Source organism: Anopheles funestus, chromosome 3RL, assembly GCF_943734845.2.
Source record: "Anopheles funestus chromosome 3RL, idAnoFuneDA-416_04, whole genome shotgun sequence".
In the NCBI taxonomy this organism is placed as follows: domain Eukaryota; kingdom Metazoa; phylum Arthropoda; class Insecta; order Diptera; family Culicidae; genus Anopheles; species Anopheles funestus.
This window is the reverse complement of record NC_064599.1, coordinates 56,722,999-57,008,679: the sequence shown is the minus strand read 5'-3', so window position 1 is coordinate 57,008,679 and position 285,681 is coordinate 56,722,999. Positions and strand designations below refer to the sequence as shown.

At 41.8% G+C, this 285,681-nt stretch overlaps 23 protein-coding genes across 38 annotated transcripts in view; 16 read left to right on the top strand and 7 right to left on the bottom strand.

The window, feature by feature from the left end:
• LOC125770135 (CD109 antigen-like) overlaps positions 1–5,744 on the bottom strand; it is a 6,488-nt gene extending 744 nt beyond the window's left edge. The window contains exons 1-12 of the mRNA XM_049439454.1: positions 5,460–5,744; positions 5,175–5,367; positions 4,436–5,114; positions 4,102–4,370; positions 3,918–4,012; positions 3,595–3,850; positions 3,309–3,518; positions 2,794–3,247; positions 2,434–2,727; positions 1,099–2,363; positions 883–1,036; positions 1–809 (exon numbers count right to left, since the gene is read on the bottom strand). The exon at positions 1–809 is cut by the window's left edge and continues 744 nt beyond it. Coding sequence (XP_049295411.1) covers positions 772–809; positions 883–1,036; positions 1,099–2,363; positions 2,434–2,727; positions 2,794–3,247; positions 3,309–3,518; positions 3,595–3,850; positions 3,918–4,012; positions 4,102–4,370; positions 4,436–5,114; positions 5,175–5,367; positions 5,460–5,509 — 3,957 coding nt within the window. The 5' untranslated portion in view covers positions 5,510–5,744 and the 3' untranslated portion in view covers positions 1–771. The remainder of the gene's footprint in view (positions 810–882; positions 1,037–1,098; positions 2,364–2,433; positions 2,728–2,793; positions 3,248–3,308; positions 3,519–3,594; positions 3,851–3,917; positions 4,013–4,101; positions 4,371–4,435; positions 5,115–5,174; positions 5,368–5,459) is intronic.
• LOC125770221 (L-threonine 3-dehydrogenase, mitochondrial) overlaps positions 1–79,508 on the bottom strand; it is a 114,197-nt gene extending 34,689 nt beyond the window's left edge. The window contains exon 1 of the mRNA XM_049439607.1: positions 79,499–79,508. The gene's annotated coding sequence lies outside the window, so the exon portion shown is untranslated. The remainder of the gene's footprint in view (positions 1–79,498) is intronic.
• Positions 19,935–37,566, top strand: LOC125770158 (uncharacterized). Its single transcript, XM_049439502.1, has 6 exons — positions 19,935–21,896; positions 24,904–25,461; positions 34,476–34,585; positions 34,664–35,678; positions 35,745–35,873; positions 35,942–37,566. The coding sequence occupies exons 2-6, from the start codon at positions 25,034–25,036 to the stop codon at positions 36,270–36,272; spliced, it is 2,013 nt and encodes a 670-aa protein (XP_049295459.1). The 5' UTR covers positions 19,935–21,896; positions 24,904–25,033; the 3' UTR covers positions 36,273–37,566.
• On the top strand, positions 29,449–33,300 carry LOC125770156 (uncharacterized). Its single transcript, XM_049439499.1, has one exon. It carries the CDS (start codon positions 31,054–31,056, stop codon positions 33,175–33,177), a length of 2,124 nt encoding a protein of 707 aa, XP_049295456.1. The 5' UTR covers positions 29,449–31,053; the 3' UTR covers positions 33,178–33,300.
• On the top strand, positions 38,661–41,191 carry LOC125770197 (orexin receptor type 2). Its single transcript, XM_049439571.1, has 3 exons — positions 38,661–39,427; positions 39,519–40,089; positions 40,170–41,191. Exons 1-3 carry the CDS (start codon positions 39,047–39,049, stop codon positions 40,703–40,705), a joined length of 1,488 nt encoding a protein of 495 aa, XP_049295528.1. The 5' UTR covers positions 38,661–39,046; the 3' UTR covers positions 40,706–41,191.
• Positions 41,832–55,042, top strand: LOC125770155 (sphingomyelin phosphodiesterase). 7 transcript variants are annotated; one of them, XR_007419151.1, is made up of 7 exons: positions 41,832–42,306; positions 46,323–46,473; positions 51,281–51,374; positions 51,457–53,093; positions 53,181–53,365; positions 53,438–53,846; positions 53,940–54,053. XR_007419151.1 is itself a non-coding variant. In XM_049439497.1 (7 exons), exons 3-7 carry the CDS (start codon positions 51,311–51,313, stop codon positions 54,441–54,443), a joined length of 2,121 nt encoding a protein of 706 aa, XP_049295454.1. In that variant the 5' UTR covers positions 41,832–42,306; positions 46,323–46,473; positions 51,281–51,310; the 3' UTR covers positions 54,444–55,042. The 7 variants fall into 7 exon arrangements, 5 of the variants coding, with proteins under 5 accessions (XP_049295454.1, XP_049295453.1, XP_049295450.1 ...); XR_007419150.1 differs by having other exon boundaries at positions 53,937–54,027; XM_049439497.1 differs by lacking the exon at positions 53,940–54,053 and adding an exon at positions 54,392–55,042 and having other exon boundaries at positions 53,438–53,620.
• Positions 55,329–57,400, top strand: LOC125770171 (maltase A3-like). Its single transcript, XM_049439526.1, has 4 exons — positions 55,329–55,879; positions 55,943–56,509; positions 56,588–57,183; positions 57,257–57,400. Exons 1-4 carry the CDS (start codon positions 55,358–55,360, stop codon positions 57,372–57,374), a joined length of 1,803 nt encoding a protein of 600 aa, XP_049295483.1. The 5' UTR covers positions 55,329–55,357; the 3' UTR covers positions 57,375–57,400.
• LOC125770181 (lamin Dm0) lies at positions 57,926–65,403 on the top strand. Its single transcript, XM_049439542.1, has 6 exons — positions 57,926–58,705; positions 62,354–62,801; positions 62,872–63,330; positions 63,405–63,626; positions 63,705–63,806; positions 63,895–65,403. Exons 1-6 carry the CDS (start codon positions 58,272–58,274, stop codon positions 63,931–63,933), a joined length of 1,704 nt encoding a protein of 567 aa, XP_049295499.1. The 5' UTR covers positions 57,926–58,271; the 3' UTR covers positions 63,934–65,403.
• LOC125770187 (chitin deacetylase 1) lies at positions 65,484–73,000 on the bottom strand. 2 transcript variants are annotated; one of them, XM_049439550.1, is made up of 5 exons: positions 72,679–73,000; positions 70,391–70,526; positions 69,660–69,790; positions 67,479–67,628; positions 65,484–67,392 (listed from the first exon to the last, which is right to left on the bottom strand). In XM_049439550.1, the coding sequence occupies exons 1-5, from the start codon at positions 72,740–72,742 to the stop codon at positions 66,239–66,241; spliced, it is 1,635 nt and encodes a 544-aa protein (XP_049295507.1). In that variant the 5' UTR covers positions 72,743–73,000; the 3' UTR covers positions 65,484–66,238. The 2 variants fall into 2 exon arrangements, with proteins under 2 accessions (XP_049295507.1, XP_049295508.1); XM_049439551.1 differs by lacking the exon at positions 69,660–69,790 and adding an exon at positions 69,041–69,153.
• Positions 79,509–90,373: 10,865 nt separating the features above from the next.
• Positions 90,374–104,512, bottom strand: LOC125770188 (chitin deacetylase 1). Its single transcript, XM_049439553.1, has 5 exons — positions 104,080–104,512; positions 99,495–99,655; positions 99,135–99,384; positions 92,795–93,116; positions 90,374–92,638 (listed from the first exon to the last, which is right to left on the bottom strand). The coding sequence occupies exons 1-5, from the start codon at positions 104,129–104,131 to the stop codon at positions 91,810–91,812; spliced, it is 1,614 nt and encodes a 537-aa protein (XP_049295510.1). The 5' UTR covers positions 104,132–104,512; the 3' UTR covers positions 90,374–91,809.
• A 15,124-nt stretch (positions 104,513–119,636) lies between these two features.
• Positions 119,637–199,031, top strand: LOC125770217 (uncharacterized). Its single transcript, XM_049439601.1, has 5 exons — positions 119,637–120,745; positions 177,047–177,172; positions 197,011–197,298; positions 197,369–197,838; positions 197,921–199,031. Exons 2-5 carry the CDS (start codon positions 177,167–177,169, stop codon positions 198,309–198,311), a joined length of 1,155 nt encoding a protein of 384 aa, XP_049295558.1. The 5' UTR covers positions 119,637–120,745; positions 177,047–177,166; the 3' UTR covers positions 198,312–199,031.
• Positions 199,032–201,166: 2,135 nt separating this feature from the next.
• LOC125770220 (protein 60A-like) lies at positions 201,167–203,196 on the bottom strand. The gene has a single exon (XM_049439605.1). It carries the CDS (start codon positions 202,540–202,542, stop codon positions 201,418–201,420), a length of 1,125 nt encoding a protein of 374 aa, XP_049295562.1. The 5' UTR covers positions 202,543–203,196; the 3' UTR covers positions 201,167–201,417.
• Positions 203,197–203,595: 399 nt separating this feature from the next.
• On the top strand, positions 203,596–209,931 carry LOC125770153 (mRNA (2'-O-methyladenosine-N(6)-)-methyltransferase). The gene is made up of 4 exons (XM_049439486.1): positions 203,596–204,456; positions 204,964–206,889; positions 206,958–207,101; positions 207,310–209,931. Exons 2-4 carry the CDS (start codon positions 204,983–204,985, stop codon positions 207,596–207,598), a joined length of 2,340 nt encoding a protein of 779 aa, XP_049295443.1. The 5' UTR covers positions 203,596–204,456; positions 204,964–204,982; the 3' UTR covers positions 207,599–209,931.
• Positions 209,932–210,509: 578 nt separating this feature from the next.
• LOC125770138 (E3 ubiquitin-protein ligase mind-bomb) lies at positions 210,510–217,160 on the top strand. The gene is made up of 6 exons (XM_049439456.1): positions 210,510–211,247; positions 212,667–213,659; positions 213,901–214,008; positions 214,090–215,151; positions 215,222–216,382; positions 216,461–217,160. Exons 1-6 carry the CDS (start codon positions 211,095–211,097, stop codon positions 216,599–216,601), a joined length of 3,618 nt encoding a protein of 1,205 aa, XP_049295413.1. The 5' UTR covers positions 210,510–211,094; the 3' UTR covers positions 216,602–217,160.
• Positions 217,161–217,175: 15 nt separating this feature from the next.
• Positions 217,176–218,580, bottom strand: LOC125770214 (28S ribosomal protein S31, mitochondrial). The gene is made up of 2 exons (XM_049439598.1): positions 218,445–218,580; positions 217,176–218,358 (listed from the first exon to the last, which is right to left on the bottom strand). Exons 1-2 carry the CDS (start codon positions 218,474–218,476, stop codon positions 217,215–217,217), a joined length of 1,176 nt encoding a protein of 391 aa, XP_049295555.1. The 5' UTR covers positions 218,477–218,580; the 3' UTR covers positions 217,176–217,214.
• A 665-nt stretch (positions 218,581–219,245) lies between these two features.
• Positions 219,246–224,596, top strand: LOC125769510 (uncharacterized). The gene is made up of 9 exons (XM_049438244.1): positions 219,246–219,559; positions 219,641–221,137; positions 221,230–221,436; positions 221,554–221,642; positions 221,770–221,857; positions 222,030–222,404; positions 222,472–223,668; positions 223,744–223,947; positions 224,005–224,596. The coding sequence occupies exons 1-9, from the start codon at positions 219,347–219,349 to the stop codon at positions 224,302–224,304; spliced, it is 4,170 nt and encodes a 1,389-aa protein (XP_049294201.1). The 5' UTR covers positions 219,246–219,346; the 3' UTR covers positions 224,305–224,596.
• Positions 224,597–225,424: 828 nt separating this feature from the next.
• LOC125770298 (uncharacterized) lies at positions 225,425–229,886 on the top strand. The gene is made up of 5 exons (XM_049439708.1): positions 225,425–227,132; positions 227,765–228,970; positions 229,150–229,353; positions 229,423–229,629; positions 229,708–229,886. Exons 1-5 carry the CDS (start codon positions 225,486–225,488, stop codon positions 229,798–229,800), a joined length of 3,357 nt encoding a protein of 1,118 aa, XP_049295665.1. The 5' UTR covers positions 225,425–225,485; the 3' UTR covers positions 229,801–229,886.
• A 527-nt stretch (positions 229,887–230,413) lies between these two features.
• On the top strand, positions 230,414–233,195 carry LOC125770170 (F-box/LRR-repeat protein 7-like). 2 transcript variants are annotated; one of them, XM_049439525.1, is made up of 4 exons: positions 230,414–230,481; positions 230,620–230,748; positions 230,816–232,018; positions 232,614–233,195. In XM_049439525.1, the coding sequence occupies exons 2-4, from the start codon at positions 230,641–230,643 to the stop codon at positions 233,130–233,132; spliced, it is 1,830 nt and encodes a 609-aa protein (XP_049295482.1). In that variant the 5' UTR covers positions 230,414–230,481; positions 230,620–230,640; the 3' UTR covers positions 233,133–233,195. The 2 variants fall into 2 exon arrangements, with proteins under 2 accessions (XP_049295482.1, XP_049295481.1); XM_049439524.1 differs by having other exon boundaries at positions 230,464–230,513.
• A 4,374-nt stretch (positions 233,196–237,569) lies between these two features.
• LOC125770164 (T-related protein) lies at positions 237,570–250,202 on the top strand. The gene is made up of 6 exons (XM_049439512.1): positions 237,570–239,136; positions 246,167–246,502; positions 247,452–247,572; positions 248,112–249,017; positions 249,086–249,270; positions 249,340–250,202. Exons 2-6 carry the CDS (start codon positions 246,204–246,206, stop codon positions 249,728–249,730), a joined length of 1,902 nt encoding a protein of 633 aa, XP_049295469.1. The 5' UTR covers positions 237,570–239,136; positions 246,167–246,203; the 3' UTR covers positions 249,731–250,202.
• Positions 250,203–254,711: 4,509 nt separating this feature from the next.
• Positions 254,712–268,803, top strand: LOC125770166 (1-acylglycerol-3-phosphate O-acyltransferase Pnpla3-like). Of its 6 annotated transcripts, XR_007419152.1 has the most exons (10): positions 256,341–256,559; positions 256,668–257,286; positions 264,291–264,523; positions 264,596–265,248; positions 266,084–266,189; positions 266,257–266,384; positions 266,455–266,602; positions 266,670–266,790; positions 266,998–267,129; positions 267,290–267,405. XR_007419152.1 is itself a non-coding variant. In XM_049439515.1 (9 exons), exons 2-9 carry the CDS (start codon positions 257,127–257,129, stop codon positions 267,604–267,606), a joined length of 1,866 nt encoding a protein of 621 aa, XP_049295472.1. In that variant the 5' UTR covers positions 254,712–254,904; positions 256,668–257,126; the 3' UTR covers positions 267,607–268,803. The 6 variants fall into 6 exon arrangements, 5 of the variants coding, with proteins under 5 accessions (XP_049295472.1, XP_049295475.1, XP_049295474.1 ...); XM_049439515.1 differs by lacking the exons at positions 256,341–256,559; positions 266,998–267,129 and adding an exon at positions 254,712–254,904 and having other exon boundaries at positions 267,290–268,803; XM_049439518.1 differs by lacking the exon at positions 266,998–267,129 and having other exon boundaries at positions 266,670–266,840; positions 267,290–267,450.
• Positions 268,804–269,365: 562 nt separating this feature from the next.
• On the top strand, positions 269,366–271,701 carry LOC125770218 (two pore potassium channel protein sup-9). The gene is made up of 4 exons (XM_049439602.1): positions 269,366–269,928; positions 270,001–270,144; positions 270,212–270,873; positions 270,946–271,701. The coding sequence occupies exons 2-4, from the start codon at positions 270,018–270,020 to the stop codon at positions 271,288–271,290; spliced, it is 1,134 nt and encodes a 377-aa protein (XP_049295559.1). The 5' UTR covers positions 269,366–269,928; positions 270,001–270,017; the 3' UTR covers positions 271,291–271,701.
• Positions 271,702–276,742: 5,041 nt separating this feature from the next.
• On the bottom strand, positions 276,743–279,215 carry LOC125770230 (uncharacterized). Its single transcript, XM_049439627.1, has 2 exons — positions 277,295–279,215; positions 276,743–277,214 (listed from the first exon to the last, which is right to left on the bottom strand). The coding sequence occupies exon 1, from the start codon at positions 278,353–278,355 to the stop codon at positions 277,312–277,314; it is 1,044 nt and encodes a 347-aa protein (XP_049295584.1). The 5' UTR covers positions 278,356–279,215; the 3' UTR covers positions 276,743–277,214; positions 277,295–277,311.
• A 905-nt stretch (positions 279,216–280,120) lies between these two features.
• On the top strand, positions 280,121–284,825 carry LOC125770159 (lipase maturation factor 2-like). Of its 3 annotated transcripts, none has more exons than XM_049439504.1 (4): positions 280,121–280,324; positions 280,567–280,793; positions 282,526–283,583; positions 283,670–284,825. In XM_049439504.1, exons 2-4 carry the CDS (start codon positions 280,664–280,666, stop codon positions 284,477–284,479), a joined length of 1,998 nt encoding a protein of 665 aa, XP_049295461.1. In that variant the 5' UTR covers positions 280,121–280,324; positions 280,567–280,663; the 3' UTR covers positions 284,480–284,825. The 3 variants fall into 3 exon arrangements, with proteins under 3 accessions (XP_049295461.1, XP_049295462.1, XP_049295460.1); XM_049439505.1 differs by having other exon boundaries at positions 280,121–280,450; XM_049439503.1 differs by having other exon boundaries at positions 280,122–280,424.
• The last annotated feature ends 856 nt before the right edge of the window (positions 284,826–285,681 follow it).

The following is a 285,681-nucleotide window of genomic DNA, read 5'->3' as shown; positions in this document are numbered from 1 at the left end:
CTTCTCGCTTTCCTCAGTTGTATCGCTAGGCTCTGTCCTCGGTCAACTGTTCTTCATGTTATTTTTTACCCTTCCATGTCTTATGTAACTATGTCCTTTTTTCAACATACATAAAAGACCTTGGTGTATGATTAGATAATAAAGTTTTGCTCATTAAGGTAATTTTATCACATTCGGCAGTCGACTTTATAGATCCACTTACACTCAAATCGTTATGTTATGCTATGGACAAAATAACCTAATATGGACTACCATCAGAGATAATATGGATTTCTACGTTCAAAACTGCAATCCCACGGTCAGAACGCGTTCAAACATCGTGCACTTTTTTCACCATGCGGAGGTGTCAACTCCTTGGTTTAGAATCTCTGGAAAGATGTCGCACCATTTCACGATCGACTTGAGTCAGTGCTGTCCTTCACAGTTCGATCAACTCACCAATCCTCCTGCCAGCAGACATTCAACTTTATATACACTCCACTTCCAACGTTCCCAACCCTCACACCCCCTCTCCTCCCGTCCAAAGAAAAGGCCAAATTGATCGTACTACATGCAGTATATGCAGCACATTTCGTACTTAAAGATGATTTCGCAGTACGTTTGTTACACGGCAACGAAGATTCGGTCTTTTTCTTTTGCTTTCTTGCTTTATTACAACTTCTTGTATCTAATTTTACTTTCTAACCGTTCCTAGTGTTGCGCTTACCACTACAACCGTGGAACCAGTTGTTTCAACATTTTTGAAAATGTACATACCGCAAGGCAGAACTCCTATGACCTCTCTTCGTACAATTTAGTTGCATACCACTCTAAAACAAATTGAAAAAAAAAATGTTTACATATAAATGTAGTGATGCAAATCGTACGTATCTAAAGACTCACCTGGGTTGAAATGATCGGAAACGATCACATATGCTGGACGATTCAGAGTCACCATGAACCGCCTGTAAGCCGTTACAGTGAAGCAGTTCCTTTCGATGCCCATATTGTTGTAATACACAAAAACGGATGTGCCACTGTACCTAATTTCAATTTTCTGCAAATGGTTGCATTGGTTAAACCTGTTGCTTATCTTTTGTTTCATAAAGATTATCTCACCTGTGTCGCATTATTGAAAGTATGCTCGCTGATTGGCTTCCCATCGACAACGTATCCGCTAGGGAAGTACACCTCGATCACCGCCATGTTCGAACGATCATCCGACACTTCGGGTATGAAGTTAGCACACACCTTTAGCCGCAGCTCGTAGTCAGAGTCCGTGTTTTGTTTCTCTACATCCAGCTTGAATCGGTTCTCGAAGTTCACGAGTTTTAAACGGTACTTATAGATCACCTCCAATAATCCGAACCCGATTCCATCGACATTGATCTCCAGAGACTTTGTGTTCTTCGGTATGTCCTCGAAGTCGGTAATATAGATGTCTTGCGAGGTTATATTGAAATATCGCGTAGCCTTTTTATGCTTCAGCTTTAAGGTGTAGTTGTTTCGTGAAGGAGAGATTTTTTCCGAAAACTTTGTCAGTGCCTTTAGTCCTACGAAGGTATCCTGAGTGTGTGGTATGCTTCCGGTAACGTAGTGTTGCTGCATTAGCCAATGCATCACAGAAATACCGTCGAGATACTTCTCCGCTAATACAAATGATAACAACGCGTAAGCGGTCGTCTCTATGCTGTTTGTTGTGCGCCAATACTGTTCCGTAAAGTTATTCGCAAAGGAAGACATGACTAATAACCTACTAAATGCCTTGGTTCTCATGCTGTGGCCATTCAACATCAAGGCATAGGTGACAATGGACAAATCGTAAAGTTCCTGGATGGACTCTATTTGCTTGCTTAGATAGTTCATTGCCTTTTCGATCACTGTCGCGTGCTTCAATTTGGCATTCTCGTTCTCTAGAAGTGCTGCCACCACGTAAGATGTCAGTGAAATGCCATTACGTAGACCGCCTTGCATATTTTTATGAATAACGGAACCAACCTCATCGAACCTTCCCGAACTGTGCTGCTTCGAAGCAAGCCAATCATAGGCCTTCTCGGCCATAGCCACATCAACCTCACTTATATACTTCGACGCAATTTGTATCGAATTTCCGACGAAAGCGGTAAGGAAGATGCTACCACCAGTACTTTGCCACACACCAAATGAACCATCTGTCTGTCGATAACGCATCTGATTTTGATAGCCTTGGCGCAACAGATTGGTAGCTTTATCAATCAGACTTTGTTCCTTCGAACCAATAGCATGCAGGTATTCGAGTACAACAATGTTTGGTACAAAGTTAACCATGTTCAGCTCTCCATCACCAGACGGGACAGCGAGCAGATCATCCAACTTTCTAAGAGTAAATATTTTAAACATATTGGCTAGAAGCACAAACAAATATTTCAATATCATCAAAATAAAAAAAAAATCTTTATGCTTTTTACTACTCACGATATAGTCGGAACTCAATCTTTCTCGAATCGTTGTCCACATTTTTGTCTAAATTAATAAGGATGGTTTGAGATTTGTGTGTATCGGAGCCGAAGAACCGAGATTCCGTCCTTCGTCGTAACACACTTTCTGGCTCAACTCGAATTACTTTCTCCAGTCCTTCCCTTTCGTGAATTGACTTGATCGTAGCTTCAATCCGTACAGTTATCTCTCCGAACGATCGGGCCTTCACAAGAAATGAGATCGGTACACTAATCTTTGGAGGAATGCTAACGGATGTTGTGTAGTTTTTATCTGCAGACAGGAGGCTGTTATATGTTGTAATGCAATAGATTATTTCAAGAGATTAAGGACACTTACCTTCCAGAGGTCGTCCAATAAATTCCATCTGATTAGCCACATTGTAGAGCGTCACATCAGCGGTGTGCTCTCCTTCAAGATTGTTAAACAGTGTAAACTGCAACACGACGATTTCACCTCGCTTGATAGAGTATGGAAGATTTTCCTTGATGTAGAATGGTAGAATCGTTGTGAACTCAATGGGCTTTTTGATGATGCCCAAACCGTAAACCGGATCAATGGAGAACCCCGTCAAGTACCAGGATGTGGTCGAATCTGGCACAACTTCATAAATCGTACGCGTTCCAGATCTTCTAATGGTCACATTCTTCCATAACCACGATTCTAGAAAGTTTGTCCGGTACAAGGGTAATTTGGTATTGGGATTGCTTGTCTGCAGTCCATCTCGAGCAGACATATCGTGGGCTCTGCTGAACATGATGTCATGCGTCGTCCTAACGAACAGTCCTGTGCTCTGTGAAGGGAATATACTATTGAAATCTTATCACGTTTTCGAAATAACTTCTAAATCTTACATGAAACTTGTCAAACTCATTCTCATCGATGGTATGAAATCCATCATTCAATTGCATGACGTCCTTCCAGAATATATCATGGTTTGCGTTGTAGTACAGCAAACTTTTGTCGTATGCCGCCAATCCCACATACGCTCCCGGTCTTCCAGACATTCGGAGTTCGATTTGTTGTCCCGGCTTCACTTGCTGCTTATCTATGCTCAATTCAAACTATTTTTTAAGAGAAACATTTAAGAGTCTGCGTACTTTGCTGGTAAAAAGTATAACAGATTGCAGTTTTACTCACATTGTTACGAAGCCCTACGAAATCGATGTCCAGTACGTCGTGCACCACCATTTCGTTTGCGACGGTTAGTACGATAATTCTCGCCTTCGGTAGCATCTTCTCCGTGGCCATGAACCGGAACGGATGTTTGTTTTGCTGGTTCGTTCTAATATAACCGGAATCAACGATGTTGCCCTTCGACAAAATGTAGTACGCGAAGAATTTAACACCATCGCTACATGTAACAACACAGCGCAACATACTATGCAACATAACACTGGAAACAACGAAAATAATTTTTGCAAAAGTCACATCAATGTTTAACAAAGTATTTTCCTACTCACGGAGAATTTAATTCCAATTTCAGGTATGCATCCGTCACGGCACTAACTTTGTCTACTTGTTCGTTAAAGAAGAATCCATCATCATCGTTGGAAAACTGTAAAATTAATTAATATACATGAAGTCCTTCAATTACAACGATCAGCACAATATACGTTTAGCTTCACCGTATTCGAAACCACTTACGTATATAACCATTGCGTCTGTACTGTCGCTGGGACTCAACTCCAGTAAGATTCTTCCTTTATCGTCGGTAGTGGCCGTTGTTTCATATCCGACCTCCATCACTTTCACCTTACCGGTGATACCTATAGCAGGTGTTTCATCGTGATATCGGAACTGAAGAGTACACTTAAAGGGAAGCCTTGGACGGAATTGCGGGCTTTCCTTGATCAATTCCATGCGGTACGGATATTTGTACACAGTGATTTGTGATTCTTTCAACACAATCCGTTCTACATCACAGATAATTGAGAATTATTAGCATTTCCAGAAAGCAATGTTGTGCAACATTTCTTACCTGTAAACTGCTCCACGAAGGTCGTCTTTACAAGCACGTCCTGTTGATCGTTGTGCAGTTCCAGTTGTTCATTGAAACGGAAATTCACCTGCCCCAGCCCGGACATTTCGAACTCTTTCACCTGAATTCGCTTATCGTCCTCCAAGTACAGCTCCACCTTGACCTGCCCTTTCACTGGTTTCCCGAAGTGATCGTTGGCTGCTATCGTCAGATTCAAACATTGATTCTTTTCCAGAGGAACAACAGTTGGCGCCACCTCTACGTCAAACGAGGTCAACACATATTTCTTTACCTCGAATGTCTTGGTCACGAGTTCTTCTCCGTCCACCAGTACTAAGATGTTCCACATGCCCAGCTTTGGTTTTGGCGCGATTTGAAGATTACTCTCAAACACTCCGGTGTACAATTCAGCCGATGGCCAGTTCCGAACCACATTGTTTTGAGGATCACGGATCGTTACGTGAGCTGTTTTTATCCGTGCAGGAGGTTTCAGCTCCGTGTCCAGCACTATCACGCGAAATTGAACGGTGTCGCCCGGTTTGAACACGGGCTTATTGATCTGTATTAAACCAGATATGGTTTTGCTGAGGAGCACCAAATCGGCTTCCTTGTGAAAGCTAAAGCCACGTTGTCCGTCAATGATGATTCGGTAATTCCCAGTTGATAAGTCTTCTGGCAACTGTAAGAACGTGCAGGTTTAACATCGACACACTTGTCCGTTCGTATTTGCTCATCTTACATTGAACGTAATCTCTTTAGTCATCCTCCGCCAAACTTCAATTATCTCCGTTACGTTAAGAACCGTTCTATCGTCCGATTTGCCCTCCAATCGCATAATTAACTCCACCTTGCTCAGATGTGCTAGAAAATTACTAACAACCACTGTGTAGTTCTGATTGGCCCGAATGAATTTAGGACCTACGATAAGTATTCTGAAACAGGGTTACCGTACGTAAATTATTCATAAAACAATAGTAATTACCGAACACCTAACCTAGCAAAAAAAGAAAACGCTTGTTCTTACCCATGAACAGCACCTACGAAGATTATCACCATTAATGGCCTTAGGCACATGTTGTTCTACTGTTGTGCGATTACGCGTCTGTTTAAGATGGTGTCTACGATGGAACTGAATCATAAGTTACTTACAACGACCCTATCAGGGAAGCTGTACCGATGGTGTACAATTTCCCCAAATAACGGTTACGGAACAATGATAAGATTAAATTCTTGTGAGACGATCGACTAAACGTCCACCTAGGAAAGGAGATCAAACTGTATTGTTAGTGGAATAGTATCTTGATTTGCGAATACCATAATGTACGTATTTTCTGGAATACGAGCCATAGAGCAAGTGTTTTTTTCGCTCAACGGGCTATCAAAAAATAAATTAAAAAAAAAAACAAACTTTGCGAATAGCCTTGAATATAACAATATGACTTTGATTACTCGTTTATTAATATCAAAGTAAAAAAAAAACATACATGAGATAAAAGTTGTATACATGTGTTTTTGGAGTTTCAATGAATTCATCGCATTTTAATAATTTTCCTGCTATTTATTCCAGAACGAATTAAAATCGTTTAGGAAGGTATCACTGTGTTGTATATTGGCAACACCTACAACAGCTCTTTCGATTAATTTCCTTAAGTACAATCTACAGTTTGTAGAATTTAACATCGATTATAGCATAGTTCTCTCTGAAAGTGTCCTGCGGGAATTGATACGAATAATGTCTCGACTTCTAAGCCACAAATAACATTACGTTAAATATCTGCTGTTGTTGATCATATAGCCACATCCAACATCCAAGATAATGGCAATATCTACTTGCTTCTCTGTAAGAACCTGCCACAGCACCTGGCAATGTGCTGCTTCCATGGTCACATACTATACAACTTCATCGCTAGGCAAATTCTAGGCGACAAAGAAGGCCATCAGCGTCTCGTTGAATGAAAACTTCATTCTTATCTTTAAATTTGGACCGCCGAGGTCAAGTACTGATATACATGTGAAACGAAGGCGGGGCATCAAGGCATTTTTAGCTGCGTCAATGTGGCGAATTTTGGTGATTGTTTTGAATTCTTTGAATCCGAAAGACAACAGAAGAAAGAAGGACCGCAATATTCCTAAAGGCGCCCGGAAACGGCGAGTGCAAAAGTCGGCAAATTGCAGTATTTACGGCTCTCATGAGTTTCTTGCAAATTGCAAACTTTTGCAAGAAACCTGGCACGCGCATAAAAATGCTTGCAATTTGCAAACTACTGTCAGTTATGCAAAAGAAAATAAGTTGGCAAGAAATTCACGCTTGCAAAAGCCAGTTTAGTACTCGCAAATGTGATTTGAGTACTTAGCAAAATTTTTGCGCTTGCAAAATACATCGTTGCCGGGCACCTTAAGCTTCGATAACATTTTGTTGTCGATGGTTGGACGTATATTATTTGAGAGAGGTGGCTAAGTTTAATATTTTCAGCTCAAGAAGTAAGATCACCAAAGATCACCAAGCCAAAATAATATTCTGGGCTTTGTTATTTTAGTTCGAATAGAGTTAGGGTGTGTACGCCTCAAAATAGATGCTATTCTCTATGCGCACTATACTAAGCTACCTTTTGAGACAGTACCACAAACTTCCACTCTTTTCAAACTGTCGAATCCATGATCGAATATTGTCATGGAAAAAATGTTTTCGACAATGGGCTCTGCTAGCAAGGCTCGATTGATTAATAATCGCCGTATCGTTCAATCCGTGATCTGATCGTGATAGGCATCACGATCGTGGGGAGCATAGTATCAGAGCAAGGTAGCAGAACTACGATCGTAACTTCGGATGACAACAAGAGCAGCGAAATCCGAAGGCGCAATGTTCAGGAAAATCAAACTCCTGCGATCCAGAAGACTCCAGTAACACACGAAATACACGATTTATCGCACACTGATACGTCCGGTAGTCCTCTACGGGAGTGAGTCCTGGACTATGCTTACAGAGGACATCAATACACTCGTCATTTTGATACGGCGGGTGCTAAGGATTATCTTTGGCGGTGTGTGCGAGCAGGGCGTGTGGAGAAGGAGACTGAACCACGAGCTAGCTGAGCTGTTTGGCGGTGCAGATATCCTGACGTTTGTCAAAGCCGGATGTAGACGAAGGCTGGTGCAAGTGATGAGAATGTTGTACTCATGCCTTACCAGGAAGGTGCTCGTCAGCAATCCGTTCGGCACGAGGCGGAGAGGAAATATATATATACAGTGAGCTCGTTGGTTGGATCAGATGGAGTCGAACCTGTCGGAGATCGGATGCAGTCCTGGATGGAGGACTGCAGCCCTTGATCGAGTTTCCTGGAAACGGATTGGTGACCTGCCTATATCTTCATGACATGCTCAACCCAGAGCAGACCAAGAAGAGAGAGAGAGAGAGAAAAGTAGAGATAGGTTTTCCTACGAAAAGGAGAAACCTATTGGACGATAATTACTCAAGATAGTGGATAAATACTCAGAGTTGAGGATAGTTTTAGTGCTTCCAAGGATATTTAAAAAAAATGGAGATTGTTCTTAACAAACGAATCAAATCATTTCAACCAACTTGAGAAGTCTTTTTCAATAAGTACACTATTGTAATATATATTAGTCTCCCCAGACTTCGTTACTTAAAAAAAACGTTGGGCTCTTTAAGTAGACAAACAATCCTTGTGTAACATAAGGTATTGATGTACTTCTAAATAACATTTTATCTTAATGTAGCACTCGAACATTTTCGAACCACTTCAGTCACGTAACACAACAGCCATAAAGAAAAAAAAGAAGAAAGCTTTCGTAAAGAATCCCTCCACCAGGTCAGCTGATGGTGCCTGTCAATAGTAATTGCAATTTTCTCATCAACTGCACTTCAAGTTGAAAAGATCATCGCCGTAGGGATGGAACGCAAAAGACGCAAAAGCAAACAGAAAACGTACCGTTTGGATGGGGTTTTTTTTGTTTGTTTGTTGCTGCGGTTTCTTTTGCGCACAGAAATGGAAAGCGGTACAGCGGTGTTGGCAATACACGGCCACGTTCCCGATTCTCGATTCGCTTAAGAATGCTGGCCATAATGGTATATCATCGTGTTAGTATTTTGTTTCTTTTTTTTGTTGTTTGTATTTATTTTTCGCTTTTCCAACTAAAGATTGCGGGACGCGTTTGGAATGCGTTTGATGAAGTAATTAAGGACGGCAAATGATTAAATTTGTCCAAATTCGGGGGACGAAAAAAAAAGATTCCGTTCCAAATGTAGCATTTTCCACCTAACTTTGCCACAGTTCTTATGTGGTCAGTTATAAGGATTGTATAAAAAAAATTACCAGTTTTTGGTATATCTTTGTCTTAGACAGCTCACAGCTCAAATCACAATAAACAGAAGCACGGACACTTTAATTAATTCCACACGCTCGCGAAATAATTGACCGCCCTGGACAATCGTGTGCATTTCCACCATCTGCTGCTACCGCGGTTCAGTCTCGTTTTCTTGTCTTTTCCTCCACTTGCCCATGTATTATTGGCATACCAATAAATTAGCGAAGCTCGAGAAGCTTCAAGCATGGAAGCATAATTCGCATTCTGACACGTAGCATCTTATTGTACATTTTTGGTGGTACGGTCCCGACCCTAAAAGGGCACCACCGGTCGACATAGGGAATCCGGTATCCGTAGGCTTTGCTTTACCTTTTTCCTTTTCCCAAAAACCGGGTCTCGGAACAAAGGTCCGGTTCCAAGTGGGGGGAAAGCAAGAACAACGTCGGAAGCTGTACATTGCAACGCAGCACCATAAATCATCGATCGCTTTGGTAGCACACGATCAGGATAACTGGTAAAGGTTTGCTGAGTGAACCTTTTTGTCAAGTGTTTGTTTTGCCAAAGGGAAGAATGGAATTTCAATGGAAAATATTTGTCAAACAACTGTAAAATTTTTGTGTGCGGTTAAAACGTTAAAGCGTTTGGTGGAAACATTCCAAACAACATTCAAACAACAAACCAATCAACCGAAAGGTGCGAACAGTTGGATAATTGAGTAATTTAAGGGATCACATTTTATGGACATGGAAGCATTAATAGCGGCACAAATACACCTATAAGCTTGAGCTTGATTTATCGTGTGAGTCGTAATGCTCGTAAACCACTGTAACTGACCGATTTTGGCAGGCCCTCAGTAATGCGCCCTAACCACCAGAAGGTCATTATCTTTTCATCTTTTTACACTGGTTGAATTTGGCCGCCGGAAGGTTGTTTGTATTTAGTCGAGTTCTTTTTTTGTGGAAAAGTTTGGATCAAGCGTTTCTTACCATGGCCGAAATCTTTCCAATCCCAGGTTTTGTTTGTTCCGCTTTCTGCATCGAATTATAAGTGTGTTTTATGCGTGTAGTTTTTTTGTTTTGTGTGTTGTGTGTTGTGAGCTTGCATTCTGTTCGCTTTTCTAAAACCCTTTTCGATATGTTTTCCGCTGTTTGTACGTTTATCCGAAAGTGAATTTAATTCATCATCCGCTCGAGCTGGTGAGATCTTTCTTCTGCACCGTTCTCAGCTGGTCCTGACAGATTGTAGGGGATTGCTTAGACGTTTGTTGAGACTTTGTCCCGCCGGATTCAATTTCTCACACAAAGTTTGTCCGCTTCCTACCGTCCTGTAGTTTTTGCGATCATCTAGCCAACTTCGGCTGCGTATGTGCCCTGTGTTTCCTCCATCGCATCCCCATCGTGGTGATCAATCGAATGCGCCAACATCTTCCCATGTGGAAACACACTTGTTTTGTCGTGCTGCTGCGTATTTCTTATGCTTCCGAGCGTTTTTTCTTCCTACCCCTCCTCGTTTGTTCGCTTTCACAAAACCAACCAAAAAGCACCTGAACCAATAACGTTTCGGTCAACCTGACCCGGGCACCGTGTTTTGAGATTTAAGATTCCTTCGTTGTTTTTTTTTTGTGTTAACGCCGTCTGTGTCGGTGCATTGGACATTGGACAAAGCTTTTTGCCGGTTCTGTTTTGCTTCCCGATTGAGAACGGGAAGCGCTTTTTTTGCTGTTGGTTTCGCTTTGTTTTTGTTCCCATAAGGTTGCCGTCGGTCGTTCCATAATGAGATGAAGGGAACGGTCACGTTTTCAGCGGTACGGAAAGGCGTGAGAAGAAAACCACAGCCTGGTGAAGGATAAGATTGTTGAATGAATTTGTATTTTTTAAAAATATTGTTAGATAAGATAACGTTTAGATGATTATTTTCTATGCTTAGCGGCTATAGAAACCCTCATACTTATTAGTTTTACTCAAAATTTCATTTTTATCGCTTAGCGCCTAACAGTATGCAATATGTAAGCAATAGTGCAATACTAGTGGATAACAAAGTAATATTATACTTAATTTTTTTCCGAATTATTTTAACAAATCAGCCACCTAGTTAACCTTAAGGATACAATGCACCCCGTTGAAAAGTTCAACAAGCTCAGCTTCAGTGAAACGGGCCTACATAATTTTCGTAATATGTTTATTGATTACTAATTAGATAATTGTATATATTTAGCAGTGTTACCCCGGGTTCCTTTCTTTCACCACTGTATCAGCAAAGAGAGTTTGCCCCGAGCAGGAGGCCGCACACACCAAACGTATCGATAATAACAAACCGGTGGCTATGGTTATTCCTTCGGGGAATGGATCCTGCATGTTCGATACACGGCTACAAAAGGAACCAGTACGGGGGACCGAATATGGCGTTGTACATGTGCGTCGTATCTCGTGGCATTTTCGTTATTGTGGTCGTTTCGTGGATGCGACGACGAGTAGTGAATTCCATTCTAGGGTTGGAGCGATCATATAGTGCTGACGGAAGCGAAGTGGAATCCGATCAATGTCATAAACGGTTCCATACTTTGTTGCACGTTGCTGGCATCGGCAATTGCAGTTGTTTCGTCCTGATGGTGAAACAAAGAAGTGAAGAAGCGAAAACTCATCTCACCAATCATCCCCTTTCGATAATGACCATTTTCTACAGTGTGAACATGGTTTTTGGCATTTTTTTTTCTTGTTGGTCATAATAATCTCAACAACGCATTTCTTTTGATGTGTCGCTTTCATTGTTTTCTGTTGTTTTTTTTTGTGTGTGGAATTTTTAATAAAATTGTTCCACAAGAAAACATGATAACGACATAACCAAATTTTACGGCCATAGTTTTACGACCGTGTTTGGGTCAACAAGTGGAAATGTATAAAACAAATGCAAATTAGACGGGATTTGCTGTAGCGTTAGGGTTAGATTTACTTAGCTCTCTCTCCACGAAGATAGGCTCTGCCCGGAAAGAAAGCAGAGAAAAATGTGTTGATCGCATAGGGCTGGAATGGTGAGAATCGATTCGTAGTATTCGCAACGGCAGCAAGGAATCATTGCGTATAAATCATGCGGTGTCATGTAGTGTTCGTCGGTACTGTTTGTACGAGACATCAGGACGAATTTTCTTTTTCATTGTGTTACAATGTAATCAGTGGGAAGCAGAAGAGTAATGGACACATTTCCCCGCAAGTTTATCACTTTTCAGAATTTACTATGCTTCGGAGAAAAAGAATGTTATAAGTGGATAAAGGGACTGAAATGGATATCTTTTTTGGTTGAGTTACGAACATTCTTTATAATTTACTCGTTGAGTAAATAAGAAAATCGACAAAAGTTTGATGAAATAATTTTCTAAGTTTCTTTATTTTTTTAGAAACAAGTTTCAAATAAATAATTCAGTGATAGTTATTCTAGTGGAGCTCGTTATGTCATTCGAATGATACCGAACAACCGAGACAGTTACGATTTTTTAGGACACCCAGTGGCACAGAAAGGGCGTAGTCGCAAAATTAGGGTATAATTATGGGATTTAATCCTTTAAAGGCCTTTTTAATAGCACAAGTTCAATAAACGGTGACCTATAGTAGCCACTAAGTAAGTAAATAAACTAAATATATTTTTTGTTTGATTGTTTTATCAATTTTGTGTGTATAATTTTAAGTTTAAATAAGGTGAAATTAGCGCCCTATTACAGCTATTTATCCGGAAGATGTCGTAGTATATTTAATTACAGCGCCATCTACCGGAAATTAAAACACATTCCAATATCTACTACAATATGTCAGAGGTATTTATAGCAGTTTTCGTTTTAAATTTTCTTTCAAATTTCAATGCTAATCCGCTTGAAAGAGAAATTTTAATAAGTTCTAAAACAATGGGGAAAGAGTTTGCGACAGACAGTAATATGCTCATGGGTGATTGGAATATTGCGTCCTTAAAGCGGAAATTCCAGAAGGAAGAAAACGTTCTACTCTCTCGGCATAAACCACAACTGCAAGACGGAATCATACCGCATAACGGCATTTTTAGTGCAAAGTGTCATGCTGCTAGACATGGACCTATCCTTACCGCTCTTCCCAACGCTTCTATCCATACGCCATTGGCCTCAGATGAATGTGCCATAAATGCAGATAACAATAAAACTTTCCCTCTTTCAGACACGCGCACACACACACGCACACACATACAGACAACATGCCTTCGGGAGCATTTCCTGCTCCTTGTCTTTCCCTTCCCATTCCGTTGTTCCTTTGCATCTCGCGCAACAGTATAAAACAAGGAATTGGAAAGGACTTTCGCCGTTTTCCGCACCGTTGCACGGGAGAAAGTTACAGCCGGGAAAGTGAACCTCGGTTTTCCTTTTCCGAATCTGGGGAGCAAATAACAGAAGAAAAGGAAGAAAGTTCATAGTCGTAGTAATCGTCCTTGTCGCTATCGCAGTCGGCAGCCACATCGCAGCCATATCCGCTTCGCATAAGAGTTACCCCCCCCCCCCCCCCCATTGGTTCAGCATTTTCCTGCCAATTCTTTACCACGTTTACTTTCGCCGAGTCGAGTTAATCATTGGAAATGGTACAGATGGATGGCAATTGATCCATCTGTTCTGGCAGTGCATTACAGTTGACCGTAAACCATACTGTTTGACCTTTGGTCATCGGGTTTGGAGGGTATGAATCGGGACAGAATTTGTCAGAAAAAATCTCATATTTTATTTGACTTTATATTTTTCTTATTCTCACAATAATATGCAGAAAAGTGCTATTTAACGAGTAGAGATTATCCTGAAATCCATCGTTAGATCCCCTAATGGAATTAAAGCACAACAATAACAAAAAACCAATTTTTGTTCGATAAATTTTATATGAACTCAATTCTTAAAACAATTTTTAAGCTGCAAAATCACCTTTTTCCAACTTTCAATATTTCAACCATACACTCAAGACGTAGTTTTGATCTGATTGCTTCTTCAAATCATTCATTCCCCAACGTCCGAGCGATATCCTGACATCGAACGGACGGACGCAAGCGATCGAGAATTAGATCGATTCTCACGATGAAGATCGTCTGTGGTTATGCCGCCCAGTCGTCCTTCTCGCTCGCATTTGTTTGGTGGTGTTTTTGTTTTGTTGTGTTTTTTTTTCTCTCGTTGCTTTCCATCGTTGCGTTCGGAGCTGGGAAACTGAGTTGGATTTCAAAATGAGCTGTATAATGATTTTGTAATGAATCCATTTTTTGTTGTGTTGTGTGCTGTTGTTGCTCCCCCGATGCCTACACATGGCTGAGAACTGATCGAGGTACGATTGACGGATTGACTGACGAACTTCTTCCTGCCGGTGGAAAAATGTGTCCGATTGCATGGTTGTGAAGAAAACTAAAAAGGAAAATACAAAAAAAAATCCCAAAACGGTACGTCTGCACTTCGTTCGGTGAGTGTTCTGCTTTCTGTTGCCTGTAGCAAAAGCGATTCTTCGGAACAGAATTTTGAGATATTTCATTAAAAAAAAAACTAAAATAAAATACACAGTGTTGCGTTGTAGAGAAAAATTGTATTTTCAACTTTTGGCCTTCGTACAGTGTAGGATCCAGGTTCGCAGGTTCATTGCACCCTGGTTGTTCCCGTTTCGGTACGGAAGGAAGTGATCGTAAGGAAGTTGGACCGGTATGGCATTGATCACACACCGGCTGGCACTGAGAAGCGGATCGGTAGCTCAAGTAATGCCAACGAGGGATAGGGCAGGAACCGTATTCATCGGCACCATTAATCATCTTCCATCACCTTTACCTGCCCGTTGCATCCTGGTATTGGATCGACCTAGCGCTTCAGGGGACACTCTTCAGTCCCCTGAAGTATGAATGCTCTCTTGGTGGAGTAACAAAATAATATACCCATCGAGACATATTCGAGGCGTTGGAAACAGAAGCAACTTCATTGCCGCACCATGCATGATTCGATAAACGGTGTAATTTTGCATGCAAATTGTCACCACAAACAGCAACAACAACATGGTGACACGGGAGGGGGAGGAGGGAATGAAGGAATCTATGTTCCACTAGAAAGAAACAACTGGCCAGTTTTTATACGCAACAAAACATACATAGACAACGGCGCCGCATAACCATTGCAACAGGGGGGAGACCCTGGTACGGGAGGCAATCAATTTACAATTTTATTGGATTATGAGAGCAGCCTCCCACTTTGTCCACCTTCCACCCGTTCCCGGGTGTATTGCAATCCCCATTCAATGGGGCTCCTTTCAAAGAAGCCCTTTGCCGTATGTTCAGCACACTATCGGAATGGCTTCGGAAGGTTTAAATAGTTATGCAGAACAAAATGGGGAACCATTTTGAAACCTCCATGCCTGATTACTTGCGTGTGTTAATTTAGCCCTTTGAGTTACAGTGGTACAACCACTTCTTTCCCCTTGGTAACGGTGAAGGTCATTGGCCGTCGAGTGTGTGTGTGTGTGTCCGGCGTCAAGAGCTTCGATCGATCGAACGAAGTTCTGTGGCAAGTTACTTATCGCTCTCACGGTACGGAAACTTTTCGGCGGTGGGGAAACAATACAGAAATAGGAGATAAATAAACATTGGACGAGAGTTTTTCACGATTCACAATCGCCAAATTTTATGGCACGATAGCTATGCCCTTTAATGGCTGGCTGGTTTCCTTCGGTTGTTTCTTCCGTTATGGTGCCGCGGCATTAAGGATGAGTAAGTTTCTTCAAATGCGCAAGATTTGTCAAAATAGTTACATAAAGTTTTTTTTAAGAAAAAAGGTAATAATAATTTTATTTTTGCTTTGATAGTTCTATATAATTAAAAACTATTCTTTTTACGTTTTGCTGTACGTTTTCCAATCCTTGGTTCGTAAAATACACTTAATAATTTAAGTAATTAAAATTAAAATTAGCCAAAATAAAAGGTAGCATAGAGTGGCGTAGAGTAATAGATTAATTTACACTGTTTAACTTAACTTAAAAGTATTTAATTTTTATATATATGTAAAACAAATATTTGAATAGATTTATAGAAGCAGTGAAATAGTAAAATACGAAGATACGAAATAATACAATATTGATAGCACTATAAACTATGACAAATGTTATATATTTTCCTACAAAATTCTCATTTAGATTTTTTTTTTGCTTCTTAAGAACGGCCAGGCCAGTCCGGATAGAAATTTGATACTCGGTCCCGTTGTGTGGAACCAGCGCTGTTTATCAAATATATCATCGTTTATGACCCGATAGTTTTGAAGTTTGTTCAATACAAATAATAGTATAGTCATATTTTGAGCATTGTATGAGCACTTTTGCTATAATGATGATTTTTATTTTTTTAAAAATAATTCTAAAAGAATACTTAAATAATGTCTTACTACTAAGTTAGAATGAACATTTTAAATTACAATTAAAATAAAGTTTCTTCCTAGAATTAAGGTTTCTTCTACTGTCGCTTTATTTTTTTTTAATCGTGTTGGTGTACCAGTAATATAGTTTAATATAAACAAAAAGTCAACTAATGTTTTATCTAAACGTTATCTTTTATTTCTAATATGTTGTTCTATTATATTTCATGTTTACAATATTAATGATATTTTACTTTAAAATGTGAGAAATTGGATACTTTGAAACTGTTGTTTTTTATTCATAAAGAATGATTCATATTATGATTCAATTGAATCTGTTTATAAAAAATTGTCTTTTTTTACCACTATTTTTACCACTTGATTAGGTTGTTGTTTTTTTTATAAATAAGCAAACAATCATCCTGTGTTCATTAATACAATACGTTAATCAGTGTTGAGTAATTGATTATTGTTTTTATTTTCTAAGCTAATATCGAAGCTCAATGAAGCCGTTAGTAACGCTTGTTAGTAAATTAAACTTCTGGTTTGAAAATCACATCCCTACGGGAAACAGCTCACGAAAATCTCAGCCCTTGCGTGGGATGTGTTTATATTTAACACGTCTTTTAAACCACGAAATGAACTACGGCAAAAGCCGGCTAAAGTTTACGAGCATCCTCCGTAGTCCAAGTCCCGACAGTACTCCTACACACCACCCCCAAAGAACCCGTCACACATTTATGATGGGAAAAATTGAATTTTATGCTCCCATTAAAACTGTCTCCCGTTTGTTGTTTTAGTTATGTGTGTGTGTGTGTTTTGTTTTTGTCTTCATTTATTCGCCCATATTTAGCGCCCAAAGGCACCATTATGTTTTTTCGCAAAGCACGACTAGTGAACGCATAGGTAACGATGAGAGGGAGAGAAAGACAACAACAAAAAAACGCACGTTATTGAACTTTATTTTCGTTGCTTTCCTTTTGCGAAACGGGTCGTTCGAGGAAATGATCCCCTCCGGTGGGGTGTGCTCTGTATACTGTCACCGATCTGACCTCGTTCGTTCTAGTGTGCAAATGTGCGGAAACGAATCTGTCTGTCTCATTAATGCAACAACACTGTTCGAACAGTGCGAATGGCGCGATCCCCTGACGGCGGTGAAATTTGACCATGGACTTCTAATTTGAATTCTCTCCCACTGGTGGCATAAGGCGCAGAAGAAGTAAAAACCAGAAAATAACAACAGGAACGAAACAAAAATAATTGAAAATTAAACTAAAACCAACCCATACACTGGGATAGAACCCGCGTTCGGCTCACATCGGCTCAATTGTCAAACGATGTCAAATTGGCCGTTCGCGATCGCGGCCCCGTTTAATCTGCATCGACGGAAACGGATTCCGGGAAATTGATTTAAAGTTGCGCGCCTTAAATCACCCCTTTTCTTCAACCCCCTCCTCTCCTCCCTCCCTGTTTCTCTGCACCAAATTGGTCAAAACCGGGTGCCGTGGTTCCGCCCGCACACGGTCCAAGTTCCCGGTCGTTCAACTGAAATTCTGTGGAAATTCAATCCACCGAAGGGTTGAACTTTTTTTTTTTTGCTGTTCCTTTCCGCCTTTTGTGCGGAAGGTTATCCCGGGAATGGTAACAGTTTAGCGTAATGGAAGTTTAGGGCCATATTGGCTAAAAAGATCAACATCGGCATTTTGTTAAATGTCGCAGTATGATCTCTTTCATATAGAGGGGGGAAAAAAACATACAATTCATCAGCAACTTTCTCTACCCGGTAGCCGGTGCTGTCATATTTTAATGACCTTTTTTAGGTCAGCTTTAGGTACCTTTCGCTGCGTTTGACCGGTTGCAATTTGATAGCCTAATATGGCTCCAAAACTACTCATACCCACACTCACATAGGAGACATCATGGGATATCCTTTTTGTCTTTTCTTTTAGAGTGGTTTTGGAACGTTGCGGGCAACGTTAGGGCAATGTTGGCATAATCGTAGTTCGGCATGATTTTGGCGTTGTTTGCTCATTTTGAGTCTCCTCATTGCGGTAGCATTTAGATAGATGGGATTTCCTGCTTTTTTGTGCTTTCAACTTTTCCCATACTCATCTGTTTTCTATTTGATGAAAAGTAGAATAATTGCAATAGGCAATAATGGCTGTTATTTCTCTCAGTGGTGTTTTTTTATAAAAACAAAATCTGCTTTGAAGATGCACACTAATATAGAACGGTATTTAAAAGTGTTTTGATCTGGAAATAATTAAAATCTATCATTTTACCTCTCATCTTACCATGTTAAGGACTATTTTATTGAACCAGCACTCTACACAATTGTAATGCATCGGTTTCAACAAAGTTTTCCCCAATCGAATTGTAACATTGTGCTAAAATAATTTCATACCATTTAAGCGTTGGTACGGTGTAAAACGAGTAATAAATACGATCCGAAACATTATCCCCGTGAACGATACGAGACACCGAACTGGCCATCTAATGAGCTTTTTTAATGAATTTTCAAACTGGAAAGTGTAGCTATGCAGTTTTCACGTCCATTGCATTTGCATACCGTGCATCAAGGGTAACGGATCGGCCGGGAGAGTGCCCCCCCGCAGAAGGGGAAACTGTTTTTTATCGGCCCGGCGTGACATAAACTAGCGAAGCAACCGATTCGTCACAATTTTTACCATTTGTCGATAGCAACCATCTTCAAACGCCGTGCCGTGTTCTAATGGGAGATTGTTTTTTTCTACACCACAGCATCAACCAGGGAGAGAGGCTGAAATTTCAGCCATAGTTCAGCGATAAAGCATGGCCGGTATTTTTTCCTTCTTTCCATATTATATTATGCGTGACGGAACGTACGTATTATCTAAAGTGCAATATTAGATCCATTTTATTTTCGTTATTTTTTTATTTGAATAAGTGTTTATTTATACGAAAATAAAATATTTAACAAACTAAAATAATGTATTTTATTTTTCACTTTCATAAAAAGTCTAGCGTATTACAACTAATATAAATATTATGTTTATTTTTACCACAAAGTGTCAAACTTTGTTTTTTGTGTAATAAGACGAAATAACCGGCCAAAAATGGGACATTTTATTGTAAGTAAAAACAATGCTTCACATAAAATTAACTTAAAAATTACAAAATGTCACAGTTTGACAATTAAAATTGCTTCATCTATGCATACAGTTCCTTCACGACATTTAAATGTTGTTTGTGAGGCATTAAAGTATTGCTTAAAGAAATATGAATTAGGCAGAACATGTTCTTAAAAGTACAAGAAATTTATTTTGAGTTAAATTTGTATCTTTGATAAATTTAACAATATCATTATTTTGAAATGACATTTTATTTAATGAATTGACATTTTATTAAATGTCTGTGTTCATAAGAAACTGTTGAAGGTCATCAAGTGAATAGGTCGCATGAATGAAAATCGTAACTTAATAACAAAGTTAATCAATAAAAAAAGTTAAAAATAAATCTGAAATAAATGATTGATAAGTTTAATCCTAGAATACCTTGCATAATAATTAAAATAGTTTACAATTTATTAATATTTTTTGTCAATTTGAAATAATTATTACGTAAGTTTTACTCACAAAAAATAATACAATAAGTTTAAATACAAAAAACTTATCCCCTTTTAGAAGAAGACAAAAATACGAACCGCTTTCCAAACGTATCCTGCAAACAGCCATCACCATCCGACACGTTCGACGCTCTTGCGCGCGTCTAGTATAAGCGTTGTTGCGCTCTTCCTTTCGTGGTGCTGAGCACGCGGCGCCCAGCATAACTCTGCCACTGGCGGCACGGAACGCACCAGTGCATCGTCAGTCTCCGAGAGCAAAGGACGTACAGCAAAGCGGACGCGTCGCGTAAACGTTTTACGAACAGTCGAACACGAAACGCCGCGAAATCCGGTGCCATCCGAGTGCCGGCCGCGAAGCAAGTGCATCCTTCGGCAAGCACGCGTAACCGGCACGTTTGTCACACCGCAGACGTTGTCGCAGACGTGCATGCGAAGGGTCCGTGAAGGACAGTTTGATCGTAAATCACGCGAAAATACATCGGAACTCAGTGATTTCCCGACTCACGTACAATAAAAAAAAGGGTGGCATTTAGCAAAGTGTGTGATTGGGCGTGTGTTTTGTTGTTCCGTATTTAAATTTCCCTGCATTGTGGCTATGACTTTTCCATTGACGCGTGAATCAGCTGTTTGATAAATTCCAACTCGTGTCGCGATATTTTTTATTTGCTTTTTGAGGGAAAATTGTGATTGTGCTCTTAAAGAAGAAAATAAGTGAAAAGACAAAATTTTGTCGAAAGTAAAGAGAACAATCCATTTGATAGCGGCGTGCGGGGTGGATTCCGGGAAAATTGTCAACACCAACGTTGCGTAGTGCAATCGGTGCAGTGTGCATAATGTGCAATTCATGCGTATGCAATCGACCGTCAGCTGTGATCGTGCGTGAGCGTGATTCATCGCGGTTCGGTCGTGCGTTCGTGATTCAAAGGCAATTAAAATAGATCGCCCCAAACAGCGGGAGTGCGTTGTTCTCGGTCGGCGTTTTCCCGCCTAGTTTTTCCAATCCCAATCCTCCCCTTTTCGGGGGGTGGAAAACATAGGCTAAAAGGCCACAAGCATCAGTGACTTCTTCGGTACACCGAACCACGAATACAGTGACACGTTTTCGGAACGTTTCGTGATTTATCGCACGGGAGACAATATATTAACCAAATACGATCAGCCGGGTGCGCGGCTTTTGCTTTCCCCGCCACACGGGGTACGTCCGAAGATGGCGCACAGCGAGCAGACGGTAGTATGGTCGCATTCGTACACGGACGATACGGGTTGGGCTGGGCGATACTGATCACTCAACACCACCGTCACCAACGGCTTCACAACACCCGTGGTCGTATGGCTCTCGTCTAGCTTACGGTGAAGTATGTGCTTCAGTGTGGATTAGTGCGTGCTAGACATCGATCGACTTGCCTCTCGACACCCCTCTCGCCCCCCCTCCTGAGTGGTTCACCGATGGTGAAGAAACTCGTGTCCTTTTGGACATTGGATTAGAAAACTGATCCAAAAGTGGACCCCCGTTAGCAGATCACCGCTAATCGACTGCGGTGTCAAATTAATCGTCTCGCGATTCGCGTTGAAACGTCGTCTTGCAAAGGGTTGCTGTTTTTGGGGGTAGTTTCCCCCCTTACCCCCTCGTAAGCATTCCTCCGGTCCTAAGCCGTCCCGCCCAAGATTATCGCGCTCGCGAAATGATGACGATGATTTATCGGTACTGAGGCGTAAAGGTTGTCTTTCACCCCGATTACGGACCGGGGCCGTTCTCCTGCCTGTGTGTAACCCTTGTCGCGCTTCTTGCCCACTATCGGTGTGGCTGGTCGACCCCCGGAGGCAAAATCTCAACCGGTCCGGTTGAACATCGTTGGACATCTTGGTCAACACGGCGGATCGTTTGGAATCGCAGTTCGCTTCACGACCAATTAGCCTGTGTACGTGTTTTCAACCCCCATCCGCACCAAACGAGCGGGAGGAACTGAAGTGTGTGTGTGTGCATGTGTTTATGTGCTTCTAAGAAACTGAGAGTAGGATCGATTTTGATTTGAAGGCCAGTAGAAACGGCCGCTTGGATCAACGCTGAAGCGCTCGGTTGGCGATTTTCCGAGTGACAACGACAACAACCCTTCCCAATCAACCCCCGTTGCACAAAAAAAGGGCCGTACCGTACAGGTAGGAAGGTAGGTAGGAAGGGAAACGCTTGTTATGCGATTATGTTATACCGAACCTGTTCGATACCCGATGCAATACATATCACCCTGCTCCGATTACGGTCGCTACCGGGCACTACGCCACTACGAACACACGCCCGGGGGTGGAACTGTGGAAAGTTTTCGGGCCACGGCAGGGTGGGAAGGGATGTTTGTTTGATACGCTTTCCCGGAATTGTTATGCCACAAAAGGTTGGAAGGGTACAATTTCGAAATCGCCGTTCAATCCCACCGATGAACTTCCCTTTTTCCCCTTACCGCATGGAGCATTTCTTTTGCGATTGTATCCTTTTTCGTGGAAAACCATACGCAATTGAGGACAGCAAAAGAAAGGGGTGGAATTTTTTTTCCGGAAAACTAAACTTTATTATCTAATCTAAACGAATTCAATCTGGCACGAAGCGCCATAACTGATGCAATTAACGATGCTTTGAGCGTTGGATTGGAAGTTCAAGAATGTTTAGAAAATGACTCTGCAGGCGCTAGATTATGTATTTCACGACGCATACAACGGAATCATTTGCTTCAATTTCCCAATTTTTTTTTACTGAGAACATTTATCTTGGACTTCCTGGTGGGACTGTATCATAAAAGTGCTCTTCATTTGTCCGATCCTAGGTAAATGTGTCCTGTTGGTTTAGTGATACGCGAGACTAACTTATTCCGAGACGGGTAAAAAAAAAATTATCAGTCCGATAGTCCTGACCGCTCCTAAAATTAAATTAAATTCCATATCCAATGGAGCATAGCAGCAACAGACTGCACTATTTACTTGTTTGTTTCTTTATTCATTAATTGATATAAATATGGCGATTATTCGCCGTATATTCAACCACAATTGGAAATAAAAGCATATTATTTTACATGGCAATTCCTACTTGAATTTTTCCGAATCCCGAACATATTCGGTTGGCACATCGCAATGGCCATAGAAACAATTCCCAATTAGAATAAAATATTTGTATGTTTTCTTGTGAGCTTTAAATATTTTATTGCATCGTTCAGAGAATAAATTAGTTAACCGGGAATATTTCAAAACAAGTTAACATACATTTGAGATGTTCTATATTGTTTCAAATATTTTGATATTTACAATTCTAAAACAATAAACGAATAAAAAGATTATCTGTTATTTTAAATTATATAACTACACATATGCGTCATTTTGATAATTCTAAAAATCATTTAGATTCTAATTCTAAGTAATCTTTCTTGCGCCTTTTCTTATGCAAAACACATTACATGAGATTGATATTAGTATTTCAGTTGCATATAATGGCATTATTCATTATAATGATAAGAACGGTTCGAAGAGAAAAGGAAAGTAGTAGTAAGTAGTAGTAGTTATTTATTATTTGAAGTTGCTACCTATTGCTAACACAATATGAGTAAACTTTTCTATACGAGAACGTCTTTGAGTTTTTTTACTTTAAATTTTCGAAGTATAAAAAAGTGAAATTAAAAAAATTGGACTAAAATTAAATTGGCAAAAAAATTCAGAAATTAAAAAAAACCCAGAGAAAAGAACAGGAACAATTTTTTAAGTAAAAACATTGGCGAATCGTGAGTTAGGCGAACAAATCGGAAACTCCATACTTAATGCTTTCTAACAAAAAAAAAACTTAGTTATGTTATGTTTTTTCATGTTTTATTTCCAAAATCTTATAAATATACTTGCATTTTTTTTAGTTTCATTATTCTTATTTCCTATTCCCACTTTCAAATACGCAACCAATGACTGTGTTTAAAGCAGTAATACTAACAGCAAATAGATGCCTTTATAGATCCGAATATACCCTGACAAGCGCATTCTGATTTGATTCCGATAATAGAACATGCCGGTTTTGTTTGTGGCCGTGGATGCACTTTTCGCAGCATTCGTCACACGATGTACGTGGTGAAAAATAATGCCCATACGAAATTATTTTCGCGTTACGGGCACCCATGAGTCACGCACGCACCCGGTCTAAACGCACGGTACGCTTAGGCTAACGAGTGTGAAAATATAATGCGGTGGAAATATAATGGTAGCTTATGTATGTATCTTCAGGCACCCAGAGTGTGATCTTAATAAACAATGAAAAATAATAAACAAATAAAAAACACCCAATAGAGCTACTTGCGATGACCTCGAATTCTAAGCAAAAATGTATATAACCATAGCTACCAAGCAGTGCAGCCGAAAAAAAGGAACCACCAGCGTCTAATCGTTGTTTGCGCTCATTCATAAATAATTTGTCGCTAATTCATGCTCACCAGCACAAAACGGCACGTCCGCAAACGACACGAACCGATGTGTGTTACTTACTTTCCCATAAAAATTTAAATACCGCACCCGCCGGTCGATACCGACCATGGGCGACGGTTTTCAGTGTCACGATTTGGACCGGCCTGGAGAAGTCATTTCCTAGGCAACTTTTAACCCATTAGACGTTTCAAAATATGAGCTTCCTGTCCGTGAGACATTTTTCTCGGTAAATGTTAGTCTCGTAGAATTCGCCTCCGTACGCACTTCGTGGGATCGGCGTGACTCCGAGGAAGGGGGCGACCAGATTCGAAGCGAGGGTGCGGGTGTAAACTAATCTGGAAGCAAAAACCCCAAACACGGAAATGTCGCGCTTCCAGGCGCACGGTGTCCAATTTTTGTTTGGGCGATGGCCATACACATAAACCAAACGCTCAAGTACTGTGCCAAGCGGTTCTAGCGCTAAAATCGTCTACTTGGCCTACTTGTTGTCGTGTCAAAAGATGTTAGCAAATGGCGTTAAGCGGGAGATGCGAACTAGATCTTCCCAGGGTCGTATTTCAAAGCGTGTCTTGGGTGGTGCGGCGTGGCAGTCGGGAGTTGGGGACGCTGTTCTAGCATCGAACGCATCGACACGTTACCGCGGTTCGTAATGTCGCTGCAGTCCCCCTTACTGTCTATGGGCGTCGTCGTGCAACGAGATTCATATTTCACTTCTGCTTCCATTTTCAGCGGACAGCGGACGGCCGCACTGTCCCACCAGGCTTACATTTTGGGGCCCATAGCCGGGCTGGTACTAGCATTCAAAACCAGGAAATAGTCGCAACTAGCGGGAAGGCCTAGAGAACAGACCAACGCAAATATGTCAACCGGTGTCGTCTCGTTGGCCGTCGTCGCCATCACCGTTAGCATCGTGGTGCACGTGCTTCTGCTGACAAGTGCATTTGTGGGACCGGCGGACGGTGCGGTACGGGGTGGCAATCGGCACAGCTACGCTTCCGCCATGAAGTCCACCATCGATCGGCAGGGGCTTGCACCGCCGGCTTATAACGCTGCTGGCCATCGACGAGGTGCGAAGAATTATGCCTGTCTGCAGGATTTGACGCAGACCGTGGTTCCACCCGGTCCGGAACATGCCCCGGAACGGTCCGGCGACGACACGATGGTGCTGATGGAGGACCGCACTGTGGTTGTTGGCGAGGATGAGGCTGACGCTGATATTGACGATGACATTGATACTGGGAGCGGTACAAACGTTTCCACTGCCGGGTCTAGAGTCACCATTCGAAGGTTAGTAGTGAATTCATGTTGTTTGTGGAATATTTATTGTGTAGTTTTAGATTAATGTTTACTGTTTATAGTCAAAGTGTAATTACTATCTTCTTTGATTATAAAATTAGTTTAAAAGAAAAGAAAACTATATTTTTTAGTTTCTTCAAATTAAATAATTTTAGTAATTTTTAGTTTAGTAGTTTTTTTAGTTTTAGAACATTTTTTTTCACTTAAGGTTGACTCCTGTTTTTCAATGCTTTATTACCAATTAAGGAAGACTTTGTTTATTTCTGTATTATTTATGCTCTTTATTTTATTTTTGATAAAATATTACATTTTTAAAACTTATTTCATTTGCTGCGTCCGCTTTCCTTCTCATTGTTAATAATTATCTGTTTTTTCTAGTATTATGTATTTGTTCGGACATTAAAAATTTACTTTAATTATTGTTTATAATCTTTCGTCCAAATGTATGTCCTTTTTTATAAAGTTTTGTAGGATTTTTTAAATTATAAATAATGTCGTTATTGCTGGAAATTATCTGTAATCTTTTTATTTTAACGATCTCGCATGAGAGTTATGTTTTTACTTTCGTTCAAAAAGTAAATACGACCAGAACATTATGGAGGGTTGTTTTCGGGGTCATCATCTGTGGGCCCGTATACCCACACAACCATCAACAAGCGAGATGGGGCTTATTTCAACTTTAACGTGTTGTTTTGTGAGCTGGCCTCCCCTACCCAGCTATGTCAAAGGGCACGAACAAGAAATTCGTTTTTGACATGCTAATCACCCATTAGTGCCCCAAGGCTCCCGTAAGTCCCGATGGTTGGGGTATAGTTGTGTGGTGAGTAGCCAAGGCATTGGACAGGGTAGGATTTGGTTACTTCACGCTCAGCTGAAAAAACTGCACCAAATGTATGGTTGGCGCGACGCCGTTAAAGATGGTGGTATCCAATTATAATGCTTCCGGTATTGGGGACTGTTTTGGTTTTTTTGTCACTGTCTCCATCGAGCGCCAGTAGTAACAGGAGTATTATTGTACAATCGAAGGGTTGGGACCTTTTTTTCGGGAAAGGTTGGGTAACACGAACCTTCCACAAATAGAGATTGAGGGTTGCTTTTAGTGCAAAACTATTCTTGCACATATAATACACGGAGTTTCCCGCACTAATGATAGGGTCTGTTGCGAAAGAAAATGACACTTAAACTTGGCGCTTTTGTCGCATACAGACAGGAAGTAGCCGGGAAAGATAATATTACTTTTAAAGATTGCAAATTTGAAAAACTTTCTTTCTTTCCAGACTGAATGAAAAATATCAAATTTGATTGAAATTAAATTCAGCAAAAGTGAAACACTTCTTCCTTGCTTAACCTTAACATTCGACCGAAATTTTTTTTTGTTTCGATCTTTCCGATTGATCGTGACCTATTGACGTGATTTCAGCCCTTGTGATGTTTCCGATCAAAGAGAATCCGCCCGAAAGCGGTGTCATTACTTTGGTATCACCCTGCAAAACCGCAATAAACAATTCGATCTTCTCGTAATGCCAATTGATCGTGATTTTGTGTTTCTTTACTAAAGCGTTCATTTGCAAGCCAAAGTCAAAATGTAACTGAATGAAATATCAATTGGAAGATGGATTGAAGGGTAGCAATTGGAGCTGTAATTACATTGCATGCATGGGTATTACATTAAAAAATGATGTTAACTAAATCATTTACTTTTATTACAATTTCTGCAATAGTGTACTGATATGAAATATTTAATAAAAAATACTTGAAATAAAACTCTTATCTTCATAACTGAAAAATGTTAATAAAAAGCAAATCCTTCTAAAAAGCAAATCAAAACATCTAACAAGTAGACAAACAAAGATCTTCGGTCTCTTCTTTTGAAATAAATACAATAATGGTACCAAAATAAATATACCAATGGCCTGAGGATTCAACTGCAGATAAACAGAGATCAAGGAAAACTATAAAAGGTCGGAAAGTTTGAGTATTAAACAGAATTAGAAGATTCAGTAAACGTGTTAAAGATTTATGTTTCAATACATCCAATATTCTTTATATCCGCATTCCATCTCCAGCATTCAATGAAATTTTCTTTCTGAATGAATCTGAATTCTGAATGAATGAATCTTTCGCAAGCTTTAAAAAAAAATCTAGACAAAAATGAATTCACTTCTTCTTCTTCTTGGCTTAAGGACCTTACAGGTCACGCCGGCCATTTCTGGCTTAATAGACTTATTTTACCACGTAGCCGGATAGTCAGTTCTTGCTACGGGGGAACGATCCGGATGAGATTTGAACCCGGTCCTGTCCTGCCGTGTGGATCGACGCCGTTTATCACATGCACCACCGGACCGCCCCCATGAATTCACTTACTGTGTTTAAATTACACAAAGTGTAGGAAGAACTGATGGTGTTATATACGCAAATACAGAGCATTTTTCCTTTTTGACATAACGTCAAATTTGCGATATCGACCGGCAGATAAACGAGCTTTGATCACAATTTTGTATTGATTTTTACCAAGTATTCTAATTTTGAATTTCTAAAGACACTCTTCAGTTTTTCAGCTTTTCTTAAGACCTGTTGTGATATTATGCCTTTTAAACGGTTTAAGCGTTGCATTTTTCAAAAATCAATTTTACACTCCAAAACCATAACAAATTTCCTTTACATCAGACTGTCCCACACACACAGTAGCGTTGCATGGTCTTATTAAAACCAATGTGTCACCTGTAACTGGTGGTCAACGAAACCGAGCTACCTACGTCCATCAGGCGGTCTTTATGTAGTGTCCCGGTTTTCCGTAGGTAAACAGACAGTCGCAACTGGCAGTAACTGTGTCCTGTATCCCGATGCCACCGCCTAACGTAACACTGGCTGGCGTCGAACATGCGAACTTCGGCTAGTAAGCGACGAAAGGGAGCAAAATAAATTATCTCCCTATGATTCTCGGTCCCCCGTGCATTCGAATGTCTGTGCGGAGAATGATGGTGGAGAAAAAGTGTTGCAACGCGACGAGCATCAAGTTCCGGACAAGTAATGATGGACCCCACCCCGAATCCCAACTTCTCGTCGTTTGCTGTCTCAAACAAAACAAACATTCCTCTGCGAAGTAGCAAAGGCGCCTGGAAGCGTCGTCAACAGGGTTTCGCACGGAAACGACGATGATGCAAGCAAAGTAAGGATTGAAGTGGGACTTCCTCACTATCGCTGTCTTTGCACCACCACCAAACAGAAGAAGACGCACCAGCGAAAGTAATCTGATACTCCCCTCGCCGTTTTGCTCACTCACGTTCAACTCCCTTCGCCAACGGGAGTGACCCGAATCCGGGCGTTGAAGCGTATCGCCCAAATCGACAAACTGACATACAGCTTACTTGAAAGTAGTTCATTTATCTCCTGGTTTGAAGCACCCAGCACATTCTACCAGACCCCCACCTTGTCCCATGTGCTGACACCTTCACCCTTTGGGGACAGTAATGCAATGTCCACACATCAATGCCCACACAGTTACTTAGAAGCCGGCGGCACCGACACCGACGACGAAGTTGACATTCTTTTCTCTTACCATTCGGAGGGCGGTCATTTTTGCAGAATGAATCGCCATCCGACACGGAGGACACTTCCATCGTTTTCCATTAAACGATCATTGTTCAACGTGGTGAAAGCAAGTGCTGTGACGCATCGGTCATGCCAGCCGGGCGCCATTCAGTGGCAGGATGCGCTTCCTTACTGCACCAGTGTTACGGTGAGGACGGGGAACGGTATGGACGGGTAATGAAAAAATACACATCACCCAACAGAAAGTTCCCCCCCCCCCCCACTTTCGCTTGTAGGACGAGTCGAGATGAAGTGATGCTTCACTTGACAGCAACGTCAACAGAGACACAAAGTAAATGCACACACAAGTTGCAGTCGGAACGCATCAGAGAACTCTTTGTGGGTCGGAAACAACATTGGGAGGTAACAGTAGAGGTATCTGACGCATCTTTAGAATATGCCAAGCAATGCTCCCTCTTCCCCTTTTCCCGAAGAGATGTTTATGGAAAGAATTCATTTGCTGGCATAATCAATCGATCGATATGAAGTAGTTGAATTTAGATATAAGACAAAAAAATGTGTGAATAATGAAAACAAAAGTAATGCTTAAGTTCTTCCTGTCTATGCATATTGAAGGCTTAACTGTTTCGGAGTATATTGGTGCCGTGACCAGGATTATGCTTGTTAAAAAAACTTTTCTTTGATCCACTCAGCATTCTCGCTAACTGAACCTGAATTGAACATGTAATAGGCCTTTCATTTTTAATTAACTCCACTGTCAAAACATATCGCAAACGGTACCACCGGATGGCTTTATCCCATATGCGTTGATTGATATTATTGAAGCGTGTCACCACCTCCGTAAAATCGGACATTTTAAACATCTATTAGCGTACCTGGGTACGACAAAATTATCCGACTTCATTTGCGCCATGGCATGACAGAAATTAATTGCAATTACAATTACACGCCAACTGCTTATACGTTTTTGGGATACGGGATTGATTTACCTTTTCCGTGGTCGCGCATTCAACCGTGCGTCTGGCCTTCTGGGTACCATCTACGGGGCAGCTCGCCAAACGCACCACAAAGGCGACAGCAGGTCTGGGCCGGTTCGCGATCCTGCTTTGGTGCAATAATTAATGATCGGAAGATACCGTACATGATGAAAGCGCAATACGCAAAGCTGCCATTTGCATCATAATTTATGATTTGTCAGCGAGTGCGTAAGATTTATAAATGAATCGTAGCATTTTACAAAGTACGCACGTATACATAGTGGTACAAAGGTACATTTTTGTATACTTTCAAATTCCCCTCTAAATAGTTCGAGGGGTACGGGGGAAAAATCCAAAATCACCCTTGCTGAGCTTTCAGCAGTATCTATCCGTACATGCGTTTGCGTAAACGGGTGAGGCATTCCCATTTTGCGTATTATCTGCACCATTTGTGGTGCATGGAACCAATTTGGTGTGATTGGTGAGATGACTTCTATGCTGTCCAACGTCGTACAAACACTCCCCTGGGGGATGGTTGATCGATTTTGATACTTGCTAGCGGTTTGCTGCTGATAATGATGACCAAACATATTTAACATACCAACCGTGGATTAAACATAGTTCCCAAAAGAAGGTTTCTATAACTTGTGCTCAAAACCTCCGTTGAAGTATTTAATACCGATATAGTCGCTGATATCCTTAAATTGCACTGAGCGTGATTATAGACATTTTTGTATAATGAAGCTTATTATTTGAAAGCCATACGGTGGGGCCAGTTACTATCCTAATTAACTGAGCACGAGTGCACTACCCCTACTGTACCCCATTTCCTTAATAGGTTTTTTCATCTTCCACGGAACACACCAATTGCCCTAATGCGGCATAATTATCCGAGGATGTGGATTCACCTGCATTCACGCAATCGGTATGAAGTTGCCGTGTCGGATCGGGTTTTTGAAGACTGCATCAAACGCGAAATGCCGCAGCGGAACTGCGTTCCAATAGTGCACATTGGCCAAAGGAATAGTTCACCGCTAGTTGCCGTAGGTTAAGGATGTTCGTGAAGCTATGTCGCCCATTTTTGGGGATGCTTCTGTTGCTACCAGTTGCACCAACCGTCAACGCCATCGTGTACGTGAGGATGAAGAACGAACGGGGCCCAATGGCTGCCCATGCTGGTGTACAGTGCATTGAGCTGCTGAGCCATACCTACTTTCATATGAGCGAATCAACGCAGATTGAAAACATAGTAATTTTCTATCTGCGGAACTTGAGCTCGCCGGCACGGGAGATCCTGCTCGGGTACCTTCAGCAGCATCATACGGGTTACGACTCCGATAATGAAGATAGTGCAGTGGACGCACTGAAAGGAAACGGTTCCGGGGACTCGTCTCAGTTTCAGCTGAAAGTTATGTCAGACACGGTATCGTCCGAGGACATTCGAAGGGCACAGTTCAAGGATCACAAGCAGATAGACTACTACGTTATCGTGATCGATAGCTACGATGGACTCCGGCAGGCGCTGGCCCGCGTTAGCGCCACTGCGGCATTCAATCCGCGCGGTAAGTTTGTCGTGCTGTACAACAATCCGCTCGATCGTGATTCCAACCGTCGGATGGCGAACCAGGCCCTGATGCTGCTGTTCATCGGCCATCATTCGGTTAACGTGCTGTTTGCATTTGCGATCGATGCCGTCAGCTACCACGTGTACACCGGTGACCCATATCATGGAGCCGCGGACTGCGGACAGATGAAAGCGCTCAAGGTGGCAACGATCGTGAACGGTACCTTCACGAACCGCATGCTCTCGATGGCTATGATCAACATCCCGAAGGTACCGCCGCAGCTGGAAACCTGCACGTTTCTTCTCTGCACACGTGTCGCACCACCGTTCATCGATCAGGACTGCCGACGGGGTCTCGAGCTGCAGATAATGGATTTGTTGCGCGAATCGATGAAGTTCAAGGTGAACGTCTCGTGCAGCGAAATGGACCGAGGTGAACCGATGCCCGATGGGAATTGGAGCGACCTGCTCGGGTTGATGCGGGCGGACGAGTGTGACATCATTGCCGGCGGCTTCAATCCCGACTTTGACGTGCACGATGAGTTCGGGTCGACGACGCTTTACCTGCAGGACTATCACACCTGGTTTGTGCCGGCGGCTGGTCTGGACGCCCGCTGGAAGTTGCTGCTCCACATCTTCGAAGTAAGCACCTGGGAGCTGTTTGCGTGTGTGCTGTTCATCTCGGGACTGGTGTGGCGTTCGGTTGCACACTTCCTACCGGAGTGTGACGCCCATCGGGAGCTGTCCATGTGTTTCCTCAACACCTGGTGCGTGTTTCTGTGCATTTCGGCAAACAATCGACCGGACTGCAATGCGCTAAGACTGTTTTTCATGGCACTGACGCTGTACGCGCTCAATGTGACCACCATCTACACTAGCATCTTGATAACGGTGCTTACCAATCCCCCACTCGCTTATCAGGTGGACACAATCGAGGAGATCCTGGCGAGCGGTATCCCGATTGGTGGAAGAGTCGACAGTGAGGATTGGTTTATAAACGATTATGAAGACGATCAGCTTGTTTCCGAGCAGTACAACGCGTCGTCCGAGTTTCAACCATCACTCGCTAATCTTCAGGCCGTGGTGGAAGGCAATCGATCACTGCTCATGAGTCGGCTTTACGTGCGCAACACCAAGTACTATGGGTTAGTGCACGGTCTGTCAAAGGATGTGTTTGTGACGCAGATTGAGATGATCATGGAGAAAGGTTTCCCACTGTTGCCCAAGTTTAATCGCATCCTTTCCAATCTCATCGACATGGGCATCATGCAGAAGCTGTGGAAAGACTTCCTCTACAACGTCACCATACTGGATCGGATCAAGCGGCATCGAGCACTTAGTGAGGAGGACATTATTGCCGCCTCGCCAGAGGTTGTACTGACTTTGGATCATCTGCAAAGTGCTTTTGCGCTGTACGGCATTGGGTTGTGTTTGTGTGTGGTGGTGTTTTTGTTGGAATTGATTTCGACAACGCGCTGGATTCGTCAGCTGAGGAACATTGTGGAAAGGAAGTGGGACGACTTATTAGTACGAGTACAGCTGAAGGAACGAACTGCTAGTGTGATAGTCATAAAGCCGAAAAAGAGAGTAAAATTCAGGAAGACGCACAAATAGCTAATTACACATTCATAAACAGTCTTAACCTTGGTAAAACTTTTTTCTAATTGAATATTGAATATTTTTACTATTGACAAACCATTTTACTAGTCTGAGAAAATTTTTAATGTAGTAATTTAAATTTTGGCATGACGCATGACGCTTTTTTATAACACTCTTCAATATAAAGGATAATAAATTTGTTTTATGATTGTAAGTAGAATGTTATTGAACAATTAAAAAAATCCTTCAACATATACGAAAATTTTGAGTTACAATCGCTTGGTAGTCCTGGTCTGCTGTAGAAGGCTTATAACAAAAACATCATTTCTGGCAGATGAATCATCTCAATTTTGGAACCATCCTCTGTGTGTATAGAAAACCTAAGAAGACCCTAGGAGCCAGATTGTCCGGTGTCATTCTAAAGAAAAAATCCCGGAGTCTTTTGATTTTAATTTATTGTGCAATTTTGATGTCTTTCTACACCTCATAGATGCGAAGATACAACCTCAAATCCTTTTTGTGTACTTGTTACTCTTGACTGACAGCAAATGAATTTTGTCAACTATGGAAAGAAGAGATCATGTTTTGTATAGTCTCAGATATGATCACTGCAACACCTGTTGTGTTTGGAAAAAAATAAGTAAACAGTAATGAACATAATTATTGTTATGAAATTCTATCTTTTCAGTTGATGTCCATTATGAAATCCTTACCCGTAGTTAACTCTAAAATTCCTATTTTTGGTCGTCTCATACATTCAAAAGGATTTGGAAAAGTTGTGATAAATCAAACATTATAGTTTTCCCGAGCCATATTTCCTTCAATCGTTACGTTCCCTCCCCGGAAAGGATACACAAAAACAACTCACAAGTGGTGTTGAAACTCCTTCATCGCAAGACGTATTGGCGCCAAGCCGGAAACCGGAACCGACGTAAATTTGCTTGTAAATTTACCGCCGTTCCTGCGCTCAAGTGGATCCGAATCGATGCGAAGTAACGGAAAGTAACGAAGTGCAAAGGGCAACCGTACGCTCGCTCGTAATCGGAAAATTTGGAATCGTCAGCTATATAGACAAATAAAGTGGTCTATACTGGCGATTATGGTATGATAAATCGTCTGCCACTCGGGGCATGTTTTCGTGGCACAGTAAACCAAACCCGCAAAAGGGCGTCCAAAAGTACACCATTAAAAATGACAAATCACTGTAATTAAATCTGTATAAATTAAATAAACTACTTCCTTAACATCTTTGCCAGAGTTCACCGCCTCTGTCGGTTCGTCGCTGATGGGTTTGTTTCGCTTCTACTTTACAGATACTCGTTTCGTTTGTTAGAAATGAGTCCACTTTCCATCACTGTAACTTCCACATGCTCCAGCAAAGATGATGTAGCTCCTAGATGGTGGGTGCAGTACGAGGGACGTTGTAAGTAAAGATTTTCTGCAAGGAGACTGTTAGACGTCGAAGCTCATCTCAGTGTTTTAAATACTTCGTTTCACGCAGATATTGCCGCACTATCCAACGGAAGTCAATTCTTTCGATCGTGTGTCCAGCGTGGTGTGTATCAGGTGATCATAGACCTGGCAGGAACTTCAGTGCTGGACGGTTGCAGCTACCGTCTCGGCTACAATCGTAAAGGGACGGAAGAGTTTCGTAGTTGGCCGTTTCGTAATCTGAGCGCACCTTCGCGCATAAAGGTACAGCAGCAGCGTCGTCGATACGTCGTGATGATCAAGTGGGAAAAGAGCAAGTTGGACATCCATGTGATGAACTATTGTCTCGCAGTTAGTACCGGCCGACGACAGAGAACCCTTTGTCAGGCATTGGGTAACTCCATCCATCGACCACCGTGTGACACGATCGCCGTCAACGATTTCCTACACCGTTTGGGACCGCGTGACGAACGAAAGCTGGATCCGAACGTGGAGACAACGATCGTATGTACCGGGACCCGAACCAAACAGCTGCTGCGCGGTATGAAGCCCAACGTGACGTACTACGTGGATGTTTTTGCTATTCACTCGCAGCACAACAATCTATCGTTCCTGTTGGGTTCTACGCAGGTGCTGCTTAATCGTACCCGTCCGACGCAACTGATCGAGGGCAAGGTTGTGGTAGGGAAGCTGTCCACACTCGGAGGTGTATCGCTGTTCAATTTTAAAGTTCCAAAGCGTTCGCCGAACAATTTCTTCAAGCTGCATCTAACACCCTGCGGCGGTACAGTAAGCCTGGAGGTGCTAAAGAAAAAGCGTCGCATTATGGAGCCGGTACGGGATGTGTACTACCCGCGCACGATTACGGTGCAAAATGTCCGGCCGGGAGAACGCTATCTTATACGAGTAACTAATGCGGACGATTCATCGCGCCTCAATCGGATACAGGTGATCGTTAGCTCGCGTAATGATTTTCTCGATCTGCCACGGATGCCACACGACACAAACATTACCGAGTTGACGGAACTGCGCAAGTGTCACTCCAGTACGATCGCATGGTTTGGATCATCCGACAAAGATGTGAGGTTAGTGAAGTTTTAATGTTTGGTGAAAGTTGCAAAATTACTAACATTTGCCATGTGTGTTTCCAGATACTGTGTATACGTCTTTAAGCTGCTAAAGGTACAGTTCTACGCCCATAATGTGAAGCTTCCCACGTACTGCGAGTTGGAAAGTCGAGATGTCTCCAATCATTCCCAGTTCCATCACAAGCATTGTTTGTAAGTATTGCTTTCTCGATACACTCTCGATCTTCGATTGCTTTAAAATATTCTTCTGGTTTCTACAGAAGCTACAACAAGGAGGACAATCTGCTCTCGCTGGACATTCCCAACCTGCTGCCAGAACATTACTACACCGTGTTTGTGACGGCTAATACCACACGCAGTGGCAGTCTACCGTATAAGTCAGTCCGCATAAAGACGGCTCCATACTGTCTCGAGAGCAATCAGATCCTTCCGACGGGATCGCTCGGTAAAGGGAAGGGAGCCATGAAGGCAGCTGGCTTTCGGAAAGTTGGTGGTCAGAAGCGACGCAATACGGCCAAGAACAGTCTATCGGAGCGGGGTACTTTAAAGCGATCCCGTAAGCAACAGGAAACACCCAGCCGGAATGGCTAAACCTTAAGGATGTGTGTTGGAAGTTTTGTAAATATATCTCCAAATAATAATTTCATCTTATTCAACTCTCCGTTCGTACCAAACAGGAAAACAGAGTTACGGAGAAATTAGGGCAGCCAACCCTTACCGCGTACCGCGTTATATTCGCAACCTAAAATCCTTCATAAGGGTTTACTTCTTTAGAGTAGAATGATAGTATAAAACATACAGCTGAGCTGTGGCACGTTTGTTTTTTTTTCTATTCATGTTCTAAAATAGCTTGCAAATTGCAAAACAGAGAAAACAGAGAAAGAGATAACATTAGAAGCTTGCCAACAGCTTGCCAAACAAGTTTAGTACTTTCTAAGGTAATGAGTCCTTAAAACAGAAGCGTACTCAATAATATAAAATGTTATAAGTTTATTTTCTCCGACAAATCGGCAGTTTGACAAGCTGCTTGTAATGCACTCCAAAAACAACACATACAGCAACGTAGCTTGATTGTGCATGGGAGTTCAATGTGTATTTAAACATTAGCGTTAACGTTGGCAGCAAACATTTTAGCTTTATCCGTCTGCATTAGTGGTTAAGAATATTTAGTATCGCTGCTACTATTCCACGTTTATACCTTTCAAGCCATATTGATCCAAACCGTGACTGACGAAGAACAAAAAAAAAAAACGCCCCATCCAGTACCACAAAGCAAATCACATTCAATTGGTCATGTTCAGGAAGAAACTGTCTCCTTGTTTATTTTTTGTATTGCGACAGGTGTGTAACGGAAAACACAAAGCTATTCCAGGCACAGAAAATCCACACACCGCACTAATTGATTACTGATAAGAGCTGTTAGTGTTTGCAGGATTTGTTTGTGATATGATTTGCAATCGGCATGGAAATTAGCATCGCGGTATTAAACTCCACTTTAATAGAGCCACCAAGCGTCTCCATGTACGTGTCGAGTGCATTCGTCGTTCGATGCCCTGCTTCGTGCCGATCCGAACGGTGCCGTTGACATTGGGAAAATAATTAATTTGCACCACCTTCTCGACTGGGCACGGTGCTGTAATGGCAACTTTTCTCCAGCATTTTTCCTCCTCTAGCGTTGCGACGTGACGACGTGTTATCGCATTGTGTTGTTTAATTGCGGAGGAGGAACACGGTCGTTGTACAATAGGATGATGCTGAATTCTTGGTTGTTGTATGATTGATATCATCGACCGGAATGTCTGATAGCTGAAGGCACAGTGATGAAACGTTAAATATGCTGGTGGACATAAAATAAAATAAATGATAATTATAATCTTTACAATAATTGTAATACGATACGTAAAATCGAAAGAAAGAAATTAAAATTAAAGTTTCATTTTAATAGTTTATATGAAGATTTTTGTAAGTTGCTTAGAAATTCCCAGCTTTTCAACCGCTTTCTTTTCTCCTTGACTTTTCTGCACAATCCCTGGCTAACTAAAGATATCGTACAGATAGATCATAGACAGATCACCTCATTCATGCCCTTTTCATATTTCCTCTCTATTCGCGATCCACTTTTCCAGTGTATTTACATACTCTACTACTAAAAGCTCTCTCTGAGTACCTGATGTGTCTCTGATGGCAAATTAGTCTGTGGTTGACATTTTTGGTACACAACAAATATTTGTATTGTGTTCATTTTCTTTGAGTTGATCCATGTAGAGGTTACTTTCTCATGAAAATATATGATTAGTTATAATTTTCAACGAAAAATAAGATCTCTTGAAGGTCTCCTGAGGTTGTTGTGTTAAATAAAGGAAAAACCAGTTCAAATCTCCAATAGTCCATTTTCAGTCCTTGAGGATCACAGTAAATTATTATGTGATCCTCATCTGAAGATGTCTGTATTTTCGAAGATGTGTGTTGATTTTATAGACTCTAAGGACCTTGGATTCGTTTCCTAGTGTTTTTGTTATGCCAGTAAACGTTTTAAATCCTTACGAGAATAAAACAAGGGATCTCTTTGACAAGGAGTCTAGACTTCAGCATCTTTTGCTAGTCCTTTTGAGTGTTCTTCTTTGTCCCTTTTGCAACTGATATTAGTTGGTGATATGATGTAGGTATTTCATAAAAAAATTGATGCAATAAAGTACTTCAAAAGGGTAACGTGAAATAGCTTCGTTGTCTAATAATTTGGAAAAATTGCCTTTTTCTTATCGAAACACCTACTGTTCAGCCTGAAGATATGTAATTCATTGTTCCCTTGTTTTTTTTTTTCATTCGTTACATAGGAAAATTCATTATCAGTCAGTAGCACCCTGATTACGAGGTTGTAACAGCGTTAGCATAACCGATATGATAAGCGCAAGCGATACGCATTTTCCTTATAAACCGTACCATTTGTAGCACGCCTATATTTTCATACCGTGACAGTGTTTCCAGACGGGCGCGTATTGCTGAACCAAACGATTTCCATTTCTCATTTCTTTAGTGATAATTTTTGCTTCTCAGTTTTTGCTCCATGTGTGAAATCAGATTCTTTACTCGATTTGTTTGCGACAAAAAAAAACACGTGTTCTCGTGGAGAAATCATAACGCCTCGTGTGTGTGTGTGTGTGTTGTAAAAGCGTGTGCTTTGGTGCATGATTTATGCGCCTGTCGTGTCGGTCGTTTCGTTCGTTTTATCGTGTAGAACCATTCCAACTTTTAATTCAATTTCCACCGGCTCGTGTGGAAGCAATTTCGTGGCAAAAGTGTCACTGTCACATAGCTGGTGAATCGTGCTGGCGTGTGGGAAGGAACAAAATACACCCTTTGCAGCTATGGTTAGTGCGGAAGTGAGTGAAACCGTGCTTCGCTGGATAACCGCCCTGAACTGGAGTGCGGAAGTTGGTGCCGACCTGTTGACAGGTGGGATGGCCACGAGTCGCGAACAGAGCGGAATGACGATGATAGGCTACTGGGAGCGATCGCTAAAGAATCTTTCGACGGAACAGCGAACCGTATTTACCGTGTTTTCGATCATGGTGATGGTAATGGCCATCTTCGGCAACATCGTCACCATCATCACGAACGTGAGGCGTGAACAGCGGCATCTGTTGCGCGTCTGCATGCTATCGCTCGCCCTTTCCGACATTGCTTTCGTGATCGTTACCTCGATCGTGTATCTTTCGCAGTTTAACACTGAATTCAACTCACTCTGGGTAGGCAATGTGCAAGGACCATTTCACCTATTGCGGGTGAAATGCTAACTTCCCAATGATAGATTTCCATTTTGCTATGCTCTTTCTACAGACCCTCGGTGAGCTGATGTGCACATTTTCCCCATTTGTGCAGACAATGGCGGTGCTGGTGAACAGTATCACGCTGGTAGCGATCGCACTCGATCGATACATGGCCGTACGTAGTCTGATGAAGGGCGTCTGGGAACCGAATGGTTGGTTCTGTGCCACGTGCGGTGTTCTGATCTGGGGACTAGCGGCTGGAATTTCCAGCCCAATGCTCACTCTGTACGAGATGTTCGATATCGTGGTACTGACGACAGATCCCCAGCAACCACACGAAATCATCAGTGGGTACTATATGGCGACTATCTGCGCTACGGATAAGAGTAAGAATAGTTACTACTTTGTGGTCGTATTCGTGGTGATCTTTCTTCCACTGCTCGGCGCTTTCTGTTGGTTGAATGGTGTGATTGCGCGAGCATTCTGGGCACGGAGAAATCCTATCGGTGGAGCTCCGAAGGGACCTAAAAAATGTCCATCCAGCACGTCCTGTGAGAGTAGTAACGACAAGAAGACACTTACCACCAATGTAGTCACATCACACCCGATTGTCGACAGACGTACACCGGCATCGGTGTTTAGTAAGTATCGCGAGATGTTCTAGCGAAGATGAACCATAATGATGGGATATAACCCCATACTAACATATTTTTCTTAACAGCTTCTAATTGTACCTGTCCACATCACAACACAACGGCTATTGTTGGAGAGCAAACAACGCAGAGTGATACCCCGGCAGGATCACCTTCAGTCCAGCGACCCACCCAAGGATATCAAACTGAAGCCATTTCGAACCGTCGCCGACGACAGATACACATGTTCAAAGCGATCGTCGTACTGATGCTGGTATTTTTCGTGTGTCGCCTTCCGATGTGGGTGTTCCTGCTAGTCAAGATGATGGGCGATGCAAACACGAGCGCCTACTGGAATCTGCACTACTCCTTCGGTATCCTGGCGATGGTAAACGCGGTACTTAATCCACTCATGTACACATTCCTCACCGAAACGATCCGTTTTACACTGTTCGTGAAGGCACATTGCATGCGTGCCTGTGTGCAACCGTGCACAAATGTTGTGCAACGCATGAGAAGTGGTGGAGGAGACTGTGAGTTTCGAAAAACCCGTGAAACGAAGGAACGGGACAGCAATGGTAGTGAGCATGAGGCACATCATGCAGGTATCTATATGGGAGACTGAGTATGATGCGGGTAGAGAAGAATATGAACATAAAACTCTGTCATCGCCGATGTTAGTTGTGTGTGTAAAAATTACTACATTAATAATAATTAGAATTAAAGTTACAAACATAAAGTTTTGTTACACCTCTAAAATAATCAAATAAAGCAGTTATTTTATAGTTACTTTTCAATCCAGCTTACAAAATAACATTCTCTAACGATCTCCACATGCCTGTGAGATCATCAAATGATCACTCTCAGACATCAAAGAGCATAAACTTTGTTACTGGTTCTCTCTTTCTCACTTTCACACAGGTTCAGTGCGTGCATGTTTCGTGCACGCACTTTATGCTCTCATCTGGAGCATGAGTCGCTCCAATCGAGATCCCCATTGGATCAACGGTTGATCAAAATCCAGCCGTGTCAAACATTCTTGGTTGATCAAACAACATGGTACGAGTCAGATAGTTGAAACTAGTGATTGATTTTATCTTCGCCAATTACAATGGAGAAACATTATGTTAAATCATAACTTTTTTATTTAAACCACAAATATTTATTATTTAAATATTAAATAAATATTTATTTTTATTTAAACCACCAATCTCTTAATTCTTAGAATGAAGTTTGTCGATCGTGTTTGATTATTTATTCAAGTTTTTCATTAGTTATTCAATACGGTGTTTAACTGCTCTATTGATAGTTGCAAATCAATGATGAGTATATAAGGATTATAATTATGTAAATTCTCTTTTAAACATCAGGCATTGGTTGAATAAGAGTATAAGTAAATAGTTAAGTAAAGAAATAGAAATAAAAACAAGAATTGTTTGTTTACATTCAACATTTCATTATTCTTTGTTCAACATGTTCAACAGTATTTTAATATTCTCTATTAGACGAGTTGGTTTAAAAAGCGATTGGTCGGTAAGTAAAACAAGTTTTATGAAAATGATTTTCATTTTAAATTTTTTTATCAACATCGATTTTTAGTTTAATCTTTCGCTTTAGTTTGACCAGTTTGACAACCCCGAATACGAGTTTGCTCTCCCGCTCTTACCTACGCGCCATCCATTCTCTCACACCTCATCTGGCAGGGATACACAGTTAGAGCCCCCAATCAGCATGCCAGCCAGCGGCATCGGATTCAATTCGTTACTGACCGCGCGTACCGACAGACGTAAACCGCGCGTTCGCTGCTCCTTTCCGTTTCCGCACACCTTTCTCTCCGCACCGCTGCCACCGCTCGACAGACTGCTGTGTGCTGTGCCGTTGCTGGCCACCTCCGTTATCCGTTGGCGCCATTTGCCCCAAAACCGGTGGGGAAGTGAGCGCCGGGTGTAAAAGAATCAGCTTTGGAGGGTCAGGAGTGGAATTCGGATTTCGGATCACGATTACAGTCCACACAGGGTGGCAGACCGGACGCAGCAGAAGGAGAAGAAGGCTTGGAACGGAAAGCACCAGTCCTTCACCAACGGGTGGCCCACCTACCGCACCAGACTGCAAGTGTGTCGCAGAGTGTGTACGGTGCCGCGTACCAAGCAGCGTCGTATGGGTGTGTGAGCTTCATCGAAAAAGACTCGCGAGATAGCGAGGAACCCATAATCAAACCGAAGAAAAGTAAGTGTAGACTGCAGGCAAATATGTTTGCATGTGTTTGTGCGTGTGTGTGCGTTCGTGTAGGGGCTGCTGATATTTGCATATGGGGTAATCCAAGTTCAGAAAACAGTTTCAACGAGTGTGGGTTCGTTTTGAAAATCCGGGTGTCCAAATTGTGTTAAGTGAAGGTTAAGCTACAGGTATAAAAATTATAATGAAAAAAAAAGGAAATCGATCGAGCAACGAATCTGTAAAGTGCACTTCAGTTGCATCGTATTGAATCGAGGATCAAACTCATGAACGGAAAGATTGAAAACAAACGGTACCGTACGGGGTTTGGGGGTGGGGCAGGGGCGAGAAAAACAAAACCACAACCGTTTTCAGGTGATCCTCGACTCATCAGCGCCCACTCGAGTGGAAATGGTTTACGGTTGGTGTTTCGGGAGAAAATCAACCGCTCATCAACCGCGATCATCGTACGAATAGATCGTAAAAGAAAACGCATCTTTTTGACCTACAAATTCGGAAGCGATCAAAAACTGCACGTGCTGCTTTTGGGAAAATGGTTTGTGGAAATGGAAAAGAATCGAGCACTGCTTGATGATTTGTAGTACAGAAGGTGCTCGAACAAACTCCCGGTTGGCACAGTATATCTCGTGCAGGTGTGATAGTGAAAAAAAATCGGAAACTAAAGATCTTTCGTAGCATTGTGTTGGCAGCGCGTTGTTTTGATAGTTCGGTGATAGTTGTCGTATTTTTTTCAATACAAATTAAATTGTGATGCGTGCTTGTGCGTGTGCATATTGTCGGTATTGCCTTCTTCTACTTCCCGTGACCTTCCACCGGTCACCCACTGGAGCAAGAGCGTGAAAATTGTGAAAGAGAAAATACTTCTTCCACGGTACGGTATTTGGTCCGGTGTTGAGCACGATGCAAGAGGGGGGGCCATTTTTTGCCACTACTTATAGCCACCCTCCGTGCTATGGATCTGAAGGGTGGTGGTCTAAGTGGTGGGGTGTTAGTGGGCCGTGGGTTAGCTTTCGTTTGTTTACTTTCACTTTAGTGACGATGCCAGAGCAACCGTCCAGGGTGTTTGCGGCTCTCTTGGGACGGGTGCGCAAAACATATTTTCGTGCCAAACGATCATCACAGCACCGTTTGCGTTCGGAATCGTGTTTTGGCACGGCGTTGTAGAGAGGCGGCAAGCATCAATATCAATAATTCAATCTCATTTCGATCAGTTTTCGTTTCGCCCTGTTAATATATTTAAATTAAGCCGTAACGCAAACGAAACCGTTTTCGAACGAACGGGCATCCAATCGAACGATCAATGCACCCGGTGTCGGTGCATCGGCATCGAATCGTAACACCCTGAGAGATGCAAAGCGGCCAGTGTTGTTCGTTGTTGCACCCGTTGCTAGATCATCTGCGAATTTGGAGAGAATTTCCACCTGGACATGAACTGAACTCAGGTGGAATCGTTTGCGCGAGAGAGGCAAAGTGTGCGTCCGATTTGATTTTTTATTGTTATTGTGCTGTAACGGATGGTTTGTGCATAATTCTCACCCTCCGCCCGTACCACACACGCACACATTTATATGGGGTCGCGACAACACAATGCGTCTCGCATCGGGTTCGTTGCTTAACCTAAACAAAACTCATCCACCATGCAGCCGGCATCATTCAACACCAAACGCTGACATAATGCGGAAAAGGCATGGCAAAGCAAACGAAGGAGAGAAAAAAAATGTCAGCCGAACTTGAAATGGACTTGTGCGGATTTTTTTACATAAATGTTGCAAACACGAATGGTTAGATTATATAAAGGAATGATCGCAAAAAAGGGGGGAAAATTGGTTCAACTGCCAGGGCTTTGGGCGCTAGTAGCGAGAAGAGTATTATTTGGCAAACGAGGTTCGTCGCCTATTGCTGGTGCATGTTACGTTAGATTTATGGGCGCAAGGCGATTAAAAAAAAGAATCGCCATTTCAAATGCTTCAGAAGGAGATATTGCTCACTTTAAAACATATTGATATGAATTTTAGTATAAAATTATAATATCCATATTACTCTTTTTTATGTGTTTGTTATATATTTCAAATATTTTTCAAAATTATTTCTATGATCTAAAACAACATTTCATTTGTTGTTTGTGTTTCATTTGCATTCAGTTTAGTAACGTATAGGTCGTTTAGTTTTTATTTATTTAATCTTTTCTGAAAAAAGTCCTATAAGCCCATATTATGGCAAGCATACCCTAATGAGTCGTTTAGCCAGGAAGAATACAAGGTAGCAGTGCGGTCGAGTCATTTTGATAGTTTTTTATTTTTGGAGAATAACGGCTTTCATTAGGTCAGGCTCATTAAGGTTGAAATGAGTAGGTACAATGTTCACAAGGCCTTTCTTTCTTAATGGGACCATATTTCGTATCCGGAACCTTATCCCAGGCAAGCTTGATTCATTTTGTTATTGAGTTAAAATGAAATTACCCAAACGAACATTGTGGATTCAATTGATTAATATTTAATATCAATAAATCAATTGTTGATTTAGTGATTTAATCATTCATTCAATTATTTTCGAAGATCACCATATTGTGATCACCATTTAAACACAGATCGTAGTACTTTAATTATGTTGGATCATTTATAATACTTCTTTTAGGCGGTCTAATAATTTAATTATTCGAGGTTTTTTTATTCAAAAGAATAGTCAAAACTTCTGAATATGTTGAATAAGATAACCCTGCTTTTATTTACTGTGTTATTTTTCTATTTCGTCATAAAATATAAAGCATTATTAAAGTACAGTATGGAACATAATATTATTTGTAACATTTTGATTTGAAAACGGGCTTGCAATTTGGATTGAAATGCGAACTGTCCGTAGCAACCTAGTTGCCAATTAATTGCCCCATTTAATGTTTTCCCCCTTACTGTCCAAATAAACTTCCGTTCGTGACCGTGATTCGTTAAAAATTGGGGCCTTTTGTGTTGGTGCTGTTTTGATGAAACTGTTTTGTGTTACTCTTAATTGACCTTCGAGACGTACGATGCGTAGAAAAGTTTATGATGATTTGTTTTATTTATTTTTTTTACACAAAATTTACACACACTAATAGAAAACATCCATCATTGCGAGGTGTAAATTTGATCATGTTAGCAAACAAAAACTCCGCCATACTCCATTGTACATAAAGTCTTAGCGAAAACGGGGTTCAAAACTACAGTTCAAGGCGCAGTACTTGACGGAAGCAGTAATAATTCCACGCGTCGCGATACCAACACTGGCCGGAAGTGCACAATTGCCGATAAGATGCATCTCACTTGCTGACGGAGAAAATATTACGCTTCTGTAAAACCATGAACCAAGACGATGCGACGCGATCACTTGGTACGTTGTTTACGATCGCATTGTGATGCTGTGCTTATCGCGCTAAAAATAAAATAAAAGTGCGCAAAACATAACATATCGTTCATCGTTCAAGGAACGTACCAGAAGTAGCATACAATGTGGCAAACACACCCAAAACACTGACGCACACACTCTGGTGGCCCCCAATCGAGTTCCGGTCCGATTCCTTCCCGTGATTGAGCTTTTTGTTGTTGAGGCGAGATCCGAGGCTGTGTATAAGGGTGAAAAGAAATGTTGACGTGAAATGACTCATCCTTTCACTGTGTGAAGAATGTGATCGCTCGATCGACGACGACACAAAACGTTTAGTTTCATTTACTTTTTTCAATTTAATTTTGCCTCACTTTCCATGCTAGAAACAAACCTGCAAACGTTTATCTTTACGGAAGTATTTTTTTCCATGATTTGTCTATGCCCCTTTTCACGTTCCGTACTATATCGGGGCTGGCAAAGTGGGGGCCTCAGATGAGCGGAAGATGCTCACTAACCCGATTGTTCACGGTATGAATCCGGGCCGAATTATACTCACCACAAGTAAACAAAATGCGTCGTTTTTCCATCGTTCGTTGCTTCTTGTAAACTCACCATTCGATTCGTTTTTCTTTCGTTTCCTTTTATTCCAGATATGGCATCGACCCGATAAAACGCCACTCCGCTAGCACTGGGGAGCGTGTGCCGCGTGAAAGAGATTACAGAGCGACCGTAAATTGGATTACACTTTATTTGTTTTACGTCCCGAGATTTTCATCTCCTCCCGAACGTCCAGTGCGTTAGGTAAGGTCAATGTCAGTGCTAACGCGCACCACCCGATTCGATGGACCGGGCAGGCAGTGGTGAAGGAAACGATGGGGGAAGCGATGGGACGTGGAACACGCGTCTTCTGTTTGTCGGCATCTTGGGCAAGATTTAGGTCATGATTAGCCGGAAACTTTCCCTTTTAATCGGTTCAATGGGTTTTGTTGTTGTTGTTGTTGTTGTTGTGGTTGTTGCCGTAAGGGCGTATCGTTAGAGATCGAAGGGCACGGCCTTTGGATTCCGGTACCGGTTCTAATATTAAAAGCCAGTCACTGTCTGGATAGGAGGTCAAGGAACTTTAGTGTGTCAACCATGGGGTTGGGCCATGGAATTGAGGAGAAATTACTACCGCCTAATAGGAGAATGTGAACAATCTTTGGCTAGCGTTTCATTTCACGAAATTGATCATGGTATGGTGAAGACTTTTTCAACAGTAATTGCATCGTTGAAAAATGATTAAGTATGAAAATTGGTAAAGCAACTTTTTCAAAAGCATTCATACACAATCGGCTATATTTCACTTTCACGTTCCGGAACGACTCCATTCAGCTCCCGGTTGGGAACAAATGGACTTTTCGAAAGGAAAAGTAACCTCTCAGCGCCACCGCCTCAGCAGCGGAAGAACCTTAACAATTGCCTAACTTCAAGCTCCAATAGATGTTTTGATAGACAAAAAATGCTTCCCCGTAGTGAAAGTGGATCTGGACAACAATTCCAAACTATCGCCCCTTCAGCACACCTCGGGGCATGTCTGCCATCGATTGGATTGCGTCAATCAAGTCTGTGGCGTCTAGGATCTCTCAAGCGCCGAGACGTAAAGCAAGGTCGTTAATTTTTGGGGATCCGCTAATCGGTTTACCTGTGCCGGATGCGTTACTTTCCAATAGGCAGGATCCGTTGTCGTTTCGCATCTCATCATCGCTGGGTGCTAACGATCGATCGTTATGATAAGCAGGATAATTCAAATTCTTCAACATGATTTCACTTTTAATACAGTTTGAAGTGATTTTTTTGTATGTGTGTGTGGAAAGCATAACACCTCAAAGAAGGTGTCAAAAGGTGTATTTTTTGGTGTGAAAAAGTGAGTAATGGTTAGGGCATTTCATTGGTGAAAAGAGGAATTTCATTTCTGTTTATGAATTATTAGTAAATTAGTATAGTCGAAGAAATAAAATCCTGTGCTTAGTATTATGAAAGACACGAACGATTCAAATGAGATTTCGGCCCACAACCGATTGTGTTGTTTCGCCGTGCGTTACCCATACGGCTATTCAGGCCGTCCAAGTAACAGGAATAACTAAGCTATAGAGTATTGTCAGCATGGTTCAGATAAATGATTCCTTGGAAAATTCATAATTCCTGGATGACTTCAACTAAGTGTTTTCACGCTTGTTAACATTTAAGATGCGTGTTTTAAAGAGACGTTTAGTACAAACAAACAAACCTTTTTGTATTCTAGAGCTTCTTGTTTCTAATGACTACAAATACAAAATGGGTTTTAATGGCTCTGGAAGCCAAGGAAACAGCTTCAAGGATGTTGAACTTATTCTTCCTTCAGGGTTAGTAGATAGTTGTTCCCCATTATCGCCACTAATTTGATTGTTTACCTACTAGCTTCAGAAGCCATTCTGAAGCTCTTAGTGGAAAGAATAATGGTAACGATGGTAATTCGCCCAATTTGTCTTATGTTGGACCAATACTATGCGTGTGTACGTTGACTAATCGGTTCCGCACGCTTGTCAACGTACGTCGCGTAATCGTTTTGCAGCGAACCTTGTATGAACCTTGCAGTGGTAATCCTCGCCCCAAACACTAGACAAGACAGAGCTTCCATTGTGATGTTTTAAAAATAACATAATTTTTCATTCGTCTCCTCCACCGATAGTGAACTGACGGGAATGCAGCTCACATCGTTTGTACTCGCTCCGCTCCAACCAAGTACGACCAGCCCACACAAACTGCAGGGACTGCAGCCAAAGCATAGCTTAATCGGTGTGGCGTTTTTGTTCGGTTCGCCTCGACAAAAAAAAATAAAACAGCGCGGTTAAACCATCTACCGATATGATAATGGGGCGCTTGTGCAATCTTACAATTCACGCGTGCCCGGCGGCGACTCGAGCACACCCAAACGCATGATCGTCTTGCAGGGGTGTTTGCGATCCGTAGTAGCGATCCGTGACAGAAATATTATTGTTTTGCTGCTCGTACTTAAGGTTGATTAAAATAATTGCACCACTCGCTGCGGTCCAAGGAAAGCTATCCACACGCGTATTGGTGTTGTTTATGGTAGACGAAAAGGGTGAAGAGACTCCATCACTTTAGGCACACAACGCCTTTCGGCGTGTCAGTAATGTGATAAAATTGTAAATTGAAAACAAAATAGTAGAAAAATGTTTCTCCTATGATTTATGCATGGCATTAAACTTGACATCTCTTGTTTGAGGAGATTGTTTGCAGTGGTTTAAAAAAAATGAGGGAGTGAATTGAATTTTTAAGACATCATTTTCACCAGTATCTCGGTCTGCACAAGTCCAACGAGCGACTAGGTCAATAATGCCGGAGCAGAACACATACACACACACAAATGATGCGCAGTGTGTCACCAAGCAAAACACCAGCATTGGAGTGTGTAAGTTTCGGCTGATGGTAGGCAAATTTCACCCTCGACGAAACATCCAAGACGCTACAAAAAGGGAATCATTCATACATATGATGTGTGTGCTGGGGGAAGAAAAAGTAAAACCACTCTTACCGCATCCATTATTCATGCATTTCTCTTTTTGCATGCGCGCTAAAACCGGGCCGAAAGGCGCGAGAAATATGCCTACGAGAAAGTACACGCTCGGTGGAGTCGACCCCAACACACAAAATGGGTGAGCTTACGTGAGGACCACGTCGGGGTGTATGTTGATGATGATCCATCGTTTTGATGGTGTTTCACCGGGACGTAACTGCTACATTCTTCCTTTAGTGCTTTTTTCCTTCTTCTGTTGTCGTTGTGTTGTGACAAGCATTTCGGTGTGTGCCGGTGGCCGGCGATCGATGAACTAAAGATGCAAACATTAAAATCGCATCATTAAGCAGACGGGGTAGTTTTGGGGGGAAGCCCCGTGAGCAAGAGTGTGACCCACATTTTAGCAATCGAAACTGATCAGACACGGACAGACAGATTCGTTGAGTTGTTCCGAAAAAAACGGGTTTCTTTCATCACACACCGTTGCGCGGAGAAGACGAACAAAATGGCAAGTTTGCAAGAGCCCCGCTTTCTGAAAGATACTCTTCAAGGTTTTTTTTCAGATGCATCATGCCTTTGCCGCTCAGAAACAATGGTATAATACGGATTTGTTAGTGTTACCAACGGAGATAGATACTTGTTATATGTTGACTAACATTTACACATCGCTTATCCGAGAGTGCAGTCCAAATTCTGAAGGTAGACGAACATCCATTGTTCCACGCGGAACAGATATCATTTCTTTGTTATTGCCACCCATCGTCAACATGAGAAAATCATTGCAGCGTCCACTGCATGAGTCAGATAATAGCAAACAATGTGCTTGAAGTTCTCAGCAGCGGCTGCGAGAGGTTTCCCCTTTTATGTTGCTTTGTTCGGGGAGCCTATCGGGAGGAGCAGATCGTGGACAGATCTAGTAACAAGCGAGCGAAATGCCACATACCGGGCGTATGACACAGTTCGCTTTATATTTTGCTCGCCATCACACACAGCTGCGTTATGCAAGCTGGACGTACGATCGATCATCAATGACGGCTTTACGATCAGACGAAACCAGTGCTACCAGTTCGCCGTCCAGGAAAGGGTTGAACTATTTATCCATCACCCACCTAGAATGGAGATCACCTGCAACTAGGTTACAGTCCGGTGGAAAACTTTCCCGTAACATATGTAACACATTAACGATAGTGCAGCGGATCGGATGATGCATCGATCTGCTAGTGCACGTAAAACTAAAGCCGTAACAAAACAGGAAATGAATGTCGCGGAAGGGCCTCGCAACAGCGGTGACATGAATATTTATCAAACATAATGACCATATTTCATCTCCAGAAAGCCTTCCGGATGTGGGATTATCAAAGCCACCATCCACAAACACGCACGTGTTACGTCAAATGGGATGAAATGGTAAATAACTCGGTAGTAGATTACAGCTGTCTGCCCTTGGAATGCTTTGGTAAAGTGTAATGTGTTACGATTCACCTGACATGTTGTGGTTAAAAATATCACCACTGCCAGGCCTCTTTCCTTGCTTTCTTAGGAGCTAGTGTTGTGAGGAATGTTTAACTGTGATCTTTGCCTATTGGGGTGGGATAGAAACACAAACACACAAGAAACCTAACGGCGGTTGGCGTGTAAGCCGTGCACTGATAAGGTCGGATGTTTATTTAGATATTGATTTGTCACAACGCGAACAGGGTACGAGATTATTAAAATGCCTGCCATATCTCATCACGGTGCGGGCATTTCGCGTACAAAGACTCAGTGACTATTGCTGTAGTTCGCAACTTGCCTTTGTGTTGGCAGTGGGTAAAGAAAGCTACTTGCGAGAACGTATTACCGCTTGCATCAATTGCGAACTGATGTTCAGGTTCTGCTAACAAGCTGGTAAGTGCTCGAAGCACACTCAATATATTTGCCAAGTGCCCTTGACGTCGACCGGTCGACGACTTGCAGCCGTACTAGCTCGTTTGCAAAACCATGGTTTGGGACGAAATTGAAAGTGAAACTGATCGCGTATGTAACGAAGAATAGGAAACGCTTCTTTTGCAGATCCCAACGAAGAACCAACCCAGCGACAAAATGAGCCAGTACTATTTCCCGATCGTGTTTGTTGTTCTGCTAGAGATATTGCGTCTGGCACAATGTAAGCATCCAAAAAGCAGCAGACGAGATAGATCGCCAATGACTTACGATTCTGTTTTCGTTCCGATTCTCCTCCCCAACAGCACATCCATTTCTGTTCAATTCCGGAAACCAACAGCGTCGTGCGCAGGTAGAATGGAAAACACCCGAGGACAACTGGACGGCCGAAGCGGTACCGAGAAGCATCCATCCGTTGCTGCAAAACCAGTACAACAAACATCAGCTACCACCGACAAACCGGTACGAGATGATCGAAGGTGACGAGGACGAGCAGCTGTTGAGGCGGATGAACGAGGCGAAACAAAATGCAACCGCCCGCACGCTGTTTTACTCCACCAAGGAGGAATCTCATCTGCCACCGCTACTGACGAAGACGATCAAGTATTTCAACTTGCAGCAAGTCGCGTTCGAACTCGAAACAAGCGTCATGTCGCAGGTATCCTGCACTGCTTGCAAAGCTGGTGCGGGTTTGCTACAGCACTACATTCGCACCGGCAAGAGCAAGGAGGAGATCATCAAAATGATTTACCAGTACTGTGTGAATCTCAAGATTCAATCGGCACGCGTTTGTGAAGGTGTTAGTCAACTGTTCGGTGTGGAGGTGATTTACGTGCTGAAGCGTATCACGATCGGACCGGATGAGATATGTAGCTTTATCATTGGAGACGCTTGTGGGGACATTTATAATCCGTATCACGAGTGGGAAGTCGAGTTCCCGCCAGTTCCGAAGCCTGATCCTCGTGAGTTAGGCCTGCCAAAGGAGGCTGCTCCAGTGTTCAAAGTGTTGCACCTGTCAGACACACATTTCGATCCGTACTATGCCGAAGGATCAAACGCGGACTGTAACGAACCGTTGTGCTGTCGGTTAACGAATGGACGCCCGACGACTCCGAATGGTGCGGCAGGAAAGTGGGGTGATTATCGAAAGTGTGACACACCTCAGAGGACGGTGGATCATATGCTGAATCACATCGCCGATACGCACTCCGATATCGATTTCATCATCTGGACAGGTGATCTACCACCGCACGATGTTTGGAATCAAACGAAGGAGGAGAACCTGAAGGTGCTGAAGGAAACCGTCAAACAGATGACGGAGAAGTTCCCTGGTATTCCGATCTTTCCGGCGCTTGGCAATCATGAGAGCGCCCCAGTCAATAGTTTTCCACCGCCATACGTCCAGCAGGTGGACAGTTCGATTGCCTGGCTGTATGATGAGCTAGATGTGCAGTGGAGACGCTGGCTTCCGGCAAGCGTTTCACATACGGTGCGGCGTGGTGCATTCTACTCGGTGCTAGTACGTCCTGGCTATCGGATCATCTCGCTCAACATGAACTACTGCAACAACAAGAACTGGTGGCTGTTGCTCAACTCAACCGATCCTGCCACCGAACTGCAGTGGTTCATTTACGAGCTGCAGAGCGCCGAGTTTGCGGGTGAAAAGGTACACGTGATCGGACACATTCCACCCGGTCACTCCGACTGTTTGAAGGTGTGGAGCCGTAACTACTACAAAATTATATCACGCTTCGAGAGCACAATCACGGCACAGTTCTTCGGCCACACGCACTTTGACGAGTTTGAAGTGTTCTACGATCCGCACGATCTGAGTCGTGCGACCAGTATCGCATACATTGGACCTTCTGTGACGCCGTACAATGACCTTAATCCGGGTTATCGGATTTACTACATCGACGGTGATCATGATGAAACTACACGGGTAAGTCGCGTACCTCCGTAATGGAAGGGCAATCGGGAACAGGTTATTTTCGTAGGTCGTTGTTGATGTATTTATCCAATCTTGCAGCTAGTCGTAGATCATGAATCGTGGATAATGAATCTGAAGGAGGCAAATCTCTACGATTACCCGATCTGGTATAAGCTGTACTCGACCCGGGCAGCCTACGGTATGAAGGGTCTTAGGCCCGCGGACTGGGATCAGCTGATCAACAACATGACCGACAGTAAAGAGCTGTTCGATCTGTACTACAAGTAAGTGGTAGTGGTGAGAGCGTTGTTTTCTTCTTCGCAATATTTACCAACTGATGTTCTTTGCGTACACAGGCACTACTGGAAAAACTCACCGGTCAAACCGGAGTGCGATTATGAATGCCGCAAGCGCATTCTGTGCGATGCCAAGAGTGGGCGATCACACGATCGCAAGTACTTCTGCGAGGTTGTGGAAGCGAAAATCGATGAGAGCAACAAGGGCTGGAAAGATTGGATCTTCAGCTCGATTAGCTCTTCGTACGTACTCTACAAAAAACTGTTCTAGCTACTTGTCCATACATGCTTTTGCAAGTGTGCTTATCGACATACCCGTAACGCATGCAGCTTAAAACCCATCCGTACGCACACTGCCATCTCACACTGTACAGCTATTAAGGGTGGTGTTGGTGATTCTTTGTGTGATGTATCCCCACAAGCTAACAGCTTCTCACGCTACTCTAACACATTCGCCTACTTTTTAAATGTAATTATCTTTCGGAGGAAAGTTTGGGCCATAGTTCATGCCAAGTGTTATCTCTGTCGCTTTCCCTGTCTTCACACTTCCATTTCGCAGCAGCTCCGTATCTGGAGGTGACCATGCTTCGGTAGCGATCGCGAGTCATGATCAAGAGGTGATGGAAGCGTACGAACGTAACAGACGGCTGCCGAGTGTAGAGCTGGCTGCCGGGTGACTGGGTACTGATACTTTTGGGTTTTATATGTCGACATTAATACAAGTACGGTTAATTTACACTCACTGTTTTTAGTTTATAACTTACTCGAACTCGAATGCCAGTGCGTTGTTGGTTCGTAAAAAATGTATGTTTAAGTGTATTTCCCTCAGGGATGTAAATAAATGAAGTTTTACACAGCATTTTTAAAGTGATAAAATATTTAAATTCTGAACATATGGTTAATTTCAGCACCAGGTGGTAGAGTTTTATGAAAATACACACAAAGAAAAGAGACAAATTGCAACAATAAATTTAAAAATGGTCGGTACATTTTTAATGTTCTTCTGCTCAACAGCATATCCTACGCTATTCATGGTATAACGAGAATATTCTGGCGAAAACGATGACCATCTGCAGGCGATGATGGTGATCCATGAAAATGCCGATCCAAATCCCCTTGGATAGATGTTTCCTCCCGGAGCAGCACTTCTGTGGAGATAAAATCCAACGAGACATTCCCACTGGTTCAACCAACTTTATCATGATCGGATGAGTGATCGTAAGGAATTTCGTGATACACGATTTCGTGGCGTAGGGTCGTGTAAGGCCTTAAAGCTTAGAGTGAAACACATCAATTGAACGGTAGGTTTGTGATAAAAACGAATTGATTCGAATTATTGCTGGAGCAGCGGTACAATCGAATTGTACACCATGCGAACGCGTTAGAAGGTCTACCGTGACCAGTGCACCCCAACAGCGATTGAAACGAACTGAACCGGAAACTGTTAGAAACCGGCTGTCTCCGGTTGATGGAACGACAGACTATTTCATTTAGGAAAACACAGGTACTCGACATTTAGGTGGACGCAGTGCGTGCGTAAGCAGTAATTTAAATAGGACATATTAAACAAATCCAACAGTAGCGTCATTAATAGCGTTAGCAAAAACCTTCCGTCTGTAAATAAGATTAATGCAATCTCACCAAAATAAATTATTTCAAATTGTAGCCTTACTTTTCATTATTTAATAGTTGTTTCGTGGCTAAAGCAACAAGCGCCTAAAGTGCATCTCTATCTGGGCGCCTCCTGTACGCTTATCTACAGCATGTTCAAGGTACTATCGTTAGTAAATGTGTATAGTTTTATATGCACTTCAATTTCTGCACCTAAAACTCATTTGATAGAGCAATCTATCAATGCTATCTTATCGAGTTTTGTTTGATTTGATCAGTTAATCCTACCCTCTTCCTGATGGAACTGACCCAGTAGCGAAACTATATAAAAGGGTACACACAAGAAGTTCGCCGAGATAGTCAGTGAAGATGGGGCGCCTAAAGCTCTTTTCGATTGCGTGTACTATTGGGCTGATCGTGGTGCCGTTGGTGAAATGTTTAAATCTAACCGAACCGACAACCCGTGACTGGTGGCAAAAGGCGGCATTCTATCAAATATATCCAAGATCTTTTATGGACAGTGATGGCGACGGGGTGGGCGATTTAAATGGTATTGCATCGAAGTTACCATACCTGAAGTCCATAGGTGTAAAGGCATTTTGGCTTTCACCGATATACAAATCTCCGATGGTAGACTTTGGTTACGATATATCCGATTTTCGGGACATTCACGAGGAGTTCGGTACAATGGCCGATTTTGAGCGGCTAGTGGAGCAAGCGCGGAGTCTCGGCTTGAAGGTGATTATGGATTTTGTACCGAATCATTCGAGTAATCTGCACGAGTGGTTCATCAAATCGGAAAACCGGGAATCTGGTTATGAGGATTACTACGTTTGGGAAGATGGTAAAGAGAATCCGGCTGGTGGTAGGAACTTGCCTCCAAATAACTGGGTGAGTAATCCACAGATAGTGGAAATGTTGCTGAAAGGTATTAATTATCCATGTTCTTGATAGATTCAAGCATTCCGTGGCAGTGCATGGCAATGGAGCGATAAGCGAGGGCAGTACTATCTGCATCAGTTCACCGTCGAACAACCGGATCTTAACTATCGCAATCCGAAGGTGGTGCAGGAAATGAAGGATGTACTACTGTTCTGGCTGGACAAAGGAGTGGATGGATTTCGAATCGATGCCGTTCCGACACTTTACGAAGATACGCAGCTGCGTGACGAACCGCCAAGCGGTTTGGTAGATGATCCGGACGATACCAACTATTTGCTGCACATTTACACTCAGGATTTGCCTGAAACGGTCGAGATGGTGTACGAGTGGAGAGAGCTGATCGATGCTTATCAACAGCAGCATGGCGGTGAGACGAGGGTCATCATGACGGAGGCCTACTCATCGCTGGATGTGATCAAAACCTACTACGAGAGCAGCACCGGACGAATAGGATCACATATGCCGTTTAACTTTAGACTGATCACTGAAGTGGACAAGCAGTCGGTTGCATCGGACTATGTGCAGGTGGTGAAGGAGTGGATGAGTATATTACCTGCTAGCCAGGTACCTAACTGGGTGGTAAGTTGATGCATTTTTTGTCTTATTTTGGAAAAAAACTCGCTATTAAACAACATTTCATTGCTGTTCATGTTTCAGATGGGAAACCACGATCGACCGCGGGTTGGCACTCGCCTTGGAGAGGAACGTATTGACGCACTGAACATGATCCTGCTCAGTCTTCCTGGTGCGAGTGTTACGTATCAGGGGGAAGAGATTGGCATGACGGATGGTTATGTCTCCTGGAAAGATACTGTCGATCCGGCTGCCTGCAATGCGGGTGAGGACTTGTACGAAGAAAAGTCACGCGATCCATGCCGTACACCTTTCCAGTGGGATGATACAGCGATGGCAGGGTTTACTACTGGTCCCAAAACCTGGTTACCTGTCGGAGAACGGTACAAGGAAGTGAACGTGGCAGTACAAGAGCTAGCTGAAAAGAGCCACCTAAAAGTGTATCGATCAATGATGGGCCTTAGAAAATCGAGAACCTTTCAATTTGGTACGGTGAAAGCAGTCGCATTGAAGGATACGGTATTGGCGGTCGTGCGGGAACTATCGAACTTTAGCACTTACATTACGCTGGCCAATCTCGGCAACCAGCTTGAGGTGATCAATGCCATTGCACTGTCCGATTCGTTACCGGATAAACTGTATTTCGATGTAGTTAGTACCGATTCACACAACATTCGAGGGTAAGTTTTACACTGTCCGTGGTCCGTCGCATTGATCGAGAATTATTTGCTGATCATAATATTCTTTTCACAGAGGATCAGTAGCAACGAAGGATATCGTTTTGCTGCCTAACGAGGCGTATGTGTTGAAGGCACACGTTGGACCAGTAGAAAAAGTGTACTCGTCGATTTGCGATAGTTGGTTTGAATAAACGATCAAGTTATTGCAAAAAACAAACTTTAGCTTATTTTGTTTTGAAATTGAAGAAAATATAATTGATAAAAAGTTGCCATGTGGTAAGCGCTAAAGAAAGCATTTAAAAGCAAACGGATTTCAGCAAATTAACAACATTAATAAAGGATTGGGAAAAGTGAATTTTAATTTAAGTTTGGGTGAAACATGTGCCTCAGATCATTTGGAATGAAAACATGTTTAGTACAGGCGGTTAAATTTGAATTCGCTATAGCAAATGCCATAATTGTAATGAAATTTTATGGCAACCCATCACTGTTCGGAACGGAACTATCGTTCCATATCAATTCCTGGTTTTGGGTGTAATTAAGATACATTTGTACTTTTTGTGCATTTTCAACTTAAAATATATTATCTAAAAAGTATTGTTTCTTTGTTTGATTCGTTTTCTGATGGAAAAATGTCAGATTGTTATCATTTCTGGAAAATAAACTGTTGCATCGCTTCAATCCGTTATGTCAAACTGACAAATGACGTTTGAACATGGCCGTCGCGGTGCGCGTTGATAGAGCCTGTGAGCGGTAAAAGTGACGCCATCTTCCTGGTGATTCTTTCGTGTCTCGGCGAAGAGCAAAGTGTGTCCGTCGAATTTGTGGCCGGTTGTTTTATAATTAATTGATCGAAAATTGATATAAAAATACCAAATCCTTCACCATTTGGTTCATGTGCGTGTGCGTGCGTGTGAATGACGATATATTACCTGTTTTATTCGGTACCGAAATTCCGTACGAGCGTGAGTGTTTGTTGAGCGTGTGAAAAGTGTGGAAGAAAAGCTAAAGTAGCGAGCGCGTGTTTGGTGGTAGAAAGTTTGGAAGTTTAACACACATCGTTTGGTGCTACTTACTTGAAAGTGAAAATGTCGCAGAGAACGAAGCGTTCCGGTGCCTCGACGCCGGTCCCGGTGACGGCTAGCACCCCGGTACAGCAGAGCGGAAGCGCTGCGATGGGTGCGTCAGCGACGCAGCATCACAGCGGCTCTCGCCCGTCAAGCCCGCTCAGCCCTACGCGCCAATCCCGCCTGCAGGAAAAGCACACCCTGCAATATCTCAATGACCGGCTGGCCGCATACATGGATCGGATGCGTATGCTCGAGCAGGAAAATTCCCGCCTCACAATGGAGGTGCGCACTTCGCAGGACACATCCACCCGCGAAGTTTCCAACATCAAATCGATGTACGAACACGAATTGTCGGATGCCCGCAAGCTGCTCGATGAAACGTCGCGCGAGAAGGCCAGGATGGAGATCGACGGCAAGCGGATCCTCGAAGAGAATGACGAATTGAAAAAGCGGTAAGGAAGGTGGAAACATACACGGAAAATCGACCTTCGTGTGGACCTGCCTACTTTTGATACCCGTTGCACCTACGGGTATCGCTAGCTGCTCGAATCGTTGGCAACGATAGGCGAGCAGTTGTCTCCCGCCGAGCGCGGATGTACTCGAAAAAAACAGAAAACCTTGGGCGTGTGTGTGGGATTATTTAGGTGTTTAATATGGATGACGTCATCGATTTATGTGAAGCTCAAATCAGAGAAAGCAAATAATTTCCCAGAATGTTGTCTGTGTGCTACTTTGATGAGATTTTCCGTCGTTTTTCGTGATACAACTTTGTTTACATTACAACATGAAGCGCTGTTTGAAGGATTCACATTTTCATTGCTTCGTACTTGAAATTAGACCGACAAATCGTAGCAGTCGGTAAGCGCAAAGATTATCGCGTTTTGTAAAGTGTCCACGACGATGAGTGAATTATAAACATATTACGTCACTATGTATGAAGTCATGCATCATTGAAACACACATAAAATATGACGTCGTTCAAGGTTTTTGTTTCGAGGCTGTAAACAATTTGGAACTGTCGATGGTTGCCCTCACACGAAACTCGCTCTTGACCATCGAATAGTGACGTAATTTTTGGAGTGAATGGATATCTAAAATTTCAGATGACATCAGTCCAAATTCTTCCCAGCCGCTGCGTTTTTTTTGCTTCTCACCACAGTTGACACACAAACGTTCGGAGTAGAAAAAGCCGGTTGTTTGACAAGCGAGAAACCTTTACCAACACATAACAGATCCTTAACCAATACTATCAAACGGTGATAGTTGTGTCGAAAAGCAACTCACCCAACGCTGGAAGTCGGCAAAAAAAAAACATTTCAAACATATTTTCCGTTTTGCATACGGGTGGCATTTGGCATTCAACAATCAAAGTTCTCCGTCTACATATTCTCAAGAGACGGTTCTGGTTTCTCAATGTGCTGCAACAAGCACGTCCGTTCAGTAAACAATCGGATAAAGGGCAGATAAAATTCTGTCGCCTACTAGGTGGACTATAGTTGATAATGTTTACTTTTTACGCAACAAATTATGTTTTATGTGACAGATAACATGAGAGATAATTTTATAATTATGTTTTCTTTTTTGTACTAAAAGCTGTTTGAAATACGTTTACGATTCAGTAGTAGTTGTTGCGTACTGTTCTCTCGAAAGCAGATTTTATGATTTCCGTTCTGTTTATTCACAGTCATTCGTCACTGTTTGGTTATTGTTTCAAGAGGGAGAAGACGATGCTGGTTCGTATGAGTTACCGTTAGGCTGCGTCCACCCCAAGATGACGCTTAATTCCCACATCTTTCAATTTAAATTCGTTGCTACGGTCTTCTCCACTTGCTGGCATGCCGAACAGCCGCAGGAGAAAAGAAAAAGTGTGGAAAATCAAAACTAATAAACACACACACGGAGCAGCAGTAGGCTATGGTTTCATAGCGTCACGAGTAGCTCAACTTCGTCCGGTTATGCTCGAACGTTATTCAGGCATTTTTGGGTACGTTTCAACACGTACGATGGAAAAATCAAATATTGACTCTAAATGTAAATCTCCAGTTACTCCTGCGCACGGGTGCGCGCATTCCGCGTCCATCTTGCGCCTGTGTCTATGTCTCTTCGTGTGATGCGCGTCGATGAACCAACTCGTCGCTTGTTTGATAGCTTTAAACCTTGCTAACGAATAAAAGCAAAAAAAAAGGTGAAAAAAAAACGATAGGGGAAAGCGTGCGTCCATGAATGTGCGTCCCCTAGCATCGTGTGCGTGTGTATAAGTGCGCGGGCGCGAAACGCACTGCATGACATCATTCTCCGCTTACGATCAAAGCTTACGCTTATCCCATGGTCCATGGAGAGTCGAGAAATGGGTGAAGCGAATGAACGAAAAGAAAATAAACGATTGAAGCGAATAAACAATACGCGCTTAGGGTCAGAGGGCATGACACGAGGAAAACGTTTAGGGAAATGCATTTTTCACGTTTGAAAAGGGGAGAGACCTCGATGCAACGCGCCGCACATGTTAGTGTGTTGGTGAGGGCTGTTTTGTAGCGTCCAAGCCATAGAGCGAGGGCATAGCGTAGGAGTTCCTTCCTGTTTTTGAAACCTCGCGGAAACTTGTTCTTGTTGGGTGTGGTGAGAGGAAATTCTGTCTCTTACTCTATTTCGCTTGTAAATAACGATAAGCATGAATTACAAACAGGATCGATTTTCCCGTCGAAATGGGCCACTGATGAATATTTCTTTACCACATTGCATGTTGTTTCTTCTTCTAATGGGGCATTTCCTGAAGCGCTTGAAATATGCCACCAGTGGAACTAAGGCTTCATGAGAATGCCCTGATTGGTTGGTGGATGAAAGTGCATCACTTGTAATTTGATTGCTATCGGTGGGAACACCTTCTTTAAGGGAGTTTGTATTTGCCACACTTCAATTAGAGGGGGTCATCGTTACCCCACGAGGCGCGCAATCAGAATCAAAATCCCTGTGGAACAGTAAGCGGTAGAGAATCCGGGAGGTTCATAACAATATGTATATGTTTAATTTACGAGCAAGGAGATAGAGAAAGACAGTAAGTAGCTAAAGGGAAATGCCCACTCGAACATAATGCCACGCACACTATGAACCTTGTCGGAGAACTTGGTATGTGATTCTGGTGAGAACTAACTGCTATATTTAGGCATAGGTGGCCCGCGTTTGTTCGGTCTGTCTGTGCGTTGAGCTAAAACTATGATCATCGCGGTTATCTTGGCACACATGTCCCCCGTAAGTCAAACGCGCCAAGTGTAAAGGCACACGATCGTTTAACGATACAAACCACGTGTGTATGATCGGTGTTCCAACTAATTTTCCTTCTCCCTCTTGGTTATAAGAATATGTGTAAAGAATGCGCCTCTGGTCGTTGCGGTGGATTCCTTTAGACGCGAATTCTCACTAGAAATCTCTTTATGATTAACGTTTTCTACAGCATTAGTAATGGCATTTCCATGACAAAGCACTACGAATGCGTGAAAGAGAATGCGAAAGATAGGGCGTACACGTGTTTTGAATATGGAAGTTCCTCTGCTTGGGAGGGAAATGACTCTATCCATAAAAAGGGATCGCTAAAGAGGGAATAATTGGTTCATTGATGAATCATATGCATGTTCTTCATACACAGTACATTTCACACTGTCATGGATAGAATTGACCGTACCATCAAATTCCTTGAAGGTTGTTGAAATTTACGAAGGTTCGTGTTTTAAATGTATGCAGCGCATTACCTTCATTTTTTATGATTAATTTACTTAACGACAAGACATGGAAACAAATATTGATATATCGACGAAAGGGAGACATTACGATCGGGAATGAACAACGTTTACGATCGTTGTCGATCGTTGACTGCCTGTGATTTACAGGGTTTACAGCTCGTAATTCAACACACGATGGACACTTCATTTCCTTGCTTTTTGAAATAGCCCTTTATTTAAATTCAAAATTATGAAATAAAAATGAAATGTTGGAAGGAATGTCTTTCTTCTACTGACTCGCTTGAAATTACTTAACAAAGTTAGCTCTAGTAAAATAATTGCGCTTATTAATTCTCCCTTGTTTTATTTCTCTTCTCACCAATATAGCTTGGATCGAAAAACGAAGGAAGCCGCCGACGCCGAACGTAACTTACGTGCACAGGAAGCGCGCGCTAACGAACTGTCCGGCAAGTACCACACACTCGTCACGGAGCATAAGAAGGCAAAGGATGACCAGAAGGAGCTGGAAAAGGAACTGGCTAAGCTGAGAAAGCAGCTCGAAGTGTTGCGCAAGAACCTTGAGGATGAAACGCTGACACGCGTCGAGCTGGAGAACACCGTCCAAACACTGCGCGAAGAGTTGACCTTCAAAGATCAAGTGCACTTGCAGGAAATATCCGAGACGAAGACCCGCCGCCAGGTGGAGATCAGCGAAATCGATGGTGTGCTGTCGGAGCAGTATGAGGCGAAGCTGCAACAGGCGCTGCAGGATCTGCGCAATCAGTACGACATGCAGCTACGCATGAACCGTGAGGAGATTTCCGATCTTTATGAGGTAAGTAGTGGAGAAATTGGCGAACGAATTTTCCATGAATTTTTGAAACATTTTGTTTTGTTTTTTGTAGGCTCGTTTGCGCGATTTGGAACAACAGATGAACCAGGAGCGATTGCGCCACGCCGACGAAAAGGCCAAGATGATGGAGGAGGTCGAGCGCCTGCGGAAGGAAATGTCAATGCAGCTCCAGGAGTATCAGGATCTTATGGATATTAAGATCACGCTTGACATGGAAATCGCTGCATACGACAAACTGCTCAGCTCGGAGGAGGACCGTCTTAAGATCACCCCGAGCAGCAATGCTTCCTTCTTCTCGCAGTCAGGTCTGTCGGCTAGCATGTCCCGGGCCGGTATGCTTCGCCGCACTCCGAATCGTGCGGCCGCCAAGCGCAAGCGTACAGTGTTGGAAGAGTCGGATGAACGCAGTGTGTCGGATTACTCCGTCACGTCGTCCGCCAAAGGAGACATGGAGATTGTCGAGGTTGATCCGGAGGGAAAATTTGTGAAGCTGCGCAACAAATCCTCCAAGGTAAAGGATCGGGAAGGATTTCCTTGGTGCAAGCATTCTTCAATATTGTTTTTAAATTATTTATCATTCTGCAGGAAGTTCAAGTCGGTGGATGGTCCCTCGTTCGGAAGGTTGGCAGCAATGAGACCGTCTTTAAATTCCACCGCTCACTGAAGGTGGACGGTGGTGCCTTTGTGACCGTTTGGTCGTCCGATTTGGGCAAGGATCATGAGCCTCCATCCACGATCGTAATGAAGGGCCAGAAGTGGTTCGCCGGAGACAACATGACTACCCATCTGATGAATGCCGATGGCGAGGTAAGAATAAATGAATGAACGCAACGGAAGTAGATGGTGAATTAAACTGTTTCCTAAACAAAATTGTTTTCTTTGCAGGAGGTGGCTGCTTCGGAGCGTGTAAAGCGAATCATATCGACTGCTGCCTCGCGTCACCGTGAATACCTCGGAGGTTATGGAGAGGAACTTCACCATCAACAGGTGAGTAATGTTATTTACTGTGCAAATTATCGTTCCAATTTATAACGTGATTCTAATGCGCTTGTTGTTTGTTTTTTCCTTCCTCTAGGGTGAACCCCGAGGCGATGAAAAGTGTCGCATCATGTAATAGTGCCGTGTAATATCAGCCGAACAAGTAACATTGCGTTTAATATATAATTTTATCTCTATAAACATTACATTTGATCCTGATACCATCCTGCTGATGGTAGGAAACGATCTATGCTGTAAGCGAATAATTTAAATATCGCCATCTGCGGTGTAGGCACGGAGAAGGGAAATAATTCCTTCGTGAATTAGATTTGACACAAACACACAACAACAACAGAAAAAAACTATATAGATAGGTATTCGTTTTGTTTACGTCCTCAGCACAGAAGCCAGCGTAAGGGCATAGAAAAGTTAACTTACCGTATGTGTTTATTATTTTTTTTTCTTTTATTTTTATATTTTTGAATCGAAATTTTTCACAAAACTCAAAAACAGACACACATTCGCGATTCTTGTAGACAACGCGCGTGTTAAGATATATTGTACTATAACATTTAGTAAATATCCACAACAACGACAGGCGGCAACACTGCGCGGCTACGGGAAATCAGATGTAAAATATTAACAACACGGAACATACTTATTCTGCGTGTGCAAATTATATCATGTCATCTTAATTTTTTTTACAACTATTTTCGTTTTGATAATAACACAAATATTAATAACATTAACTGATTATCTATGGTGTTAATGATTAATGTTGGTTGCGCAACGATCAAACAACAAACAGCAAGAGATGAAAAATGTCGAGCAAAAAATACAAAAAAAAACTGAAAAGCAAAGCACACACAGTAAATGAGAGGCCTTTTGGTTGCAAAAATCTTAATAACAAAAACTCACTAACCTAGAAACATTTAGTGGAAAACGAATGATGATGTAATGTGGTGTGTACTATAAGCATTGTAAGGGAAACGGAGCGACGAGCGAAATCCATTTTTGTTGTACATGTTATAGGTTCTGTAACTGTCCTTGAGCAACGATTTTTTTTTTCATTTATATCTAAACACTCACAATTAACTGTGGTTTTTAGCTAAGTCGTTTCGTCTGCACATGTATCGATGTCAATTTTCACCATCCGTTAGACTAGCCGTGAGTAACATCATATAATTTTGAGTTAAATTTTTTTCCTCGAATCAAGGCAGGGCCATATTGTATTAAATGTTTAATTTGATTTGGTTGCGTTCTTTATGTTTTGTGTTGCTTGTACTGCCTTAGATTTTGCCATTTTTTCATTTTAGACGCGAAAGTAACCAAATGCGTAGTGGAAGGGTATGAAAGAGTTTGAAAAGAATTTCGCAACCGCATAAATCAATCAATCCTGTATTTTTGCTTAATTTATCCTGAGCAGATTCGAGGAACGTATGAGTGCTATTACGGCAGGGCATCTTCCAGCATAACTGAAGTACATTATACAAGCGCCGAAAAGCGAAAAAGAATATGAACTCGATCGCATCTCAAGTGTGTGGAGCGAGGATTTATAATAAATGCATTCAGATCGTTCGTGGTGTCTGAAGTTTGGTAAGAGTAATTTACGCTTCACATTCATATCGCTTACATCACAACTGGAGGAAAGAACGACCAGCCGTTAATAATACCGAGAGCCATAAGTTTATGTTGTATCATTTTATTATTTTTTTTTCGAATATTTTTAAATATATAATTCTCTTTACCGTGCTGAAGTTTTTTTTTGGCGTTACGATTGTATGTCAGCATACACACCTGTCACCATCAACCTTAACGGGAATGCGTTCCCGTACAGCACCGGGGCGAAGAATAGATGTTTTTTGTTTTGTAATATTTTATTATAAAACAGTACCGTAAAATTACTCTTTACTCTCTTCTGTTTGTGCGTGCGGAGCAGACGCTTCCTAGCCGAATCTGCTGTGTACGTTCTGGAACATCCACGAGCACACTCCTTAGTACAACATTGCTAACCGGTTTCTCTCCGTGAAGAGAAGATAGGTTCAACCGGTGTAAAAGGTATGACCTACCGGAACCACCCTTTCGCTCGCCGTATGTGATGTGTGGCGAGTAGAAACGAAATATCACGATGTGTTTAGGGACGAAAAATGTGTAGAGAACGAAGGTACCGAACAATCGTCACCCCGAAAGTAGGTTCCAGGAAATAGTAACAGGAAAGTAGTTTAAGTAAAGTGCTTCTTGAAATAATTGTTTTTTTTTTTAAAGGGGAAGAAAACATGGCGCAAAACGCACCAAATAGATGAGGAAAATTTGTGCAGCAATGAGATACAGGGATCATTATTTACAACAGTTTAGTTCCCGGGAAAAGTGATCTTCTCCCGCGAAGGAAAATAACTAGCGAGTTTAGGACCTCCATTGTCCTCACCCATTATTTTTCGGGTTTACTTCTTGGAGAAACCGTCACCGGTGGGATCAAGAATCCATGGATAGTTGTTCGGACACTCCATGCAAGTGAAGAGTCGCAGCGTCTCGCCGGGCAGCTCGCGGGTGGTCAGTGGGCAGGCATTGGGCAGCGAACAGTAAGGTTGACCCTTAACGTCGCACTTTTCCTTCCATTCCTGGAAGTCACGGAGTGCGTTCAGTTCGGTCGGGTTCTGCATCCACTGGATGACCTGCAGCATGGTGACGAAGAACACATCGTTACGGCCAAGCATCTCCTCGATGAACTTGATCAGCTCCTCGCGGTACTCCTTCTTCGACTTAAGCCAGGAAGCGTGGAAATGCAGTCCGAGCGGTGCACGGTTGCTATTGTAGTGACGGTTAAAGTTGTGGCGCAGCAAACGTCCGAACTGTTCGCCGGACTGGATGTTGGAGCAGGAGTCTACCATGTGGCAACCGGGCAGCGATTCATCGAACGTCGGATCATCACGTCGATCCAGCTCGTTCATTACCATCTCCCATACCGGATGGGAACGGGATGGGCAGTTGTGTGCGTTACCGTTACACTTGTGCGGCATGCGGAAGTACAACGTGTACGGCCAAATGGGCACACGGCCCAGGGAAGCAGTGATCGACGCATCGTACACGAAGAACTGATCGGCCATCATCTCGAACTGCTTGTTACCGCCGACGCGCAGATATGGCGCCCGCACACCAATAATCGAACCATCGGTAATGTTGGCGAAACGTTCCACGATCAAACGTGCACCGGCCATCTCCGCCAGCCAATCGTCGTACGTGCCCTGCGTCCAGTAGTTCGGATCGTCCTTGTGCGTGAGCGAGAAGACGGAAATTTCGTGTCCCTTGCGATGCAGATCCTGCACGGCCGAGTAGTTCGTGTACTTGTGCGACACGAAGTAAGTGCCACGGATCTGGCAACCGTTCGGGTTCTGGCGCTGTCCGTTGAAGATGTCCTCGTACAGATCGATGTTGTCTACGTTGACCGCACCGTTGAAGGTGATCGTGATCATCTGCGGTACCTGTTGCGGTTCAATGTTACCGGGGATACGGGTACCGTCGGCCGAGCAGAAACAATCCGGCAGCACACACTGCGTCGTGTCACAGTCCGGGGCACGGTTCGGATCAAGCTCAACGGCTGTGCGAAGGAACGAGGCGAACAAATGCAATCCATTAATAAGAGAATTGTTTTTCTTTAGGGCATTTTTCCCAACAGATACTTACTACACGCATTCTCATCCGATTCGTCCTTGCAGTCAGGTTTGCCGTTACAGAACAGCTCCTTGTCGATACATTCACCATTACCGCAAGACAGTTTACCCTCCGGACAGATGGGCTCGTCCGTCTTTAGGATCGGTAGAACCTTACGTGGCTCTGATAGAAAATGAACAATGGAAAACAGTTGTAGTGCAATAGTGACTCTTCAGTTCCTTTTTTTGTTTGTTTGTTTACAAAAATCAGTGCAAAGATTAGTTTACAAATGGTATACCACAACCATTTTGAATGTTTTAGAAAAATTGGAGGATTTGTTAGTACAAAGTGTAACTTTACAGGCTTGAAAAGAGTTGCGTGAGAATTGAGAGTAATGATCGAATGAATATCGACTCAGGTGTGTAACATCATACTCAACATATGATGTGCGTGTTTTGTTGTGTGCTTTATGTACACTGCTTCACACACACACACGATGCTTAAATTACATCGTTTCGTGATGTGCAAATGTGCTTGTTAATTACAAGCTCGTGAAAATGTTTTTTCAGTGTGTAAAAAAATACAAAGAGAGTATCGACGAAACTTAACGTAACGCTCAGTATCTTCTTGCTTGTATAAGTTTAATAGTAAACTATGCTGGTCGTGTCGTGTCTCGTTTGTTAAATCAAATGAAGCATGATTTCAAGAAACAAGAACCAATGAAGGAATGATCTTAGGAAAGTTTGTGAAATGATCATTATAGCAAGATGAAAACGATAGTGCTTGTATTAGATAAGTAAATATTTAAATAGAAAAAAAAGTTAACAAACAATTGCTTTAATACCTATTCTTACGAAGCATTTTTGCAACAAAAAAAGAACAGACCAAAAAACGGCATGATCACATGGCAGAAAAATTAGATACCATAAAGTTTACCATAAAAAACAGACATGTATGCGGATGAGTATACCTTCAGGGGTATTTTTTCTGTGTGTGTAGTTTGTTGCTGAATTGATGTGTTCGGTTATCGAATTGATGGAGCGAAATTTTACATTATACCAACACCATAGTTTCGCAAAATATACTACCGCGAAATGACCCTTTTTGTTAGTAGTTGTACGTGTGCGTGTGTCTGATCGTCTGTATCGAGGCGTGTGATTCGGCGATTATTGGTCGGGTGTACTGAAGAGACTTTGGTCATTCAGCAACTCAGCGATAGCGGCTACATCTTCTGCGTGCACTCAATTTCTTAGGCTCTGCCCAATGTCTTGTATCTATCTGTATCCAATACCGAATATGTTTCGCTTGGTTGGTTTCGTGTGTACATTGCATTGCTACGAATACTAATCTCTCGTGTGCATTACCTAACTTAATGTGCCTTTGCGACTAGCTGTTGTGCATCTGATCTTATATACAGTACAAAACTACTCCACTCTGTGCACGGTTTACCGGTGACCTAGCTGTAGCATCCCTGCCCACAATCAGGTGTAAGGTATGTCCCGTAAACAAAGCAAAACACCTTGCATCTTTGTACAACCCGAAGCTCCCCGGGAAGTGTGACCACGCAGGGCCTTGGGTGGGGGCAGGACACTTACTCTCTTTCTTATCACACGTGGTGACCTTTGCTTTCCAATCGCAAGTCTGTTTTTCAATGTCGAACGCCAATCCGGACGGGCAAGTGATTTGCTTCAGTCCAGATCGTGTACACCTGATCGCGCATGCATTTTGAAGGTTTTTGGAAGATAGTTGGACCGGTATGGGGTGGAGGGACAGGAAACGGGAATACAACGGCAGGATTGCGGGAATACATTCGGTTATTGACATAAGAGAGTTGGTTTTGCATTTCGCGGTGGATACACGTGGGCGAATTCGCCAGTCCGTCGGATGAGATGAGTAGGGATGGTTTTTTTGTTGTTGGGTAACAGGAAGCCACACACACATAGGTGAGAAACACAAAGAAGGAACACGGTGATGAGGTTGGGAAGAATGGGGATATCATTGGGTTTTTTTGAGGGGATCAGTTCGTGCAGCGGGAAGAGAAAAATCATAAGAAAGACAAAAGAAGAAAGAAAGAACACAGTTTAGTCGAGATGGTAACACAAATAACCGGGGCCGAACCGAACCGGTGTGTGGACGGGGTCGGTGGTACTGAAGCGAATCGATACCACCGGGAACATCCACACGGAACCTGTTCGCCGTGTCCCGGGGACTTACTTCCTAGCAGGTCGCACGTTTTCACGTTCGTTTTCCAATCGCACGTTTGGCGCAGCACGTCAAAGTACAGCCCGGTCGGGCAACGAACTTTGGCGAGCCGCGTGATGCCATTTTCGCCCGCATCGTCGCACCTATTCTTCGTCGGAAAGATTGAGGAGGGGAAATCACAACGGAAGAGCGATAAGTACCGATTTGCCAACAGCAGGGGAAGGGAATGGTTAATTGGAAACCAACATAAATCGCACACCGGAAATGGTTCCAGTTTCGCTAGAAATGCGAATGGTGCTACGCTACGAACACGCGGAAGAAATCATGATGCTTATGTGAAGTCATCCACGAAGGAGCCATGCTTTCTCTAATAGGGTGGGATACTGTTTGCAAAATTTGAAAAAAAAATACACATGACAGCTGTCAAAGTAGGTGCAAGCATTTCCGGCATGCTTGTTTTTTATACTGTTTTAGATACATACTAAGAGAGAAGCTGGTAAACTTCTAATTCTTTGTGGCACTAACACCTCAAGAAGGTCTTGTGGACTGCCATTTCTGGACTTTATTTACCAGGACCAGTCCGGATGGGATCCGAACACCACCTTGTAATGTGGTGATGTGACTTGTAAAGTCAAATCATTGCGAGTACTCGCTGACACTGGAGACGAAAAAATTGTGACGGCAACGTATCGGGTTTTCGAATGTGACATCTTGTTTTTGCTGGAGCTTGTCAAGTGCCTTACCTCACTACTTCGCGGCAGTCACCGTCCGTGCTCAGGCGGAAGTATTCATCACCCGGCCGGTCCTTGCACAGTTCCTCCACATTGATCGAGTCCGGATCGAGGTCATCGTCTTGGCGCTTTACGCGAACTTCGGCCGCTGTTTCGGTGCGCGGAAGAAAAGGAAGAGAAACATATGAGAGTGTGAAAACAGATGCAGCCAAAGAGAAAGGTACGTTAGTGGATGTGGAGAAATGTGAGAAAAAAAACAAGCCGAACAAAACGGCTCGAAACAACATGGCAAAAAAGGAGTGTAACGGCGATGAAGCTACTGGTTAGGCAATCGTTATAAAGACAGCGTTGCGAGCAATCAGTGTGTCGTAACATCTCTTAGTAGTGGATATAAAAAAAAACGCACACACTACCGGTGTGAAAGTTTGCGATGACAGGTGACCAATTCAAGATGGCCTCCTTCGTGTTATCACATCGGATCCGATTGGTGTCGATGAAAGTGAAATTTATTGTTATTGCCGTTGTCTGAACCGAACCAAGCTGTTGGTAGTGTTTACTGTTTGTGATCGTAAAAAGTAAATCTTGCACTGTCAACGTACAGCATGCCAGAGAAAATGACATTTTGCACAACACGTCTTTGCAGGACGGTAGGCAATAAAATGGTATTTGTAATCTTAAATGCAAATCTTCTAAGCTGATTCTATCTTTTCAAGAGGAGCTTTAGAACAAGTTTTCGGGTCACGATCAGGACATGTCAAGGTAGATCACAATCTGCGCGATCATTCATGCCTGAGGAAGATTACTGCGGCTACTTCTTCTACTAATACTACTACTGCACAAAGCCTATCGCAAAAAAACGATCAGACGGCTACCGGCTACGTCTGACACGGTTCCATCTATTTGTGCGATCTTTCGGGAAATTAATGAGCTAGGCAACGTTAGCGTCGTTTCGCTTCTGCTGCTAACCGGCTCTGATTCTAGCCCGGCTACGCCTGTCAGTTGCATCATTAATCAAACGCGTGGAGTGTGCCGCGTGCCATACCGTTTGCCTAGAGACCTTAATTTTAGAACGAAACGTTTGAGACGAAAACGCGCCTATTCAAGGTCAAGGTCAACCGCATAAGAACAACATTTCGGGAATTGGGTAAAACCGATAAAACCGTTATTTCAAACAGGATTAGAGTGTATAAACCTGAAAAGTAAAGAGAGAGAAAAAACTGCACCTCCTAGCGATTGAGGTACCTTTATCGATTGATCGATCGTACGCAGTTGCGTAAGGGGCATCTATTTTGTGGTTAATCTTTACGAACGACAAACACACACACGCATACACGTGTAGACGATCGGCTGCACGGATCACCCTCCCCCAGGGGGGGTGTTATGTAAATGTGTCGCTTTCCCGTCCTGCACGCAGAAGATTGATTTCTTAGCCAAGTACGGGGCGAATGAAAGCGAACCAAAACCATCAACTGACGGTACGCAAAGAACCAGTTCTTCGTGCCAATACCATTACCAGCGCCCGGCTTTATGGCTACTGGTGCCGTACTTATATTGCAATATATGAATGTTTTTGTGCGCGGGGCCAGGTGGAAACCGGGAGACTTCAATGAAATGCACATTGAACAATTTTAACAGCAAGTTTTTTCTCTTCTCTTCACTGCAACTCGAAAGGAGACAAGACACCGTTGTGCTGCACCGATCGTACGCCTGCCAGCTTCACATGGCGGTGGGAGTTGTCGGTGTTGGGCAAAAAAGGGAAAGGGAATGTACCGTGCATGCGTGTGTGTGTGTGTGTCTGCGCCCGGTGGCGATGAAGTAAATTGGCCTCCATGAACCCATAAGGCATGACGCAAAATATAAGAAGAAGTAATAAACGGCCCCTGGTGGTAGGCAATATGCAATCATTGGTGCAATTCCAAAACGATCATTGACTTCGAGTGCATTTTGAAGGAAGGTTAAGTTGTGATAGTTAAGTTTAACACTTCGCCATTTCAAAGCAAGCAGTTTAGACACTTTTGTACGGGAAATGTTCACAAATCTACGCGGAAGAAATGACGTGACTGTCTGAAGGCGACAGAACCTTCCAATAATTGTAATTCACCGTTCACCAATTCCGTTTCCGGTTTCTTCATTTTGTACGTGTTTTTTTTTTCATTCTGTCCACCATATTTGACGGTATTAGTGTTGTATTTTAATTGTTCCTTGTAATCTTTTTTTTTTCTACCTAACAATGGCAGTGAACCTCCTTTGCTCGTAGATTTTTGTGTGTAAATTATTTTGCTTTTTTTTTTTGGTCTTACCGATCGTCACCACTAAACACAGCAAACAGAATAGTTTGAACACTTTGGCCATACTGATAGCCATTAAACACCACGTTTTGCCGCCTCCGGAGTACGGACACACCGGGCACACTGGGGCAACACCACTAAGCGCAAAGTGTCAATTTCGTTTCGTACAGTTTTTTGCTTTCGAGGCGGATTCGCCGAATCCGGACCGGGTGTGGCTTCTGGCTTTTCTGGGCAGCTGGTGTTGCTGCTGCTGCTGCTGCTGCTGCTGCGTCTGCACGTACTGTACGCACACGTCGGTTCGTGGACAGGGCGCGCGCACTAAAACCGTCCTTTCCCGCACCGGCTACTACTTATATAGAGGCTCTCGCTCGTACGCCGAACCTCGCCGAACTGTTACGCGACAGGGGAATGTATCACACTAGGGGCACATCGCGGGGCAGATCGGGGCCGTGTCGTGCTTCCTTCACGGAAAAATCTCTGTTCTCGACGGTCGCTCAGTCACTCAGCCGGAAACAGGGGTGGGGATTGTACGGTGCGGGAGTTCTGCGTACTGTGAGGGTGTAAATCGTTTCCACTTCCATGGGCCGGTTGCGATCGGTACCGATCGTTGGAAGGGATGAACAGTTGTATCTGGGAGAGTTTTACCATTCGGAAAGCTTTGAGTGCCGCGATGAGAGAACATGCAATATGACCAGCAAGCTTATCGTACGAATAGTTGTTTATTTTATTTATTAAAATTTTCACACTATTCATTTGTGTTGTTTGCTTTACTTATAATTGTGTTTTAGCATTACAGTTTGTACGTAAATTTTGAACGTTGCAAAAAAACTAAAGAAATCATATACCTTTCATTTTCCTAGGGGGAAAAAAACTAAATACTAAATAAACACATTTTTAATTTTATTCCACTATTTGTAACACACCCTTTTGTCATAATAGTGATTAATTGGAAATATAACAAATTAATATAAGCATTAATTAATTCAAACGGTAGTTCTAAAAAAATAAACTAAAGCATTCTTGTTTGATTAATTCTTTAGATTGTTAAAATTAAAAAAGAAAAAGTTACAAATAATTGAAAAACTCATTTTACTTTTTCTGACAATTCATGGTTAGGAGAATTTGATATAACTACTTTTTGCCTTAAAGCTCAAATGATTGATAAGGATAATAGAAGGTAGTAGTGTACAAATGTTAATATAAATTGTTCAATGTATTCTGCTTCTAATGTATTATAACAAATGATTAAACTTTCTATTACTATAATTGTTATGTCGGGGAAATTTTATTCTTCATTTACTTTAATTATATTTCCAATAAATGTATTTATACATAATTTTCTAACATGGTATTGACTGTTGTTTATTTTTTCAATACTGTTGAATTTCATCGTATAATCACATCACAAAGAAAGTAGTATTATTGCAGTAGCATTATTGCGTGAAATAAATTAAAATTGAAATATAGAAAAATTTATCTTTAGTATAAAATTTCTATAATTTAGAGGTTTTTTATTTAATTCTAAATTTCTAATAATGAATTTTCTCGCTTAATAAAATATTGAACACTTTCATTTCCTACTAATAAAGCTGGTCACTTTAGAAAGACTTTCCAAAGTCTTTTAGTTAAACATTCTTATGTATTGTGTCGGTCTCGTAAACTGTTTCAGTTGCCAATTTTATGAACTTTCTTTTCCGCTAACTAAAAGTTAAAACCAAACAACACCGATACAGTTTCAATGGTGTACCGCAGTCGAAGTTTGAGTTGCGTGAGAGTAAGTGGAACATAACTCTTTCGGCATTTTTGAGGTTGAGTGACACAAGGTTTGTACAGTGGTAGGGACAAAAAAGCTTCACCGACAGGGTGAGTGCACTCATGCGAATCACAGTTTGATCACTGAAGTTCTGCTTGATCCCACTCCGGGTTTGAAAAAGGAAGAGCATAAGAAGGACTTAGGGTAACCACCGGCCGTCAGCAACAAGTTTGCTAATTTGTTAAGCTTCATAGAATGCTCTTGAGATTTATTTAAGCAGAGGGAAATTTTTGCAAATTTCATGCGGGAAATCCCAACAGAAACTGAAAGTTTAATAAACCGCAATAAATTGGTGTGTGTGAGCAGAATAGTTATCTATTCTTTTTACTCAGTTAAACTTTTATTTTTTACTCGTGAATTGTACAAATTAACGCTTGTGTTTGTGTGGAACATAGCACCATCGAAAAGGTGACGAAGATTGCATAATCATCATCGTCACCTTCTTGGTTTGCGTATTTGCTTTTCGGACGAGTTTTGCCTTCTGCCAAATCATTACAGACATCCGGGAGGATGCCTTTGCAAAGAGAATGGATTGATCGAAGAAGAGCAAATCGCTCACGCGACAGGATGTTTCCTTCAGTTCGTTCGGAATCTTCAGCTGCCACGTAACAATAAATTGTTTCCCAACTTGCATTAAAGTTATGTTAAATCGCAATGTCCTGTAAATTTGTTTTAACTATGCTGTAAATAGTGAAAAAAGACAGTTTTAATCTCATCAGAAAAGTATGTTTATGTACATACCTAACTCAAACTTCTGACACTGTCAGGTCGAAGTCCGTTCACATTTGGAACGGGGACGTGTGCTGTTTTTGTTGTTGTTGTCTCTCATCCTCACCTATACATCGCCATCGTCGATCGAGACTTGTCGCGAAATCGAAACACGCAGTAGTGAGCGTAAAATGCAGATGCGTATTGCTAAAAATATTAACACGAGGCAGTTTCCCGACCCTTTACGAACCGGTCTACATGGGCATGAAAGGTGGAGAAGATGCGTGTAGAAGATGGAACTGGCAGTATGGACAATTTTGGGTAAACGGTTCAATTTGAGGTCATTTTGGGGGGCACCACTGCATGTGGATGGTAGATGAACTTTGTGTTGTTATTTGGCTGTACTCTTTACCCGTCTGATGTCATCTCAAAGTTGCCTTTGCTTACCTTTTTGTGCCCTCGTTTCCTTTGGCAGAGATGCGAAATTTTGTGATGCTGATGCTGCTGCTGCTGCTTGCGGAATGGTTTTTTGGAACAATATGCTAATCCAGTTCATTGCCAAAGTTTTGAGGTAAATAGTACGATGTTTATCGCCATTGCACATATCGGAACGGGCGGGAATAAATTCAAGGTTTTCTCTTTAATTAGATTCAATCCTATTGAAAGCGAAATAATGATCAGATACATTATTGAGGTGTATAATACGCATTTTTTTCATCGTATTGTACAATCTGCAACGCTATTTTACTAACATTTTCACTTGTCAAGCAACGGCATAAATATTTGTAACAAAAGACTTGAACGATAAGCGACGAACCTTCTTTCAATCATATCGATACTTTGTGCAACTGGTACACCGTTTTACCACCGCTTTGTGCTGGAATGCAGAATGGCATGCCATTTCTGCATAACTTCTTCCTCTTTATCCTTTTTCCTCGATCTCCCCAAACTACCCCGCTTTTGATTAATTCGTCGCTGTTCGAATCACGATTTCCCAGTTACATAAACGACGCGATCGCATCCTGTTTCGACCCGCGATCGGTCACCAGATCGATTTGATCGGGTACGGTGCATCTTACCGGCACTGATCCGGATCGGGCGGGGGTTCGAAAATGAAGAAGAAGTGTCTTGCACTCGCTGGTCACCTTTCCGTATGCCGGCCACTCCTATCTTCAGCCGGAGATCAGTCGGTAGGAAGTTTGGCATCCCCCTTTTCGGACGACGCGATGAGAAAATCTGATTTGCATCGTGTGGGTAGCAATTAATACCGTATTGAGTAACCCGACCATCCGTGGCGTGCCGTGACCACGGTACCACTTCCTGACCGACCGCACTTTCCCGTTTCACCCGTTTTCGGACCCGCCATACTTCTTCCTTGGTTACTTTTTTTCCCATCGCGGCTGGCGGTGGTTGCGTAAGGCCGGCGTTTGAACCGGTTGGTGCTTATCAATGCACGTCTGCGTATTGTGTGTGTGTGTGCGTGCAGTCTTGCGTGCGTTGCCGTTGGGAGCGAGTGATAAAAAGGTAGCAACAACAGTAACAACAATCGCTACAGCACTAGAAAACATAAGGCAATGTGTACGCACGGAAACCTATCCGGGCAGGGCAGGTGGCCACTTATTTTCTTAATTCTTCTATTTTCTTACCATTTCTTCTCCCCACGAGATGGCGTGATGCTGGCGGGGTGCGAGGAAGGGTTGGAATGGCTTTGTGCAGGTAGGTAATTGAATTGCTAGCTTTTAGCATATCAATTTGGTTGGGTTTTAATTGCAAACATCCATCTTGCATAAAGGTACGCTCAATCAATGCATAATGGCGTTTGAACCGTCGTTGGCAGCATCGCCGCCGAGACGTATACTAGCGTGTGTTGTACCTTATTAGGTATTTGTAATTTTCATTGATTGTTGTTTGTCGTGAATGAAAGCATACCATTATTTTATGATTATATTTCCTATGAGTTTTCCTTGATTTTCCATGTTTTACAATAAAATAGAATGTTGGAAATTGTGATATAAATTTAGTAAAAAAAATCAAAAACTCGGTAAAACTCGGAAATAAAATTAAAGCTCGCTTAACGTGAGCCTCACTGCAAAAGAATTACAATAAAAAAAAAAATTAAAATTTCCTATCGATATGATACAGTAAGTCATGGTGTCGATTCTTTGCTCCTCTGTCTCTGGCCATCCAATTGGCACACTACGAATAATTGCAACACGAGAGACATGCTAAAAAGGCTTAGACCAAGACAGGCCGGCCTCGCCTAGTTTGCAACACGCTTTTTAGGAGGCTTTTTTTTGTTGGTCTCACCTGCCCTGGCTGTATAACAGATTTTTTTGTTAGTTTTTGCGGTGGTTTAACCTGCGATCACCAAAGCTGCATTTTTTTAAGGCATTTTGGGCAGGGTTTTACGGTTATCTCGTGTTGATGGCTGTGCTTTATACGCACGGTAGCAGCGCGTCCACTTTCCGATGTATCTATTTATGGGTTTTGTTATTTGACTTTTTTTTTGCTCCTCGTCGACAAACGACGATCAGCTCATCGTCGTTTTATGCGTGTTTTTTTATTGCTTCGCACTGATAACGGCTCTTAATTTATGCATATCGGATGATTCATGAAATTTATTCAAGAATTTCGTAAAATATGAAATAGAAACCAGCGGCAAAAATATCCACCACTGATCATTTTACTTACCGCCGTAGTCGTTTAGCATCCCGACGCGTCGGCAATCACGCGTGAAATCGCGCTGAAAAGTCGTCCGTCTTTTGGCTTCCCGCACATTCGGGGCCGTACGGGTCCATCGGTTTGGTCCAGCGCCGGCCAGTAAAATAAAGATCAAGGCCAACAACTGGAGCACGGTGAGGGGTTTTTTCTTCTTCTTCTCTTCTTCATATGTGTATGGATAGAAGATGGAGAATGAGATCCGAAGTGTTGTAGGAAACAGGAAGCGCAGGGAACGGGTTGCATAAAGGATCCCAAGGACGGGCGGATTCCTTGCCTAACGTTTATAATTGTGTGGATCTTTTCTGATGGAAACGGTTGTCCGGGGCTGACTACTTTCGATCGAGTGAGCAAGCTAGCATTGTTGTTTCATTACACACATCATAACGTGTGGAACTGTTTTTCCAACCTATAACCAGGTAATCAGTAGCGTTCAAAAACCTTGATTGTTTTACCATTTAATGTATTTTTTTTTTGGTGAGAAGGTCTTCCAGAACGGGGTAGAAATTCCTTGAGTTAAACGTATCACTTTCAGTTGAATGTATGTGCTGCATAAACGCCATCATCTCGGCTGATCAATAATACCGGTAATCCTTGATCCGGTACGTGTGTCATCATTTGTCATGAGAATCCTTGAGGTTTCGGGATTTTCGCCGATTACTTATAACAAGCTGTTCTTTAAATTTTCCACCCTTAAAGAGGTCAAATCTTAAGTGAATCATGCGTATGCACTGCTACTATTGCTTCTACTAGACGGTGACTAAGAGTTCGATGCGCTGCCGGTATTTGCATGCAAGAGGAGGATGCTTACGGTTTTGCGCAGAATTTCATTCTAAAACCAAATCGATGCCAAGGCTTTCCACTCTGGCATCGAAATGAAACCAGCAGTCAGCATCCAGTGAGGACGTCGACGACGACGACGACGACTACGCCGCCAACGACGATTACTGCCTTGCACAATGAGTTTTGCGTGTGAATTGCTGCATAAATGGTGGAGCAGAAATTCCGCTGAGTCAGAACCTTTTGCTGATATTCGATATTGATTCGATGTATTTCTTTCGCTGTGAAACATGGGATTTACCCAAAATCGATAGTACCTATGAAGACGGATCGAAGAAAAAATGCCACTATTTTAAATAAAGTCTAACTACACTTTACTTAGAATATTTCGTTCCCTGATAAAAAATAAAAAAATCACAAAATTTGCTTAAATGACTTTGCAGTTAGTTGTTCAAATCTTTCAGGAAATAATGCATTTTGTAATCAAAAAACCTCTTTCTTTATTTCCACAAAGGATAACTTATTTTTCATTGTGAAATAAAGTTAAAAATACCATAATTCGCTTCAAAACCGCCATCGAGACAGTTTACAGCGATTAATAATAAATTCGATTGATTTACTGGATGTTGAAAGAAAACATTCTTTTGCTACCAATTTGATTGACGATCTTTTACCCGTATTGTCAGAAAAAAGGGATTGTAAATTTGATTCACCGTTGCCATCCATCATCTTCGACCTGTTTGTCATCGGTCGGAGAGTTTGCTAGACTCCCAATTTCAATGAAGTGGACGAATGTAAAAGACGTCGCCCTACCCGTTCGGGTGTTGGCAGCTCGAAAGTTGGCAGTTTGTGGCGAGCGGCTGTGGTTATTGTCCTCCGTTCATACACCTTTTGGGCTGAAAGCGCACCGAAGAAGTCGTTCGCTTTGGATGTGATGTGTGGATGTGTTTTTTTCTTCTTCTTTTCTTTTCTTTTTACGACTCTTACGGTCGTTTGGTGTGGTGTCGCGGGTGAACGTGAAAATGTAAAATAATAAATAACTTTCCCTTTTCTTTCGCTTGGTTCTCTGGTTCAGGCTTCTGCATCGATAATTTCACCGCTTGCGACGATGAGAAAGCCTGTTGCGGTCTCGCAAAGCTTTCGCACCTCGCGCGAAGGTCCTCGGCGGATGGGCTGCAGGATGGGAAAAGAAAGGTTTCTGGCAATTGCAGAGCGAAACGTTCGTTCGGATTCGGTATTGGGGGAGAATGGGGAGGATTGATCATTTGTCATAAGTTTGTGCTACTGGATACAGAAATTGGCTGTTGTTGGTAGGGGATATGCTACCGGATGTTTTGGTATCTGCATCTCTTGGACGTTGAGCTGCAACAGTTTGAACTGAAAGAGGCGTACTACAATATTTTCTGTCTTTTGCTATTGTAGTTTTTTTTTAAACTATTTATCTTATTTGCAGAGAGGAGATTCGAAACATTTTATTTTTTAAATAACAAAATTATCGTTATAAATTTTAATGAAGTTGCACCATCAATTAATAAAACCTGTTTCCATTGTATGCTGCATTTTTTCCATCGATTCCGATGATTGATTTCGTTGCGGCCAGGGTAAATGTGAATGAACTCTAGCCAAAATCCGAAATACAGCTCCACACATGCACATAAGCGAAGCATAGCAGTAAGGAAATTACCATCATCGTCTTTCTCTTCCGCCGTTGTGCTTAAGCTGAGAAATAATTTAATATTGGCGTCACGTGCATACGAAGGATGCAAACAGGGTACGCAGTGAGTGTAAGAAAACGTGTTGGTGAAAGAAATTAAAAGAAATATACGAAAGACTTCAATGCACGACATGGCTTTGCAAGCGACGAACCTCGCCCGGTATAGCGCATACAGAAAGTTTTTAATCATGCTTTCTGGCCACGTTCTTAGCATCAATCCAAGCAGTATGGTCGTGAGACTGGACGCAAAGTTTCAACCGAAAAAATACACCGTTGGTTGCTCTGCGTGATCGTGTTTGTTTTGCAGTTCGTGTTTGTGGGTGTGTGTGCGTGTTTTTGAAACTTTAAAAAACGATTGTTCTAGTGATTTGTGTTTCCATAATTTTTTGAAGAAAATTCTGCTCATATGTCTGGCTTCTAATTATGTATTAAATTAACAAATGAATGAAATATGTTTGTGTATTTTCGAATATTCCTTAGCTTTGCGTTTAAATCGAGGAACCTTTCTTTCGTCACGGTACACACGGGACAATGTCATCAATCACCTTTTAAGGCGAAGAGTTTTGAGTAGTAGTGCAGCGACAGCAAATCATCCGTGGCCGCCGTGGGTAGGAACTGTCAACCGTTAAATATTGTGTGACACGTTCCAGGTGGGATTTGATTGAAGTTCGGTGCCCGTCGATTGTTTCGTACCGTTGCGACCGCCAAAAAAGGAAACCTTCCATCTCTCAACCCTCACCCTGTCTCTCTTTTTCTCTAAGCCTCATCACGTTGATCGATCCATTGGCAAAGGGAGTAGTAAATTTAGAAAGAAGAAGGTGGTTTTGTTAACGCTAAAGAAACAAAAAGTTTGTTAGTTGACAGAAGTGGGCAATTGAGCAAAAACACAAACTAAACGCACATTCTCAAAAAAAAAAAAACCATATGATTAACCTATTTCGAATGGCCATGAAATAAGTTACGGTCTATTTGAAGCCGATGCGTGTTTATACAATTTTGCTGGGGTTTTTTTCTGTACACCTCACAGTGTTGCTAAATGTTATTATCACACAGTCATGCATAAGGTTTCACATATGGAGGAGCACAATTTAGGGAGGGAACCCATCACACATTGAGCTTAGACATGAAACAATTTCTACTAGAAAGAAGACAGAAGAAAGACGATCTGGTTCGTAGGAGCCAATCGTCTTGGTGGAGAAGTTGGTGTTAATTGACTTGAATGGACCATCGAAAAAGCATCCAAAAAGTAGAGGACAATGATTGTGATTTTTGCTCATTTTTAAAGAAAATTGTTTTTTTTTTGCATTCCCAAAAAAAATTGTGTGGAATATTTAATGGGCTAATGGATGTTTCTTGCCAGTTTCAAAACAAACTAAATGACAGATATTTAAAAATAATGTCATATTTATGTTTAAGTATAATGGCATTTCGTCGTACAATAATTTTTTTTTAAAAATACATAATAATTTTTAATGAAAAACTAATGCCCTGCGGAAATTAAAATAAGAATTATTTTCATCTTTACTCTTTTTGATAAATATTATTTCCCATGTTTAAATAACGTGTGATAAAATAACAGCTAGCCAACAGTCAAATTAAGATAAGATAAAATAGTAACCATTCCTTTAATGGTCTATTTTGTAAAGAAATACCAATTTAAATTAGATTTCTATTATAATAAGCGACAATTTCTACCAAAAGAATAGGCTGCATCGATAAAAAATGATTGAACGCCGATCGATTTTATTAAATTCATGAAGCTATAAGTGAAATGATTATAATTTGAGTTCACTCGTCTACTCTGTATTAAATCTTTGCCTTATCCGAATCCGTTATTCCTAGCCATAATGATGAAATGCATGTTTGCTAGAAAGTGGCAGCGCGAATAAAAAACGGTATAAACAGCAACGCTTCACAGACGGAAGGCAGTATATTTTGGCAAATGTCAAGGAAATGGTGGACTCTCAATTTTTGGACCGAAGGTGAAGAGACACCGAAGTGTGCGGAGAGTGCCAAAAAAATTTCGTAGTACAATCCATCCATCCGTTCGAGGACGTTGGACGCCGCGGGTGTCCGTTGCAGTTTGCGCTCGATCGTTGCCCAGTGCCCGCTGGCTCGGGTAGAGTGGGTTTAATTTTACGATGCACCGTTCGATCGTGAGTGGGTCTAAAAATATCCGAGAAGGAAGCATCCGTCGGAATACGGCCGGACGGTGTTACGATCATGGTCGTAAAGAAAAAGAAAAAAAAACATTCCTCACTATGCGAATGTGGCCCTCGAGCTATGAAGTTTTTGCATGCTCATTACTTGCGAGTGATCTTGTTACACCTTCGCTGGCTCGCACTATGGGGTAAATCAATTGAATAGTAAACAAAATTATTTATTTTTAATTTTTTTTCTCCAGAGATTTTTTAAAACTCTAAGTATTAGTACTATGCTGTTAATACTTATGAAAATAATGCTTCAAACTCTGTTCAATGCTCCTGACTTTCAATCGCCATGTGTTTCAGTACCGTTTTTACTGCTTGAAAGCTTTCTCATAAAAGAGCTCAAAAATCCATTTGCCGTACGCCAATCTGTTATATTGGCCTTTGTCGGCGGGCGCAACAACGCCATCGCTTCTTGTCAGTTTGGGCCTACCATTTCTCCTCTGTCTATGCCGTCGACCTAAAAGGACTTTTCGGACTGGGACGTCTGCGTCTATTCCGCTGTATGATAGCGAATATATCGTACAACTCATAAGGCTCATCATACCAGCAGCTCCTACATTGTTCATCCACATCTTCCTCTCGAACACGGCTAAGAGAGTTTGGCAGTTTTCGGCAAAGTAATTGTCGCATAGGCGTATATGAGTATTGAAACAATATAAGTTTTATACAATCGCAGTTTCTATCGTTGATCAAAAGTAGATTTGAGTGGAAAAGTTTCCTCATACCGTAGAAGAACCACTTGGCAACTAGCATCCTAGCGCACATTTCAACATCCAATTGCGCTATGACTATAATTTGCGATTACTTCATGATGGAAGGGTTTAATTAGCACGTACAGTAATCATTGACATTTTGGCGAAATTAAGACATAATATTTAGCCCATATGAGCAATTATACTTCATTAGTAAATGAAGCGATAACATGGCATGTCAACAGATTGATTCTTGACTGTATTAAAGGATCTGAAAGAATTTTCATCCATCTTCTAGTTATCACGTAACGTAACGCTCATAATAGTTTTATTATACTTTGGGAAATATGGTGTGTAAGGTAAAAATATTTGTTGACAACTTGAAAAGTTGACTTGACATTTTAGCACAGAATTATTGTTTTATATTACTTAAGCGATCATTTGGGAAGATCTTCTCAATAAATGAGGAAATCCGTTCAATTTTCTAATTCGGCGTTTTGTCCTTAGTCTCGACACACAGTGTCCAGATCGGCGCCAGCTAATGGCAATGAATATTCGCAAATGGACTGCAATGGCGACGCTGAAGCAGATCCTGGTAGCCGATTGCTGTGACGTGCCGCGGATACGGTTCGATCAATCGCAGATGCACTTACTTTCGATGTGTCTTCTTCCATGTTTTACTTTTTTTTGTCTTCCTCAACCATACTATACCACCGCCAGCACCATCCGTCGGTTCATTCACTTTAGCAGAAGAAACCGTCCACAGGCTGATCTAAAACGAAAGTGATTGCAATCGTGGAATGCAAACGACCCGCAACGTTCGTAATAGCCACAGACGCACGGTAGATGCTTTGTTGACCGTGCTTTTCCTTCTTTTTTATCGGCCATGTTTATCACACCGGTTGGCGAATGAGTGAATTCACGATTATGCAAACTTCAATCGGTCTGATGGTGGGTAATGTGTGCTTTGCATTTGGCACCTTTTTTCTTATTTCGTTTTGTTGTCGCTTTTGTTTCTTTACTTTGATTTCTCTCAACCCTGGGGCATCGTTCCAGCGGGTTGGTGGCTTTGTTTATCTCCCCCCATTGAGTGTGGCCATCCTTCAATGCGCAAGGTCTGCACCTTTGTTATGTTGTTTGCCCGATCGCAGAAGGAGAAAGGAAATGCGCATGTCATGTACTAAGGTGCTGATGTCACTGTGCCTTTGCATGTATTAATTGCCATCGCGGCGCAACGCGATCGATCGAATCGCACCGTACAGCATCTTCTTGATACATCTTCCGGAAAAGGGAGCGCGTGTGCTTCAGGCTCCGGGAGAACTCAAACCGGTGTAAAGAAGCCATTTTTTATTATCATTTCAATACAAGAAACAACCAGCGGAAGGAGGGCGTGTTGTGAGTGAGAAATTAATGTTCCTCGTTCCGGTGTATCGCGGCGGTAGAGCGCGTTGGCCGGCTTCCGCTCAAGGCTAAGAGTTCACCAAGACGTGGTGTCGCTACGAGTCAAACAACATGAGGTCGGTTCACTTTCATCGGTTCGCTTCGCTGACCCGGGCTGGACCGACTCGTTAACCTTCCGCAAATGCGCAATGTTGCAGAAGGTAGCAAACACGCATATATCAGTTTGCGAAACCGGCATACCATACAAGTGACACCGGGGCGTTCAAAAGGGAACTAGAATAGGTTCAGAACAAAGGCAAATAACTTTTTAAAATACTTTTCCCTCCCCGTACGGTGCGGATTTGTCCGCCGAGCGAGACGATTTGTCTCCGTCGGTGCCGGAACAGGGCATAGAATTGGTCATATTTATCAAACGTTAACTACACTGTGGTCTGAAAGGACACACAAATCTTAGTTTGCTGCCTGTAATCTACGGGTGGCACTCGAACTGGTTTGTTAGAACCGATGGCGGTTGAGAGAATAGGGACCCATAATTCGTTGCATTTGTTTTTATGTGGAACATTCAGACGGAACAACACTGTAAATTTAGTTATGAAATAAATGATATATCTAAGCAATTTTAAAGAATATATAAGCTTGTAGGGAAGTCTCTCTCTCTCTCTTCTTGGCTTTTAACGACCTTACAACAGGTCACGCCGGCCATTTCTGGCTTACTAGACTTATTTTACCACGTAGCCGGATAGTCAGTCCTTGCTACGGGGGGACGGTCCGGATGGGATTTGAACCCGGTCCGGCCGTGTGGACTGGCGCCGTTTATCACATGCACCATCGGGCCGCCCTTGTAGGGAATTATATATGCGAATTACTAAGGATTATGCTCGCTAGCAGCTAGCAGGAAAAAGCTCGATAGCAACTCGAGTTTTAATCTTCCGACACCTAGGCGTAAACGGAATACATGCAGAGGCGGATCATCCACTACGCAAACTAAGCGGCCACGGGGGGCCCCGGGGCTAAAGGGCCCCCAAAATTTTTGACGCTTGAAGAGTTCAATATGCAAGTCTCACAATATTGTAACACTTTACTTATTTTATTTCGTCGGTTGTGGGGCCTCCCCCCCCCCCCCCCCCCCAAATGATGTATGCGATGTATGATGATGCGAATTGATAGAAATAAGTTTCCAAAAAAAATAAAAATTGTAGGGCTCCCAAAACAAACTGCCCTTCCCCCGCCAATGCAACCAGAGTTTTAAAGGGTCCCGAGGACTCTAAGTTAGGTCCTCCGAAAAAGACTCCACCACCGCTCAGCACTTTTAAAATCAGCTCATCCCCGGTCAGTATTTTCATAATTTGAGTTCTTCTGATCGGTTCCAGAGGATCAATGCAAAATAAACCTCATTGATTTAAGTTCATCGGCAATGCGACTTTCTTTAGTGTTGGGGCCCCAATTACCATTCCACTTAGGGCCTCCGAGAAGCTTGATCCGACACTGAGTACATGTGGAACTTGTCCTTAGTCGACATGATTAAAAACGCTCTCTTCTTCTTTGAACTCCAACCGAGTAAGATGACAGCCGCTTAGCTCATCTCAAGACCACACCTTACAAGTTCTTTCAACCTATCATAACTAACAAAAACTTGATTGAACTCCTTTTCTACAAACACAAAATAACATACTATTCTTGGAAAGTGTACACTTTTCAATACTTCAGATATAGTCGTTTTGCTATAGTCAAAATGGCACTAAAAGATCTTTAGCAAATTCTTCTTGACGATAATGGTCACACGATTACGCCACCTCGACTAGCAGCTTAAGGATCTAAAGCTAGAATTACGTCTATCGCACACCCGCTAACCGTGACCACCGGTATCATGCAGCTGAAACTATCGTTTCATCAACCGATCAACCGATTGTCATTCTAAGTTCTGCGCTCTCGTAAAGTGGCGTTGTTTTCAATCGAGCCAAAGCCCTCAGAATAGCAGCGCTTCGTGTGGAATACTAATTCCACCATTACAGTTATACGACTTAATTGCTGAGTAGTGGGTCGGACCACACTGTCAGATAGGACGGATACGCAGATAGCGGTACTGGATTCCGACTTCTAGCTGGCAGTTTCGGTAGCTGGCCCATTTTGTCGCACTACCGTACCATCGTAATACCAGTCCACCCGTCTGGTAGCCGTTGTAGTAGGTCAATTTGTGCTGACAGACATGCGCACCCGGTAGCACCCGAATAGAACGATAGCGACCACAATCGAGTGGGGTTTGATTCGAATGGCGCACAATCGGTGGGCAGGTGAATGAGAATGTAGTAATGGTTGAACGGTTTTTTTAATTGCATTGCCTCATGCCTTTCCCTGCCGGATTGCTCTTGGAGGTCGTACAGTAAATCGTGCGCTTGTTGGAGAGCTTCTAGCGACTTTCGGATTGATGGATGGGGTACGACGGATTTCCTCGACAGTTTGTTTAAAAAAGATTTTTAATTCTATTTCCTATAAAGCGATTAAAAAATATGTTATTTTGTACGATCCTAAATCGATTAAACAAGTTCTTAATTTTTCTTGACGAGTCTCATGACCAAAAGGAGCTCTTAAACGCTGGAGTTTTGTAGTTTTGGATGTCGAAACACGGTGGCAATGAATCACCGCAAATGAGCTCCTATTATCTGGTCAATAAAACACTTCTTCAGCAGATCCGTGCCCAGAAATAGTGAAATCCGCCTGGTAATAGACTGTCAATTTGACAGCGGATAAACTATGACCACCCCTCGGGATAAACCGGCAATCAAAATACGAAAATTATCGTCCATTACATCGGCACACGATTGTGGGCACACGATCTCTTCCAGCCGGCTTTCGCAAGTCAGCCTTAGCAAACTGTACCACCGGGCTCGTGCACGAACTTGACATATAGCGTGGCATGACATGCCCGCCAGCCGGCACAACCCAGCTGGGCATCCCGCGCATCGTGAGAAGCCCGTCACCTTCGCCACACTTGCGCACACACCCTGAGAAGATAGCGTAAGGCCGCTTCTTTTGTACCGAATTTGTAGCATTTTGTTAAGCTGACGATAATTGACGGATGACGACGACGATAGTGCAAGAAGGAAGTAAGCAATGGCGGGCGGTGCGTAACGAGGAGGCACGTGTGAGGTGGATGACGACGATCCGCTTGCCGCTTGACGTGGTCGAGGTGAAGGTGTTCCGCAATGCAACGGTGAATTATGAAAGGAATCGATCAGGGTGTGCTGGTAACGGTTTTTTGCCCAGGGTGAGGGTGCTCGTACACTATGAAATCGATCGCGTCTATGCCGGCGCGTCACCCAGAGTTGGTGTTGCGAGAGTGTGTGTTTTTTTCTTCTGTTTGCCAGAGTTTTAGCAGGGCAACCAGCAGCGACACCGACAAAACATCGTCTTCATCACCATCATCATCATCACCATTGCAGGAGGTTAATTAGACGATCCCAAGTTCCTTGTTCAGCTGTCATGGGCTCATAATCGGATGGTCTTGGTGGTGGAAAAACCCAACCCAATCAACGTTCTTCGTCGATACCAAAAAAGGAATCCCGGTGCGCATTTTCATACGGGTGGTGGGATTGGTTGTTGTGGAATGCTCGTTTCGTTGGAAAGATCAGCACCACTGAAAGGCTGTTAAAATCACAACCTTAAGCCATACTAGATCTTTGCATAGACTCTCTCAGTGTCTCTTCCCTATTGACATTCATCAATGGAACGCGGAGAGTACAAGAATTAATTCGTTTCGGTGTTGGAATGTTACACATTTCCCGAACTGTAGGTTAATTGAAAAGGTAACCTTTGATTTGAAAAATCAAAAGTCATCGTTATTGAAACATACCATTTCATTCGATGATATTTAATTGAAAAAAGTGGGTTAAACTGTTACAGCAAATCTAGTCCGTTTCAGTGCCGGTATCACAAAATATGACATATTTCTACTACCTCCTGTATGTAACAAAATTTCACGTTATAACTATATAAGGATACAACGATGTTTATACTTGGTTCATGAGGCTCATAATAAATAACATTTCAATAGTCCCACCAAATGCATTACTGAGCGATGCCACATTTCTTTGCAATTTTTACGTCTTTATCTTTAAAATATTTCTAGCCCTTTTTCAAATCCTGAGTATAAATGTAACAATAATATTGATACATTAGATGAGTATAAAATAAAGTACGTGTTTACAATAGACCATGAAAAATAAGAAAATATTGATTAAGAAAATAAAAATTAAACAAAAAACACGTATCTAACAAAAAGGAAACAAATACAAAAGAATTCAAAGCAAGACAGACTAACTAGGAGGAAAAACATAGGAAAAACACATGAATAATATATTTTAGTGCTTCAAATAAAACATATATTAAGTTTCAAATATTTTATAAGACAAGAGAGTTGCAATGTATCTATACTTTATTCGGGGATTCTACATCCATTAACAAACTTAGTTACTTTGTTTCATAGTGACTAATTTATGTTCGAAATATTATACTGTTCCATCGGTGCTGTAAATGATGGCTTCGATATACGACTCAAGCTTTTCATATTTCTAATGATGAACTTGTTTTTTTTAAACATCTAAACAACCTTGAAACGAGCTTATGGGTAAAGCTCCATCCCGATTCTCTCACCCCGGGTTCCGGGTGAGTTGATTGGTGTGAATTCTTCGCCTGTCAGCAACAAACTCTCACTGAAGCATTAACAAAAAAACAATCTTCAATAGTTCATTATCATAAATTCTACCACACATGTCAGAAGACCTACCTGCAGCATATCTTAAGCGTAAAGGTGTAAATATGGCCACGCTGCCGTACACGTGGGCTGGGAACAAGAAGCTGGTTCTTCGCCATTATTAAGATAACATGGCGACGGTGGCGTCGTGACGATACAACACGTTCCTAACGTACATGGGACAACGCTGATACCAGTTTCAGAGAAGGTTCCCATCGAAAGCCGTTGCAGCAAGCAGTTGGATTTAATCGGCAAGCAGCAGTAAACAACGGTACGATCGTGAGTTTGGAACACACGGCATAATCACTGTCTCGTACCTTTTATTTTTTTTGGTGGATGAATCAAAAGCAAAGAAGCAACAAAAAATACAGCAAACACTCACACACATCATCGACTATTTCTAATTCAATCTCAAACGGCACACGGCAACAACAACCGTCTTTCACTACAACGGTCACGAAAGCGCCGTTCAGACAGGGAAGCAGACGTGAAACCGTAGTAGCTGCAGGTAGAGATCGCTGCATACATACGCAAATGCTACTACCCCGCACCAGGCGTGCCGTCTCCGCGCCATGTGGATGCTGCCAACACAGGGGCATGACTGTTGGGTGTCATACGAGGTGGTATGTGGTATGATTACTGGATCACCTTGGTTTGGATAGAAAATGAATGAATAGAAAAAAAAGGAGGAAAACCGTTGCCAACTCTCCCTTTCTTGCTTTCCATCGCAACATGTTGCGTTTCTGCGATGCACAGTTGTTACATGGAAGCGTACGAAACTTTCGAACGCCGCTCGATCCCGATCAGTTGATGCCAGCACAGAACTATATTGCAACATTTTACGACAACCAAATAGACGACCCGATCGAACACGAACAACCGTGGGTAACCGAACAAAATAAAACAATACAAAAGGTGCCATTTTGTTTTGTTTCTTTCTCTAAAATAGTCTTTATTTTTGTCTTCTTTCCAATTTTCTGCTAACAACAGTCGTCTCTTTTACATGGAATGGGTGGGTTTGTGTGGGTGTGTAGAAGAAGAAAGGCTTTTTTTGTTGTTAAATATGCATTCAAACTAGCTTTGACATCATTTTGTCGTTCAATTCAAAGTTGTAATTCGTTCGATTGTTTTTTTTCCTTGTCAAATTCGCCAAATCTTGAACCCGTTCAAATGCGTAGGGACTCCACAAACATTGAACCTGAAACGTAAGGGTTTTGGAAAGAGGGCTTTCTTCCATTCCGCGCACAAACAAGAAACCGCTTATACGGCACAGAAATCACCTTAAACAACTAGCGTCTACACAGTATTTACATATTAATCGAGTCGAGAAGGTTTTGGAGATTAAGCAGGAAAAAGGGGTGGGAGGTGGGTAGGTATTAGGGAGAAGTAAGTACCGTAAGCTGAGGCAGCAAAATGTAAAACAAAAAAAATATAAACAGGACAAGGTAATAACGAATGGAGTGACCAAATTCCGCTTTAGGCAGGGGTGCCATTTTGTGACCCCTGGAAGAGTTTGTTGCGTGTTCAATCATCTCGTTGTTATGATTTGTTGCTTTGTTTTCTTCTCTGTAAAGGAGGTCTCACTGTTCATCACGAATACCGTGGTGGGTGTTGGGGTTTTTTTTTTTGTTAGTCTGTCTGACTACTCGGATGTACAATAGCAAGGGTTACATACGTTGTCGTTTTACCGCGTTGTGTCTGTTTGTGTGTGTGTGTGTTTTTTGTCGTGGGTAGAATGGACGGTTTTTTGCATTTTTTTGTTATTTTGTTTGATTATTCAATTAATTTTTTTAATTTTTCATTTGTGTTGTATTAAATTAAGTTATAAACGACAAAAAATACATAATTGTAATATCCACAGCATTCGTTGTTTTCTTTCTACTCTTCTTTATGCGTGATTTTTTTTGTTGTGTATTCCATCATGTAAGAGGAATTACATCTCCGCTCCCGGATGATGCGGTATTGCATAGTAGTCTCGTGGATGGCCATCGGTAATGTTTACAGCGGCTACGAGGCGCGAGACTAGACATTGAGGAGAGTACCAGGTAGGGGTTGAAGAGTCGCTTTAGTCCTAACCGGTAGCTCCCCGGGGGCGGAGGATATTCGATTGGAGCAATGCACCAAAGATGAGATGGATGCAATTGCTTTGAATGACCAAGAACTGGCTGCAGTTCCTCATGTCATAACGTGAAAAATCGAAAATAGGAAAAAAATAGCTAGCTCTCTATGGACATGAAATCCAGAAAGATGCTAAAAATTCCTATCCACGATCGCTATCCTCCTAAGAGAACGCGTCGGGAAAGGTATAGGAAATGATAAAAGGGAAGAACGTCACTACTAAGTCAAGGTGCGATAACTTAGAAGAAGCCATCACCGGTTGGATCGTTTACCCACGGGTAGTTGTTGGGGCAGCGGACACAAGTCTGCAGATTGATCGTTTCCCCGGGCACCTCCTTGGAGGTGAGCTTGCAGGAATGTGGTACCCAACAGGCAGGCTGTCCCTCAACGACGCACTTCTCCCTCCATGGTTCGAAGTTCTTGACCTCGTTGGTCGTTCTCGGGTTCTGGATCCACTGGATGACTTGGGTCATGGTGACGAAGTACACGTCATTGTGGTTCGAGAGCACTTCGTCAATCCAGTACAGGAATGCGTCCAGGAACTCTGGGTTATTCTTCAACCAGGCAGCGTGGAAGTACAGACCAAGCGGTGCACGGTTCTGGTCGTAGTGCCGGTCGAAGTTGTGGTTGAGGAAGTTGTAGAACTGATCACCGGTGAGAATGTTCGAGCAGGAGTCGACCATGGCGCAACCGGGCAGGTACTCGTCGTTGGTCGGATCCTCCCGGCGGTCGAGCTCGTTCATCACCATCTCCCAGACGGCGTGCGAGCGGGTCGGGCAGCTCTGCAAATTACCGTGGCACCGGTGCGGCATGCGGAAGTACATCGTGTACGGCCAGAGCGGTGGGTTCGAGAGCGGGGCAGTGATGGTGGAGTCGTACAGGAACGCTTGCTCCTCCATCATGGTGAACTGGTTGTTGCCTCCGACACGTAGGTACGGTGCACGCACACCAACCACCGAGTTGTCCGTAATGTTGGCGTACTTCTCAATGATGATTCTCATGCCGGCCATCTCCTTCGCCCAGTCGTCGACGGTCGCGTTAGACCAGAAGCGTTCTTCATCGTTGTGTCTGTTGCGAAACGAAACGGTGAAGAAAAACATGGTGGTCCCACGGATGATGGATAAGACGTAAGCCTTTTTCGCAATATGCAAACAACATGGAAAATGCAGCAACCAAAAAACAAGGCGATCTCTTCTTGGTGATATCGCACCCCAAAGTACTTACGTGATAGAGTGAACCGCAATTTCGTGACCCTTGCGGTGGGTTTCCTGCACAGCCGAGTAGTTGGTGTACTTATGGGAGACAAAGTACGTCGCCTTGATGTCGCAACCGTTCGGGTTCTTGCGCTTGCCGTTGAAGATCTCCTTGTACAGATCGATGTTGTTGTTGTTGATCGCGTCGTCGAAGGTGATGGTGATCATCATCGGCACATCCTTGGCTGGCAGACTGCCGGGGATGGTGGTACCATCCTCGGAGCAGAAGCAATCCGGCAGCTGGCACACGGACTCATCGCATGGTGGCGCACGGTTCGGATCATTTTCGATATCTAAATGACAAGAAATAAGTACACATAAGTACTGTGACGTCCATAGCCCAGCGATCTCTCTTCCAGCGCCATTAAACACATCTTGAGCATGAGCATGATTGATAGTTGGTGGACCCGGACATTGTATGTGCGAGATTTTCAAGGTTTGCAACCACTGTACCATGGATGGATGGTGGAGAGACACAACAACGTGCAACGAACAACATCAAGACCGTGAACATTGCATTTCCACTTAGGACTTGCGGCTTGATAGCGATCGTCGCACTACACCTGCCAAGTGCTTGTTCGTTTTTGTTATGAAACAAAGGAAACATGTTGACCGTCACGAGAAACCGACACCGACGTTAAACTTCATGTATGCAGTTGGGAAAGTATGAACTTGTCCGTAAGGTTGTCCCGACCGGTCAAACGTATTTGGTTTCCTTTCAGACGTCTATCACAGGAATCTATTATGCTTGTTTTGTTTCCCCTAAGGTACTTCAGTTTTTTTTCTCAATTTGGCAGGAATGAAATAAAGTAAAAACATGATGAAGCGAAAACAAAACCCCCGACCGAAATCGTTTCGTGAACAACGGCAGCTAACAAACCTGATAAGCAAAACAAAACAGCTTGGTTGCTAAGCTACTTCAGGGGCTTTACGGGATCGAAAATCCAGTTTTCTCAAACGAAATCGAGAGTGAAATTCAATTTACATATCGGCGCAAACACCGCCACCGCACAGCACACCGCCGCAGTATCGAGTGTCCACGCAAGCCACATACACGCGTACACTTTTTCCCCCCCGGGGGGGAGGACGGTACCACACCCGACGCCAGACGCGTGAGGTGTCGGAGAGAAAGATCCGTAAAGATCACGCCGATTTGATAACCGCACAGTTTCGATCGTAGTGAAGTCAGGCAGCGTGTCGAGGGCGAAGGTAAGGCGCGGCAGCAACCCGGTCCTAGTTTTTGTGTGCGTTTCAGGTTTGTGCTGCTCGTTCACTTTCCTTCGGCCCGGCAAACCGGCTCGGGATTATGCGTCCCACTACGCATACGGGAGAAGGTGATATTACGCAAAGCGAAAGTGTGTGCTTACGGTGCTGTGGTTTGAGTTTGATTCGAGGAGAGAGGTTTGCGTAGTTCAGCAGTATCTGCCCTACGCTCGCAATACTACGTGGAAGCGAACTATGGCACAATGGGGGGCGAGGGCATAATGGAGGGTGATGATGTCCGAAAATAAGTCACCTCACACACCAAACTGGCCACCTATAATGAGCCACCGGAAAACCTGTTTGTCAGACACGCTCTCGGCAGGTAAGGTATGACCCGGCTTGGAACGATCACCGATCATTTGCTCGTTTTTGCTCACTCACTAAAGGCGACGACGTGGCCAAAGCAAATATCTTGGGTGTAGCTTTTGAAAAAAAACATCCCCCCATTTGTGTGACGTACGCGGAAGGGAAGGGCTCGGCTACATGCCATGGGGAACCGTGTGCACATTTACACATGCGTACCCATATATGCCGCCCCGAATCACCGCCTAAGTGGCAGCTTACTGTTGACGCTTCCTGATTGCTTCCTGCTTCTTGTATTGCGCACACACAACACACTGGCAAACCGGATCCAGCCTTAATGTTCGTACGGATAGTCGTAGCGGCTATGAACGGACGGGAACGGAGGTTGGGACTTTTTCTACAAAACTCCCTTTTTAGATGCTAGCCTTCGAACTTACATCCACGAGGAATTGATAGAGGTGGAGCAGCTGAAGGACACTACGCATTCGTAAAACATTGGGAGAATGTACGGCTCTTCGGTTCTAGAAGCTTTTACGGCTGTGAGGTGTTCTAAGTCATAAGAGGTTGAAATTGATAAAAGGCTTCAAAGTAAATGATGGAGGCAAAATTTCACGCCCCATTTGCTTAGCAAAAAGCAATGACGGCAGGGCTTTGATTCAATTAAAAGCTATGATCTCACTGAGAGTGCTTCCTGGACATTCGAGATAGTAGAATGGATTTCCTGGAAACAGCTCACAACTTCTTTTTTCTTGTTTCAAACGACCTCATAGGTAATATGTCTGCCTTATACTGGATGTTTAGACATATGCTTTGTGTTTGTTACGGAGGAACTATCTGGATGAACTTTTGAACTGATCCTGTCATGAGAAGATCGACGTCACTATCAACATCATCAAACAACGTATAGATCGATGTAAAAAAGGAACCATGTAGAAAATATCTTGATCCTTTTATACGCAAACACTTTCAACCGTACAGCCCTTCTCGAACTCCTCCGTACATTATAAGCAACGGTGACGTCTTATGTGCCGTGGGCAGTTCACCTACAACCGCCCCAAAAACGGAATGTCTGCACGCGAAAAGCGCATTCTCATGCTTGTTGCGCCGTGTTGTGTATCAAACGGACACCACACAGGGACGGAAATTAATCAACAATGCTCCATTAGAAGTGTCCATTACTGCCGCCAAACAGCGGGGCGACGATAGCGATCGGGTGATGAAAGAATGAAAACGATGTTGCTTTCGGTTGTGTTTTCTTGTTTTTCATTTGTTGTTTTACGAACGAACAACGCGATGCTATTTCAACAATTTACCAGATGGCGTATTTTGTTCGGTATGTCTATGTGGCGCATGGGCACACGAAAAAGCAGGGAAAGCATGTGGTCTAAGCAAATAGCGAATAAATAACGCTATTAGTTGCAGTACGTCCCACGCCACGATATGGACACATTTGGGGGAGGTCTGTGCCGATAGCCTGGCCGTAACCATCGTGTGACGGTTGTTGCACACTTCGATCGCCAAGAATTAAGGGCGTGTGGCGATATTTCAGGGGTTTCACTGGAGCTCGATGTAACCGCAACTTCCTTGCAGTTAGTTTGAATGTTTTTTTCTTCTCCTCTCCATCCCAAGTCATTCGGGTCGATCGTTCTTTAATTTCATTGTGTCTGGCATTTCGGTTTTCGGTGCATGAAATTGAAGTCTCCTTCGTTCCCCATTTCGGTGCGATTGGCGCGCGAGAAAGCTCACGATCCTCGAAACTAGTGACTGCCACGATCGATTACAAACGGTCGCTGAGATGAAGACTAGACGAAAGACCCACCCAACCACCCAGACTTGAGCCGCTGTATCGCTGTACGGTTGCATAAGCCGCACGGTTGAAATCTATGCGGCGAGAGTTGCCCGCCGAGAAAGAGTTGCCAACATGAGGTGGTACACCAGATCGGCGTATAACCTACAAACCCGCTTTAACCGCACTCACACACAGGCGCACGCGCGCGCGCGCGTTCAAATCTCCTGGTTGAGGGGTCCTTCTGCTATCACGAGCAGCTTCAAGCCCAACGAGACACACCGCAAGACATGGTTTTTGGTCCGGTGCGGCAGCCAAAGACCGGTTCGTCGGAGTTGATCCGAGTGACCTAAACACCGGGCACGTCGCCGGAATCTTGTCTGGCTGCACCTTGTCGCCGCGCTATAGCGATTCGCAATTGATAGAGAAATTACACGCGATACACCGGACGAGATACAGAGCCCACAGGGGCGATTTGAATCCTTCGGGTGAAGCTCAGTGAAGTTGGAAGGCTTCGTGTATGGTTTTGAAACAACCTAGACAACGGAAAATTTTGTAGCGCAGAGCATGTTGGTAAGCACATGGTCTAAAATGGAGCATATTATTTGTCTGCTAGTTTACATATTTTGCTGAGTGTAAAAATATGGACGCCAAAAAAAAGATGTCCCCTCCTTCACGAATAGACAACCCAAATCGATGCAAATCCGACATTGGACATTGGATATTGGAAACTAGTTGGACAGCTTGGCAGAGCTCTCCGGACGTTGAAATGTTGAGGTGTTTGGTACGATGCGCAAAAATCTACCAACACCCGTTTCGTATGGTCTAAAATATGCGCACATAATTATCCAAAAACCTTCTCAACCCGAGGCCCGTGGAGAAGAATAAGAAGAGATCTTAAAATAGGCTTAAGACTTCCACTACTGCAAGAAGCCTTTTTGTTCCCAGCGCGTTCAGCGATTGCCTAAAGCGGGCCAGCTTCTTGCGTGACATTGTGCATGGTGGAGATGATGGCTTAAGACGGCGACGATGACGACGGCAAACGATGCGGCCCGGTACCCGGTGTGGCGGCGTAAGCCATTGCGTAAGCTTTTGCAATTCCACCTGCTACTGCTGCTGTTAGGGGCCCCCGGGTTGTTGCTGATGGAGATGTGTGTTTTTGTTGTTGGTTTCGTGTTGCTATTTTTTCGCGTGAGCATCATCATCGTCCGGGAGTGTGCGATTGCATGCATAACCTTTGAGGAGCGTGTTTTTTTTGTTGTTGTTGCTTGTATCTAATATGTACACCACTTCATTTAGTGGATCTCGCCGTCTGCGAATCGTTGCCGATCCGTGCCAATACAAACAATGATATTGGCGAGCTGAACAAAACCAACAATAGTAAATAAATAAATAAAAAAATAACAGCTAACAACCAATGGCTAGCTAATTGCCTCGCGGGCAAAAAGGCTAACACAAGTAAATGGTTCGTACCCAAATGGGGTAGAATCACGCTTACATCCGGCTCCGAAGTAGCCTTTCTCCTTTCACCTTCACCCACGATGTGTTTCCGTGCGTATATTTGTTTTTTTTTCTTTCTTCTCTACATCGATGAAGGTGCAGGATTTGTGCAAAACTCCGCTTACGAGCTGTTACTTGTTTGTGAGGTTTGTGCATTGTGTAGAAATTGGCCCCAAAAAGGCGAACTTACTGCGCCACCAATCAGTACTCGGGCGGAGGTGAAAAAAAACGCACACTCAGAAGCTAAAGTGCATACAAAATGTGAAAGCAGCACACCGAGGGAACCCGACCAGGTCTTAGTCGCAAGCAGTAAGGGTTTATCATTATTGTTATTTTGTAATGTCTGCGTGATGTAAACCACACGAATCGGTGCGGGATCTCACCTAAAAGGAGAAGGCATTTTTTGCGGTTGTTTTTTCTTTTTTGTAAAAGGTCCTTTCATTTTTGTTTCGCGTTTGCTACCTAATATTCGTGTCCGCTTCAGGAGCTCCGGAAAAAGAGAAAGTTTTATCGGTGAAATGGTTTGCCCTAGAGCGAATCCCTTCAAAAGGTGAATTTTTGAGATAGACGAGATCTAAAAATAGCCATCAAGATGATTTCAAGATGATCTCCAAAAATTGATGTCTAAGTCTCGTGAGAGTCCGACAAGTTGGCAAAACGACATCCCAACAACTTTGCTGGTTATAGCAAGGTCAGTCTGGGTGAGATGTGGAAATATTTGGTGAAGATTTTTGGTACAGGTCTGAAATAGGCATTCAACGATCCTGCTGTGCAGATCCGTACAACGGCCAATGCTGTACGTCGCACGACCCCTGGTTAACAGATTATTGTTTTTTTTTTCTATTTCTCTCCTTCTGTACTACTACTGCATGTGGTGTGTCTATCTGGGTCCGTCAGTTCTCCCTCAAGGACGTCCAGGTGGGTTTCAGAGCGTCTGCAAACGAAAACCGATCACCGGGCACGTGTATGTTTGTATGTATGTGCACGTTCCGTTTGGAATGTGATCTTTCCATATTCCGGGCGGGAGAGTTGCAAGTAAGGTAGAGATATGGAGAGAGAACGAGCGAGCGAGAGAAGTGGTTTTTAGCACCATTTTTCGTAACAACTCGATTAGTTGGAATTTGGCTTCTTCTTTTTCTTTTTGCTTTTCACATTTATTTAAAGGAATCCAGTTTCGCTGCCACGCCTCGGCGCGGATTGTCGAGGATTATGCAAATTCCTCGGATCGATCGTACTGCATTGTTGTGCCATGCGGTGAGGATGCCGCTGCTGCTGGTTATGGATATGAATTTTAAACGGGCGTGATCTATGGCAAGGCCTCCACCGGTCGAAAAGGTTTGTGGTTAATTTTGGCGCATAACATTTAGGAAATTCGATCGGTTGTGAAACTCCTAACATCATCCACTCTCACTCGCGGAGAGCTAGGAGACATGGGAGCAGTATGCATGGTGGGACTTACCGCAAGAGTTCTCGTCCGAGCCGTCGGAGCAGTCCTTCTCGCCGTTGCAGAAGAGTCCGCGCTCGATACAGTTACCGTCACCGCAGGCGAGGAACCCGTCCTGGCAGAGCGGTTCGTCCGTGATCAGCAGTGGCTTAACCTTGCGCTCCTTGTTCTTGAATTTACAGTTCTTTACCGCATCCTTCCAGTCGCAGGTTTGCTTCTCGATGTCGAAATACAAACCGGCCGGGCAACGGATAGCTTGCAAACCCTATTGAAAGCGCGTAGAAAAATATGAAAAGGGAAAATAAATTAATTTAAAAACAAATACAAAAAGACAAAGCTAAACAACAACTAAAAAATGCATGGTGCACTACTTACCGACGATGTGCACTGGATGACGTCGCGGCAGTTATCGCCTTCGCCCGCTACCAGCCGGAACCATTCACCGGCATCTTTGTCTTTGCAAAGCTCTTTTTCGAATGACTCTTCCTTCTTGGTGGTTTCTTCCGCCTGTCGCTTGATTCGCACTTCGGCCGTGGCTAAGTGTAAGAAGAGTGAGGAAAAAGGCACATCAAATTAACATCAAATCAAACTTATTCTCGCGGCAGAGTAATAAGAGATGAACGCAAATAAGATGCAGCGAAGGTCGGAACGGTTACACTTCGAAAGCCACAGTGTGCACTTTTGGTTCGAATTGCTCGAGTTCAGTTTTGTTCTATGGACCGGAACGGAAGGGTAACGTGCCGCGGAGGGAAAAGGGGAAGGGGGAAATTGGGTGAACAGTTAGTCGGCAATTTGGCACAGGCACATTACGTTCATGAATGGTGTTACCAATTTGACCTAGTGCCCGTTTCACAGGGTGATACGGATCGCCGCAAAGAAGAATCATCTCAGTTCAGTGTTTCTGTGTCGTTTTTTTTGAATATTTTTTTCCGCCGGCTTCGAGTTGGGTAATCAATGTCTGACTAAGCTTGAACGGTTCACAGCGTGAAGATCTTCACTAGTTTCGAGATAGTATTTACCGACATGATTAAAGTTCGCGTTCAGCTTTGCCAAGGGGTACATTAATTGACTCACTTGCGCTTCAAGTCTCACGGTTGAAGCACTTGCTTAAGTATCGTTTGAAGACACTTGAACCTTGACCTCCCCGGCAGGGACACGAGTGATCGATCGCAAAGCCATCGAGTGCAAAGGCATAACACTGATGCAGTAAAGCTGAAGAGGGAAAGCTACGAACCCAGGTTCGGTAGAAAGACTTCAACGCTATGGAAGCGAGGTAAACTTTCGCTTCTACCCCGCTGTGTCGATCGATGTAATCGATCTCGTGATGAGTGTGTTAAATTACTGATTCGGGTCAGGGAAATGATACAGCAACGGCTTTATGTACTTAAATCCCATCATTACACGAAAGATCGTACCACTTTAAGCGTTACGCTTCCACCTTTACCATTTTGCACGAACATTACGGCTTAAGCCCGCAATAAAGTTTTTGGCACTCCTTAACATAAAAGAACCATTATTGGGAAAGCTTCTCGGTTGCAATCGTCACCTTTTACAAACTTCCAAACGACAACCCGGGCACGATCGAGCACGTTTTGCGCCGAGTCGGATCGTACCGCCAGATGCAGCAGGTGCAATTGTTGCCAGGCTAGATTTCGATACCGATTGGGGTTGGGGCAAAAGAAGGCACACACAGAGTCACAAAGAATGCATCTGCGCCAAACGTATCGGTTTGCCCTATAACGGGCCCGCTAATGTACCGTGTACCGAGCAATCGGTTCGTGATCGTGAGCCCATCGCCCAACAATCTAGAAGGGGATAGGAAAAAGAAAGAAACCTCATCCCATCACATAGACACTTCCAGCCCCTGGGGGTTGACATTTGATGCGGCACCCAAAACTGTTGCGAAAGATCGCCTGCCAGCATGCGATGGATCATTTTCCATACCAGCATTATGTCTACCGGCTCGGCTTCTTTCATCTGGTGGCTGGCAAAACGCCACACCACGATCGTGTCGAAGCAGATTGGGTTGAAGTTCATTTATTTGATCTGATCCTCTCCGGTCCACATCAGGGCTCTTGCTCGCGTCTGGTTTTGACTTTCATCGCTGATGATCAAGACAGCAGATTCAGCTAATGAACCGAAAACAGCCACGCAATCGCAATTGTTTTCTGCGCATTTGTTGGAGCGTTTTGACGTGAGGGCGATCGTAATGGAAGGAAATGAAAAAAAAGCAAGATTGGTTTCGAGTGCGTAGTATTAGTGCGCTCTCCACACTCAAGGAAGCATCATGTTGGAAAGCAAATTATTAATAAAAAAAAAGAAGCAAAAAAAATAATATCACTCCGATTGCAACCACAACCATCGGTTTCGCGTCTTTCGAGCAAATGCGGAAAGGCCGCACCGGTTCGGTTCAATCTCACCGAGTGATTCGATCGTATTGCATAAGTCACCCCCTTCGGCAGTTAGCAGGCGGCTTACCGGCGGAAACAACAAATCAACCTTACCCCGGGTAACCGCGGTGGAAAGGATGTGTAATGGCAAAATAAGTAACCCGCACCCATAATTGCTGACACGGTATGGTTGCGGCCCAAGCTTCATTACCGACGGCAGGAATGGCAAAGTGTGTGCGTACACTTCGATTTTTACACGCGGAGAGAAAAAAAATACTCATCCGTGCGTGGGGATATCGCTTCAAACCGAAAGTGGAAGGTAAATGTACGTCATATTTTTTTGTTGTTGTTTAACACAACTTGCATAAAGGGGAAAAAAGGAAACGCACAATAAATTTGTGAATTTTATCCACGAAAAAAAAAAGCCAATTAAAAGTGAGTTACTTTTGCGCATGTATTTTCATGCCAAATAGCTTACGAATCCACTTCACTTTTTTAATGCACTTAAAGTTTTCAACAATTGCTTTGTTACTTGATGTGATGATAATACCTTCAGAATGGAACTAAAAGTCAGTTCAATACGCCATGGAAACAAAGATAGTGTAAAAAATAATTTTTGTTTAAGCTCATTGTTTTTTTGTTTGTTTTTAAAATGTGTCCGCAGTAGTTTTAGTTATATTGTTACATTAAGTTTTAAAAATTTACGACGCACTTAAAACGATTCACATAAGCCAGTAGAGCATGACGCTTAATTTATTTACGTACATTTAATGAAAATTTTATCAACGATCCAGTTACATTATTTAAAAGAATATTTATTCCACTTATTTATTCCATTTATTTATCGGAAACATGTGATTAAAAAACTTTTTTAAACCGAAGTACAATTTTAGAACAAAATTATACAACAATTTCGTTACCCGTTAATTTTAAGACAGGGATCATTCGTCAAAGTCTTCAAAGGTGTAATTATGGTACTTTTAAACAATTTTAAATTTGTTCAATAATCATGGAAGCTTTAACTATTTGATATCTTTACATGGAACAGTTCACAAACTTGCAAAAATATGCAGAAAAAAGTATAGAATATATTTCATATTTGTATAATTTTTTTATCAATCCCCTTAAGTTTTGTTTAAAACAAAAACTGATCGCATAGTTCTGTTCGCGAAAGCAGTGTTTTGAATTAATCAAAACAAACATTGAATGTACCTATTTCTGCTAACACCGTTAAGAAAAATTACAACCGACATAATAACCAACCCATTTAAGCTGGAAGGATGACATTTTGTCCTAGCAATTATTATTCGAAAACATAAAAATCTGCATTTAAATTTTGATATTTTTTTCCTCCATTTCAGTTTAAACTTGGTTTCAATTTCCACTCGGAAAGGAAAGGAAAAATGCCACAGGAGAAAGAGATGCCGACCCCCTTGTGAGTGTGTCTGTAAATTGGCTTGCATTATGCGCTGACGGAACAGGTTTTCCCGCGCGACCCCAGGATCACACCGGATCTTGCTCCGTGTGGCCTGTTTTGGCTGGTTGGCAGGCTGCACTATCACGTAATACCTGAAGAAAGAAAGCCGGTGCCGAACGAGCCTGTTCGACCCGGTTCCGGACGCAAAACCAATGTAAAGTTGGAAGTGAAAAACAGAAGAAAAAAAAACACACACACAAACCAGGGTGTCAGCGATGTGACGTGGTGACGTTTTGGTGCGCAATTCATCCGAATGGGCAGGCAACCCCGATATGCTGATTGTATAATGTTATCTCCAGCGTGGTTCACCCGATCACCAGCGGGTCTCCCATATCCGGTAGTGGGAAACATGGTGCTGTGTGTGTGGTAATCGAACCTGATCGAACGATCCTTTCCCAGCAGCGGATCCGTTGCGGAAGTGTAAACGAGCGTTCGTTAGCGCAATTAGGACATTCCAGCAACAGCGTGCGGAATGTTAAGCCCTTTTTGCTTGCACACACGTGAAGAAGCACACAACGATCGGAGTGAGAAACTGCCAAACTCCCACGCAAAATGACACACTAAACCCTTGTGCGTTTACCGACTAACGATCGATTGTTGTGCAGCGGACGCTAATGCTTGTGCTAGATGCGTGAAAAACCATCCACAGGCAAAACGACAGGGTGGCAAATTTTGTGAAAGGTTGGCCCCAAAAGCGATCAGCGCCACAGCATAATGATTTACCCGATCGCATCGCTCTCTTCGGTGCGACGGTTGAACGGCTGAACTTTACGTGTGACACAGAAACTGGTTCTGCATGCAGTTTTTGCTAAACCGTTGCATCGAACGCAACGTATGTACACACTTTCGACGGTTGGTGCAAACAAACAAAAAAGAAAATGGAAGAGGAAAATGAAAACGCCCTCCACCGAAAGGAGCATGAAAAAGAGGCGGAAGCTCATTTCCCACCACCCCCAAATTCCAATGCCCAAAAAGGCATAGAAGGGACCGACGATGGTGATGATGATGATGTCAGCCGTTCTGCACCAACGAATGACTTCAGTTCTTTGGCTAATGGTTCGCTAAAGGGGAAACGTAAGACTAGACGACTTACCTGTGGCCACCGTCAGTGCGAGGATGCCAATTAAGGCCAGCAACTTCACCATGTTGACGTACACTTTCGCTGCACTGCTGCTATTTCGTTGCCGAGGATAACACACTCTCAATCTCGCTACCGATTGCGCTAACTCCTCACCCGGTGTTTCGTACCGTTTACTTAGCGCTTACACTACAAACTTCCCGACAAATCTCCAAAAAAAACCAATGTCCTGTCGGGCCAGGGCAACGCTTGTGCTCGCTGGCTGGTGGAATAAAAAAAAAAAGCCCCAACACACTGTACTAAAGCACACACTGTTTGTCTTTCTGTTCGGCGCCTGTCTCGTGTTCAGAAGGTTTTATAGGTAGCAGCAGCAGCAGTAATGAAAAGAAACCTCCGCCGACTGGGACCGTGGTGGAGACACTGATTTAACGCTGCGACAGTCGCGCAGCTTTGCAGCTCGGTCGATCGGTCGCTTTCCTTCGAAACGGGCACGCACAGACCGTTCTTCGGGTGGCAGGGTTTTAGGGGAATGGTTGTGTGTTTTTTGCCGCGGTTGCTTTGCTAGCTGGAGAGGGGAGGGCTACACGCGAGTGACGAACGAACTCACACCCAAATGTACCGACACACACGCGCATACGGTACGATCGTCGCCAAAAAGTCGGTTGAAGCTCGAAGCAACAATGCACTCCCGGCTCCACGTTTGACGACGAGGTCGGTTGGTGACTTGGTGTGGAACAAGCGACGAACCACTCAGTAGCGAGAATTGTGCTTTTTTGAAGGGGGAACCATAGGCTGCGAAGAGAGTGAGATCGTGCTGGAACTCATACACCGCTATCGGATGGGGAAATTCAATTCGACGGAAGCTTTTATTTCGTTGCCACTGTGGCCGCTCACGGGCCTTAAGCTCATCTCACCTTTCGGTATACATTCGCCTGAATCGAAACCGTGACGACCGTGAAATGATTGTACAGTGTGCTGTTGTTGCGAGGAAAGGGATGAGGGATTTGAGACATTTGGACGTTCCTTTCAATTGTCGATTGTTTAACGCTGCATGATCATATTTGCAACCGATTAATTGTAGCAACGGTAACTGGAATTACACACAACGCACTGAACAGGATCATATGATCCAGTGGCAATGTATCCAGTGGTGTCATTTTTTAAACCTTTATTGATTGCATTGGTTGTCTTTCTTAATTAGAGCACATTATGCAGTGCAATGGTGAAGTCGCTCGATCGGTACGAAATCCCATCTTGACTGATCTCCCGTAACCAGGACTGACTATTCAGGTATACGTATCAATTAAGTAAAAACTTTTTGAATGGCAACCCAGAATAAGAAACACTGGAAGGTGTAAAACTTGAGAGATACTAAGAATTTCTCTTCTCAAAGTTCCTTTTTTCTACACACACACAATGAGCAGATAAAAACTCCTAAAATTTGTAGTGTTTTAGCACAAGAGCTACTCTCAGATTGCAGTCATCATGTTCTCAGTATTATATGATTCACTATCGAAAATGCTTTAATTAGACAAATTACCTACACGAAGATAGCCAGCTTTAATTCATGGTATCTAAATGTTGACTGTCTTATAAGCTCTCCAAATTCTCAAAAATCTTGCATTTAGTTTTGGTTTCAGCGGTACATTTTTTTATTACAGTACCTCAAACACAAAAAAGGCTTTATTTGAGCAACGTTGGAAGTCTTTTATGAGGAGGATCCTTAAACATAAGCTCATAAGGTTATAATAACGAGTCTAGCTCATATCGGAAAGATTATTGCTCAGAATATTGAAAAGAACTAAATTCTTATTTTTGAGCAGCAGTTTGTTTGAAGATCTTAATCCAATAATTTGGACTTCTAGCTTATATTTTGGGGACCATGCACAAAATAGCCATTGGTTACTGGAGTTATTATTTCTACATAAAATTATTCTGCCCGCACCGCACTCAAACGTAACAAGTATAAATCATTACTTATTTAAAGATCCCGTAAGAGCTAGCGTAACAATTTAACAGGACAGCATAAATATACTGTCAGTCGAACTTAAACATTCACAAGTCAGTAATCTATTGGCAACCATAACCCCGGTATAAATTGTACATCGATTTCGAGGAACATGCGGAACGGATGCGACTTCACCTTACTCAAATCACACCGTGAGGGAGCATTGCAATACGGCATGGATTAAGAATTCCAAGCCGTTCCTCGTTTGGGAGTGGGCAAACAGTTGCGCGGGTGGTTGAGACGCGTGGGTGATGGGGAAGGAATTTGAATATGAAATTACCATTCCCATCCCTAGCTGGCTAAGGGTAAGTGTATGACCGCGGTGCATTGAGCATCGCACGTTGTAAGGGGGCAGCAGCACTGTGTGACATGTGACGATTGAGCTACGATGACATTTTCCCTTCTGGCAGCAGGCTAAGCGGTGAACCCGGGAAAGGTTTAATGTGCGCCAATGCACTTGTACATGCACCGAGTGTATGCGCATATGCAATGGTTAATGAAGCTGTTTTTTTTTTGTTTGTTTCTTTTACTTTTGCTCAACGGCAAATGAGTGGAAATGTTAATCATTAATGACGGAAACATTGTGTTGGTGGTTGGTGAGGAGCTTTAGTATGATGTACGTCGTTTCTCGTGAACCCTGCCTGAGCAAGTTATCTTACCGTTAGACCGTGGGACTGTCAGGTGAAAAATGCTCTACAGAAATATAGTTAAAGGAGGAGCTTAGTGTGGTTAGGGTTTGTTTCTTTAATAGTCTTTATCAAGCTCTACTCTGAAAGCTTGCTATCTGTGACTTGTTGATTCTAGTCTAGGTATAGATTGGTTTGTAGCCTCCAACTTCTTTATTAAATAACAAGATTATGGAATCATTTATTGACCTGTTATGAAGATTTTCTTATATATTACTGTACATGTATGATATTAACTAAAATTGCCCAAAAAGTATCCTTTAATCACACAAAATTCAAAAATTACTTCAGTACAATAAAGCTCGGATGAAGCAGAATTCCATCCTTGGTATTTCCATGGTGGAAAGTGAAAATCCCTCCAAGAGATGAACCATTCTTCAGTTTTTTTTTGAAGCCATCTCACGTCCATTTGTTCACTAGCAGTTTTTGTGTGAGTTCAAAGCACTCAAAGCCCGCTTTACAAGAATGATTCTCATGGACTTGTGTGGATTTGTGAAGGCAAGTGGAAAAACCGGCCACCGAACGTTCGCTTTTATTTTACACCATTTTTTTGTCGAACAAACCGTGTGCTCCATTTTAGGTAAGCCTGTTACACTGACCTTCATTGGAACCCGGATCTCGTTCGACAGGTTTATCCTTTCTTTTTCTGTTTTTAGGGGGTTTTGTTGTTCCATCGGTTCAGAATCAGGAAGACATTCTCGATCCTCCTGGAAGTTTTACATGGGCGCTACATGGGTAAAGTACATGAAGACACGCACAGCATGGCCCCGACCCTGGCGCCACCGGAGGGAGTGACGAAATGGAAACCCCCCTTCCTCGGTATCGGGCGAAAAATTGACTCACCTTGAAAATATTATCATAATATGCTGGTGTTGCTCTCAATGTCGTCCAAACAGAAGGGAAGAAGAAGGAGGAAACCAATGCCGTTGTCAGTATTTATCACAATCGCCAAGCTCCTGAGCCTTATCGAAGCACAATTGAACCAAGGTGGAACTGATGAGACACAGCAGGTAGTAGACGAGTCTGGCGAGGGCGAGCGTCCCGTGGCGAGTTGGGGTGGGGTAACGAACATGGCGCAAGAGTTCCCGTGATCATAATCGATCGAGAAGGAAAAATCGGTATCGACCCTCCAGTTCCCCTTTCCCATTCCCCGGTGAACTGTACCAGCAAGTTTCCGCGGGGTATCCTTCGAGGAGAGATGCTCCATTTGAAATGCAAATGGCATTTGAAGCGTTTCTACTTCACCTATTCGACCAGCCCGCACGACCAGTGCCTTCGCTGGGGAACATAAATGGTATCACTATGTGCAATAGCAATAAAAACCGGTGGCAAAAGTGTGAAACCGCTTTGGAGTTTATCGTTTTCGGTGTTTTGCCACCAAATTATGCTAATCCGGTCGCGTCTTGATAAAGGAGTTCTTCAGACGCCTCGGACAATATAAATCATTTCTTGTGGATTCTATTTTCGGTGAGGGAACGTTTTTTTTTGTCTTCACTGTTGCTGTCTGTGTTTTGAGCTGTTGGTTTATATTTTTACTAATTTCCAGTAGGTGGGTTTGGCTGGTGATCATAAATAATTTATCGATGGCACCATCGGTAGACAACCAGTGGACTTTAGTGGACGATGCGTTGATAGCTTCGACTGGGTAGGGTCATTTCATGTCATCTCATGTGGAACAGCTTCAGTTCAAGGTTCACGTTGCTGGTCCGGTCGCGTTGGGTCGAAGGTGAAGAAGGAAGCGATTGTGAGGTGCTCACTTTTCGTCTTGTGACGACGGGCCAATGAACCAAAAGTTCATGTTCATTGAAACGAATGAAACAGATAGAAGCAATAGATTTCCACGCATCGCAAGTATTAGGAATGCGATTTGTTTGATGTTTTGTTCCGGGGTGTTAAAGCTTTCACTGCTGAGCTGTTATATTGCAGATGATTTATTTTGTTGTGAGTTTATGAGTAGGTTAGTCGTAACAATAAACAGTCAGGAAAATCGGAAAATGTTGATTCTTATTTTTTAATTACGATTGCTTTGGCACTTTTTCGTAAAGCTATTTCTTCTGCTACTTTTGTGCCACTACAATCTAAAGAGGTCTTGGACTGCTATAACTGGTATTTACCGATAGTAGCATAGAGCGGCCGTTACCGTTGGTGTATGTGACAAACGGCGCCTGTTCAACACGACAGGACCTGGGATGAATTCCATTTTGTACCTTTCCCCCGCAGCAAGAACTGACTATCTAGCTACGTGGTAAAATAAATCTCGTAAGCCAGAAATGGCCGCCATGACCTTAGTGGTAGAAAAGTCAAGAAGAGAAAGAGAGAGTGAGAGAGAGATAGAGAGAGGATAGTTAGTCCTATATATGGGGGTTTGGCTCGGATGAGATTTGCTCGCTCCTGGCATGTAGAATATCCATCTCCGAAAAATGATGAACGATGATGAGATGAACTAATTTTCTTTTTTTTCTGAAATTTTAATCAAATTTATATTTAAATAGTTACAAGTGCTCGCGTCGTTTACTAAATTACTATTAATATTTTTTTAAGATTGTTATGAACTACTAGAAATGTTATAAAATATTTCTGTATCATTTTTATTTCAAAACCTACTTCTAATTCATTGATTAGCAAGGTATATTAGTAATCAAATAAAAAATAAAAAATAATTGAAATTAAAAACATGATGAAAGTAAGGAAATTGAAGCTCTTTATGGAATGAAATCAGAACGGCATAACTTGATATTACTTTTATCGTGAAATAAGGAATAGAAGCAAGACAATTGTTCTAAATGGCTAAAATTTGTTCGAATTCCACCCATAGTGTGGCTGGCTTGCGTTCAAGTTGCATAGCTTCTGTTATGCAAGCGTTCAATTTTCCCACCAACATTCGTCACTTACCAGTGCGAAAATTTTAAATTATTGATTGTATTTCTACAACATTTTACAAGATATTTTAAATTTGTTGGAATAAATCATTAAATAATTAGCAAACTATCCAATCACTCGCCATCGCTACCGAAATACCAACAAACTTGAATAGTCTTTCTCCAAAAGAGTATTTTACTAAGCGAGCCATTGATTGCACATTATTAACTTAACAACGATTAATGTGCGATACTTACTTAGCTCTCGATATGTATGAGGTCTATAGTCATCGGTCGGTCATCATCATAGGTGCTGAATGTTTTATTTATGTTATTACGAAAAGGTTGTATTCTGTGTATTATGTCCGTGTATTTCAAACAAAGTCTCTCAAAACTTCGTCAAGAAAACGATTTCCTAGTGTTTTGTTTTGTTCCATTTATAGAGGATGTTTAATTTCCTCGTTTTATTTTTTACATTGTTTAATAATTCCCTATTTTTTTAAAAGGTGTATCAAATACCTCATAATCTCATAGCTAATTATCTGCGCACAATAAGAAATAAAACATTTTCTGACCTTTCATTGCATACCAAAACTCTAATCAAACTCATCGGATCGGGTTCATGGATTGATCGTAAAACTGATTGCCTAGGAGCGCGAAAGGTTTTACATTACACTTGCCTTGGTGGACTTAAGGCACACCGCTAACAATGTGGCGTATGAATTGATGGCCCACCACAAGGACCTACCACACGGAGCTTCCGGTGCTCGAGTCTAGCGGATCGTGTTTCAATAAATTCCAATTCACCATTATTTACGGCTCACGATAATTGAATCAGATTTCGTCTACTCTTTACGCGGACATAGGCATGCTCGTTTTGCCGCAACCAACGCACGATTAGATCCCTGGGGAGCATTGCTTGTCAGTGCCCTGTCCATGGCAAATGTATGCTTTGAGCGATTTCTTCGCAGGAATTTACAATTCGCTCAGTGCGACCGGCATTACCCACCACGCACACACGTGCGGAGGAAAAGCCGAATTCCCCAAAGGATATACAAACGTTCCATTTCTAGCGTCTGGTTACCGTCCAGACCACGTCGTTTGAGTGAAGCGTTCCCCCCAGAACGGAGCTTTGTCATCGGGCTTATGCGTGCTTCAATTTACATAAAGCCACCCCACTCCTTGTCGCATGTCCGACCGCTTGTTCGCAGCGGTGTGGCAACCTTCCCGAAAAATAACGCGAACTACCTTCGACGGCGTCGCGCTATCATAATGATAGCATCAGTGCGACTTTCCTTTCGGTTAAAGCCATGTTCTACCACGACCTCATCACGTCTTCCGCGACGTCAAGTGAAAGAGCAACGGCGAAATATTAAACACGTAAGGACTATAAAATAGATTTATGTACCGACAGGGCGAATAAATGAACTTTATAACATTATTACGATTATTGGCTACCGGTTGATAGCGGAGCTACATCAACAACGAAGAAGATGATTAAACTGGTTCGTGATGCCGTGTTTTCCTGGCACGGTCTGATCGGAAAAAGCAGGTCGGCGTTGGTTGTGTAGTAAAAATTGAATTTCGCACCATAGGGAGAGGGAGAATGAGAGGAGGTCAGTTTGATGTGCGGTAAGCTTAGCGGAAGGTTTTTTCCCTTCGGCGAACTCAGATTTGACCCACAATCATTCTAGCTGTCAGCAAAGGCTTAGCAGGATTGGAGAGGTTGATAAACTCCTTGGAATCGTTATGGCAGGATAACCTGGTTCGAGATAGGTGCTTGAGCGTAGGGCAGTTGTAGGTCTAGGTTAAGGCAAGCAAACCTGGCGAATCATGCAATCAATAATACTCGCATAATCTCACCTACCATCGCGGTACGACATTAAGCAAAAAAGAAAGTACAAAAGAAGGTCACGGATGTCTTTGTAGCGAAATGAAACAGGGAATTAAGATTACTTCCTTTGCAATACTAATGATTGCCGGATGTTATTAGCTTGCCGTAATCTTGATCTTTAATATTTGTCTTCGGCAGTGTTACCCGCATTTCTTGCAATGGGTATAGACTTTAATGCTTGAATGAAAAATATACGCCGTAACAAGGAGTGACTATCCGACTACGTGGTAGAAATAAGTCGTGATACGACCTGGCCGTTGCTACACAGCAAAAAAATAACAAACTTGTAGTTTTTATTTGTTTTGGCATTTGATTTTTTTTTAAATTGATGCATGTCTAAACTTCATTTTACAGAAACACGTTTTAAGGATCTGGAAATAGTTGTTCAAAGAACAAGTGAAAAGAGTTCAAATGTTACTTAAGTCAGTCCTGATACATCAGTAATAAATATCTACCGCTGTGAAATGTGAATGTGAAGATTATTTTAATGTTTTGCATTTTAGATTTCAAGGCTTCTCCAATAATTATACAATTCCCGCGCCGAATTCGATCGCCTTTCTAAACCATTTGTCTATCGATCGTTCATCGCTAGGTTCTCGCAAACCTGACGATAGACACGCGCTTCTCCAACTGAACGGTGTATACATAGGAAATTTGGTATCTTTTTTGTGGTGGAATAGTTTCGCCCAATTTCTATCATTTGATGTAGATCGTTGTTTCGTTTTGATGAACTTGTAGCTTCAACAAGTATTTTGTTCCTTACGGTTTACAAGGTTTTCAATTCTTCTAGAATTCAAAAGGATACGACATACGTTTTAAAAAGACTACAGATACGTTTTAAAAAGACTACAACGGCTGGAATTGATGAGTTACTGCTCACTAACAAAATATTCCAGAGCACTATTTTGCTAGGATCGGAATCTTTGATCACTGTGAGAACCACTGTACATTATAGTAAACAAATTTGACACTTTTGTACAAGAGATATGCAAAGTGAGTAAGAGTGAGATAGTGAGTTGAAACGTTGTATTGAACGAGTTTCGTTCACTCAGCACGAGGAGTTATAGCGACTCTTTTTTCACTTACTGACTCAATTTTTTTTTTGTATTTAAAGCATTATTTGAGTGAAAAGAAACTTATTTCAACCAACTCGCATTAAAATACATCAATTTATAAAATTTTGCAAAATTATTCAAAAAAAAAAGGTGAAGCCCTATGAAATTTTCAAAATTTTATAATTTGTTAATTTTTTTATTATTTTTTATTCCGTTTATTACATAAAGCATTATTTGAGTGAAAATAAACTTATTTCAACCAATTCGCATTAAAATACATCAATTTATAAAATTTTGCAAAATTATTCAAAAAAAAAGGTGAAGCCCTATGAAATTTTCAAAATTTTATAATTTGTTAATTTTTTTATTATTTTTTATTCCGTTTATTACATAAAGCATTATTTGAGTGAAAATAAACTTATTTCAACCAATTCGCATTAAAATACATCAATTTATCAGCCTTAGGAGCAGTGGCGGATCAAGCTTCTCGGAGGTCCTAAGCGGAATGGTATTTGGGCCCCAAAACTAAAGTATCTATAGTGCATAGATCCACTATGACCGATTGGAGGAAGCGCCAAACATTTCGGAGCCTTTTTAGCCACGGGGCCCTCGGGAAGCATCGTTTTATAGCCACGCCACGCCGTGTACATTAGCACCGGCTAGATCCCAACCAAAACTTCCTCCGCCACACATCGTCACACCAAGGTCCAGGCAAACAAGTGTGAAATGTGAAATGTACGCATTGCAGATGCAGGAAGTAGTACGACCGGGGCCAAAAAGCGGTACCCGAAACATCCGGCCGCCGGGGTGGATTGGCGTATACGTATGGTGCAAAAGCTCACCACCGACTCACATCCGGTGTGTACTTTGGGCTACATTACAACACGCGTCGCTTCGGACTTCCGCCGGTTGTTCGACCGGTGCCGGTGTGAAGTTCCATCGTGCAAACGGCAGACGGTTTTTGTGAAAAATTTTCAATTTCGAACCTAGCCGACTGTCGCGCCACGTTGGACCGTGCCCAAGAACTTTTCGCTCCCAACGGAAGCATTCGTTTTGATTTTACAAAACGAAACAAACAAACCAAAAAATGGTGATGAAACCGACCCGATGGAGAATATATGTGAGTGTGTGTGTGAGGGTATGAAAATTGGAGTTGGAAACTTTTTCTACATGTTCCGATAGCGATGGTTGCGTGTAAATGTAAACAATCGAAGAAGAAATTGCGAAAAAGTGTACTGAATTAATTTCAATTCTTTTCCTTTGATGATGAACACTATTCTGTTGGGATGGTTGAGAAAAATACGATAGCGCATAAAACGACCCATTCTGCTCGATCTGTTTGATTGATGATGTTTACTTGCTAATGCTGAAGAAGCCCTTCGGAAGGCGTTAGAGTTTGGAAACCTTTTTTTCCGCTCATTTTCTTTCAAAATGAATTTGTATGGTGTATGAGATGATGCGGTTGGGTTTCTAGGAAGGAAAAGTTTTTCCCCTCACCAAAAAAGTGACTATTGCAAAGAGTCTGTACGTCTGTCGAAGCTAATCCTAAAGTCTTTCGGTGTTGCTTTTGCAGAAGCGCCTATCGGAGTAATTGGTGAAAACTATCTCTCAAAATTAAAAGAAAAAGGAAACAAGCTTCCCGTTAACGATCGACGGTTGGTTTGGAGCGGTTTGGAGCGGAAAATCTTCCAATAGCATCGGCGAAGAGCATCGGGGTGGAACGTACAGCTCTGGTGGAAAGCCTACCCAATCGACTGAGAATCACTTTTCGCACCTTATCGTCGTGGTTTGTGCAGGCAAAAACTCATTTGAAACTCATTCTCGCCGGCCGACCGACAATGGGAAGGAAAGTTATCGCCCAGTTGACCTTTCTGTTTGTCGTTTAGTCGAGCACCGAAAGTTCGTCGGTGTGTCCGGCCGAACAAACCCGCAACAATAGTGGTGCGGACAAACTTTATCCATCCATATCGTGGTTCAATCGTTGGCGAGTATTTGACATGAAATGTTGTTGCTATTCATTCTTCCTTTTCTACATCCAGTTCTGGCCATATATGACTGTGAGCCGTTTTTTGGTTTATTATAGAAAGAAAAGAAAAAATGTCGTGCGTGTGATAGAATCGATGACGAATGGGACCGGAAGCGTCAAGTCAACGAGGGGAGAGAAAAAATTGCACTCCGAATTGTGTGTATCATGTTGGGTTTGGTTTGGTGTCTTCATATTCCGACCGTAGACACAGTTGTCAGTTCGCTTTCTCCGCCTTACTTTGAAGCTGCCCATATCGTTACGTACCGCGAAAAAGGGATGATTTAGCACCGATAATGGATAGTAGTAGTAGCTGGATGAAGCACCACTCCGTTGGTGTATCCGTTTCAGGGTTAAGCCGTGCGTGTTTCAATTTGGTAGATTAAAATCGTGATCACCGGGCGTTTCCATTCCGGACACCATTGTGACCTTGGAGTGTGGAGTGTATCCTTGAGCGTGGCTCAACGCGTGCCAACCACTTCAAGCGTAAGGATATTCATGGTAAAATGAACATTGATCAATACCACTCATATCTGACACGTAGTTTGGTGTGATAAGTAGTTTGGGGCGGCCCGGTGGTGTATGTGATAAATGGCGCCGGTCCACACGGCAGAACCGGGTTTCAAATCGCATCAGGACCGTGTCCCCCCATAACAAGGACTGACATTCCAGCTACGTGGTAAAATAAGTCTCGTAAGCCAGAAACGGCCGGCATGACCTGAGAGGTCGTTACGCCAAGAAGATCTGACACGGTGCTGTACACGCTCGAAGAGTTCGTTTGCTTCGTTTCAAGTATATACTTCAAATAAAGTATTAGTGATCATATGATGGTAAAACATGTTAGCAAAAGAGTGTATAACAAAGGGTACATGCATCACTTTACTGATTGGTCAGATAATGTAGTTCTATTTTTTGGTCTTGTTTTACTAGTAAAGTATGCATAAAAAAAATCGCAAATTTGATTGATTTTTCATGCGATTACTCTGTCACCTAAATGTACTTCTTCAGCTTCGGAGGCTGACAATACGGCCGAAGCCGTAATCATTAATTATAAATAAATAAATAAATACTCTGCCACCTGATAATTGGCCAACCTATCGGTAGCCAATATATACTAGTTATCTATTCGTATATTGTTAAAAATTTTTAGTTCTGTCACTTTATTTGTGACCGTTATGGCCGAAAGAATGAAGGAACGTTGATTTGAACGTTTCATGTTGGATACGATCGCGAAAAGATTTATAAGATTCTGGCATGTCTGGAGATAAAGGGAATACATCGTATGGAAGTGTGGTTCCAGCCATAAGATCGTGATAAAACCAGAGGTTCAGACGGAGAACTGATGTCAATTTGGGCACCTCCACGGTTCGGTGGATGCTTCTTTGGTAAAGGTGGTCGTTATAATCTACCTAACGATTAAAAACTATTTAGCCAAAATAGATATCCAGATACGGTATTGTCAATCAAAGACGAACCAAAAAAAACAGATCCAAGCTGGTTGGAAAATCAAGTGATGCTGTTGAAGGTGCCCAAGCATGTTTGTCTTCTCAGCTTGCTCCAGCTCTATTCGATCGAAACATTACGGACGAATTTACAGAAGAGAATATATTAAAATAATTTCGTGACCAGTACGATGGATGATTTGATCAAAAAAGTTAATGGAACAGGAAAATATGCATACAAACTTTGGCTTAATACCTATGGCTAAAGTACCATGTAACAGGCGCAAGGTAGGGCGGAAGCCGTCAGATGCTTTTTTTAAGGTTTTCATTTTCTAAGCACTAATATGGAACTTTGTGTATTAAAACATCACTTTCCGTTCTTTTTTACCATCCATTCGAAAAAAATGAAAATATTCGCTTTTTTAACTGCATACACTTCACTTAGTTTTGATATTTTATTCAAATATTCAAGAAACATATAAAAAGCAATATTTACAAGATTTGTATAAAATGCGAATTTACGTCTTTACATTTTCTTCACATTATTTTAACCATTATTGCATGAATTGTTACGTGGTTTTTGGCTGTAATATAATGGTCATGGACACTTTGGAAATTAAAATTTTTAAACTCAATTAACAATTTATTTAAATATTGTCAAAAATTACAAAAAAAAAAGAAATTTTAATAAATTTTAACTGAGCTACATTATATCCAGCACATGGAAGAATAACATATAAAAAATCAAATTATGTTGTATTTAATTGATCGAAATCTTCTCATCGCTTTCAACTAATATACGCGGCTGTATGAAGTAAAACATTATAGTTGATTCCAAACAAGTAAAACCTTAATCATTACTTAAACTTTGTTTGGTCACATCTGTACAAAATTTGTCATTCATATTGCAGCGAAATTCAAAGCCACTGTCAGAAATTTGAACACCGCCCGTAAATTAATCCACACGTAGCATCTAACCGACCGTTCCTGTGAGGATATCAAACGGCTAAACAAACACAATTACCGGACAACAACAAAAATTCTAGCCCCTGAATCCGCGCAGCACAGAGGTGAATGCGTACAGTATAAACCAATTTTCGTAATGAAATTCGTTAGCACTGTTGGTTCGTGACATCGGCGGATGGCACGCAGCCCGGTGAGGAGCCCATCCATGTATGTTGTGCACGTCGTGCCGATAATGTTTGTGATGCCGAGGCCGAAACAAGTCAACGCACAGCCGTTCCACACCCGTGTATTCGTGCCCGTATGTTCCGATGCCGTGCTTATTATCACTGGTTATTATCATAAATTAAAGGCAGACACATGGCAGTGAGCGCCATGGATAAAGCCGCGTGCACGTGCGAGTGAGCTGTGAGTAGTGAGTGGTGAGAGCGTCTGACGCGATGATGGTGAGCTATCTTCCGGCCGTACGCTGAGTTAATCGACTGCACAACGGAACGGAAAGCAAACTAACCGACGACAAACGCCTGCGGTGATAAAAGTAGTTGATGAGTAGCGCATTAAGTATGCGAAAGAAAGTGAAAATGAGCTGCTTGTTGTCTTATCGTCCCATCGGAAGCAACGTTGAGAACATCAAAGGCAATAATAGAGTATGTAAAAAGGAAAATAAATAGCGAACGAATGAAAAGAAAAAAACTCAGTTGGAAGCAATGCAAACATGCCCATGGAGTATCCTTTATTCTAGCGGGAAGTGTGAAGAAAGAAAATAAAACACCAGCGGCACACGAACGGTCGGAATGCAGGTTTCGGTCGAGGTTCAGCATCCAAGCAAGCAGAAAGATAACAACAGCACACCGAAGCGGAACATCTGCTCGGCACAGACACCAGAGCACGAGAGAAGGAGGAAATAAAAGAAGCAGCAGTAGCACTTAAGCTCAGGTATTTCTGCCTGCCTCGAGATACGGCGCACCATGCAGCATTTTAGATTGTTCGAAATTACATCTGCTGGTACCGTTTGGCACAAAACAAGCGCAACAATGCGGTTGGAGTCGCGATTCTATCCAACTAAGGGGCAGCAAAAAAAAAAAGGATGCACCACCGAGGGAAAAGAACGAAGCAAAAGCGTCAACCACTTGGTGAAGCACTCCATTTACTGTGCATTTCTCGACTCCCTCTTGATGGCTGGGTGCCATCGTCTGTTTCTGCACTATTAAGTATTTAAATCTTTTCACAGTACTTCCGCATTTCAAAATGCCACAAGCATAGCTTCGTCTGCTTATCCATCATTCTGCAACGGAGGAAGAATCGTTCGGTCGTAAACAAAAAAGCAACAGTTCCTTCAATTCCGGGTGCTAGGATTTTGTGGGTCCTGCTATTCAAAATATCAAAACTTCCAACTGCACTTTACCCCGAAACCGAAGTCCTGATGATATTCGTTTTACCAAGCTAGCAAAAGCTCTAGCACCGGAAAGCTCGAACGCTCGGTTCGTCTTCGGGTCTAGTTCGGTTCGGTTCGGTTCGTGCTGGGAAAACATTCCCCTTTGCATAAATTCAGGCTGTCAAAACCATACCGTTCTTTCCGGTACGTAACCCAGACACGTACGCTGTTGCGCTTCGTCCGAGTACGTTCGGAACCGCAACCAACACCGCAAAAACCCAAGCATCATCATCATCGGGCAGCAGCACTGTTGGGATGCGTTCGGTAGCGGACACGAAGCAACCGATTCCCGGCTGAAGCTTGCGAGCTTATGCCGGGGCCATCTTTGGGGAGCGAGCGAGCGAGCGAGCGACAGTTTGTTGCTGACGTTTGCCACGGGATAGTGTGCACTCGTTTGCCGCTCCGGGGAAATTTTATCGCCGGTCGTTACCCATAGCTAGAACCGACTGCAGTCCTTGACCAGCTGTTGGGTCCGTTTCGTACCGTACGCTGCTTTCGTGTGCTCGTGCCGTTTACTGTTGCTGTTGGTGAAGAGGAGTAAAGTGACTGTTGGCCACCCGTGCCGGATTAGTCTCAATTAATAGTTTAAAAAAAAATTATCGAAAAGTTTTATTGATCCCGCAAGTGGAAATTATGGAAGAGAATGTTAAAATGTAGTTAAAAGCTGTGATGTTCATTAATTAAAACAAAAAAAAACCATCCCTTTCGGTCGATGTCGATTAGCAGAGATGAGTGAGCCGTTAGAACGTAGAAAACCCATTCGTAACAGTCGTAAATAGTTCATGGAAAGCTATTTTAACCGTTTGCTTTTAACGCCTGCAGCTAGAAAATAGAGCAAAAGTGGCAAACTGTCCCGAAAAAGTGTGAAATTATTTACCGAACATCGAAAAGTAATTACTCACACCTGGGTCGTACCGGTGCGGTTACTGTGGTATGAGAGAGAGGCACAAGAAATGGGAGTGTGAGTGAGTGGATGGAAAAAGGAACAGGTGCGATTCGTCCTTATGGGAAGGTTTCCGTTTAGGGAAAACGTACCTGGAAAAGTTGGTCAAATGTGAAAAGAAATTTATTACTTAAATTTGGAGTGAAATGTGAAAATTTGTGAATATTTATGCCAAGCAAAAGGATTTAAAATTAAAATAAATATTATCTTTTTTTTTAAAGAGATAAAACAATAAAATAAAAAACCCTTAGTGGAGTTAAAGCATTATCAAAAAATAATGGTGCTTTGGTTTAATAAAAAGAAAAACTCCAATAGAAAAAAAAACAAATACAAAAATTAAAAGTGAAAATTGTTAAGTGGATCGAGTTTCCCTAACAAAGCGTGCGGCAATCGAATAAATCATTCCAGTGTCGTTTGTATTTGTTTCCCGTTCGTGCGCTACCGAGTGGCCAAATAAAAACGCACCCTCTCTAACCCCTTATGGAACGTCCCAGCCGAACCGGGTGATGATTAGTAACGAAAACCAATCGATCTTCGTTAAAAAGAGCACCCCAGGCACCGCTGAAATGACGAGTCGACAGAGTCTCAAGAGTCTGATGGTGTGAGGTTGAAAATTTGGAGAAATTTTGGTTTCAACTTCACCGCTGCGGTGTGCGTCCACCAGCTGTTGTTTCGGTCGGTTAATTTGATGGGAAAATCGTCTCACGTACGATCGCTTCAGACGGGGTAGGTGAAGGTCGTGAATGGATGTAATAGTGACGAAGAGATCCTGTAGCGCAAGTGTATGGAATCACATCGCGAGAAAAGGATCATGGCGATACCGAGCAACAAGCGCCATGCCAAGAACTTTGGCCGACACAGCGTGAAGAGCTTGGTGGTGGTGGTGTTAAAAGTTTGAAATTAAATTAACAAAAAAAAAAAGAAAAAAGAAAGCTAGGAAAGGAATACAGAAAACGTGCCCAGTGATCCGCAGGAATTACGTGAAAGATTTGATTCTCTTGGAAAAGTGTATGTGTGTGTGTGTGTCTGTATGTTTGTGTGTGCTAGGTTAAGCTTGTCGATAAAAGTGTGTACATTTGTGACGTGGTGTTGTGCTGTGGTGTTATCAGAATGGTCCAGTGAAATTGATACTGTTGAAGAATAATTTTACGTGCATCGAGGCTCAGTTCCGTTTCAAGCGCACGGAACAGATTTTGTAAAGTTGCTACAATTTACTAGCGAGTGTGTTTTTTTGTTGAGCCTATACAAAAAATAGTGATCCTAGCGAAGTGTACATGTTGTGAAGGGTTCATTTGTGTTAGTTAAGTAATCGTTAATATAAAGTGTTAATATTCTATTGAGTGACAACGAAAACCTTGCAGCTACAGTTAAATGGTAAGTAATAAAGAGGATGCATTCTTGCTGTATATATTACAGATATATACTGAGATGATATTTTTTGTGGATTATTAGTATTCTGTCTTATTAGGTGCCACTCTAATCAAGACTCGGGAAGAGTTGAATTTTTAATGAGCTTTGCATAAATTCGGGCGGTTTTATTGTAACAACTCCTCAAAGTGACGTTTGTTTCTCTTTTGAAAAAAGGGTTTATCTCTCTCCCCCTCTTCTTACGTTTCTACTCCTGAAATACTACATTTGTTTCGTTTCGTTTACTCTTGTTATCTGTCATACTATGCCAAAATTCGGGATCGTTGCAATAGTTGTCTTAAATTATTTTTTACCTGGTTTATGGCTATGTTTCTATCAACTAAATTGTTTATGCTATTGTATGTCACCATCATTTCAAAAATAGATTCACAAGCGCTATGTTTTGTGGATATAAATTCAGATCGACAAAAATTGTTTTGCTCTTAACTGTCTTATTATTGTTTTAAATCCCGGTAATAGTTTTATGTTGGAAAATTACACAATGCCATCATTCTTTTATTTTCTAACAATTCTAGTGCAATGTATGTAGACACACTCAGATAACACGAGCATCATTATTTGGAGAAACGGTTAAATGTGGTACTAATGTCCTTAGTATCTTAGAAACAGTGAAGTGAACAAAGTATTTCTATGCTTTTGTCTCATAATGATTCTTTTTGTTTTTATTTAATTAATACAAATTATTATTCAGGCCACGGGAGAATTCTACAACAATTTAATTTCTGTCAGTTACGGAATTGTTTAATCGTATATAATTTTTTATTATTTTTATTTTATTACATGATTACGGCTTTTGCCGTATTGTCAGCCACAGAGGGCTGAAGTAATTACAATTTTCGCAAGGCATTTCCTCCTTGTAATTTGCCTTATCCCGGGCATACTCGGTTGTGATAATCGTATTTTAATCATAATTATAATTAACGTTTCTATTTCCTAAAGTTTTATGTACGACAACCCATTTTCCGGTTTTTTATAAGCGTCTCAATTGTTAGAATTCTTTATTCTTAAAGTTACTTTTCTCGTAAATTCTACAATATTTTTTTTTTGGTTTTTAAAAGTTAAGATATTTATACGACATTTGCCTAAAACTCTGTTGTATTCTGTTGTTTATATCGCTTCGATGGATGGAACTTAAAGTGTTTTTCACGCGTGTTTCCTTTATTTCATTTTCTTAAGCTGTTTTCTTCATTGTTATTTGTTATCATTTTTGTATTTATATATGGATCAACGGCCAACGGCGTTCTCTAAGTATAGTATAATTGGCGTTTTCTAACATTTATAATGGGTTGTTCTCAATATCTACTCTTTTGCATTCATAAAACTTAATAGTGAAGTAACCAGCTAGACATTATGGCATGATGACGTAGTGGACAAAAATATCATGAATATCAATCTCTCGAATCGGAATCAAGGTTTTTGTGAGCTAACCACAATTTTAGAGTACATGCATTAATCATCTGTAGACCTCAGACTTTGTAAATGGTAGATCTGTAGACATATCTTGATTTTCATTTGAAGCCATCAAAAACTTTGAAGTCAAACAACAAAACGCTACCTTTGTCAACTGATGACACATTTCTTCGTCTTTGCCATTTTGCTGTACACTAGTTTCTCGATATTTCTCGTGTGCGGACCTGCCATGCCGCATATTGTTAAAAGGTCGCATTCAATTTAATGTGCACGTACAAACGTACAGCTGGTCCGTCGGGAGCAACCGGGAGACAAATTGCAAATTCTTTCCATAACTTGATACCGGCAAAACACAAATTTTCCCCGCAATGGGCAACAAGATATGAAAATGTGTGATGCGGTATTCCCACGCACAGACCTTTTTTGTTTGGTTGGAAAAGTTACACAAACCACAAAACACATTGTCGAGTCGGGAGTTTTCCTCCCGTTTTTCAACGCCGTCGGATACCTTGATGAGGCAAAGGGATGCCGTTTTGTCGGGACGGTTTCTTATCCGACAAAATCACGATCTCAATCAGCAAGCAACAAACATGAGACCTCAAACGACTCGATGATTGTAGCTCCCGATTTTGGGTCTTGTGTGGGTTGTGGGTTGTGGATATGTTCCTGTCGGTCGCTTATTGCACTGTCAGCACGAAGAAGTCCCTTAAGTGTGTGGCATTTTTCACCTTTTACCCAAGATCTGTTTCACGGATCCCTGTTTTCCCCCCATCGTGCGCTATTGGAATCATCATGACCACATTGTTCCTGCGTGCGAATTTTACCTTTTTCTCATACTCGATCACGGGGATGAGAATGGCTTGTAGTTTCGTGTCGGGTAAAATCTTTGTACACGCGACCCAGTATTTATCGTGTAATGGAATCAATTTTCCATTTTGTCATGCTGTTCGTTTGGTTGCTCTGTTCCTCGTCCGTTCCAGTAGCAGAATAGCGCGGAATACAATAAAATGTAAGCTCACGTTATTAAAGCACCAACTTCACCGTATGCCATCCACCAGTTTTCTCCAGGAATTGGGTCGCTTTAGTAAGAAACTTTTCCCAGCCAAGGAGATTTTGAGACGCTTATCCGCAGATCCGTTCCGGGACAGTAGACAGGAAAATAGGATGCCGACGAAAAATCAATTGCGTTTCGAGATGGTGGACTTCCACACACAAAAAAATGCGTTGCATGCCTGCAAACGATTGGGAAGTGCCGAGGGTGACCGATAAAAAAATATACGAACCTCCAACAAGAATTATTTCGCTGTTTAGTGATTTATTACAAAGTGTTCTTTTTGTGTGCGGCATCAAAAAAAAAACATTCCCACAGATTCTGTCGTCGAAAGCACTCCAATCGAACGGAAAACGTATAGCTTTTGGAAGGTTGCCTTACCATGGCGTCACCTTTTTTACCTTTCCATCCACAGCAAAACACCTCCGCTGCGAAGCGGTATCAGTGCGAGTGCTTCAAAAAGAAAATCCTCTTACCGAAGCCACGCTTTAACATACGACCAAGGACATCGCTTTTATTCACTCCACTGACCAAAAGGACTTTTATTTTTCCTGTGGTTTCCTACACACTTAAGGCTCGGGCAAAATAAAAAAAGGCCAGTTTCGAGTCGGGATAGCTCAACGCCCTTATGCGGTTTATCTCAGTTGCAGTCAGCATAAATCCGAAACGTGCTTCGAGGCTTTTAAAAATGGGTGTCCCTCTTAAGTAAGTTCAACGACATCCGGGCGGGTGGGGTGGTGGGAAAATGGTTTGTTAATTAATTTAAATAAACACAACTTATCTACCACATTGTCGCAAAATGTGTAACGCAAGACCAAAACATAAAAGTTTCGATTTGAAATGGATACACAAATAATTATGTTTAAATATCTTTAGGTATCAAGTTAAAGAAAAGTAATTATAAAATAAACTTTAAAAAACGTTGCACGATAAATTTATAGCTTTCTTTATGTCTAAATAACGGGTTAATATGATTTTGCATAGTATAAAAAATATCAAAATTTTGAAAATAATATACCAACTCATTGACAATACTTATTTTAAAAAAAATTAAAACAATAAAAAGGTTTTTTTTACAATATAATAACTCTAGTAACTTGTAAATCAATGGATTATTAAATGGATAAAAATAGAATGTTACTATATAACTATTTAGTTTCTTTAGTACATTATTTAAATTTATTTATTCAATTAATGTTGAAAAAAGGGTTGTGCAATTACTGAAAATAATCTAATTTATCGTAAAATAATTAATCTAAAATCATCATCTTCGTAATGAAATTTTTCCCACTGTGCACCGAGAAGCATGCCAGAAACGAATTGGTCGTGAATCTGGTCCGGTTTGGTCCCAAATTTTTAATGAAACACACCCGCGTGGGTTTTAAACGATTTACTAAAGGGTTATTATCAAAATGTCAACAAAACGTATCCTTGGAACAATGAACAAGAAGTAGCCAACGGAAATGTGGAAGGGTATTGTGACGAACCCTCCACAATTTTATCACACTCTGTGGTGGTATTTCGACGAACCGTAGGTTAAATCGTATCGATTAATTAACTCACCCCTGCCTCAAGGGTATTCAACCGTTTGACACATTTGAGACCCAGCATTCGGAAACAGCCTCGAACGAAGTATTTTTTGTTTCATTTTTAAAGCACATAAATATGATGAGGATTTCCAATAAATGATCCATTTTCCGTTTGCTGCTTAAGTATCCGATCGTACACACGTTCCTTGTCGTACGACACCGTAGTCATTCACAATGGTTTTTTTCCCCCTTGGTAAGTTATTTTCATTTCCGAATGTGTTTTCGTCCAAAAACTAACAAAGGCGACAAATAGTTGACATACCACAAACGCAAACTTGAAATATTTTACTGTCACCACACGTACGAAAAACCACGGTGAAACGGTGGTCGAGTGAGAGACCGACGTGGTTGCTCATGACATGTGGTTCCCACTAGTCACTGTCCGTGTTCTCGACCGTTTTTTTCCCGGGACTCTCTTCATTACCCAACCGGACGATGAGGAAATTTTTCCCACCGACGGTACAGGCCGAATGGGATTTAGAATTCATAGCCCAAAAGGATGTTGCATCCTTTGCCGCTGCGTCTACGGAATGCTGCAAAAGCATTCGGCAATTTTTTTCCCCCGTTGAGTTTAACCTCTCGGGTTTCCAACGAAGAACACGAACGAACGTAGCTAAACCGGGCTAATCCACCAAAAACTTAGCAACGCTGGCATTGCGTCAAATGCATTTCCGCGATGCTTTCTTGCGTTCCTTTGCGCCCGTAGGCAGGTGAATTATGAATGCAACAGTAGAACATTCATACCACTTTCTATATGCATACGGATTGGAATTTTCCTTACTGACACGCTTTTTCGGAAATGGAAACTTCTCCTCTACGGTGGTGTGTGTGTGTGTGTTCTACTGTTTTCGCTTCACTTTCTGTTTTGCCCCGTAGTGAAATGAGGAAGCAGAAAACATTCTGCCATGATTATGGTGATTGTCTGTTCCATGCGCCTTTTTTTCCAGGAAGCGTTTCGATGCCTATTTTTCTTCGGAAAAATGAAGCTGTCGGCACGAACAAAAAATATTTTCGTTTAAACTACATTTTTAAATATTTCATGCAAAATCTGCCAGCATTCGTTGTGTGTTAGTTCTTGATAGGGAACAAAGTAGACCCTTTACCATGTTTTCCAGTCAAATGTGAAAACCTGCGAAAACGCTTTTTTATATTAGAGCTGATTTCCAAAGAACGAAACGTAGCACTATTTTTCCGCATTGCAGGGAAAAAGCAATATGGAATATTCTTATAACGCACAACTATGTATATTTTTTTCTATGGCAATAATTGAATGGAGCTTATTTATATCTTCGTATTATAGTCAGCATAACAAATAAAAAACTAATTTCAAGATAACTTCCGTCAATTTAATTTACTTCCATCCTTAGATGTAATTAAATTTGAAACATTCGAAAATTTGAAACAAAATAACTCGCTGCAATGACTTTACGTTGAACTCATCATAACGCATTGATCATGTCATTGAAATGACATCGGAGTGTTGTATATAGATATTTTAAATTTTATATATTTGATTTCTTTTATCTGTTTTTCAAATAAGATAATGAATAATTATTTTAAGAGATAATTTGATTTCTGTGTCAGATAAATAAATAAGTATTCCTTATTTATTTAATGATTTTTTTAAACGATTTTTTTTTCAATTTGCTACATTTATTATAAATGCTCCTTCCTTTTCAAATAAGCTAGCATTGGATATTGGTGATTCAGTGTAGGTGATAAGACCCGCCCTTTAATACGCTTTAATCATCAATTTAGTATGTTACCTTTATCGGTAACATTTAACATCGCCACTTGTTTTGACGATAGCTTCGAACCCCTAATCACACCTACATCAAGCTAACGCATCCATTGAAGCGTTATAATGAATGTTTGTATTACGACTAGCCCCGTCATCGGAATATCGGTGCCGGCTAGTAAGCTAATTAGTAAACATGTGTGCAACCATCCACTGCCGAAACTTACTCACATTACCTCCATTTGCAGATAGTTTGATCACCCCTCCCCAAAGAAAAGCTGATCTCAGAATCGTTCTCGCTGCAGGGCGAGAAAAACCCATCAATATCTGTACCGCGCGGGAAAAGTTAGTCTCGGAAGGATCAAGTGTCATTAGTTTGAGGTAGGGCAATTAAGACAGTTAACAAGCGAACACTTTTGCCATATGCTCGAAACCGTGCTAGAAGCAACAGTTACTCTTAATGAGTAGCGGAGACATTGGGATAATTCCATCAGAATTCAACCGGATCAAACATCAAGTTGTCACCTTGTTAAGCAACTTTGCTTGAGGCCGGGTGAATGTCGGGTGAATGTTACTAACTTTCTGCGAAATGATTCAATTGTACATATATTATACTTACAGAACTATCTCTGCTCGTCTTACGTTTAAAGGGGAAAAATGGGTAGTATTAAAGTACACTTCATGTTCTTTTAAAGTTGCTCCAACACCATCTGAATGTCCTTCCTTAAATCTTGCATTCAAGATTGATCTATTCCAGTGCACTTCAAAACTATTTCCATTCGTAACCATATCTTTCGTAGAGTTAGGACATAAAACCCAACGTCAATGTTTTGCTGCACATCCCTCTTCGGGATGGGAAGCAAGCACACTGTACGGCAAATGTGAAAGATTGCCTTGGTCTTGAGGGCAAACGAAAGGATTCTGTGGAATGGTTTCGCAAATACGACAGGCAAATCGCTACACAAATCGAGCGGAAGAGCAAAGCACATCATCGTGGGGTTTTTACCATTACGGGTAAGTGACATTTCAAGGAAGAAAAGTGAAACCAATGCGGCCACTTTTGAGCTGCAGTGGAATAAATTGAACCGTTCGATTGGAAAACGGAAGGGGCAATTTGTTCCTTACGTTTCTTCGGGCTTATTGGATGGATGGGTCGCATTGTATATGTCAGGGATGATGGGTCGGATTGGAAGATACAATCTTTCATTTCAACCGTGGGTTATTGAAACGAACTTTCTCTTCTTGAATGAAGTTTATTTACTTGTCTTTGATTCTTCTCTTTTCTTCAATCCACAAGGATTTCTGTTCACCGCAAACTCTTTCTTCAGAGATGGTATGGAAAATGCTTACCATTTGCGGTAACGTGCTTTTAATGATCTCGTATAAATAAGACGCGAAGTAAACTTTAATGAGATAAAGCGCTTCTCTAAACGATTCACCCGCAATGACTTGAACGAAAGAGGGAAGAATTCTTTCCTCTTTTTTTCCATCATACAGGGTTTCCCGCAATTTTTTGACACTTTCCCATAATCTTTTGACACTTTCCCAGAGATTTTTGATTTCGTCCCATAATCTTTTGACACTTTCCCAAATATTTTTGATTTCGTCCCATAATCTTTTGACACTTTCCCAAATATTTTTGATTTCGTCCCATAATCTTTTGACACTTTCCCAAATATTTTTGATTTCGTCCCATAATCTTTTGACACTTTCCCAAATATTTTTGATTTCGTCCCATAATCTTTTGACACTTTCCCAAATATTTTTGATTTCGTCCCATAATCTTTTGACACTTTCCCAAATATTTTTGAATGTTACTTTATGGAGCTAATTTCTTCCGTAAAGTTCTTAGCACGCGGAGTATTTCTGATTAGCTATTTAAATATTAGATTGGAAGAACTCAAATATGTAATCAGGGTGTGTATAAATATAGGTAAACAAAATCATCTCTATATTTAAAAAAAATGTATTTCAAAAGAACTTCATATTTCATTTTCTGACACGTACAACAAATCAAAACAAGTACAAACAATTTTTTTCTGGGATTTTGTTTACTACTACTGACTTGACTATTTTCCTGGTGGTGGTTCATGTTGCTTCCATGCCCTAAGTGGAATGATAGTTAGCGAATCACCCCTAAGTTAAGGATCTTAGGGAACAAATCGCAAAAGAACTGATCGGGTTGAGGCTCATGTATGGATTTCAAAACGACTGACCAGGGGTCAAAGGAGGAAGGGAGGTGATGATCTTGCACAATCGTGTGTGACGATTTTTAAAATGGCGAGGGTCCAATTTGAATGCAATGTTAAAAACTAGTCTTTACTTTTTAATGAATTTTTTCCAGAAATTTTCTTTAAAATTGCATGTTAACGTATGTAAAACAGTGGTCAATTGATGCAAAAAAGGTACATAAAAACCTAGCTTAAACAAACTTAGGGCATGGAAGCAACATGACCCACCACCAGGAAAATAGTCAAGTCAGTAGTAGTAAACAAAATCCCAGAAAAAAATTGTTTGTACTTGTTTTGATTTGTTGTACGTGTCAGAAAATGAAATATGAAGTTCTTTTGAAATACATTTTTTTTAAATATAGAGATGATTTTGTTTACCTATATTTATACACACCCTGATTACATATTTGAGTTCTTCCAATCTAATATTTAAATAGCTAATCAGAAATACTCCGCGTGCTAAGAACTTTACGAAAGAAATTAGCTCCATAAAGTAACATTCAAAAATATTTGGGAAAGTGTCAAAAGATTATGGGACGAAATCAAAAATATTTGGGAAAGTGTCAAAAGATTATGGGACGAAATCAAAAATATTTGGGAAAGTGTCAAAAGATTATGGGACGAAATCAAAAATATTTGGGAAAGTGTCAAAAGATTATGGGACGAAATCAAAAATATTTGGGAAAGTGTCAAAAGATTATGGGACGAAATCAAAAATATTTGGGAAAGTGTCAAAAGATTATGGGACGAAATCAAAAATCTCTGGGAAAGTGTCAAAAAATTGCGGGATACCCTGTAAATACACCGACGACTCGTTAAAGCTGCATGCACAACTTTCCAATAGCTTCATAAAAGCCCAAACAGATGCGAAACAGTCTGCCGCTTCGATCTCTATTGATATTCAGATATTCGTTCGCTGGAGGTCATTAAGCGTGCCACGCAACCCCCGTATCGTCCATCAGTTGGCGCCTAATGAAGCGATAAATTGTTTTCTACTTCTGGCGCTTCTTATCTTTTTTGTTCTTTGTGTGGGTCGCCACCTAATCGCATGTCAGACAGATGGGAGTGAACGCAGTAAGTTGTGCTTACTGCTGGTTAGTATCACGCAAAAGATGTGTTTTGGGTTTGAAGTAAAAAAAAATGGTATTAATGTATCAGCTGGTGCTGGGTAAGACAGAAATATAAAGAAGGTGTCGAGCATTAAGTTCTTGGCCATTTTCTGTACATTAAATACTGGTAGAACGATTAACTAAAACTACTTGTTTGGAAAAGTGGAACAAGCTTTGTCTCTGCAGTCGCTTGAAGTGTAGTAACCATATAATGGTTTTTAGAGCGACCATTACATTTTGCGATCCATGCCATTGGACGACGACGAACCCCTCACGATTGCAAACAATATGGTTGGGTGACTGTATTGCACGGCGATATTGGAAAACTTACACCCCATTAGATATTCCTCAGATTTTATGTTTGAATTGTTCTCTAGACCGCAAAAGAAAGATTTCGTTTGCTGCACTTTGCAACACTGGTGCTTTGAGTGGTCATAATTTGTCTTTTTGTCATAATCCTTACAGTATTGCAAGTCTTCCAACATTAAATACTATAGAGCATAGTTAGAGCAACTGTGTAACCAATGCTTAAGAAGCTTTGTTTTAAAGAGAAAATTAAAGATCCATTGGGTCTTTGAGTTCTGGGGAATTATTCTTTGAGTTTTGGTACTTGAATCTGCCGCTTGCTATCAAACGACGACTACTCCATTGTTAGGTCATACGCAGAATTCGATTTTTAATTGGGAATTTAGTCAACCGTTGGGCATAACTATTTTAGACTGAGATTGGAACTTAATATAAAATAAATTACCGTAGCACTAAATCAGTAGCGCGTGAGGTAGCATGAAAATTGGCCTGAATATATACTCCAGCACATCTAAAACAATTAGTTTTTATTTGATAATTTCTTTGATACTTAACAATTACCTATTAAATCATGACAATTAGACACACAATAATTTAATGCAAAAGGATTATGTATTTTCCAAAAAGACATCAAATGTTTTGAAACGATAAATCGATAAGAGTTCCCTAGATAGCGCAGTAAGATAAAAGTGATGGAAGGACAATCGTTCCGCAGAGGGAAATTTCAGTGTTATTCGAAAGTTTACTTTCAGTATCTAATTTCATCGGTCCAATTCTAAGTCAATAATCACAGCCATAATCAAAACCTAGCATCAAGTCCTCTAGTCCTCTAGGCTTCTAGTCGAAACTTTATAGAAAAGCATACAGTTCAAAGAGTAAAAAGTAAAGCACAGCGTAAATAAAGATGTGTGTATAAGTAAATTTAAGGAACACTGCATTCCTTAACGACTGCTTTGAAGATTAACATAAAACTATTCCATATGGCTTCAGGTAATTATCTTTAAAAATGTATTACTAGCCAAGGCAGGAAAAGCTTTTGTAGGTTCTAAATTTAAATTACCTTTTCTGAAATTAATTTCTTATAATAAAATATCATAAAATTATTTGACAACGATTTTACTTCAAATGACAATTGACATGGTAAAAACATTTTATAGACACAATTAAATGTAATAAAATTCAACTAAACTAATAAAAATACATTACTCAACAAGATGTTTAAATAAACAAAATGAACTTCACAATTGTGTTTACATTACATTAAACTGTAGCATTTAACGTAATAAAAGTTACCATTTTCGTTCCGTCGTAACGCCATTAGATCGAATAGCAATTCCCACTATGCGATGCTCGCCTTAATGTGTCTCATCTGTCTAACAGTAGCGACTTGAAAAGATAGTAGTTTAAAAATTTTTTTTGTCTAAGCACACCGTGCACATTTACTATCGTCTCTTTTTAACCGTTCCAGTTCCGAGTTTTCCACTTTCAAACTAAATATCTCGAAGCGTTTCATGTATGTATAAGTTTTTTTGTATTATCATACGCCAATACCACTCTATAATACCTTCTTTGTATCCTTTAATGCTACGGGAAGTATGCTTTTGTTTAACTTTTCTCCTCTCGTCAATGTGCTCCATTCATTGCTTCAGAGACAGTTCCGGGTTCGGTTCCATTTTATCTTGTTTGCACCCGGGAATGGAGAATATCAAACAAAAACTACCAGACGCTCAGCTGCAACTGGGAGCAACAAATAATTTCACAAAACATGAAAGTGTTGTGTGTGTGTCGCATACAAAAAAAGTGGTAGATGAAAGCCGAACAAATCCGTCCCGAGCTTACAGTAAGTTTATTGTAACGATTTGTCGTTAGTGCTTCATTGTTTCGTCCGACCAATATGGAAAAGGCGGACGCTCCACGTGTTGTTTGTGTAGTTTCGATAGCGCTTTCCATTTCCCACGAGTGGTAGATCCTTGAAGTAATTCAAGTAGCAGACACCGTACGCTTGGGACACTGTTGCGTTCTTTTCAAGGATACGTTCCGCGAGAAATAGCGATGGCTTTGTGATGGTGAATCAATCCTCTTAAGGAATTCCCGACCCAGCACGTGGTCGCTTTTAAAGGTTCCACAAAATTTCCACTTCCGTGGCATGGGTGAAGAGTTTGTTATGTTTTGAGCAGAAAGTTGAATGTATGGTTCCATTCGCCCAGCGTCACAAGGTTTGTTCTACCGCGCCTCTTGATGTCATGCGAACACTAAGCGGGCAGGCGAAGGAAACAGAACAATAGGGCGACACCGTGTACTCATTGCGCACGTAGGATGATGGTTCTTTGATTTTCCCGTCGACTGATCTCCCACGAAATATACAGCCAAGCGAAAACCCGAAATGTTGAGCGCCAAACGGTTTGGAAGGTCTCCGGACGAGCACAGACATGCCATCGTGTTACGGTTGGCCCCCGGTGGATGGTTTCATCCTTTGAAATCAAATAGCATCAGCCAGCTGTAGCCGCTGCTGATGGTTTGCCGTTTCGAAGGTACTTTCATCGTTTCACACGAAAAACCGACACGCTTCAAATGTCGCTTCCAGGGCTAAATTTAACAGTTGCCTCGATGCTACTGCAGCTGGTCGTTTTTCCCTTCTGCTTTGGAGCTTGAAGCATGCGATAGTTTATAATTTTCCAACAGGCGTTTTCAAAACGATAGCATCAGCAGACATGCTTGAGACCATGTCAACTAACTGATGCAGGAATGCCCTTGGAAAAGCGAGGCCGTGGAAGCCTATTTTCGAAAGAGTACCCCTTTTCAATGTTTCTCTCTCTCTCTCTCTCTTTCTTCGCCACTTTAAATGGTCATAAAAACGCATGACCGTATCCATGCTACCTCACGACCTATTTCCGCAGCTCATTGCTTTTTAAGCTCGAATGCAAATGGTGACACTTTTTCTTTGCCATCACCAGTGTGTGCAGTGCATGTGATAAGCGGTGCACTTGACACATACGTGTACAAGCGTTACCTTCTGCCCCACAACCTCGCCTGATCTTCTGCATCTGAGAGCGTTACTACACGTACCTGCCAATGGCTGGGAGGAAGATAGTACGAGTCGGTGGTGTGAAATTAAAAGCAATCCTTATACCACAGGACCTGTGTTGGAAGGTGTTATCCGCAAAGAACCATTCACCGTGGTTGTATTATGAGCCGTGTGAATAGTTTGTTAACTTTTACATCGAGCGAAAACGTGGAGGATGGAGCGTACATTACCGGCGTACCGTAATTGCGTATGTCTGCTGAACCGGTGCTGTTTGTGTGCGAAACGGAAATAAAGGAGGGAAACACTTTTCCGGTGGTAAGTTCTCAAGAGAGCGAGTTAGCGTGAATTAGATGCGCCTGCCGGTAGGCAAATGCTGCGAAATGGTGTGCGTAATGAAATTGCGCTTACTGTGCCGGGACATCGCGATAAAAGTTCACTTCTAGTGATGTACATAGCAAAGTGCTCTTATTTAATAACACTTTATTTAAGCTATGGAGAAGCAAAACGAAGCATGAGATGGATAAGCATGTTTATTTATTCCATTATACGTAACCAATAATCATGTATGGCATTACATTGCGATGCAGAGTTGTTACTGATTATTATGCATGCAGACTTTATATTATATTGTTGCACTTTTTTTTTACTTTTGTATATACTTTAATTGAATATTAATTTAGATGCTCTGCTGAATTCAACATTTGTCATTAATAGTAAAATTTATTTTACCAAACGAAAACGGAAATATGGACAAATTAAAATGGCGGAACTTTCAAAGTTGCTGAGGTCACCATACGCTTAGACAAATGTTTAAAATTAAATTATTAATACCTAAATGATTTTTTTAATTGGCGCCTACCGTTAGGCACTTTCCATAGCTATATTTATGACAAATAAGTATATAATATAAACCGCTATATTAGTCATAGGAAATATTGTAATCTTTGTAGCTGATTAAATTAAGTTAGTCTAAAATAAACTGGTCACACATCGCTATCAAACAATTATTGTGATTTTCATAGTTGATATTATTCATAATTATTATTTTTATTAATTAATTTTATCTGTTATGAACCCTCAAGAAGGGGCAAGGACTGACGATCCGGGTACGTGATAAGAATAAGTCTAGAAATGTTTTTACCGTTTTTTCAAAATAAAAAAAAATATCAAAAAAACAATTATTTCTATAGTTATGTAAAGTGCTGCATTACACGATTTTGTTTATTTGACAGCGACAGGGTGCGACAGATATTTAATATTTGATTGTTTAAAGTTTTTCATAACATACACATACAAAGTTTGCTAATAGTCGACATGTAATTAAACTTAAGCTTACCAATAAATTTGATCCATCTCTTGAGCTAAAGCCAGGTAAATTATTTTAGGTTCAAGTTTTTCCATCTACCAAACGTAATCAAATGTTTCAAAAGATTACTTTGCACACGTGTACTTCAAACGATACGTGTTTACAACCACGGTAAAGTTTATGCCTTTTAGTACGTAGACTTTAACCGTTAATTTACATCCCTAAACCGTCACCCAGCCATACGCTGGGCCACGTTACTTCCCTATTTATCCTCATTTTCTTTGCACTCCAAAGAGCTTTTCCCCCCTAAGGGGTTCTTATCTAATTTATGCCAAGGACTAGTCTACCCGGTTCAGTGCTTCAGCCGTACGCAGGGGCTCGTAAATCCCAGTTACCACACAGATACTAAAACACACACACAGTGCAAAGCAGACAGGTAAGCAAGACTACAAGAGACACAGGTGAGGCGGTGTAGTACGTAACAGTACGGAAGCTCAAAGTCCCTCGGCCAGGAAATTTTCCCCTGTTAAAGATTTACAAATTATTCATCCAACATCCACGGTGACATTAATCAACTATCAACCCATGCAGCAAGCCAAAATGGCGTTCGCGTTCGTTTTGGTCGGTTTTCCGAGAGTCTCGTACTGTGCGGGAAGTTTACGTTTACTGCTCACGTTGCATAGGCGAACCGTATTATATTAGCTACCCCTTGAACGTGCCCCATTTGACCACCCGAACAACATGGCGGGGGAAATCGAATTTTCTTAACCGCATGCAACATCGCGTGTTTCTCGCATTACTTTTCGAGAAACTTTCCAGCACCCGCACCATCAGGGGCAAAAGTTGTCTGCAGTTCGTGCAGCTAATTTCCTCTTTATCCTTTTTGCCATTTTTCACGCCAACTGCTGACATACGAGGTGGTGATCGTGTTTTTTTTTTGTGAGTGGTGCGAGTTTCAGTGTTCGTTCTTTTTTTTGTTTTGTTCCAATTCACTCTTTATCACACCCGCGGAAGTCGCTTAAAGCTTAACGAGCTACATTGGTCACTTTTTTATGTTCCGTATGTTTTTTATGTTTGTGGTCGACAACCAAAACAGAGAGCAAAAAAAACCTGAAAGAGTGGAAATGCACAGCCAACACAGCAGGAGATCGATTTTCATGCATCTTGCTGCACCGGTTGATGGCGTGTGGAATGTTTTTCTTTGCCTGCAGGTGAGAATTTCCACTCAATTTCGTTCAATTTCGTTCCATATCTTGAAGCGCTACTGGGAAATGTTCTGCTGTCTGACCGAACGACCATATTAGGTTGGTGTTTTTGAGAGACGGAAATCCGATTGCTAGGCTTTTTGGGCGGCAACGTTCGAGTTGTTTCCAGTTTGTATGTACACCAAAATCCCTCCAGCTGGACGCAATTCGGTGTATTCGTATTTGAGTATGCGATAGAGTGTACCTGCAATTGGAGGTCTAATTTCTGAGACCCCGTAGCGTAAATATGATCCGACCGTGCGGATCTGACTTTTCGGAGGCTTTTCTGTTTCGATAAAGACTAAGCATAGGCTTTCGTGCCGAACAGCATGCTTAAATCCATGCTCCTTTCATCGTTCAACCATTGGTGGCGGTAGAAAATGCTGTATTCGTTCGGTTTTGCGATCGTATCGGATCGTATCAAAATGCCGAATTGGATGCGTTTCCTTTGCCCTTGAAGCAAAGGAAGGAATAAAAAAACGTTCTCAATTGCAAAAGGCGAATAGTAATCGAACGAAGGTTTACAGTGAACAGCCGGACCGGCGAAAAGGAAATGGCCAATGACCAGTTCGTGTTCTAAGGCGCCCAATTCGTTCGATGACAAACAGAAACCAGTATGGTACATGACAGCAAATTCTGGCTTCCAGTTTTTTTTAGTTTTGTTGCCTTCCGTACCCTTGTTATGTTCTGCTACACAAATCCTTTCACCAGACCAGATGGCTCGTGCTGCCCGGGTGACAAACCATGCGACCGAATGGTACGGAAAACCAATGATAAAAACGAACGACAATCCGGTCAACCAGCGCCCTGTGCGCTGCTTTCGACTTCCCAATAAATGAAAACGAAATACACAAATTGGTCCCCAAAAACCAGAAGCTGCTGCCTGGGGCGGGGAGGGGGACAAGGAAATCAGAGAAGGGAACAAAAAGGCATGTAGTTTTATAGCTTCTAACCATGCAATTTTCATTCCATTCCATTTATGGTGATATACGATCGTTGTTTTCATCCATCCCCGGTCTTGCAAACACCGTGCCCGGCATGAATTCATTTCTTTCCTTTCGCACCGGACCAAAAAACCCCACCAACGATACTTTCACTCGATTTACTTTGCTTCGTGTTTGGCTATGTTTTTCATTCGGTATGGAATTTTTAGTTACCCGGTTTTTTGGGTGCTTATTTTTCTCGCATTCTTTTTCGTGCGATGCAATTCTTTATGCGATTGCTTCATTTGATTGCGTTGTTATCGGCCGTTCCGTTCGGGCTTCGATCGCATAATTCTTTCCTTGTTGAGGTAGGTTTCTCATCTTGACACTTGAATTTCCGTTCACGTTTGGAAGTATGCCACCCAGCCATTAAAGTAGAAATTCAAGCGCAATCTATATGGATTATCGGAGTAAAATTGGTTTTGTATTGCAACTTTATATTGGAAGTGGTCTTTATAAATTAGGGTTGCTTTAATGCAAAATGGCATCGTTTAACATTAAATTTTATTTCTATTTCTTTGTTTTGAATATTATTTGCATGTTGAACTAAACAAAAGTATTCAATCATTCTCCTAAATAAAGACACTATAAACTAAATTAAAATACACATAATACTTTGGCAAATTAATTTATACTATCAAAATTACTTATTATTACAATATTATTTTTAAAGACATTTTAATCCAAAAGATGGCTCGATGGTATATGTGGTAGTGGGGCGGTTTTAGATGACAAGATCGTGTATCAAATCCTATTCCGACCGTTACTCCATTATGCAGGATTCCTGCTACGTGCCAATAAATTCAAGGAACACTAGAAATGGCAGGGCATGATCTATTGAGGATGCAGTGCTTCAAAAGAAGAAGCATATTATATTCAAAATAGTGTATTGAAATATTTGTGGTATACATTTAACATATAACAATATGTATATTGAAATATTTATGCTATACATTTAAATGTGTTAGCTGATTTGAGCTAGCTCAAAGTTAGCTAAACCCTCCTAATCAATCGAAAATTTTCAGTTTTGATGAGCAATGAAACCGTTTGAAAATATCCTTATATTTCAGAAATTATTCTTGTATTAAATCTTCCTTTTCAAAGATATCTGCTCTAGCAACGTGTGTCGTCGATATTGTACTCATATGGATGGAGGCGCCCAGTACTTGAATAAAGCAAGCAAATGAAGGAGTACATAGTCAAATACTTAATCACATATTTTTGTTTTTTTTTTTTGCTCGGTTAGAACGGCCTGGCCGTATCAAGACTTATTTTACCACGTAGCAGGATAGTCAGTCCATGGGAGACGGTCCGGGATTTGAACCCGGTCCCTGCCGTGTGGACGGGCGCCGTTTTTCACATGCACCACCGGGCCGCCCCTATCTATGTTATTTATTTACATAATTTTTAAAAAAATCATTGTAAAGCAATATTTAATTAAAGATGCAGTTGATTCTTCAATGAAATATTTGCTTTATAATTAATTAATTTCAACATTTTCCATACAACGACTACCCCTTTGGGGAATTTATTTCACGGGAATTCTTCATTAAATGGAGAGGTAATTAGGTAAAAAGCTCTACCCGGTGCAATTGCGAACGACTGTCATCGTCTTTATAGCTTTATACGTTAAATCCCTAATCAAATCATCAGCTAGGATCAAGTAGCGTCTTAGCTCTTTTCACGCCTTCATATATTCAACGGAACGAAGCTCGATTTACCATTTCCTGTGCTGTCATTATCCTTCAAAGCTTGCAGATAGTGACGATGTGCACTTCAGAATCTTGTCTTAACAATGAGAACAATGAGAAGAAAATCCTTTCCACATCATACAGGAAATGTTAAACCGTATTTGATATATATATAACTTGCTCTTAACGAATGTTTGTATTTCAATCAAACCATATCACATTGCTAATAAATATATTTCGTAGCTTTTATTAATATGTTGTTGCTAAATTTAGTTTAAAGAGACGTAATTTTAAAAATAAACTTCGTCTGGTATCAAAAGTAGTTATACCGAAACTACCCCTTATTAAAATTCACCTTAGCCGAGCGGCCTTGTTCTATCTGCGACCATTTTCCCGAACTCGATTCCTCAATCTTGGCCAGTTGGTCGGGTATGAGTCGGGTAGAGGATTTGGTCGAAATATCTAATTAACTTTCGCTGGGCTGACGCGTGCTAAAATGCAGCAAAACATCCTTCTAACATTCGAACCGTTCGTTTGTCGGATAACAAGCCGTATTTAGTTTCTTTAATCAGCAGGTACAACCATTTCAGCCGATTAGAAAAGCGCGATAGCCGGGTTTACCTAAGCAAACAAAGCAAAACTTCACCAAGATGATCAGCGGTAGCGGAAAAGGAAGTTGAGTTCACTGTGGTGGGAATGGATTGGAAGTTCTACTTCTAGCAGCAGACAAACTGTTGTTGCCGGTTGCTTTATGTGAAGCTGCTGAAAGAACCATTGTCTGTGTGCTATTTTTTTGGACTATGGGAAAAGCTAGATAAACAACAAGCTGTGTTTTCTAAAGGCAAGTTGATAGCTCGCTGTATTTTAATCTCCAAAGGACAATCATACACCAAAGAAAAAAAAACAACGAGAAAACGACATGATAGCGCTTGATTCGTGTCTTGCACAATCGGAATGATGAACGGTCAGAGTTTTTGGAGACAAAAAAAAAGAGTTTGGTTGAGTGAAAACCATTGCAAAAACCAAGGAATGCAAACAGTAAGAATGCTAAATTTAGTGTAGAAAAACGCCCACCAGAAGACGCTGGGTTCTACCACCGTGATCTTATCGTTCAGCATCTTTCCCAAAAACGGAAGCTTGCGTTTTATTTTACCTCTTTTTATTTCGGTCGGTCCTGGTGGAGTTGTTTTTCGACCAAAATAACTAGGTACGTCGGGCAATTTCTTTGCGGCCCGACAAGATAAATTACCGCCCCTTTCCATTTTCGTTCGTCAGCTTTTAGCCAGTAAGCGGCACGGGCCCGGTCAAGTCGAACAACGAAGTGTCGAGTCGCTAAAAGCATCATGTTCGGCTGGAAGTCAAACGCTCGCACGGGGTCGGTTCGGGGATGGTCCGGTTTATCGTTTAACTTTGGGTACAAATTGCACACTGCGCCAAAGCCTAAGTGAACCTATACACGGTCGGAGTAATCCCGGGACAGAGCAGAGAAGCAAGACACACAAAAAAAACTACACGAGAAATGAGGTTTTTAGGACGGAGCAAACAGCTAAAGTGGAATAGATCCGACCATTCGATGGAATAGCAATAGGGTTGTCGGTGTAAAACCGCACGTCCCGAAATTTATCGACAGCCATTGCTTCTCTCTGTGTGGCGTCGTCTTTTTTGGGCTAAAAGCCAAAAGTGTACCGCCTTTTTATGCACCCGCCGGGAGCAACACTTTCCGTGGGCAGAGCCGCCCAGGGTTGGGATAGATGAGCGGCGATTAGTATTCGCATCATGTATTCTATCAGGGGTTTGAAGATGAGAGATTTTGTACGCGTGTTTGTCCGCGTTTGATCGTTGTCGTTGTTTGTCAAAGTGTTTTGTATGCGTGTTTAACGATAATGATGGTTAAGATAGTATCGATTGATAGAAAGCTTTTGTGTGAAGAAACGGTTTTGTTAAATAATTACATTTTCTTTTCCTACTGTTCGTAAAAATGTGTCATGATCAAATGTTGAGAATTATTTAGAAAATATTGTTATTTAATTTATACAACAAAAATTCAAGCGTTATCTACAAACTTATGGAATTTTTATACAATTTAATGCAACTCGGAGAATTTGAGGTTTTTAAATTAATTGTAAAAAGAAGAAAAGTAAAATTGTAAAAGTACGAATACCATTTTATTTGTAAAAAAATAATAAAATATGAGAGCATTGAGTTGTATTGTATGATAGTATTAAGTTCTAAGGCTGAAGTGTGTACAAACATCATAATGCATTTCGTCTTTGAATTTTGCCTTATCTTGAGCATGCTCGATTGTTGATACTCTCTCTCTCTCTTCTTGGCTTTAACGACCTTACAGGTCACGACGGCCATTTCTGGCTTACTAGACTTATGTTTACCACGTAGCAGGATAGTCAGTCCTTGCTGGGGGGGGACGGTCCGGATGGGATTTGAACCCGGTCCGGCCGTGTGGACTGGCGCCGTTTATCACATGCACCACCGGGCCGCCCCGGTTGATACTATTGTTGTTGATTGTTAGAGATGTTCATCTATTTAATCGTGTGTTTTGATCAATCCGGTTCTATTGCTGTATTGTAATGCGATGTGGTTTTCATGTTATAATTTTGCTTGTTGTTGGTAAATGCGATCTTGTTGCTTGCTGATCGGGCCTACGTGGGATTGTAAGAAAAACAATGAATGGGCTTAAACAGATAGGTAAAACAGAACACCTTGACATATCTGCCGCGTCCGGCGAGACGGTCGTGAGACGGTCCGGATGGGATTTGAAACCCGGTCGTGTCTTGTGTATACCCCACAAAATCGTGTATATTAGCTTCAAAGGCGCATTTGTTTATAATTGAGACAAGATTTTCATACACCTGAACAGAGTCAATCACAAGAGAGCAAAGCTTTTAAGAGTTGCATGGCAGTCTCTGGCACAGGACCATCGAATGCAGGACTTCAGATCAATGCGATATCTATGGAGGCCGCTTTTTGGCAGTGTTCCGTGCTCGTCAAGTTTCAGGTTCTTGGCCAAATGGTGAACTGGATGCGGTCCTACCTCACCAACCGTTCGTATCGTTTGAAGATGAGGACTTCACGCCTTCTTCAGGAGTACCACAAGGAAGCAACTTTGGTCCCCTTCTCTTGGTGATCTTCCTGAACGACGTCATTCGTGTGCCTCCTCCTGACTAAATATAAAGTGGACGACGCGAAATTCTAATTGGAGGAGCTGCGTCTTCAGAATGCCCTGAGTGCGTTGCAGTAGAGGTGATGTACGAATGGTTTGAAGTTATGCGTCGAGAAGTGTAGTCTTTTCGTTCCCCAAGAAGCCTTATAACTGAAAAAGTGTCAGGGAACTCCTAGATCCTTGATGAGAACTTGAGCTTCCATGACCAGCTTGAGCACGTCATCACTAAGGGCAATCAGTTAGTTGGCGTCTTGAAAAAGCTTGCGCGATGTAACTGACGTGATCGCTGTTAGGATGCTGTACTGTTCTTTAATTCGGTCCGTGGTGGAATACGCATCCGTGGTATGTTGGCACACATGAGCACTAGTGATGGGCGCGCCTGGAATACATTCAGCACGTTGACTACAATGGACACTGCGCATTACTAGGCCTGGAGGCCTGATGACGCAGGGACTTTTCATCGCAAGACTACTTGACAATCGTATCGACTCGCCACCGCTGCTCTCTGCAATTGACATTTACATGCACGGCAAGGTCGCTTTGTGCTAGATCACTATTTCACTTAGGGCAGCGTCGTACTCGTTTTGACGCCCCTGATCCCTTGTGACATGACGTGAATTCAATGCCGCATGTGATCGTTTTGAACCGGACTTGTCAAGCTTTGTGTTCCTGAACTATTTAAGTGTAATGCGGTCCATTACTTGTTGAATGTAATATCATAAATGTTAACTGTAAAATAGAATACAGTAAAAGAATATAATACAAAATACAAATACAAATAATTCGCCGTTTTCCAGTCTATTTTCCTGTTTTAGTTACATATAACTACATCGGAAATCGATCAAATTAGTATTTTAGTACATTTTATAACGTTACAACATGTTTGTTTTAGTATTGCAAAGAAAATGTTATATTGTTAACTAAATTGTTGTCTGATACCTCTAATGGATGAGTTATGAAAAAAAAAAACAGTTTTACGAAAATAAAGAATAAAAATTCACACACGTAACATTGAAAGTAGCCCAACTAAGACTAAGATAAACAGTTATCTTATCGTAAACTGTACATTTAAAATCCGTCTCCTTCCATGCATCGTTAACCACAAATAAAAACCATAACCAAACACCCTTCATTGTAAATAACAATGGCAAGGAATGGAAATGAACTTCCACAATTCGTGCACCACCGTACGGCATTTGTAACAATTTTCACAACAAAACTCCCAGAGAGGTTGTCTGCGTTCTGCTGCTTGTCGTAACTGACAACAGTGCCTGAAGAAATGCTGCATAATGCAGCTAAAAGTCATTCTTTAAATCCGACACGGAATGCCCCGTAACGTTATCTTAACTGGAATGTCTTGTGCATTTTGCCACAACAAGAAGCGTAGAGCAAAATTCACAACGTTTCGCGACGAGATCCATTAAGATCGGTAGACGCAAAGGTACGGGGAGTGAAAAGCTGATAAAAAGGAAAGGATAAGACCCAAAACTCGCCCGTTTTTTAGACTGATGGGTTTAATGCAAAAGCTGTCAGAGTGAAACGAGCTACACTAAGCTGCAGTAGAAGGTAAGTGAAATGAAACAAAGCGAAGTTCATTTGTGAAGCAGCAAGGTTTACATTGCTTTTGCTGAACTCTGATAAATTGAAAACCTTTGTTTTATCAGAATATTTTATTTTTATTTGAATATTTATACTTCTTATAATAATACATCTTTTCAATTAATACATCTTTTCTATAATCTCATTGATCGAGTTCCTGGAAGATTTTTTTTTTGTTGCGAGATTTTCCATAAATCGTAAACCAATTTAAAATCCTCTAGATCGATGGGAATGTTTGCAAGATAATAACAATAACAAACAGTTAGTTAGTCTCGATAAATCATTATTTAATACACCAACACAATGCGTTGACCTTCAAGATGGAACCATCCTTCAATTTCTACAAACCATAATCGGTACCCCAAAAAAAAAAACAATCTCCGCCGATGCCCAAATCGTTTCCCGCACGTTACACTCGATATTGTTTGCTGTTCGAATTTTTCATTTCAAGCATTTCCCACCGAAGCTCCATTCCGTATTGTGAATGCTACAAAAAAAATACTCAAAGTAGTGGGCGCCTTCTTGTCTTCCAACGAGTCTGGGAATTCCCAGTATCTTCGAAAGATAACAACGATAATGATGATGAAAATAACGATAATGTAGCTTCGTACAACGCGCCGTATCTTCTTAGCGAACATTACCACCACTTCCGGGTGCATGTTCCATCCGGTTCGCTCAGACCTTAGGAATTACTTTGATCCGTTTGGACGGCTAGCATGCTTTTCTGCCCTTTTTTCTGAACTGCTTCCTACTGTCGAGCCAAAGTCTTTCCCGGAACCGAATGCTGACCGAATAGATGAGTGTGTAAGAGCGAGTGAGCTATTTGGATAAAGCATAATTTTTACCCTTCGCTCCGAAGACACGCGAGACGAAAAATGGCGACCCACCGACCACAGAACGTCCCGGGGACCAGGACGGATCCCTCGCACAACTCGGACATTTAATTTAAAACTTAATTGAATTGAATTTTATCCACTTCAGCTGGTCCGCGGAACAAAGTGCTGGCGCAGAGTTGAAGGAACATAGAAATAAAACGCCCTCCCAGCGGCATCCGGTGAAACCGCCGGTGGTTAGGGGTTTTTGTGGTGCCACACCATGGAATGTTACTTCCAAAACCCAAGCCTGGAATCAGCCACTGACCAGCCACCGAAACCACCGTTGAAAGCTATCGTCAAACCAGCTGGTAGCAATTTCGCTTCTGCTGCTCCCTTTGCTTGTGTTTTTTTCTTCTCTTTTTCACAGCAACAAGAATGCATCTTTCGTGCGCGAATCTAAACGCGAATGCCACTATATAGTACAGAAAAAGAAAAGGGGATTTTTATAGCTTAAAGTGTTGTTTCAAGTGTCGCCTCATAAAGTGAAGTATCTTGGCACAACTTTCTACTCCTCAGCCGGTGCTTCTTCACAACGATTGCTCAACCCATTTTATCGTCCAGTACGGTTCGTTTATGTATTGCCACCCCTCAGGAGCAGTTAAAGTTTGGCTCACAAATTGTCGAATTAAAACAGGACGCACCCGATGTAGGACGCGTTCCGTAAAGAGGCGAAACTATTCGCAATTTGGACGGTTTGTAAGGCAAACGGGAACAGATGATTTACCATTATGTGTAGTTAATTGTCATAAAGTAGAGTGACTTGGTTCGGTTCACTTCGGGCTAATATACTTTTGTGAGAAACTATTTCCGAACAGAAACTGCCCTGGTGCCGTGGTTCTACTAATGGTTGTTTTATGAAGTAAGTGTAAATGAAATGAAAAGGGGAAGGAAATGCACGTTGCTGCTTATAAATTAGAAAGTTTTGTAAAAATAACATTGAGGTTTTGTACCCTGGCCCGTTCGGTGATGATTAATTGTACGGTAGTTTCTTGTGGATTACTCCACCCTTATTTATGTGCGAGTATAATTAATTGCATTTTTACAAACATGGAAAAGCATAACTACCTTCATGGTGTTGTTTCTTCCCTTACAAGTTGAACCATTTCTGAGTTCACGTTGAACTGAGAACTGTAGCGACTTGGTTACTTACATACTGTGTAGATTTTAAGCAAGTTTTTATCTTTATGATATACATTAAAGTAAGGAAAATTTTCAATTGATCTATTTCTTGTACAAATTGAGGCAGCAAGAAAGAAGAAATTTGTCAAAACTGGTTCCACACGACAGGACCGGATATTACTTCCCATTCAAACCGTCGCCCGTAACAGAGACTGACTATTCGGCTACGTGGTAAAAATAAGTCTAGTAAACAAGAAATGGCCGGCATGACCTTAAGTATAAATAGTTCCACCCTAGGATTCGTTAAGTTAGCTTAATTTTTCACATTTTTTCTACTCGCATCCTGTAGAACCAAATTTTTGCATTATTCATGTATCATAATTTACCAAAAAATATAAATTTAAAAAGCATTGAAAATATGTTACTTGCTTTCCGCATGCGGGATATTCGAGGACAACAAACAAAAAAAAACAATATCCTGCTGTTTGCGTGTGATAGTTCTTTACTACTGTTTTAGCATTAAATTTTTTATTTCAAAATTTGTTTTGTAGGAATAAAAATATGTAATTTGAAAATATTAAATTATAAAATATTGAGAATTATTTGCATAGCATAAAAACAAATTAAAACACTCACAGTCTTTTATTCTTTTGTTAGCTTTTCGCAAAATAAAAAAAATCATTGAGTATTCATGCGGGCAAATATTCCTTTTTCCCCGCTAATACCTGTACTGAAATATAATAACAAAAGCTGCAACAAAAAAAAACCTCTTTTGTTGTTACCCTGTTCGGTTTCCTTGCTCAGGTGCACCGTGGGAAGTTGAAACGGTGTTCATTCCATTACCGAATCTATTCCACACCGTACCTGGTGATCTTAGCGTTGAATTATTCATAATTCTCGGGCGGAAAAGTCACAGGAAGTGTACAGCAAATCGACTGCAGCATAATATTGCAATAATGGAAAATCTACAGCAACCGGTTTAGACTTTACTTATTTTTAGTTCCAATACAAACTTCTAGCCGTCTCGGTAGGATTATCAATGTCGCCACCATTCATTTAGCATAGTTCTATCTGCTTGAAGCTACAAGCTTATTTTACACCTGAAAATGATGATGTTCGCGAACATCAACCGGCGCTTGCCATCAAAGCACAAAAGGTAACAGATTCACTATTGTCTGATATTTTTGGACGTTTGGAGCAGACAGCTCACAAGAATAAATTGTGTACAAAGCTTGCCGTTCGTTGAATTTCATTTTTGCCTACCGAAAAGCCTGTAGACACTTACCGGAAAAGCACAGATAAAGTCACTTTTTGAGTTGAAACTTCAAGTGGAAAGTTGAAACAAAAAAAGGCCTCTAGGAAATGGGGAACAAAAATTATCCATCCACTGTTTGCAATCTAGGACCGGCTAAGGCTATTTCCAAGAATATATTTACCACTGTCAACAATAGCAAAACCCTAACGTCCATTACTCAACGTTTGGTTACTTTCGAGTACCTTCTTCAGTGACAATTTCCATCCTCCTACAAGAATCTCCAAAACTGCATCTTTATCTACAGGAAACCCAGGCAACGGTTGTCGAAACGAAAAGCAGCGTACAGAATCTAGACTTATCCGGTCTATTATCCACAACCGTACAGATGTTCTGCTTGTCACATTGTAGCACTAAGATTTGAGGCAACTCAATGAAGGATGGTTTTGAATGAAGGAACCATTCCAAGAACCCCTTTGTAGACGGTATCCTTCAAAAGTCGTTGAATGTTGCCCAAACACAATCGAAAGTCCTTGAGCATGGTAGAACGTTTATGGGAACGTCTCTTGTACTTTGGCAAGGTAGAGTTTAGCCCCAAAAAGGGATAATAGCCAGCACAGTGGGAGTACCATCAAACGAGGGCTCGAGAATTCAGCCAAGTGTAAAGTGACTGCTGTTGCAATCATGGTCATACACTAGGAAGCGAAGTGTAAGGTTTGCTAGTGTGTGTGTAGATGATGACACTGATGATGCATACCGCGTCGGCACGGTAATTCATCCTTTCACTATAGCGATCCTTTCATCGACCATACAGAAGCGCCTGCATATGGAGCAACGTAGACATATTACTTCCGGACTTTCCAGCTCCTTCCGTCCGACAAAATGCCACCAAAGTCACAGCAGCAAAGGACGATTCCGAGTACGATAAGATGTAAATTACACTGTGCACTATCCATCCCTTGTACCCCAACAGTTTCTGCCCATTAACACGGACAAACGCCCGAAGCAAAGAACCTCCGGATCTCCCATTGCTCACCGCGCGGATAAATGTAATCAGCGTGATTGAATGAATGAACCCGGTTGGAACCATTTGAAATGATTTCATCGCACAACCTGTCCCCGTTCTCACGTGCAACGTACGACGATGGCTTTAAAATGTTTTCATTTACGATAAAGCGCTCGCCTGTTCGTGCAACGCTATCGGGCCGTTATCCGCTTATGTGGCCCAGGTGCAGGTGAATTCACTAGCACCGAAATGGACACACCTGTGATGTGGTGCTGCTACCACCAAGACACGCCATCACTTAGCACGCGTGTGTCTCCGCGTCACGTACTTGTGTCTACTGAAAAATGGGTTTTCGGTTGTTTGTGTTGGGAGTTTACTTTTGGGAGCGAGAAAAAGTGCCAACAACCGATGATGAACGATGGATGGACCAAGGTGGTTGTGAAGGAAAAATGGTTTTTACGGTTGTTCACCACGTTTGACAGCTCCATCGATCGAGGAGAAGATCCTCTACAAACACAATTTCTCATTCTTAGACTTAGCATACGGTGGAAGACTCGTCCACTTGGCAGCGGTGTTCCGATATCAAGACTCGGTTGGAATCGGATCGATGGAAGGAGGCAGACATCTTATCCGATCCGTTCTTGTCCGGCGTGTACAATGTCGGTATCGATAGGCAGAGATGGGCCTCCGTGGCTAACCATCCATTTGCCCATCTTCGTTAGTATCATTTGCTGGACAGATTGCTTTCAAGGAGTGAGTGTTTGCCGTTAAAATATTTACTGTTGCAAATGCAAATCCTTCATCTAGTGTAAATCGAGCCCATTACGGATATTTCGAGAACAATATCCTTAGGGTCTCCGGACGATATGCTTTTGTAGTTTAATTTCACCATTTACTTCAGGAGCTAGAATTCCTAACTTGTGCTTGAAACAATCAAGCGGGAAGGACACGTTCCACAAACATTGATTAATAAACAAAGCAAAATTTTCATTTTCATGTACAATGTTATGATATACTAAAATCAATATGGTGAATTGTTTGCCGAAAGGATTTAACACCATACATCGTTCGTTGGGTACAGTTTTAACTATTGTGTTGAGGAAGCAATTTTCATTTACGACTCTTCCGTATTGTTGTGCGTTTAACGAATGGTAAGAATCAAACATCCGGAAGAACCCTTTGCAGGAGGAAAGGTCATAACGGCCCGTTGACGATGACAGAAAATTGACTTTCATCGCCGGCTCAACCCAGGAATCTGGCATGTTGTCCAGCATGTAAATGGGATATTTTCCACTTTACAGCGTGTGGATGCTTCGGGCAAGTGTTGCATAAAAATGGAACAGTAAAGCGTCTACGTTGACAAAATCCCATCGAACAAACAGAAACCTGAAGAATGCGTCCACAACCTACCTTCAACCTACAACCCTTCGATACGCAAATTGTGCAAACCCCGTTCGTTTGCCATTTCCGAGTCAGCTCGAGTGGAACACGCACAGCCCAACTACCGTCCATCCATGGCTGGATATTTGGAGTTGTACAAAGATTCGTTGACAAGCAAAAGGTCTACTATCATCTTTACCTACCCTGAGCTGTCTGCTGACAGCCGGAAATGGTAACAGTTGTCCTAGCGGAGGGGTGGAAAACTTTTGTTCCCCACACACAAGCCGAATGGATTTGCCATCGAGACACCAACCATTTCGAACTTAATTTGTGTACAAATAGACCATCGGTTTGCGATCGTGCTCGGAATCGGTAAATCGCTGATCCTGGCAAGAGCGTTCTGCGTTAATGGTAAATAGAAGAACCCACCAAAAATGCTCAGCCCTGAATACAAGGACGGAAATCGGGGCAGCATGCTTCGTTGCTGATTAAAATTCCGGACGATCCGGGAGATAAAATTTATGATGCCTTTTTGTTTTTTTTTTACTTCGGGACTTCCTTTTCCCGAACGGAAAGTGCCAATCTTTTGGCCCGACTTGAGGAATGCAAAGAACGCTTTGCTAGTGCTGCCAGTGTTTATCTATTAGCACTGAACCATGGATTACAGATTCCGACGGTTTTGTGCCCCACCCGAGGCTGGGAATGTGCTGCGTTCGAACGAAAATGGTACATCATCGGGATTATTATCTGAATAAACCACAATGAATCAACAAGATGGTGTAGAACCTTCGGCCAAGGTTGTGTTGAGTGTTTTCTTTTTCTATTCCTGCTACATCGGTTCATTTCTTGGAAGGATAGATTTTGAAATTCAACTAGCTCGAAAGGAATTTTTGTTCGTGTTTGCACAGTACGCAGGAGCTTTTTTTCGTTCTTCTAAACATTATGGAACGTAACGGCGGATCTCCGTTCCAATCGTTTTTCGCTTTCAAAAAAGTTTGATAAATTGCGAATAAAAGAAAAGTGAAAGGAAAACAAAACCTTGAGCGTACACTGTTTCTCTTAGCGATAACAATATACTCTCCACTTGCCTTAAATCAAAAGCTACCCTTTTTGTATAAAACACATCGTAGGTTCACATATATTTAGTTGATGCTTCTTCGAGTACGTACCATCGTCTAACCCTGTATCGCGCGTCCTTTCAATTTCTTTGAGTAAAAGCGCGGAAAAGTCACGAATTCCACGCCTACATGCAATAAGTTTCATCATCACCACGGTCCATTTTCTAACCAATTTATCACAAACACCCGAAACCCAACCACAAAGCAGAAGCGTCACCATGTTAAAGTACTCCAGTACAAAAGATTGTGGCAGCTGGATGCTGAAAAAAAAACAGGCGGTTCGTTAAAAAAAAAACTCGCATCAGTGATGCAAAACGCAAACAGAACACAAGACACTGTGACATATTGAACGTTGTAACCGGAGCTGTACGCAAACTGGAAGGTAGTAGAGCGATAAAACATTACGACATTTCGGTATATGCTTGTGGAGAAGAATAAAATAAACAGTATTATAGCTAGACAAGATAGAAGACGCGTACTTTCCTTTAGGATTTCTTATTGCTTGAAATGTTTCCGAATTTTTAAGGTGCTGTACAGAGACTTTTCGCTTCGTTCGAAAATCATTTTGACAGCGCCTAAATGTATGCAATCGGCAGTCAGTAAATACGTAATAATGGTTCAGTATTCAAACTTTTCGTACAAATGATGCTGCCACTATACTTACCACACTGGCATAGCGCAAAACAAACAAATATGATCAACGAAATCATGCAAAATAGATTTAACGATGATGCAACACCATAGCACATGCTTAAAATTCATGGCACTAAGAATTGGGTTTCGGCATCGTATTCATGTGCGCCCGATTCAGTGTAACCCGCTTTTTTAACCATTTCCATACCACTAAATCATGGGTTTTGGTTTATAGCGTCTCAGTATCGGTTTTTATGGTGCCTAAGAAATGCTCTATTTATTTTTATGTTTTACAATCCGTTCCTATCCATCGAGTGCACGGAGCGTTTTATCTCGGGCGGCACACATTCTACACTAGCTTGGTAGCGCAACTGTTGTGAGCATGTTCATTAAAAAAAACGCATAAAAATATCCTCTTGAAAAAGGTAGAAAAGTAAGAAAATTGAACACAAAACCTTCGAGAGTGCGACTTTCATTTCTGTATAATTTTGTATGTACTACATTCCAAACACTAAATTCAATTGTGTATCACGTCACTGTGTATCAAGTGCTTGTCGTGAATTAAAACATCATCGTTTGAGCAATATGATTAATGCTTCCTCGAATACCATTCTCATCGCATGCTTCTTACAGCGGAAGAATAATAGAATCGATGTCTTACGATAAACAACTGCCACACCATAGCACCTTCTTCAGTAATTCCATTTCATGGTTAACATGTTCATCCACCAACAACCTGGTCGGTTGTTATCTTAAGGCGAAGAAACACATAACACCTTTACTCATTTTTCTTGAATTTTCTCGTCCTCGTAACCTTCGCGCCTGTTTGCCTCCGTTATCGAACAGCCTGCAAAGTCCCGAAACCGTCAGCGGGACACTTACTCAAACAACAATCAACCCTATCAACACATCTTATCCCAGTTTGACACAATTTTAACTCGTTCGCTCATACCATGCGTTTCCGTACCATGGACGAAACGATCCTCGGCATGGTTGGATTCTATTATGTTAGCTTCTTAAATTGAATCTAATCTTTCCTTCAGCTGTCACTCGTTCCGTTCCGTTGAGTTTTGAGGTTTCCACACGGAAGGATTGGAAGGTAAAAGATGGATCAAAGCAGAATACACAAAAAAAAAGATACAACACAAAAGTGTAAACTTTTTCTTTAGGCCTTTTCGCTTTTGCTTACATTGCTGTATGTGCAAGAATGTTTTTTTTTCACCGAACCCATTCTTGAGGTCGATGAATTTATGCAAACGAAAGATGTGCCGCATTCGATACATACATGTCTGGAGCGTTTCTTTTGTTGATGCTTTTTTTAGCTCAAAATCAGAATTATTTTACCGGTTTACTCCAGAAGGGAAAAGTGTTAACCGCAAGCTTACGAATGTATTGTAAATTTTTGGTAATGGATTATATTTTATTTTCATACAAATTATTAAGCAACAGATGGGTTTTCCTGGAAGCTATACACGAAATAGCTTATCTATTTTTGCAGAAGAAAATTGTATTTAAATCATTAACTAATATTATATATTATTCTCACATTTCAACTTCTATAGAAATTATGTTTATCAATATCAGATAAATAATTTGTAGGAATTTTATTGAATTCCCACATTCTCGATATGAGCATCCTCGTGTATTTAGAGCCACAAATAAGATTTGCTTATCAAAGTGAAATCCAATTTCCCTGTAACGCCATCGTACCGTTGTGCATTTAAATGTCAGCGGTAGAATTAATCAAAATTAAACCTAAAATTTGACAACAAAATCGGTCCCAATACACCCACGTAGACGATGTGCCGCTATTAAAGGTACTTTCGTGGAAAACGATAAAGCTCAAACCATTGTTCCCAATATTGTGTGGCCATGAAAATGGAAGTGCTTTGTTGTCGCGTGAAAGACGAACTTCCGGACGATGTACTTTTGGGATTTTATTTTGCATTCGTGTGTTCAGGCATGATGTGTGCATTATATTTTTTTTTATTTTGTTTCTTTTACCTGTCGGTAATGATTTTCTACGAAGCATCGTAACATTGAAATTCATAGAAATTCTATAAAATCACTTTATAAATACCTCAATTATCCATCAATGATAGCGTTTCTCGCTAAAATAAATACAATCAAAAGAGATACCGAAAATAGCTTGCGATCGAAATAATTTCTTCAATGATTTCATTTTAAAATCGTATTAAGGATAAATTTATTCGAAGCGCATTTTCTGTACGGACGGCTTATTTTAAGCTTTCCGTGAAATTTCCGTCCTTCCTTTAAATAGTTTGCTATCGGTTCAATTAAAATAATGACGCTCGATAAATAAAATTGCTCAATTACTTTTAGTAATTGGCCACGGTTTTTGACAAAAATACTTCTGAATGAGATTAAATGAGCATTTTTTTCGCTGATGACGTCTGATTCAATCCTTGGCACGCTTGGTGATTTTCAATTATTGAAGATACTGTTTTTCGAGGCAATTAGAATTATTTTTAAAGCAATTTGAGTCGCTGATTATAACACAATTATAATATACTAGATTTTAGACTTCTTGAAAGACTAATAGGAATATGAATTACAATTGCTTTTCCCGTACTGGCAATTCAAGAGGAAGCTCCGCTTAGGTTGCTACTTCACTTCTATCAATTTGTAAATCAATTTGTTTATTTACTAAATTATTTCAAATATTTCATAACAAAAATACGATTTATAGAAAAATGATATATTTCACGAAAAATATTTCTCTTTTTGAAATTTACAGATACTTTTTTTTAAGTAGAACGGCCTGGCTGTATTGATAATTGCGATAAGATATTTTGGTGGTATATACGAGAACACGTTTTTTATTGTTGGTACTTTATGAGAAAATCAAAAAGCTTCATTATATTTTTGAAATTTATACTATAGAATATATAACGTATAATTCATTCATCAACATTAGAATCATTCATCAGAATTGTCGAACTTCGAACTCCAAAACTTAATGTGATGTTGTTATGATAAAAAACAGTTCAATAATGAAGTGTACGAATCAAAATGACTATACTAGTAGTTAAAGTGTTAAAAAATAAGATAAATGTACAATAATCAGATGTTAATTCATAATAAAACATAAAATATTTAAAATCTATTGTGAAGCATTCTGCAAATCTAAAACATTCCTATAAGTTGGACACTTTGTGCAATTTTAGATAGAACTTCATATAAATTTTGTTTTTGCATATTTATTTGCCACAGAATTTGGATTCTATTTCAACTGAGATACAATATCCACAAAAAAAACATTAACTGACATCACTTTCCCATTAAAATGGCTACAAAACATACACAAACTAAAAGATTATACTTTCTGTTCAAAGTTCACACGAAACAAAATGCAACAAATCCTCAAATTGCATTACCGATAACTCCAAGCGAAGAGCATGTTTGCTTGCAACCACTGGTAGAGAAGGATGTGTCACTCAATCTGCTATCCATTGACCATCGAACAGAAACTTTGTTATCGGACAGAATAAATTCGATTCGCAACAGCTGCTGCTTGTGCGTTAGCTATAAAAATATCAGAGTTGTGTCGAACTGATGCACGTGTAATGCACTTTTTGTCGCTTCCTTCTATCGCCTATCGAGACAGGGATAGCGTGCAAATGTCATGTGGATATATACCCCCAAGCAAAAAGTCATGACAGAGTATCAGCGACTCGACAGTGGTCATCAGTACGTTCAATCGAAAAACCATCGCAATGGTCGAGCATAGGTTTCCTCGTTTGTTTTTTATTGTTTTGACATTAGTTGACGGTTGAACCTAATCCACTAAGGAACGGGTTGTCAGCGATAGAAACACTGACATTTCATATCACACAGTGAGAGGGTTGGGAAAAACTTTTTGCGTATAAAAACACTTCCACAATACGGTTCGGTGGTGCAATGGAAATCGATGAAAATTCCATCAAACCAATCCATCCGTCCACCGTTCGGTCCGGTTCCGGTATCCGGTTGGAAGTTGAACAGTACGGTGTGCGTTTTGTTTCCGCACTGGGGGAACAAAAACACGCTGCCACGCAAAACGGCTGAACCCTAGCGTACTACAAAACCCCAAAAACCATTCAGATAACAGTATGAAATCGTTTTTATTTTAATGAAAAACAAACACCCCACATAAAACCATTTGCGAGAAGTGTGTGAGTGCCAGTAAGCACCAAACATCGCACCACACAGGTCGTACAGGAATAGTTGGAGGAAAATTCGTGAAAACCATCACCACGGTGAAACTGTGGTAAATATTTGAACGTGCCCGCAGTCCGTGCCATCGTCGGTTAAGTTCATCAAGCGACTGCCGGTGACCAGCAGTGACGGGTACGGCGAGAGTGTATTACGCTTATCTACCACTAGGTTCACCGTAGTAGCGGGCACATTTCCGGACAGCATGAAAAAAAATCTACCTCTCGGGAAACAGTAGCTTACCAGTGGAGCACCCTATCGAAACCATCTCAAGAAACGGTGCTTCCTGTTTGCAGTACACGATCCTTTATTTTTTTTTTGATAATGAACCGAAAAAAAACAACAGAAAGCTTATTAGTGTAATTGGGTCAAGTTTAGCCGTTAGCAGTTATTTCGGTGTATTATTTGGCGCCATAAACGCGAACGATGTGCTGCTGCATGTGCTCATTTGCAAACATCCTTCCGGCAGGACGCCTTTCACTGTAAGGTAAGGGCGAAGAAAGGAAAATAAAAATAAACTTCCCTTCTTGCTTCGAACGATCAACGAACGAAACACCGATAAAAACAATTTTCCACCAAAGACCTTGAATAAAATGATGGTGTTTTAAAATTTAACTACAAAACTCAACGCTGTTTCTGATTTTATTGCAGCAAAATTGGAAACGAGGATATCAACACACATGAGCTAGCTGTTTGAGAGTGAGAGAAGGAGGAAGATAAAAAGCGAAAGAGAAGAAATAGGGAGCTTTTGTCCTTTTCCCAGGAGTCATACGCAGGCATGCTCAAGATGTAGTAGTGTCTTAAGAACATATTTGACAATGTTCCTGACCCATGTAACTTAGCGGTCATAATTTGTTTCGTCACGTTGTTTACTGGTTTTTAGCTGATAAGATAACGCAAGCGATTATTCAAATAATCGCAGCGAATAACATTCAAATGACCGCCGACGATAAGGAAATGCCATCAGGCATAAGCAAATGGAAACATATGATATCATAATTATAGCATATTTTACCATAAAACTAGTATGGCGACATCAGTGCGATTTCGCGAGTATAAACGCGCGCAGGGCATTTGTATTTATGATATATTGGCAGTCAACCGACTATGATTTATTTTATTAAAAGTACAATAAATTGTTCAAGTAAACATCGTTTGGGTATCGAATAATGCATTTCTTTCCGTGTTTATAGCAATTCATAGGATGCGGAGAGCCCACTTTAAGGAATCGCGCATAATTGATACGGAATCGCGTGCCATTGCTATAGAATGTCAAATGAGCAGGTTGTTTACAGATGGGAGGGTTGAAGAATTGAATTTAATTTTTCCTACATCGTCCTATCATTTGAATTATGAAATCACGTGCTTCCATTTGGGTATGCCTGATGGCATTTCCTTGTCACTTAAGGTCATTTGGATGTCATGTGCTGCGATTATTGTAATAGTCGCTAGCGTTATCCTAGCATCAACAAAACCTTGCGTGTTGGTGGATAACGCAAAAACCAATTAAAATATGATATAAAGTTTTATAGTAATTGAAATTAATACTAAAATTGTTCTATTTTTTTTTAAAAAGGTTTAACTCTATCACTTTTCGGTATTTAGTTGTGAAAATATATTCATTGAACTACAGCAATTAAAAAACATGTAACATGTTAAACAAGCAAACATTTCAGTTAAAAAAAAAACGTTTTATATTAAATAATCGAAAAATGAAACGGCTTTGCTTCCTATCCAACCGAATCACACACGGAACGTTAATAGAAATCATGTTATTGCTCGAGTTAGTCGTTTCTTCTCCTTCGTACAGCAGCCAAGTTAGCCATTGTCCCGTGTTGTGCGTGTGATAAAGGCAATATTATTTTTATATATCAATTCCAGCCAACGACCCCGCTTCGTATCCACGGCACGACCGGTTCATCTGATGAATCACCTGCAACAACTACCCGGTTCCCGTGCACTCCGGTGTTGACGAGTCGGTTCAGTAATCAAATTGTTGTCCTTCTACCATTTGCCCATTTGCTCTCTGCATGTTCCGTCTCTCCCGTCCTCCCTTTCAGCCACCGGAAGTGCGTGTGTGTCTGTGTGCCACAATAGCAAGGTATTGTACACCAGAATACCCATGCGAGTGCTACGGTTACGGTATTCCACAAACAGCATTTTCCACGAAGGTGACGCATCAAATGCGCTCCGTTTTGTTCCTATTCCGGGCCCCCAGGTCAGTTGAACTATCGTTACGCCATTGTCACACCTAATAACTTACCACTTGCCGAAGGTCCGAGCAAACCGAGACGAGACACCATTTCCTCGATCCTTGTTACCACGGTGGCTGTCTCGTTGGGTTTTCTGTTTCCCTCTCATCATGATCATACTGAAAGCTGGATAGGTGCTAGGTAAGTAAATAGAAAAGCTATAACGCAGGTCGTTTGTCGCTAGTCAAGTTATGAGCGTGAAGAAGGGGGGAGGGAGTAGTTTGTGGTGCAGCGAGGAGTGCTTTAACGATGGCGCACCACCGAACCCTGATGGTGTACTGTAAATACAGCGTATGCCTCCATTTATTATTCATGAACATGGTCAATCCCGTCCCTAAGCGCCACGGACAACGCTCGATCCCGCTTTGGAAGGGAAGGCGAGGGGGAAGGGATCAGTGGGAAGGGAGCGAACAAAAGTGAACCTGTGAAAGGCGGGGGGAGGCACACAAAAAAACAAGAACATGGGGTTCGAGCGTTACGGGAACAACTCTAACTGTTTGAGGAAAGTTATAGTCTTTGTCCCGTTTCGTTCCTGTCAACAACATAATTAGAAAGTTTTACTCGAACGATATGCTGTTTTTTTTTCTTGTATTTCCACTGCTATCAATTTTCTTTTATCCGTTTTTCATGCACGAGAGAAACAAATTTTCCCTCTGGAAATCATACAAAAAAATGCAACATTATTCATCGCAACTTTTCATTGATGCTTCTATGGATATTATTGATAAAACTTCAAAGCCTTGTACATGAGATTAATGAACGTTGCTGCAATAGCTGACAAAGTTTCTTTTTTTCACATTATTTTTTTATGAAGGATTTCCAAGCTATTTTGTTATCTGTTTACATTCTGATAGCAAACAATGAAAATGAATGGAAAAGATAATGCGATGCAATCCGTGTTCCCTTTTTTCCCCTTTTGCTTATTTGAATATTGTTGTGCACGGATACAAGCTTAAATCACGCGAATCGAGACGGAGTTATTGATCTTACAAAAAAACAATCCCTTTGTTTTATCTGGGTGGAAATTGCCTGGGGGAATCCATACAAAATAGTTCAGCAAAGAGAAATTGGAATTAATGGAAGAGTAAAACTGTTTATGCTTATTTTACGATTTTTTATGATTATCTTAAGTTGCATTAAGTATTATATATTAATAAATAATTTGATGACTCTTCTTATAAATCATAATAAATAAATAATAAATAATAAAATAATGCAAGTAAGTAAGAAAGTAATTTAATGCTCTTTATAATGATTTCAAAGTTTTTTAAGATATTTTTCAGGAATTTAATTTAAGAACCTTAATGTAATTGTTTCATAATCGCAGATTTACTTTATATAAATTATTTGTCGCAGTGGTTAACAAAAATATGTACCTATCCTAATCAGTGTCGCTAATATGGTGTGACCAGCGCTTGTTTTTGTTTTGTTTTCGTTTCGTTCACTTTATGATTGCTAGTAAAACCGTAAAGGGTCACGCTAGGGACTTCACGTCTCCCTTTAATTAGTTCGTGAATGATTTAAGTCACATCGTACGCCATACCTCACGTAACGCGTACAACCAGTCGTCTGTCATAAAGCTGGCCGTTTGCAGAAAGAAAATAAATATTACCAAATCCCGTTCCACATCGTCCTACGGTGTGCACCGTAACGTGTGACATTACATCGTTACACGGTCGCCAGTATCAAACCGTGGCGACGCATAAAATCTTTGCTAATTCCCTGGAGCTAATGGCAGCCATAATGGTTGCTTCCTGTGGGCTACAGTTGTTAAAATGCATGACATTTCTGCGTCAAAACACACGCACACACACACGGACACATGTAGCAGATTACTCATTACGAACTCGTGTACAAAATATGTTCCTGGTTTGCTTGATATTTTTCTATACTGCGCGTGACTTCCGCACTTTGAACCTTTCACGTGGGAGAAGCATGTATTAAAAAATGGGAGGAAAAATGTGTACCATCTACGTATGGATTGAATTTTTGATGTAATTATTATCATGAGTGTAAACATGCGTGCACACGTTAGGCCCGTGACAACACGCCACATTGCGGACATTTTTTTCACCAACTACCAGGCGTCTCCATCGATCTGACTCTTTTTTGCAACAATTATCCTTTCACATAGCGATCGACCGTACGGTTCTGTAATGCTGATAGCGCGATAAAAAAGGGATAGAAAAGGTTTTACCAACGCTTTGGTGGGATGTGTTACGATAATGTTTCTTCCCGTCGGTGCGTTTCAATATCATTTCTCCGATCATTCCTTCAGGCGTATTAAACCACAAAAATAGAAAATCATTCAACCGCAAACTAATTTACCCGCAACAGCTAAAATTATATGAGTATTCGGCAAAAAAAAACTGCAAGACGGGAGGAGAAGAATTCAATACCGTGTACATGAAAACTGTGTTTGCTGCAAGATGACAAAAGCAGATTGTAGAAGACGGGACGTACGAAAGAAAACTTCCAACATTGACCCAACTTTTGCCCATTTACGGAAGTGACACAGTATGAACGTTTTGTCTGGAATTCGGTTAACTTTCACTTTTCGTTCCCCATGGTTAGGTTTCCACCAGTCGTGGCGATGGCTTTCCATCGACGGCCCGACCGAGATCATCTATTTCTTACCAATCTTGAACGTGGAATGACAAACCGTACAATCATACGCGTGCGGTGAACGAAATGAACGCCTGAGACCCAAATAACGGTCAAATTCTCTGCTAACTAACCTTCTGCTCAACCGAGCGAAAAAATTACGACCGAGGGTATTTGGTCGTCGGGAAAGGAAACTCTGTCTAGGGGAAGGGTATGTACGGCTGCAAACAGAACCGTTTCCGGTCAGATGAACTGTCTCGATTACATTGCCTGGTGTGAGATGAAAGCGAAAACATGAACCGTATTGCCCACCCTGGGCTGCCCTGGGCTGACGAACGGATGATTTTTCGGTGGACAGTTAAGCTACTTTTACGAACTTTGAAGCGTGACATTTCACTACGGAACGGCTTTTGTTCGGTTTTCTTGTGCCACCTTCAGGTCAAAGCGGGGATTGCTTCGTACCGAGCAATGAGACGAACAATTCCGTTGGTCATTTTGCACTCGGAACACGTCGGCGCCATCGTGTGTCGTGCCGTACAAACTGTGTAAAGAAACTTCCAAATGCTATTCCAATGCTTGCAAAACGCCACCGGAAGGATGTGATAAATTCTCGTAAAACCAATCCCATCCCGATGCGAAACGTATCGGCCACAATGACAATGATTGATGGATAAACCCGTAACGGAAACGTGAGCACCTATCCGTTTCGGGTTTCGTAACGGGTGAACCGTGTCCATCCAGCTTTGTATCTCTTGTCCACTTGGCACTGGTGGTTCGATAATTACGTTAAATGCATTGCTCAATCATCATTATCAAATGTACATATCATCAGGCTGGTTTCGCTTAACGTTATGTGCGTACGAGAATGCCGATAGCAGTAAATTCCGGCGGAGATTGCAAAGGTGTGGAAGATGAACGTCCAACAGCTGATCATGTCAATCAAGCAAGACGGTTCCGATCGATGCTGTGATGATTCAATGTACGGTTGGCTAAGTATGCAGTCTTTTGCTATAATTCTATTTGTACACATAACACAATCAATACAAATGTTAAATATCGATCTGCCTATAGATTTTAATTATGATTTATGGCCAACATGTTTTATTGTCTAGTCTAGTTAGTACTAGTAATATTTATATCGCTGCTCAGAAGCACTCCGCGTGCTGCGAATTTTTAAGAAGAAATTAGCTTCATATAGTAACATTCTAAAATAATTGGGAAGCCGTTATAAAAGTATGAAACGATTTCAAAAAATATATGGGACGCATTAAAAAAATTATACAACGCATTCAAAAATATATGGGACTCATTCAAAAATTTTTGAGACGAATCCAAAAATATCTGGGACGCATTCAAAAAACCATGGGAGCGTGTCAAAAAATTACGGGATACCCTACACCGTTAAAAATAAATTCACAAAATTTTGTTTGTTACTAACATTTCAACAAAATAGATAATAATGAAACAATTATTATCCACCAATGTTAAATTAGATTAAATATCCGTTGTTACTTATAGGTAATAATGACAGGTCGTTTTTTTTTCTTTTTTTTTTTTAATTTACTACATTAAGCATTCCATATTATCATAATATGCGTTAAATGGGACAAAATAAATGCTACAAATTCAAAAAAAAAATTACATTTCCTACATTTTTTTATAAAAGTGTTTATTAAAAACATTGTAGATACTAGTTTCGACAATGAATGGAAAACATAATGGGATGACGTACATAGTTTACAAAGAACATTTAAGGGAGGAGGGAAAGTAAAGGAAAGGAGTTTATTTTAATTGTCCAGAACGATGACTAGTATTTCTTGCAACGAAGATGCTTGATGCTCTTGGCAAATTTGAGCTCCAGCAAATACAGTGTGCTTCTCTGGACTGACGACAGTTGGTGGTTGTTGATGTTCTTCCAAACCGATCGCCAATTTACGGAAGGTGACTCCACGGCTACTTTTGCATCCGGAAGTCTCTCAATCATCATCTGTCGAAGGGTTTTGGAATTGCAAAAATCGCTAAATACTGAATCAGCGTTCTCAGGCAAGGATAGGTTCTCAAAATGGAACATATGTTTGGAGAGTTACCAGCAAAAGACATGTGTTGTGCCCCAACCCTAAAACTGATAACCAAAAATTGTATTTCAATAAAAAAAATTAAAAATAGTTTTTTTGTAGTATGTTGTAATGCCAAGTCGGATGGCACGAGAGCTTAAAAAGTTCACAGATTTAATTTATGTTTTAAATTTCCCTCATTTTATTCATCAGAAAATAGTAAAGAATTTTATTTCAATAAAAATAAGCAAAAAGTGCTTGCCTTATTGACATTAAATTAAAGTGTATTAAAATACGAAAAGTTGGATGGTCTACTTTCAGAATCATTTCTTTCAAATGTTTATTGTTACGAGTTACAAAAGTAAGTCTCTTCAACTTAATCCTTGTTTTATTACTTCCTTCATGGGGCTTCCAAACATACTTTATTAAATCAAATATTTCACTCTCCACTACTATCGACCTAATCCATTCCATTTATCAACTGAACCATTCCCTAGAGGCGGAATTCCCACCTAAAGGAAGGAACCATTCATTAACTTCTAAGAAGATGGAGTATAAGAGGTGATTTTTCACGATTAAAACACTGCAGTCCGTAAGTGGTACAGCGCGGCTGATGCCTTTGGCAGGCAAAAGCGTCATTATTTACTATATCTGCAGGAACTGCGGTAAACCATCAGTCGTCCAGTGACAACATCAACCGCGGCACGAAACCAATTCCGGGAAGCCTTTAATGCCTCATCAATTTGCAACCAGCGGGAGCGGAAAACCGTCACGTGTCTGCTAGGCAACCGCACCGTGCTCGTTTGACGTCGCTGAAACTAATGTGAGCTACGACCAATCAATGGAGACGCCCGAAACATCAAGTAACGCACAAAGAGCCAATACATCTCGAAGGCAAATTTTAGCCCAGATTCCTCGCTATCGTTCGTGGTATGCGCACAAAGCTTTGCCGTACACAGTGTACTGTTTATAGTTTCAGTGCGTTCACGAATGCCGTGCAATAAGTCAAACTTTCCCCTTGTTGCAAAAGTATCTGTTAGTGGCATTTCTGCCCGATAGCGATAGCATGCTGCTGACTCGTAGCATCAGATGTTTTTTCTGAAGAAATTCGTTACATCGACATCACTGCGGATAGTTGAGTGAACGCGAACGCGCACCACATTTTTTCTGCTATTCGCTCGAAACCGGCGATAAAACAAATGCTCAATAATTCATCGGCTTAATGAAGTGGAATCGAGCCTTCGCTGTGGCCCATGGTTTGCGCTGCGATTTTACTACGGAGAATCACTTTTCCTAACCACTTCACGTACGGGCGTTCTGCCAAAATGTCAACGACACTGGACACGGGAGATGTAAATGAGTGAACATTATGGACAATTTGCTGTGTCCAGGCGCCGTGGCATAGAAGCAAGTGAGCTTGAGCGAGTGTTGAAATTCATGGCAACTGTTTTTTTTAGGATGTAGCAAAAAAGTTTCAATTGAAAAGCATGCTTTACCGTAGCACTTAACTTTTGCACTTAGCTTTCAGACAGGACAGATTGTTTCGATTTTTAAAATACTCTAATAATTCCAATGTTTCGAAAGTACCTCCAATACTATCAATAAACATAAATTTTAAATATTAATTTTCACTTTAAATTATCCATCTTTATTGAAGTGAAATTAAATCTGTCTAATATCTTACTTTTATTCTTGTTTTCAAATAAACTGTTACATTTCTGCACATTTCTTACTTGTTTAAATTAATCTTATTTTTCTCTACATTTGATTGTCAAACTGACAATACGATTAGGTGCCATAGTAATAAAACAAAATAAAATTTTGTCACGTTGAATATGTTTATGGTCCCTTGTTATAATTTGTTTCCATACGGTAATGTTGTGTTATTTCCTAATATACTTTTTACATGTTTCTAACAATAGTGTTAATGTTATTTATACATCGTTTTATTTAATTGCTATGTATTTTATGACTTTCATATTTTTCCGGTTTTAATAACATCTTTTTATGTGCTTTAGACATATATTTATTTTTCATTTCGAGTATTAATGAAAAGAATAATTAAGATTGAAAAACAAAAAAAGTTTTTTCTTTCGTATATCTTTATTTTATTTTTTTGCTCGGTTAGAACGGCCTGGCCGTATCAAGACTTATTTTACTACGTAGCAGGATAGTCAGTCCATGCTACGGGGAGACGGTCCGAATGGGATTTGAACCCGGTCCCTGCCGTGTGGACGGGCGCCGTTTTTCACATGCACCACCGGGCCGCCCCAAAAAATTTATATCATATATTTATATATTTTTTATTTTTTATATTATTTTTTTTATTATTTTTAATTTTATATTTTTCCATGTAAAAAAATTTAAAACACAAATTTTTATCACACTACTTAGTAATACCAAGTTATTTTCACTAACATCGCGTCACACAACTACAATGAAAAATCTTGACAAATATTTTTGTTCTGCGATAATATGCAAGAAAAACGTGTATTTCTTACTTAAAACAATTTAAAAAAAGTAAAAATAGTTCCCTACACTTTCCATAACATACATTCTTTGTTCAATTGCCAGCTTAAAGAACGTAGCATGAAAAGTGGAAACATTGGCGGACAAAAACAGGAATACATTACTCTTTCTTGACTTTCTTTCCGATTTTCTTTCGCAAATCATAATGATAAATGCACTTTCAGAGAATAATAGAAGCACACGGTACCGATTCGAACCCGTTCCCCATTAATCGGAAGTGGTTCTAACCGATCCTTTCCTGTGCAATTTCAACCCCATTCTTTGGTTCATGCGATGGAGGGACAAGTTGAAAAGAATGCAACAAAAGGAGAAGCTTAAAAAATGGCGATACAATTTCAATTTAAAGTGCATTTATACTAATGAATGTAGCTGCAAATGAATGGATGAAAAGTAGAAACTTGGCGACAGTCTGGCCAAGTGTAGTGAAGTTCGAGCAAAAAAGGTTCTCTTTTGTAATGAAACATTCAACGACATTGCATTAAAATGGATTGCCGTTAGTGCAGTCGTTTCGTTGCCTGATGCAAACGTTTTTGTAGCTTCCATCGCTGCACAACATAATGCTATGATGGATTGTCCAATGCAGTTTTGGCCTTCCTGAGAAGCTGGAAAGCGAATGTTTACATCATTAATTCTGAATCTAGTTCCTTTCGTAGAGCGTCTCGAGTTCTAGTTCAATAATTAATTTGTTGTTTATGCTTCACGCATAACATTTGCCCCACATTCTGGTTTTAGGGCCAACCAACAAACAAACAAACAACGTTAATTATGTACCACCAAAATTAAATTAACAAAGCAAAACTCAAAAAAAAATATCCCAATACATGCCGGTGGCCTCACCAAGCTGCTTTTCCTTCAGCTGGAAGCTTTCAAGTCTTTTTAGTGTTTGCTCCAGGCTTGCCCGAGACTGTCTTGCCTTGGAACCATGTTTGGAACAGGTGGCACAAACATCAAATACACCGGTAAATGGTGAGGAAAAACATTTCAAACTAACTTTCTAGCAAGCACACGCTCAAGCTGTCATTAAAATGTAAACCTAATGCACTGACACTTGCTCAACGGGCATCCGAAAAAATCACTAACATGAATCTCGTCCCCGGGTAAACAAAACAAAGCAAACGAACGAGGTAGAAGCTGATCGTTTGCCTCCGAGGCATGTTCTCTCCATGTCCCAAAACAAAACAAATAAACCAAGTGTCGTAAAAACAGTGAAAGTTTTCATCCAAAGTTATTAGATTAATATTCATAAGTCTTTTCTGTTGGTGGGCTGGGTGAAGGCTTTTTTTTTTGGTCGGAGGGAGGGTTTCTGTTCTAAGGCACACAAAAGTGCTTCTAACAGTATTTACTTTACGATTGTCTTCAAACAGCAAACGGTTACACCTGTATGGTGAAGCACTGTAAATATGGCTTTCTTCCTTTTTTTTCTTTCCTCTGTTAGCCGATTTTCCCGAACGTTCAAACGGAGTGAGTGAAAAGTAAAGGATTCTGGCGCTTTATATTCACACGCCGTCCATTTTAAGGATGGTTATTTCAACTAGTCTCCTTGCCACTACATGCTGTGGCGATTGAAGCAAGTAGAGCTATTTACTTTTTATCATTTTATGACCCACAAGCTCAGGAGCTATAAAATTTTCCCATGTGCTCTTGTGCTGCTAAAAGGAAGATCCTCTTTCTCTACATGAAGAAGCATTTTAGTGATCAGATGGTAGAAGTAATGTTACATTTTAATGATTTGGAAAAAAGTTATTTCCATATCGTTCCTTTAATACAACGAACCACTGTGACAGATGTGACACACTGTCTGTTTCTTCACTGTTATCAGACTAAATTATAAAATTGTAGTGTAAAAAATAATGCAAAATGCAAATGTTGTGTTTAGAAACAGAAATTGTTTTATTTAGTTAAAGATCAGGAATGATCTTCTAGAGATATTTATTTTTATTTATTTATATTTATTTTATTTTTTACATCACTAGGATATTGACACAACTGTTATCCATTATTATGAAAGTTTTTTGCGTTATCTGTCAATTAGTATACTTTGACGGGTAATTATTTGATGTCCTTGGCGAGTTTTACGATGGAAACAAAGAACAAAGAAGAATTTGTCTAACATTTTGTGTTTTTAACGTAGTTTTATGTACTCAATTTTGTGTACAGAGTCATTGCAAATACTCCAAAAAGCTTTTGACGAAAATGCTATATGACAATTGAATCTATGACGGGTATAAATAATACACAGAGAGTCGGGACGTCGTCGAAGATTTGTTCATGGCTGTGTCTTCAAATGATGAAAACGTCAAGAAAATCGGGAAGATGGTTCGTTCCAAATGTTTCCACAGTAAATAAGATTTATTATTTGCAAGATAAGCAATGTTTAAGAGAGAAAGTGCGAAATAAACGGCCTAATTTGGACAAAGACAAGGATGGATCTTGCATCATGACAACGGACCGTATCAAAATGCCATTATGGCAAACTCTTTTTTGACTAAATATTTCACAAATGTCATCGAGCAACCACGCTATTCACCGGACTTAAGCTCCTGTGACTTTTTTCTGTTCTCAAAAATGATACCAGTCGAAAAATGCCAGTCTGCGGACATCACTTTGAATCAATTGAGGTGATCAAGAAGAATTCACTAAAGCAACTGAAAGTGATCTCTTCAACATAAAATCTTCATGCTTAAAATGCTACGATGACTGGGGATTGCTTCTAATTCAATTTTTTGTCTATTTTGAATGCAACAAAATCAATTTCGATAGTAGGACAAGTGTTCAAGCTGTTGTGTAACTATTGATATCGTTTCCTTTTCAATATCAAACGTGGCTTGTCTGAGTTCACATGATGTTTTCTTATGTCAAATGTAGAAAGACTAATTGAGAACGAGGAATGGAATTGATTTGATAAATGAAATGTGCGAATCTGGCTACTACGAAAAATTCAAACTTTTCCGTGAATATTTATCGAATACGTATTGGGACTTAACTGGTTAGATTTAACTGTCGCTCTAATGATATTGCTCTTAATCGATCATGTAATACCTCCCCTCCACCCTTTTTCCTCCTCTTCCTCTGCTAACCGATTGAAATATAGATGATAAAGTGACTATTTCAACTCCTTGATGAATTACCGTAATTTGGTGTAATTCCGTAATATTTGTGTTATATTTGTGCTGTACTGTGACAAACCGAGATATTTATGCGATATATAGTACCTTTAAGTATAGAAAAAGCACCAGCAAATGGAGAAGCAATTAATTTAATTGAAATGCGAATAAAATTTCCATTCACAATGACTACCTCTCACTGCGTTATGGTAGTAAAACATTCTTATAAAATTAAAATAATCATATTCCCGACATCGCAATATGCTTGTGAAGCTTCGTTTGTAAATCCTCCAACGGCCAAAAAGCGTCGACAAAAACATTAAAATAATTACAGCACAATGCTGCGTTCGATGTGCGCCTAGGCATCAAAGCATAATGCAAAGATCCTTTCGCAGGTATTCTTTTCTCAGAAACGGTCCATTTTATGTTTATGAAGTACATAATAAGATTTTTTTTTCAATTTTTTTTCGACATGATACAAGAGTGAAGAAAATCCCAATTTTCTTTCTGTGAAGTCTCGCATTTCTCGATATTTCACAAGTGAAACTGCCACCTCATACTCATCATTTGTTAGGTACGAATGATTTCGTTGAAATAATTACTGCACAAAAGGAACGAATGTGACCATGCCCTTCGGACTTCATTTTCAACATCCACATTCTTGCGTGGTTAAAATTAAAGCACAAGCACATTTGTGTTTATTTTTTCGGTCGTGTTGTACCATTTTCTTTCTTCATCTGGTACTGTTTGAACTTCACCATCAGCGTTCGATAGCGTTTACGGTTCCACGTATCACTGCACTTTACGAGCAAGTTGGCAAGCTTTGCTTTCGTTCGTTGTTTCCCTTTTTTTGTTCTACGCTCGAACGAAAGCAAAACTTTTGCGGCTGGAGTGCGATTGTACCTATAAAAACGGTTCATTCCTACACCCACCGGACCGTTTAAGGCGCTTTCTCATTCTTTCTTCACGCCTAAAGCAATCGAGTTTTTACCCCTAAAAATGGTAGAAACATCTTTTTTCACACTGATGGACCGTAGAATGAGCTAAACATTCTAACCTCCTACACACAACTTCAACCTACAATCGAATGAAATGCCAATCTGTGAAGCACTTTGCTCCATTCTGTTCCCGTGTCTAAGACATAACCGAACCACCTCCGATAGTATGCCGTCTCGGACCGTGTCTCATTTAATCTTGCCTCAGCTGTAGCTAAATTACAAAATGCAATCGAATGAGTTTATCTTTTCTTTGGCGTATTTATTTTTCTCTTCTTTTGACAAACGAAGGTTCCTCCGGACCTTCGACCTTTTGTGGGATCTCGCTCCACACAAAGGGAGAGCGTGAACTTTTGCACCTCGGAACGGACCGGAAAAGGAGATGGAAACAAATAAAACTTGTATTGCTAACCTTCTTCTAAGACACCCCTACTGATTTCTGTAGTGATTTGTGAAAATAAATTAATTGTTTTAATGGCGTATAACGTGGTTAAACAAAGCGAAATATAAACTTCTTTAAAAAGTACGATTAGTGAAATTTGAAATTAATTTCACAATTTATGAATTGTGATTCTATTCTCTTAAGATATTACCGACAAAATGATTTTAATTTTTTGTTTTTATTTTATTTGCTTGTTTCATTTTTTAGGCTCTTTTGATACATCTGTCTTTCAAAGCTGTTAATTATTGAACAATACGTTGCAATTTATTTTTTTTTGTATTGTATTTGAATACCATAAGGCTAAAAATGTGAATTAAAATATCTTTATCAACTTTATTTTAACTTCATAAGTTAGCATTTAATAGCAATTTTTTATTTTAATGAAAAAGCTGTCCAGATGTTGGATGTACACATTCTGCATTTCCTTGAAAAAAATTATAGCACAATTTTCTTTCGGCTTTTGTCGCAAGTGTGGCCGGTTTTGCGTTACACGATTATGTAAATTGCCCCGATTGCAGTACGGCTAATGAACGAGCAAATAAATTTTAAACATTTTAATGCTTCTTTTGCCGTTAAACTGGCAATGCTCGGTGAAGTATAGTGGTGAACCTGCTGCTAACTGCTGATAACTCACTTAAAACGACATGCAAATGGTTCGCCTGATGCCTACAATGGATCTTCCATATTAACACCACCGACAACAATTAACCTACTTTCGGTTACCAACGGAACATAACTCTCGATCCACGCAACGATACTAGACAATATGGACGTAAAATATCGTTCAAAGTCTCCCTCACAGACTGACCTTTATGGATGAAGTAAAAAAAAGAATGATAAAAAAATCAGTGTAAAATAAAGTGACAAGAAAAAGCATAAACACGCCGAAATCCCTACAATTCATTATCACCAATTTGACCTCGACACACCGGTGTCGATCGTGCCAGGACTGCGGTAAAACATAAGAACCGTGATTTTGTTTTGGTTGGTTTGGACGATACAATAAAAAGCCTTTTTTATGATTCTCCGCCGTGTTAATGGTCGACCAAGGGATTTACGAATTCGCCATTCGTGCACAATGCACCATTCTCATGCTGCATTGCTTTTGTATCCTTCCGTTGGACGGAGATAATAACGACTTTAACCCTATATCCGCGTCCGGTGATGGCCTATCACCATAGCATGGTCAGTGATATGGAAACGTGTGGAACACATTATCATCATTGATTAAATGGCGTTAAGCGTTTAACAAAAACGTTGATGTACCGATGGGTGAAGTGAATCGATGATGATCCTTCGTGACTTGTGTCCGGTAGTGTTCGCTTCTCATTGAACCGTAACGCACGGTGATAAGGGAAATCAATATAAAAGAATGAACTTGGATAGAAAGAACAGTTTTTCATAAAATAACTTTTAAAAGAAAGTGAAGGGAAATTAACACTACATTGACCGTACCAATCATTTTGACTGGAAAGCTTCATTTTCGTCACATCATTTTTTGGTGTTAAACAATCCTAAGGTAGTTGAAACCTGAATTTTTGCATACGTATATATTCTATAGTACGATCTCCATACAACAATAAAATATTCTCCAACTCAAAATTTAAAAAAAATATCCATGAACGAAAAACGCTTAAAACGCTTGGTACTTCTAGTGTTAAAGCATTTAAAGAGTATAGCAAGAAGTTAAGTCGGATTTCGTTGATCCGTTTGTTTTTCATGAAATTGTTCGATTATCCGTGCTGCTGATAGATGGCAGCTATAATTGTATAAGCTAAAATATGCTTAATTTTAATCCAAAACCACAAATTTCAAGCAAATTAAAAAAGAAATGTACTCAAGAAATCCATTCCCCTTTCTAAACAAATAATCGTTAGGAAAGGTTTTGGGCCGTATTATCCGTGTTTATTCCCATATCCGAAATATCAGCCCCGTTATGAAGCAAGAAGATTAACTTGAATCTAGAATTAATGTGCATGAATTTGTTTAATATAATATAACGTGAGTTTTGTATGGTTTTATACAAAACAATACAATTTGATTAAAGAAAAATAACTTAATTAGGTATTCACAATATTTGTGTTAGAAACATTTTAGTAGCATAACACATCTCAATCAATTGCCAAATTGAAAACACATCAATAATAACTTCCCTTTGTGTATCATCATCACCCTCGGTTCAAGTAAGGCAAAACGAAAAGCACATTCACACCAACCACCAGGCGCCTCCATTCAACATCCAACAGCAATATTTACTTCAAAACCGTCCTCTATCAAACATTCAGCCAGACTTCGGTGATTTAATCAGCGGTAAAATTTTGTAACACTTTACAACTACGCCGCCTTCGTCCTTCCGATGAGGCTGGCAGCATTAAACTGCTATTTCAAGCTTTTAATGGTAGCGAAACACGCCAATTTACAGCACGCCAGTGGCAATGTACGACTCCGTTCGCCTACATAAACGCAATATTGAATAAGGCATTATACCGATACTGCAGCCCACACGGTTGGTTTGTTATAAAACAAAGAAAAGCACCATAATTGAATCCCCGACTACGCTTCACTCGCTATAGACGGGGTTGGTTCCATGGGTCGAACTGCGGAACGGGCGAATGTAAGCGAAACGGAAGGAATACAGTGTCACGGAAGCCAGAAAGCCATCCACCTCGATAGACGGCAACACACACACACACAAACGCACCCGTACATATGTTTTTTTTTTTTCATGTGTAAAAAGGGAATACAAACCCAAATCCCTCATGAAAGCCCTCGGCTAAAAATGCTTTTTCCACCTGTTTCGATAAGGAAGGCAAACACAAAAAGAGTATCAAAACCAAAGCTAACCATATCCTGACATATGACGCCATCTTTCAAAGACGTTGATGAAGTTCGTTTAATTTTGTTCAAAAATATTTCACCAGAGCTTAGCTCCTGTTCGCCCCTTTCTCCACTCGCTCGAAGCAAAACAAATTTCTCTCGTTCCTTTCCTACAGTTGCGATAGCTTCCGGTGCCATATAGATCCTTTCAGTACTACGAAAAGTACTAAAAGCTCAAGGACACGGACTCCTTCTAGGTGGGATTAAAAAATGATTTCTTCATTGTCTTTGTCCTCATTCGTCACACACTCACCGTGCGTCTCGACATCGCCTAAAACACTCATAAACATAAGTCACACGTCGACATCGTCATCTTCATCGTCATCGTTAGTCATTTCGCAGATACTTTCACGCTGCCGCTGCGCCTCGCTCTACACCCTTTTCCACGTTGATCATTCTGTCGTTGTATGCTTTTTTTCCACCCCTAAAGGACAATGCTTAGAGCTGGTGGTACCAATTCCAATTTTTTTTTTGTCGTACCATTTTCTGTCGTCCTAAGAAAGGTTGTTCATTTCATACAGCAGTGAAACTCTTGTTTCACTGTTGTTTCAGCGAAAGAATAGACATCACGACGGTGACTCTACACGGTGAAAGACGATACATATACGATACAACGGAAGCAACACAATTGCCAGCTCCAAATGAAGGTATAAAAATGTATAAACAACGGGGTTGAGCTTGGGCATCGTTCGCATTGAGCAGACAGCACTGTCAGCTCATTGTGCCTCCGTGTGGCACAATGTTTGTGTGAGATTCATTTCGTATTACGAGCCACAATGTTTTTACGGGTTGCGGGTGCATTCTGACAAATGTATTAAAACTGTCACAAACATTATTCACTCGCAGAAAGAAAAACTCTATTCAAGAAGAAAAAAAATTACAAAAAAAATAGAAAATATCTAACTCGCTTTCAACGAATGAGATCCTCATTTTTCTATTTTCAAAAATTTTCTTTATTTTTTCATTCTATCTGATGCGAAAGCATTTCTTCCACCAGGAAAACAACGCTTAACATACATTCTCGATTGAAACATTTGTACTACACCTACAAGAATATCCCTTTAACATTGCCTTACTGAAACGTAAACATTCGCCCCAACCACAGTCTACAATCGACCATCGGTTCAAGGGCACAAGAAGAGCCCCCGGACGGATCGGTTGCCGGGTGTGTGTGTGTGTGTTGGTGTTGAAGTTTATTGTTTGATTTTGACTACACCTGCCGAGCCGGGGACTACACGTTCGATCGGGTGGAATTTGTTCCCTTGCCACCGCCACCGTTGATTTTGCCGTGATTACAATGACGCAGCCATAAAGCCATCGCTTTGCGATACGCGCTTTCGTGGTTCGAACGGGTACACGTTCTACAGGTTGACACTGATTGCAGTGCAAACCGTTCGGTACTTGGAATGGGTGGAATAAAAATGTGGGCTTTTTATTACCCTTCCTTCCATCCATCCGTACGGAGAAAACTCTTTCTGCCCTTAATCTCTCTTCGTTGCCCGTACCCGAGACATGGAAGCTTTCATCGATTTTCGACACCGTTCATCGTCATTTCGGACACGAAAGCCACATACACGTTCAAAGGATAAATCGAGAGAGAGAGAGAGAGAGAGAGAGAGAGAAAGAGGGTAAAAAAGGAACAAGTTAAATATACATATATGTTTCAGCGGTCCGTGGCCAGCCGACTGTAAACTAACATTAAATTACCCCTTGCGATGAGCGGCACAAGACGCGTTTGTCGTCCAGTGCTATTTTATATGATTTTCCCACCACCAACAAACACGCTGACTCAGTGTTGCTTTTGAACTGCACGCGGAAAGTGCACGGAGTGGCATTGAGCCAACTTTCCGGGAACTGGCTGATAGTGGTATAATGGTGTTATATTGAAATGAAGTTTTTATATCGTGCTTCGTGCGAGTGGAATATGCTGCTCGCAAATTATTCATTTCGTTATGTCGATGAACGATGTTGAGCTTCGTGCTTTTCAGCTTCCTGGTACTTTATGGTGTTTTATTGAGTAGCTGAAAACGTCACATGTTTTTTTAGCTGGTCTGCTGCGTCCCGTGATCATATCATTGTTGTAGGATAATTATTATTCAGATTATCAATGAGGAAACGAAATGCTTTCCAATATTTCCACCAAGTCTAAATGCATAAGTTAATGCTTTATAGAGTTTAAATATTTCAAGCTTAGTTCAAGCTGGTAATTCTTTTATATTTATTTCATTTGCCGCTTCTTTGGCTAACAATTGAAATTTATTGGAACGAAGTATAGGAATTATTGTTTTTTATTCGTGAAGAGGCAGATTCATTCATTGCAGGGTCCAAATTGTTCCAGTAAATTGGGTGCCCTCACAATTCTAAAACAGGTATTAACATCAGCAACCGTTAAATCGCAACGAGCAGTTATTGTTAATTGTGACCCTAAGAATTGCAACACTTATTAGCTTAAGATAGTGCGGCTTTATTGAAATATTTGGTTTTTGCTCAAGTACATTACAATGATGCACTGATAATATTTGGTATATTACAGAGCAAGTGTAAGATCTTTGTAACTGATCCACTGTACACATAATCATATTGGATTTTATTACATACCTTATGATTAATTCGAAACATAGCTGATGATGTACTCCAGCACGAGCTCCATACTATGCGGTGTACAGCTTGCCGTTCTAATACGGAAACTTGTATAGAACAGTCCGGCGATGAACCTGGTACGGTTAGAGTTGAGCTCTTCATGACTTTGTTATATTGGGATTAATTTTTTTATATAAGCCATTATATTTAATTGCCATATTAGCCGCATTGTGGTATATTTGTCCTCTGCAGGTTTCAATCGTTAATTCCAAATTATCAGGCATTTTTTAAACTTTTTCTTCCTTGTCTAATGTGATCTTCTCCTTGTTTTTTCTTCTTTGTCTAAATATGATTAAACACGTTTAGCAATAGGAACAAGGAGTAGGAATTCATTTTACATTTGATAATAAATAACAACTGATGATGATGAGTCCCTCCTCATACCCCGATACAGTATTGAGAAGAACGATTGTATCTTTTTTAGATAATTAATTGTTAAAATAATGACGAACTAAAAGAAGTGGTAGCAACAATTTTTCTTACTTGTCTTGATGCTGTTCATCCATAAATTAAAATCTTCGGGCATTTGACTCCGAGTTAAATTTCAAAGAAATTTGAACTCAACCAGGTAAACCATGAGCGTTTGAGACCTCGACAAATTTCTTGATAATTTTATATCAAATCAATACGCTGGGAGCACCACTTCGACAAGTTCCTTAAAATTTTTGAGTTGATTGATCTTGTTGAACGGTATGAAGAACAACGTTGTTACTGAACGCTGTTAGCTGTTGATATGTGCCAGAACCAATTCGTTTGATGCTTGAGCTTGACGCCCTTCCTGTCAGGGCCCACGCTTAGTCCACTTATAGAAAAATCCGCCTCTGTTTTCAACTATTGAAGGCTTAAACAAGGATACAATTGACTTTGAAAACGTGTTCTTCTCCGTGCTGTAAAACGAATATCCGCATTTAAAACAATTTCATTTAAAAAAAATATTATTAACAGATTTAAAATTTAAAATCAAATTTACCTATTTCTATCTGATCACCACATAAAAGTTGGAAATTAATTAATTATATTTTTTAAAACGTGTGATCGTTAGCATCACAGTTATTGAATTATTGGTTAGCATGCAGTAATGCACATTCTCAGCCATTCATACAATTCTGTGAACACTTGTGAATAGCTGAACAGCAAAATTACGCGTTCAATCAAATTCTCTATTGAACCGAGGGATTTCTGCAAATAAATTCAATTATGCTTGCTTTTTCATTTACCATGCAAGCTATATTTATAACTGCAATATCAAGCTGAAGTACTTGCTGTATCAGTGGAATTAAACTCAAACACACAAAAACTGAACAACTCCAACCACAATTCGAACAACTCTTCAAAGAACTCTTCAATTCCCTATGTACTCCAGCGGTACGTTTTTGCAGTAGAAAAAGGTTCAATTTATCGAACTGCAACTAGTCCGCTTTGCTGCAACTCGGCTATCGTGTCTCTCGTGTCTCTTTTATGTTGTCTGCAGCGTTGGCCGCGTTGCATAAAACTCATGCGCACCAGGTGAAGGAAGGTTGCTGCTCGCAACAAGCAGCTGCTTGTACGATCGTATTTATTTATGGCATACTTTCCGTTACACTTCCGATCAATTTATCCGCATTTGCTTGCCACACAGGGTAGACGGGGCCACTGGGTAGCGAATCCAGATCATTTCGTATTCCTACCGCGTCTAGCGTTCGCACAAACGTTGGCGCCTTCAGAAGCATACAACATAAATACAAGAATATGGAGCAGAACATAAAAACAACAACAATCAACTTCGTACGCCGGAAAGCCGAATAGGAAGTCTAATAACTTTATCGGATCGAAGTTTGTGGCGCTCAACACGATACACACTATACGAAGATAGAAGGGAAAGCGAGATGGCGGCGGTTTGGCAATGGGCCATGTACGGATGCAACATGCATCGTCATCATGCATCGGTGGATGCTGGAAAGCTAAAAGTATCGGTTGAATGCACCAAAATAATAGCAGCACGCTATACACGTATTCCAGAAATAACAGACCCCAACCCATTTCCTTGTCAATATTGACCGGGGGAAAGACTTTGTGGGCCCAAAATTCAATATCCTACTTTCGAGAAAGTCGGGAAGCCTTTTTTGCATGTCTTTACACCTGCTTCCCTTTTCTCTCTCTCTCTCTCTCTCTCTCCCAAGCATCATGTCTAAAAGGTAAGGGATTTTCTCTTCTTGTGTACGGAATGTTGGCCACTTGATGTTTGCTCGCTTGATTTGCACTAAATATTTTCATAAATCACTCAACCTTGTCTCCGGCTACGACAATAGTGATCGGAAACCACTTCTAACCTCCCGGTCACAGAATCGAAACCAGATGTCACTGCAAACTTTCCTCCAGGGAAGTGTAGGAAAATGCTGCATCAGTGCTTCTACTCCCGCACCGGCAATGGGAATTGTCCATTCTACGCTCTCGAGGGTATTGTATTTTGCATACTGTAGCGGGCGGTCATGTCCTCCGTGGTCGGGTATGCTGCCAAAACTGCATACGATACTGCAAACTGCATCGAAACCGATTGCTTTTCCGCTACCAACCCTGAAGCAGGAGAACGATCTACATTAACCATCAATAATCCAAAACATATTCCCATCGGAAAATAAAACAGGGGAAATAGTATTTCACCGTAGTACTGACTCATCCCTAACGCTTTCCCATTTGTGCCGTTTCTTTCCAGCACGTACGGCTTCCGGTGCCAGCTGGTTGCAGCCTCTTCGTTGTTGCTGACGTGGCAAAACTCATAGAAACGTTTTGGGGATGAAAACATTGATCGAAATCGAACACCGACAGCCACAGGATGCAGGTGAGTTTCGTACAAATATTTTTTTAGATTTTCTCGATTTTCCTCCCAACAGCGCAGAAGTTGCTAGGTTGATTGATACAAGTTCAATTATTTTAGCTGGAAAATGGCAACATAACTAGAATGAATTTTGTTTCGAATTGCTTGTTTACGGATGCAATTTCATCTTCATTTGCGTGTTTGAATTTTCATGCATCTGGTTGGTGCCTTTTGCGATGCGATTTTCGAAAGTTTGTTTTTCTTTATTTATTATTTACACAGTAAAAGCATTTTAAACTAAAGGAATTTTGAAATATCTCCTTGTTGTATGTGTTTGTTTTTTATTTACTTATTACTAAAAGTGTAAACAAAATCCAAATATTATTGTTTTTGCTACTGAATTGCATGAAATTGGGTAAATTGAAACACAATTAAGTAAAAATTGATCTACAGCGCGTATCGTTACATAATATTAGAGATTAACAATTAATTATAGCAAAAGAAATAATTAACGAATGAACTATAAAAACATACGAACAAATAAAACAGTGACAAATAGCAAATGAAGAGAAGGAACACTGAATTCTGCAAGCGAGAAAAATACGTTCTAATTTTCAGATCAGTGAAATAATAATTAAAAACAAAAAAAACCTAAACAAAAAAATGAAACGTTTGAAGAGAAGGATCAAAATGATTCATTGATTTAGGTATGAGTGCATTCCGCTTGCAGACGTCAAAGTGTCAACACGTGTATTTATATTGATTTGCAAGCCTCGCAATGAGCGACGGAACATATTCACGATACGATAAGAACACCTTTCGTATCGATTATTCCAATATTCCTGTGAAGCCTTCACAGAATGAAACAATTGATTTCATGGTGGACACCTTGAAGATTGCAGTAGAAAAGGTGTCTTTGGTTCAGCTGAACGGTGTAAAGGGCATTGTGTATGTCACGATGCAAACACTGGAGGAAGCTCAAACTTTAGTGAGTGAACACGCTGGGAAGCACTTTCTGACTCACGACGGGAAGAAGTTCCCTGTGACAATCACCATGGAGGACAACACAACAATCGTGAAACTCCGTGATCTGCCCCCTGGAATACCGGACAGTGATGTGAAGGCAGCATTGTCTGTATATGGAGAGGTGATTACGATCACCAGGGAAGTGTGGGCACCGTCAACACGCTTTGCAGGGGTCGCCTCTGGAATTCGAAACGTTCGAATGAAAATAACCAACCCCATAAAATCCTTCATCACGCTGGGTGATGAAGTGACCAGTGTGTCCTACCCAGGACAACGCCAAACATGCCGTAGCTGCCAAGAACCAGTGCACCATGGTCTAAATTGTGTACAAAGTCGGCAAAGCCGCTTTAGGGAAACCCTGTCCCAAAATAAGGCACCGTCGCAAAAGGCATCATACGCTAATGCCTTACGCACAGCACCAACACCATCACCAACCCAAGCCGCTAGTGAACCGCCGTTTACTGTGGTCGGTAATAAAAAGATGAAGTATAAACCAAAATATTCTTCTCTCGTGGCGTCCGATGCGAAAGCAACAGTGGATAAAAAGCGTGCTGCAGCATCCACATCAAAAATCGCGCATAGGCTCATCGTTCCGATTAGAGACGTGCAAATCGCGATTAACCGAATGACACCCGAAGTGATTACGCAGCAGAAAGCAAAAGAGCAAGCGGCACCGATGGAAGAAGCTGCTATCGAACTAACCGCTGCACTCGTCTCCGACACTGCTCCAACTGCCGCCGCCCCTACTAGCGGTTGGCCGAGTATGCCCGTTCTCCAGCCGCAAGAGAAGGAAGCGGTATTTAAAGTTCCGCTCGACATTCCCTCCCATCCCTCTTCCTCCCACTCCACTGATGAAATGCTCGGGGTAAAACGTAAACAAACTGCCGAGACGGATAACGAGAGTGACGGCTCATGTCCTTCTACACACAGCCAATCGAGTGTGACAAAGCGTAAGCCTGGTCGCCCTCCAAAAAGGTTCACTTACACACCTGTACCGATGTAAGTTTCGTCGTGATGGATTCCAACGCGGTAAGTAATAATGTTAGTAGTAGCTACAATGTGGCTACTATTAACATTAATGCAATTTCTAATACGACAAAACTTGAAGCCCTCAAAACATTTATCAGGACGATGGATTTGGATATCATATTTCTCCAGGAAGTATGTGTTCCAGATCTAACGATCTCCGGATTTAGTGTTATTACTAATGTCGACGTCGCGGCGAGGGGTACAGCGATCGCTTTACGTGATCATATAAAATTTTCTCACGTCGAACGCAGTTTAGATTCGCGTCTAATTTGTCTTCGGCTTGAGAATAATACCACCCTATGCAATGTTTACGCTCCGTCTGGGAGTCATCGTAGAAGAGAGAGGGAGGAATTTTTCGAGCGAACGTTGTCGTTCTATCTGCGGAATGCATGTCAGCATGTCATTCTTGCAGGCGATTTCAACAGTGTGTTGGAATCGAAGGACGTGACGGGAGCAAGAAACTTCAGCCATTCTCTCCGAAACGTAGTAAATAACATGGGTATGTGTGACAGCTGGGAGGCGCTTCGGGGTAACTCGGTTGAGTTTTCCTATGTCACTAGTGGTTCTGGATCACGCATCGATCGTTGCTATGTTTCGTCGTCACTGAAAGCACAGTTGAGGACGACCAACATGCATGTCTTGTCCTTTTCGGATCACAAGGCGCTCACGGTACGTCTTTGCCTCCCAGCTCCACCCAGTCGCATGCGCAGCAACGCCTACTGGCAACTTAGGCCACACATACTAACTGAGCAAAACCTAGAAGAGTTTAGGATAAAGTGGAACTTGTGGACCAGACAGCGTAAAAACTACGGCTCGTGGATGAAATGGTGGGTGGAATTCGCGAAGCCTAAAATCAAGTCGTTTTTCCGTTGGAAAACGAATGAACGTTACCGAAGTTTCCACATGCATCATGAACTTCTGTACAGAGGTTTGAAGTCCTCATATGAGCGATATCTCACCGATTCTTCTGAGTTAGTGAATATAAATCGCATAAAGGCGAAGATGCTTCTTCTTCAGAAGCGTTTCTCGGAGGATTTTTCGCGCATAAATGAGATTCGCATACATGGCGAAAACATCTCAACCTTTCAACTGGGGGAGGAGAGGAAAAGACGGACAGTGATCGATAAGGTCGAGCTCGCTGATGGATCATTATTAACTGATCCGGATGCGATAAATGTTCATGTTGAGGGGTTCTTTACATCATTATACACAACAGACGATACACACACAACAAATACAAACAACACATTCACATGCACACGCGTCATCTCACAGGACTGTGAAACCAACAATGATTGCATGGAAGAGATTACTTCCGGTGAGATCTTTGATGCAATCAAAAGTTCAGCTTCGCGGAAGTCCCCTGGCCCGGATGGAATACCCACAGAGTTTTATCTTCGCGCGTTCGACATAATCAGCCGCGAATTTCTGCTCATCCTGAATGAGGCTCTAAACGGAGAGATTCCCCCAAGCTTCGTCGACGGGGTCATAGTGCTGGTGAGAAAGAAGGGTGGTGAGCTTGCCATGTCTGCTTATCGACCTATATCCCTCCTTAATGCAGATTACAAGCTTCTGTCCAGGATTATCAAACACCGTCTTGACTTCATTGTCGGGAAGTGTGAGATAGTCTCGGCAGCGCAAAAATGTTGCAATAAGCCTTGCAATATTTTTCAAGCTGTCCTCTCTGTTAAGGAAAGGGTGGTTGATTTGCAGAGGAAACGCAAGTGTGGTAAGCTCATCTCCTTCGATCTTTCAAATGCATTTGATCGTGTTGATAGAAACTTCCTCTTCAACAACATGCTCTCGATGGGTTTCAATCCGAGGCTGGTGGAGCTTCTGCGCAAGATAGGTGAGAAATCCACGTCCCGCATCCTCATCAACGGAATCCTTTCCTCTCCCTTCCATATCCGACGATCTGTACGTCAGGGTGATCCTCTTTCCATGCACCTTTTTATCCTTTACCTACAACCCCTCATCACGAGATTAGAAAGCATATGTAGTGACCAAGACGACTTGGTCAATGCTTATGCCGACGACATCTCCGTGGTGACTACCTCTCCCGAAAAAATCGAGCGGATCAGAGCGGCTATTGATGCTTTCGGTTTATGCTCCGGTGCTTCACTCAACGTTAAAAAAACAGAAGCACTTGACGTTGGACATGTCACGACACAAAACACCATCACTATTCCTTGGTTGAAGACAGTAGAAAGGTTGCGTTTGCTAGGCATCCTTTTTACCAACAATGTTCGTGAAGCGGTGGGGCACAACTGGGACATCGTCATCAATCAATTCCGACGTCTGGTCTGGCTTCATCGAATGAGGGATCTGAACCTAATGCAAAAGATAACCCTCCTCAATGGTTTTCTCCTGCCCAAGCTGTGGTATGTGGCTTCTGTATGTGGTACGAGAGCCATAGACATAGCCAAAGTGTCCATTACTATTGGCTCATTTCTGTGGCAAGGATCCGGGGGCATACGTGTGCCGCTGAATAACCTAGCCTTACCCCGAAACCGTGGAGGACTAAACCTGCATATTCCGGCTATCGCTACACAGGCACTGCTAACCAGCAGGTATTTCGCTGAAAAGGAGTGTATGCCTGTCGGAGGCCAACAGATGTTATGCGCTGGGAATCCACCCGACATAACATCCATTTCATCGACATATCCTTGCCTTAAAAAGGTTGTCATGCAACTCGCATACATCCCGGACACCATTCCCAACATAAACGCCCGAGCGCTACGACGGATGTTAGTTGAGAGGCTTCCTGAATGCCGTATAGAGCAGGAATTCCCAAAACTAAGCTGGCGAATAGTTTGGGCCAACATCAGCTCTCGGCGGCTTTCATCGGCACAGAGATCCGTTTTGTACCTGTTGGTCCACAACAAGATAGCTCATGGAGAGCTCATGGCGAGGATGAACCGAGGTTCATCAGCTTGCACAGAGTGTTCCCAGGTGGATACACTGGAACACAAATTCACGTTGTGTTCCAGAGTGTCATCGGCCTGGAATACTCTGCTGCAAGCAATCCAACACGTCGATCCCGCCCTTACTCCTACATTCCTGTCCCTCCGCTTCCCTGTACTAACGAATATTAGTAAAAGTAAGCGGATCCAAATCCTAAGTTTGTTTGCAAACTACATCATCCACATTATTGGAAACAATAATGCTGTGATAGATGAAGAAGTCCTTAAATGTTCATTGTAACCTGTGTTTTTGTTTTTTTCCCCTTCTTTTTTGTTCCACCTATTTCTATTGTAAGCTAGTACATAAGTTAAATTTTCTCTTTCTTTTCTTTTTTAATAAACATTTTTACAAAAAAAAAAAAAGTGTAACTAGTCTTGTCCTTTAAAAACGCATGTCTTCAAGAATTGAAATAAATACTTTAATAATAACATACCATATTAATTTAATATATGTATATTATATTATATCTAATACATTAATATATTTTATATTTCATTTTTATTAACCTGGAGTTTTTGAAACAACAAGTTGATTAAGAACCAAAAAGATCGTTATAGCGTTAAAAACAACAACTATGTAAAATGTTTCACATTTTATAAATTTGTCAATATCGTTTCTCACACCATCTAATTCAAGTCTTATTTAGTTTGATTAATAAAATTTGTTCCTAAATTCATTCCCATCCTTCAAACTAACCACATGGTCCAATATTTGTTTGAAACTAGTTGCACAAAAATTCTTTCCACCTCCCCAGAAGACCATCTTCAACCTTTACTTATCACCATGACATTTGTACACCACGACAAATCAGTTCTGTTTTCCTGTCTTTTTTGACCAACACAAAAAAACAGCTTTCCGTCTGGAAAAGTTGTACGTCAGCACAGAAATCGTTTCAAACTAAATTAACAAAAAATGAATGCTTTTTCAAACCACTTTTGTTACCACCCATTTGGTGTGTGTATGTGTGTGTTTGTGCAGTGATTTTCGTCTCAACATCCTCATGATCATTCACCATCATCATATTTCCCGGGGTGGCCAAGAAAAGTGGACTTTGTGCAATCTTTGCTCTTAACTTTTGCTACACTTACGCTGGTTGCATATTTCTTTTTTCTTGTGTGTACCGAAAAGCGAAGAAAAACATCCCGATATGAAATATGAACACATTCTACGCTCACACACAAATTGTTCATAGTTTGCACAAACAATGAGTGTTCCTGTTTGGCCAACATTTTAAGCTATCCGAAAAGGGAAGGTAGGAGAAGGTAGATAAGGGAGGGAGGGACAGGGGAGGAGAAAATGCCACCTCCATCCAGTATGTCCTAGCATGTTCCGTGTCGTAGTGGATATCCGAGCAACATCCATCGCAACGGATGGAGTGAAGGAAACGTTGGCAGCGGTTCGTAACGGAACACTTGCGAAAACTAGATAAATAATTCAAATGCCATTCCGAAAGCTACTCTTTTTCCCGGAGATTTCCTCGGTATGCGTGGTTTCCTGGAACAGCAACCAGCAGCGTCAGTTGGATCGCGGACGATCTGCTAAATTTAAAGTTATGTTTCTTGGTCCCTCGCCCTCCAGGTCCCTCACCCTACGCTTGGGAACTGTCACATAACTGTCTCCTTCTCCGTGCAGCTGATAAATCACGCCGATACTGAAACCGGCAATAAGCGGGTATGCGTGCAAGTGTGTGCTTATGGTTTTTACCCTCGCTGTCAGCAGGTCAAGGGTAAATCAAGTCTGATGAAGACGATATCCTGCCCATGTGGTTAATATACACACACCCTTCTAGCTACGGATATTATCCACATACACACACATGAAACATTAAGCCGATGTTGATGGAAATTAAATTACAAAATAATCACGGCTGCCAGACTTTTTCTGCAGCTAACTCCGGAAGTGCTAACAACTTGAACCCGTCCATTTACCTTCCATCAAGGAGTAAAGCTTGGGTGTATTAAAAAGTTTCTTTCGACATTTGGTTAGACATTAGGTATGCAATTACTGCAAAGCATTATTATCTTATATGAAGACATTTTCGTCGATGAAAATTATTAAGTTTATTATAACAATGTCAGGTTTTTGTTAAAAACAATATTTAATTGATAAGAACAATAATGCTTTTTCGAGATCTTTCTGTAGAAATAGTATTTTAGAATTCTCATGTGACATTTGATATATTTGAAACTTAAGTTGCGTGTTTAGAACTCTACAGATATTTTGCTCATGAGCCAACACATCTTTGTATACTTTTACTTTTTATTTACTTATTACTTTTTTTAAAAACTTACTTATCAGATATTGAAACGGATTTTGGCCTTCTGCAGGATTGTTTCAGCCTTAGTAATCCGAATCAGTTTTTCCTAATAGTTAATGAGTTAATCCTAATAAGCTAAAAAAAAGTTAATACTGTTCAAATAATTGTACAATCCTTTACTACAATTTCTATTATTTCTAAAAACTTTAACTCAATGCTAGTAGCCAATACAAACTTGAACTGGCTCTAAGCGGAATTTAGTTCTCATAGTATATTTTTTTATACAAAATATACTGCAACATTTGATGAGGTTTCTTCTAGAATAAAATTTAAATTACCGAATTTTAAGGTAATATAAAAAAGCTCCTCCTCAAAGCGTTTTTCTAGATAATTTTAATTTTTTTCATAGATAATTTTCATAGTAGTCCAAAAGATATCATAAAAAATATCTCGACCAAACTTTCACATTTACCTAATGAAGAATGCCGACACAGCCACAATATAACAAACATGCAAAACGACCCAAAAGTGCGCACCGAACTGTGGACGGATGTTGTTAAGCGCACCTAACTGCAACAAAGCACGGGGCTCAGTTTTTCTTTACCAAGCAATAAACAACGCAAAATGGCAACCGGAAATAAAGCACACTTTTACCACTCGTAATCATTTGTGCAAACGGGTCAAGCAAGAAAACCTCCAGGAAAACCAAACAAGCTTTACGCTGGCTGTGCCGGAATCATTTCGGTCAGGTTTGTTGTGGGAATTTTGAAGCTATTTTTGGAAGTTCTGCTACGAACAGAACTACTGCTGGTAGTGCAGTTACTAGTGCCGTTAGGCAAACCGACCGATGCTGATGCAGAAGTGATTGAATTTTCAAAACTCAATCATCATTAGCGTTCAATCGTAACGGCAGCAAGGCAGCAGGGGACGAAATAATTCGTAATTAATTCATAAGCCTGATCGGTGGTTTGAGCACGTGCAAGTATGTGTGCTTGTTCACTGCTGGCATTTGGCTTGATTGGAGTCATCCTCCATAAGGGACGGTGATGGATGCAGCAAGGAGGATTTGCGCAATGTTGGATGCAGGAAAGATTGATGACAGGAATCACTCATACTGGAGCGAAACTTGCAAACATCGTTTTTCTCTCTTCTTAGCGGGCAGGAAATCAAAATTCAATGTTTAATGTTTGCCATTGACGCCACGGTAAAGGATCGATCAATCGAGGAAAACGCTCAAGTAGCAACGAGTATAAATTGTAGTACATTCTGTTGTACCTAAGCGAAATTACCGTAGTTTTTCCCTACTGCAAACAGTGCCTAACGAAAGGGGTATGGATTTTCTACTCTTTTAACAGTTTGTAGTCGATGGACTCGTCTGTTTTATATTAATATATTATTAACAAATAACAGTGTTATTCACAATATTTTATCAATCCACAGTACACTTTTATTAAAGCGAGTCCTCTAAACAGCTCAATGTCGAGCGCCGTAGTCCACAAATCCCTTATCGCGCCTCCATTGTCCATGCGGACGACCTAAAAGGACTATGCGGTCTGGGTCGAACGGTGTCATTCGTATGACATAACTAGCCCACCGAAGCCAGACAAGTACTATTCGCTGCATGATAGTATGTAAGAAGTTTACTCATTCTATCACTCAGTAAAAAAACCCGTTGATCCTAGATAGATTAAAGTTTGAACAACCTCAAAAGTGCGTTTACCTCAATAAAACCGGCATATGTTAGCAGACTAGCTGATCTCCAAAGGGATTTTCACCGTCAGCTCAATCTTATAGCATTTTCTACGTAGAAGAAACATCCAAAAGATACGGATTAACTTATATACGAACATCTTTCATCCTACAGTCTTGGAGCTCTATAGCCCAAGGTTGAAGAGCAAACAATCTAGCATATCGTCCTTCATGTAGATGGTACAAGGCAACAAAGGATCCTAAGAGATTTCTATGCACTATTTCAGTAATTATGATTTTTTAAAAATTGGGAAACTTTTCTGGAATTTCAGAGTAGCTCTTGGCGACGTAAGGTTTCACCCTGGTTATGCTATTGTATGCCTTGAAATCGAAGAAGAGATTATAAGAATGTAGCGGCTGTGATGCTACATTTGCTAGGATCTTTCACTTCTTGAAGATCTAATTGATGGGTCATTTCTCTCTGCTTTTCAATGCTGCTCCGTCAAGACCTCGTTGTGTAGAACGGCGGCAAGAAGCTTTTGTCCTAGTTTGAATATTCGATCTAGCTCCAACTCCCTGGAAGAAAGACAGAAACATAGAAAATGAGTAGCTATTCCAGGAACCTCAGATACCTGAACGACACTACAATACTACCAGAGGCTTAACTAAACTGTCTAGTGGTGTTCCAGAGATGCTTCAAGACATAAAAGCAGAGCCAGACACCCTCCATCATGAATCAATTCAACTTCAAAAAAGCTCAAAGACATTTAATAATTTAGTCTGTTAAAGCTTTAAAATAAATTAACTTCCTTACAATTATAAATTGTGTCAAACGATTAAAGTTTTTTGAAAAAATATGATGAAAGGCCAGGTAAGATATATTGCTATAGATGTGTCATTTTATTACTAATGAAGTACAATAGTCAAAAGCTACTTCAGCACCAATTAGTTGTGTCGTACAAATTACCATTCGTTGCTTTACAAAACACAATCAAATAATCGCATTTCCGCAAACGTTTATGACACAACCCTATTTCTAAAAACAAATACCATTCTCATTAACATTATGAACCCATTTTACAATTACGTAGTACGGTACGAACGCGTTTCACAGTCCACCGAACCGTTCACGCAGATGCAGATAAACTTCAAAGTATGCACATCGGGTGGCCGTTTTGCAAGTAGAGAAATTAATTTAATTTACCCGATTTACCGTTTTCAACTGTTAAATACCTCAATTTATTTACTCGCTCAACAGTTGGTGTGAATCGGATTCGTGTGTTACAATGTTTCAAGCCCGTTTGCAGCACAACTGCACAAACTGCATTAAACGAATCTGTTCATTAGCCTACGATTTTAAAGCATTTCATCTCCCCCCAGGGAGCATTGCCAGATGTGCCTCATTGTGTGACTTTTCCATTCATGTCACCACACTCGATTGAGCTTTTCCTGTATGGCGGTTGAACAGAGTTGTAGCTTGTTGGAAAGCAGAGAAAAAAGGCATCAAACACTAGTGCGGCCGCCCTTGTGTGTGTGCGATCAAACGGTCGTGGAACAAACGGTGGATTACTGGGAAATACATTACGGAAAACTATATCCGCATTGCAATGCGAGTGATGCATATTTGCTGAAAACCACTACCCCGGGGAGGTTCATATTTCAACGGCAATTAGTCTATCGGGACCGGAAGTGGTGAAAAGTGTCTGCCAGGTAATGGATCCGTCCACAAGCAGGACTGCTGCAGTTGCAATCGAATGCAGTTCATTAACTAACTGACACGGGCATGATGGAAGGGAAACTTATAGACTTTCCGGTCACACATGAATGGATATGTAAATACCGGACGCACTGTTGATACGGCTTCGGTGTGTGGTTCCAATATTATGCGGTTATGAGTAGCACGTGCACGATAGGTACCAATTTTCTTACGTTGTTAGCTTAGAAAGAGTCATTCGATGCGGTAGACAATTTTATGACCCAAAACCTATTTTCAAGGTTTTCCAATTTACTCCAATCGAGCGTAAAAGGTGCCGGGAGGAAATCTATTGTCGGTGAAAAACAAAAGAAATTCTTTTCTTTTTTATCCTCCATTCGTGCGGTTATCGTAAGTACCGGTGCACAGGTAGAAGGACAAAGATATTACAAAACACCCAACCAAACACGTCGCACCTACTGCACACCCACCGTCGGCCATACCCGTCTAGGGTTTGAATTAAGCGCAAATAATCGTGATAATCATCTACCATGCTGCCAATATTCCCAATACCCGCGTGACTACCGTTTACCGGAATTAATTTCCCAAGCGACACATATTTTCACTTTCATTTTCTCCCACACCCAGGCACAATTTGTTGCGAACGCGAGATCCCATTGCCCAGCGACGGGTACCATTCAACCGTAGAGGAAACGGAAACACTTCTCCGATCGCCGAGTTTTGTGCACAACTGGAAGAATTAGACGGGAGCAGAAGAAAGTGACGATGTGGTGGTGGTGGTGGTGAGGTGGTTCGTAAAATGAAACCGTGTCGATTAGGGTACGGGGGGAAAAAGGGAATAAAAGAAAACTTACCATAACACGGGACACCTGGAGACTGGTATGGAAGTAAATCGTTCTAACACCGCGATAGGTATTACAAGCGGATGGCTTTTCATTTCTCTTTCAATTGCAGCTGAAACTGTAGCTCTAATGGCTCGTTAGGAAATTTTTGCCAGTGTCGGAATGGTGTAAAATGAAATGCAAAGGAGAAAGGAATAAAGTTTTGAATTTCATGTTTTTTACCTAATTTTTATGGTAATGAAGGCATGGTTGACAACAAACAAAATTTAAATTGACATAATACCAGGAGGATAGAAATGTATGCATAAATGGCGCAGGGTCAACAATAACAAACACAATCCATTAAAATTATTCGATTTTGTAGTAAGGTCATGAAAGCTACTTAAAAAAATAAGGGTTTCATATAAAACATTTGTATATCCATAGTTAAATTTATTACAGATTGATAAAACTATACCTTTATAGCAAATGAATCTTTTCTTTTGAATCAGCTTTTTTTATTTATGACCAAAATTGAAAACACAAAATGAGCATACAAATTGTGACAAAATAGGACGTACAAGGACATCAGAAAGGTTGAAAGGAAAAATATAATTTCTCTCGAACACAATTTATCCCAATACCTTAGGTATTGGGCCACTAGATAGAACCACTATCGAAAGTTACATCGAGAATATCAATAATTATTGATATTTTGTTGTTGACCTGTAAAAATAAGTAATGAATATTGCTCCCGATAGTGTTCTCTGGGGAGTTTTCATGTTATTCTCGATTGGCTTTCAAAGTCTTTTTACCAGTAAGGTTCGTGCAGCTACAAATAGATATTCAATGCTAGATATTAGAGTTGAGAATAGCAACTCTTTTTAGTGAATCAACTCAGAGTGAATGAATCGTTATTAGGAATCAGCTCGTTTAATCGTTTAACCGAGTTGCAAAAAAGTAAATACGTGAGTTAAAACGAAAATGTGCGAGTGAATTGAAACGTAATACATGTGTACATACACAAACTAGTCAAATGAATATACCGCTCGCTCTGTTTAACTATCAACCCTGTGTAAGCGAACAAGCGGCTATTATTCTACTCAGAGACTGATCATTCACTACGCAAACTAAGCAGCATGGGGTTCCCTAGGCTAAAGGGGCCCCGAAATTTTTGGCGCTTCCTCTAATCGGTCATAGTGGATCTATGCAGTATAGATAGTTTAGTTTTGGGGCCCAATTACCATCCCGTTTAGGGCCTCCGAGATGTTTGATCCGCCACTGCTCCTAAGGCTGATAAATTGATGTATTTTAATGCGAATTGGTTGAAATAAGTTTCTTTTCACTCAAATAATGCTTTAAGTAATAAACAGAATAAAAAATAATAAAAAAAATAAAAAATTATAAAATGTTGAAAATTTCATAGGGCTATAGCCTAACCTTTTTCTTGAGTAATTTTGCAAAATTTTATAAATTGATTTATTTTAATGCCACTTGGTTGAAATAAGTTTCTTCTCATTCAAAAAATGCTTAAAAAAAATAAAAACATAAAAAATGCTATAAATTTGCCAAGCTTCTAAGCAGAGGCGGATCCCGTTTCATGTCCTTGCCGATCAGACTAGCCCGCTTGTTCGCTTATACAGGTTTGATCGTTAGACAGAGCGATCAGTATATTCATTTGGCTAGTTTGGGTATTGTACACATGTATTCCGTTTTAACTCATGTGTATCAAACGTTTCAGCTCATTTTTGTTTAAACTCACGTATTTACTCTTTTTGCAACTCGACTCACCACGGTTATATGAGTGAGTAAGTGTAAAAAGAGTAGCTAAAACTCCTCGTGGTGAGTGAACGAAACTCGTTCAATACAACGTTTTAACTCACTATCTCACTCTTAATCACTTTGCACATCTGTTCTAGATATATAAAGAGTGTAATGCACTGTAACAAGTCACAATACGTTGAAAGCAAAGACTAGACAGATAATGCAATAGTTTAGATATCAAATAATAACTCTTTACAACAACTAAACACAACAATTGCAATGCATTGGGTAACTTCAGCTCCATAGTTTTTCGAGAACGCAATAGCTGATAGTATAGGATTCTGAGTTGTTCCCTTCAAGTGCTCCGTATTTTAATATCCCAATTTTTTTATGCTGAATAAATATTTCAAGGCCTTATCACTTCGCCTTAATTTGGATCTACCACATCTACTTTTACCATGCAGATGACCTCATCAGGTTTCGTACTAATTCTCGTATTCCGGAATTAAGTTCGTCAAATTTGCCGACCAATTTTGCATTCACTCCTCTTTCATTGTCCTTCGCAACTGGTGAATTATGCTTAGCTTTTACAGACGATATCTATATGAGTGGAGTTCTGACTATTGGTTCTGTTCCTATGTCCTTGACTAAGTCCTTGAGATCAATAGTGTTCCCACGGCATGGATTTTCTGTCTACGTTCCTCTACGGAAGTATTCTTTCGGCGTTGTTGCGAATTAGAGGAGAAGTTCCCTTTCTTATTTCGAAGGATATCGCCTACGATCGAGAGGAAAAGGCTCCTTCTAATATTTAAAGGATTTCGGCTATGATCTGGAGGGGAGAAATCTTCATCCGCATTCCCAGACGTTGACTAAGTTCAAAGGACTTTGTATGAACTTCTGTAGCCGTATCAATAAGTCTGACCAGGGCGTAACGTACATCATAATGTTATTTCATTTTGGATTTATCCCATCTTCGTTGTCGTTATGATCGGCTTGTCTTTACCTGGCAGTCAGTCACTCAATTATTTTTTGAAATCAATTCTAGAGAATCTTTATTTACAATAGTTTGACAATTGTAGGATTCACAAACATTTTTATCAAAAATACTCCTAATAGTTTTCCAAAATTTTATCACTTTGAAATACAAAAGCCACTTTCAAAAACAAATATTATATTGAATACCTTTAAAATATACTAATCCACCGAAAACTCGTTTTATTATTGCATTAATGTTGAAAATAAAAAGCATTAAAAAAGTAGATTAAAATTGCAAACTTTTTTTATTATATCCAGCATTTTAATTAATACATTCCCCACATTTCATTGCCGTGCGCTTGAAACAATCACCACATGGCTTCCCACGCGATCAGCTTAGTTTCATCATACATCCCACACAGTTGCAGTTGGAAGAAAAAAGGGAAGACAAAACTGTTGCATGCAACCATATCGCCCAGTGAAGGTGTATCGATGGGAAAAATTCACATGAAACGCACATTGCTGCTAGAACGCTTCTGCGTCCAGCACGGGATGCTAAAGGATAATAGAGTTATTTATAAGAGTGAAACCGTCTACACTAAACGCCAGCACCAAACGCATGTCGCTATTATCGTTGCAATTCTTCCACAAGGGCGCACCGACATGAACCGTGAACCGTGAGTGGGCAAATAACGAACAAAAAAAGAAGAGGAAAACACATCGACAAGAATGCAACTCCCGCCAGCCAGATACCATCTTGACCTCGGCCATACCGTTACCATTTTTATGCCCACGGTTAGGATGTACACCTTTTGGGTTCGTTAGCGAGGCAATTCATAATTCATAATCAAAGCGCATGGTCGGCCCGGCGCATGGTCGCCGGTTTCAATGCACCCCGAGGCAAATTTCTCAAACGCTTGTCGGTGTCCTACTGCTGCAATCCGCATTTTTGTGTGTGTGTGTGTGTGTGTGTGTGTGTGTGTGTGTGTGTATATGTGTATCCTCTTGACGGATTTCCACAGTGATGCATTAAAAATTCTGGATGAAAATTTCACCCTTGGCTGTGAAGGTAAGGATGAGGATGGAATGCGTGCAATGGATGGTTGGGTTTGCGTTGTCATTCCCGTTGATTCGCCAGGTTTTGCTCAAACAAACCGAAAGCGAACTAAGCTTTCTCTTTTGTAGATGGTTTGATAACATGCTAGATAAACGAAAGAAACAAAAAAAATACGGGAAAAGACATGAACATCCATCACAGTACGGAGCGGCAAAAAAGGAAAAATCGTGCGATAGATGAAAGATACATTTTCCGCGGACCCATGTGGATATACGAGCGAGAAAGTGCTCTGGATCCAGGTGAAAGCTTAGGCGCTTTGACGTCACCACTTAGCAGACTGACAGCAACGGTCATGGGAATACGTCCAGGGCAGGGTGGATAAATTTGTGTGTTTTATTTTTTTTTAACGCCGAAGCTTTTTCTTTCACCTTGTTCCATGGAAGAATTTTTTTTTTTTGGGGGCGGCAATAAAATATTTTGCTTGCAGTTTTTTTTTGTTATCTCTTTGTACACCGTGGATCTCGGTTGGAGGGTTCCCGTGAGAAATAAAAGTTGCACGGCACACAGTTGGTGTATCATAATGTATCATCGTCACATGCTTCGAAATTTGTACCAAAGTCACAAAGTTTGATCTTTTTTTTTTATTTTGCAAATTGTTTTGGTAGTTAATCAAAATTGTACAAATTTAAATTGAGTGTGAAAATAAAAAAAATCAAGTGTGAATAATGTCCATACATTGGCTTCTTCTATTCTTCTTCTTCTCTTAAGTTTTAAAGTTCGTTCGATTCAGATGACATCCCGTATAGAATGATCGTATTAAAATCGAGTTTTAAAATATCAATAACGATTTAGTTGATTTGAATGATATTGTATTGTATAAATATTTTAATTATTTTTCTGTTTTCATTCATCGCATATTGTGCTGTTGGTTAACAATTGAGTGTGACGTGATTTTACTTACTTATCAGACGATAAATCCGCTTCACTGTTTTGGCCTGCTGCCGGAATTCTCCAAACCGCTGACGGTTGAGCGCCGTCGCCTTCCAATCTATTATTCCTACCTCTCTGACCTTAAACTCCTGTCAATAGAGATGATCTCTTGATGTTATTCACTTCCGTCAAAAGGACTTCACTTATCCAAAAAGGAATGGCCGGTGCCATTCGCATTACATGACCAGCCCAAACTAGTTCTGAGCATCATCCACTCATTTTCTTTCACTCGTACCATAATAGGAGCATAATCGCAATAATAGCTACGCAGTCAGCTTTGGACAAAATTGGACGATCTGGTGAATCATTCCAAGCTTCTATTGGACGCTTTACAGTGATCGTCAACAACTTGTGTTACGTGTTGCCAAATGAAAAGAATCTCAGGTTTTCCGTCGACATCTGATCAGAAACGTTACAAAACAATTACACCTTTAATAAAATCTCGTTGGTACCAGCCACATTAAGGATCTCGGTTTTGTCCCTGATACAAAACTGGCTTTAGATTTGTAAGCTCTGAAAGTGATCACTCACTGTAATCATCAACTAGGGTTCGTACTTTGCATGTCTAAGGACTTTAAAGATACAATCTTCCCAATGTCCATGTACTGCAGTGTCGTCCACACAGTACTCGAATATGTATGTGTAGTCTGGATGCCTTCAACCCAGCGATTATTAAATAGATTAGAGTCAACCCAACTCAGACTTTCCCGTCAAGAAGTAGGTCCTTGGTCACCTGACAGTCCACATCCACCTTATGAAGCTCGGCTACTACCTCTTGGTCTTCAACCGCTTGGCGATAGACGTCGTATGACACAACAAAATTTTGTGGCTGATTTCCTTAATGAGAGCATCACTCCAATGATTCCCCCGCGACCGCGATCACTGCTAGGAATTTCTTGGAGTTGTATTATTAATGGAATTAAAATCCTCCTATCAGCTGTGTCTTTTAAGGAAACATATAATCTCTTTGAATTCCATGTCGCATTACACTTATGGGAATCAATTCATTCAAAAGCTTTCTTAACACCAGGGCAAGATAGCAAATATATACATAATAAGCTTAGATATAAGACGATTCTTAGGACCAACTCATACCCATTTAATTCCATTTCCAGCTTCATTCCATTTCCAGGGATCCAGGTGCAAACCCCGAAGCGATTGTAGTGCGTGACATAAGGCAGGCATTGGCTTTAATTTCCCCAATCCATATTTAAAATCCTCCGATATTTCATCGGCGATAACTACGATTATCATGGGTTTCCTTTGAATCATTGCTAGCACGATATTAAAGGTAGCTTCGAGGTAGCATTTTTCCGATTTGAGTAAAATTCCGGAAGCTTTAAAGGAGTTACAGAAAAAAATTAAATATTGTGTACCAAAACGTAAACAACATTCAAGAGTAGTCTCTAATTGATTTATAGAGTAGTTAATATTAAAAATTTATTTAATTAAATCAAGCGAAGCTGTAGAAACAAGATGATCAAGATAATGGTTCATATCATTATCAAATTAAGCCTTTAAAAACACGGTAAATATTAATTGAGTTTGTGCTAAATTCATCTTTTTCAATCACAAACAAAACTCCAACACTGATTAATACTGTATCGTAAAAAGGTATTGCTAAATCGAAAAAGTTTGAAGCTATAGAAATGGTCGGAGTGAATATCCACAACTTGGCCATTTATTGGACATTTGAAAAAGAAAACAAATAACGCGCGATATACACCATCTTATTTTATTTATTTTGATTTCGTATTGAACAATATTTTCTCATACGTAAAGGGTTTTTGAATGCATGAATGCATAAAACGAAACATTCATTCATCAAAACATATCCTTTTTAATGGACAATTCACAATACCGACAAACGAATCCCGTATCTTTCACGGAGGCTCAATTGGTTAAGGCAACACGTCCGTATGTCGATCCGATAGACGATTGTAGGTTAATTCTACTGCATTGCACCGTACCACTGCAATTGCAATGCACCACGTCACACCTCGCATGCACGACCGATCCCCACAGAGTGTGAAGCGAAACAGCACGGAAGACGTTGCATTCAATATTAATTAAATTTAATACTTTATGCAAATCGTTCCTGCTCCGATCGATGTGAATCCGGAGCTCGACGATACGTTCGTGCATCGTGGTGGCTTTGCATGCATGGCTGCTTTCGGTAAGACAGGAAGCACCATAACACGTAAAGTGCGCGATGGTCTTGCTGCTGATCGCACCCTAACACCACTGTTGCCGGAACTGACGGTATTAATTCCGCCAGCCGGACACAATCGCATCAGTACGGTGTGGAAAATGGGATAAAAATTAAAAACATATTTTCTTTAAACCTATCACCATATTGGACACCGTTAGCAATTTGGTCTATTTACATTTTTACCTTCAGCAGTATCGCTTCATTTCCCGCTCTTTCGTAATGATAAATTATTGGAATATATTTCACATTTCCATAAAAAAGGGATATACAAGAAAACAAAATAATCAACAACAAACACACCTTTTCCGTGTACTTTTAAATAATCTGCGCCGAAAAGGTCAAGCACGGTGGATGAAGATTTATTATGATGAGCTTTGGCACTCTGGTTGTCCCAAAACGTTAGGCCATTGGAGTATATTTTTTTTCGGGGTTTCGGAGTTTTCTTTTCTTTTTTTTTTGTTCTGTACTCGCAGTCCCTTTTACGAGGACGATTACCTTTCGCACATTGATGATCGCTGTGAGGGAAAGCTTAAACACTGACGTCAGAAAGAATTGGAACCCCAAACATTGAGCGCGGAGATGGCCCTAAGATACGGTGGATTATGCTGTGCAAGGAAAACGAAAATCCGGGAACCATCTCCATCTCCTCGGTCGTAAACATTCATCCCACCATTTTGGTTACGGAGGATGGTTTTCCAAGTAAAAAATGGTCCTGTTTGCCATGAATTTCGTGCTCAGTTTACTTTAGCTTTCAACGGTTTTGGGGCCAATTTTAGACCGCTGTTGAAGTTTAACTCCCAGCGGAACCATTTGTGATGTGCTTTCGCTCGGTTGCAGTGGCTGTAAAGATGCATTAAGTACGGCGTACAGCACCGCGATATTGGTAGATATTCTATGGGTGGGTTTTAAATTGAAGAGTTCTGTTTGCTTTAAATTGAAGCGCACCATTTCATTTAAATTTAAAAATTTTCTTCAAGTTTTTTGAGTTATGAGTTTAAGTCATCTCTACTTGACCAACTCCACATAACAAAAAGTTACTATCTGGCTACATGTTAAAAATAAATGTAAGGACGTTGTTCATTGGCCCAGAAGATTGTTAGGCCAAAAATATAAGAAGTTCTCTTGACACTCACAGATCAGCGGAAACCCCATTTGTTGGAGGAATATTGCCCTAAACAAGATTGCAATGAGATATGTGATTTAGAAAATTACGCTGTTAGTAACTATAGTTTCTTGTTTAATATTTCTTCATTTTATATAACTCTCTCGTCTGTATCTCTTCTTAGAAATGAAACAAATCCCTTGCAATATTCACCAATAAATAATGACTAACACTTCCACTTCCCTTTTCATTTCATAAACAGCAACAGGAAAAGCGACGCGAGCTGCGTTTAAAACGATTCTGGCGCACCACAACCAAACCGCCGACGTCCTCCGAGGAGTCCGGCGGTTGCGAAAGTCCTACAAAACTCGGACGAAAAGCGTTCCAGCAGCCGTCCGGACCGGGTACGACCGCCAGCAGCAGCAGCGATAGTCCACCGAAACATCCGACCTGTTCGCTACCGCTGTTACAAGTTTGGCCCAGCCAGGACTCACCCCGTGGTGAAGCGGATGGACAGAGTTTTGTCTTTCCCATCATAGCCGACGATCAGGTAGGTAGCGAAATAATGCAAATTATCCACAACTCCCCCGTGTAACTGTGAGCTTTTTGCATTCCACCAGCAACAAAGCTCCAATGGACGGCGGAACTCATTGTTCGTGGATCAGCTGCAGGCGGGTGACTCGGGAATTGATTCCGTACAGGCGTCACCCTCACCGATCGCAATGCCCTGCCATCCGCTCGTCGTGTCCAATGCGATCTCACCAAGTGCATCACCTACGGCCGGCTCACCGACACCCTCAGTAGACCGCACCACGAGACGTCCGTCGACTTCGTTGCTACATCCGGACCATGCGAGAATCTTCGCACTTCGAGCACCCTCCTCCCCGGACCAAGTGAGCCTGGCTAGCCTGCCATTGTTCGACAATCATAGGACCTCTTCCTCGCCTCCCCATCCAATGCACACTTCGCTCGAAGACAGTACCGAGTTTAATGGGGCCACTACCAGCAATCATCTCTGCACCGCTAGTTCCAGCACGACCTCCTCCCTCACGTCAGTAGCCGTCGCTACGCTCGGACATCACCCGCAGCGGTAAATATCTGAAGAATCCCATCAAAATTTTCACATTTCTCAGTGTTTCTCTCATGTGTGCTACTTTGTACTACTTTCTTAGATCCTCCGATCCTTGGCTAAGACCGGAACGTGACAAAGACAACCCAGAGCTGGACCAACGACGTGCCTCGACGATGACGGCTCGCTTGTCTCTGTTCGATGCACTCGATCTCGAGTACGCCCTACTCCGAGCGGCAGCACGCGGGTCAGTAGGTCCGTACTCCCTCAGCGAGTCACTCCACAAGCTTACCTTCACGCAATCGCTTGCATTTCCTGCACTGGCCCGGGGACTGGCGACCAAGCGACGCAACTCGACCGAACAGAGCTCATCCCGGCCACTAAACCCGAACGAATCGGGGCTAAACACCTTCGCGAAAGTCGTGACCGCGTGCGTACTGGTGATGGTGAGCTTTCTCGTGTTTCTGGTAGTGTACAAGTACGTGCGGACGTGAGGTTTGCTCCTGGCCCCGACAGAGGTTGCCACCGTACAGGCAACCACGACCATCGCCACGACGTTCCATCAGCACGTCGCGAACAAAACGATGGTGTCGGGGTTCAGGAAGCTTTTCAATATTGAAACGTAACGCCAACCAGCGTGTGCTGATCGACGAAGTTGAGGCCATGTTTCGTGTGAGTGTGAGTGCGTATGTAATGTGAAACGGTGCTGTGCATTCCCATGTGCTTATCCGGGTATCTGTGAACCCGGCACGGGAATAATGCTGTCCGAAATCCAATCATTTTCCTCTAGCGGTAATACTAAATCGAAACAAAAAAAAGTGCATTCAAAATGCTTGAAATTCGTATCGTATCTTACAACTATTCTATCAAAACGATTAAAACTAAAACCAGTGATGAGTGATGAGGGCTGGGTAAATGCGGGAAATGATCAATCGGTTTCTGTAGTGCAAAATGGTGTGTGAAACATTCGCTTTAGGCGTGATATGCGTGATGTTTGGCAGTGCTTTTTACTTTGTCTCGTTCTGTAGGAAATGATTTTTGGCGTTTTCAATCAACAGCAAACAAAAGATCCACGGAATGATCGTACTCGTCTGCGTCTAGAATGCATATCATTCGTTTAATGAGTTGAGACACATTGTTAATGATAGAATGCATAGTGTTACGAAGCAAAATTCGATTTACATCATATAAAAAACATTACATTCATGCTTCGGTTTTATGGAAGACAATAATATATTTATTTGTAGTTTTGCAAAAAGATTTAGCCTATTTCTTGTAAAATGCTCTAAATTACTTAATCCCAATACTCCCTCAACGTAATTGTGTGATAGGTATATTTATTCATATTTTCTTAGTAGTTCTTTATTTAATTGATATTGCCTAACTTTCGGCGCTTAAATGATTGAATGCATACTTTCGTGGTAGAGCTGTTAAAACAATGCCTAAAAGTATGCAATTTAAAAATGTTAAATTAATATCTGTTTCTTAAATTGCATTATACAGGTAATACCCGAGATACACTTTTAGACCGCAGACCGCAAAGATCCCTAAAAAATCCGCGTCTCTCAAATTTCCACGTATGTCCATTAATGGTTAAATTTCGTTTCAAATTGACAGTTATAAAATTCCCTTCCTACTCTGTTCGAAACGTACTCCAGTTTTTTAGTGTAGAGACAAGAAAAAAAATTTTTTTTTTATTGAATTAGAAAATATTATTTAAAAAATGTTTACTTATTCCTTTACATTATTCATTAAAGTTACTGAATTGTCTGAGCGAATATGAGTAAGATGTATCATGTATCTCGGGGACTACCAATAAAAGGATTTGAAGACAATTATTTTAGCTTTCTAGGTTGTTATAAAAAAATCATTTTTTTATCATTTAGATTTAGTTTTGACAATAAATAATAAGCTTGATATATGATTTTATCTTCTCTTTTGATTTATTTTCCTTAAAAAGCATATAATAATTTCATCATAAAAACTCGTTACGATACAGTTAAGTCTACATCTTGTTCTACAATTGTACATCTTCCTTTATTTTATCGAATATCGATTGCTGCATTTCCTGTTACGATTTCATTTATTCGTCATCCATAGTTAATGGTCCAGATTCCCTCAATTACCCTTAGACATGACTAAGCCGGAGGAGAATGGAGAAGCTACATTCGTGATGTGCTCGCTGTAAATAGTATTTTATAGGATATTAACTAGCATTTAGCAAAAATACATAAAAAAGTAAACAAAATATAACGTTTAGGACATTTAAACATATTCTAAGCGGGACTGTGTGCGCGGTAACGCTCCCAAGACGAAACCAAACGCCAGTTACACGCGAAAAGCAACTCTACTCTGTGATCAATACACGCTAAACATGGGAGGTAAATGAATGAAACAAGTTACAAAATAAAACGAAAAAACCCCTACAAAGGATACACAACACAAAACAACACTCACACAACACCCCTCCATGGTCCATGGAACCAACATTCTTTAGTGTATAGTTGAAGAAAGGAAAATTGTTTCCAATTACTTACCAATGTAAGTCCTACGTACCAACTGAACCTAAGAATTAATCTACTCAAAAATGAAGTAAAATTCTTAACAATTTCTTTTAGTTTTTTTACATTACAAAAACATACATTAACCAGTTGTCATCCGCTTCTCGTACTTGCGGCATTTATTTTTCTCAAAGTAATTAAAGCTTTCCATAAGAAAACAAGAGAAAACGCAAATACAAACCAAAAATATGAAACATAACAGATTTTTGTGTAATTTTTTAAAACGCAACCTTTAAAAATATTCCATATTCATATGCTTTAAAGTTTAAAGGTTAGAAAGTGTTCGTGTAGGAAAAGAATTCAATTGTCCATACCATACGCTGTACATTTGATTCGCTACATATAGATGAAACCGCGGGCGAGTACCGAGCGCACGTTTCAGTTTTATCCATTCGTAATCCAAACTACTTTCGATACTTTTAATACAACAATTTTATCCAATCCACACTACAAATAATGGCGAGAAGGCGAGAAAAAATCGAACGAAGTGAAGCGTGTATATAAGAGACGAAAATAAGAACAAAAAATAAACCAAAAACGCTCACAATACAAATGCCATTTAAAAAAGGCTTCAGCAGGAGAAAAAAGAAGTGACGAACGCGGACGGGAAACAGTTACACATTTATCAGCTTTAAACATGTGCAAGAGAAGAAATCGTAACGAAGTGATGTAACTGGAGGCAAAAAAGCCTATCAAAATGCACCGCAAGCATACAATGCAGTGGAAAATCGTGTCGTACGTGTGCAGAATGGCTAAAATAAAAATGAACACGCCGGGTTGCGGATGGCCGTGTGTGGGTCCTACAGTATATTTCCCATATGGTAAAAGGGGCAGGGGTAGAATGGAACAAGTTTAAGAGAAGAACGAAAATAAAATTACAAAATCAACTAACAACCCTCACGGTGTATTAATGGCTATTTTTAAAACGAACTTAATTTTTATCCCCTTTTAACCCGATCATTCTGAGGCATGATTCATCACTGGAAAACATTGCGAAATGTCCTTTTTTATTTTTCATTTTCCTATTTTTTCTCTCTCTCTACAAACAGCCACAATTTTTCACCACCATGTTTTTGTACTTTTTCAAGTTAATATTCGCATCGTCGATGTGGTACAGTACCGAGATCGGATTTAGCTTGGTAGGCGCACAGCAGGGTTTCGGGACACGGGTCGGATGCATCAGATGCACGAGCGTTTGTATGAGCGCATGGTTCGTTGCGTTCATGTGCGTGTTTAGTGGGAAGTTACACTCACCAAAGCAAAAGAACGCACCAAACCCGTCCGGTGCGATGATCCAATCCTGCCAGTTGAGATCCCGGAAGCTAACGTACAGCGTTTGAATTTGGCAACTTTTTTGCCGTTCCGTACCACCGCCGAATCGCTCGAGGAAAGGGTTCCGGACGCGCTCGGTACGCTTACCGGAACTGACACCCTTACTGCGTCGGATGCTACGCTTCGAACGTCGTCCACCAATGGTGCCACCGGAAATGGAAGCCGTCGGTTTCACTAACTCCGGTCCCTTGCAGTAACCGACGAGAAATGGTTGATAGCGTCCGAAACGGTTCGATAAGATCAAACCTACCTCGTCCGGTAGGATCTCTTTGCGAGGACTCTCCGCATAGTACACCTCCACAAATATGCCCTTGTTGCCAACCCGATCGACAACCCACCGTTGCATGGCTTGCGTGGCGTTCAGCTCAACCCATCCTTCATAATTGTACGGCACCGATTGCTCACCAATGTACTCCAACCGATGGCCATCTTTAATCGCATCGTATCCACCTATCAGTGAAGCCCGCACCACTATCTGTCGACCACGAACGATCGCATCCCAGGGCCGTTCGGTGCTACGGTTCTTGTACATACGCAAACTTGCGTACAGCAGCTGATTAGTATCTCCTCCGGAACCAATTTCTGTCGTGTCGAACCATAGCCGATGTCCACCACGATGGTGCCGAATCTTGGGCAGATGACGGTTAGCTTTGTTTAGGAAGGACATGATCACGTCACTCTCACCGATCGCTCGCTCGTCGGCGATCGTGAAGAGATTGCTACCGTCTGCGTACCGTTTTCGACGCGTGTGTCCGCCATTAGATTCTTCCGTAAATTTGTGATAAATGTTTAACAGGAATTGTGGTGCTGATTTCCTACCAAAAGTAATCATAAAAAAACGATAAGTTTAAGCGTGATCATATCACAGAAGAAATGTAGACCACTACCTTAATGAAGGATGAACGTGTTTTTTATTGGGACGATCCGGTAGGCCGAGCAGTTCGAGGATTTCATGTTCGATTTCTTGCCGTTCGTGCAGCTCAACACTTTTCTCCCGTACGGTTTGATCGACACCGTTGTCAATGTAGAATCCGGTGGAATGTACCATTCCTACCAGAGCGTACAACGCCACCACACTACAAAGTTTGAATTTTATCATACTTTTTCCCTCTGTACTATGTTTGATCTTCCTCCTAACACCTGATCTGAAGTGATCTGCGTTTGAATCGTAACTGACTAGGAGCCACAAACGTTTGGTTAGTTTTTATAACGAATCCATAAATTTGCTTTCCGTACCCCGGTAAAGTGAGGCAAAGAAATGAGGAACCAGACAAACGAGAGAAGAACACCCACCATTTAAAAAAATAAATTCTGGCGCCTTACCCAAGAAAAACGAAAAGGAGGTAAGGCAGGGTAGAATGTCCTGTAAACAACGCCCTCGTTTCAAATTGGATTTGTAATTCCAACTGGATTTAGGGTAAATTGTTTTCTTACTTTTTACCCTTTATGAGAAATGCACATGTAAAGGTAGGTTGAAAAAAATATACACCCCGAATCTGGTTGAAGTTGTACGATGTGAAAAAAAATCAATATTTTTAATGATGAAAAATATTTTAAAAAAAAAATTTAAAAATACACATTTTTAAAGTTGTTGCGTTACATATCAGGTGTATGTGATTTTTTTAAATGATAGTTTTTAAACAAATATCACATTATTTTTTAAATAAACGAGTTAAAAAAACGTACATATAAACAATTCCATCACTGTTCTCCAGTGAAAATATTTACAGCCATATTAGAAGAGCCGAATGATTTTCACCGGAGCTTGTATTTTAGTACAAAACTATTCTTGTACTAAAACCTCGTAATTTTTTTCATAAATTTATATGCAATGCAACATCAAATAAACAAACAAAAATAAAACATCTCCAAATTAATTTAATAACTTTTTAAAATGACAAAATGCCAATAATCAGTTCGATTAATCCCAACGATACCACAAGCACTTCGATCCTTGCAGTAGCAAACCAGATGCTGTAAACGTACAGCCTCGCAACGTTTCGTGTAGATTTTTCACTTCCAAATGTTTACCGTATTCAGAGAGAAAACGATAGAAAAAAAATGCAAATGGCGTACGACGGAGGGCTGTAGTGAATTTTTCTTCGTCATCCGTTTCTCGTGTTATACGATATTTTACGTGATGTTTTGGCGGTCGATTTGTGTACGAAATTAAAGTTCAATCGATGACGAAGTGGAGCAAACTGGAGTACGCCGATTCGGATGCGGTTTTGTGTGGCAATTCGCTGGTGCATCTTTTTACCCTGCATTTGGTCCGTGGTGGTGAAGCTGCTGTTGCAGCCAGCGTGAAGCTGGTGAGCAGCCCGCAAGCAGTAGGTGCGTCGTCGCATCAAAACAATCCGTGACGCGTGTGACCCGTGTGTGATCGTTGGTGGTGGTTATACGCTGGCTGCGCAGTAAACACGATGTACGGAATGTGGTGGGGGCAAGAATTGCAGTCATCGCTAACAGATTGAAACAAAACTGCGTGCAAACAAGTGCCATATCGAACGCCAACCAACGAATGCTACGGATTCGGCAGGTGGCTCGATACACACCGTTCGATAGCGTTCGGTTTTGAAAAGTGAGCAATATTTTTTCGCGGGTTTTTTGTTTCTTGTATACGCGGCAAACGAAGACGACGATAAGGGGACCCCATTTCACGACCACCACAGTAGACGGAAAACATTTGCAGTGAGCGAAAACGAAAAAAACGCGCGGTTTTATAACGATCTCCCGAACGCCGCAGGTAGGCACTCAAGCGTTAATAATTGAAATGTATTTGTAACATTTGCAGATGACTCGAGGCGAAAAAGTTATTTTGATTAGTGACCTACCGGATTTTAAATTGATTTGGTAAAATCAGTTGGGATTGAAAACGATACACAAGGAAATTTGTCGCAATCACTTGCAAGAATACGGCCACCATGCGATGTGTAACTCTCAAAACTGTTACGTTTTGAAAAATGAGCAAATCAGCATTTATTGTAAATTAATTTGCAGATCTATTTCAAACCAACAGGTGATGTCCCTATAAATTAAAAATGTTACAGTGAAAAAATCGAAAGAAAGTGAAAAAAATTTCAGCAAAATCCTTATTTGTGATGGAGTGAAAAATATTTATACATTTAAAAATGGAAATTATTAAGGGAAAAACATGTCGCTGATTTAAACACTTGAGGCCGTAATTTCCACCACACTTTTTCCAAGTGCTAGTCATCTAAAACTCACGTTTTCTTCACTTACGCCATTGCAGAACAAAAGAGGCCTCCAACATGAATGACGTCGGAATGAACAGTAAAACCGAGAACATACTCCCGGCGGCTCCATCCGCTTGGGATCAATTGGCAAACCCTTCGCTGGCCGAGCAACATCAGACACAACAGCAGCAGCAGCAGCAGCAACACCTACATCAGGCTCAATCGCCTCAAATGCAAGCATCCAGTCCTACCACAGTCAGTGCACCTTTGCTAACGCCTACGAAAACAACACCACCCGATGTGGCCCACATACCATCGGGCGTTGCACCCGGTGCAGTACCCGGTGCTGCGGTAGGTGCCAACTTCAATGAGGAACTGTCCCCCGAGCTTACCCAGCAAGGCTGGCGCAAATTTTGGTCCAAACGGGAAGGGCGACCATACTTCTGGAACAAGCTGACCGGTGAATCGCTCTGGGAACCGCCCGGTCTAAACCGTGGACCGCAGCAGTTCGATCCGCTAACGGATCCGCTCGGTATCTGTAGCAATGGGCCGCTTCCACATCCGCACAACAGTTACAACAATTCTCACCCATCGCCTCACAACCACACGCTGAAACGACGTGCCTCGGAGGATGCGCAGCATTCCGGCCATATGCCACCGGGAAGCGGGAGTGGTGGTGGTGGTGGCACTGGTGGGCCTCCTCCGCTGAAAAAGTACGTCCTGCCCGGCCCGTGGGATCTAGAAGTACCTACGAACGTGTTGATTTACGAACGGTTACCCACTACCTTTCCGCAACCCTACCCGGAGGTGGAAGCACTCCGTGGTTCGCTCACGATGCGATTGGGCAAAACGTACGAGGATCTGTGCAATAAGCGAGAATCGATCGCACCGCCGAAAGATTCCTTCCAACGGTGGCTCATCGAGCGGCGTATCATCGACCAGGGCGTTGATCCGTTGCTGCCGAGCCAGTGCCAACCGGAAATCTCACCCCAGATGTATCGCGAAATATTGCGCGACATTCCGATCAAGATCGTGAAGCCGAAGTTTACCGGTGACGCACGGAAGCAACTTTCGCGGTACTGTGACGCGGCGAAAAAGATCGTCGAACGGCGGGGCGCCAGTGAGGAGAGCAAAAAGATCGTCAAGTGGAATGCGGACGAAGCGTACGAATGGTTGCGGCGAACGGTGGGCGCTAGCTACGAGGACTTCCAGGATCGGCTCGCGCATCTCCAACGCCAATGCGAACCGCACATCATCGCAACGGTGCGCGTCAGTGTGGAGCAGCTGTGTGCCAAGCTGTATCATCTTTCGGTACAGCACGCGCGCAACATCCGCGAACGACACGCACACATCCTGAAGGAGCACGGCATCCCGGAGCTGACGGCACCGCTGCAACCGCCCGTCACGCGCAAGGTTTGGTGCTATCCGGTGCAGTTTGCGTTACCCTCGCCGCGTATGCCCCAGATCGACTACATTAACGATCGTGACCATATGGTGATCAAGTACACGAACTCGGCAGTAATGGCGGCACCGGACACGCACGTAGTGAACATATCGCACCTGCAGAAGCTGGAGCAACTGTACCGGTACAACTGTTTCGATGATAAAAAGTTCGATTTTTTCATCGGCCGGGCGTACTGTATGCTGAAACGGTATGCCACCTTTCTGGGGAACAATGCGAACCCGAACCAGCAGGAACCGGAGCTAACGCAGGCCGCCCTGCCGGCGGTTGTGTTCGAGTGTTTGCACCATCACTTCAACGTAACGTTCGAATGTTTTGCCAGCCCGCTGAACTGCTACTTTCGGCAGTACTGTTCAGCGTTCGGTGATACGGATTCATTTTTCGGCTCGAGAGGTTCGTTTCTCGACTTCAAACCGGTGTCCGGTTCGTTCCAGGTGAATCCACCGTACTGTGAGGAATTGATCGACGCCAGTCTGCAGCACATTGATCGCTTGCTAACTGATTCGGTCGAACCGTTAAGGTAGGGAAACACTGGAAAAAATAATCGTGCAATGGTATAAATAATCGGTACGCTCGAATTTCTTTCAGTTTCATCGTGTTTCTTCAAGAATGGAAAGATCCACCATTGAAATGTTTGTCCAAAATCGAAGACAGTCCGTACAAACGCAAACAGGTGGTTGTGATGGGTATGGAGCATGAGTATCGCCACGGGCTGCAGCATTGTATACCAAAGTAAGAAACTTTGCCGTTTAAATTGAAACCAAAGCCACAAAATTTTGTACATATATTCTTTTTCTCGGAACCCACTTTGAGTTGTTTTTAATTTTGTTTATTCATCATTGAAAAAAAAAATGATATTTTTTTGTTTGTAAAACTTAAATTACAAACGCTGTCTTTATGCCTATTATGTTACTTCAATAAACACTAATCTTTTCCACAGATCGGAAGTGAACTTTAAGAGTATCGTCGGTACGATGGTGGTGTGGTTACAAAATGCGGCCGGGTACGCACGATGGGCCCCCACCGAGGCGCGTGTCGACGCACTGCTGGAAGCATTCCGTCCGGGTCGCGAGCGTGATCGGGACAAGGCGACCGCTACTGCCGTACCTGTACAGCCGAGCTGTTCCGCCAGCGCAAGCTCACCCGACGTAGTAACGCCCGGTAACAGTAGTGGCGGCGAAATTGCGGCCACCGGGCCCGGTAAACCTTCGACGCCAGCCACGGTTTGAAGGGATGGTGCTAAACTATTGCTGTGGTAGGGTAAACAGGACGCATCGACTTCAGAACAATAGCCCGCAAAGGAAAGAAAACAACAGAACCAGTACATTTACTAACGGGCAATCATTTGATTCACACATACAAACTTTAACGTAATGTTTCGTTTTGGTTTTTAAATAAAACCCACATAGCCTAGATACAGTAGCTCGGTGGCACGTTATTGTGCCACGATCACAAATGCTTCCTTTTTAGCTTGTAAATGCAACACACAGACCAATACTACAACTTTACAGCAATCATAACATGAGCAAATGCACGTTTAAACTGTGGACCTTTTAATAGATGCCTAGAGGGATATAGAAAGGGAGCCAGAGGGAGAGAGAGGGAGAGAACAGTTTGATGTGTCCTGTTTATTATAATTATAATTGCTTTTCCCTAGATCCCTCGTCGATCGAGCAGGATCGTATCGGGAATAATAATATTCTAAGTAAACCAATCACAAATGTACGTAACAAACAACATTTTCTAGAACAAAACCACAACAACAAGAAAACACATAAAGTAGAGCTACACCTTGGAGTTGGTAGACCAACATGTGGGGAGGATTCTCGTTATCCTAGCAAATCCCCGCGGCAGCACTATAACCCGATCTCTAATTGACTCTACTCTCCGGCAGGCGGACAGTGTCACGTTTTGGGGCAAAGCTCCAATCGGGCCATATTCAAACGAAGGTAGTAATAAGTGTACAGTGCAAAGTATATATTATCTTAAATTAATTGTCCGTTCCGTGTGCGATTCAGTAGCAAATTGGATACACGAATTTTCATGCGATCGCACCAAGTGCAAGGACTTCAGCCAATGTGGAAACATCATGGAATGTTGAATCGGTTTCTTTCAATGTTAAATCTTGTATAGCTTGAAATAATTAGTTGCTTCATTTGTGGCACAAATTTATTGCTTTTTTAATATGTATTTTACCATTTTCAAAAATATAATTTCTCATAAATTCTTATAGAATTTTCAATTTTTAAATCCGTTGTTTTTTTTAACTGCCCTCAACTCCTTGCGCTTGGTACGAGTGCCAGAAAATTAGTGTAAGACAATGATAAAATGCATTACAATAATACCTTGAGCACATCAGGGAACATCATAAGTCGGTAAACAAAACAAAAAGTCATTGTAAAAAGATGTTGTTTAAGCAAATTAATCTTATTTACTGGACTAGCAGCAGCGTGAAGAGAAGAAGCCTCTGTCCTTCAAATTGTTCTCCGAGCTTCGTTAGCCCGTCTTGGTGAAATGATGTTTATGTGACCGCCTGATGCAAAATGCATAGGGGATAGGAAAAAGTGTAGTGTTCAGTTTAGGAACAGTTACATGCATATTCTTATATATATATACATATATATATTTATTACAGTACGTTCGTTCGTTCGTTTAATGTTTAGTTGTTTGCTTAGGAAGACATTCACAAACAGGAAACAAGTGTTGCGTGTAATGTGTACGTAATTACTGGGTCTATGTAGTAGCGTTTTCGGATACGGGACAGCAGACAGTTTGTGCTAAGCTGTGTAACGGTGGCAATTTTATGTTTTAATACTATTAATAAGATTTAATCGGAGCATGTGAGATTACACCCTAGGTCTTATCAAACCTTCCCTCGCTGGGTCTAGTGCGTGTAGAGCATTCAACCTTCCAACCGTTTCGTTTTTTGTGTTTTTTCATAAAACGGTTACAGACAGGCAGCATATTAAAAGCGAAGGGATGTAGTGTAAGCTGGCGGGTTTTATTAAGCGAGTTGGAAACCGAACCGCAGGAGATCAATTTTGCGGTAAAATCTATTTTGTCTTGATAACAGTGAACGAAGAAAGAACATTTTTGTTATTTAAATAGTTTAAACAATTATACATACAATAGTACATCGTTTATCGTTGGTTAAGCTTGTAACAGCTCGTATCGATCGTGAAAAAGGCACCATTGTTCTAACATCAACTGCATACAGCAGCAGCACCATGTTGCTGATACGTACAACAATACACTCGTCCTTATGTCTATTTTAACAGGCAATTGATGCAACCAATTCATCATAAAACAAACGGGAATTTATGCACGACGGCCGAGAGGATAAAGGGGTTAGTTTGCCCGTCAACAGTTCAATGAAACAATGTACAAATTAAAAATTGCACCCTTTTCTCTTAGAAACTGAAGTCTAACCGCAAAATCCCATCTTCAGGGGGCTGCAAGAAGCGGTCACATGGCGTCGTAATAAGCTTATTACATATAATAAAATCAGTTTTTAGATCGAGCCACAATGTTACAGATTGAACCAATAAACAACAAAAACCTATTTGAAGATTGTGTGTGTACAATGTTTGATGGGGCCAAAGAAATCAGTATTGGAGATGATATTGTTGACTCCTGTTATCCTGTTATGGATTGTTCTTATGTTTAGAGCGAAGCGACTCTAAACTTACTAATTAAATATTGTTCGTTTGTTTCTGTTATTAGAAATTATCGCTCAAATGCAGAATAATTGTCCTTTTATGCATGTTTAAATAATTATCTTGAACAACGTTTGACCGGACGCATCTTTTGTAATTAATGCAATATTTAATGGAATAATTTCGCTTCAATTTTGAAGAAAGGTGAATGGTGCAGAATTCAAAAACATGCTATTATATTAACACATACCTTTTCTGTAATTCGTGTAAACCTATATAAATTTTAGATTTAATCATCCAAAAGTAATTAATTAAGGAAAAACCCCGATAAATAAAGAAATAAAACAAAATTAACAGACATACCATTTGAATTTCAACACAAGCCGTATTTGACGTTTCGCGCAGTGCTGTCAAACTTCGGCATCGGTTGATTCGTTCCTTTTCGGTCTGGTTCGGGTTATTTTTTTTTATTCCAATCTCTCCTCCTCTCTTTCTCCCTTTCTCTATCTCGCTCATGCTAATCGTGTTTGAAATATGCCTCACAAACTACAGGTCATTTCTGTGAAACTTTTAATGAATTAACACTGAAACTCATCCGGATATGGGGTAAAAAGTGAATCGCATAATTGTAAAACTAGTGCAATATAGTGAAAGGGTTGAAATATCGATGCAGTGCACGATATTGGTGTGAATGAAAGTCTTGGTCCGTTCCTTTCTACGTTGCAGAGACCACCCTTTGCACGATTCAAGTTCCATTGGTTGCTTTGACACTATTTTTCCCAACACACACACGCAGCACGGTTAGGGAAAAGTGGACTGAACTAGAATAGTGGAAAAGTTGTGTAAAAAGTGTAAACATTTCCCAAAACACTCTGCTGGAGAGAAATATTAGCAAACGTGTAACACGGTACAAGTGAGGTCAAATACAACCGAAACACGAAGGAAGGGAAAACCATTCCCCGCTGTGTTGCCCTTCTTCTCGCGATCATCATTGTGTGAATCGAATCGGTGACAAGAGAAGCTGCAGAATCCGAATTACGAATACAAATTCCGATGCACACTGGAAACAATGGCCTGTGGTAGTACCTCATCGACAACGAGCATGGAATTGGTTCCGGCGGGTCCAACGAATGTCGCAGCCGCAGCACGACCTTCACGCTTCACGATGGAAGGTGTTGGGTCACGGGTCATCCGTGGACCGGACTGGAAATGGGGCAAGCAGGTGAGTAAGGGGTAGTGACACATCTTGCGAGAACATTCCGACAGTCTTCCGGAACGGATCTTCTGCTGGTGATTGAACTGAATACATCCCGCTGTCCGGATTCTCATTTTGCTTGGAAAAATATTTAGTTCCGAAACATCGCCTTGAGTCGCAAAATAGCGCAGGCAGTTCGATCCAACGACGTGTATCCCACGTGTGAACATGTGTGTGTGTTTGTGGGTTTGGAAAAAGGGAAATCTGTTTTACCGAAGAGTATGTCCATCTATACTGCCTCACAGGTAGCAACATTAAATCCGATTTTGTGCGTTTTAGCTTGAGTGGCAGTACGGTATGGGTTTCATTGCATCCCATTGCGAAGGGCAACGAGAGAATCATCTTTCCACATCCTGGAAGAAGCTGAACTCCGCTCAGGGGATTTATGAAGAAGGCCGCCACCAAAAGGGAAGAAAAACATTATGTGCAAGATAAACGGCAGGCAGCAACAAAGCGAACAAGCAACCGCTCTTTGGCGAACGGTACGAAGAATGGAGTAGCAAAGAAGGCCACGAGAAAACTTCGCATAAAGTGGTGTTTGTGTGTACGTCCGCGTGGTGTGTTCGAGAGTGAAGTGTGTAAATTTAAAATTTATTATTTCATCAATCAACAACACAACCACTGCATGGGCAAAAACAATTGCCACTCCGTTTCCATGGACCTTTTGCGACATTCGAGCGTTACAGACTGATGAGATTCGTCTACTAAACGACGGTTAATTAGGAGTGCAATTGGGGGAGGCCGATTTTCCCATGCTACGTACTTGTCGCATTAGACCTGCTGTCTGTAATGCCAGCCAGCTCGTAACTCTTTAATGATTGGCTTTAATTACGACACAATGAGGTTGTGATCAATGTACACCCAATAACCGCTCTAGAGGGGATTGTCGTAAGACGCACTTCTAAAACTAAAATAGACAACAATTTTTTGTTATTAACTTCTCACTCTCAATCTACTAGGCCTCATTCAGGCATCAGTGTGGATTAAGAAATGTTACGGATTCTTACTTACGCAAATGCCGGCTGTAATGCCGTTTGATGTCTAATCGATCGTCTAGAAACTCGGAAATGAAAACAACAAACTCGACTGCAGACGTCCAATCGACGCCGGTAGAAATAAGGCAGTATTTGCTTACAGCAAAAATCACGTCGTTACATGCACACAAACAGTCGGAACGATCGCGCCATTCCCGCCCTTCTGCCTCACGGGTTTTGTTTAGATCGCGTAGAAGATCACGCCCAGATTGGTGATAAGGAATGATCGGAGTAAAAATTTCCGCCTAGTAGTTTGATAGGGGTTTTTGCAGCTGTTCATTTACGGGATTCTCTTCCGGCATCGGATTATTTGTACTGATTGTGTTTATTTGCTTACTTTCACTCGTTGCAGGATGGCGGCGAGGGACATGTCGGTACGGTGCGCAACTTTGAGTCGCAGGAGGAGGTGGTCGTTGTTTGGGATAATGGAACCGCGGCCAACTATCGGTGTGCCGGTGCGTACGATCTGCGCATACTGGACAGTGCACCGACGGGCATTAAGCACGAAGGTACGATGTGTGACACGTGCCGGCAGCAACCCATTTTCGGCATTCGTTGGAAGTGTGCCGAGTGTAACAACTACGACCTGTGCTCGATCTGTTATCACAGCGACAAGCATCACTTGAGGCACCGGTTCCACCGTATCACCACCCCGGGTGGTGAGAAAACGTTGCTGGAACCGCGCCGAAAGTCAAAGAAAATAGCCGTCCGTGGAATATTTCCGAGCTCGCGCGTTGTGCGGGGCGTCGATTGGCAGTGGGAGGATCAGGACGGTGGTAACGGGCGGCGCGGTAAGGTGAACGAAATCCAAGACTGGTCATCGGCTTCACCGCGTTCGGCCGCATATGTTGTGTGGGACAATGGAGCAAAAAATTTGTACCGCGTCGGATTCGAAGGTATGGCCGATCTAAAGGTAATGAACGATGCTAAGGGTATGACCGTGTACCGCGATCATCTACCACTGTTGGGCGAGTATGGACCAGGCCGGGCTCCGAACAACTTCCAGATCGGCGATCAGGTAACGGTGGATCTGGACATTGAGATCGTACAGTCGCTACAGCATGGACACGGCGGATGGACGGATGGCATGTTCGAGTGTCTTAGCACAACCGGTACGGTGGTGGGCATTGACGAGGACCATGACATTGTGGTCGCCTATCCTAGCTCGCACCGTTGGACATTCAATCCGACCGTGCTAACGATCGTTTCCTCACCAATGATGATGCTAACCGACAACCAGCCGCAACAGTTCGCGGTTGGTGATTTCGTGAAGATTTGTAGCGATCTGGAACGCATCAAAATTCTGCAGCGCGGACATGGCGAATGGGCGGAGGCGATGGTACCGGTAAGTGTAGATTCTTTTATTTACATTATGAAAGTAATTTATTTCTTATGTATGAAATCTGTGCTTCAGAGGATCATGGATCATTAAATCGTATGACACGACAAGAGTGAAGTTTTTATATTATTAACACCACCTTCGTATGAGGTTTTATTACGCCACAAATTCAAACAATTGGCATAGGTTTAGGCGCCGAGAAAATTAGGGAAAGACTAATTTAAAATATATTCTCTTCCTAATACAGACACTTGGAAAAGTGGGTCGTGTTCAACAAGTGTATCATGACAACGATCTGAAGGTGGAAGTTTGCAACACATCCTGGACCTATAATCCACTTGCCGTGACAAAAGTTGTAAGTCTTCAAAGTGTTTTTTTAAATTCCTTGCTCCAATCCGAGGAGATCATATTTCTGTGTTTCTTATCCGTTTGTTAGGCTTCTTCCTCCGATGGTGCTACTGCTGTGACAACGAACGGCGAGCGTCTTTCGGCGATACTGAAGAAGCTCTTCGAACCGCACACATCGGGCGATACCACCGAAGAGTTGGTAAAAGCCGCCGCCAACGGTGACAAAGCGAAGGTGGAAAAGTTTCTTACCGGTACGACCGAACAGAATGTGACGCCATCGTCCTCCAGCATGGGCGAAGCACAGCCAGTCGTGAAGGTCGATGTGAATGGTGTGTTTGCGGGACATACTGCCCTGCAAGCAGCAAGCCAGAATGGACATCTCGAGGTGATCGAGGTACTGCTCCGACACAGCGCCGATGTCGAGATCGAGGATAAGGACGGCGATAGAGCCGTGCATCATGCAGCATTCGGTGATGAACCGGGCGTTATGGGCATGCTGGCGAAAGCCGGTGCTGATCTGAACGCACGAAACAAACGCCGTCAAACGGCGCTTCACATCGCTGTGAACAAGGGACACTTTAATGTGGTAAAAACGCTGCTAGAGCTAAACTGTCATCCGAGCTTGCAGGATTCGGAAGGTGATACGCCACTGCATGATGCGATCTCGAAGGAGCACGATAACATGCTCGCACTGTTGCTCGATAACGGTGCGGACATAACGCTCACCAATAACAATGGCTTCAACGCGTTGCATCACGCAGCGCTGAAGGGAAATCCTAGTGCGATGAAAGTTTTGCTGACGAAAACGAACCGTCTGTGGATCGTGGAGGAGAAAAAAGATGATGGCTACACGGCCCTGCATCTGGCCGCGCTGAACAATCACGTAGAGATCGCGGAACTGCTCGTACGCATGGGCAAAGCGAACATGGACTGCCAGAACGTGAATCTGCAGACGGCGCTACATCTTGCGGTCGAGCGACAGCACGTGCAGATAGTGAAGCTGCTCGTGCGCGAGGGCGCCAATCTTAACATTCTCGACAAGGATGGGGACACACCGTTGCATGAGGCGCTGCGTCATCATACGCTGTCGCAATTGCGGCAGCTGCAAGATGTAGAAGGATTTGGGAAAATTCTAATGGGATTGAGGAATGTAAGTTAAATCGGATGTGGTTTTCAAGAGTAGCAAAAGAATCTAATTTAATGTCAATTTAATATTACAGAACACGGACAAAAAAGCGTCGGCATCGATTGCCTGTTTTCTAGCAGCGAACGGTGCAGATTTGACGGTTAAGAATCGAAAGCTGCAAACACCGTTGGATCTGTGTCCCGATCCGAATCTCTGCAAAACGTTGATCAAGTGCTATAACGAGCGTAAAACGGACGATATGGACATGATCGCGGCTAGTGGCGTTGGCGTCGGTACAAGCATGCAGCCGAATGTGATGCGAGCCGGTCTCCGAACGAATGGCGGCGAACCGACCGCTTCGACGTCCGGTTCCGGCTGCAATCCCGGCACGAGTGGTATCAGTGCGGGTGGGCTGAATCATGCCCAGATCGATGCTACCCTGCTGATGGGTTTGAGTAAAATGTCGATCCAACCGAGCGCGGCCGGTGAAGCGAATACGAATGTGAGCGTTAATCATAGTGCAAGTGGTAGTGGTGCCGTTGTCGGTGGCAGCAGTGGACCGCTGGACGAGTGTTTGCTCTGCTCGGACCAGAAGCGTGACACGGTGTTCAAACCGTGCGGGCACGTAGTGTGTTGCGAAAATTGTGGACCACGCATCAAGAAGTGTTTAATCTGTCGCGAATCGGTTCTATCGCGCGAAAAGATCGACGAGTGTCTCGTTTGCTCCGATCGGAAGGCATCGGTATTCTTTAAACCGTGCGGTCATATGGTTGCGTGTGAGCATTGTGCACCGATCATGAAGAAATGCGTCCAGTGTCGTACGCAGCTCGAACAGATGGTACCATTGTCGGTGTGCAGTGGCGGACAGGGCAGTGTGATTAACATTCAGCATCACGTGGACGATGGTAAGAAGGATCTGTTGCACAATCATAATGCTTCGCAGCAGCAGCAGCAGCAGTTGTTGCAGGGCACGAACAAGGCGGGCCTTGGCGTTGCCATGAACAACACAATGTCACCGAATGCCAGCTCTATGGCGGGCGTATCAGCAGGTGTGCTAGGTAATAATGGACTGCTTGCCGGAGGAGGAGGAGGAGCAGGAGGAGCAGGAGGATGTGGTTCTTCCAGCAGCAACAACACAACGCCACTGACAACCACCAACAACACCTCGGTTGCGTCCGGTGTTGCGCCCAACAATCTCAATTTGGTGGACGACTTTCAAAAGCTACAGCAGCAACTGCAGGATATTAAGGAACAGGTTCGTATTGCAATTTTTACCGAAATCTTCCCCTCACAAATGCTAACCAATTCTGTTTCATCCTTCTCTCAACAACAGACGATGTGTCCGGTTTGTTTCGATCGCATCAAAAATATGGTTTTCCTGTGCGGTCATGGAACGTGTCAGATGTGCGGCGATCAGATCGACGGCTGCCCGATCTGTCGGAAGACGGTGGAGAAACGTATTCTTCTATTCTAAGGCGGAATGCTGCAGGATATATTCCATTCCATGTAGAATTTAATTATCGCATTAGCTGATACGCTCACTGTGTTACTGTTTGCAAATAGGGTTAGTTAGCAGCTTTGCCCATCAGTTTACATTCATTCTTATTTTAGTCTTCCTTTAGCACAAAAAAACCGCCCGGCACCTAGGCCGCTAATGATGTGCACGGATATCACGGATATTTCCTATTCGCTTGTGAGGCAATGCGACACGAAAAGCTTTAGTGTGTTATATAGGATGCATTTTCTTTCCATTTTCCATTGCACATTGAACGTTCTCGCGTTTTTTTATTTTAATTTAAATTCTATCCACTTCTACGCACCAATGTTGTAGAATCGTTAATTATACACCGAACAAAAGACACCCGATCGCGTGCGTGATCGGCAAGCATGTTATGGCAGACGCATTTACTATATGTTGAACGTATAATGCTTAACGTGCTCACTGACTGTGGACCCGTTTCATGTAAACGAAGCTCCCCGCGAAAGAAATACAACAAAATAAATCGTTGTAGGTACAACTTTTGGAAAAACAATTAACACAAAACGTGTTTGTATTGGTTTCAAATGCTACGTTACTACTTATCCGTTTATTGTTCAACCTCCTTCGTCTTACCGCTACCTTCCGCTACGATAATGTCCTTCAGGATTTCCTTTTTCTGTTCGAAATAATCTCGGTACCAGCAGATATGGTCACGCTTCTCCTGTGCCGTGATGTAGTGATTTTTCGACAGCCCAACACACACCAGCTCCATAAAGTGTCGAATCGGACCCTTCTTCGGGCACCACGGTTCCAGATGTTCCTCCAGGAACACGTGCTCCGTAAATGCGACCTTCGCTTCGGCTTCCCGGCCCTGCTCATTGTTGATGGGGAACTTCCAAAGTTTGCCCTGTTCGGTCCAGAGAGCCATCTTTTGGAAGTAATTCGATGGTGGATGCGTTACGGCTAATCGTAATTCCCGCTCGTTCAGCTTCTGCCAGGTATGGAGCTTCTCGGAACTTTCCTTGAGCGAAGCAAGATCGGTAAAAATTCCCAACGGTTCCTCCTCGAAGAGTTTCACGCTTCCCGGACCACCGGGCGTTTGTGGTGGTTGTTTCGGGCTGGCACGCTTTCGTTCGTATCGTTCCTTTGGTGAGACAGCCCCACGTGACTGGTCCCCATCATCCGTCGGACGCCATTGCTTTGCTCGCTTTGAATCGATCGATTTTTTCACCAGGGTGCTTCGTGTTGGATCACTTTCGGTGTATTCTTTCTTTTTGTTTTTATCAACAACCATACCGGTAATGATGTCCGTTAAGTTGCTCTCACCAGCTGCGGATCCCGGTGTCGTCCCAAGCAACTTTGCGAGCAGTTCCGATTCTGTGCGCTTTGCATCACCGCCAAGGGCGGTAGCCACTTTGCGCGTGGCCTGCGCGAGATCTTTGGGCCGCTCTTCGTCGTCAGAGTCCGAGTCTGAGTCAACTTTTTTCTCCTTCTTTTTCTTTGACTTTGGGCGCGGCAGATCTACCTTCTTCGCGAGCTTCAACTCACTGTCCGCGTTCATCATAGCGAGCAGTTCATTCAGCCGGTTAAGGGCAGCAGAGGATTTATTTCCTTCATCTGCACTTTTTCCGGTTTTACTTGCCGGAGCAGGTGGTGGCTTTGGTTTATCGTTACCATCTCCCGGTGCGTTTGAATCGGACGAAAATCCATTGCAGGACAACAAAAGCCGGATGCTTTGTGGCTTATGTAATCTGGCCAAACAAAATGCATGCCAAAAAGATGCAATAGGGAAATGGTTAGTTAATGAATGAAACGAAACAGAATACGTCATCCTTACCTAAACAAAGGGGCACGAGCTATATGAAACATTGGGCTAAAGTTAAATTTTAAAGACACAATTTTTCCACAGCACTAACACCAGCCGTAAAATAGTCAACAACTCGTGGGTTTGTTTACAAATTACAACAGAATTGCTATTGATGTCAAGTTGGGCTGTCAAATTCAAAATTGACATTCCAACACGTTTGTTGGCCGTTGAATCGACTTCCAAACATAAAAAGGATTGAGGCGCGCGCATTTCAAGTTCAAAGCACAATTTTACGTGATATTTGAATTTAACTAGCTACGAAACATTAACTGAAATATGATATAAAGGTATTGCGAACTAATATGATCAAACCGCTTCCAGTTTTAACCAACAATCGTAGATATTCAAGTGTTGAAAATGGTACAGTTTGAAACATTAACAAAACACCTTTTCAACAAATCCCACGCATGATACAAGACCATATAAATAGAGGAGAGAAAACCTCCACTAAATGTAACTGCCCTTTGTAACATTCTAGCTGAAATGTAATCGACAAGAAGCGAAACTGTGGTGTTATTTTCACTTAACGCCACGCTTTTCCGCACGCCTAGAAGCCATGTAATGTGCGAACAACACAACTACCCCGGGCAAGCCGGTCCACCATCGGGCATAGCTTTTACATTCGCTAGATTTCGCTTTTTTGGCAGCGTACTACGCAAACAACAACTCACTCTCTTCAACCGTTCCGTTTAACCGGTTTATTTTTAATTCTTCACCTAACGACTCGCCGCGGAAGCTCGGGATGCCTTCCGAAGATTACAGTTTTGCGGGCGAATGCTACAGCAAGAGCCAGTCAATTGAGTGAGTTCTAACGATTAGGACGGTTCTCCGATAATCTCTCTTAAGCCAGTTGAAACAGAGTGCAGAAAACGATGGATTTTTTTATTGCTAAAAATCACAACACTCCCGTAGAGCCTCCGGCGCCGATAGTTCAAATACTAACTTTACCCTTTCCGAAACAAAATATTGAAATAATACATACAAATGGTATCGAGGAGGTTACGAAAGAGTTGCCTAAAATTGCTCCAAAAGAACCAACACCTGAGCCTGAGGTTTTTACCGGCTTTAATTATCTTCCCATGGAGGTAAGTAGTGAAGAAGGGAGGTTTGGTTCGGTTTCTTTCTGGGAAGTTTGTAAAAGACCACGTGATACTCTCTAACTTCAGCTACTATTAAAAGTAATGAAACAGATCTCCGTCGATGATCGGCTAGCCTGTGGTCAAACGTGTCACCGATGGATGGAAGCGGCACACTATTATCTTCCTTTTAGTCAGCGTATCATCTACAAATTTACCAACGTCAACTTCACCGACTACGAGCCGCCGATCAAGAACTTTCTCGGCGCGTTTCGCATTTTCCCGAGGATCGTCATCAAATCCTGTACCTTCTACGGCAACAGCCAGTTCTGGCCAATGTTTGGAGATCATGTGATTGAGCTAACGATAAAGAACTGTCTGATCAAGGATACGGAGCTGCTCTACATCTTGGAGAACGTGCCAAATCTGCGCCAGCTCAAAATAGAGCAGTGCGACGAACTGTTTCGATCGTGGTATTTCGAGAAGCGCAACAGCTGCTGCGAATCTCACTTTGTTCTGCCGGACCTGCTAGATGTGTCGCTTACGAACAATGACTTCTTGGACGAGCTGCACTTTAACAAGCTGATGACGCTCGCTCCGAATATTGCGCATTTGGACCTTTCCAACTGTTTCAAGATGATCGCTTCCCATCGGCGAGTTGCGATGGTGGAACACATAATGCGCTTCATCAACATGCACCAGTTCCAGCTGCAGACGCTCAAGTTCAACGGGACGCTAGCGATCGATGACATCTGTCTCAGCACACTTTCCATGATCGATGGGTTGAGTCTGGAAACGTTCAGCATGACGTTCTGTGATAAGATACCGGCTGCTATCATCGATCTGCTACGCCGTCAGCCGGATCTAAACATCACACACGACCTCGAATGGAAGGTCGGCCGGCATCCGATAAAAGCGCCCGGATTTATTAGCTTCCTTGTGCGGCAAACCAATCTGGTGCATCTGGATCTAACTTCTTCGCTCGGTATTACCGATGAGGTGATGGAGCTGATCACGACCTGCCTGCCGAAGCTCAAAACGCTCAAACTCCGACGGTGCATTCTGGTGACGGATGATGGTATTATGAACATTGTTAATCTGGAGCATCTGGAGGTGCTGGATCTCTCGAACTGCTACCGCATCTCCGATCGTGCCATGTACCGTGGAGTAATAGGGCGGAAGGTGAAAAATCTCAAGGAACTATACCTCTGTGAGCTACCCACCCTGAGCGACTACTCGTTGATTCAGGTGACACTAAACTATGAGATGCTACAAGTGCTCGATTTAAGCAACAGTCCCAACGCGGCAACGGATGCCACCATGCAGTACGTCAACTACTATCTGGTATCACTGAAACAGCTCCACTTGTACTGTTGCACGAAACTTACCGATTCCGGGCTGACCGGGATTGACCTGCCCGTCAAACCGATGATCACCTGGGATCACGAAGAAACCTTCCCGCTCGATCGTCTGTTCAAACTGCGCGTCCTGAACTTGATTGGGTGCTATCGTATATCGGATCTCTCGCTACAGAACGCTTTCAAGTTGGCCGAACTGAAGGAACTCCATATGGCACGCTGTTATCAGGTTGAGAAGAGTGTTTTGTTTCTGTTTTGTCCTCTGTAGGGTAAAATGTTGCGAATGTTAAAGGTTGTAACTATTTCCTTTGTAACTTGCAGATATCAGAAATTGGCATCGAAGTTCTGAGCCAAAATGCAAAGGCACTGGAATTCATCGACATCAGTGAATGTCCCCTAGTGAATGATAACTGCATCGAGATGCTAACGTCTAACCTGAAGCGACTACGTACCCTGAAGGTCAACAAGTGTCCCCTGCTAACGAACGCCTGCCTGGAGATAATCGGACGAAACTGTAGCTACTTGAAGGTAAGCTTCGTTCCCGTAGTGTAGCGTACTAGTGCGCCGTTTCGTCCGTTTCCGTGTATGGCTGCTCTGGCAGCGCCTCTGGCAACATTTCCTCATGCGCTTGAAGTTTTCCTACAGTTTCTTCACGTAAGCGGTTGTCGCCGGCTGAAAAAACCTCGCGAGCGTCTCGCGCACCTTCCATCGCTGAAAGCGGTCTATGTTGAGTGGTAGGGAGTTGGGCGAGTCTAGAGCGTAAGAACGTACTGTTTTACTGTTAAGCACAACAACAATAATAAAAGCACAAGATCAAGTGAATCCTATTTTAAACCCCCAAAACAATGAATGTTGCATTAGTAAGCGCATCGTGAAGCTTGTTACGAAATTCGTCACGACATTCCGCAAACGGACGCAGATGATACAATGCACTGACCACGGGACACGGGTAGGTGTGTTGTTTGTAAACAAATTCGATCCTTACGCAAAGTGCGGATCAGAGTGCGGTGCTTTCGCGCATGCGCTCTTGCTCCTTGGTCAGCTGCAATGCCAATGTCTCGGACATGTAAAAGCCCTCACGATCGGGATCTCGAGATGTGATCGTGTGTTTATAATAATAGCCCACGATCAATCGTTTGTTCGAACAGCGACTGTACGCGGAAATGATTGGCAGAACGTTTGTGACTTTCATCCGAACAAGCTGTTCGCCGTTTTGCACTCGATCGCGATCTCGTAAGAACAATTTCCTGTTTTTGTGTGAAAGGATGGAGATGTCTATAGAGAGTTGGTTTAATCTGCACTACTATGGGTTCGGTCACGGTGAGGAATTCGACGACTACGACGAGGAGGAGGAGGAAAGCGAAGAGGAAGAGATTGTCGTAGAGGAACCGATCGAAGAAGTCGATGATCGAGAGTTTCCCTTTCATGATGATGTCTTCTACATCAACTTGAAGGGACCTCGTGTCCGTACCGGATTTGACAATCTTCCAATGGAGGTAAGAGCATGTGAGCGTTCGTCTAATCACCGTCGTACGTACAAATTGCAATTCTTCCTCATTGCAGATTTTGTTGAACATATTTCGCTTTCTCAATTCGGTTGATCGGGACTCGGCGGCTCTCACTTGTAAGCGTTGGTTCGATGCAATGGGCTACCGGGAGTTTCTCGATGAGGTGTGCTTTCACTTTGAGGAAGTGAGCATCTGCGATGGTACCCATCCGATCGCTCTGTTTCTTCGCAGCTTTCGGCACTTTTCCAACATCAAGCTTACACGGGTCCAGTTCAACGGGTACAGTGAGTTCTGGGATGTATTCGGAGAGTACATCCGCGAGATCACGTTCTGCAACTGTATCACGCTTACGAAATCGAAGCTCACGATGATACTGAAACGGTTGCCCTTTCTGGAGTGTCTCGCACTGGAAGAAGCGGACGAGTTCTTCAAAACGTGGACACCGGTCGAGTTGAAACGGATCGAGCCAGTGTGTCGTTGTTTGCGCAAGCTGGCACTGCGCAAGAGCAACGCGTTCACGGTGGATCATCTTCACTATCTTATCGCGATGGGACCCAACATTAGTGCGCTGGAAATTTCCAAATGTCTCAAGCAGATTGATGCACCGACGCGGGTGAAAATACTCACCACCATACTGGCGATCATGAAGATGCGCAAAAAGAAACTGCAAGCGGTGGACTTCAGCTACACCATGTATGATGATCTATTTCTGAAGCAGTTTGCGGAGATCGACAACATGTCGCTAAGTCAGATGAGCTTATCGTTTTTCGAACGGGCACCGATTAAGGATCCGGGGATAATTGATATACTGCGCTGCCAGTCGGCCATCGTCCATCTGGATCTGTCCTCGTTCTTGAATCTCACCGATTTTGCTCTAATCGAAATTTCCACCTCACTACGGTTGCTGAAGACGCTCAAGCTGAACGGATGCTGGCTACTGACAGATTTTGGTGTCGAATCGATCTACCAGTTGGATAGGTTGCAAGTGCTCGATCTGTCCGATTGTGACAAGATTAGTGATCGAGGGTTCATGAAGGCAATCGTAGATCGACGGCGGGATTGTATGAGCCAACTGTACTTGAGTATGCTGCCCGGGTTGACGGATAGCGTCATCCTGAAGATTTGCCTCACGCTGCTTAATCTTACCGTGATTGACTTCTGCGGTTCGGATTGCATGAACGACACATCGGTACAGTTTCTCTTTTGCTATCTAAGGTGTCTACGAATTCTGCGTCTAAACGGATGCGTTAAGGTTAGTTCCCATCATTTCCTTCCAGTATGCATTACAAGAAGAGACTTTACTATGTTTGTGTTAAAAAAAAACTAGATATCGGATGCAGGCCTAACTGGGGAGAATCTTCCAGTGGCGGTGATTGAAATGTGGGATACGCAGTTAACGTTCTCCATCAGCGAACTGCGCAGTCTGCAGGAGCTTCAGCTGTCCGGATGCTTCAAAGTAACCGACTTCACGCTGATACATTCATTCCGTTTCCGAGAGTTGCGTGAGCTCAACCTTGCTCACTGTGTACAGGTACGGAGTGTGCCATTTCCCATGTCTAGCATTCCTGAAAGTTCTTGTCTTTTGTAGATATCTGAAGCAGGCATCGAAGCAATGTCACTCAATTGTCCAGCCCTGGAGCAAATCGATTTAAGTGACTGCTTTCACGTCAATGACCGTTGCGTAGAAGCACTTGCGAAAAACCTGTTGAGGTTACGATCGTTGAAGCTTGTCCGATTGCCACTAATAACGGTAGCCAGTGTGGATGCGCTTGTACAGTATGCGAAGGTGCTCCGTTATCTGTACATACGCAGTTGCAACAAAATACCGAAAGATGCACCTGAACGGTTGAGGAAAATTGCCACACTACGTAATATACCCAAGTGTTAATCGAGTGTTGTCCTTGTGGATCGTATGTATCTGTCGTCGATGTCCAAATATGTGCAAGGGTCTAGTGTTTAGCGTACTTTATTTTGTGTTGCGCGTGTACTGCAGTATATAAAGTGCTGTTCCATTATTCTTATTTGCAGGCATGTCGGAATGAGGCATATACACATTCGGGAAAGTAATCACCTCAATCTCAACTGCTCAATTTATCTGGAGATTAGATCAATAGAATTGATATCGAGAAAACTCAAAAGAAAAGTGTTTCAAGTAAAAAATAAAGCACGGCATATATGTACTACCGTTTAGACTACACTTTATCCATACATACTTCATATCTTCATCAATTCTATGTCACATACACCTGTATATTCCCAAGGAAACGACTTATTTATGTGCTTTAAGATCCCGAAACTAATGGACTTGGTTACAAGCGAAGAACCCGTATCACAGTTGAATAAATATTGTAACTATCAGACACCATTGGATTGTGTATATCCTTTTCAATTTTGGGTCAAGTTAAATTGAAAAGATGCTCCCGAAGAATTCATGTACTAACTGTCCTATATATTGTAGACCTTTATCTTGCCATCATGTAGCGAATTACACTCGCCAGGCAAATATAACTACATTGAAAGATTCAAGTCAACAACGTGGATAGAAGGTTCAATTTGAAATGAAGAAATGGCGGCAAGAAATGGAGTATTAACGAAAATGGAAAATTTATGAAATTTTCATTTTTTTTTAATGGAATTTAAATAAAACTTATGAAGAAAAAATCTACTTTCGTAAGTATTCTTCATGCTTAAATAATTTGTTTTTCATGGCAAAAAAAATCTAAAAACCTCAAAAGCATTGCACATTATTTTCCCGAAAGTATGCAATCTCGTATACGATCGTTCAACTAACCCTTCAATGCCGTTCGGTAATCGCGCTACATTCCCATCGGTTTCGGCCCGATTCATCAACGTTCGTAAACACTTTTCCTTTCCTTTCGGCATATTATCACGATGGCAAACTCAATAGCGGCGCAAAATCGATTGCATAACCGCATACCGTCCGATCGTAACCGTTCGGATCGATCAGATCGGAAAGCGGAGAAAAAGGATCTTAAATAATACTCAACCGCTGCCGGAGCGTTAGGCAATTCAGTTCTATTCAGTACATCGATATCAGCTCATCCGTGCATGCATCAAGACGCGATGGATTTCGTGTGTCCCGTGAGTGTGTTCTTGCCCGCGGGAAAAACGCCTGCGAAAGAAAAGCGCGATAAAATTCTGTCTCGATCAAAATCGCTCGATCAACCGACAACCAGTGTGGCGGTGGCGAATGGTCTCGGAACAAGCAATGGAAAGCCGTCCAGTAGTAATCGTAAATCCAGCACTGGTAGCAGCACAAAATCGACCACTTCATCGTCCGGGTCTTCGAAAAAGAAAACCGATCCAAAGGTGGAAATTGAGGAGGAAAAGTGTAAGAGAGACAGCGTTTTCGCGCTCTTCCCAAGCGTGCAGTGGAAACCAACGGTGGAAGAGAATGTACGATTGCCGGTGCAGTACAGTGATTGGATGGAACCGTTCAGCTGTGATGGACGGTTTACTGCACGGTACGATCTGTTGCCAATGGAGTTGATCCTGAAAATCTTTAAACAGCTCAATGCTAGCGATCGGTTGGCGGCGAGCGAAAGCTGTCGTCGATGGTTCGAGGCCGCACACTACTACGAACCGTTTCAGCGTCGGATGTACTTTAACTTCGATCGGATCGAGTTTAACGATGAGGATGGGCCAATTAAATATTTCTCAAACCCGATGAGAACCTACCCGTATCTCACGTTTACATTCGTGGAGTTTACCAAGCACAGTGACTTTTGGTTAAATAATGGAATGTACATACGCGAACTAACGCTGCGCTGTTGTCTGATACGGAAGAAGAAATTCATCACGATCATGAAGAATCTACCCATGCTCGAACGGCTTGAGCTGATGCAGTGCGATGAGTTGTTTAAGCACTGGACGCTTGACTACAGCACGGATGAACCGATGTTTCCCTTTACTCTGCCACATCTTAAACATCTTTCGCTGGCTGCGTGTGATTACTACAATGAGTATCATTTTGAACGATTTATCGAAGCCGCTCCGGCACTGGAATCAATCGATGTGTCGAACTGCTTCATCAATCTGTACCTATCGCGCCGCATGACCATGATCTCGCGCGTTATGCGTCTGGTGAGCAAAAACCGCAACTTTATGAAGGCACTTAACATTAGTGACATTCCCTGCTTCGATGATGTCGCGTGGCATCTGCTGGCGGAGATGAATGGTCTGTTCCTTACGCACTTTACCGTCACGTACACCGACCGCATACCGTTGAAGGATCCGGGAATTTTGAAGTTCTTCAGCGTACAGACACGTCTCACCCATCTTGATCTGACATCGTCGATCGGAGTGAATGATGTGTGCTTGCAGTTGATCGTCGAGAGCTGTCCACTGTTGGAAGTGTTGAAGCTGCGCCGCTGCTGGTTACTTTCGGACGAAGGTGTACAGGATTTGCACACCCTGAAGCATCTGCGTGTGCTGGACGTATCGAGCTGTGAGCGTATCTCCGACTATGGTATGCGTGTGGGCATTATTGGGAAGCGAGCGCGCCCTGTGGATGAGGCATACTTTTCACTGTTGTCCACGCTCAGTGACTACACCATGTACTATCTTGTGCTGATGTTCAAAAACATTCAAGTGCTCGATCTAGATAGCAATGCGACCATTACGGACACTTCGCTACAGTATCTGTGCTGTTACTCGCAGGAACTCCGCAACTTAAACCTCCAGTGCTGTACCAAGGTAAGCGAGTGGAACATATTCTTTTTTTCTGTTATGTGTTTGTGTGCTTTAATTCCTTGTTGGTAATGCAACGCTATTAAAACACTTTACCGCGACGAAATCGCTTGAAAAGGGAAAGCAAACCGTATTACGGCATTTCATCCGCACTGTCACTGCCAAGGTGAATCCTCAAAATAGGCGCCGTTAAGCAACGAAAACAAAGATAGCTTGCTTTCTGTGCCGCAGCCGCCACTGCCGGCACCGGCTCAACACGCAAATGGCAATTTCAAATATGCCATCAGTTCATTTGCTCGATCACTTTCGGGTTAGTGCTTTCTCGATTAGATTTCTTTTTTTATTTTGAGCGCTCAATCGTACGGCATCGGCCCATGACGGCAATTGGTTTCCTTGTTCGATCCGAGCCGACCGAAGCTTGGCAAGAAGTTATTTAATCGATGATCGCACTGCACAGTTCAGTACCCGCCAAACGGAGCGTGATCAAGGATGCGCTACCACAGAAAACCGTTGCCAATATTTCGGCCCCAGTTCGAACTGCTCCCGGTTGAAGTAAGTTGAAGCCGCGTGTTTTTGGAGCTTTTCTCCACAGGAATGGGGTAAAAGCAAAGGTTAATTTTTCGTCCTCACCTTTCTAGCTGATCGTACAGATATTTAAGTATCTCTCCCCAAGTGATCGTCGATCGGCATGTTTCGTTTGCAGCCGTTGGTACGAAGCGTCCAAGTACTGCCGCTTCGCTGAACAGATGGTTCTGCATCTGGTCGGTGTAGATTTCGACGACTTCAAACCACCGGTCATGAATCTCATCCTTGCCGATCGAAAGTACCCACTGATCAAGCTGTCTCGGGTGAAGCTAAACGTTCAAAGCAAGTTTTGGCTAAACTATGGACAGTTTGTGCACGAGATCACATTCGAGAAGTGTATGATTTGGAGGGAGCGGGTGATCTCGCTGTTCAAACATATGCCTAATCTACGCGTGGCACGCTTTGTGGAGTGCGATCTACTTAGAGACGATCTGTTCCGCACATGGAAATTCTTCGACAATGGTCTGTACACGATCGATTTCCCGTGCGTGGAGACACTCTCGCTAGCCAAGAACAACTTCAGCCAGCTACAGTTCGAATCGATGGTGGAGATGATGCCGAACCTAACACGGGTTGACTTTTCGAACTGCTTCCGGCAGGTGGAAACCGGTCGCAAAATGTTCCTGCTTAGCTGCATCCAGAAGTTCATCGTGCGCAGACAGTACGTGTTACGATCGGTTAATGTAAGTGGCATCCCGGTGGATGATATCTTTCTACGAGGACTAGCAGATGCTACGGGTTTGCTGCTGGACGAGCTAAGCCTTACCTATCTGGAGAAGATGCCTACACGCGAACCGGCCATCATCGATCTATTCCGAAGGCAGATGAATCTTCGCTTTCTGGACGTAACAGGCTCGACCGGGATAACGGACTTCTGTCTGGAGCAGATCGTACGACACATAACTGGCTTACGGGTGCTTATCATGACCGGTTGCTGGGGCATCTCGGACTACGGTATCAAACAAATCTTCCGCCTGCAGCACCTGGAATCACTGAACCTTTCCAACTGCATTCGAATGTCGAAACATGGCATCATGGATGGGGCCGCATTCAGTAATAGGGCGATCTTGAAGGAGCTCCATCTGGAGCTGCTGGACACACTGGACGAGGAGTGTGTGGTGAAGATTGGTGCCAACTTTCCCAACCTCACCGTGCTGAACATCGGCGGCTCGTCGACCTGCATGACCGACTGGTCAGCGCAGTACATCTTCTGCAATCTTGTTAATCTGGAGCATTTAAACATTGAGCGTAGCACGAAGGTACTTACTAACTTACTAAACGTGTTGCTCATGTAATTAACACCTCAAACAATGACACCCTGTTGCGGGAGGAATGGAGACGAATGGGTTTCCGTACGAAACGTGACGTTTCTAAACGTGTTTTCTTCATTTTTTTCATTTCATCTCTCCCTTCCTGCGTTACGTTCGCTCAACTAAAGCTAACAGATGCCGGTTTTACCGGGATCGATCTGCCCGAGAAAACGTTCTCTATCTGGGACGTGGAGGAAACGTTCGCGATCGATCGTTTAAAGAAGCTGCGCGTACTGAAGGTATCCGGTTGCTATCGCATGACAGATTTTGCGCTACGTTATGGATTCCGATTTACCGAGCTGAAGGAGCTTAGCTTATCACGCTGTCACCAGGTGAGTTAAAACATTAGAACAAACTTGCTAAGGTAGATCTAACGCGATTTATTTGATTTTTTTCTTCAGATTTCCGAGGTTGGAGTTGAACGATTGGTATCAACATGCCCGGCACTCGAGTATCTAGACCTTAGCGAGTGTCCCAACATCAACGATAACTGTGTGAAGATGATCGCTATTCAGCTGAAACGCATCAGTACACTAAAGTTAGCCAACTGTCCACTGCTGACGGAGAACAGTCTGGAGTACTTAGTGACTTTTTGCAAAAACCTAAAGGTAAGTAAATAGCAACTTCATAAAGCTGTTGTGAGAGTGAAAGTTTAATTATTGTTTTTCTTCATTCTCATGTTCTAGTATCTGTACGTGAGGGGATGTTTCAAGTTGCCGCCGGACATTGCGGAACGCTTATCGAAAATACCTACCATGCGACAGGTTTACAAATCATAGAAAGATTATTTTTAAGCGTGTTATTTTAATAAATAAGTATTAAGTTATGGATAATAAAACGAAGGTAAATCTTTTAAATAGTGAAACATTTCATTGATAAGAAAATTAGTTATGTGAATTATTGAAAATAATTTTATTCTTTGCTTGATGTTGTGTTATTCATTATAAAAATATTTGTCTTGCGAAAATCATCGTTTGCGAGTCTTACAATAAGTGTCTAGAGGAACAAGAAAGTATTATCATCAGAGTATTTTTATTTCACAAGACAGTATTATTATCTCATTTGCAAAATTGTTAACAATCAATGTTCCCTTCTTGTAGCTTCTACAATCAGCTGATTTACTGCGTCCTTGCAAGAACACATCAAGTAAACATCTACCCGGGCGACACGTAATAGAACGCTTTCACATGCGCAATTGGTTCACTTGGCAAGGGATAACGAATTCTGAACGATTTTCACCTGAATGTCATTCAACACCGGTAAGCATCTTCGTCGTTATGTCATGGTGCAAGAACTCGAATAGTTGCATTTCCCCCATTATCATCGTAGAACGTCGGCCACGATACGGATCGCGCACCCGAAACGAATGTTTCGCCGAGCTTCGTTCTAAAACGATCTAAGGAAGTTGTCACACTTTTCGGGACACTCTCAGTTTTAGTCGATTCACGTTCACTGTGAAGGTTGGTTGAAAGTTTTTATCGTGTTCTGAAAGGTGAAGCATTGGCGCTTGGCACCATTGCTTGGTTTTGTTTTGTGCCAAAAACTAGTAGAAGACGAGATCACGAGACGTTGTTGGTTGTTTTTGTTTGTGTCTCTAGAGTGTAATACATCAACCCTAAATGGCATTGGCACGTCTGGTGGAACGAATTGAACGAACGCTGTACGTACACTACGAGGATAGTTTCGTGTATTTCTTCGAACCAAACTTTGAAGCATTACCTCCTGAGGTTTGTAACTTGATTAGACGTATCTTTATGGTCTTGTAAGCTAACATTTTATTGTCCTATTCCACAGCTACTAATTCATCTATTCCAGTACCTGAATCCAAGCGATCGAAGTGCGGCGGCACTAGTTTGCCGGTCCTGGTATGATGCGTTTCGCTACATCAAGTTTCAACGTGCCGTACGTCTACATATCCACGATATCGAGTTCGTAGATAATGGACATCCATTGAAGGGATTGATGACGTCCTTCCGCTACTTTACGGACGTATGCATAACCAAAGTGGTGTTTGGAAATAAGAGCGAGTTCTGGAGCGAGTTTGGAGATGGTATTGAAGAGCTCACGTTTGACAAGTGTGTTATCTGGAAGCACAAGCTGGCATCGATCTTGAAGTACATGCCACGGTTGCGTCGTCTCAATATCTTCAATTGTCCCGATCTCTTCAAAACCTGGAAGCTGATCGAGAATACTACTGTCACTTGGAATCTTGTGATGCCGGAGCTTAGGCACATTAGTCTCGCCCGGAACAATCGCTTCCTGGAGCATCATTTCGATTATCTGGTACAGCTCGCACCTAACCTCGATTCGATCGATGTGTCCGAGTGCTTCAGCAGCATTGAAGCAAGGCAGCGTGTACTAATGCTTAACCACATTCTCGAGTTTGTACGGACCACCCGGAACCGATTGCGACATCTCTTCCTCTGCGGTACACCGATCGACAATGTGTTTCTGCGCGGACTGGCCGACATTCCAGATCTTTCCCTTCGTAGCCTTGGGCTGATGGTTTGTGAGAAAATTCCTACCAATGAACCGGGTATTATGGATCTACTACGTTCGCAAACTGCCCTCACACACCTCGATCTTTCCAAGTCGCTTGCGTTGAATGATTCGGCGCTGATACAGATCTCGCGCTCAATTCCCCATCTCGAAACGCTCATCCTCAACCGTTGCTGGATGATCACGGACTATGGTATCACGGCGATCAAAAGTCTCGTCCGGCTGCGTCACATCGATCTGACAAACTGTGAGCGTATTACCGATGCTGGGCTCGTGGGCGGTCTGTTCACACACAATCGCAGAAACGTGCGCAAGCTGTATCTCGGGCTGCTGACCAACATGAGCGATGCGGCACTCACGAAGGTATCGTTCGAGTTCTGTGACCTGGCGGTGCTTGATCTGGGCGGATGCTCGAACAGTATCAACGATCTATCGATACAGTATATCTTTTACCACATGACGAAGCTGCAGGAGCTAAATTTAGACTGCTGTGCGAAGGTAAGTACGACGATGACGATGAGCTTTCTTTCGCTGTTGACGTTGTTGTAGTGTAAGACACGACAATAACATTCGTTTGGAATTAAATCGTATCAAATATATGTAGAAAACAATGGCATGTTGTTGGTATTGTTTCAGAATTATCATATGAAACAAAATTTCATTACTAAATATATAATTTTTAAGTATTTGTTGCCATAATATAACATTAAATTATCTACTTAAAATTTTTATTTTATCTAAAATTCATTTCATTTTATTACAAATTAGATTGGACCACCCTTATTTTGCCTCTCGTCAGTCATAGAGTCATGGTCCTTGAGTCTGAATGCATATTTTATTAGCACCACAATGCAAGATTTTAAAGTTGTTGTTTAGTTCATTAAATTCTTACATAAACACTAAACCGAAAGATCGTCATGAGGAAAACAAAACAAAAATACAACAATTCCTCAATCTCATCGAGCTTTTAGTACAAAAACAATTTAATACAATTTTACTTAAATCCGAAAGCACTTTCAATCAAATAATATGAATCGCGCCATTTCACTTCGATTGGTTTATATTTTATCAATGTTTCCCATTCTCTACGCAGGTGTCAGATGCCGGCATTACGGGTATTAACCTAGAGGAGAAAGCGTTCGCCATTTGGGACATCGAGCTATGCTTTTCGATAGCCGACCTGGTCGGTTTACGATCGTTAAAGCTATCCGGGTGCTACAAAATCACTGACTACTCCTTCGAGCGCTGTTTCAACTTCAAGGAGCTGAAAGAGCTCAGTCTTGCCCGACTATTGCAGATCAGCGTACGGGGCATCGAACGACTCGTGCTCGGATGTCCTTCGCTCGAGGTGGTCGATTTAAGTGAGTGTCGCACGATCACGGATCGCTGTATCGAGATCATCACCAAGTGTGAGCCCCGTCTTACCACGCTAAAGCTCCAGAACTGCACGTTGATAACGGATAAGGCCATCAAGTATATAGTGGAGAACTGCCGCGTGCTGCGTGTGCTGAATATTCGGGGTTGCATTAAAATATCGTCCTACGCTGAATCGAAGCTGTCTGCAGTGAAATCGTTGCGACATCTGCACGGAACCACGCCGGAAGTTATTTAGATCGTAGGAACCGTGTGTATGGAATGTAAATAAATATATTCAATGGATAATAGCCAACGCGAACGCTGACCGTTCAGTGTTCTTTCTCTCCATTTCGAATCATATCCAAGGTCAATCTTTCCCATTTTTCACGGTGTTATTTCCATACTTTTTAATGCTCCATAGTGGAGTTGACCACCAAAACAGGTACGAACGAACAAAGTGCAATCGATGGAACTCCTCGTCCAAGTCCCCGAGATTCTCCAGCGTTTTACCGATCGGCCACCTATGAACCAACGGTGGTCCACGAGATCGAAGTAATGATCAGTGAAGTTTTTTGGTTAATTAGTCGGTGATGCTTAAGATAAAAGATCAAAGAACAAACCGCCGACAGACATCGAGCCGGTGCTACCGGTACTGGGCCGCCCACCAATCCATTCTCCCGTGGACGCATATCCCGCAAGCACGACGATATGCCGCGCCGGTTTCGAAACCGAGACAAAACAGAACCTTGTCGGGTGCAAACATACCGTGCCGCTGGAAAAGTGCACGCACTCACGATAGGAGCAACAAAAGTCCCAGTCCGCCGAAAAGCACTTGCGACCGGGTCACAAAACAGGAATTGAAGGAAGCCCACAGAGAAGCCGAAACAGGGGCAACATGCAGCAGTAAGTTTATATGATTTAATAATTTTATTGCACGCATCTCCGGTGTTTTTGTGTTGTTTTATGGTACGGACCTAAACGGAACGGATTCATCGTAGTCGTCGTCGTCGTCGGTGTTGAGAAGAGTGTTTCGTATGGACATCATCGTATCGGCCATTCGTCAGATCTTGGTGCCGACTACCGGCGATGGTCAACATTTTTCTGTCTTCTTATGTTTCAGTTTGATCTTTCATGTCTGCTTCCGTCTGCTTAGTCCGTTTTATCGCCTTCTTTACGTTTACGAGCTATGTTTCGTTCTAAGGGTTTGATGAACCAAGTGCAAAAAACACTTTGGCAAAAATGTGTTTTTTAAAAATTTGTGTTGTTTTTCTTATCGTTGCAAGCAAGTGAACGGCCTACGGTTATTGCTGAGGAAAGATAAAAATAACCAAAGGAACCGGTTAATAATTTTTTAAATCAGCATTATTGTACATATATCTCACCAGGAAATATAAAGATAAATAACTTCTCTGAGGTGCAGCAAGAAATGTCACAAGGAAAGTAAAGATTATACTCTGATATAACAAAGAAATTAAATAATTGTAGTACTGATTAACAAAGCGAAACACTATTTTTTGATCATATTCTTCTGCTATAAAAAATCGCTTTATTTTAAGTATAATTAAAAATAGAAGGTAAAAATATACATTTGCATGTTTTTTTTCTCTTTTTTAAATTATAATTCAGTGGCATTTAGGCGTACAAAAGCATTAATCTTTTTTATAATTGGAATAAAAGCATGTTTTATTTGTATTTATTTATTTAAAATTACAACCTAAATTAAATTTAAACAAATTAAAACTTAAATATAAAAACTAAACTTATACAGTAAAAATAGATAAATAAATGAAAAATGAAAATAAATAAAATAAATGAAAGAAAATGAAAATGAAAGGATCAGATAACTGTGACGAGCGGAAACGGAATCCAGGCTAGTAATTGAAATCAAAAAGGTGCTACAGGCCATTGAAACTTCGAAGACATGTAAGAGACGTGTGATTTAAGCCATATGTAGTACTTTTCGAAAAAATTAAGGATGAAAGTGAAGAGCAAGACAAGGATGGTTGTGTCCTTTTAAATTTCTGGATTATTTTTTTGTCAATCTCATTTTAAAAGAAGAATTAGGATTAACAATAACGTAAACTCTAATCTATCTCAAGGTGATGAAAGCTGTCAACTATTTCGGAAGATTTCAATAACATTTCAATGAACTTGACGGAGTTGAGCTGATGAAGGACTAAAATCGTATTTCATCATTATCGCTTTGCTTAGACTCCCCTGTGGTTTAGAAAGATTTTTTAATTAAGTTCAAGCCCCTATTCTCTCGAATTGCATCAACCATTTGTAACTTGCGTACGTTGATGCAATAGTAACGTGTCTTTCCGTGAGGAGTATTTTTAATGAGAAGTACGCTTGAAAATGAAGATGAATGTTGCAAAAAAGCCAATCTGGGTAAGCTTAATCCCAATAGTAAACAATTGTCTACTACCATCCATCGTCACTATTTGTTCCTTTTTAATCGTTCTTTAAACAGACATAAACGTTAAAAGAGATCTTGTTAAAAGTCCAGTCCAAGTCCTGGTGTATGCATCTTCTGATATTTTTTCGTTCCGGTTTCTTTTTTCAATTTTCTCCCGACCTTAATCGACACAAATGTTATCCTCCGCGGTGTACTTTACTATTTTCTCGTCGAATGTAAAGCTATGCATTACGCTCATCCCTGTCCTGTTGATCTTTGTTCAAACTGGGGCACTCTGGAAAGACGGAAGGGTAAATAAGCCTTTTCTTCGTATTGGCTTGCCGGTGCGAGGATCAGGGCTATAAAATCGATCCCAGCAACAGGAACAACGGCACACAACAACAACAAAAAATACAGAAAAACAAACCTCTCCAAACAATGCACTTGGTAAATAGGCAATATATGCGTACCGAGCAGTTCGTGGCAAAACCGGAGTAGCCATCCGTAGCGGATGCTGCTAGCTGGAGGAAAAAGCAAATTCCACTTCTCCTCGAAGCTGACGTCGTTCGGTCGGTCAGTTGTTTGTGCGTACGTGTATGTGTGTCTGTGTGTGTGATTGTGACGATCCGATCATACAGATGGTGTGTTTGCTCATGCTCAGCATAACGCAAACAATTGAAAGACGACGAAGACGACGACGACGACGGCAACAAAATGGAATCGTTGCGCGACATTGACGGCGACTTTGGATGGAACCTTCCCGGCCACCCTATTCGATGGCGGGGTTGGTTCGCTTGAATTAATTTCAAGTCACGCCAAAACCTTTCAGCTTCATCTCAAAGCTTAGGCATTGGACAAATGTGGACAACGTGCAGGGTGGAGAGTTGGATTCTTTCGTCTGACTTTTTCGGTGACGACCTGCTCCATCAATCTTGCCCCCGTCTTTGCCAACTCCGCGGCAGCGGGCAAACGTTCAACCTGAGTCAGAGCAGAGACAAATGTTTGTTGGAAAAATTAGTGAGATTTAAAAAAAAAACGGTATCACGACAATACGACGACACGACCACCAAGTGACGGCGTCGAATTCTGGGGAATGCTACAGTGCTGGGGTTTGTACAAACTTGTTCGATTGAACGTTTAAATAAGATCACTATGGGGCTTTTACTGTGAGCTCTAGAATATCTACAAGAGAGTTGAGATATAAAACGTTACCATTTCTTCTTCAGAAAATTATTAGGAATATTAGGAATACCTATGATGATTTTTTTCTAAAGCTTTCGTTTAGTTGATGATAGTAGAAGATACATTGAAATTAGATATAAATAAACTCTCTTCTTGGCCTAACGACCTCTGAGCCGGCCATTTCTGAGTTAATAGACCTTTTTTTACCACTTAGCCGGATAATCAGTATGGTTCAGATGGGATTTGATACCCATTTCTGTCGTGTGGCACCGGCGCCGTTTATCTTATTTACTATTTTTAATGTGTTATTTAATACGCACAAGTACTAATTAAAAATTACTATGGAAATAAATTGTTATATTACCATAATTTTTTTTTGAAAAAAAAAGTTGCAATGGATATCTCCTCCATGAACAAATTAGCAATACATTAAAAAATAATTTAATAAAAATACGAAAGTAAAAAAAGCAGATGTACAACGCAACGTAATGTACAATGTTACGTACAAAAACAACACAATAAAAATGAGAGCTTGTCAGCATCCGAAGAAATCAGAAAAATGTTGAGACAATATTTTGTTATAAATTTGAATAAAAATTTTCATTTATAAAAGGTTTTTTTGATTTCTTTGGTTAATTTTTAAAATGTCAAAACCTGTTAATGTAAATAAATATTTTCCATAAATATTCCACAGAACTTCACAGCATGGTAGCTTAGTAAAATCGCCTTGTTTTAATTTTTTTCAACTTAATGTTCTTTTGAAAATATTTTCGTTCGATGGACATGCAACGGTATGAAGCATGTTTGATTGAAAATGTAAATCATGCGCGAACAAACAAACAAACACATCTGTTGGATATGAAGCGTACCACTAATATCAGCATGAAGAAGAAGCAAAAATGTTTGACTAAGGGTGAAATCGAGTTCAATTTGTTCAATTCTCTAGTAATGAGTGCACCAGAACGGTAATTTGTAACTTACATTACAATCGCGTAAACGTTCCAGCAACGTTTAGATAATATTTACACTGATTGAAATTTTGCTGTTTGAAATTACTAACAAAATGTACAATAAAAGCCGCTACAAGTGTACAGAGAAAGGTTTGTGCAGTAAAACAATAGGGGTAAAAAACGCCATAACACAACACTGCACTGGAACAGTGTGTACCAGTGGCCATAATAGTTTACGATCCACCATCGATCCTTTTTTGTGGGTTTTCCAACGACAAAAGGGAGGAGCTAAAAGTGATCGTTCGCCTGGTTACCAGCGCAACCAGCACACCTGATCGAGATCGAGATGTTTTAGCGTGAGCGAGATAGCCAGTGGTTTCTTCGCGCCCAAAACACCTGAGACAGGTTTTTTAACCACTTTTTTACAAACTTACTCAATACCACTAGCTACGACTTTGAGCTGAGAGTTTCATACTTTTCCTACACACTCTGCTGTCGGCCATCATCGCGTCGAGGAGGAAATCGTAGTAACAGTGCGTTACGCGTGAGTTAAATTCCCTCTTCGATTCGTACGTTACGAACGCTTCCTCGACAGAGTGACTGCAGTGCACGATCAAGTGACGAACCTATCTTTCGTTCCGTTTTTGCAAGTGACGTGTCGGGTGTTTTTTTGGAGAAGAAACCAAATTTTCGACCTCCAGTGAAACAAATTTGAACGCGATGTCGAAGGTGAATTGTTTATGATCTCCCACGTACAAGTGTTTGTGTGTGTGTTTGTATGTGTCAAGTGTGCCAAACAGGATTCCCGCAGAAGACCCACGCCCCGGGTACAGTGTGTCAAGTGTCAACCGAAACAGCGGTCAAACCCCGGTGTGACAAACAGGCGAGAAAGAAAGGCACGAGCGTGTAGGAAGATGTTGATTATTTATAAAACATTTGACAAACCCATACTAATTAATTAGTGTATATCCATAGCATTATTACAAAGATTATTATTAAAATTGTCCATATTTGTGAACCGGTGTGTGCGTGTGTGTCCAGTGTATGTGTTGTGGTTTTTTTTTCGCATACTTAAACCTTCATTCATCACTTCTTCTAACATTGATGCGTCCGAGTGTGGTGTTTGATTATTTTGAAAAGTGAATGATCTTTAACACCCCCTTTCAACACCTGTGCAATAAGAACAGCGATCTTAACGAGGTGTAAAAATGTTTTCTTAAGATGGTGCGTACGTGTGAGAAATGTGATTATTATAACCCGATTATGTGTTAGTAAATCGAACGGCTAATAAATTTACAGTTTTGCGAATTTTCATACTAATGTCGTGATATTTGCATATTCAATTTGCTCAAATTTCGTGCGATCATTCAACCGATTTCAGTGTGCAAATCGCACACGATTCCTACTCAATACAGTGCGTTCAACGGATACGCAATTTTTAACTACCGACGGTCAGTCACTTCTGCTCTACAGTACCTGTGACCGGAAACTCTTCGCAGCCTGACCGATTAGCGGGTGTCAAACGGTTCGTAAAGAGGAGATAATTTTCCTAATTGCAACAAAAGCCTTCACACAACAGAACCACTGTGCACGGGTGATTAACAGAATTCAGCCAATCTCATCCACCACCCCGGGTTTCCCCTGTCCGTTCTCAACGATCTTAACGCAACTTTCGCACCCCACTTGAAAGGATCGCTGGGGAAGTGCGGGTGTCGGTAGCAACTGGCAGGGTAAGTTGAATTATTGAATTTTAAAATCAACATTAAAACACTAATCCTTCGGTATACGGCAGCATCCCAAAGTGCGTGCGTGTGCCTCTATCGTACCAATGAGAGCGTGAGAATTTTTTTTTTGTACTAAACGATCCTGGATTTGTTCTGTGGGGGGAGTGAAGTTGTGATTGGAGACCACCCAGTAACTGTGGTACGATGGACAAACAGCGAATGGGCTGTGGGTGATTTGAAGCCGCCTGCAAAAACATGACACAATCCGTTATTAGCAAACAACAATAAGACACATCCTCTTGGGTGTCATTCCGGAGAAACAAAAGTTGTATGCATATGCAAATGATTGAGATCAGCAAAGAAACGAAATTGAAATGAAAACTATATGGTGAAACTTGTGCGCGGATGACGAGCTGTTTGTATTTTTTTGAAGTATCAAAAATATTTCCAAACCAAAGCAACAATCATTATTTTTGTATGTTTATCGTTGTATTTATTCACATAATATAAGGAATTATTTCGAATTACTAGCTTTCTACGTAAATCCTTTCTACGGGTGGGGTCCGAGATCCACTTTCGTCGGTGTCTCTTCTTGGCTTAACGACCTCTAAGGACATTCCGGCCATTTCTGGCTTACTAGACTTATTTTACCACGTAGCCGGATAGTCAGTCCTTGCTACGGGGGAACGGTCCGAATGGGATTTGAACCCGGTCCTGCCGTGTGGAACCGGCGCTGTTTATCATATTATCCAACGTTTATCCAACGGCACGCCCCCGTCGTTATCTTATAAAGACTTAATCTCATAAGAAGAAAATCAATTTTGAATTGAATGTTAAAAGAGAAAAAAATATTATGCCATACTCTTTTATGTATGTAGTACTACTAGTACTACTAGTATACTAGTAAAATTGCATACTTTCAATCTCTTCTTGGCTCTTAACGACCTTACAGGTCATGCCGGCCATTTCTGGCTTACTAGACTTATTTTTACCACGTAGCCGAATAGTCAGTCCTTGCTACGGACAATTGCATACTATTACTTCTTAATTTATATTATTAGGTGACATTTTTTAGACCATTTTATAACGACTTTTTCTGTCACTTCGACTAAAATTTCGATGAAATTGTTTAAATCCAAACGTAGTCAGACATCATTTGAAGATTCCTTCGAATTTATTGGAGATTAGTTTCTTTCTTGTTTGATAAGGTTCTATGTAGTTTAACGAAATATTACAACAAAAATAACAACGCAGAAACGACGATACTGGGTATCTTCTTCTTCTTCTTGGCTTTAACGACCTTACAGCTCACACCGGCCATTTCTGGCTTACTAGACTTATTTATACCACGTAGCCGGATAGTCAGTCCTTGCTACGGGGGGACGGTCCGGATGTGATTTGAACCCGGTCCGGCCGTGTGGACTGGCGCCATTTATCACATGCACCACGGGCCGCGCCCCTACGATACTGGGTATAATGTTTACAATAGTTTATAGCTAGTTAGAGCTTTGAGCTTTAAAGACGATTCTTTTATTTGGTGTAAGGACCTTTAAGGCCATGACTGCCATAACTGATTCACTAGATTTATTTTTATTATGCATCCAGATAGCCAGAATCCAGATACATAGAAGTCAAGAATACGAGTAAACGAGAAGTCAAATTTTTCAAAGATTCAAATTCAAAGATTTCTTTTGCTGATCTTATCGTTCTTAAAGAAAACTATTTTTAAACATGATATTCTGTTTTTGAAGAATCACTCCTCAAGGTTTAATATTCACTGCAATAACGTACTGAGATCAGTAAAAAAACCTATAATGGCGGATTTTGGAACTTTAAACTTAAATGCAATCATGTGCTTAATAATAAGCCATAAAACTCCATTTTTTGGGTAATTTTTCAATATGAAATGGAGGAATATTATTCGTAAGAATATTTGAATCGGATATTCAAAGTATCTCAAAAATCTTTCATCGTCATTGTCGATTTTCCTATCAGCTCTATCATCGATTCCAGTAACGTTGAAGGCAATTTTTCACTCCTTGGAAAGTATCTTTTCTAGCCATTCGTTCTTTTCACTTCTGCTTCGCTCCAACCCCCAAAAACCGTTCCCGCGTCTATCGAACGCTCGGAATTGAAAATTCGGTCCGAATGTGCGCTCGCAGGCTCAGAAATGTATAAACACCTAATTAACACATCATGACATGTAGCCTGCCACTTAGCAACACTCGAAAGTGATACAATTCAAATTACGAGTTAATTTTTTACGACGGGAGTTCGGAACCGGTGCGTTGTTGTACGTCTCCACCGCGCACCACATCCCTCACCATTTTGCCATTCTTCTCACCTTTTTGGAGGATGATTTTCGAGGATGAGTTTCTTCCTCTTCGCATGCAATATGTGGTGTAGCTTGATCAATTTTTGATCGCATTCGTAGTTTCGCTTCACCAGCGATCATCGGTGATGTTCGATTTTGCGATCGCGTTTGACCTCTTGCGAATGCTGACTGCTCGGCAAAGCCCCTATTTCCATGCGCGCGGCCGATGGATGGATTATCGGGCCCCGCGCGTCTTTACAACCATCGGAAATGTCTTAATTATTTCAGATCACCATCCACCGTTCCGTCGCTGGGGCACTCGACACAGCCTCTGGACAGAAGCGACAGAGATGGCCAGCGAGACACAGCGATCTCCGATGGACTCACTTCACGATACGACTCGGTGTAAAAGAATACCCCTGCCATATTACTTTTTATGGCAGCCGCGGCACAACAGCTCGGTTTGCCCGACGTTCGAATGTCTGATGAGGTCTCTCGGGGAATGAGAATATGGTCTTCCTGCCTTCGGGGTTCTGACATGTTCGGGGTAGATCTGACGTTCCCGGGAGAACTCTAGGTCGGACTTCCAACTGTACGAACGATGCAAAGGAAGCACTCGATCGCCGATTCCACTTCACCGGTACCAATATCAATATTTTATTATTTTTATCTCTTTTTATTGGAAAATATCATTTAATTTTTATCGCTTTATTGCAACGGTCGTTCTGGTGCTGCCGTTGAATACTGCTGCTGCGGTACCGTGAATGCGTCTGCGCGAAAGGGTCTAATCTGGGACCGATGTACCGCCAGGGCTTTAAATCCGATCGCGAATGGGCCACGGTTGAAACACGAGATGGTGTACACGCAACAAACGGTACCGAAAGCACAGAAGCCGTTCAGCGAGTTCCGATGGTCATCGGGCAAGGTCAAATCGAGAGTTGCTCGTCATTCGTTTTGCAGGGTCGAATTGACTCTCAGTCACCTTTTGCAAGGGTGAATTGATACAGGAGGAATAAAATTTGTGGAAAATAGAATTAAAACATACAGCGCCACAATAGCACAGAGTGATTGAAATTGTTTTGTTAAATAAATAAATTATTTATAGGCTTACATTTTGCACCATTTGCATTTGCATTTAGGCTTAGGCAAACCTTGGTAACCTGTCGTACATGAAGCTGTCAAATGGGATCACCGTTTCCTTGCTGAATACAACAGCTGAACCCTTCCCTTCGACATCACGCAGCAACACGCCCGAAGTGTAATTTACAACGCTTTAACCTTTTTCGGTACGCTTCTCGTCCCCATTCCCCATCCCGTCTACAGGTCCCATCTACGGTTTCACGGTGGGAAAACGAAATCAAAAGAACCCGCCTAACAGTTTCGTCCCATGTTCGAGGAGGGTTTGGTTGTATATAGTTTTTTTTTCTCCATCCTTCAATTCTCTCCATCTGGGCAATTGTGCCCTGCTGCTGGCCATGGTATGTGCAATCTTCACCGGATTCGGTACCGGGCAGCACTGGCCGGCAGCGCACCAATCTGGGAGCGAGTTTGAACCATGCCGCAAACGGTGCAAAAGCGGCCATAAAACCGTCCTGCTCGAGTGTTTTGTTGATGAATCAATTAATATTTCTCTGATTTATGTTCCACGCCGTTTTCCATCTCGCTTGCTTCGCTTGGCTCATACGCAGCTTTGCTTTTTGTTTTATCGGCTTCTTCGGATTATGTTCTGGCGGGAGTTGTAGTCTTTTTCTTTTTTTGGTTGATCATCAAAACCGTTGGACTTTAAAGTCAGTTTGAAAGGTTTTGGGGGGAAAAAATGCAAATAACACAGAAAACGAAAGAAAAAAAAACAATCACCAAACCTGAAGTAATTTTGCGGCGTTCGTCGCTTTATTGGATGTCGGAGTCTTTTGATTTTGGAAGTCATCAAAAAACCAGTAGCAAATCTTCCTTTTCGATGGTTTCGGTTTGAGGTTTTCTTCTTTTTTTGTTTATTACGATAAGAATAACACTACTTGGTTTCATTTTCTCGTACACTAATTTTTGCCGGTAACGCACTCGATCTTTTCCAACTGATAAAAGTGACGAGTGTGTAAGTGTGCCATTTGTTTAGTTTGTGACGTAGCGTTTGCAGAAGACCACGTGATACCGTATACGTCACATAAAGTGTATCTGAACATGGCAAAGAACGAAAAGAAGCGATCACTATCGGAAACCTTGAATCACCCAAATTCTTTTTGGTAGCGTTTTTTCTTCCTTTCGATCAATTTCAAATACGTACGATCGACATCTGATCGAGACGTGTCGTGCCGTTACGGTTTTATGTATGTTGGTAATTTACGCCGGCGACGTAAGCACACGAATGTTAATTCGTTTATAATGGTTCATCAACCACGCGGTCGCAAGCGGTTGATCGTACTGGTATGGACCGGCGAAATCGTGCGTAAAAATGCTGAACAGGTAAAAGGATTAAAGGACTTTGATTTTGCCGGTACTGGGGACGCTTTTTAAACAGTTTTGCATTGCGTGTTGTGAGGAGAGGGCTGCCTCTCTCCGGTAGGTTATTTGTGATCATGATGTCTCATATTGTTGTGGTCTTATGCCTCGATATTTGTTTCAGTTTACCGTTGATCAACCATTTTCCAGTAATACGAATTGATAATAAAGTAAAGTGTTATAAATTGCTCCAGCGATCCATGTCCAGCAGCCATGTCCTAGTAATTTGTTATGTCAAGAAGAAAGCAAAACCTTATTATTTGTTGGAAAATTATCAATTAATGTTTATTTTTCGGTAATTTTTTTGTACAATTTACATTTTTATAACAACATTCAATTTTTTTTTATAATTTCATAAAAGTTACTTACTTTCCGATTTGATTTTTTTTTATGAATTGCAACGAGTAATACGGCTATCAGCCACCCAAAATTAACAATTAGACTTCATACGGAACATTCTCAAGTTCACATAAACATAAACAATAACTAAAATACTGTAATTTGTATCATCTTGCCAAATTATTGACATTGTACCAGCCAGTGAAAAGGAATTGAACATGATTTATTAAAAAAGCTCGCTTCCTCAAAAAAATATATTATTATGGTGATGTATAGAAAAGGTTTCCATTAATCGATCATTGGATTTGGAGTATTTTTAACGAGAAAGTGTACATATTAAAGAGATGGCAATAGAAGAAATCTGATAAATAATTTTTGACTGAAAATGTATCAATATTTTACCTTTAAAACAAATATAGAACAATTGAAAAATAAAAGCTCTTGTCAAAAATTTATAAATTGTGATTAGTAGTTGGAGTTAAAATTTGGTTAGTAGGGTTTCGAAAAAATCTAATTGCCAATATGCAAAACATTACTTTCACAAAAATACACTTGTACATACGCGCTTTTGTAAGGCGCTCTTTCAGATGTAACTTTATTATTTGTCGGTATAATTAAATTAAATGTAAAAAGACATATTTTTTTTGCTTGTTTTTTACTTGTTCTTCTTCATGTCTTCATGGCCTTCTGGAATAACAAAAGCTTTGTAAAGCAATGGATGATTAATTTTATTTTAATTCATTTTGTAATGAATACCAAAAAGTTCAATTTATGGCTTAATCTTGTAGGGAGGTTATTTGAGGGATTCTTGAGTGCTAACATCGCGTTTTTGATACAATTTAAACTTGTTCAAGCTTACATTACTTATTCCATTACTTATTAAATGTTCTTGGCAAAACACAAGAAACAAAATGTCCGATTCTTAAGCCAGCCATTAGATGCCCTCACCTGACCGTTTAGTTTGATATCCACCATCTTTTCAAAACATTATTATACAACACGAACACTTCCATTTTATGCGTACATTCCCCATGTTTTTTCTTACTTTCCCTTTGCTTTTTTAAAAGTTATAATCAAACATTACCACCGGGTTGTCTTTGCTGTCTTTCGTCGTCGATCTCTTTTCATCAGTCATTCCCAAAAACGTTCCAAGCCCACGGGTTGCAAAGTGGTCGGGTCTGTGCGGTACATGGGATTTTTGGTTCCTTCCCTCCAAAACATTTCTTCTTTCGATTTGCTCACCGCCGACTCAATTCCAAGGATCGATTCGGGCTCACACGATGTGTAAACGGAGCTCTTGATCAAACCTTCGTACGGGCCACTCAGGTGGATCGTGGACTGGAACACACATACAGACAGACATGAACGCCCGTATACGAACATTATTTTACGATTTGTTTGCGTTCGACCGGATCGTTGTTTGAACAAACGATCACTTTTCATAAACGTTCCAGGTTAAACCCGTTGCTGGCCAGAGTTTGCTTCGAAACCCACCCCTAATACCGATAGTATGAAACGATGATCGTTGTCCATCGTCCACTCAAAGCTGATGACGAAAAAATTTGTACATTTCTTCGGAGTGTTTTCTCGCCAGAGTGTTTGCCGATCGAGGGCTGTTTGTTTTATAGCTCTGGCAGCATTAACAAATTGGATAACTTGACCGTAGTTGAAACACCCGTTCATTCCAATCCGGTGTTTTCGAGCCAGAAGCATATCATTTGCAGAAACTTTCCAATTGTGGTTCGTGACGCTGTCGTATGTCGTTTTTCGAACAGTCCGCCAGACTCCAACTTGTTTGCGCATTCCAGGTCACCTGAAAAATATCCTGAACGCACGATGAAGATGCACCATTTACCAGTTATTTACTAATTTTGTTTACTTTTCTAGCGTTTCGTTCGCTGCTCTATCCAACGAAAGCGGATCGATGCGATCGGTCGATGAGATGGCGACGTCACACATACTGTCCGCCATTGATCCAATTATAACTGGGTCGGCAAATACACCGACGAGCGGCGGTATGAACGGTGGCGATGGAGGGTCCGTCCCGAATGGGGCCAGTACCGGGGCGGGCTCTACCGTTGGAGGAACTTTGCTACAGTCCGGGTCGACGGTTATGGGACGAGGTGCCGGAGATCGGAGCCTATCGGTCACGCTGGACGATCGGGATCTTTGGTTGCGCTTTCAGAATCTCACCAACGAAATGATCGTCACTAAAAATGGCAGGTACGTTTGTGCAAAGCGATTAAATCCCTTAAATAGAAGGTAAAATGTGATTTTTACTCACTTTATGTTAAACATTTTTGAAAGTTACAAAATCCTATAATACTCCAGGATCCTGGATGATTCTCGATGGGTGTAGAAACTGAAGTTATGTATAAAAAAATATTTAAAGGCCAGGAGTACACCTGGTCTGTAATTGAGCAAAAATAAATTGTTTGATTAATGTTTAATTACAATTCATTTAATCTTAGCCGATGTAATAGCTCTATTGTCCTTTAATCGTTTTGATATCGCATATATGATTGTATCGGAGATTGTTAAAATAAGTAGAATTTTAATAAGATTTTAAGAGAAATTATTCTATCAAAATCAATGTTTATAGCATTTAGAATTTAAGGAATGAGGGATTCTCTCAAAAGAATTATTACAGAACGCTGGGCGGGACAGTACGAATATTCAGAATAGTCAGAACAATGTGTTGGCAAGATATCGACTAGTATTCCTAAGCTTGTTTGTTTAATAATATTAGTTTACTTGGTAGATTATGGAGTCGACTCGATCGGGAAATTCCCGTTGAGTATCGTTCTTACGTCGAGTGACGCGAAATGACGCAAGCGTGCGGAATGTATTTTTAATGTGAGCTAATGCTATAAACCCCATTTAAAAACTAAGGGCGAATTTTCCATTTTATCGTAATAACAACAGTTGAAGACCACGGCCCTTCTACCTGAATAAAAAAACATAGTTCAAGAAATTGTAGATTCGATCACCAGAACCAGAGATAATAAAAAGATTTGCTCAAATACCCAACGTAACACATTTTAATGCTAATTTAGATTATCGTGAAGGGCTTATCTACGGTTAGGAATAATTTAAAACATAATAGTTTAATACTCTCTCTATGAGGTATTTTAATGTATTATTTCTTTCCCATCATACTTCTTCCTTGCAGGCGCATGTTTCCTGTGGTAAAGGTGACCGCTACCGGGCTCGACCCAACCGCCATGTATACGGTACTGCTGGAATTTTCGCAAGTCGACTCACACCGCTGGAAGTACGTCAACGGCGAATGGGTAAGGAAGCAACGTATCGCAACGAAGCTACAAAATGCATCCCCAGATCCGGGACGATGCATCAGTAATGATTAGACAAACACGGCGCTGTCGGAGTAGCATTGCGCGAAACAGATTGTGCACTGCATGCGGCTCGATTCTTCATCTTGATTTCCATGGGCAGAATTTGTATGGCCAACTGTTGCCATCACTGCCCGTACACGAGTCTCGGAACGTAAAAAGGGCCTTCGTAAAGAATATCTCTAAAGAGCGCTTGTTTATTCCGTAACAAACTATTTACATTACGCTAATTAATGCACAGAAACAACAATTCCACCCCGAGGGTGCTAATGAGAATAGACCACACCGATGGCCGTATTGCAAGGGCTTTTCCTCCCAAGTTCCTCACCTTCCATCCTGCTCCTGTCGGATCCAATGCATCGCAATTTGCAACGAACCATCGCGGAAACCGTGATGCACAATCCGTTTGATGTTTCTTCCACCGTGCACCACCACATGTTAAGGTTTTCATGTTTTTTTTTCCTTTTTCTTTCTCTCAGGTTGCCGGTGGGAAGGCAGAAGCACCACCACCGAACCCGGTTTACGTGCACCCGGAGTCACCAAACTTCGGTCAGCACTGGATGAAGGAACCGATCTCCTTTGCCAAGGTGAAGCTTACCAACAAAACAAACGGCAATGGGCAGATCATGCTAAACTCGCTGCACAAGTACGAGCCACGGGTGCATCTGGTGCAGGTGGTGTCGGATGCGCGCGATCAGCGCAACGTTCACACGTACCCGTTCCCAGAGACGCAGTTCATCGCCGTCACGGCGTACCAGAACGAGGAGGTCACCTCGCTCAAGATCAAATACAACCCGTTTGCGAAGGCGTTTCTCGATGCGAAGGAGCGGCCCGATTCGGTGTACTCGCGCGAAAGTTCCACCTACGGGTGGCTTAACTTTCATCCTTCCTATGCGACGGCTCAATCACCGCTGCAGGCACAGGTGGATCGGTCCTACCAGCACACGCATTCCGTTGCCCGGACGAATCGTGTCACTCCTTACACTACCCAACGCTCACGGAACACCAGCGGCAGTTCCTCGCCCCAGCACAGTTCGTACCTGCCGCTGGATTCGGTATCAACACCCGTCTTTTCGTCCTACCCTTCGACGTGGCAAACTCAGACCACACCGAGTGGATCTTACTGGAGCAATCCTACCGGTGCAGTACAACAATCAAATCTCGGCACTAACCCGGGCAGTCCGAACTCGATACCGCCCAACATCTCGCCGACACCTTCGAACGGGTCACCGTCCTATGCGACCTCGTCACCGACGTACCCGGCAAGTCATCCGGCACTGACACCACAGCATCCGCAGTACATTCCCGTGTCCAGCGCACAGATGGAGGGCATTTACCAACCGGCTGGATCACCCCAGCAAATCTACACTCCTTCCAGTCATCAGGTAGATTGCACGGTTGCTGCTGTAGAAAGATCGTCAGAACATTTGAATAATATAATTTCGTCCCACAGATTTACCATCCAACCCCTACACAAGTGTCTCCGAACCATCAGCTGTACGGGAACGTTCTGAATGCGCCGTCCATCACAAATCTAGGTTACTCAACCTCCTGGCACAGTGCCAGTGACTTCAGTGTCTACCAAAGCACGTACCACTATCCGACGGCCGAATACATCCCCATGATAGGAGAGATTAAGTATGTTTTCAGTGGAAATCCTGCGATGTACAAGATCCGTTCTGAACAGTGTTCGCTTTTTAACCGTAGCACTTACAACCATCCCTCGGACATAACGGAGCTGACTTCGGTGGGAGCACCTCATCGTCATCTAGAACCGGCGGCACCCTCACCACTGCAATACCACCATCACGGGCATCACGTGAGCGAAGGTTCTCCACTGATCCCAACGCATCACCATCATCATCATCAGCAGCAGCATCACGGCAGTACGAATGCGCAATGCACTGAGAATCAAAGTCCCGAACCAACACCCGGTACGGTTGCGACCAGTGTTGCCAGTGCGCTCAATTCGGTAGCTTCGTCACCCAATGCCGTAGGATCGGGAGGACAACTTTCCCACAGTCCCGGTCGAACGTCGCTTAATGCCGTCGGCAGTGCCTGGACACCGCTCACACCACCGCAGACGACCAGTATCTAATGGCGCTGGTGGGAACAATGTTATTTGAACACACACACACAGGGATGTACCATCACTTTTAAATTGTGCCCTAGAACCAGTGCGGGAAGCAAAAGAGTACACTACCGTTTGGCAGCGTTAAAAAGTGTTAGTTTTAATTAGAAATGCAATTTTAAATTAATACTTACCTAGACAGAATAAAGCTTAAGAATGTGCGAAATGTATTAATGAATCTTCGTTAAAATGTTGAATGAAAAAAAATATTTACAAGCCGCAATTGAAATTAAAAAGCTTCTTACGAGTGTCGTAATGTTATGATTTCGAAGAACTCTTGAATATATAATGCTCTTCAATATTGTTGTCTTCTATTCAGCGGTCGATTAAGACACGACAGCTAGTTTTAGGCATTTGACCACAGAGGACTCCACACAAGTCGATCGAGTGGTGAATTTGATGAATTCCCGATCGAGGAGGTGCAATGACCGGTGGATTTAGAGGAGTGAGAAAATGAAATCTCGGTCAACAAGGACGTGAGTTTTTACTTCCACGATTAGTCAAATATGAGGTAATTGGTTTGGATAATGAAATGGACTATTAAAATAAGTTCTTGATGTTTGTCTTCGTTTTGTGTTAGTCGAGTTTTAATGTGAGAAAACGTAGCTGTTACAAGTTGCAACAAATATGATGTGCTGTTATGAAAAACTAAAACAAAGATAATTCATTTCTTATTTTTCTTTCCTTGGTTTTATTTACCCGTAGCAGGGTAAACCCCTGGTTGGGATTTGATTGCTGCCTTGTATATATCGGCGCTGCTACCACATACACCATCGGGTGCCATTTAACCGGGTGTCGGATTATTAGACCAGGGATCGGCAGAGTTTTCACCGAAAGGGCCAATCGAAGACCGGCCTCAGCGAAAACAGTCAAAATTATCCTGAAAATGCGGGCCAAATACTTGAAACATATCTTGAAACAAATGGATGCAGTGTTTACTGCCCAAGAGATTAGATTTTTTTTTCGAAAAAATGTATATAGATACGACATAGGTGGTGTTGTTTTAGATTCGTAGGACTAAAAATAATCTGATATCGTGATAATTGGATTTTGTATTCTTCGTGAGATGAGTGATCAAATTGTTTAGCGGGACGGACTTTGCCGACCCTTGAGTTAGACCAGGGGTCTCCAAACTACGGCCCTTCCGAGAGATCCCAAGATTGGCCCTCAGCCGTGGCTATTCCACTCAAAGCGGCCCGCCATCTAAAAAGTTTGGAGGCCCCTGAATTAGACCATAAATTACAGATTTGTTTTGCGATAAGGAGCATCTAAGAAAAACCAAAACCATGCCTTTACAAGAAACCAATACCACACACTAATTCAGTAAAGTTTAACTATAAAATAAAATAAAATAAAAATACACTAGCTGGGTTATTCACTTTTCCCCAGTCCATACAGCCCACAGGCATAGTTAAACAATGTTCCACTGTATCTGTTTTCAGTGTAACCTTTGCAATAGAGACATGGAACGCATATTCACAACGTGTTCGTTTGACATTAAAAATTAAAATAGAAACGGTTCTTTTATCGGTTTTTTTTCCATTTTATCGGATGTATGTTCCATAGCTCTTCCAAAATATGTCCCACTTAAACGTAGTAAATATTAGTACAAAAACAAAATATAAATATAACGTAGGACCAAAAATAAAATAATTTGTATTTCGGATACTACTGCATGGTAAGGTTGTTCAATGAATGTTCTTTATAAGTGATAAAAAAACAAAATTGCAGGGTCTTTGAGATTTAAGCTTTTGTGTATTGTATTTTTTTTAATTAATGCTTTTAAATTGAATTGAAATTAAAATAAATTAAATTAAATTAAAATAAATAAATCAAAAAGATTAAATTTATCTTCAACTTCATACAGATGACACTGTATTGAAAATTCGTCTAGACCTCAGTTTTTATTTATTAAGTTTTCTAGCACAGGCCTTCCCTACATCAAATCGTAAGCGCCTAAATGTAGGCTTTACTCTGCTATTCTATTCGAATTTTTTTATGAGCTTAGTTAAATCAACACGTAAATTATGTTGTTATGCTTCGGTACGGTTATGCTCTCAACGATGTTCGTAATACATAAGAACTTGAAATAAATATATAGGACTGATAAGTACGATATTTATAGATGCGATAATACAAGCAGTAGTATTTGCTTAATGAGATATAAACGATGGGTTCACTTATTGTTTTTCGGATTGATTTGAAATAATTTAATATAGCGATTTCTCCTATCGATTTCATCTTATAGTGAGTTATTAGTCAAAATTCTTTGATTGTAGTTCAGTTAGGCACACAATTGTTATCAGTCTACGTGTGATCGGTTCGAGTGATAATAATACATTGCTTTATTCTCCTTTCTCTTGCTTTCACTTATCCTACAATTACAATTACACGTACGCTAATACTAATACTAGTAATTCTAGTATGATTTCATCCGTCTGTTACACTGTTTTGTCGCATGAACATTAGACGAAATTTATTATCAAATATTTCTTATAGACGTTCAACCACAAAATGTCATACCATGCATCATCCTATGAGACAGAGGAATGCATATATGTATCAGTATACGAATGCAAGTATTAAACATGTAAAATCTAACTAACGATATTTATAATCATGATTCGTAGGAATCATAACCTAATTCATACCGATTAAACAAACTGCTCAAATATTTGTTCATACTATATATCACACACCGCGTGGTTATCGTGGTTGGATTGTAATGGCGTTCCAGACTGGTTTGATGTTGTTACTGTACTGCAAGTACAGTTCAGAGCTTAACATAGTTCGGTTGAGAATGTAATAGTACTACTTGTTCTCACCTGTAGTTAAGTGTATTTTTTTAGTTTTAAACTTGCAATAATTATTGGTCACGATATCGCCACAGCGCAAACGTCCTATAAAAATTAATACAAACAACAAAGTGTGGTGATTAAAAAGTGCGTAAATCATGTTCTAAAACCAGATTTCAGATGTATCACAGTTAAAAATATTTTCGTGTTTATAGTTAAAAACGACAACGGTCCAATGGGTGATACTAACGGAAATGATCACGTACAAGTGTGGCCGTTAGAAACATCGGATCAACAATCAACAGATAGTGCTCTAAATGCATACCGTTCTTTTCGCAAGAATAGTATAATTGCTAAGAACGTCGTGGCCGGTTCTTTGGATGTCTCACTTCTGACGGCTAATGCAAACCAGTTACGTCTTTTGCTTGCGTATAATGGAAATTCCAGCACTTACTACGTGTGCATGGGCTTGGTCATTGCCTCGCTTGTTTTGGAAGTCCTTAAATATTTGGGTGTCATCATTATAAAGGTACGAAAATGCTACGCAACGAGGCGTTTAAAATTATATCAAAAACAACTAATCATGACTCTGGTTTTCGTTCTTAGAGCTATCCAAATTCTGAGCCATGGTTGGGAGTGACCATACCATTCTCAGTTGCTATAATAACGGTCATCAATTTATTGTTAGCTGCCCTAATTCAATTGTGAACTACGCTATTGTGTACAAGATCAAGCTGATAATGAAGTGCGAGTAACTCTCTTTTTGCACAAATAAAATCAAGGAAAGTCAGGTATTAAAACAATCTAAAGTTGTAATAACTCTGTTGTAAATGCCTAATCAATGTAATTGCAATGTAAAAATGGTTAATAAGTAATTATCAAACTACAACTCCAAATGTCTCAGGTATAATGTTTTCATATTTTAAACATAACTATAGGGTTTGAAAGCGGTAAGTACATATTTAATTTTTTTGTTAGTATCCTTAGTATCCTAGTAGTATTATTTTGTTAGTGCCATGTTCTTGGAGATTGAAGGATGATCCAGAAAAAAGTAAGCAAGTTCCAGGAAGTAAATCCGAATTAAGTGTGAAAAATTATTTTATTCCCTCAAACTCTCTGAAAATCAAATATTTCTCTCAAGCCTTGTTCAACCACACAAGCTATCACTCAAGACATAAATATTACCAACTGTGTCTGAAGGATTTTTTCAATTTTCTCAAGATTTTCATTCTTTCTCACTACCACATTTTTCTTCAAAGATAAACTTCTTTCTACGTTTCAACAGTGATGAATTGTTAGCAGAGCAGAGTAGATTTTTAAACATTCATGATTTTTTTTCAAAATTCTGAAACTGACAGTTTTTTTAAATGTGCAAAACCGTTAACGGATTCCCTTCGCCTTTCCGTTTGAGTTCCATATTGGATCGAACGAAAATAGAACTCATTTCGGCTAAAGTCTGAAACACGACCCCCCCCACTCACGGTCACTCATCTGCGTGTCAATTTTTCGTACAGGGTGGTTCGGAGACTATGCAATGTGGCCTGAATTTGATTTTTTTTACAATTACTATTAAATTGTAAGGAGGTTTTCGCATAGTGAAAAGTGATTTATTCATCGAGGAACCAAGTTCCATACGCTGTTTGTGAAACCGTAAAATTTTCCTCATTTTTGGCCCAACTTTGCCCCATAGCTCCGCCGGTATCCAAGATATCGCCAAACTTTCTTCTGGCCATGGCTAGATGGCACTTGTGGCTACATTTCGTCCATGCACCACTAATCGCTACCATGTCTGTGGCCGGAGCTATTCGCGAAAGCTCCAACGGATCGCCAATCTTTGACCTGTGGTCGATAGATGGCACCAATTGCTACATTTTCTTCTTGGACGGCCATGCCCTCAGGTGTCTGTGTCTCGAAACATAATTAAAAACAACGCAACCGATTTCGAACCACCCTGCACGAAAGAAAGTCACTCAAATGAGTGCCCGTGAGTGGGGGGGGGGGTCGTGTTTCAGACTTTAGCCCTCATTTCATTGTTCAGCTCCGAAGTGAGTTTTGGCAGCGGCGTGAGTTACCATTTGTCTGTTGGGTCCATTTCCGAAGCTGGCCGAAGTTTGACAGCTTGTATGTGGAAGATCGATATAACTGTGAGCGCGGAACAAGGTCGCTGAATATTTGGTGAAAACAACGTTGGGTGTGTCAGACGTACAAAACAAGAGCCAACAATATGCTGAACGTAGCGGTATCTTTTTATCTCGTTCGCTTCAAATAACTGATCCGGTGATTACTCTAGGCAGAATAGTGTCCTGCATTATCATCATTTCTTGTATTCATCTCTACGAGCAACAAGTACGTATCGTGGCTGATGTGCAAGGGGTGTCGGATATGTTAACGTCCAATTGGCACCTACGTTATCAAAGAAATTTGCGTGTTAGAGCAAAACGTGCCTCCTGGTGTTTCTGGCGAATCGAGGGATAGTTTTTCTCCGAAAACAGCAGCATACCGTGTTCCTGAGCATGTGTACGAAGCAACCGAGAAACTAACAAAACGCACGATGGAAGATTTTTGCGGCACTAGCTGAAAGTGCTTGTGAGATTGGTCAGAAAAGAAAAAAAACTGCCCGTTTGTGGCGGGCCGCATCAAACGGTCAAAAAAGTGGAAGGTGTAAAAAGGAAAAAACACAAGCGAGAGAACACCTAGCGGCAGAAAGAGAGAGAGAGAATGAGTGAAATAGGCAACAAACAAGGACCTAGAAACGTCCGTTGCTAGGATAACGAATCCTTACCATGCGTTGTGCGGTGAAAAAGGAAAACGAAACGCGTCGAAAGAGACGAAAGATTGTGCAGCTGCCACTTTCCACCTCGTACCCTTTTTGTTTTCCCACAAACAAAGCTGATGGTAACGATTTTTCAGCGAATTATGTTGTACACCGTTGTTTGTGCGTGTTTGTGTTTCCGTTTTGTTTGCGGTTGGAAAGTGTATAACCGGAAAGTTCCTTTTCGTTAACAGGTAGAAACGCAAAAAAGGCAGCGCGAAAAGGAAAACGGAAAAAACGCACCACAAAATAAGCGCTTTGCTTTCGGTTGCCATAGCAACGGGGCATTTGGCCTTACCGACCCGCTTTCGTACGTGCACGTATAAAGGTGCGCGACTCCCGCCAGTCTTCTTTGGAATGTTCAAGCGCAACAGCGAAATGTTGCGGAATGCCAACAATGCAGCAGAACAGCTGTTTACGTGTATGCGTGTGAGTGCAGTTTGCACGTTTACTGAACAAAAAAACAAAACAGCAATGCAGTTTCCATCATTTGGGTCGGTTTGGTGTTGGTTGTTTGGATGTGCCGTTAACAGTGTGCTGATAACAGCGCATTTTTATTTGCATGAGTGTGCAACTTGTTATACACACACACACACACTCGTCGCTCTCCTATTTGAGCATCGAAGCCGTTTGCCACTCCGGAAAGGTTCGATCTTCGAAGGGATTTGTTTACATCACCAGCACCACCGAAGCGGGGCCAATTCCATTTGGAACTGCATTTGGAAGTACACGGAAGGGCAGCAGGCGCGGTAAAAAAAAGGCAACCTCTCTCGCGATTAGGTCGCGCTCACTCCCGCGATGGGTTAGAGCAAAAGAGCGTAAGTTGGTCGAACTGATGATGTCAATCACCATCCCCAATATCAGTTGCTTACAACACGACCGCAAACGTGTGAGAGAACGGCGGCGACACGAAAATAAGGGTTCGAAACACCACCGTCCGTTTGCGTGGTGGGTGCGTATAAAACCGCGACCCCAGCTAACGGTCAGCTTTCAGTCTACTTCCGGACGAGCGAGAGTGCGATCGTACGGTGCCGCACGTTCATACAATTTCAACCTCAAAGCATACTAAGTCTTGCCCTAATCCCAGTCACCTTCTGCTTCTAAACGCGCTCCCAAGGTTTTACGCATTTTCGAAGAAACCCTTCGCGTGTTGGGTTGCTTTGTTCGCGCGAACGCTTCCAGCTTTGTGGTACGGACATACAACGGGGTTGTTTGTTTACGGATGGAGTGTAAATGACATGAAGCAGCGCTTTCCTTCAAAATACTAACGTCTTTCGTTGTTCTTGTATCGTTTTAGGACAAGACATAATGTAAATCAACCGTCTGGAGAACAAAGTTTCAGTTGGAAAAGAGTGTAAAGCGTGGAAAAAACAAACCACATTCATTCCTGCGCCAAGTGCATAGGGGACGTAAAACAACTAATAATAATCGTTAAAACTATCGCGACTTCAATTGGTGAATGTGTTTTGAAACGTGTGAAGAATAGGTGAAATCTGAAGAAAAAAAACTTGCGTTCCGTGAAGAAGACGCAGCTAATTATTACCAAACGAATACATAAAACAAAGCACGGTGTTTATAAAGTTTTAGGCGCAAAGTGTTATTAAAGCTTTACCAAACCCGATACCCTTGCTGTCAAAACAGGCTGCAAGCAGAAGCGTATTTTTTTTTTAGGCCCGTGTGTACAAAAGTGATTGATTTTCTCGGTGATTGTGAAAAAGGCAAGGAAACCAACACTGTCCGGCAATCTAATCCGAAGATGAATCTATCGTTTGCCGGCTGTGGTTTTCTCGGCATCTATCATGTCGGTGTTGCGGTGGCGTTCAAGAAATATGCACCTCATCTGCTGCTGCACCGCATCAGTGGCGCATCGGCCGGAGCCCTTGCCGCCTGCTGTCTGCTCTGCGATATGCCATTAGGTAAGTGAAGTTGAGTATCCTTTAAGGGACGACCGTTTTTAACGGGGTGTACAACGGTGCCGAAATGCTCATGAACTTTAATCCGGCTGAAATTCGTTTACCTGGGTAACGTGACATGATGTTATATGTAACAACAGCAATTAAGGATAGCATCATCATACACGAGTAGTCGAGTGGTAAAAGAAATGATCGTCCGTAACGTGGGAACAGGTAGTTCCGCACTCTGTGTGTCAGGTGCATTAAAATCTCTTTAGCTTCTTCAAACCCTAATTACTCTCATTATTGGTATATTTTGTAGGAACGGAAAAGTACCGGGTAGCATCCATCTTCTTCACTATTCATGCTTCATGTAGAGATTGTTGCGGTGTACGAAAGAATCCCGCAGAAAAGAATCGACAAAGGCGATCGTTCGTCATGACAACGACCCTTTGGATCATTCATCTCCGCCAGCAACAGTGATTTCGTTTGAAGTTGGGCGGCATCTGGGGATGCTGTCAAGAACTTCCGATTGTCAGAGTGTCAGACGGGATGTGTTCGTGTTGTTTACCAAACTATCCTTCACCGCGCAGTATTGCGGTAGACAAACAAAAACGCTCCATTCGATCGATCAAATAATCGCCCGTTTGTTTAGCCTCAAACACGTGTCCAATCGGGAATGGACAGGTTCGTTGCGTCTTTCCAGAGGAACGTATTAGTCATGCCGTCTCGTCAGACAGTTTTTGTACTTTGGCATATCTGCCCTTTGCACCGAAAGGTACAGAATTAAACGCTGACGATGTGTCACCTTAAGCGCTCCAGTCAGCTGATTCTAAATCCCCCTTTATGGAAGGGAGAAACGAAGGACGCAAGGTTGAAAGTTCAAGCTCTTTGTCTAGAGGTGCATCTTGGTAGCGGGATTCCGTGTAATCGAATCGCGGTAGCGGATTGAAATTTGATCCAATTTAATCAGTTGGGAAAGATAAGTAATGTAGCACTCTTTCCATTTCCAACCTAAATGTTATGGAGAAGAAGTTTACTCAACGCTCTTCCAGTACACGTTGGAACTCCCCCTACCCTTGAGTTTGTTTGACGTCGCGTGCCCTAATCATATCGCTCCTTCAACCCGGACAAAGCGATGAGATCATTGCCTGTGCATTGAAGGGATTTTCGAACACAAACTTGGACTGCCCTTTGAACAGACTATTTCGGTGTAAAAGAGGAAAGCCGAGGCACCTGACCGGTGGACACACATCGTGGGTGTATAATGAAAAGGTTTGAGCAGGAAGGAACATCGTTATCAAAACACCACACCAATCTATCTAATCTACGATGGGACGGTTGCGGGACAGGTTCCCATTGGCCTCCCATGGAAGTTGAAGGCGCTATCTAGATTGGAAGGAGTTGAACGAATTTTCCGTATCCTAATCCTGCTCGATGTTGATGAACCGATGAAATGATTTTATTCGATTGAAAATGAATTAACGAAGTTTATTAATTACGAAGAAGGAAAGGGGAGACTCCAAAACATAATCCCTCCTCACAATCAGCAATTGAAAAGAACCTTGAAAATGTGCGCAAATATTTCTCAATTCCAGGCGTCTCAGGGTCAAACGTGTACTACGCATTAGCAAATAGGGCGCCAGCCCGTGAAGGGGGAGAAACAAAAAAAAAACACATATATGGTCGCTAATAGAGTTTAAGAAACTTCTTTCGACGCAGAAAGTTCTTGCGTACTTTCCCTCCAATCGTGGATTAGAAGCATTTGGTACTGATGACGCAAAAGGCAAACCTCTCCAACAAGAAAGACACAGTTTTCGTTGTCCTGCACACCGAGTTTGATGAAGTTGAGGGTCGTAAAATTTACGAGTGTCGTCTGCCCCTCTGTTGTGATTCTGGTTCATCCTGCAAAACATGGTCCGCTGGGTGCTGGAACTCCTGCAATGTATTATAAGGGGTTATCAGCAATTGAACCACGCCACCGTGTGTGGGTTGGTGTTTTGGTCAAATGGTGGAGGGATTTGTATTTCTGAAGTGGTTTGAGGAATGTTTTGAATTTTTCGCTTCTACCTCATCGGATGGTGGTTGGTGGAAGCAATTGAGAAAGAACCCCCATTAGGAATGTTTCACTCGCTTCTTCCTTTGACCCGATTGTGGTGCGAAGAATGTAAGGTTTCACAGCCCACTATCGCATGGGGCAAGTTTTCTTTTTGTTCCGCATGTTGTATTTGGGTTATTGAACCGCAGCATCATTCGCCTTCGTCATTATCATCCGTGATCCGCTGAGGAGTGGTCTTGATCGCGTAATCGACGTGTTGAAGGAAAATATGTACCAGACACGTCAGAACGTGTCCCTTTTGATGTTTTAAAGTTTGTCCGCACATTGTCAGCACATTTCTTGCTGAAGTAGTTATGCTTACACGGCAGCGCACTAAACGACGAGTGACACAATTTTTGTAGGCCAATTGTATGCCAAGGTGTCAGAGAGTAAACATGCTCGAAATGGCAAAGAAAAATTAGGTTAATTTTGTTTAAAAAACAAAAAGGAAAATGTAATCAAAGCTCTTGTTACACCTTCCACTAATTTCGAATGCATTCGTGCTTTGGTTTGTTGCAAGAAAAAAAAAACATGAGCAACAGGGAACTCGACTCGTTTGCTCGCACGCATAGACATAGTTTGAATAAATATATAGCCGCAACCCTGGGTAGGTCAATTCTAAACGAGCGCACTAACTGTTTCAAAACGATTAAATCCATTCGCCATTTCGCCACTTCTTGCTTCATCCCCACTTGCCCGATCCGATTGTTGTGCGTCTTCGAGATGTGCATTACGCATGCATTAAAGTGCATGAAAGTGTGTTGCCTGCGTGCCCATGCAACGGCACCGAAACACTTTCCCTTGTCGTGCGGTACTTGCTCTCTTGTTTGTTCGCTTATTTATCCAGCCAAGATAGTCGAATGTCGAACAGTTTGTGCAACGGAAAGCGAGAGACGAAAAGCCTTTCACTACTACTGCGCCTCGTGAATTGTATTTCGCTCACGTGCCTTTTGGGGTTTCGCTCGTTCGTCCCACAGCACACGTCTACGACACGGTGTCTATTGACGGCTTATTGGCCTCCAGAGGCACATGGTTGCAAGCATGGCAAATGGCGAAATTGCACCAATTGTCACCATCCGTCTGTGCTGGTAACGTAACGACGCACATTTTTCGCAAGGTCAAAACCACGTGCCGCCAATGCTCTCGGCCTAAGTAGCAGCCGCGAGCTAAGCGAATTGTCAGGGGGTAAGATTGTAAACAACTTGTTTGTATCACTAGTGGGCGCGAATCTGTGAGGCGGCAGCTAGGCAGCTATGGACATGTGCAAATGGAAACCTTATAGATTGCGAAAACGGAATGCCCTGGCTGAGGTCATACGCATATACTGGCCTTCTTCCAGCTTACATGTGATGACATTGAGGCGTTGTTTTTTATCTGCTACAAGCAAACTACCGGATAATAAGATTAATTGTTTTTTGATATATTTTAGGGAACTCTCAAAACGATGTGATTATTTCGCGACCGAACATGGCAAAGCACGTGACAGAAATAAATGGACTTTGTCACCGATATTCTGCATGAATCAGAGTTATCTTCCTCAATTAAGACCAATTTGGCGAACATACTGCCTCAGCACGAGGTTCTGTGACAGTTTTGTGTCACATTGTGCTGCTGCACATTGGCCTCTATCACTAAGCACTTACTTCCTTCGTGTCTCAAAAACCCAAACGATCTACCAAACAAAGAGCAAAGGGATTAGCGTGCATCGCGTGTGACGCAAATGGTGGCATGATTTGTTGCTACAATAGAAATCCAATCACGCACACCAACAACGAATGCAAGTGCCTTTGTTTTGTTTTGTTTTTTTTTCTTGTAATGCATCGCCTCCATCGTACGGCCTTTAATAGCCAAGTGGCGATAAGAAATGGGTTGTCGATTGATCAATTCAATGTTGCCAACAATGCGCTCCACCAGCTTCACAAGCCTTCGTCAGATACTACGAGCCTGGAAGCCTTAGCAAATGTTCGGGTTTTTGGTCGTGCTAATCGCGCGAGTTCCAGCGTAAACACTGTGTAGTGTTCCGATTAGTTGCCATTATCATAGGGGGGGCACTCAAAGCTGACCTGGAAAAAGTGTCGGCATCACAAAGAGAGAGAGAGAGGTGGCCACTTGTTACTTATACTAGCGCAAACTATTTTCCAGCCGGAAGGCATAAGTAAATATCTCATACTGAGGAAACGATGATCATTAACTGATCATTAGTAAGGACTGTAACTGCTGATGTCCTAAATTCGAACAAATCTTGTCAGCTTTGCTAAAATAGTTTCACTGACCAAACTGATCGTTATCTCACCGCACATCTCCATTGATGCGAAGCTACTGAGCATCATTGGAATGATTGTCCAAAACTGACCTAATTGACCTGCTTCTTTAGCGATTGTCAGACCTTAATGACCTGATAGCTTTGATGAAGTGGAGATGATGCCAATGCCAGGGACTCGACTGTTATGACGCGTTCGAATCGGATGATCGACAACTCCATTATATGTAGTTAGAGAGTTATGCTATCATTAGCCACATAAAATGGGAATTCTAACGCCTCGTTCGTTTTTTTTTGTTTTATTTTAACATTTTTTTCTGTTATGTTACGGATGGTGTCGTAACACTTTCTGCTCTATGCCAGCACACACGCACATACGGACACAATTCTGGAGCGATTCATGTACTGAGTTCCTGATAAGAAATAACCATCGTGTGCTGTATTGACGTCAACATTCGCATTGAACGCCAAGAAGGAAGAGAAGATGTCTAGCAGTGGTGTATGGAGGTTGTGTTTTGGTTGTCTGGTTACGGTGAAGGAGAAGGTTCATCAGCAGAACACACGCAAAGGGGTTTTTTGTGTCTATTTAATGTAAGCTTATCGGCATACCCAGCAAAGAAACCGCTTAAATAAATGTCGCTTCACGCCTCAAGGCCAAGCGTTGATTGCGAACAGAAGCAAATAGTTTGCTGTGTAATGCTCTGTTGGTGCGTTTAAGAAACTCGAAAGGATTTAATATTTATAGATATGTAAACTAATGACTTTGATTGCAAAATTGGTGATAAGAGTTAGCTCATTCATGACCTTGAAGAAAGCGCGCAATTTTGTTTATCTTAGCAAATGACAAAACAAATCTGAGGAATTAAACTAGATTAGCTGCTCCATGACGCGGAACTGAATGATTAAAAGGCACCTGCCCGTCACCTGCAGGGGGTGATGAATGAGTGGGAAATTTGATATTTTATCGTCCACCCTTAAGAATTACAGTACAAAAACAATGAAATCACTTGTGTTGTTATATTGTGATCATGTCAAAAAACATCTAATAACGATCGGATAGAATTTGCTGGTTTCCGATCGTAAACATCCGCTCTAGACCGCTCCGCCAACAACGAAGTTAATTCGAACACGTAGTATTTTGATCTCCAAAAATTCCCGCTGACCTAGGCAGGCGTCCCATAACAAGCCGGATATAAATCGTACAATTCTAAACCCTGCCACGAGCGTGTGATGTTGAAGGGCTCGTCCCGGGTACGCACATGTCGCCGTTGACGTCCACGTCTAGGGTGACCTCGAGATATTATCGTTACCTTCTCACCTCTCTTTTTAGCGCAAGAAGAGCGGGAACGGTTCTGTTTTGTTTAGTTTAACTGCGACGCAAAAAAGACACCCCTTAACTGAACCTCTGTACTGGTAGGCCGGCGGGGGGGTCTAGGGTTTTGCTATCCACAAAATTCCAGTTGACGGGCCTCCAAAAATCTAATCGCTCGGTTTGCTCCCCACAGACACACGCGCACGTCGCGCCGTTATTTATCTAGAAACTTCTCCACGCGTCCACAATGTTGTAGGGCAGGGCGGGCGACATCTCGGGAACTGCGTAACGGGCCCTTTTTTTCGAAAGCGCTCTGTGTGAGTCGCTGCGAGTAGACCACAGAACGGGAAGAGACGGCGAAACATGAAGCGAAGGGAAACGAATCTACCTACTACTGATGGTATGGCGTGATCGGGCACCAACACATAACAACTCCGAATCCCCCCAAAAATGAAGCGGTACGGTGTGTCGAAATATATGCGCGCCGACCTATGTTGGGAAATATCCGCCACTGTTCCTACGGTGTGCGGCGCAAAAGACCGATCGAGTTTAGGGCATACGCATAGGATAGGAAGGGCCCGTAAGGGTCGGTGGAACTGGGTGTGAGACGAGTCGCTTTTGAAAGACGAAGTCTAATGGCTTGATGACTTTCGTCTTTCGATTGTTTTTTTTTTGGTGTTGGTTTCGCTTTTTTGGAGGCCCGTCCTATACGCATCCCGCCGGCTATTGGTGCTTCCGGAGATGCTGTAGTGGGGTATGATGAGAAACACGAACCAAAAGAAACAAAAAAGGTGTGTCTGCATGACGTCAACATAAACTTTCGAAAAAGGTAGTAATGGAGGAAGGGCGATGCAATAACTGCTGCATTCGACGAAGGGTTTTATGGGAAATTCTGGAAATTTCTTTATCTGAAATTAGATGCACTTGAATGCTACTGTAATTGACTATTAACGTCAAGTCATTACTACTGTTCTAGCACACTTCAAGTAATGGTAGAGAGGAAGTGTTTTATATTCCTCAGCAAAATCCTCCACAAAATTCCTCAGCATGTGTGGCGTTCCCGTAGTTCTAAAGTCCACGTACGAAACTATCAATTAAACCTCGAGTAAACATGCTGCTGTTTTGTTCGATGATTTCTCGCGTGTTATTATTAATACGCGCGGATACTCGACATACCCAACCTACAGCACCGTCACGCCACAGATCGTGTCAGGTTCAAGTGGTTAACCTTGTCGTTGCGCAACCACGGTCTCGATTACGCATGCTCCACTATCATGAAGCCGTATTCGAAAATGTACACTATCAATTTCACCTGTCGTTGCTAATCAATCCGTTTGTCTGTTTTTGTAATATTTCAGGTGAAATGACGTCCGATTTCTTCCGCGTAGTCAACGAAGCCCGATCACACTCGCTAGGCCCATTTAGCCCCCGGTTCAACATACAGACCTGTCTGCTGGAAGGACTGCAGAAATTTTTGCCCCCGGATGCGCACGAACGTGTCAATGGCAAGTTGCACATCTCCCTGACCCGTGTGTACGATGGCAAGAACGTGATCGTGTCACAGTTCAATAGCCGCGAGGACCTTCTACAGGTATTGTCTAACATTGAAGGTGGATTTCCGTGTTTTCTCTAAAATAATTTTCTTTTCTTTCTCTTCCCGTAGGCACTTCTTTGTGCGTGCTTCATTCCGGTGTTTTCGGGTCTTTTACCACCCCGATTCCATGGCGTACGATACATGGATGGTGCATTTTCCGACAACTTACCAACGCTGGACGAGAACACGGTCACGGTCAGTCCGTTCTGTGGCGAAAGTGACATCTGCCCACGTGACAATAGTTCGCAGATGTTTCACGTTAACTGGGCTAACACTAGTATTGAACTTTCGAAGGAGAATATTAACCGATTCGGTCGCATCCTTTTCCCACCGAAGCCGGAAATACTGTCCTCCTTTTGTCAGCAGGGATTCGACGATGCGCTCAACTTTCTGCATCGAAACAATCTCATCAGCTGCACGCGCTGTCTAGCCGTCCAGTCGACATTCGTTGTAGCGGAGCAACCGTCACCGAACCTGGAGGAACAGATCCTGGAAGAATACGATCCCGAGTGTAGCGAATGCAAGGAGTGTACGCAGCATCGTAAGAATGCGCTGGTTGGCAGCATGCCCGACAATGTGCTAACCGTGTTCCAGACGTACATCGAGCAGGCGAACAAGGGTTTAATCAACTGGGTGTTTCGCCATCGGGGTGGCAAACTGCTGGCCGCACTATCGCTTCCCGCCATTTTGCCAGCCGATATCGTGTGTGCCACACTGACTAAGTGAGTTCTTTTGCTTTAAAGGATAGCATCATTTTTGCTTCTGTTCCTTCCTGCTAGTCGCACCCTTACGCTCCGCCATCATTCAATTTATGTGTCCATTCCGGGGGTGGTAATTCAACGTCGGAACGATTCTGCCTATTCCAAGCCGGTTCCTGGTCACACTACCGCGTGTTTTGTGCAATAGTCATTAACCGATTCTTGCTTCACCAAATTCCCATTACCACCTCACCAATGAAACCGCTATAGTAGTTGAATTAGAAATCGTAACTAACCGCTAAAAACACCTTTCCTGCCCCTATATCCTTCACCTCCAAAACAAAAAACAAACCCACGCAAAATTTTCCGCACACTATAGTATCGTTGGTGGTATGATCGAGCAGCGACAGTTCCACTACCGAGTGCTTGGTAATGTCGTTTGCCCAACGCAGGCTACCACTAGCCATGGGTCTCGGCACGCTCAACAGCACACTCAACAACACCGTTTGAAATGTAACCATCTTGTATGCTCCTCCACGTCTCGATCCGTTCCCCTTCCTTTACCTTTCGACAGATTGGCAACATTGGGTGTCCCTGACCGGGAGCGTTTTCTAGCGCAACTCGAGAACCGCCTAGCGTACCGGTAAGCGCACGATTTTCGAATCCCACCTACCACAACACGTGAGATGCTGTTGCGTGTCGTCCTCCTGTGCCCGTGTTTGTTCTATGTTCGTATATTGTACTCTTTTTCTTTGTTGGTGGTGGAAGTTTGGGTGTGCTGCGGAATGCTGCAAAAGGCCTTTAGCGAATTGAAATGATTTTACCCAATTAACTCAACTATTTCATTTCCACCGTCCAGACTGATGGGTGCGGCACCATCGATAGGGAAACAAATATGGGCGATGAGCGAGTATGTGCTGAAGAACTTAAACACGATCCTGCTAAAGGTGCGACGGCGACAGAAGGTAAGGTGAAAAGAAACTTCTTGATCGTGCCGAGTAACTAATGGAAGTTTGTTTTTCCTCTTCTCAGCAACAACAGCAACTGACCGCGAACCTACAGTGCCAGATTGCGCTTACGGAATATAATCAAAGCGTCGGTCAACAACATCACCAGCACAGCCATCGTAGTTCGATCATCGACATGCGAATGGATGATGGGTATGCAAATATGCACCCTGCCTGTGTGTAGCTTTCCAATTCTAACAAGCCGTTTGTTTAATTGTTTTAGAAAAACTTTCAGCAAAGAAATTACTCCGACCTACACCTCTGGACATCATTCGGCGATGGGTGATATCGATGCTTTCGATCACATACTGCAAGTGTCCTCGCATCACGACGCAATGTACGCTTACTATTACATGGACGAAGACAATAAGGTAATGTTTAGCTGGCCAGTTTCGCCACACGATCACCGGTAATCTAATATATCATCTAAAATCGTAGGTTAAGGTAACGGAGATATTCGACATGAGTGAGAGCGATAATCCTGCCCTACAAACGGCCAACGAGCTCGAGGCGAACCAGCAGCTGGAGTTCGATAACGACTGGGAAACAACACAGCCAGGTACAGGCCGGATGAAACGTTATAGTTGGACGTCCACCATGGCACATTGTGTATGTCCACCATTCGCCTCCCACCATCTTTCATCCAAGTGTTTCTCGATATTACGTTTGTTGTGTAGAAATTTGCTAAACTTCTGCAAAAAAATGTGTCAATCTTTTACAGCAGAAGATTTAACTGTTTGTTTGTATGATTTGTTTCGAATTGCAGAAAATTGCGCACAACACGCTGCACGTGGTGTTTAATGACAGGATCCGCTTTATTACTAACCAAAAATGCACCCAACCTTCTCTACTATCATCACCATTCTATGTGTCACTATGTGTTATCTCTGCACGTTATGTACGTTTGTTTTGTATGTGTATAGTAGAAAAGAATCTTACGTTCAAAATGTTTTGAGTATATGTTTTGTAAATAGTCCTTTTCTTTTATAATTAAGCACGTTGTAATAATGTCTTAATCTATACTTAATCATTTCCCTCTCTCTATCTATCTCTTGCAGATTTCCTCTACGCCAACTCGTACGGTGGAGACAATATAATTGACATCGAAGAGTATATCGATCCCAGCATCTTTATGACTGGTAACCATCATCACCTCATGAGCGGCAACAACAATAACAACAACGGCGGCCTCAATACGCTAACGCAGTATCCGATCAATCCGTGGGAATGCTCGCAAGTACAAATCGAAGAGCTGTCAACGGACTTTAACGATCCCTCGCTGGAACCGGAAGCGGATCAGCAGACGAGCCTCATGTCAGAATCAGCAACCCTCCTGCTAAGCAAACCACCCTCTTCGTACTCGATTGAGATGTAACCATAGCGCTGGCTATCGCAATCTCAAACTTAGGTGAATAATTTTACGTAAAACGGATCACGAAAATGTAGGCGGCATGTGAATCGTGAATTAACCATAGGCAGGCTGCTATCTCTCGTCTATCACACGAGGTGAGGGTGAGAAATAGTGCTGCTCGGCATTGTCACATTATGTGGGTTAGAACGAAACGTTACCGAAAATGATATTACCATTTAGTAGCGACCAAAGTTACCTTTATCGTGCACTTTCATTCCCGGGTGTGTTTGGAGGCGCTTTTAAAGCCAAAACAAGCTTATGCCACGTTATAATGCGGCATCATTGCCATGCCTCGGGAGGCAAATGATCCGTTGGAAGCGTGGACCTGAAAACACTAAACAAGTGGGACCATAAATAGGAGCAGTGACTCCAATATCAGAAGACTTACCCGAACTGAACGTTTACGCAAAGGACGGCAAACGTGCACTGCTTGTGTAGAAAAAGGGAAATGGGAAACGGGATAGCTGCAAGCGGCGTGATCGTGTATAGGCTTGCACACGTAGGCAGGAACCTATTATCAGTAAGAGTAACACATTTGCAAAACAATGCGGCTCGATCGAGTAAACGGTTCGAATAGTATGGCCAATATGGTGTACATAGAGTATTTTTGTATTGTGTACGGTCGTCCGGATCGCTGGCACGACGGCCTTTTATTACAATCGAGTACACAAACCACAGTGAGAGGGATACCTTCGTAGGACATTGATGATTAGACGATCGTATCGGTTACATAGATAATTTTAATGTAGAATTAATGTTCCTCTTTATTTCTTCGCCTCTTCCCTCACTTGATCATTCTCAATCCAATGTTCTGTTTGCTTTAACCTATCATTCTTCTGCCATCGAGAAGAATTTTTAAACGTACGTAACGTCAACCAAAAAAAAACAAGAACAATACGATACCTTTGCTTTAATACCAAGACAGCTTTTGTAAGAGGCAACTTTTAAACGGATGTGATTTTGAATGCAAGTATATGTGAAAACGAAACGTAAGGTGTTAGTGTGGTTATGGTTCATTTTAGTAACCGAATAATTTATCAGTCCTTCTCCTTCGTCTGATTTCCGACTCGTCGTTTCTGTTCTACTCGTCGCCGTGATATTGATATTAGAATGCTCGTTCGAAGAGAGTGTAATGCAGAGCAACAAACATAACAAAACAAACAAACCATGATTTTCACAAAAGGCTGTGCAATAGAAACAAAGCTATTTTGTTTAAATTAATCAAGAATGTGTGTAGCACCTGCTTTAAGGGGACGTAACCGGCGATAGAGCATGAGAGGAAAAATGTAACAGTTGTGAAATGAACAATATTCTTAGACTTTTGTTCCGTGTTTTTAAGCTAGGTCTGGTTTGCCATGTAAGGGGAGCTAGAAAAAAAAATTATTTAACACAAAAAAAGCAAAACATGGCATGCAAAAGACGGTTTACAAAGACGATTCAGAGACGGGAGAAGTAATAAGCGTTAACGGACAAGGGAAAAATGTGTATTTTGAAACTAGTGTGTACAATTTAACGATCCTTGTCCATCAGTTCCTAGCCGAAGGGAAAAAAATGTGACATTTTGTTTATTTATACGATTCATCTATGGATAGATCTATTTTGCGCGAATAAAGAAATACCAAAACGAACGAATGCTGTACACTCTCTCAGCACATAGTACTGTACCCAAGCACGTGTCTCAGAAGTGAAGCTCAGTGTATTCATTCACTGTATTCCGCTTTCCTCGTTGCAGATTCCTGACCACTTGGTTTTGGTATGTGTGCGAGATTTTGTCTCCGTTTCGTGCCTTGCGTGTCATGCGCAGTCAAACTCCTTCGGACTCGTTAGAAGAGAAATGTCAAACATCCTTGTTGGTCGTCAAACAACGGCGAAAAAAATCAATCGATAGACATATAGGCGCTGCTGCAGATTTTGTCATGGTGCTACACTCCGAAAGCCATCACCACCGTGTACCGTGAATCCGGGGGGAAGGAGATCGTACCGCAGGAATTGGTACCAATCCGTGTTTGTGCCAGTGGGAAACGTGCCAAATAGGTTTTACCACAGTTCTTCCCAACGTGGCCACTTTGTTTAGGTGTCCAGGCTTCCCTCTTATCTGCCACAATGATTCCACGTAGCTAAAACTGTCCCAAACCAAATCGACTGTGTAGCGTTCTTTGCAGGCTTGTTTACAGTAAGAGTGAAAGTAGCACTTTCCGAATTGTAGGACCCGAATTTCCCAGGTTTATTCCTTCCTTTATTCCCGAGTGGAACAACAATACCAAACAGTACCTCCGTAGGCATAGGGTAAGTACATTTCGTACGACAAAGTGCAGTTCCCAACGGCAGAGTATTTATTCTTTTCATTCTCCTTCGCAGGCTTGCAGTAAACGAGCATGAAAAAACAAAACGTACGGACCATCTCCCTGATCGTGTGTACGTTCACATACCTGTTAATTGGAGCAGCCGTGTTCGATGCACTCGAGTCAGAAACGGAGAAGAAACGCTGGAAGGCTCTCAGTGGTACGGATCTCCACATTATCCTGGGAAAATAGTCGTCTAATTGAAGTCTCACTGTATCCTCTTTCAGCAATTGAAAATATCCTCATCACACGGTATAACATCAGCTCGGAAGATTTCAAAGTCATCGAAACGGTCATTATGAAATCGGAACCGCACAAGGCTGGCCAGCAGTGGAAGTTTTCGGGTGCGTTTTATTACGCCACCACAGTACTGACGACGATCGGGTACGGTCACTCGACACCGTCTACGGTCAGTGGGAAGATCTTCACCATGTGCTACGCCGCCATTGGCATTCCGCTAGGGCTGGTCATGTTCCAGAGCATTGGTGAGCGTGTCAATCGGCTGAGCAGTGTGATCGTGCACGCGGTGAAAACGTCATTCAACTGCAAGAAAGCGATCGCGTCCGAGATTGATCTGATTCTGGTCGTCACCACGCTTAGCTCGCTGACCATAGCGGGCGGTGCGGCAGCATTCAGCAAGTTTGAAGGTTGGAGCTACTTCGACTCGGTGTACTACTGCTTCATCACTCTCACGACGATCGGGTTCGGTGATATGGTAGCACTGCAGAGGGACAATGCGCTGAACAAAAAGCCGGAGTACGTGGCGTTCGCGCTGATCTTCATCCTGTTCGGGCTGGCTGTGGTGGCTGCATCGTTGAATCTTCTCGTGCTACGTTTCGTAACGATGAACACAGAAGATGAGAAGCGTGATGAAGCACAAGCCATACAAGTAAGAGTCAACAAAATTAAAATTGTTGTGAGCATTTGTGATGCAGACGATTTTATTCTTCTTTCTATCCAGGCAATGCAAATAGCGGTTAAGCTGGACGGAGATATCATCACGGGGAACACGGACAGTGTCGATGAACGATGCTACGATCGCATCTCGGTCATCAATCCAATGACCGTGTGTCATAATTGTCCGACCAAATTCGATATGACAGAAGCAGCCAATGGGTGTTATATCGATACAAACTATCGTTACCCGCTAATGGACTGCGAAATGACGCAGCTTCGATCGCCGGCGGGTTTCAGTGGGGCGGGAAACAATGACCACCGGATGCATGATTTCGAAACCGATGACGATGGTCTAATACGACCGTTACGGTACGATTTCCATCCTAGTCGTGGTCGGGCATCGGTTTGAACCAGACATTTGCATCTGATCGTCTTATCCTACCAAAAAAAACATCCTACACAAAGCACAAACAGACGGTAACTATGACAGAGGACGCAGCAGCAGCTTTGAGGACCGCAACGAACGCACAAATAAACACACAAAAACACGCCACTCGATAACGGTGGGTCAATTAGTGACCGCAAATCATCATCTTCCTCTAAATACTTTTGTAAGAAACATCCCTTCATGCGAATGCGTACGAATTGGTTTATTATAAGTATAGCGTAATATGTAAGAGCGAAAGGCAGACGGTTGATCAAATTTTAGCAATGATAAAAAGAGAAGATAAATTTAAAATTCCGGGAACAATCGGTTTGAACGTTACGAATAAAACACAAAAACAAAACACACAGCAACAGAGCAATTTGCGTAAAATAAGCACTAAGTCTATTAGTATGTCGTGCAGTATGAAAGAAAGTTCGAGCTGTTTAGAAGCCCCCGAGGGGTATTTGTTCCAAAATTATACACGACCACCACACCCTGGAGTTTACACACATGCTGTTGTGCTGGTGCGAAGTCCTGTAACCGGGGCCTTTATCACATCCTTCTCTTTAAGAAGGAAAAGAAAGAGAAAGATTTAATTAAGTCTAAACGAAACATATTTTCCAATCAAATGCCAAAATTTCACCTCTTTCATCCTTCATTACTTTATGTTATTGTTGCTCATTTTAAAACTATTATTAAAGTTTCGTCAATGAACAATCTTTAAACATTGAGAATTGAATAAAAAGAACTTAAAAAGTTCCACAGCGCAGAACAGACAAAAAAACAAAGACTAAAAAACCTCGTTGAACGAGTTGAAAACTTTCCACCGTACTGCCACCACTACTAATGCTGCTACTCTAACGGCATTTAAAAAAAGTCCTTCGTGAGCAAACTGGGATGCGAAGAAAGTGAAAGTATTGCTTGATTGCTATTTATGAATGCACATAAAAGTATGTAAATTGGATGCTTGAGAAAACTGAATTCCCACCACGGGAATACGCCATTTTCCCCCACGCGTTACTACTGATTCAGCATGGCTCCAAGAATTGCTCCTTATGATAGACCGTGAAGGTGAAGCGTAGTTCTGGAAAAAAGGGAAGCTGTAAAGATGCTTAGCAAAAGACAGTCTTTTTTCTTCTTCTCAACAATGGAATGGAGGAAAACTATGAAGATAGGAACGTGGGAAAAGGAAGTTTTACTATTCTCTGGTTATGAGTAACGGTACGTGATAGTAACGGGTTTTCCCCTATGTGTTCGTTTCATAAATGGCAACAATACGTAGGTTCATTGAATATTTATGCATGAATATATAAAGAAAAATTAATTCAATATTTTGCACCTATTCTGTATGGAATTAGTTTCCCAAAAAACGTTGGTACTCGCCGTCTATAACAGCTCTACTCCTAACTAAGGCTCTCATTTTAAATAACACATTCATAATCATTTTAGTAACATAATTAGTAACAAGTACAAGTAAAAAATACAGGAATCGGTTAATAACGCTAGTAGCACTTTAGTAACTTTAGTGTATTACAAGCCCATTTTTAAATTCGAAGCTAAATTCAGCTAAAGATTTTTAAGATGCCTCAGGAGACAATTCGTCTTGGTTTAATGTGATGTCATGCCGGCTATTTCTTACTTTTACCACTTAGCCAGATAGTCAGCCCTTGATACGGGGGACTCTTTACAATTGTAATTTTAATGTTTTGTCTTTATTGAGATGATCGCACGTGTTCAAACCCGAAGGAAAATGGTTGATCATGTCACTAAATTTGTGATCATTATTAGTAAAATAATATCATACCTTTCTTTACGGCAACGCAGTTTGTAACTTGAAAACTAAAAATATTATGACTTTCCTCGCGTTTCATAGTTTATTAGGGAAAGGATCATCTCGTTGGCATACCACGTGGTCGTGCGCTCATGAATTTCTCGATGTATTTTTTGTTGTCAATTTTGAAATCAGCCTTGAATTTCGGGGTTTTCTTTCTGTAATGGACTTCTTGAAGGTCCTATGGGCTCTCCTACTCAACTACTATTCCATCCCGATATCGTCGTGCAGAGTGGAAGCATGTGCAACTGTATGCCTAAGGTTTGGTATACGGGCTATTCCCAATCCCTTGGGCGTGCTGCTTGGCAGGTGGAGCAGAATGAGGCAAAATATAGTCCATGTATCTATTCATGTCTTTGTAGATTCATGAACCTAACCTAACTTTTACGAGGCTCGTCAAGGTCAGTCATCCTGCCTCAAATGTACTTACTGACAACGGAAAGCTAAAGGAGTATACAAACCAAATTTAGGACGGAATATCGGATTGGATGATAACGGTGTTCTATCGTGAGGAGACTCCAGCAGCTGGCCAAGCAGTGGTTGCAGAGCCATATAGGAAAGTAAGTAATTTTTTCAATTAATGTTTTACTAAAACATGAATTCTTGAACTCTTTAATAATTATTATGAAATATTTAACGACCATTGTTTTCCATTTTCTAAAACAATTTCTGTTTCATCAAACGATTATTTTTTGGAATTTTCAGGCTTTAAAATGTTTTATAAATTTAAACTAGAAGAAGCAGAATAACTTCTACAGTCCATAAACCATTTTGAATATAGAAGTTATAGTTTAAATGTAGAAAATGTAAAAGACATAGTTTAAATGATGTAAACCATACAGCATTTTATTAATAATAGAACCATTACAGGAAACAATTTTATTTCACAAAAAAGATTGCAAAATCCGCAAAATATGTTTCAAATATTTTACTATTATCCCGGTTTTATGTGTGTAACATAACCATACATTAACATAAGCTTAAATGAACAAATTGATCGCATTTCACGATAAAAAGTGCAATATTGAATTTTTTGTTGGTATTTAGAGAAATAGGAATCGTGCAAACAGCTTTCTATCCATCCAGTAAAATTCAATTGACCATCAAAAGACCCAACGCCGGAAGGGATGGTTGGACCTATATTACCAAGCATTCTACTTTAGGTTCAGTTCTGGTGAGAGACCGTAATGGGACACACGAATATGTACTGCCCCATCATACCTTCACATCAGTGTCGTGATGTTTTTTTTCTCCACCGATCGGGATCATGTTTTTCCGTCCGGATTTGCTTTACGCTTCAACACCTTCATCACAACACTTACGATAGCCTCCGTACGTGGGGGGGATAAGTATGGATGAGCATAGAAATAACATGGTAATGTCCCATCAATATTCCACCCTTCGCTCCACAGGCACATCGCCCAAATGTCCCATGTTTCTTTTCATCGTTTTGCAAAAAAAGGAGATTTGGCTGGGGCGCTCTTGTTGGATCAAACACGGCAAGTCAATCGATGTACTGAAAAGGACAACAGCGTTGGGGATGGCATTAATGCAGTTTGAAATGATTGTGTAAAGAATAAGGCCGTACTGGGGTGGGGCATTTTGTTCACATTGAGAGGGTGGAAAAATAGGAGCAAACGTTAATCGAGCGTGACAATGTTGACAGGATGTGTTCCGGCGCCGAGTATACCGCCGTGTCGTTTGATCCTGATGTTTAATCCTAACTTTTATCGCCCATCCCAACATCAAACAGTTGAGCAAGGGAAAGTTTTTTTTTTGTCTCTTTTAGGTCATAATTATCATCACAATTACATACCTACTTTCGTACCAAATGAGGGAGTATTCTACGCAAACCAATTTTTTCTAGAACGACACTATCTTTGAGACGTAACGTGAGGCGTGACGAAATGAAACCTTTTTCCGTGCAGTGTGTAGCCTTGAATATTCATGAGTGTGTTTATTTGGGGAAGTATGTTTATGTAAAGCATCCTTATTCGCGATATCGTATTCGCGGACAGGTTCTGTTTCCGGAGCGGTTTGCTACAGAATGTTTCAATTTGTCGAATTCTAAAGGTACGTGCCAGATTAAAAAGTGGTTAGAGCAAGGAATAAATTTCGAAATAGTATTTTAATAGAATTAAAAATTTATTTTCAGAAGGAGCATAATTTTTGAGCCATTTTACCCTGCCATATTTGGAGTTTGTAATGAAATTGGAATTTGTGGTTAAAGATACGCCACTCTAGGATGTCTTGTTCATAAGGAATTCCCATATATAATAGTTTCCTGTTTAATAATCTTCAAACTCTTCCTAGGGAACGGGAGCTAAGAATACATTCTAATCCTGTCCGTTCATTTTGAAAATCTTGTTCTTGTGTGTTGATGAGCAAAGAGAATTCGAAATCCTTGTTTTATCTGTTTGTAAGCTTTAACAGAGGCATTGTGAAAACTCCTCTACTACAAGTCCTTTCTTAATACTTTGAGCTTGTCTAACAAATTTTTGATTTTGTTGATTCGGAACACCAAACATACAATCAGCAACATTCGTCTTTTGTGGATGTCCTACATGCGATGCGATATTCTTCCCGAAACCCCTCACCCAAGTGGTCAGCAAGTAATCCGCTTTTTTCCCCAAAAAATGATCCCCTCTTGCTGCTCGGGGCCGGATATTGAAGCTTATAAGCACCATCGATATGGCTGAGTGATTTGAAGATATTTGTTACAAAGTTACAGGAAGCACATGAAATAGACGAAAACACAACCCCCACATATCATCGCATTCTCTCAGGATACCCACGAACAAAATGGTCTCTGGAGATCATTCTTTCGGGCGGGATTAGCATAAACCCTGAATGTAGTTCGAATGTATCTAACCGTTTCGTAATAAATTGCCACACCTTTATCATTGAACGGCTTTTCCCCGTATCGTGTGTTTGGGTATGTGTGGACATCCTTTCCGAGCTTGGGGTTGGTTGGTGTTTTGGAAATAGCCATCCCATAGCATAAGCTACCAGGGCACTAAGGCTATCAGAGTGATATAAAAATAAAACGGCTGCTTTCATTATGCTTTACGACACAGAAAAAGCCTCGCTCTGATCCAAAAATGGACCATCATCGGTGGTGTTTTGCAAAGGTGACAGAATCACCCGAGCTGAAACAACTCGCAAGCAAGCGATTTCGCTTAAGCAAGGTCAGTTCCCTTGGAGCATAGGTAAGTTTTATCCATTAGGAATATATTTATTTCTGGTACACGTTACTCACCATCCTCGGTAACTGGACGGATGCATTCGTTAGGACATTAATGGAATTTGGTTACATTTAGATCAGGATGGAACAGGTAGTTCTGGTTACGGTCATGCAATGTGTCCACCATGGGTAACATTTTTTAGTGGATAGAGAAACTTTTCCATATATTTTTTTTACATTTTTAGGTGAATATGTATATGTATGTACATATATGGTTCGGTAGTTACACGTTAAAAGAAAATTATCATATCATACATACATCTCCACCGAAATGTTCATGGGGCGATAGGTGTTAAGTGAATATGAAACATCGGAAGTTACGTGAAGTATGACCCACTGGGCAGCAAGTGAAACGAGCGTAGATTAAAGGCCAGCCAAAGGGCAGGAATACCTAGTTTTTATTTATTGAAACATTCCATTAATGTAATGCTGGAGGCAAAACTTCAAGTAAGAACATCGAATATGAGATATCCAATACTTATCGCTTAGGTTGTGGCACCGATTAGTAAAAAGTAATAAAATAATATTTTTGTTCCTGAACTACACAAGAAAGCTGCTTTTGGGTAACTTGCCAAGCTACACGATGTGTAATTGTTCAGAGTGATAAAGGCACCACTTCCGCCGTTATGGAGTTTACCGCGTGAAGTACGGTTTACTCCTGGAAACTCTTGTGCAAGTTTCTACTCGCCTTCAATTAGATAAGGATCAGACGGTTGGCTTTTTCCTAGATTAACCAGGATTAGTTCTTAACGTTGGAACTAGTGTTAACTGTAGGCTAGATTTCCGTAAAATGGCTTTTTTTAGGGCGTTCGGGATAATTTTGAAAGTCACCTACGGAGAAAGAAAAAAATTTTTTATGGCAAAATTAATCATCGGGGAAATTTTTTTTTGTTTTAGAAATAGTAGCTTACCATGTATTTTATTCATTTTATTCAAAATATCCACCCTCGGCTTCTATTACGGCCTCCACCCGTCTCTGCAACCGGGAACAAGCCCTGGCGACAGTTTCGCGGGGTAGGGCCGCGAAAACGGACCTGATTTTCGCCATCAGCTCCGCCTTGGTATTGCTGGAGGTTCTGTTGGTGTCCCGTTCCACCGCGCCCCACACGAAATAATCCATTGGATTAAGATCCGGGGAGCTGGGAGGCCACACATTCGGCAAGGTGAAGTCGTTGAAATTGGCCGCCAACCACTTTATCGTTTTGGAGGCTGTATGGCACGGAGCGGAATCCTGCTGGAACACGTAAGGTCTGCCGTTGGCCACTCTCGTGATCCAAGGCTTCACGAAGGTGTCCAGCATGGAAATGTACCCGTCCGCGTTCTGCCTCAGCCCCTGCTCGAAAAAGTAGGGCGGCATCACGTCCCCTTCCGATGACACGCAGGAAAACACCATCACCGTCTGGGGGAACTTGGTTTGCGGCACCCGTGGCACGTCCGCCGCGCAGTAAGCCAGCCACCTGTTGTTCTGGGTGTTAACCTTCTGGTCCTGGCAGAAGTTTTTCTCTGATGAGAAAAACCACAGCGTGCCAGGCTCCACGGGATGCTTTAGCAAGTTGAGCAGCTTCTTGGCGTTCCCCAACCGACGCTCGCGGCCCTTCTCTGTCAACAACTGACCTCTTCGGCGCTTGTAAGAGAAGTACCGGAGGTCGTCATTCAGGGCCATTTTCATCGTGGATGGTGCCACCCCCATCTGGCGTGCCAACGGCCGAATTCCGATCCCCGGATTTTCCATCACGCGCGCCTGGAGGTCAGCCAGGAAAGCGTCGGTCCGCACGCAATCCCGCCGCTGAGAATGTGGTTTTCGTGCTGCCACCGCTTCGTCGTCGTCGCTGTTTTCTCCCATCTCATTCCGGATCGCCTTCACCGTGTTCAGCGAACACTGCACGCACTCCATGATGTCGCGGTTGTCGCGTCCGGCGCGGATCATCATGATGCATGTGATCCGCTTCCACAATGTACTCTTTTTTGGCATTTTTTTTTATCACGGGATGTTTTCGCTGCTTGTTCCGTACACTTTTCACTGTCGAATGACGTATTGCTTGTTTTCCTATGCCAACTCGATCACGAGTTATAAACAAAAATGTAACTGTCAAAATTATCCCGAACGCGAACTAGATTGAAAGGCTGTCAAATAGGCTTTTTATTGAATGTTCAATATAAGTTTCTATCTGTGGAGTGCCGATCAATTGCCAAACAGAAAAACTCGTAGGCTTGGAGGTTCGGTTACAAGTGAGGTTTATTGAAAAATTTTCCTTCTTATATATTAACAATTGTATGGTTGTGTTTGTGCTTGTACATATACGCCTACACATTATGGTGGTTTAGTTAGTTCGACTGCTTTGATTCTATGTTTATCCTAATTAAACATATGGCTGGGTGTCTGTTTTGGTACCTTGTCCTAAACATTTAAGTTTTATTGCATTCAAGTAATTGAATGTTGACCTTAAGGAAAGCAGCCGAAAGAAACCGAAAGTGAATCTTTTCCTTTTTACGATAGGTCAGGTTTTCTCACGCGCACGCTATGAATACTGTCGCGTTCGTAACATATTGCATTTAAAAAGCTTTTAAGCAGCTCTCTACAGACAAATGACGTATAGGGCAGTCAATCAAAGCTTGTAGTGTAAATTTCAATTAGAAATACAATAAATATGAATGGATACTTTCATTCCTAGTGTTTGTAAGCTTCATATTACTCAAAACATATGAAAAATTACATATTTTCTCTAAAAAGCAATAGGACACAGCGGGGTAGTCGATTGCTGAGAAAAGGATGACATTATAATTTGTCAGCTGGGTACAGATCAAATTTGACGTTTATTGGTCAAGCGCAACGTTTCTTCGGTTGCCACGCTCTGCAGTTGTTTTATTTCATTACCAACTGTGGAATCGGCCGGCCGCAAAGTCTCTAGCATCCGGTGCGGGAATCTGCTCATCTCTACCCTTTCTCCACAACAAGACGCCGAACTGAGTGCTCTAGGTACGTGTGTGTGTGTGTTCTGTTAATCCTTGTTGGATATTTAACCTATGATTTTACGTTATTCTAATCAAATGTGTTTTCTGTATTACAGAAGGATCGGTTTGAGGAGGTCAGAGTCGTAGCCGCATCGCCAACGAGGATGTATTTCATCAACGTGTATGGAAACGTTCTACTCCATCAATCTGATACGTGTTGCCATATTTGGAAGCCTACATTGAAGTGAGGCTTCCAGTATGGCAACAACGTTATCAGAAATTTAAGTGGTTGTATATGATTGGTGCGAGCCGTTATATTCGCCTAAACGCATTAGATTAAGATGTACAATACGATATATTAGAATTGTAAGACGCGCAAGAGCACGTTAAATGCTGCAGGAGATACAATACCGTGTAAAGGAGTTGGCTACATTGATAAAAGAATAAAAAATGTAGTAAAACGATATGTTGTGTGTATTTGTGTTTGTTTTATGTGAGGTGCAGGAACGAAATTTCGTTCAATTGTGGTTGCTTCGATTGTTCTTCCTCCTTTGCTAAGGTTTTCTTTGGTTATCTCTGTTGATTTTGCTTCAGGAAAATAAGCGCTCCTATCCCGGCGATCACGCCTACTGCGAACTGTGGATTAGCATCAGATGCAGAATCCAGCAACCCCTTATTTGATAGCAAAAGTGGAAGTACCCACTCAACCATAACCATGTGTGAATGGTTGATTAGATAACACTCGTGGAGGGAGTGAATGGTTTTCTGTGTCCAGCGAGACAGTGTTAGATTGCGGTTCTTGTCCATTGCGTTCTGGAGTATCAGTATTACGACGTGTATCAATTTTCTTCCTGATTATCAATCGATACCGGTGCCGGGGACCAACGCCGTACAATGAAATTGAACGGTACAAGCGCACGCGTACCATTTGCTATCCAGTAGCGACCTGGGCCAGGTGGTTTTAATCAGTGCAAACAACATCCAGACCGGTAAATTATCATAATCAGTTAAAATTTGGTTCGTAAAAGTTAGTTAGTATTTATTCCTCGAAACGACGTCTTTTTGACATCGGTGCGGCGTGAGCGTCCCGTGAGTTCCCGGGCTTTTTTATATAGGTTATGTTATTGTTTTGGTTTCGGTACCACTCGGTTTCGTAGAAACTTGTGCATTCGCGGTTTTAACTAGTGCGGAAACGGTGTGTGCTAAAATGTTTTCCTTTTCTATTTTACAGAAGTAAATAATTAAGACAGTGCAATATCGCGCATGTTGGGCTGTGGACATTTAGGCAAACTGTTGCACGGGTAAAATTTTACGAGCATCAAAAAAACATGGAGAAGGCAAACAGTGAACCAAGGTCGCAGGAGCCCGATGATGTGCCACGGGTACGGAATTTGCTGCTACGTTCGATGTGTGCCGTTTACCTGATGGCTTTTGTTGGATTTTATTGTCAAGCTGAAGGTAAGTAAGCAACCGGAGAAACCAAAAAAGGTCCCAAAATTCTTTTGCTGTGTATCGATTTCATTACCCCCGGCAATGATTGTGTGCGGTGTTGCTGTGGAATGATTTTGTTTGTAGTGGTGAAGTCACTCAGCAACCGCGGAGAGTGTCCCATGTAGCAAAAACAGCAGCAAAGCAAAACGCTTCATCAAACGCTTCGAGACAGAAACGCTTCCTTGCTCGGTCGGTTAATTTTGTGCTTTTCGCCAGGGATGCGTGGAATTTGGTGGTTTTTAAAAATATTTTTTCAACACTTTTCGTCTAACCATTACAAAAAAATATATTTTAAAGCAGAAATTAATTTGTCACATTCTAGTTTGACATTGATATCGCTTACAACAGTACGATAAATGGCATTTTTTGGATAAGCCATTCGCATAATTACGTATCGCTTTGACTAATTTTGTTTCGTTCTTTTGAAACATATATTTAGTCAATTATGTACCTATAAATTTTAGTCAAACTGTAGCGATCTTTAAAGTGTAGTGTAAGTGTATAAATGCAAACATATTTTCTCAATCCAAGCATTTTACAGCGGTTTTCCCGCTTAGGGTCCTGCACGTCCGCTTATGGCTGGCCAAAATGTAAATCCTTCACTGATTGTCTCTATGTTTTTAAAGTTCAATAATCCCTAAAGATACTTTCATAAAGGCCTGTAGTTTCGTCACTTAACAACTTCTTATTTAATCTGAAAAATGTATGATTTCACACAAAGATGATAGTTTCGTTTGTTAAAGTATTCCCTAGACTCCCTCGAAACAGCTTCAATTCCCTGTACGCAACAAACATTTAAAAATGTTTTAATATCTTGCCTGCCACAAACAAGATGAAGTTGATAGGAAATTCAAACGAGACAAACTGCTTAAAGAAATGTGCGGCTAGTGTGGTTTGGTAATTGAGTTTATGATCTAATTCAATAAATCCCTGTGTCTCTCCATTATACTAGTCGATGGCAAATTAGGTAGTAATTTATTTTTTTTTGCTACGAGCATTATAGCAAACAAACCTTCTTCCAATCGGTGTGTCGGTCAAAATTCTGCTCATTCTTAATACGTGCTAGAAAATCCCATCATCATCATCTTTTCCTCCGGACTCCCTCCGGACTTCAATCCGGACTCCCTGCGGAGCGGTGACGAACGTTGACCGGTCATCACATTGGGAATTAGAAATCAATGATTTCAAACTAACCTTAATGGTTCACGGTGTTGGGACGACCTGCAAGAGACACAGCGCACAAATGGAAGAAAACAGTATAAATGATCTTGAAACGGTCTTCTTTGGGGCCATGGGACTTTTGGGGGGGGATTGGAAGGGATGATAAGGAAGGAACGCCTGAAATGGATACACTGTTCAGCCATCATCATCGGCAATTTGATTCCGGGAGAAATGGTTCCCATACCCTTGACCGTGCGCCGACGTGTGCACCGAAGCGAATGTGAATGCGAATACGAATGATGTAATTTAATTATCTCTCAATTTGAGAAGAAACTTGGTAATCGATTCCGCGCCTTCACCCCTTGTCCGCGTCACCGTTGACTGCCTCACAGAACTACCGTGTATCTTCGTGCCATCATCACGACATGTCAGAATCCATTAGAGCGCTTCGATTAATCCAAGCTTCGTTCCCGGGCGGGGTGTGGGGATCCGCTTTGGGGCCGGGTTTTGTTTTCCACGGATTGATTTCTCTTCACAGGACTGTACGGAGATGCGGGCATTCTTCCGGCGAGCCGGATTCTGGCTAATGGTACGCTTAAGGAGCGGCTAAGTCTGCTCCAGCTCGGACCCTTCCTTGGACTGGGCGATGGGCACGAGGCAATTGATTTGTTGTGTCTGGTGGGTGCAACCGTCGCCTTTCTCGGACTCATCACCCGGGCCCATTGCCGGCTGGTTAGCTTCATCGTGATGTGGTCGGTGTACTTTTCGCTGGTCCAGATATCACAGTCCTTCCGTCAGCAGGCCGATCATCTACTGCTGGAGGCCGGATTCCTCTGCATACTGCTTGCCCCGACCCGCCTAACCGATCGTCGACATCCGATGGAGGATATCGCGCTGCTGCTACTGAAGTGGCTCGTATTTCGATTTATGTTCGCTTCCGGCTCGGTGAAGTTAGCCAGCGGTTGTCCACTCTGGTGGTCACTGGATGGGTTGAAGCGCCACTACGAAACGATGCCACTGCCTACGTCCTACAGCTGGTACACGTATCAGCTGCCGGATGCGTTTCATCGCGCCAGCACAATCTACGTATATCTGAGCGAACTGGTCGTCCCGTGGCTGTTCTTCGCACCGAGCAAAGCGGTACGCCGTTTCGCCCTTTGGTGGCATGTATTCCTTCACCTAAACATAATCGGGTGTGGAAATTATGGATTTTTATCGCCACTTGTGCTAACCCTGCTGCTCACACTGTTGGACGACGAAGATGGAATAGTTGTATGGCTGAACGAACGGATTTCCGATGAAGCACGACGATCTTCACGTGGCAAGGGACATAATCAACCGAAAACTGTCGATGCTGATCGATACGGTGGACGACTTGTAAAGGTGATCGGTTTGCTGATGATCGCAGGATCGTGGCTTTGTTTCAGCATTGGATCTTCGGACGAAGGTCAACTTACGTTTAAGCCATCGTTTTCGCGTGACCAGTATCTGAACTTTATGCAAACGATGATACGAGCCGCACCGTTGCTTGTATTTGTACTCATGGTTAGAAAGTTCTTGAGGCTTCTCTCCTCCCAGGATAGCGTGGGAAGTTTGGTAAGTCCGTGAATTAATTGGGTAGAAATTTTGATTATAATTTTGGATGCCTTTTCCCTCCCCCCATATTATATTTCCAATTCCAGGCCGATGGTATGCGACAATTTTCGAAAAATCTCGGTCTGCTCATATCCACCATCGTTGCGTTCACCGTGTTCTTCATGTCGATTGTGCCACACTCCCGATTGTTGCCGAGCACCTCCATCACTTCGCCCGTGATGACACGCGCCTACGGTGGTCTGCACAGCCTGTACGTGGTCAACCAGTACGGACGCCACCTAACGAAGATGCGCCCGATGAGGCGGGAAATTATTCTCGAATATTCGGACGATCTTAACGGTACCTGGCACGAGTACGGCTTTCAGTACAAACCGTGGACGATCGAGCGTACCTCATCGTTACCGTACGGGTGGCTTTATTTCCCACGGTTCGATTTCAAATTTTACGACGGTTCCGGTTCGAAAACCGATGCACAGAAGTGGGTTTATCCGTTGATCCAACGGTTGCTCGAACATCAGCGTCCGGTACTGGATCTTCTCGATGGGCATCACATCCCAGCGCAAGCACCGAAGTACATCCGCACCTCTTTGTATCGATTTTCGTACACATCGTTTGCGGATGGTGATTTCTGGACGCGGGAAAGACTGACCGACTATTTCAACGTGTTCTCGCAAGACGATACCCATCTGCGGGAAAAGCTTAAACAGATGAACTTCCGGCTGACGGTGGAACCCTCTAGTGGATCGTGGAACTGGCTGTTGCGATGGTTGCTGGATGCTGTACGCCGTTTCGTCGGTGCCATCGAGGGTAGCTATCTGTTGGTGGGACTGTTTGTAGCTGCCGGTATGCTTATCTACACCCAGCAACAGCAACAGCGCACTGGTCAGTCGACTTAAACAAAACAGCCCTAGAGGAAAAAAGGGCAGCCAAAACGGTGTCAATTGTAGTCAAATTATTGCAAACAAAAAACAAATAAGCTATCGAACGTTATACGCACTGAGAAAGGAGTTTTCGCATTTGCTGCTGCTGCACCATTGCACACAGAAGATCTCACCGTCTTTTTACTTCCTGTGGTGATAATACAATACTGTAGTAGTCCCATGCTGGATGTGACCCATAGGAATAGTGTTACTGTGTTTTATTTCCTGTTACGTTCGTTTTGTTTTTTATTTCCCTCACATTCATTCCACGCTCCACGGCGGAGCAAATAAAGAAACACACAAAGAAATCACAAAAACCCATTCTACAATTCGTTTCGTTCGTTTGTTTAAATTTTTCCGTCCCTGCTCGGGTGTGGATTCCCTTCCAATTTCAGCTTTTGGGGGAACTTTTAGATGAACAATTTGTGATGGAATACTGGGGATAAAGTAGCCAATTTCTTCGCTCGCTGCACACACACGGTGGTCAGCAAAAGGTTAAATATATCACGAATAAATACGAGGAACCTGGGGGGAAAAAAGCTGGCAGCAGAACGTTCGAGGGCAGTACAAGAGAAGAATTGCATTTTTCATTAGCTTCCGACAGGATTTTCGGACGAACATTTTGGGGTTCGGGAATATTTACCTGTGCCGGTGTTTTTCACTTCACCGGTGCTGTCCAGTGGCCCGGTGCTCTCAAAGTGTGCTATCAACTGTGCGATGAACCATTAGAAAATTGTTAGACGTGGCAAGGGCACAGACACAAAACAAAACACAAAAAACACCGTTCCTGAAGCCATGCAGCAGTCGTAGTGTGACTGGTTGAGAAAACGGAGCAACACTTTTAGCAGCTGGGCTCGGGCGCAGTTGCCAGTTCCGGTTGCAATGGTAAGCAATAATTCATCCGATCAAAATGGCGATTTTTCTTCGAAGCGCATGATGCCATTGTCGTGTATATTTGTAGGTTAAGAGTGAATCTATCATCCGTTATTCCGGAGGCTTTCGTTCAAACGTTAGCAAGGCTAAGCAGCAATTGTAGACGATCACATCGAGCGATATTTCGTATGTCCGAACCGAATCAGAGGCGGAAGTTAAATCTATTTTAGGTATGGAGAAGCTATAGATACCAGATTTTTTTTGTTTGTTTGCTGATAGTTGCTTACGAACTGGTATCATCCATC

Bases quoted from the DNA above. Each gene is read 5' to 3' on its own strand.
- LOC125770158 (XM_049439502.1), top strand. From the start codon at position 25,034: ATGTCAACCGGTGTCGTCTCGTTGGCCGTCGTCGCCATCACCGTTAGC. The intron at 35,679-35,744 runs GTTAGTGAAGTT...GTGTGTTTCCAG, and splicing joins TCATCCGACAAAGATGTGAG to ATACTGTGTATACGTCTTTA. The intron at 35,874-35,941 runs GTAAGTATTGCT...TGGTTTCTACAG, and splicing joins TTCCATCACAAGCATTGTTT to AAGCTACAACAAGGAGGACA.
- LOC125770156 (XM_049439499.1), top strand. From the start codon at position 31,054: ATGTTCGTGAAGCTATGTCGCCCATTTTTGGGGATGCTTCTGTTGCTA.
- LOC125770197 (XM_049439571.1), top strand. From the start codon at position 39,047: ATGGTTAGTGCGGAAGTGAGTGAAACCGTGCTTCGCTGGATAACCGCC. The intron at 39,428-39,518 runs GTAGGCAATGTG...CTCTTTCTACAG, and splicing joins CTGAATTCAACTCACTCTGG to ACCCTCGGTGAGCTGATGTG. The intron at 40,090-40,169 runs GTAAGTATCGCG...TTTTCTTAACAG, and splicing joins TACACCGGCATCGGTGTTTA to CTTCTAATTGTACCTGTCCA.
- LOC125770155 (XM_049439494.1), top strand. From the start codon at position 51,311: ATGAGCCAGTACTATTTCCCGATCGTGTTTGTTGTTCTGCTAGAGATA. The intron at 53,366-53,437 runs GTAAGTGGTAGT...TTGCGTACACAG, and splicing joins CTGTTCGATCTGTACTACAA to GCACTACTGGAAAAACTCAC. The intron at 53,621-53,936 runs GTACGTACTCTA...TCCATTTCGCAG, and splicing joins TTCAGCTCGATTAGCTCTTC to CAGCTCCGTATCTGGAGGTG.
- LOC125770171 (XM_049439526.1), top strand. From the start codon at position 55,358: ATGGGGCGCCTAAAGCTCTTTTCGATTGCGTGTACTATTGGGCTGATC. The intron at 56,510-56,587 runs GTAAGTTGATGC...TTCATGTTTCAG, and splicing joins GCCAGGTACCTAACTGGGTG to ATGGGAAACCACGATCGACC. The intron at 57,184-57,256 runs GTAAGTTTTACA...TTCTTTTCACAG, and splicing joins GATTCACACAACATTCGAGG to AGGATCAGTAGCAACGAAGG.
- LOC125770181 (XM_049439542.1), top strand. From the start codon at position 58,272: ATGTCGCAGAGAACGAAGCGTTCCGGTGCCTCGACGCCGGTCCCGGTG. The intron at 62,802-62,871 runs GTAAGTAGTGGA...TGTTTTTTGTAG, and splicing joins AGATTTCCGATCTTTATGAG to GCTCGTTTGCGCGATTTGGA. The intron at 63,807-63,894 runs GTGAGTAATGTT...TCCTTCCTCTAG, and splicing joins AGGAACTTCACCATCAACAG to GGTGAACCCCGAGGCGATGA.
- LOC125770187 (XM_049439550.1), bottom strand. From the start codon at position 72,742: ATGGCTATCAGTATGGCCAAAGTGTTCAAACTATTCTGTTTGCTGTGT. The intron at 70,527-72,678 runs GTAAGACCAAAA...GCACCGAAACAG, and splicing joins GTGTTTAGTGGTGACGATCG to CGGCCGAAGTTCGCGTAAAG. The intron at 67,629-69,659 runs GTAAGTCCCCGG...ATTTTCTATCAG, and splicing joins AACGTGCGACCTGCTAGGAA to AGCCACGTAAGGTTCTACCG.
- LOC125770188 (XM_049439553.1), bottom strand. From the start codon at position 104,131: ATGGTGAAGTTGCTGGCCTTAATTGGCATCCTCGCACTGACGGTGGCC. The intron at 99,656-104,079 runs GTAAGTCGTCTA...TCTTACACTTAG, and splicing joins CGCACTGACGGTGGCCACAG to CCACGGCCGAAGTGCGAATC. The intron at 92,639-92,794 runs GTAAGTACTTTG...GTTTCGCAACAG, and splicing joins ATTGCGGTTCACTCTATCAC to ACACAACGATGAAGAACGCT.
- LOC125770217 (XM_049439601.1), top strand. The intron at 197,299-197,368 runs GTAGGTAGCGAA...GCATTCCACCAG, and splicing joins CCATCATAGCCGACGATCAG to CAACAAAGCTCCAATGGACG. The intron at 197,839-197,920 runs GTAAATATCTGA...CTACTTTCTTAG, and splicing joins CTCGGACATCACCCGCAGCG to ATCCTCCGATCCTTGGCTAA.
- LOC125770220 (XM_049439605.1), bottom strand. From the start codon at position 202,542: ATGATTACTTTTGGTAGGAAATCAGCACCACAATTCCTGTTAAACATT.
- LOC125770153 (XM_049439486.1), top strand. From the start codon at position 204,983: ATGAATGACGTCGGAATGAACAGTAAAACCGAGAACATACTCCCGGCG. The intron at 206,890-206,957 runs GTAGGGAAACAC...AATTTCTTTCAG, and splicing joins GATTCGGTCGAACCGTTAAG to TTTCATCGTGTTTCTTCAAG. The intron at 207,102-207,309 runs GTAAGAAACTTT...TCTTTTCCACAG, and splicing joins CTGCAGCATTGTATACCAAA to ATCGGAAGTGAACTTTAAGA.
- LOC125770138 (XM_049439456.1), top strand. From the start codon at position 211,095: ATGGCCTGTGGTAGTACCTCATCGACAACGAGCATGGAATTGGTTCCG. The intron at 214,009-214,089 runs GTAAGTCTTCAA...TCCGTTTGTTAG, and splicing joins CACTTGCCGTGACAAAAGTT to GCTTCTTCCTCCGATGGTGC. The intron at 215,152-215,221 runs GTAAGTTAAATC...TTAATATTACAG, and splicing joins TTCTAATGGGATTGAGGAAT to AACACGGACAAAAAAGCGTC.
- LOC125770214 (XM_049439598.1), bottom strand. From the start codon at position 218,476: ATGTTTCATATAGCTCGTGCCCCTTTGTTTAG. The intron at 218,359-218,444 runs GTAAGGATGACG...TTGTTTGGCCAG, and splicing joins GCTCGTGCCCCTTTGTTTAG to ATTACATAAGCCACAAAGCA.
- LOC125769510 (XM_049438244.1), top strand. From the start codon at position 219,347: ATGGATTTTTTTATTGCTAAAAATCACAACACTCCCGTAGAGCCTCCG. The intron at 221,138-221,229 runs GTTGAGAAGAGT...TGTAACTTGCAG, and splicing joins ATATGGCACGCTGTTATCAG to ATATCAGAAATTGGCATCGA. The intron at 221,858-222,029 runs GTAGGTGTGTTG...TTATAATAATAG, and splicing joins GCACTGACCACGGGACACGG to CCCACGATCAATCGTTTGTT.
- LOC125770298 (XM_049439708.1), top strand. From the start codon at position 225,486: ATGCATCAAGACGCGATGGATTTCGTGTGTCCCGTGAGTGTGTTCTTG. The intron at 227,133-227,764 runs GTAAGCGAGTGG...TCACCTTTCTAG, and splicing joins ACCTCCAGTGCTGTACCAAG to CTGATCGTACAGATATTTAA. The intron at 229,630-229,707 runs GTAAGTAAATAG...CTCATGTTCTAG, and splicing joins CTTTTTGCAAAAACCTAAAG to TATCTGTACGTGAGGGGATG.
- LOC125770170 (XM_049439525.1), top strand. From the start codon at position 230,641: ATGGCATTGGCACGTCTGGTGGAACGAATTGAACGAACGCTGTACGTA. The intron at 230,749-230,815 runs GTTTGTAACTTG...CCTATTCCACAG, and splicing joins TTGAAGCATTACCTCCTGAG to CTACTAATTCATCTATTCCA. The intron at 232,019-232,613 runs GTAAGTACGACG...TTCTCTACGCAG, and splicing joins ATTTAGACTGCTGTGCGAAG to GTGTCAGATGCCGGCATTAC.
- LOC125770164 (XM_049439512.1), top strand. From the start codon at position 246,204: ATGCGATCGGTCGATGAGATGGCGACGTCACACATACTGTCCGCCATT. The intron at 246,503-247,451 runs GTACGTTTGTGC...TCTTCCTTGCAG, and splicing joins ATCGTCACTAAAAATGGCAG to GCGCATGTTTCCTGTGGTAA. The intron at 249,271-249,339 runs GTATGTTTTCAG...TTTTAACCGTAG, and splicing joins CCCATGATAGGAGAGATTAA to CACTTACAACCATCCCTCGG.
- LOC125770166 (XM_049439515.1), top strand. From the start codon at position 257,127: ATGAATCTATCGTTTGCCGGCTGTGGTTTTCTCGGCATCTATCATGTC. The intron at 265,249-266,083 runs GTGAGTTCTTTT...TCCACCGTCCAG, and splicing joins GTGTGTGCCACACTGACTAA to ACTGATGGGTGCGGCACCAT. The intron at 266,385-266,454 runs GTATGCAAATAT...TAATTGTTTTAG, and splicing joins GACATGCGAATGGATGATGG to AAAAACTTTCAGCAAAGAAA.
- LOC125770218 (XM_049439602.1), top strand. From the start codon at position 270,018: ATGAAAAAACAAAACGTACGGACCATCTCCCTGATCGTGTGTACGTTC. The intron at 270,145-270,211 runs GTACGGATCTCC...ATCCTCTTTCAG, and splicing joins ACGCTGGAAGGCTCTCAGTG to CAATTGAAAATATCCTCATC. The intron at 270,874-270,945 runs GTAAGAGTCAAC...CTTTCTATCCAG, and splicing joins ATGAAGCACAAGCCATACAA to GCAATGCAAATAGCGGTTAA.
- LOC125770230 (XM_049439627.1), bottom strand. From the start codon at position 278,355: ATGCCAAAAAAGAGTACATTGTGGAAGCGGATCACATGCATCATGATG.
- LOC125770159 (XM_049439504.1), top strand. From the start codon at position 280,664: ATGGAGAAGGCAAACAGTGAACCAAGGTCGCAGGAGCCCGATGATGTG. The intron at 280,794-282,525 runs GTAAGTAAGCAA...TTCTCTTCACAG, and splicing joins ATTTTATTGTCAAGCTGAAG to GACTGTACGGAGATGCGGGC. The intron at 283,584-283,669 runs GTAAGTCCGTGA...TTCCAATTCCAG, and splicing joins AGGATAGCGTGGGAAGTTTG to GCCGATGGTATGCGACAATT.